The sequence below is a fragment of the Leucoraja erinacea genome, chromosome 12 (assembly GCF_028641065.1).
Source record: "Leucoraja erinacea ecotype New England chromosome 12, Leri_hhj_1, whole genome shotgun sequence".
Lineage (NCBI taxonomy): Eukaryota > Metazoa > Chordata > Chondrichthyes > Rajiformes > Rajidae > Leucoraja > Leucoraja erinaceus.
Genome location: NC_073388.1, coordinates 38,276,836 through 38,529,602, shown reverse-complemented (window position 1 = coordinate 38,529,602; position 252,767 = coordinate 38,276,836). Strand labels below are relative to the sequence as shown.

The 252,767-nt window shown below is 43.8% G+C and overlaps 3 protein-coding genes across 7 annotated transcripts; 2 read left to right on the top strand and 1 right to left on the bottom strand.

The window, feature by feature from the left end:
- Positions 1 to 17,591: 17,591 nt before the first annotated feature.
- atp11c (ATPase phospholipid transporting 11C) lies at positions 17,592 to 132,556 on the top strand. Of its 4 annotated transcripts, none has more exons than XM_055643983.1 (31): positions 17,593 to 17,876; positions 49,184 to 49,252; positions 57,275 to 57,394; positions 60,233 to 60,322; positions 61,429 to 61,509; positions 61,998 to 62,105; positions 70,234 to 70,362; positions 71,009 to 71,112; positions 83,735 to 83,785; positions 84,352 to 84,416; positions 84,641 to 84,722; positions 85,230 to 85,371; positions 87,435 to 87,632; positions 88,121 to 88,294; positions 88,846 to 89,003; positions 89,647 to 89,718; positions 89,961 to 90,034; positions 92,951 to 93,054; positions 94,596 to 94,777; positions 100,509 to 100,775; positions 101,664 to 101,838; positions 102,619 to 102,721; positions 103,424 to 103,569; positions 107,918 to 107,977; positions 108,305 to 108,432; positions 110,547 to 110,685; positions 112,399 to 112,464; positions 115,130 to 115,233; positions 116,441 to 116,597; positions 125,003 to 125,111; positions 131,472 to 132,556. In XM_055643983.1, exons 1-30 carry the CDS (start codon positions 17,850 to 17,852, stop codon positions 125,096 to 125,098), a joined length of 3,471 nt encoding a protein of 1,156 aa, XP_055499958.1. In that variant the 5' UTR covers positions 17,593 to 17,849; the 3' UTR covers positions 125,099 to 125,111; positions 131,472 to 132,556. The 4 variants fall into 4 exon arrangements, with proteins under 4 accessions (XP_055499957.1, XP_055499958.1, XP_055499956.1 ...); XM_055643981.1 differs by lacking the exon at positions 49,184 to 49,252 and adding an exon at positions 30,068 to 30,151; XM_055643982.1 differs by lacking the exons at positions 49,184 to 49,252; positions 125,003 to 125,111 and adding an exon at positions 30,068 to 30,151 and having other exon boundaries at positions 17,592 to 17,876.
- An 8,346-nt stretch (positions 132,557 to 140,902) lies between these two features.
- mcf2a (MCF.2 cell line derived transforming sequence a) lies at positions 140,903 to 227,909 on the top strand. Its single transcript, XM_055643980.1, is given in 31 exon segments — positions 140,903 to 144,295; positions 158,603 to 158,677; positions 160,263 to 160,377; positions 163,011 to 163,071; positions 163,073 to 163,102; positions 171,733 to 171,852; positions 172,160 to 172,276; positions 174,515 to 174,664; positions 175,960 to 176,075; positions 181,074 to 181,188; positions 185,657 to 185,776; positions 187,356 to 187,547; positions 190,654 to 190,845; positions 194,996 to 195,158; positions 196,982 to 197,070; positions 197,999 to 198,087; positions 202,848 to 202,914; positions 206,792 to 206,907; positions 206,997 to 207,066; positions 207,164 to 207,256; positions 208,664 to 208,756; positions 209,520 to 209,645; positions 210,616 to 210,837; positions 212,634 to 212,726; positions 214,434 to 214,512; positions 215,977 to 216,028; positions 216,850 to 216,959; positions 218,043 to 218,137; positions 220,867 to 220,979; positions 223,672 to 223,772; positions 224,163 to 227,909. Coding segments are annotated over 31 exon segments (3,306 nt in total). The 5' UTR covers positions 140,903 to 144,207; the 3' UTR covers positions 224,207 to 227,909.
- Positions 227,910 to 231,527: 3,618 nt separating this feature from the next.
- Positions 231,528 to 243,190, bottom strand: f9a (coagulation factor IXa). 2 transcript variants are annotated; one of them, XM_055643979.1, is made up of 9 exons: positions 243,061 to 243,190; positions 242,782 to 242,858; positions 240,736 to 240,896; positions 237,232 to 237,256; positions 236,012 to 236,125; positions 235,723 to 235,857; positions 234,686 to 234,945; positions 233,368 to 233,488; positions 231,528 to 232,334 (listed from the first exon to the last, which is right to left on the bottom strand). In XM_055643979.1, exons 2-9 carry the CDS (start codon positions 242,846 to 242,848, stop codon positions 231,787 to 231,789), a joined length of 1,431 nt encoding a protein of 476 aa, XP_055499954.1. In that variant the 5' UTR covers positions 242,849 to 242,858; positions 243,061 to 243,190; the 3' UTR covers positions 231,528 to 231,786. The 2 variants fall into 2 exon arrangements, with proteins under 2 accessions (XP_055499954.1, XP_055499953.1); XM_055643978.1 differs by lacking the exon at positions 243,061 to 243,190 and having other exon boundaries at positions 242,782 to 243,041.
- Positions 243,191 to 252,767: the final 9,577 nt, after the last annotated feature.

Below are 252,767 nucleotides of genomic sequence, written 5' to 3'. Positions count from 1 at the left end.
GATTATTCTCCTAAAATCAAGAAGGTAGCGAGGAGATTTAACAGCATAAAGATCATGACAGGTTCAGATTGGAACAATTTCTTTTCAATGAGAATGAATGTGACAGAGACATCACGTTATTCCATCCCGGCGACCCACATTAACAATCCATAGACCAGTGTTCAAATCCCACCATGGCACCTGTAGTCCCTAATTTCAGTCAATAATATTTGTTTTTTAACGACTGCTAGACAGTAATAATGATAACAAAAATGCCACATTATAAAAATCCATCGAGTTCACTTACAGAGAGAAGAGGACTGCTATGTAAACCCCAGGGGGAGAGATATAGGTGGAAAGGAACCCGGGGGGTGGAATAATGGGAGAAATACAGTAGGTGCCCTTCCACCTATATCCCTCCCTCAGACTTTACATTTCATTCCTTATTTGACACCCTTTGCTCTACATGATGGAAGTATATTATGAGAGGCATAGATCGGGTAGACAGTCAGAAACTTTTTCACAGGATGGAAATATCAAATACCCGAGGGCATGGCTTTAAAGTGAGAGGAGCAAAGTTTAAAGGAGATGTGCAGAGCAAGTATTTTTTCCATACAGAGGGTGGCGAGTGCCTGGAATACAGTGTTAGCGATGGTGGTGGAGGCAGATATGGTACTGTCATTTAAGAGATTTTTGGATAGGCACATGGATATACAAGGAATGGAGGAATATGGATTATTTTGGGACAATTAAGAGTTGGTCTTGGCATCATGTTCGGCACAGACATGATCCTGTTTTGTACTGCTCTATAAATTTCATCTCTGTTATTTGTCCACCCATCTGTCAGTCAGACTCCCCTCGCCTGTATCCACTTATCAGTTGTCAGGCTTTATCCTGCCCCCACGTCTCTTTTCCAGCTTTCTTCCTACTCAACCAGACTAAAGAAGGGTCCTGATCTGAAAGGTCGCCTGTCCACTCCCTCCACAGATGCTGCCTGATCTTTTGAGTTTTTCCAGCAATTTGTGTTTTGCTCAAGATTCCAGTATCTACAGTTCCTTGTGAATCCATATTTAATTTAGAAACATTTTGCGAGATGCTATCAGGGGACCCTGCGCTGGTTCCTTGCATCAACATCTGCCAGATCTGGATTATCTTTACAATCAACCAGTAATTTATGTTGTTTTAAAAAAAAAAAGCAATTTAAAACGTAAAACTAATTTTCATATTTGTAGCTGGATTCACAGCTCCAGGAATTCAAGGTGCCTAAGTGCTGAAGTAACACTTACACTGTTAAGGACACAAAGTGTTGGAGTAACTCAGCAGGTCAGGCAGCATCTCTGGAGAACATAGATAGGTTGCCTTTTGGGTCAGATGTTTCGGGTCAGGACCCTGCTTCAGACTGATTGTAAGTGGGGAAGAAGCAAGCTGGAAAAGGGGAGAGGCGGGATAAAGCATGGCAAATGATAGGTGAACAGGTGGGGGAGATTTGTGATCGGGAGATGGTTGGAACAAATGCCAGAAATAAGAGCAGTTCAGGTCCGTTTATTGTCACATGTACCAATTAAAGTACAGTGAAATTTGAGTTAGCATGCAGCCATACTAAGTGAAAAGCAACAAGACACACAAACACATAAAAGTTAACATAAACATCCATCACAGTGGATTCAACATTCCTCACTGTGATGGAAGGCAATAAAGTTCAATCTTCCTCTTGTTCTCCCATGGTCGGGGCAGTCAAACCATCTACAGTCGGGGCGATCAAAGCCCCCGTCGGGATGATCAAAACTCCCTCCGGGGCATGGAGCTCCCGTGTCGGCCTCTTCCTACCAGAGACCATGGGCTTCACGATGTTAAAGTCCCACAGTCTCCTGCGGCTTGGAGCACCCGTCGGTCTCCAGGGAAGGCCGCCATCTCCACGATGTTAGGCCGCAGTGCGGACATAGATATGATACGAAAAGAAATCGCACCTCCGTCGATGAAAGAGATTGGAAAAAAGTTAACCCCAACCCCCCACGCCCCACATAGTTGTGGTACAGGTTTGAAGAGTTGCAGATTGTGAAACTAGAGGGAGGAAAGAAGTAGGTGGGAGTTCAGATGTGACACGGGTGGGAACAGGTGGACAATAAAGGAAGGGAGGGGGTGGTTCTAATAGTTTGGAGAATATTCATAAGGTGCTGCAAAATATGAGGAAATGAGAAATACGGTAGCAGTGAACAAAATGAATAATGCAAATGGTGAATAAATTAGTATTTTAAAGGGGTTTGATGAAAAATTACTAATTTGAAACATGAACACTTTTTTCGCCATGTAAACCGCCTGATGTGCTAAGTGTTTTCAGCAAAGTGCAAAATCAACAATGCACAGAGCAGTACTGAACAAACCCAATAGAAAGTTTAAATATTTGGCCAAAATAGTGAAACACGGGTGAATCTGGAAAGCTCTGGAATCAGAGCTATATCTGGGGAGTACCTCGAGTCCAAATCCAGGCATTGAGACTCAAGGCAGGCATTCAGCACAGAAGTCAGCATAAACACAAGCCATAAGAACGCCTTTGTTTTATTCAGCCGAGTTAATAGAAATAACCTGAGAATATTTGGCTTGATGGCAGGATTGTGAAAGCCCCCTCCCCCCTTGTTATAAATGCGTATAAAATAGTCAGATAAATTTACTTCTGCCATAATTATTTTGGTTATGAGGCACATCAACTCCGATCTTAGCAGGAACATGGGCCCATTACAATTTTCCTATGGCCACAATAGATCAACACGGGATATGGTGATGCCACGCTTTTTTTTCTGCACTAGACCACTTGGTCAATAAAGACACATATCAGGCTGTTGTTCATAGTCTACAACTCGGCATTCAACACCATAATCCCCTCCAAACATTATATTACTCAGAGAAGTGGATCTCTGTGCATCTCTTTGAAACTGGATCCTCCATTCCTCATCAACAGAATACAATCGATATGAATTGGTAAAAATACTTCCTCCTAGATGTTAACTATCAAAGGCTGAATGGTTATCATAAGCTGGAAGAGACATGGGTGGGACAAAGCTCAGCAAGTGATGGGTGGATAAAGGTTTAGCTTATTTTGTTTTAGTTTAGAGATGCAGCACGGAAACATGCCCTACGGCCCATTGAGACTGAGTCTGCGCTGACTAGCGATTCCCACCCATTGACAATACCCTACACACATCAGGGACAATTTTACTTTTATGCAAAGCCAATGAATCTACAAACCTGTACGTCTTTGGAGTGTGGGAGGAAACCGAAAATCTCAGAGAAAATCCATACACAAGAGAACGTACAAACTAGGTACAGACAAGCACCTGTAGTCAGGATCGAACCTGAGTCTCTGGCACTGTAAGGCAGTAGGTCTACTGCTACGCCACCATGCCGCCCAGATGAGGGGGGGTTTGTTTGGCAGATAGTGATAAAGGCCAGAGATAAAAAGGAAGTTGGTAGAAAAATGAATTGAAGTGTTGCGAATTCTGAAGCTGGAGGAGCAAATTTAGGTGGAGGATGAGGGGAGAAATAGATGCAAGTCCATGTGGGGCACAGTTCTTTTCCTTCTTTACATTGATACTGCATATTTGATCAAGCATTTGGCTAGCCATCCCAATATTGGCTCAAGTGCCATTTTTTCTTTGATAATACTCCTGTGAGATATCAGGAGATATTTCCATTTAGTTGAAGGTTCTATAAAATTGAAGTTACATGGTGATGGAGTTAAATGTCAAGAAAATGCAAAGGCTTGCATGAAGCAGAAGAGAAACCAGTTCCTACCAGGCATGCCTCATTTATCATGTCTGTCCCACAAATACTTTACCACAAAATTATGGACCATCTGAGTTGATTCTATGTAACATATAATGTAATTTATGCTACATACATGATTTAGTATAATATTAAACTTGCTAGATTACAAAATTGACTAAAGCCATCAAACTCACTTTCTACCATCCTAATAACATGATATTATTTGACTATTCATGACGATCAAATCTATTAATAGCTCTATGACTAACTAAAGGCTCACTAAGCTTTTATTGAGTGTTTATGGAACCATATAATGAAAGTCAACTTTTTAACAGAACCTATACTGTTAAAAAAATGTCAAGCCTCAGATTATTCATACACTGTGTCGCAAAACGTTATTTTCCAAAATAAATCTATTTTATGCCACTTGGTGGCAGCCCAAACACACAAACTGATATGCTTACAATTTTGTGGATCAGCGAAACAGCATATTGACAATTTGGATTTAATCTTGCTTTTAATTATTTGAATAATAAGATATCTAGATAATTTCAGCAGATTTTCTTTTAAGAACATTATTTTTAATATTCATTGTCTTTTTCTTGTTCATTTTGGACATAAGTTTCGATAACTCGGTATTCCCCTTGTAGTAAAATGTGAAAGATATGGAGTTACAAGCTTTTGATATTATCTGTCGTTCTACATCAGACAATGTCATGGACGAGAATGTGCCAATAAGTATTTTGCTCACACCATTAAATCTTATCAAGCAGTACACCACCACAGTCTGCAAAAATAATACCCTTCAGGAAACAGAATCCTTCCTGAGGCAGAGAAGTTTTCTGGTTTTGAAATTAACCGGTAAAAATTGAGAAAATGTTACAAAAATGTGAGCAATTATACAAAAATATCTTTGTACAGCACTTTAGCCTATTTTTTTTCATATTCAAAATTTATCAGAGTTGAAATGGTCCTGATATGAGATGTAAAAAGTTCACGAAAATTGCCACAACCCAAAACATTAGCCACAATTTTTTGTGCCAGGAATAATTTGTATTCTTAATGTGTTCAGGGATTATTCTGCTCTCTGCAACTTGAGCAATAAAACTAGACAATATCTAAGAATTACAAATATTTCAAACTCCATTTCATAGGAAAATGAGATTTTGTTTTTGGCAAACTTTGCTTCTGAGATAAACAGCAACATAGGCAATTGAGCCTCTGGAGAATGATCTGCCATTTGTGGCTAAATAGTAATTCAGCTCCATCTACTGTACTTGCCTTCCAAACTCTTGGTAACCTTACTTTTAGGATGATCACATCTGCACACACCAGCAAATATTTAGCTAGCGATGGTGATTACTGATAAGCTGCGTTATTACTAATATATTTCCGAATTTTGTACATCCTAGCCTAATTGTATTTAGGTAACGGCTGTCACATTTTGATCCCTGTTGAAGTCTTGGGATGATTTGTCATTTTCAAGCTGCTGTACAAATACACAGGAACTTTTGAATTAGAATGGCGCGACCCCTTTGTCAAATTAAGCTTACCACCATTCAATAAAATGATGGCTGCTTTTATTATAGTCCTAATGCAGCATTCCTACCTAACCCAGTAACACCTGTCTCTATACCTCCCCCCTCGACTCTGTCCAGGGACCCCCACATTTTCAGGTTAGGCAGAGGTTCACTTGCACCTCCTCAAACCTCATCTACTGTATCCGTTGTTCAAGATGTGGACTCAAACATTGGTGAGATCAAACGCAGACTGCGATCATTTCGTGGAACACCCTCACTCAGCCCGCCTGAACCAACCTGATCTCCCTGTTGCTGGACACTTTAATTATCCTTCCCATTCCTACACAGACCTTTCTGTCCTAGGTCTCCTTCGTAGTCAAAGTGAGGCAAAATGCAAATTGGAGGATGGGCAATAAATTCTGAAGACAGAGCTAGATTGTAAATGTATTGAAATAATTGTCTGGCTTTGTATCAATGAGCTAAATTAGGGAGAATTAGATTTTTCCCAAATGAGTGAACTTTCCTGGCTCCAGTGTTGTATTATTTGAATTATTGTACATTTTTAATATTTAAGATAGCACTGATGCACAAGTTAAGGTCCTAATTTGGGAAAAGGTCAATTTTGAAGATATTGGACAGGAATTTGCAAATTGACTGGGAGATGCTGTTTACAGGTAAAATAATCTTTGGCTAGTGAAGGGCTTTTAAAGGTGAGATTGGAAGAGTTCAGGAACTGTTGGAGTGAAGGGCAAGGCTGACAGGATTGTGGAATCCTGGTTGATGATGGGTATTGAGTCAGAAAAGGAGGAGGCATATGTCAAGTATAGGCATCCATTGAGTACAGGCAACTGAAATTAAGCAAATCCCTTGAGGGTCATAGGGGATGTAGGAGTACACACAAGGGAAACCAGGAGAGCAAAGAGGACATGAAATAATTCTGGCAGTCAAAATAAAGGAAAATCCTAAAGGAAAGTTCTACAGCTATATCAAAAGAAAAAAAGTTACAAGCAAGAGAATAGCCCCCTTAAGGATCAACATTGTCATCTATGTAATCGGATGTAAATTAATACTTTCCATTGTATTTACTAAGGAAAAAGTCATAGAATGAAAGGATTTTAGAAAAACAAGTCAAATGTGTTGGACCATATCGAATTACAAAAGAGGAGGCGCTGGCAGTCTTAAAAAATATTAAGGTGGCTAAAGAAGGGTCTCGACCCGAAATGTCACACATGCCTTCTCTACAGGGATGCTGCCTGTCCCGCTGAGTAACTCCAGCTTTTTGTGTCTATCTTCGGTTTAAACCAGCATCTGCAGTTCCTTCGCACACAAAGTGGATAAGTGGAACCATTCAAGTGTATCCTCGGATAGTGTGAGAAATTAGGGAAGACATTTCTGGGAGGAAGTAGAAACAAGCAGATGCTGGTTTACAAAAAAAAGACACAAAGTGCTGGAGTAACCCAGCGTCATACGCACCACCTCTGGAGAAAATGGCTAGGTGACATTTCCGATCAGGACCCATCTTCAGTGCTTTGGTTTTAAACAAGACGGGAAAATATAGGAGACATGATCGGCAATTTATTCACACATAGGGTGCTGGATATACAGAATGAGCTATGAGAGGAAGCTACAGAGGTGGATACAATTCGACATTTAAAATACATTTTTTATTTAAAATGAACTATTCAAAATAAAAACAACATACAAAACAGAAACAGTCCAAAAATTCCTCATAACATTCTTTATACTATATGGTGTCATAGTCAGTAGTGTTTGCACCTATTTTTAAACCAAACACCCTTGCCACCCCTCCAGTGGTGATATCCCTTCTCTTGTTTGATTTTGAGGGATATGGGCTGAATGCAGGCAGGTGGGACTAGCTGAGCTATAAAACCTGATCGACATAGACGAGTTGGGCTGAAGGGCATCATTGTAAAGAGCATCAATGTTTGTGTACTGTTATCACTTCAAAACGCTAGCTGTTTAATGGACATGTGTAGAAAGGAAATACGAGTGCTGGTTTGCACCGAAGATAGACTCAAAATGCTGGAGCGGGACAGGCAGCATCTCTGGATAGAAGGAATGGGTGATGTTTGAGTTTGAGACCCTTCTTCAGACTGAGTGTCAGGGGAGAGGGAGTTACAGAGGGAGAGGGAAGTGTAAGAGATCAAGAGAGATACAGATCAAGGAAAATGTAGGATTGACCATTGTTAGCTAGGAGAAGATGACAACAAAGCAAACAGAGATACAATATAATTAGAGGGACAGTCAAGGGTTACTTGAAGTAAGAGAAGTCAATATTCATACCGCTGGAGTGCGAGCTGCCCAAGCAAAATATGAGGCGCTGTTCCTCCAATTTGTGCTGGGCCTCACTTTGACAATGGAGGAGGCCCAGGACAGAAAGCTCAGATTGGGAATGGGAGGGGGAGTTAAACTGTTCAGCAACCTGGAGACCAGGTAGGTTTAGGCGAGCTGAGCGGAGGTGTTCAGCGAAATGATCGCCGTGCCTGCACATAGTCTTGCTGATATATAGGAGTCCGCACCTGGAATAGAGGATACAGTAGAGGAGGTTGGAGGAGGTGCAAGTGAACTTCTGCCTTACCAGAAAAGACTGTTGGGGTCCTTGGATGGACAACAGACATCTTTTCCGCTTTCCATATCTTCCTGGTCATCTCGGCCATTCCCATCCAAACCACCCCCTCCCTAGGCATTTCCCTCTGCAATCACAGGAGATGCACCTGTCCCTATACCTCCTCCCTTGACACCATCTACATTTTGTGTTTGATGGACATCATTATTTCACATGTCCATGTATGATTGTATGAAACTTCAATACAAAAAATTAAAGTAGGCTTTCCTTATCTCCTGAAATCGTAATTATGTTTCTTGAGCTTTTGATTTAAAGATTGTATTTTTCATTTTTAGGCATCAAACTAAACAGATTTGCCCTTGATAATCGCAATCAAAGGGTCTATGATAACAGACTCTTAGTACAGAGAGATTTGAAAACAAAGTTCAAATCATGACATTCCTAACCAGCATAACACTTTAACGTGAAGTTAATAGGAAATTCTATCATTACAAGCAAGCAATGGGATGTAAGCAGAAGCATCCCAGGCAATGCTGACGACAGGAACTGTACCACAGTGAATGACTGAAGTAGCCAACTCTGCAACCACCGGCTGTCAACCGTCACTGACCGACCGGAAAGACGCGATATAGAAGATGGCCGGACACGAGGGGGAAGAAGCAAGCCATGACAAAAAAAATAGCTATACACATTGGTGGACTGGCCAGGGTGTCAGCTTGCCTGATGGCAAGTGGGCCCCTGATGAAGTGATAGCAAGTGATGGCAAGTGGACCCCTGTTAAATGATAGCATTGTAGTTGTGGGTGGTTCCCCTTTGTCTCCTGGCAACCAATATTTTTAGGCCCAGTCCGCCACTGGCTATACATGTCAGTATAATATTAGGTATGGAAGTTCTCATGACAATATTTTTGGGTAAAGTTGCTGCAATGCAGACTGCAGATAAAACATATTGTTGACTCGGGGTGCCTTTCCCATCCAAACCAATCAGTCAGTAATAGTAGAGCTGCACTTCTGATCGTACGTTAATGTTCTGGATCAGTGCTTTTCAAAGTAAGCGTCATAAGCTTTGGGTGGTTAGTGGGATGTTAGAACTCTGCATCGTTAAATAAATGCCAATTTGCACACTAGAGAACACTACTGCTATCGGTCCGGTGAGTTAACCATTTGGTTAAAGTGTACCACTTTTTAAAAATGCCTGGAAAACCACTGTTCTACAGTACAAGCGTATTTACCACCTTTACTATTGCAAAATGACCAAAGTATACTTTGTGAGGAGAGGATTAAGAAAGTACTGCAGATGCTGGAAAATTGATGGTAGACAAAAATGCTAGAGAACGTCAGCGGGTGAGGCAGCATCTATGGAGCAAAGGAATAGGTGACGTTTCGGGTCGAGGCCCTTTGCTAGACTAATGTGGGGGTGGGGGGAGATGGGAAGAAGAAAAGAAGAGGCGGAGACAGTGGGCTGTGGGAGAGCTGGGAAGGGGAGGGGAAGGGGAGTGGAAGGAGAGAGAAAACAAGGACTATCTGAAATTGGAGAAGTCAATGTCAATACCGCTGGGGTGTAAATTACCCCAGCGAAATATGAGGTGCTGCTCCTCAAATTTGCGGTGGGATTCACTCTGCCATGGAGGAGGCCCAGGACAGAAAGGTCGGATACGGAACGGGGGGAGATCAAGTGCTGAGCCACCGGGAGATCGGGTTGGTTAATGCAAACGGTGCGGAGGTGTTGGGCGAAGTGATCGCCAAACCTGCGCTTGGTCTCACCGATGTAGAGCAGTTGATACCTAGAGCAGCAGATGCTATAGATGAGGTTGGTGGAGGTGCAGGTGAACCTCTGCCTCACCTGGAAAGACTACGTGGGTCCTTGAATGGAGTCAAGGGGGGAGATAAAGCGACAAGTGTAGCATTTCATGCGGTTGCAAGGGAAAATACCAGGGGAGGGAGTGGTTTGGGTGGGAAGGGACAAATTGACCAGGGAGTTACGGAGGGAGCAGTATCTGTGGAAAGCCGAAAAGGTAGGAGATGGGAAGATGTGGCCAGTGGTGGGATCCCGTTGAAGGTGGCGAAAATGTCGGAGGATTATCTGTGGTATGTGACGGCTGGTTGGGTGGAAGGTGACAGTTCACATTAACCAACCTGATCTCCCGGTGGCACAGCACTTCAACTCCCCCTCCCATTCCGTATCCGATCTTTCAGTCCTGGGCCTCCTCCATGGCCAGAGTGAGTCCCACCGCAAATTGGAGGAGCAGCACCTCATATTTTGCTTGGGTAGTTCATACCCCAGCGGTATGAACATTGACTTCTCCAATGTCAGGTAATTCTTGTTTTCTCCCTCCTTCCCCTCCCCTTCGCAGCTCTCCCACAGTCCACTGTCTCAGCCTCTTCCTTTCTTCTCCCCCCCCCCCCCCCCCCACCCCCACATCAGGCTGAAGAAGGGTTTCGACTCGAAACGTCACCTATTCCTTCGCTCCATAGATGCTGCTTTCACCCACTGAGTTTCTTGAGCATTTTTGTCTACCTTTATGAGGAAAGGAGATGGACAATGAGAAATGAGTCAAGAGTCACGGATGTTTTATTGTCATATGTCCTGAAACGGAACAATGAAATTCTTACTTGCAACAGCACGACAGATTAAACATAGTACTCTGTAAATACCATAATAAACATTAGAAAAAAAGGGAAAGCTATCAAGATACTTTATATTTGACATCCTCAATTCATTGTAAAGTCCTACCCCTGGGTATTTTTGGAAGGTATTTTTGCTGTAAAAGGAGAAATGAAAATCACTTCACTTAAAAATTTAACGGAAGGTCAAAAATGGCTGAAAGATAGCTACCTATTATGGTATTTATAAAAGAAAACTGTGGTCTATGCCAAAAAGTCTGAAATTAAAATCAAAACTATTTAAAAATCAAAAAGGGTATCTTATTCAGAGGCCTAAAGTCCAACACCACCAGGTTCAGGAACAGCCACTTCCCTACAACCGTGGGGAAAAAGAACACAGAAGAAGGGTCTGAAGAAGGGTCCCAACCCAAAACACCATCCATCCTTTTTCCCCAGTAATGCTGGCTGACCTGCCGAGTTACTCCAGCACTTTGTGTCTATTTTCCCTACAGCCATCGGGTTCTTGAACGAACCTGCAAAATTCTAATCCCACTTCAGAAAGGGAACACGACAGAACACCCTTTGCACTACCACAAACTTGTTTTCTAATTGTGTTTTGCATTAATGCCTTATTCTTTTCACTGTCTTGTATAATTTACGTTTTTGCATGTTTGAGACTATGTGCCTGCGAAACTGCTGCAAGCAAGACTTTCATCGTACCTGTTCCTCACCGTATCCTGTGACTGTGACATTAAACATCAACTTTATTTTACTTAATCTCTCATTCATGGATAAAAGCACCTAAAAAGTGTAAAATGATGATGTGGTGGGGATCAAAAAGAATGCTGAAAAGAAGTGGGATATACAAATCCTATCTTAGCAAAGTTGAAAATGTTTTTTGCAGGGTGGCAGTTTTCAGTAATAACTGTATTGTAAAGACAGCTACTTGGATGAGAGGTTTAAACCTCTGACCATAGATTACAGTCTCCAGACCACACTGACACAGAATAAAACAGCTGCTTCTGGAAATATTCAGGATGCAACACCAGAATCAAGACCAGCTTTTTCCCTGTTATTATCGGACTCTTGATCTTTGATCTGGACTTTGCTCTGGTATTTTGTTGGTTCACATGCTTGATCAATGGTGTTTTATCATTAATGTATTATTATTATGTTTAGTGTTTTCTAAGTCATTCGTAACTGCCACTGTATGTCATGTTGTTACTTGTGGGTGGAGCGCCAAGGCAAATTCCTTGTATGTAAATACTTGGCCAATAAACTTACTTATTTACTTAAATGAATCTCTCATATGCTAAGCATCATACCCCAATCTTCCAATCCACATTATTGTGGCTCTTGCATTTTTTCATCTGCACTCTCTGTAGCTGTAACATTATATTTTGCACTGTTTATTTTTCCTTTTGCACAACCTAACATTATGATCAGCCTGGATAGCACGAACAAAGGTTTTTATGTCTCGCGATACACATGACAATAACAATAAACCAATATCAATACCAGCCTTGTTTTGATTGCATTCAGTACAATGATCCTTCATCAAAGCTAGTTAACAGGCTTGGTCTAAATGTTTAAATAATGTGGGGTGGGGTGGAGGGGATGAAGGAAAGTGGGAATTCTGTCGAAGAAAACAATGGAAATGTCTGTGACAGAATGTGCAGCAGCAGACTGACACACACCCAGCTGGCACTGCCTGGCCCGCTCAGCTGCCCCAGCATTGTGCTCAATGAGCTACGGTGCCAGCAGCGAAATGGTGCTGAATGAATGCTTAATCAAGATAGCTGTTCTGTCTGCCGACAAGGTACATACCAGAAAGAAACACAGTCGATATTTCAGGGTCTTTGACTTCTCATCAGAACTGTTGCCGGGCTATACTTCCCAGACTGGGCATGGGTGTACACTTCCCAAACTGGGCATGGAACTACACTTCCCAGAGTTGGCATAGGACTACACTGCCGAGAGTTGGCATAAGACTACACTTCCCATAGTGGGCATGGGTCTACACCTCCCAGAGTGGGCATGTCTACACCTCCCATAGTGGGCATGTCTACAATTCCCAGTGGGCATGAGTCTACAATTCCAAGAGTGGTCATAGGACTACACTTCCAGAGTTGGCATGGGACTACACTTCCCAGAGAGGCTGTGGTCTACACTTCCCAGAGTGGGCGTGCGTCCACACTTCCCAGAGTGGGTGTGGGTCTACACTTCCCAGAGTGGGTGTGGGTCTACATTTTCCAAACGGCACCGCGCACAGTCCAACAGATCTGAACAGGCAAAAAGGATGTGCGCTGCAGTGACGTGCGGTGAGGTCAATGGCTGGGGAGGCACTGGCTAGCGTCAGTGGCCCGGCCCTCCCTGAATTTGATCACCGCGTCTCCCCGAGGAGAGAGAGCGGTGGAACCGTGGATGGGAGGGAGGGATAGAGAAGAGAAGGGTGGGAGAGAGAGAGAGAGGGAGAGAGAAGGGGGGAGAGAGAGAGAGAGAAGGGGGAGAGAGAGAAAAGGGAGAGAGAGAGAAGGGAGAGAGAGAGAGAAGGGAGAGAGAGAGAGAGAAGGAAGGGAGAGAGAGAGAGAGAGAGAGAGAGAGAGAGAGAGAGGGAGGAGAGAGAGAGAGAGAGGAGAGAGAGAAGGGAGAGAGAGAGATAGAGGAGGGAGAAGGAGAGAGAGAGAGAGAGAGAGGAGAGAGAGAATGAGAGAGAGAGAGGGAATGGGGAGAGAGAGAAGGGGAGAAGAACGAAAGCACGTTGTAACCCACAGCCGTCCCATTCCGACCGCCGCCGAACCCCCCACCGCATCATTGCACCCTTCCTAATGATGGCCCAGTGATGTCTCAGCTCTGACAATTCGAGGGATCTAACCGGTAACAACACTAATGGCCGGTTCTCATGGTGCGACCTGACGCAAGATGTCACCAGAGTGAAGTGGTCGTGGTCCAGCACGAGTTCCGCACGATATAACGGGGGGTAGATAAAGAGTTCCCACGGTACTCGGCAATTCTGTCATTTGTGCGAGTGACTTGTCCGTCTCCCGATCTTTCTCGTTTATCGTGAATGAACATCGTGGACTGTAGTGTAGTTAATCACGTGGCACAAATGATGTCACTTTTTTTCACACACTATATAAATATCCTCCGTTCGTAGAATTGGCTCATTTGCAGACATGCCTATACAAAGTTGGTTCAAGTACAGGCTGGTTGTTATTTTCATTGTCGCGCTATATGCATTAGCGCAACATGTGCATCGAAAACGCTTGTGTGAAGGCAGAAGGGTGAGATTAATTAAAACGAGAATTAAGAGGAAGTCTCACTGGGTTAAGCCCATGTTTCAACGGAGACCTCAATTTGGACAAAGATTCTCAAACAATGACAATTAGGTGGAACGTCCTCGATGCACACATGGTCCATTGGCGATATTGAGACCACCTTTTTTACTCACCTTATGTCCCCTCTGTCAAGCTTCCGAGTTTACCGTTCGCAGGAGTTCCCACGGTACCCGCAAGAGTCATTACGGATATCGCACTGGCATCTGCGTTCATACAATGTTGCAACGCTCACCAAAAAGTGCTCAAGTCACTCTTGGAGAAATTCAAAAATGTTTGAATTTTCTCCCGACCGTACAAAGTTACATGACTACCTGCCGTTAGCACCACGGAGGTCCTCGGTGGTCCACGCATGCCGTACTGTTATCGCAGGAGGTTCCCACGATGTTAAACTCTTGTTAAGTCTTGCGTCAGGTCGCACCGTGAGAAAGCCCTTTAAGAGCAACCCCGGGCCGCCGCGCTCAGCGACCCGAATCTGAGCTTGAAAAATCAGGTGGTGGGCCTCATGTGTCCCGCGGGCCAGATTTTGGAGACTCCTGCCTTACATGAACTAATCAAAAATGTACAGAAGCACAAAAATTGATGACTTTATTATTGTGATAAGTATAGATCTATTTAAATAAAAATCTAATAACTTTCTAATGTACCAACAAAGTCTACCTTCCCAAGTGGCGTATCTGGCTCTGCTCCATGGTCTTTGGTCTGCACCGCCGCTGCTGAAGCTAGCTAACGTGGAGGGAGAGTAAGGCAGCATCAATTTCGTGAGCCTACGTAATTGACACTTGCTCTTCCTCCACTGGGCTCAAGACCGGTTAAACCCAACTGTGAGGACAGTTAAAGTCTGGTCAGAGGAAGCGGACTTCACACTTCAGCAGTGTTTTGGAAACACTGACTGGAAGGCGTTTGCAGCCCAGGCCACCCTTGACTCTCACACGGACATTGATTCCTATACATCCTCTGTTCTGGACTTTATAAACTCCACCATCAATAGTGTCACCTCCCTCAAACAGGTGACCATATACCCGAATCAGAAGCCATGGATGAACAGCGAGGTCAGACTACTGCTGAAAGCACGGGTCACCGCTTTCAGGTCAGGCGATGCTCGAGCCTACAGTTCATCCAGGGCCAACCTGAAGAGGGGCATCAGGAAGGCCAAGCACTGCCATAAGCTCAGGATTGAGGAGCACTTCAACAACAACTCCGACCCCCGACGCATGTGGCAAGGCATCCAGGCCATCACGGACTACAGACCCTCCAACATCACCCCCACATCCAGCGACGCCTCCTTCCTCGAGGAGCTTAATCACTTCTATGGCCGCTTCGACAGGGACAATCTAGAGACAGCCATCAAGGCTGTGCTACCTGCCGATCACCAACCCCTCACACTCACCCCCTACGACGTGTACGTGGCACTGAGTAGGACTAATGCACGTAAAGCTGCTGGCCCTGACGGCATCCCCGGGCGCGTGCTCAGGGCCTGTGCTGCGCAGCTGACAGACGTCTGGACTGACATCTTCAACCTGTCACTTGCCCAAGCAGTTGTCCCCACTTGCCTTAAAACCACCTCCATCGTGCCAGTGCCAAAACACTCCACTGCGGCAAGCCTCAACGACTTCCGCCCAGTTGCACTTACCCCCATCATCACCAAGTGCTTCGAGAGGCTGGTCCTGGCACACCTCAAAAGCTGCCTACCCCCCACACTGGATCCCTATCAGTTTGCCTACCGCAAGAACAGGAGTACGGAGGATGCCATCTCAACGACACTTCACTCCGCCCTCTCCCACCTCGACAACAGAGACACTTACGTAAGAATGCTGTTCATCGATTACAGCTCAGCATTCAACACCATTATACCATCAAAACTGATCACCAAACTCGGTAACCTGGGCATCGACCCCTCCCTCTGCAACTGGATACTGGACTTTCTAACCAACAGACCCCAGTCTGTGAGGTTAGACAAGCACACCTCTTCAACCCTCACCCTGAACACCGGCGTTCCACAGGGCTGTGTGCTGAGCCCCCTCCTCTACTCCCTCTTCACCTATGACTGCACACCTGTACATGGTACTAACACCATCATCAAGTATGCAGATGATACAACGGTGATTGGCCTCATCAGCAACAACGATGAGCTGGCCTACAGGGAGGAGGTCCAGCACTTAGCAGCATGGTGCGCTGACAACAACCTGGCCCTTAACTCCAAGAAGACCAAGGAGCTCATTGTAGACTTCAGGAAGTCCAGAGGCGGCACGCACACCCCCATCCACATTAACGGGACGGAGGTGGAACGTGTTTCTAGCTTCAGGTTCCTGGGAGTCAACATCTCCGATGACCTCTCTTGGACCCACAATACCTCTACTCTGATCAAGAAGGCTCATCAGCGTCTCTTCTTCCTGAGGAGACTGAAGAAGGTCCATCTGTCTCCTCAGATCCTGGTGAACTTCTACTGCTGCACCATCGAGAGCATCCTTACCAACTGCATCACAGTATGGTATGGCAACTGCTCTGTCTCCGACCGGAAGGCATTGCAGAGGGTGGTGAAAATTGCCCAACGCATCACCGGTTCCTCGCTCCCCTCCATTGAGTCTGTCCAAAGCAAGCGCTGTCTGCGGAGGGCGCTCAGCATCGCCAAGGACTGCTCTCACCCCAACCATGGACTGTTTACCCTCCTACCATCCGGGAGGCGCTACAGGTCTCTCCGTTGCCGAACCAGCAGGTCGAGGAACAGCTTCTTTCCGGCAGCTGTCACTCTACTCAACAACGTACCTCGGTGACTGCCAATCACCACCCCCCCCCCCCCCCGGACACTTATTATTATTATTTATTCAAATCGTTGCTATGTCGCTCTTCAAGGGAGATGCTAAATGCATTTCGTTGTCTCTGTACTGTACACTGACAATGACAATTAAAATTGAATCTGAATCTGAATCTGAATCTGAAGACACGCCCCCTTGTGAGGTAGACACGATCGCTGCCTCCCCTGGTGCTTTTTCATTGCAGTTTTATGTGAGACCAGCGAGCACACATTTAATATCTTTATATGTGAAATAAGTTACCTGGACTATGGAAGGTAAGGACGTGTAATGAAGGGGTTTACACATATTACATTGGTGACATACATAGAGATAGTAACAGGCACACGCTTATTGCCCGCGCTCCATGCAGTTTCTAAGGGGTTGCGCAATTAGAGGGGAGGCTCAGCTTGCCGCTGCCTCACCTGTTATCTCTCCCTGTATTTACAGCGGAGCTCCGCAAATTTTGCGATTTTTACTATAAAAAATGATTAGATTCATATAGAAATGACATTTATAACAGATCAGTGGAAAATCTTTATATTTATTTTATTTTATTATTATTTTTCTTTACTTTTCTTCACAACTATTTTTATTGGGAGTATATGACAGGTGAGGTTCTGCCTCTCCTGCCTTCCCTGACCGCACGTCCCTGGTGCGCTGGTGGCAAATATTGTATTGTATTGGTATAGTCTCTGTACTTGCCAATGGTATGGGACTACATTTCCCAGGAGGTTGCGCGCGAGGTCCGGAAGAGCATGCGCAATGAGGTGGACGTTGAAGTTGAAGCAACGATGTAGGACTGCATTTCCCTGGAGGCCCCGCGTTGGGGACCGGCCGAGTCTGCGCAGTGGCACGGGCTTTATTGGAACCAAAGATCCTAGAGGAGCTTCTTTGATTGGAACCAGGCGGTGTACGAACTACATTTCCCAGAGGTTTAGGACTACATTTCCCAGTGGCCTCCGCGCGGGGCCCGGTGGAGCATGCGCAATGTTGTGGGTATTGTCGGAATGAGGAAGGTTGTTGTGGTCGGCGGCGTCTCTCGTCTCCCCGCGCACGGAGAAGGCGCTGCCTGAGGGGAGGAGCTGCGGGGACATTGGGCGGGGTGACAGCTGAAGCTGACCAAAAAAAAACCCCTTGGAGGCGGGTGGAAGCCAAGGGCCGCGGAAATGCTGGCACGCCGACCGGTTGCCGAAGAAGCCGCCACGCCGACGGATCCCAGCGGCTGAGGAAGGGGGAAGCAGAGGGAGAGCAGGGGAGGAAGGCGCGACATGTTCCGCAACGCGATCAACCGATGGGTGAGTGGCCTTGCCTGCATCGTCTCCTCCTCCTCCACCCGCTTCTGCCGTGCGAGCCCCTCAGCCCCCGGGCAGCGACGCACCAACTGTCGGTCCCCGATCCCCTCCTTCCCGGCTCCGCGCGCCCTCCTGCACGGGGTGCAAACCTGCCGCGCGCGGCAACAATAAAGCGCTCCTGCAAGAGGGGTTACCTGCACACACACACACACACTCTATAATACATGCATATTTGCACTCTAACACACACTCTGATGCACTGTGTGTGTATATAGACACAAAATGTTGGAGTAACTGAGTGGGACAGGCAGCATCTCTGGAGAGAAGGAATGGTTGACGTTTCGCGTCGAGACCATTCTTCCGACTCGCTGAAGAGGGGTCTCGACCCGATACGTCGACCCGCTGTTACTCCAGCATTGTGTGTCTATATTCGGTGTAAACCAGCATCTGCAGTTCCTTCCCACACTGCACGTATATATGTGTGTATATAACACACACATTTAACACACAAAAGCCCCTTTTACAAACAAATTAATAAAATGCAGAACTGCCGGGACAGGATGAATTACCTTCTGCAAATATTGCCTGTCAGCAGGAACAGCCCACCATGTCTGCTGATCTTGATGCCAAATTCAACAATTCCCTAACCCTGACAAATCCCAAAAGGACACAAAGTGCTGGAGTAATTCAGCGGGTCAGGCAGCATCTGTGGAGAACATGGATAGGTGACGTTTTGAGTCGGGACCCTTCTTCAGACTGACCAATCTCATCTGCCTGCATGTAATCCAAATATCAACATTCCTGTATGTTTATATACCACAAACACCACTATTCTATCTCCTTCCACCACCTGGTGGGTGGGTGGTGCTTATATAATAAAACTGATGGGTTCCTGCTTCATTCTTCTGTGGGCTTCCAGCTGAATAGACTCTTATCAGTGTCTGTGTGCACCTCATCTGCTCTGAGTGATTATGAAAGGGGGAAGGGGCTGGTGACATTTTAAGAACAATGTTTTCTCCCATCTGGGAATCTCCTGCCGTAACAGAACTCTGAATAAAGTGTGTGCTTTGGGAGTCTGCAGTTGGCGAACACTTGAAGGGGCCCACCCTTGGGAGCTGGCTGTGTGCAGTCATGGTACTAGATCTCTGCCTGAGAGAGAATGTTGTTGGTGCCGTTTGCTGCTGCTGGATTTGAAGACGCTGTGTGTGGTTGCTCAGGTGCATGCTGCAGGGAGTTCCTGTCTTGAGTATAGAAAGGAACAGAAATTGTACTCTACGTGGTAGACTGTGAACTTGGTATCTGATGTAAGAGCTTAATCTGTGACAGTTCTTTTCCATAGAGAGCCAAAGACAGCGCTGGTGCACTGATATTTTTTTAATTTGTACCCTCAGTGAATCAGCATGATAATTGCCAGTGAGGCATGGTGTTGTTGGAAAGTTGGAAATACATTTATTTGTTGTTGTATGGCCATTTCTACGTGGTTCTTTCAGTTTATTTTCATTTCGCTTTTCTGTCTTGGTCCTGTGCATTTTGCATCTGAATCGTCCTTAATTTTCATTTATTAAAATATGCTACAGCATTTTAATACATCGTCTTTAATTAGACTGGAGACCTGAAGTAAACTGAGTTACTAGTGATGTTAAAGTCTAAAATGTTATCATGTCGGCTACTTTTATTTATACACATTTTGAAGTGAATTTTGTTGCAAATAGTGTTAAGAATCAACAGAGCATAGTTTGTCACAAAATAAAATAACTTTTCTGCCAATTTAGTTCAAAAGAATCATAATTTTAGTTTGAAACGTACACTTTTTGTGTATTTAATGTGGAAGATCAAGACGGAATTTGAGAGAGTTATTTGAAATCCAATGTTTAGTTGAAATTGAGGGGCACATTTTGCAATTGATGTTCTAAATTTTGTGCTAAGATGGTGTGTCACTGAATGTAACTGCATAACATCTTTGGAAATAATTATTAATTATTGGATTAATATTCCCACTGCGAATTACGTGGACTAGTTTTAGAATTTAGTTTTTTTCCCCCCTGTGGCCACTGTGATACTCTAGATGCATGATCACCCTCCACTATTTGACGAATTAACACTTTTATGCATGAGGGTGAATGTAGATGCCATTCAGATGTGATAGTATGATAACCAGGTACTCACTTTATCTGACTCATGTGGACGCTGTTTCTGATAAGATTGGAGGATGGCGAAATGGAAACATGACTATTTGATGTTTCATGGTGATTTGCATGCTTTCTTTGTGAAGCCTGTACTTGCTTTGTATTGTGTTTGAAAATAATTACAGCTTTTGGAATCAAAATCGCAGACATTAACAACTTTGTGTGCTCGGTATTACAAGTTTTAAATTATTAAACTTTGGAATTTTCGCAAAGTTTGGCTGGGATGAATTTCAGAGTATTAATATATTTATCGAGAATTTCAAACATCAAGACAAGTCAAGAGAGTTTATAGTTGGATCATCGAGACAGACAGCGTGAAAACAGGCCCTTCGACCCAACTTGCCCATGCCAACCAATATGCCCCATCTGTACTAGTCCCACCTGCCCACGTTATGCCCATAACCCTCTAAACCTATCCTATCCATGTACCTGTCCAGATGTCTCTTGAATATTATGATAGGTTCATGGCACACATTGAGATAGTTTTGTGCCATGATTAATATTCATGTTGATCTATTTCATAAAATGTAAAATCTGTACTGCAGATCCATATTAATTCTAACTTGTCTAATATTAACTAAGAGCAGTACTAATCTGCAAGTTGGGCTAAATAATCTACCAGTACAACTTTTACGATTACAGCTGGCAACATTTCTGATTTGTATAAATAAAAAGGGTTGGGGACAATTCTTGGAACTCTTAGGTAACCTGGGAACTATTGTGCTAGGAGGAATAGAATCATGAGTCAGTCAGGTCAGAATGTTTGACCAGAGAGTTTTATTGTGTTTTAGTTGGCTATTGGTAGTTGTATATGGCTGGAGCAACATCCATAAATTGAATTTTGAGTACAAAAACCTGCACTTTTGGAGAAAACGTTTATACCAAAGTTTTCACAGTTGAATTTGTGTCAAGGGCAACATTTTTATGCTTAAGTTCACAAGTTATAGGAGTAGAATTAGACCATTTGGCCCATCGAGTCTACTTCGCCATTCAATCATGGCTGATCTATGCCTCTTAATCCGATTTCTCCCATAACCCTTGACACCCGTTCTGATAAAACAATTGTCTATCTTTACCGTAAAAAATATCCACTGACAGCTCTCTATGGCAATGAGTTCCACAGATTAACTACCCTCTGAACAAATAAGTTCCTCCTAACCTCCTTTCTAAAAGTGTGCCCTTTAATTCTGAGGCTATGACCTTTGGTCCTAGAATCTCCCACCAGTGGAAACATCCTTTCCACATCCACTCTATCTATCTTTTATTATTCTGTAAGTTTCAATGAGGTCCCTCCTCAACCTTCTAAACTTCAGTGAGTAGAGGGTCCAATGCTTTCAAATGCTCATCATATGCTAACCCACTCATTCCTGGAATAATTATTGTAAACCTCCTCTGGACCCTCTCCAGCACATCCTTCCTCAGATATGGGGCCCAAATTTGCTCACAGTACTCCAAATGCGGTCTTTTGTGCTTTGTGGTTTTAGCGAAGTGACAAATTGCCTTATAGAGCCTCAGCATTACATCTCTATTTTTGTATTTCAGTCCTCTTGATATAATGCTAGCATTGAATTTGCCTTCCTTACTCCTTAGTTCATTGTGAATGCAGCAACAAGATCAAACATAAGATCTGCAGTTGGCTGAATTACTAATTGGTGTAGTGAGAGTAATATTGCTATTTCAAATGATATCGACTCCAATGAAGAACTTATCTTTAGATTTCTGTGCCAGTCACAACCATTTATCATCTCTAATCAGGGGAAGTACAATAAATGTAAACTTTATAGCAATTTACATAATATAGCATAGGGCAAAGAAATTTATCACTTTATCTGTGTTAAATGTGTCATAATATGTTACTCGGCAGAGCAAGTCACAACGTGCTGTGTTTAGCTTCGCTAAAACCACAAAGCACAAAAGATTCATATTGAAATAACAAACGATAAACGGAGCCTGTTAAAAGTGTTTGCTTCACTTAATTTCATAAACTATTGCTCCCTCCTGAAGGCTCTGGTGAGTCTATTTTTACCATCTCCCTTGCCCCAAAATGTCAAGACCATTTTTTTCCACCTCTAATTGTATAAAATCAATCGTTGCTTTCTCAGCCTGTTCTGCGTGTCTGTGGATCTCCTTGGAGCCTTTCCTAATATGTGCTCTTTTGATTTTTATTTCACTTCCATGGTCGAAACTCCACCTTTGTTTTTGGCACTAACTGATCTTTCTCGACACAATGTCCACAAGTGTGAGAGAAAAATTATTTCAGTTTTGTCTCTTTTGATGTATTGAAAACACATCCTGCTTTTATTTGCTAAATTTAAATGTTATAGTTGGTGAGAATACTTCACATTTACAGTAATGACTATGAGTACTGGTGAATAACAGCACTCTTAGTTGATTTTGTTGGTAGAAAGACATCAATCCAAATTTTGCAGCTTTATCATGTGCAGTTCCTCCCCAGGAGAGGATTCAGTTTTCCTGAGAACGGTTTGTAACCTGAATAGTTTCCAAGTTGGAAAGATGACAATTTAGCAATATTAAAATAAAAACTTAGTAAAACTAAAGCCATGCATGATGAAACCAGGGTTTAATCTACCATTTGAATATTGCAGTGAGCCAAGTTTCCATCTGGTAGAAAATGCCTGCAGGCCTTGGCCGCAGCCTGCAAATCCTTCCCACCATTGTCACATTTGCCTATATGTAAATGCTGTACATTAGTTAGGTGTTCATAACAAGGTGAGCATCTCTAACATTGACTGATTAGGCACAAGCATATCAGCTTTTAGCAGAGACTTGCTTAACTGACATGAGTAACTGCCTCGGAATACATCTTACAATTTTAGGTTATTTTCATCAATCGAAGATTAGACTGTAAAGTGGATTTGCTGTTTGACCTCTTTTAGAATCGGACTATTATGTATGCAAACCAAGCAAAATCAACTTAAATTATAACAGCCTTGTTTGCCAGCTATGGGGAATAGTTACGGTGTGAGGGTTTTTTCGTGAACACAGGAAGAGAACGTAATAAGGAAATGAGGTGCATTGTTAAAATTTAGATATTCCCTGTTTGTTCATATAATTTGTTCAATTGTTTAGTTTTGTATTGAAAGATAAGGAGATGGATATAGTTAAACCAAACATCAGTTTATCATTGCATTTTCATTATGTTTATTTAGATTTGTATTTTTAGGATGGCTCAGAAGTGCAACAGTAGAGTTGCTATCTTACAGCGCCAGAGACCCGGGTTCGATCCTGACTATATGTGCAGTCTGTGGAGTTTGTATGCTCTCTCTGTGACCGCAAGGGTTTTTTCTGGATGCTCAGGTTTCCTCCCATTCTCCATAAAAACGTACAGGTTTGTAGGTTAATTGACTTTGGTAAAATTGTATATTGCCCGTAGTGTGTAGGATAGTGCTAGTGTACGGGGCGATTGCTGGTACATGTGATGAATGATGATGGTGTGCTGAGTGCGATACCCTGGCTGCCACTAGAAACAATCTCCCACATGTGCTGTACAATCTCATGAAGGGATGCACAAAACAAGACTGCAATCTGCTCAGATGTGGAAGCCCACAAGCAACTAAGGATCCTGCTGGAAGAAGTCCACACCTTCTGGGCTAATTCACAGGCTTTGAACAACATGGCTGCTGGCTCTAGGGGGTGGGACAATCGTGGTGGAGGGTGAATGGCAATCAAAAGATGGGTGGTAACAGTCTGCCTCTGGAGGGAGCTATTAGCTGAAAGCAGAGGAAAGGACGAGAGTGGAAGAGTGGGAAGTATGATGAATGGAGATCTCAAATTGCAAAATGGTGATGAGTACAAGGGGGAATGGAGGGTTTTGGGGGAAGGGAACCAACGTTCAGGGAGGCTAATGCAGGGAGGTCTTTAGATCGGGATGAAGGAGTGCATTATGAGAAAGAATGTGGGAAAAATTGTTCCCAGTGCATGGTTAAAGTGCCATCGATATGCTAAGTGTGGGTGTGTCCACAATTGCGTGAGCTGGGTCTCTGCAATAGTCAAATTAAATCGAGTTACATTTATTGTTGTGCACCAGTATGACGAGATACTGGCACAATGACAATCACAGGAACGTCAGCTCAGACAACACATAAACGTATAAATTATCCAAATCATAAATTAAACACAATTCTACAAGATAGTGTAAAGATAGACGCTGCAAAAACAAGAAAGTACACAAACAAAATATGAATGCCTAACATACTTAGAAAACAACCCCATAGTAATGCAAGATATAATCTGTAGAGTTCCTTTGCTGTGTTAGAGTTAGGGTTGTGCAGCTCGGTTCACGAACCTGAAGGTTATAGGAAACTAGCTGTTCCTGATACTCCAGGTGTATAAACCTCCTGCTCGATGGCTGCAGCAAGAAGAGGGCATGGCCCCACGGTAGGGATCTTTGCGGACACCACTCCCTGCGCTGTGATACATTATTAGCAGGGCTTACTGTAAACGCTTCATAGCGGAGGGAGTAGTGTCTGCAATTGCCAATGACTGGAGATGATGGTTAATATCCTTGACAAAACGACACAGTGCTAGAGTAATTCAGTGGGTCAGAATCTTTGGAGAACAAAGATAGGTGAAATCGGGATCTTCCTCAGATTAATTCAGTTGGCTGAGTTACTCCAGCACTTTGTGTTGTTTTACTTTAAAACTAGGTGCGGTTACCATGCGGCAACCTCCCCTCTCACCTGCTGTCGCTTCCAAGGTGGAGTATGGTGGCGATTCTGGAAGAGAAGGAGGTGGCGGCGGTGGGTAGGTGAGGCTGACTGGACAGAGCAATGGGAGAAGCAGGCGGCGGTGGTCATGCAGAAGGCAGTGGAGGCTAAGTCAATGGATATTTTTAAGGCAGGAATAGATAGATTCTTGATTAGTACAGGTGTCAGGGATAATTGGGAGAAGGCAGGTGAATGGGGTTTGGAAGGAGAGATAGATCAGAGATGATTGAATGGCGGAATAGACTTGATAGGCTGAATGGCCAAAAATTCCGTTTGAACTTATGAAAACCACTGCCGATCTCAAGAAACCATAACAGGTGAGAGGAGCTCACTGGTGCAACTTGTGAGTCGGGAGTGGGGTCGGACGCCTAGGCTTTAAATGACTGGGGGAGCCGGGGATGGGATGGCAGGTCATTACTGTCAGAAGTCAGAATAAATTTATTAGTCAAGTATGTATACATACAAGGAATCTGATAGTGCTTTGCTCGCACATGGTAAAATCATGATATACATGGTAAAAACACGATATACATCAGACAATTAAAAATAAAACATAATTTAATCTTGAAGATAAAGTACCAGAGTAAAAAGAGGCTACAGACTTTTGGCTGTTGAGTAGAGCTACTGCTTGTAGAAAAAAGCTGTTTTAATGACTCACTGTGGAGGCTTTCATTGTCCGGAGTCGCCTCCCCGAGGGAAGTACTTCAAAGAGTTTGTGGCCAGGGTGAGAGGGTCAGAGATGATCTTACCCGCTTGCTTCCTGACCCTTGCAGTGTTCAGTTCATCTATGGGGGGGAAGGTTGCAGCCTGATGATCATACGATGCACTGCAGACGCCGGATGTCATTCTTGGTGGCTGAGCCAAACCATGATGGAGAAGGTGAGGAAGGCTCTATGATGGTAGTGTAAAACTGAACCATCATTGCCTGTGGCAGATTGTCCTCAGCTGCCGCAGGAAGTACATCCTCTGTTGGATCTTTTTGACTGTGGCTTCCCATTTAAGGTCCATTGAGATGATGGTTCCGAGGAACTTAAATGACTCCGCAGTTGTGACTGTAGTGTTGTAGATGAGTGGGGGGAGGGGAGGGGGAGCTCTCCTAAAGTCACCAATCACATTCAGTTTATATTTTAGAGGGTGAATTTATTGATTTTTTGGCACTCCACAGTGCTTTAGAGACACATGAGCTGCTTTAGAGACATATGAGCGGTGTCATTAGCTGGCCAGCAGTGATTGTCATTTTATTATCATGTGAGCTCTTGGCCCAGAGAAACAGATAATCCAGAAAGGCTCTGGAACTGAGGGTGTTGGAAAATCGGTGTTCAACTTGTATATCTATCTTTGCATTCAGCACATCATCAATTATAAACCACATTTTAAGGTTGGTATTTTAAAGGCCATGTTTCTATGACTAAATTAATTCACTTTGCTGTACAATGGACTATTTGCAATAAGCCCATCTTTAAGTTTGCATTGGCTGTGTTTGCTAAATAACTACTTGCTGCTTACTTATCCCTTAATGAAAAGGTCCTTGTTGGAGCGATTAACATCTTAGGATGTGGAATCCATTGGATCCCAAGTCTTCTAGGCTGCAAAATTTTGTATTTAATGCATGAGATGGCCGTAAGTCGTTTTCTCCACAAAATTTATCTACTATTGGCTGAGCTTGCATTACCTCCTTTCTCTGACAAGTCACTTTATCAACATCTTTCTTATGTCAGTATCATAAGCTGTATTTTAATGCACATTGTGCTATTGATTGTTTAATTTTGATTTTGTTTATTTATTTCCACCAGCTGTTTTATTTGTTAGGATGAAATATATAATAAACATATTTGGTTGGGATACTTTGCTTTGGTTGTGCAGAGAGAAAAAATGCTGAATGCAAAAAATGGAATTGCAATATTCTTGTTTTGCTGCCAGTTGTGATTTAGGATAGTTTTGCAAAAGCTCATGAATCACTCCAAAGTTAAAAAAATATATATTTGAGAAGGAAGTATTTTAATCAGGATGAGAACAAATCCTGCTCCTCTAAAATGGAATTGGATCCTATGGAGCAAACGATAATTATGGAGCAAATAATAATTAAACAATTCTTCTCCTTCAGAATGTATGTAGACTATAGCCAAAACATTGCCTTTGTCTATGGCAATGTTTTGGCTATAGTCTACATACATTCTGAAGGAGAAGAATGTGGAATTCTACTCCCTGAAGGAGAAGAATGTGGAAATTAAAGGCAGAGCGAAGAGAGCGAAATGAAGCAGACTGCGAGCATACGACGACTGCCATAACGTGAATATATGAGAAGCAGGATGATTACAGAACGTTCAAAGATGGAGTAAAAGGAGCAAGGAAGGTATGAGAAAAAAACAACGGCAAGCATAAAAGATGATCCAAAAATATTTCCTAAGCATGTGAAGAAGAGGGTTGTAAAATGAAAAATGGTGAGCAAACAGGCTGCAAAGATGCAACCTCCTGACATACGTCGGGCTGATGTTCATCTACTACTGCTTGTCATTCAACACCAACATTCCCTCCAAACCTGTTATCGAGCTTGGGGAACTGAGTCTCTGCACATCTGTTTGCAGCTGGAACCTTGACTTCCTCATCAATGGATCACAATCAGAATGAATTGAAAACAACACTTCCTCAATAACCATCTGCACAGGGGCACCTCAGGACTGTGCTCAAGTTGAAAGCGGCCAGTGTGTGCATCGCTCGGGACAGTCCCCAATCTCCCATGGCCACCCTCTGCAGGCTGCTGGTCGGGTGGAGCGGAGGCTTGGGACACTGTTCATGCCTTCACAATGATGTGATGAACGCGGGGGTCTGGACCAATCGCTAACAAGTCCCACCCACCCGGCAACGTCAAGTCTGTTATTGTACTTTTCTGTTGAGCGGCAGTCGGTCCTTTGGCCTGTAGGCGACACAGCCTTTCGGGTAGGTGACGTTTTGACAGAGCGGCCATTCGTGGAAGTTTGCGTCCCGCCCTTTCAGTTAGTTTGCATTTAGGCGTCCCATCCTTTCAGTTAGTAGGCGTTTCGTCTTTGGACACTTTTGGTTTATTGTCGTTTCGGCCTCGTTTCCATTCCGTTCTTTGGCTTCGACTTCTTTGCTTCAGCTTCTTGTCTGTCGGCGCCACGTCCGGATACCCGCTGCGTCGAGGGGAGGAATCATCTCGCTGATTGATTGCGCCACGAGGAGGATTGATTAAAGTGCGGTTTACTGTACGAAAATAGTTTATATCGGGGTGTGTTTTGAGTTGCTGACAGTCGGGGAATATTTTCATTTTTCATTTTTGGTTATAGTCTTGTTGACATGGGTTGAGATATTTGCTTGTGCCACTTTAAGTCTGCTGTATAGAAAGCTGCTGTGTGAAAACCTGCGAGTGGGAGTTAGGCCCTTTGTTTAAAATTTGAAAGCAGCAATTGTGATTTAACCGATAAGAGAGTTGGGAGTTTAAATAATTAAACAGGAGTGACTGGAAAATAGTCTAGAGCGGGTGTTAATTGTAAGATCGTTACCCATTGTGAGAGAAAGATTCCATTGATCTTGGAGTCTGGGAAATAGCGAGAGGAAGAGATGTTAGTCTTTGGGAATCTTTATTTCACAAGTTTAGTTTTGTCCATTGTTCCGAGATGGGGAATGTCTTTGAGAAGGATTGATCAAGCAGATTAGACAGCCCGATAAGGATAATTTGGAGAGCTTCCACATGAAGCCAAGAGACTGAGGGGATTATCGGGGAAATTAAATGCACTTTTAAAATATAAGATTTGGTCATTAGGGGGAGTAAAATCTCTGATGGGGATAAACTATGTAGAAAGAATCATTAGAGATTATGGGAATAGTGAGTTAATTCAGATGTGGAAAGAATTCTTCACTAGGAAAAAAATAAAGAAATAAATTGTTTTGCTGTCCAACTGAAGAATGGAGGCTTGTAGATCGGGGATAGGAGAAGACAATATACCCGATCCTTCTCAAGATATTCCAAAACGGGAACAAGGGAAATGTTGTCTTTTAAAAGTGAGATCGCTGACACGGCTCTTAAAGGGAAGGTGCCTAAGGGAATTAAATCGAGTATATCGGGTAAGGATGAGAAAGGGTTTGTACCCCTTGAAGAGAATGAAATGATAAATTGGGCAGAGTTTGTAGGAATAGATAGAAAGCCACTGGATCCACCAGAAAACTCTCATGTTCCCAAGTCGGAGAAACTGTGCACAGCCTACGAGCGAGGCAGACAAGCGTTAACTTCGGCTCCTCCGCCTAAATTTGAATCTAACACAGAAACATCAGGAAGGGATTTTCTATCTCCTGGGATTGCCCCCACTGGGTGGAAGATAATAATAAGGGAAACCCAGGAGCTAGGAGCTAAAATTCCAGCAGTGACAAAATAGAGGAATCCTTCTTGAGATACAAGGATAACACGGGTAGCCTTCCAGGGGGCGAGATATAGGGGGAATATGAGTGGAATGATCCAGAAATAAATAATATTATGGCAGCGGAACGGGTCACCACGGAGGAGAGTTTAGAAAGAAACCCCCGAAGGCAGTATGTATGTAGGGAAATGCCCGCTTTGGGTGTAAATGTTCCCCAGGCCCCAGACAATCAAATGTAAAGGCAGCCGGGTCCAGCAGTAGCACGGAGGTTAGAGGTCCAAATAAAAGAGATAAGAACAAGTGTGGACAAAGAAAAAAACCTGAAGGCATGGATAGACCTCATTTACAGAACCATCCTTTCCCAGTTTTGGTTGGCAAGGCTGTAGGACAATCCAGCCCGATCAATGCTTTAACTGTGGAGGACTTGGGCACTGGAGCAGGTCTTGTCCCATGTGGGCGTACCCCAGAGGAGGAAGGGGACAAAGAAAGAAGGAAGTGGGGTCAAGGAAACCGAGGTCCCGGTGACCCTGAAGGTAGAGGACAGGGATGCTGGCAGGGGAATCAGGGAGACCAAGGGGAAGAGACAGACCAACAGTCTAACCCATTTCAGTGGCTCTGACCTGCCAGTGAGTGACCATACCATCTAAAAATTAAAAGGCGTCCTCTGGCATAAGAAAAGTACTGTGGCATCACCTCTTCCTAACTGGGGAAGATACGTCAACTGACACTCAGAGAATTCTCACTGAAGGAGGGAGAATGGCAAGTAACATAGTAGCTAGGTGGGAACGATACCAACTGAAGAATGAAAGAGGCACTAGGGAGAGAAAAAATAAACTTACTGCACAGAAGGAATGGGAGTGGGAAAAGAAGATATTGCACTAATCTATTGCTGAGTTTTGTGCCTGCAGGACAGTGGGTCAGCAAGAGACTGCCTGGGGAGTGAGGTAAAAAGAACACACAGACCTCTAAGAACAGGAGGAAAACAACGGAAGGTAATGTAGCTCCCCAGGGAAAAGGTGACCAGCCAGGAAGAATTGACACTGTCCTGCCCCTTTAAGACACTTGGGAAGGCCAGCAATCCCCACTCCCTAGCAACAGATACCATCAGAAGAATGAAAGGACCTTTCCTAGTGCCTAACCAGATCACCTGGCTACTAAGGATAAAAGCAAGGATAAAAGGAAGGAGAATGAAAGACACTTCAAACATCTTCGAAGGAAATAACATCAATACCTTGTAATTACTTTTGGGACAGACCTCACTCTGAAGGATTGTTTTAGAAGAAGATATTTCTCTGGTTTGGGGCAGAACACCTGAATTGCATCCAAATTATGGGGTTTAGAAGTAAATTTATAAATTTTGGATTCGGTTTCAAAATTGGGTTAGGGTGAAGAATTGGAGAGACTTTGACATTTTTAGATTGGAATAGACTTGTAGAATCTGACGTAGGACCAATTGTAGTTTGATGATTAATTGACATTGTTATTATCTCATCCTCAGAAAGGCAGACAAAGATGGAAAAGATTGAAAGGGTACCAAGAAGGATGGAACTTGGAAAGATCTGATCATATGGAATTACTTGGGGAATATGAGAGTTGAATTAAAATTGGAAGTGAAAATTGGAATAAAATTGGAACTTAAAGTAAGAAGTGGAATTGGAATATGATTTGACATGGTCAAAAGAGGAACTGTGAGCAGCAGGATTTCCCATTAAGACATTATCCAGTGGTTGGGAGCTATAAGAACGAGAACCCCTAGACAGAGAACGAAGCCAACATAGAAAAGTTAAAATAACACAGTAAGAGATAACATACTAAGAGCTAATCGAAGAAAGAAACAACATAGAGAAGAATTAGCATAGTAATTAGTTATCATAGTAACGAGTGCATAAGTGTAGAATGAAGACAGACTTGATTAACTGAGGGGGGAAACTTGGATTGTATTGGAACTAGCAGAGCCGATGTGTATTTGCCCGATAGATTTGAATTGTTTAACCCTTGATGGTAAAGAGGTTTATATTATCAAGGTGGAAATAAATTGTCCCTGGATTTGGCATTTTTGATCGGACTTAGGATGAAATTAGTAATAATAAGAAATTGATTGTTTAAATTTCCACAGCTGGGAATTCCACAGGAATTGGAAGGGAATTGTATTATCAGCTACAATGCTGTTGAATGAAGAAGGAGAAATGGGCATTGAAATTCAGAGTAGTAAATTGAAGGCTGGGACTGAAATGGAACATTTATCATGGTTTGCTTCAAATTAAAGTCATGCCTTTAGGGGAATCTGGACTGAACCCAGCTGAAATGTATATAATTTCCTGTCACCAGATATACATAGTAACATCGTGTGAGGAAGAAGGAGATTCTATGTCGATCCTAGAATAATAAAGAGTAGGTTAGGGAACAAATAGGCAATAGATAATAGAATAGGGTTAGGTTCAAGTGAAATGGGAATAGCGAGTGTGTGGGAAAGCATGAGTTCATAATGGTAACTTGCTTTGTTCCAAGTTTCTTAGGATTTTTCTAGGGTTTAGGTTCGACCATGGAAGGTGATGGAAGACTCAGATTAAGGGAATTTGCACCCACGAAAACTCGGGAGGTGAAGATTCCTCAGTCAGGACTTGTGAAGTCATGCCCATGCAAACTCGGGACGCTTTACAAGATTCTGAGAAGAAACAACATCTTGTGTTACTGATGGATGGGAAATGTAAAGCACACATATGTATATCTGGTTACACAAAAATGCTGGAGAAACTCAGCGGGTGCAGCAGCATCTATGGAGCGAAGGAAATAGGCACCATTTCGGGCCAAAACCCTTCTTCAGACTGATCGGGGGCGGGGGTGGGCGGGGACAAGAAAGGAAAAAGGAGGAGGAGCCCGAAGGCTGGGGGATGGGAGGAGACAGCAGGGGGACTGAGGAAGGGGAGGAGACAGCAAGGACTAACAAAATTGGGAGAATTCGATGTTCATGCCCCCAGGATGCAGACTCCCCAAACGGAATATAAGGTGCTGTTCCTCCAATTTCCGGTGCCGCTCGCTGTGGCCATGGAGGAGACCCAGGACAGAGAGATCGGAGACGGAGTGGGAGGGGGAGTTGAAGTGCTGAGCCACCGGGAGGTCAGCTTGGTTATTGCGGACCGAGCGGAGGTGTTCGGTGAAACGATCGCCCAACCTCCGCTTGGTCTCACCGATATAGATCTGCTGACATCTAGAGCAGCGGACGCAATAGATGAGGTTGGAAGAGATGCAGGTAAACCTCTGTCGCACCTGGAACGATTGCTTGGGTCCTTGAACGGAGTGTATATCTGGTTAGCTGATTACTGAGCCACTTTGGTTAGCATTTATGTTTAAGAGGGAACTGCAGATGCTGGAGAATCGAAGGTTACACAGAAAAGCTGGAGAAACTCAGCGGGTGCAGCAGCATCTATGGAGCGAAGGAAATAGGCAACGTTTCGGGCCGAAACCCTTCTTCAGGCTGAAGAAGGGTTTCGGCCCGAAACGTTGCCTATTTCCTTCGCTCCATAGATGCTGATGCACCCGCTGAGTTTCTCCAGCTTTTCTGTATAACCTTGGTTATCATTTATGATGGGTTATCATTGTATTGTATTGTATTGTATATCTTTATTGTCATTTCCTGAGTATTCGCATACCCAGAGGAAACAAAAAAACGTTGCTCAACCAGTGTCCATTCAGTGTGCATGAAAAATAAATAGAAATTTAAAAAAAAAACATGTATCATGAACAAATTTAACACTCTACTAAACATTCAACAGGCGTTCCGACCGGCAGCGGCACAACAGTGGCTCTGCTGCAGTGTGGGGGTTTGTGCGCGATACTTGGCAGGGGGAAAAGTCCATTTAGCAGTCTTATAGCCTGTGGGAAGAAGCTGAGGAGCATCCTGCTGGTTTTGCAGCTAATGCTCCTGTACCTCTTCCCAGATGGCAGGATGGAGAAAATGTCATGCGATGGGTGGTAAGGGTCTTTGATGATGGAGATGGCTCTGCTGATACATCTCTTCCTGTATATGTCCAGCAGGAAGGGGAGTGGAGCACCAATAATCCTGCTGGCGGTCTTCACTATCCTGTCTAGTTGGTGCCGTTCGTACGCCTTGCAGCTCCCGAACCAGGAAGTGATGCCGTAGGTCAATGTGCTCTCGACAGTCCCCCTATAAAAAGTCCGTAGGTGTGTAGTGGGGAGGACTGCTTTACGTAGTTTTCGGAGAGGGTGAAGTCGCTGCTGGGCTCTTTTGACCAGAGCTGTGGTGTTGGCCGTGGACGTCAGGTCATCAGACAGATGTAGTCCTAGGAACTTCATGCTGCTGACCCTTTCCACATCAGCTCCGTCGATGTGCAGAGGTGTATGGTGTTGTTTCCCCGCCCTTTTATGATATTATTATGATAACAGGAAGGAATGTTAATCTTTGCTAAATTGGACCAGTCAGGACATCAAAATGGGGTTATGTTTCAGGGATTGCTGGGAGATTTGGTCAAATTGGGATTGCTCTCTGCAGAGCTGGGACAGGCTGGGAGAGGTGCCACAGAGTCTGGAACTTATATACAATTTGCAAGCAAAGAATGGGATGCCTTGCAAGCCCTGTCAATCTGGTACTAAATGCATAGAATGGATTGGGTGGCTACAAACCAGACATACACCTTGTAAATAGCTTGTAAATAATGTTGCAGAATCTGACTGCTGAATGTTTATTGGATGGGGTGTTAAGCCTTGTCTGAGAGTTCTGTTAATCAGGGTAAATGTTTCCAAGTTGACTTCATCTCAAATCCCATTGTGAATACAATGTATTGAACTGTTGTATCATTGTGTTTGGGAAATGTCTGTTATATATGGGGTTAATCGATATTTGTAATTGGGTGATTAAGAGACAACCCCTGTGTGGTTCGGCCCTCGGGTTCGCGGGGCATATAAAAGGCCCTGATCACGAGGCTCGGGGTCGATCTTCTAGCGGAACACTCAGGATGGACTGCGTACCCTTCTGGCGTGTCTCTGTCTGCGCGAGGCCTAGAGGGCTTGAACAGATAGACACAGGATCGAACCCGCGGTGGAATAGGTACAGTGTGAAGTGGGGATAGGTACAGTGTGTGATCTGTGATGCACTTTTTGGTTAAATAAAATATAATTGATTCAAGTGCTTGATTCAGTGTTTTTACTGAAACTAGTCTGGGGGGAAGCTTAGAAACGAGCAATTATCATCCTCGCCCTCTACCTTTGGGGTCCCAAGAGTCTTTGTACCTTCTTGGAATCCATCGGGTTCTGTGACCCCGTGGCCTCCTTTTCTGCCCCCTTCCTGATAATATTCTCTCATAGGACACGACCGACTCCAGTGTCCCAATCCCCCACAACTGTAACACTGATCGGGCCGGATTGCTCTATACCAGCCAAAGCAAGGAAAGGTCAGTTCTTTGAATGGGAGGTCTATCCAGGCCTTGAGGTTGTCTTCCTCCTTATGCTCGTCTGTTCTTATCTCTTTTATTCGAACCTCTAATTTCCGGGCTGCCATTGAACCAGGCTGCCTTGATGCCTGACTGTCTGTGGTCTAGGGGACATTTATACCTAATGCGGGTAGCTACAAACACATTGTCTACGGGGAGTCCTTACTAAATCCCCTTCCGTGGTGAATTGTTCCGACATAATAATATTATCCATATCCGGATCACTCCATCCATATTCTCTCCCTAGCTCACCCCCTGAAAGGCTATTTGTTTTATCCCGATACTTCAAGAAGGATTCTTTCGCTACTGGAATCCCTCATTAATTTCGGCACCCATGTCGATGGAGTCTTCTTTCTAGCTCCTTGATTTCCCCAACTGTCCTCCAGCTGTGGGGCAATCATAGGAGATAGAGAGATCGGGGAGAGATCCTCTATTTCAGATTTAAATGTAGGGGGAGGAGCCGCAGATAACGCTGACTCCTCCCGTGTGCCCCGCTTGCAAGCTGCGCACGGTTTTTCCGAAATGGGACCATGAGAGTTTTGTGAAGAATAATGTGGCTCTATCCCCACTTCGAAGAATTCCGCACACCCTGCCATATGATAAATATCTCTCCCTTCAAGATATGCAGACCCTGTTTCACTTTTACTGAATTTAGCCGATTTAGTTTTCGTCGGCATCTTCCCTTTAAGAGCCTCCCTTTCAAAAGATGATACTCTGAGCAGCTCCTGCTCCTGCTGTTGACTTACCAATTCTCCCTGTCGCCGCTCTGAAATGTCCTGAGAAGGATCAGTTCTCTCGTTTTCTCCTATTCCCAATTTACAAGCTGCCATTCTTAGGGTGGACAGCAAAACAATTTCTTTATTATTTCTTTTAGTGAAGAATATCCCCTACATCCCAATTAACTAGTTTCCCATATTTTTTAACGATCATCTCTATATAGTTTATCCCTATGTATCTATATCTTCTTTAGTCCACCCAACTGCCAAAGTTGGTCTTTCAAAATTGCATTTAATTTCCCCGATAATCCTCTCAGTCTATCCGCTTCATTTGGAAGCTCCCTGCAAATGATCCTTATCGGGCTTTCTAATCTGTTTGATCAATCCTTCTCAGAGACATTCCACATTCTCGGAACAATGGTCAACACACAAATTACAAAACACAGGTTCCAGACACTAACACCTCTTTCAATCACTCCTCATCTCAGACTCTAAGGTCAATGGAATCTCTCCCACACAATGGTCAACGGTCTTTCCGATTCACACTTACTCTAGCAATCGCTTCCTTTCAACTGTTACCCAGTCACTCCTATTCAATTATTCAAAACACTCGCTCCTATTCAGTCTCTCTCCCCACTCTTATCGGTTAAATCACAATCACTGCATTAAATTCCAAATTTTCAAACAAAGGATCTTAATCCAAGTCTAACTCCCACTCGCAGTCTCTGACGCAGCAATCTCTCTCTCAATTCACTTTTTCACATTCGAAACGACGAACCCAAACCACGCTAACAAAACTATAATTAAGAACAAAAATATTCCCCCGATTACCAATAACCCAATTAATCTTCCTCGTGGCGCAATCAATCAGTGGGATGACTCCTCCCTCGACACAGCGATCGAAGGAGTACAACCCCTGATCGAACTACCCCGATTCATATTCTTATAAAATAATCTTAAACAAATACGAATATCTAACCTAAACACACTCTTACTTCGAGTTTCTAAATCTGTAAACACTCGCACAAGCAGCAACACAAATGACGGTCCACAATCTAAATCTTAACTTTTAATTCTTAATATACTCTTAAGTTTATTTACATACATAGAATATTTACAAAATCTGGATCCTATGACAATAAGAAAAGCTCGATTTTTACAATTTACAAAACGATTTAAAGCACTAGCGCGCAGTTAACGAATACTCGATCTCGAGCCGCGTCATGCTGTTATCCCTCTCCTGATACCGAAGATTTTCCCCTTCCTAGTTTACTCTTTGCTGAGGGGTACTATTCCTTAAATGATTACTTTTCCTCCCGAATGTTACTATCCCTCTGCTAAGACTGGACTTCTATAGAGGGACCTCTATCCCTACTCTCTAAGTTCGACAGAATTAGGAGTACCCTTCGCTATTCGGATTACTTTTTGTCAAGTAAGCAGGTTCCCGTCTCTCAGGTACTCTTCGCTATCAGGTACTAATCAACAATCAACCAGAGGGTTACTATTCACTGTTGATCAGCCACTATTCGGAATCGATCACGGACATGCACCAACTCCGAAGTTCTATATACACAAATTCGAATTCCACAAGGTGTAGCTATGGGCACACGCATGGGCCCCAGCTATGCCTGCCTATTTGTAGGTTACGTCGAGCAATCCTTGTTCAATGCATACCAGGGCCCCATCCCCGACCTCTACCTCCGCTACATCGACGACTGCTTTGGTGCCACCTCCTGCACCCGCACACAACTGACTGACTTCATCCACTTCACCACTAACTTCCATCCGGCACTCAAATACACCTGGACCATTTCCGACACTTCCCTACCATTCCTTGACCTCACTATCTCCATTGCAGGTGATAGACTTCTAACCGACATACACTATAAACCCACTGACTCCCATGGCTATCTGGACTACACTTCTTCCCACCCTGCTTCCTGTAAGGACTCCATCCCCTACTCCCAATTCCTCCGTCTACGCCGAATCTGCTCCACGGATGAGGCGTTCCACACCAGGACATCTGAAATGTCCTCACTATTCAGGGAACGGGGGTTCCCCTCCTCCACCATAAATGAGGCTCGCACCAGGGTCTCCTCCATACCCCGCAACACTGCTCTCTCTCCCCATCCCCGCACTCGCAACAAGGGCCGAGTCCCCCTAGTCCTCACCTTTCACCCCACCAGCCGGCACATACAAAAAGTAATCCTCCGTCAGTTTCGCCACCTCCAACGTGACCCCACTACTCGCCACATCTTCCCATCTCCCCCCATATCTGCCTTCCGCAAAGACCGCTCCCTCCATAACTCCCTTGTCAATTCTTCCCTTCCCTCTCGGTCCACCCCCTCCCCGGGCACTTTCCCTTGCAACCGCAAGAGATGCAACACTTGTCCCTTTACCTCCCCCCTCGACTCCGTTCAAGGACCCAAGCAATCGTTCCAGGTGCGACAGAGGTTTACCTGCATCTCTTCCAACCTCATCTATTGCGTCCGCTGCTCTAGATGTCAGCAGATCTATATCGGTGAGACCAAGCGGAGGTTGGGCGATCGTTTCGCCGAACACCTCCGCTCGGTCCGCAATAACCAAGCTGACCTCCCGGTGGCTCAGCACTTCAACTCCCCCTCCCACTCCGCCTCCGACCTCTCTGTCCTGGGTCTCCTCCATGGCCACAGCGAGCAGCACCGGAAATTGGAGGAACAGCACCTCATATTCCGTTTGGGGAGTCTGCACCCTGGGGGCATGAACATCGAATTCTCCCAATTTTGTTAGTCCTTGCTGTCTCCTCCCCTTCCTCAGCCCCCCTGCTGTCTCCTCCCATCCCCCAGCCTTCTGGCTACCCCTCCTTTTCCCTTTCTTGTCCCCACCCACCCCCGCCCCCGATCAGTCTGAAGAAGGGTTTCGGCCCGAAACGTTGCCTATTTCCTTCGCTCCATAGATGCTGCTGCACCCGCTGAGTTTCTCCAGCTTTTTTGTGTAACCTTCGAATTCCACCTTACTGACAGAACTTCAATATGAAATTCATTATTTTGAAAATTTGGCTTTTCAAATATAATCTCAAATGCAAACTCCTTTTGGTCCTCGTGTCTTCCTGTTCTAGGCCTCGCTCAGACTGAGACACTACAGAAGTTCACGCAGTCCCAAGCGCTCTCCCAGAAGATCGACGCTGAACCTCGTGATAGCGGACTTTTATATGTCCTGGGACCTCGAGTGCCGAACCTCATGAGGGTGGTCTCTTAATGACCCAATTACGGATATCGATTAACCCCATACATAACAGACATTCCCCCAACCCAATAATACAATAGCTCAATACATTGTATTCAAACCGGACTTCCTAAGGAAGCCAACTTAGAAACATTTACGCTGATCTACAGAAAGCCCAGATAAGGCTCAATACCTCATCCAATCAACACTCGGCAAAGTCGAACTCTGCAACATTATTTACAATGTGTATGTCTGGTTTGCAGCCATCCAATCCATTCTATGCATTTTGCCGGGTTTGCCGATGTTTTTATTCTTTGCTGGCAAATTGTATCTAAGCTCCAGACACACTGGCACCTCTTCGCAGCTTATCCCAGCTCTGCAGAGAGTAATTCCAAATTGACCAAATCTCCCAGCAGCCCTGAAGCTTTTACCCCATTTTGAAGTCCTAGCCTCTCCAATTTAGCCAAGATTAACAGTCCTCGACATTCTTGTCACTACTAATAATCCATATCACCTGAGTTCACCCTACTGTGAATGTCGGTGTGATCATTGTCAAACATGGCGTCATCCCCATCTAGTAAATGTGAAATATCCAAAATATAAAACCTTATGAACATTTCGTCCTTTTCTGCCTTTCGAAGTCACAGATAATTATCAATGGCCCTCTTAATTATATATTTGTGTGCTAAATGCCTATGCCTGATTAATGCTAGTGTGTCTTCAGCAACAACTAACACAGTTTGTGGCCAAGTAGATGTGCAGTTCCTAATAGCGTGAAGTCCAATTTCTGAGCATTTTGTTCCGTATCAAAACTCGTGATTCTATTGATCTGAAATGCTCTTTTTGCACAGATGTTGCTTGGCCTAAATGTTGCTTGGCCTAAATGTTTTGAGCATTTTTGTCCTTGTTCTGAAATTAGTGCATCCATAGTATTTTCTATATATTTTGTTACTATTAATAAGCTTCAGGAAGATGTCCAGTGTTAGTTTAAGTCACATAATGTAAGAAAGGTAATTTCCTTTTAAAATAAGCATAACATTTTTGATAATTACAAAAGTCAGTAGGTTTAAATAGAAAAAAACATCTTTTGTCTTCAGTATCAACTTGGCCCACCTGAACCTTGTCTGTGCATTTGGAAACACACAGTTTCTGAAGGTGGTTGGATCATCTGAGAATTTTTCGATAAAAGAATACTTTCAGCTTGATAAACTGTGGCACAGGTTACAATGCATGTTCTCAATATTTATATTCCATTGGATTCATCCCTATCTTGACTATTGTGTTCAGTTCTGTGTAACGTTTTTTTGGAAGAATATCCCTTTGGGGAATATGATTTGTATTATGGTTGTGTAGTAGGAACAGACAAAATGGGATTTTCAAACTAGGAGTAGCAATGGTTAAGGAGCCAAGTTTTTAGATTTTATGTAACAAATAAGAAAGCATCAATGGCCAGATTTTTTTTTTTTATACAATGGTTATTGTGATGAGCAGTACAATACCTGGCAAATAATAAAAACGTTCTGTAGCAATTTAGAAAGGAGTTGAAGATTAATATATTTCAGAAATATTTTGGGGAAGGGAAGACTGATTGGATAATTTCAAAAGGTTGCCTCATGTTTTTGACGCTGAAATAATGAAGGCAGGGATGAAAGTTGCAATAAATTAAAGAATAGATAAAAGGCAAAATAATAGATACAAGGCAGAAGAGACGATTAAAGATAAGCATATTTACATTAAGGTATAAGGAGTGTAAATCTGTAACGGAGAGTAAAACTAGATAAGGCTAATGGTTTGGCTGCCGAGCCAACAGTCTGTTTGTCCCTTCCTTCTTTGTGTTTTAATAGTGGGGGGGGGGGAGCTGGGGGAAAATTGTTCTATTCTCTTACCTCGACCGAGATTTAAATTTTTTCTGCATCCTATCTCCATCCGCACTGTGGCCTAACATTGAGGAGTTGGCGGCCTTCGATGGAGACCGACTTTTGAGAGCTCCACCGCGTGGAGCCTACGGACTTTAACTTCGTGAACCCCGCGATCCCTTTTCCAGGGATCGACCCCGGAGCTCCAACCGTGAGTGCTTGTGGACTTAACATCACGGAGCTCATGGTCTCTGGTCAGAGACCGACTTCGGAAACTCCAAGCCGCAGGAGTTTCGATCGCCCCGGCGGGGGAGTTTCGATCGCCCCGACGCGGGAGTTTCTATCACCCCCAACGCGGTGGCTTTGACCGCTGGCTCCGGGAGCTTTGATCGCCCTGACGGATGGTTTGAATAAAGAGGAAGAAGATTGGACTTTTTTGCCTTCCATCACAGCAAGGAATGTGGGGAATCTGCTGTGGTTGATGTTTATGTTAACTTTTATGTAGTTGTGTATCGTGTTGCTTTTTTCTCTTTTCTTTTCGTATGGCTGTATGATAATTCGCATGTCACTGTACCTTAATTGGTACATGTGACAATAAAAGACCTTTGAAACCTTTGGTTACAAAATTAATTTCAAAACTTGGTGCTCTGTCTGATTGTGCCTAGAATTTGAACTAAAACATAAAACTGTGAATAGAATTATGATCTGATAGCTATTACAAAGATGTAATTGTAGCTTAGATTAGGATTTGAAGTGTGTAAACATTTTGAAAGGACAGGAAGTCTAGAATGTAGGAGGGTTTTGGGTGGAGGTAAAATAATAACAGCCAGAAGTATTTTGGGAGTGGTGTACGTGCCTGTTTATTATTTATTTTTTTGGCTACTTCATTGAACAACTCATTCTGGAACCAGCAAGGGAGCAGACCACACCAGACATGGAATTGTGCAACAAAATAGGAAGAATCAATTATATTGTGGTGAAGGCAGCAATCATAATATGAATTAATTTCACTTTCAGCTTGAGTGAGTGATATGGGTTGAAAACAAATCTTGAATTATTGGTGCAGTTATGCAGGTATGAAAGAAGAGTGAAGTGGCAAATCTACTTCTGGTTTAGCAGTGGAAGACATCTTGGCAGATTTTTTTTAAATGTCAAAAATATAGGAACAAAAATGTACCTGGAGAGATGCAATCTTATGTTAAAATGTTGTATGCACTGTCAGGTTTAAGTAGGTATTCCACAAAGATGTGTGGCATGTCAGAAGAATAGCACTAAACGTTATTCATGTTATTTCCTTTATCATTGATTTATACACTGTGGATGGCTCGATTAGAAACCTATATTGTCTTTCCGCTGACTGGTTAGCAAGCTTTTCACTGCACCCGAAAATGAACTCAAACTCTAATGACTAAAAAATTAAAGAAAGAAAAATTGGAGTATGAGATAAAGCCAATCAAAAACATAAACAGGGTTAAGAAAGATTTATTTTAAAGTGTCATCTTGTGATGTTTATGATTCTATAATGATATTACATTGGGAATGTCACACGAGTCAACATTAGATTGTTACCCTTGAAAAGGTGAAGAAGAGCTGCCTTCTTTAGTCACTGCTGTGCTTGATGTTAGTGAGAGAGTTCCAGGGTATGGTCCCAGTGACGGTGAAGGAATGGAATATATTGCCAAGTCAGTATGTTGCATGGCTTCGTGAAGGTGTTACCGCACTTTTGCTGCCCTTGGTGGTAGAAGTTGTAGGTCGGAATGTTGCTGTCTTACAGGCCTCGGTGAGATCCTGCAATGCATCCTGTAGATGGTAGAAACTGTTGTCACTCTACGTTGCTGGTGGACTGAGTCAATGGTGTCGAGCTTCGTGAGTGTTATTCAACCTGCAAGTGGTGCGCATTCCATCACACTCCCGACTTCTATCTTGTCCATGGTGGACTAGCTATGAGGAGTTGGGATGTTTTGGATGTTGGATGATTTGGAAGAATGTGAATGCTGTCAATATTCCTGTGACATTTCTGTCCTTGCCTATCTCATTAATAGAGTTGTTACATATCAAAGTACTGTCATGTTTGTGGGAGGATTGTGTGGATTTTAATGGTCTGCATGTAAGAATTTCTGTAGCTAGTTCAAAAAGAATGTTGATCCCACAAAGTGAGATTACAAAATTGAAAATGGAACATAAGGAGATGACAGAGAAATTGAATGGGTATTTAGCATCTTTCTTCACTGCAGAAGATGCAAACAACAGTCCAGAACTAGAAGGAAGGGAGTATGGCAGGAAACTTCCAACAAAACGGTACAGATCTAATTGTTAAATCCATGGGCAATGGACCTGAATGAATACACCGCAGTTGTTACTGGCTTCATAAAGAAATATGTGGAAGAGTATGGTTCTACAAAAACCATCCGAGTGTTTCCCAGCCAGATACCTTGGATGAACCAGGAGATCCGCATTCTTCTGAGAGCCAGATCTCGAGCAGTCAAGTCTGGCTACGCAGATTCATTCAGAAATTCCAGATACGGCTTTGATAAGGCCATCAAAAAGGCTTGAAGGTTCTAAACTGGAGAATGAGATGGACGTTTGGCAGCTATTGCAGGGTTTGCACACCATCACTTCCTACAAGGCGAAACTGGGGAGCAGTTCATGCGACAGCAAAGCATCACCCCCTGACGAGCTCAATGCGTTCTATGTCCGCTTTGAAAAGGAGAACGCTGATGTCCCGGGCCCTAATGGTGTTAAAAACTCAGTCACAGAGTTCGACGTCAGCAATCCTTCAGGAGGGTGAACTCTTGGAAAGCATTTGGACCGGATGGTATACCATCAGTAATACCAATAATATCAATAATACCTGTGCTCAAGAAGAGCAAGGTGACATGCCTTAATAAATACTGACCGGTAGCTCTGAAGTGCATGGTAATGAAGTGCTTTGAGTTGGTTATGGTGCATATATGGCGCATATTACAATTATGGATCTACAATTTACCTACTGTCGCAACAGGTCAACAGAGAATTTAATCACACTGGTTCTCCACTCTGCACTGGACCGCTTGTTCATAGACTATGGCTCGACATTCAACTCCATAATTCCCAAGAAATAGATTACCAAGCTCACAGAACTGGGTCCTGCGCATCCTGCTGCAACTGGATCCTCGATTTCCTAAACAACAACACAATCAGTACGAATTAGCAGCAACATTTGAGAGTCATAGAGTGATACAGTGTAGCCAAGCCTACACTTGGTTTCACTGATGTAGAGCAGCTGACACCTAGAACAGCGGATGCAATAGATGAGGTTGGAAGAGGTGCAGTGAACCTCTGCCGCTCCAAAGACTTGGCGATCGCTTCGGCCAACACCTCCGCTCGGTTTGATATAACCAACCTGATCTCCCAGTGGCTCAACACTTCAACACCCGCTCCCATTCCCAAGCCGACCTTTCTGTCCTGGGCCTTCTACATGGCCAGAGTGAGGCCCACCATAAATTGAAGGAGCAGCACCTCATATTTCGCTTAAGCAGTTTACACCCCAGCGGTATGAACATTGACCTCCAATTTCATGTAGTCCCTGCCTTCTCCTCCCCTTCCCAGCTCTCCCTCAGCCCACTGTCTCCGGCTCTTCCTTTCTTCTTCCCGCCCCCTCCCCCCCCCCCCCACCCCACCCTCACATCAGTCTGAAGAAGGGTCTAAACCTGAAACGTCGCCTATTTCCTTTGCTCCATAGATGCTGCCTCACCCGCTGAGTTTCTCCAGGAAAATGATATGTGTCTTTTTTACAATACTGGAGAGATTTTGAGGAACAAGATTATTATTCAGTTTTTTACACAGTTCTTAACAAAAAATCTGCCCATCATGTAAAACCTTATAAATAACAGAAAAAATTAGATGCTTCAAGTCGCATTCTTCAAGACCGAAAGTCAAAAACTTTTTTCATGACAGACAAATCAGACAAATCTTCATTGATTTACCACCAGTTTGGACACCAAAAATGTGACATTAAAAACTGCCACATTTAGTCATGAATATTGAATTCATAAATAAACTTCTAGGGAAATATCTTTATCAATACCAGGAGAAAAATACAGTAACATAAAGATAATACAGTACAATAATGATCCTGTAAAGGTCGTTGTGCTTGGTATCCATTGTCACAATGGCCGTTATCGGGGTCTGTACCTCTGTAAGTTAAATTATGGAGGCGCCAAACCTCTTAATGCTTTTCAAAAACCCAACGAGGTATCCTATGGTAGTAGCGATTTTTGGTCGAGTTAATTATTTTTTCTTATTTTCCAATTTAATATATCAAAAACATTGTGGTGTCAAAAACGCAATGACCGTTTACGATATATTTTCCAACTTTTTAAAATCCATTAAAAAAAAATGTTTGGACATAAATTGGTCATCAAAACTAAGAAACTGAGCTAGTATTCAATTTGGCAAAACACAGTCTCTTGTTTACCTTTCGTACGGACCAAGTCGTTAACTTCATTCTTTCAACTTCGGGAAGTTCCGCAACGACCGTTACGGAGACATTTTACTTACTAAAAAATCAGCCCACATCAAACGTTCTGACGAGTCATCGGCCATTGACATAGCTCAAATCCATAAGGTAATGTTCCATTTAGATCACATTGGTGAAAATGTTTGGTTTTCGCTAATAATGTAATGTTCGTTTTCTGGGACACCAAACCTTTTAGTGTCCACTGCAACGTGTGTATGATGTGAAACGCGCGTTGCAGTGTCCACTCAGATGGATGCAGTATTCTACTACATGATGGACGGAGATGAGGAAAATTTTTTTCACACAGATAGTTGTGAGTGTGTGGAATTCTCTGCCTCAGAAGGCGGTGGAGGCTGATTCTCTGGATGCTTTCAAGAGAGTTAGATAGAGCTCTTAGGGATAGCAAAGTTATGGGATATGGAGAGAAGGCAGGAACGGGGTACCTATTGTGGATGATTAGCCATGATCACATTGAATGACGGTATTGGCTCGCAGGGCCGAATGGCCTACTCCTGCACCTATTGTCTATTGTCTATATGATCAGGTGAATGAAATGGATACTATGTTTGCAATTTTATTGTTCCATGTGGTATTCATAAACAGAAAGGATTAAGAAATACGTGCACTAACTGCCAAACCAGGTCACTGGTGGACACCATGCGACAACCGTTACACAAAATGTATTTGTGTATTGAATCAGTCTGAAGAAGGTCTCGACCCGAAAAGGCGCCTATTACTTTGCTCCATAGCTCCATAGATGCTGCCTCACCCGCTGAGTTTCTCCAGCATTTTTGTCTACCTTTGATTTTTCCAGCATCAGCAGTCCTTTCTTAAACATTTCGTCTACTCCACTGCAAAATGTCCTCAAGTTATGTCTACTTTGAAGAAATTCTCTTTCTCTCTCCGAAGACAGTTTAACAACCTCCTCTCTCACTGTCCCACTCTGTGATTCCTCCTTCCCTCCAACTCTACGACCACATCTTAACCCAGACCCGTTACCACAGCCACGTTTGCTTTCTCGGGACTTGCCTGTGCCTCCATCTTGTACCTTGTGGGTTCCAGCTCCAATTCCCTACCTCCCAGTTCGGACCCAACCCGGACTATAGGTTCCGACAGTCTATCTGCCGCTTTACACGGCAGTTATCCTTCCGTGCCCTGCGATCTACTCTGGCTGTGATGCGCTGGCACCAGTAGGACCTCGCTTTGACTCTCCCACAACTTCGGGCCTCACTTACCCAGACCTACAACGGACCCCAACCATACTTTATCCAACGGCAGATCCACGCCTTCAACAAACGATTCCTTGCCTACCTGGACTCCACCAAGGATCGTAAACATCCGCCTCCAGACTGTTCTTGTCACTGACACTCCGCGACTCAACCGCCTGCAGGCCTTGGGCTCCACCGCTGGCCCACGGCGCCTCCCTCGCTGCCTCACCGGAACCACCGACCCTTGCCGCCTCACCGAGACAGCCGACCCTTGCTGCCTCACTGGGACTGCCGAATATCGCCACCTCACTGGCACCTCCGACCCTCGCCACCTCACTGTAACCACCGACCATCGCTGCCTCTCCAGCTTCCGACGATTCACCCGCAGATCCAGACTCCACTCCCCGCGGGCCTCCACCAGTGACTCCAAAGACCCTCACCACTCCACCGTCCACCAGCAGGCCGCAGCCATTACCTTACCTAAGTCCTAGACTCAGCACAGTGGCATGAAGTCTCCACGCTGCAGACTCTCACACCACGTGGTTTGACTGCGCTGAGTCCTAAGTGCTCCCTCCCTCCCCCACACAGGGAACCTCAATGGGGGTTCCACTGGGTATTCCCCTTCCCCCTTCCACCATGTGACCCCAGCTCCTCCCCACCCACACTATGGTCCTCATAGCCCTCTCCTCCCTGAACACTCACCACCCCCCTACCAGACATCGCCTCAGCCTCCGTCCACTCACCTGCCTTCCTCTGGCCCCAACCCCCATCCTTGCCGTGTGTTCACCATCCCCCTGACGTCCTCCTCTCTGATACCAAACGATCTGTTCTCAGCAAAGGCCTCACCTTTATTCCCCTCTGTCCCCATCTCAATGACTTCCATGTCCGCCACGATGTGGAGCTCTTCTTCCGTCGCCTCCGCATCCAAGCGTATTTCCATGGGAAGGAGTCCTCACCCCCTAGTGATGACCGCTTCTCCCGTCTCCAACGAACCCCCTCCTCTTGGACTCCCCTTCATGGCCACCTACCTGGTTTAGACCTTTTCATTTTAAACTGAAGGTGGGACATCAACCGCCTCAACTTTGCCACTCCCCTTTCTCACTCTGACCTCTCCCCCCACGTACAGCCCTCCACTCACTCTGCAACACCCCCGACTGGGTGATCAAACCTGCCAACGTCGGTAGCCTGGCACGCTGACCTCTACCGACCGGTCTGAGACAACTCTCAGACACCTCCTCCTACTTATCCTCGGACCATGATCCCACTAGGCCATTATCTCAAGCACCATCACTGGCTTCATTGCTTCCAGCTCCCTGCACTCCCAAGCCTCCAACCTCATCGTTCCCCAGCCCCGCACGGCCCAATAATTTTTTTTTTTAAAGAGATCAGTCTGAAGAAGGGTCTCGACTATTCCGCCGCTCCATAGATGCTGCCTCACCCGCTGAGTTTATCCAGCATTTTTGTCTACCTTTGTGTATTCTGATGCTATTTTTGGAAACACCATCAATATGCTATCTTTTCTTTCTTTTTTTGTTGATACTATGTTAGGCATGAACCCAATAACGTGCTTGTCACCGTTTTTGAATGAATTTGAAATTTGACCCCCATCACATTTTTGTGTGCAGTATTATAAAAAGACACATAGAAGCCTGTAAACTAACATCTTGGTTCAGGAGCCTCATCCCAACAACCATCAGGCTATTAAACACTACCATCTCCAAATAAGCTCCGAACTGCATAGACGTGGGGGGTGTTGAATTTTGTTTGAAATTAGCATGATTAATTTCTCATATCTTAAATGGTATCTGTTTTGCTGCTAAAGTTATTACAAATGCAGAAATGTATCAGTGTAAGGAGTAATCTTTTACATCTGATAATTAATAGGTAGCATGCATTGTGGAAAAACTTCAAATAATTTAATTTAAACTAGCTTATTTTGATTATGGCTGGTAGTTAGCATTTAAATACATATTTACAGAATGCTCCATACAAACCCCAAGCACTGTAAATTATTCAGGGCTGGGAATCATATTTCACTGATTTAAGTTTGTATGATTACATTTAATTCAATATAATTATGACAAAGGAAGCTTCACCTCCATGTATTCTTCAGGGTATTTAATTAATACGAAGGCTTGGAGGCAGACTCTAAGATTAGAAAGATCTCTTGGAATAAATTTTCAACAAACAAAATTTAAATTGAAAATTGATCAACATCCATCAAATCTTTTCTATAGATATACCGTACCACTACTATAGAGAAATACACTACAGTTGCTTCCCAGGTGATTGCAGGAGAGATGGCCATGTCACACTCAACTTTGTCATCTTAAATTGTGCAAGATGGAGATTGTGAAATCAATGGCTTTTTTGGAAACATTCCTCTACTCAGAAAAATATAATTGCCATTAGAGGGAGTGAGCCAAAGTTCATTAAACTGGTTCCAGGGATAGTAGGCTTGCCCTACATGGTGAGATTCAGTGGACTGGAACAGTATTCTATGAAGCTTATTTAAAGAATGAGAGAAGATCTCTTTGAAATGTACAATATTCTTAGGCAGCAATATAGGCTTGAATTGAATTTAGTTTATTGTCACATGTACCTATACAGGGAAAAGCATTTGTTGTGTGCTAACCAATGCTAGCAATTGCAAGAAACATGCTCCTTCTCACTAAGAAGTTCCAGACAGGTGGGGCACAATTAGAAAATTAACATTTGGCAATTTAGGACTGAGATTAGGACAGATTTTTGTTTCATATGAAGTGTATTGAATTCCGTACCTAAGTAAGGTGTCAAGGTTCAGCACAAAGTTATCTTAAAAGCAAGATTGTTGGATTTTTGGATATTGAGGGAATCAAGTGATGTGGGTTTTGTACTGGAAGCTGACGTCAAGATTAAATATTTTGAATGTTAGTGCAGGCATGATGGGGGAGATAGCAAACAACCTACTCTGCTATTTCCCATGCTCTTTCTCTAAAATGAGTCCTTGAACTTTGTTCACAAAGACTTGTTCAAATATAGATCAATGTTTGTGTTAAAATGCTTTTATAAGAGTGCTTATGTGAACTACCATTTCATAATTGGTTCCCCTAAAGAGAACTGAACACGCTGCGACAGGATATGAGAATATCGTCAGAGTTGAGATTCTATGTTGGAATAGAATGGTAAGTAAAGTGACCAGTGTATATGTTTTCCAACCCTGCTTTAACATAACCATTCCCAGTGATTAAACTAGGTTTTATTGTCAAATATTATCATATAATCACACCAATGCAATGTAGTGTGGATTGCACATTTTTTAGGGCTTTTTTGAATTTTCCAAATTTGATACTTTCTTATTAACCGTGTGAATGTCGTACAAATCCAGACTATGCCAGGATGGTGTGCCCACTGTCCACATAGAAGAAAATTATCTTCTTGTGTCTCTTCAGCCTAAGCTCCCAAACAAGCCATAACTTCAGCCATTGCAGATTAACTCAGACCTTGTATTTTCAAGTGTACAATTAGCATGCAATTTATAATGTGGCATGAGTGGAGAGTATTGAATTGTCATATGTGCCTGAAACAGCGCAATGCAATTCCTACTATTGCTTTATTCAACAACACAACTGATAAATATACATACACACTAATGCAATAAGTTATCAGTTATACTTGGTAACCAGGCCATAAAAGTGCATGTGGAAGAACAGATACTTTTGACTGATTGTAACGGGGGGGGGGGGGGGGGGGGGGGGGGTGAGAGAAGAAAGCTAGTAGAAGACAGGAGGACAAAGTGCGGCAGGTAATGGATAAACACATACCAGGGGGGCATATTGATTGGCAAAATCTTGTTTCTAATATTTTTGCTAAGAAACTCAGTTTCATACAGGATAATCTGTATTATGTGCATTATATTTGTGAAATTCTGGCTCATTGGACTTCACTCCCAAATCGTTGAGTGCTCCGAGCTGTTTGTTCTTTGTCATGTGGGGAGTGGAAAAGTGATGAAAGGGGACTTTTTAATCAACTGTAGATAAATTTGTCAGTTCTATTCATCTAATTTGTCTTTGTTTGTTATAATGGAGCATTTTTGTTCCTCAGATGTGCAAGTCCATCAATAACATTTTGCTTAAAATAAAGCAGAAAACAAACTATAAAATATCATTAGAATGCAGTGTAATCCCATAACTTGTAAACAAACTTTGTGCCAAGAATATCTTCCACACAGTTTTGTCAGTTCTATGAAATTTAATCAGAATTTTAGATGTGAATAGATTTGTGCATGCTTTGCTTTCTGCATTTGTTTGTTTTAATAAAGGGGATGAGTGATATTTAGCAAGTTACAATTTAACTTGATTAATGTTATTCTGATCTGAAGAAGTATTTTTGTTTCTCAAATTACTTTTATTTTAGGGCTAAATATTCTAATCAAAATGCCATCAACATTTCTCCTTTTTAATTATTTAAAATCTTGGAAAAGTATATCTGTATAAGTCATAAAGAGACTACATTCCCAAATGCTGTTATATTAGGATCTTTAGAAAAGATTGCCTTTTACCTTTTTATTTGATCAATCAAAATGTCTCATCATCAAGCTAAGGACTGTAAATTGGTTGTTGGTTTATTATTGTCACATATACAGAGATACATTTAAAAAATTGCCTGCTATCTTGTCAAAACATTCTATGTACAGTATATGAGTACAATCAAGCTTTACACAAGTGCAACAAGAGAAAAATACCAAAATGCAGAATATAGTGTTACAGTTATAGAGAGAGTGCAGATTAAAAAAACAGTGCATTCAGCGCGTTGAGGGAAATTGTGAGATCGGGTTTACACCCACAGTTTATGAGAGCCCAATCAATAGTCTCATAAGTGGTAGGGAGAATCTGTTCCTGGATCTGGTGGTATGTTCTTTCAAGCTTATGTATCTTATCTGACAGGAGAGGAGAGAATAGAGAATGATTGGTGTGCAAATGGTCCTTGACGACATTAGCTGCTTTCCCAAGGTGTGAAGTGTATGTGATGTGGGGGAGACTGATCTGTGCGATTAAACTGGGGTATTTCCACAAATCTCTTTAATTTCTTGCAGTCATGGGCAGAGCTGTTGCCTTACTAAGCTGTGGTGCATTCCGATAGGATGTTTTCTACAGAACATCCACCATCATGGTGCTTTTAAAGGCTGGTTATGGAACATATTTAATCCGGTCTACCAAGCATCCTTGACCCATTGTGTTATGCCTACCACCACAACAGTCCTCGGCTGATGCCATCTCTATAGCCCTACCCATCCCTGAAATAGCTGGATAAAAGACACCTATCCACCCATTTCACAGATGCTGCCTGATCTGTTGAGTTACTCCAGCATTTTGTGTCTCTCTTTGGTATAAACCAGCATCTGCAGTTCCTTTTTAGTACATTAAAATAAAACCATCCTGTTTGAAACCAATCTCTTTTCCGCAAGCTTTTGGGCATTCCCACTTAGTTGCTGGTCATTCTTTTATCTAGTATTTGTGATCATGACAGGAATTTGTTGCGTTTTGAAATCTAAAAACAGATTGTTGTGCGTACTGTGCTTATTTCTGCTTAAATCCCAAACCATGGGAGCAAAATTGTAAATTTAAAATGTACTTTTAAAATGGGAAAATAATTCTAAGTGCTTTGTTAATTTACATCGGAGCTAATAGGTGACCAGAAGCTTGGTTAAGGAAAAGTATTAAATACTGATGAAATTCCGCATATAATTGTACTCTTTCTAACTGATTGAAATACGTTTCAGTTTTTCATGTTCTGAATGTTTCACACTTTACTATAGCTCGACATGGCATTTGACATGGTAACAGCTAGCATGAGCTTGTTTATATACAAATTAGTCAAGTTACACAAACAATTTTGTTTTGATAAATGACATTTTAGTCTTCATTTTGAATATTTTTGAAATTTGCCTTGCAGAATTTGTAAATCACTACCCAAAACTTTGAGATATGGAAATAATTTGCTCCAACAGTATTTTTGAGGTGGGATTAGGAGTCAGGATCAAACATGATTGAATGACGGAGTGGACTTAATTCTACTCCTATAACGTAAACTTGTGAACATTAAAAAGAGAAAAGACTGCAACAAAAAAACAATCCATCAGTACAAATCACCAATTAGGAAGAAAAAAAAATCAAAGCATGAGAGTTGTGCCCGTCGTTTCAAGAACCTGATAGTGGCAGGGAAGTAGCTGTTCTTGGTGGTGTACGACTTCAGGCTTTTGTCCCTCCTGCCCAACGGTAATGAGAAGAGGGTAGGAGCATCACATTTTAAGAACTTGCATTTCCTGATCCATGCACATACGCCACAGCTTTGCGTTATGGAATACTGTAAACAGATAATTTTCTAAGAATGCAATCCCCAATGTAATTTTTTCCCCCTCTTTCAATTTGTTCTTTAATCCACTTTTCTGCTATCTTGAAAAGAGACATGTTGTTTGTTGCATTTAAGATCTGTACATATTATCTAATCTATCAATCTTTTATAAAAGAAAAGTACTTTGGTGAGGAAACTGGGCTGTAAAGGGTCATATATACTGAAACTATATTGAAGTAATACATCTACAATACAGTTGGATGGTACACACTGTATTTTTTTTTTGACATGTCACATTAGTCAGCTGGCACTTGAATATATATATACTACCTTAATTCACATCTGCAGTATCCATAGCATTTCCTGTGCACTGAGAAATAAACTTAATTGGTACCGACTTTATAAGGAAATGTGTGGGATGTGTTCCTACCAACACCATCCAAGTGCTCCCCAACCAAAAGCCTTGGATGAACCAGGATCTTGGATCTGGCAATGCAATTTCATAAAGTCCAGATACGACCTTGATAAGGCCATCCATCAAACAGGCTAACGGGACTTTTGTTCTCCACTGGAGGATGTTAGACGTTCAGTAGCTGTGGCAGGGCTTGCACACCACCTTTTCCTACAAGGCGAAAACAAGGGGCAGCTCAAGTGACAGTGAGGCATCACTCCCAATGATTTCAATGCATTCTACGCACGATTCAATTGGGAGAACACTGATGTGCCTTCCTGTGTCCCCAAAGCCCCCCGATAGTATTGTAATCTCAGTTACCGAGGTCAACGTCAGAAGACCTTTCAAGAGGGTGAGCGCTCTGATGGTATACCGAATCGCATTCTCAAAACCTGTGCGGCCCAGCTGGCTGGAGTTTTAGAGGACATTTTCGACCTCATTACTGAGGTCCAAGTTTTCCACCTGCTTTAAAAAGCTATCAATGATACCAAACACCCCAAGTAGATAAAGATGACATGCCTCAATGTGGGGATGAAGTTGGTTATGGTGCACATCAATGTCCACCTCAACACGAACCTGGCCCTACTTCAATATGGCTACCGCTATAACAGAACAATGGAAGATGATACCTTGCTGGCTCTGCACTGACCACCTGGACACTAAAACCTGTGTCATGCTGTTGTTCATAGACTACAGTTTGCATTCAACATCTGTTTTGGGACATATGACAATAAGACACACTTGATTATTTTGATACAAGGGACTACAGATATTGGTTTACAAAAAGAGTAGCTCAGTGGGTCACCCATCATCTCTGGAAAACATGTTTTGGTTTGGGACCATTCAGGCTGATTGTGGTGTGGAGGGGGTGGGGGAAGAAAGCTGGGAGGGAAGTGGGGGCTGGACAAAGCCTGGCAAGTCGATTGGCAGATGGTTGGACAAAGGGCAGAGATGGAAATATCAGAAGATGTGAGATAGGGTAGAAAAAGTGTGGATTGTGAAGCCAGAAAGACATATAGGTGGAAGGAGACAGGGTGAAAAGGAGAGGGAGGTAACATGGATTCCTCCTGCAGCATGAAAGACCAATGCAGAAGCATTTCCATTTGAGATATGGAGTGAGAAAGACTTCAATATATTTACTGCATATAATTGCCACATTGCTATCCTTTATAAATGGTATCGTAAAACCATAGCTGGAAGATTGAAATGTGATTGTTGCCTTTTTACATGTGGAACTTGGGAAAACTTAAGCTTTATATATTCTATGAAACAGTTTTTTTCTGTTTAAATAAGCTTGAGGTAATTGCACTGCACAAATGTAATTTCCCATTAAGAAGTCAAAACTTGGCAGTTTATATTATAATTGAGTTTTCATTTGAAAAATGCAGTATTTACATTTTCTGCCATGTTTGGTTCAGTTATACACTGTTTATGTCAATGAAAGTTTCTGAGAGCCGCTATGTCAGCAGCTTTGAACTTTTTTTGCTGTCACCTTTTATGGTTGTAGATTAATAACATGGAAGTTGCTCAAGTAAAAGAGTTGAGCATTCTTTTAATGAATTGAATAGGCTTCTTTATAGCCTTTTGGGATAAATTGATAATCCTTATTTTCCTTTGTTAAACTTTTTAATTCAATGGATGTAAACATTGACCAAATGAATCAGGCATAGGCCACTCGGCCCATCAAGCCTGCTTGCAATGTAACAAGATCATGATTGGCTGGATTGTAACGTGACCATTCCCCCCTCTACCTTCTGTAACCTTTGCCCTCTTGCTTATCAAGTATCTTGCTCCTTCTGCTTCAACTGTACTTTGTGATAAGAGTTTGAAAATTCATGATCCTCAAAAAAAAAATGTTTGTGTTTCTTAATAGGTGACCCCTTTTTACTTGTAAAAAGGGGTCACCTATTAAGAAACACAAACATTGAGCAATGACGCCTAGTTCAGGATTTCTACAACAAAGGAAATATTCACCAATTTTCACCCTGTCCGGATCCATTAGTATCGTGTATGTTTCAATCTAATCCCCTTTCAATTTCCGTTTTTAGGCGCAAATCTAGGCTGTCCATCCTTTCTCCCAAGATTATCTGGCCATTTCAGGGGATATGCTGGCAATATAAACCGACATCTGCAGTTATTTTGTCTCTATACCTTGGTGTCTGTTGTTTCGCAAATCCACTACTAATCTTAAATTCCACAATTGTCGTGTTTTTTATATTTTGCCCATCTTACAAGGAAACAATCACAGTAGTATGATTTAAATGCATATGATTTAACTTACAAAATATAATTTCTTCCAATTGCACATTTTATATTTTATGTAAATATTATATACGAATACTTGAAATGCTTTGGAAGTAAACGTGTGCAGTACATGACAGGGGGCTAAGGAATGTTGATTAACAGAGGGATAGTTCATAGTTCCATGAAAATGACACACGGATCCATAGTGCCATGAAAATAACACACGTGTAGTCGCGAAGAAGTTGTACGGATTGCTTGCCTTTATCTGTCGGGGAATGGAATATAAAAGCCAGGGCGAAAGACTAGTTGTGGGAGGAGGTTTGGAATCACAGTCATAGAGCTAGGAAATGCACCCTTCGGTCCATTGAGTCTGTGCCAACAGCTAAATACCCAATCCCACTTTATTCTTCCTACATATCCTTCAATTACCCTCAGATTCTATCATTCACCGACATCTATATTACTAAAAGTCTGTTCTTGACCGGTTTTGGCCATCTGCGCTGCGATTTCCGAGAGAACGCCGCTACCTATGGCCGTCATTTTTGGCCACCTTGCTCAGAGCCCCCCTCCGCCATATGTGTGCCGAGGATTTTTCCTGTCGATGACAAATGACAGAGATATTAATGTTTTTACAAAATTCCCCATTCTCTCTGCTGCCCCTGCTGGTGGCAGGGTGGAGGAACTATAAAACCAGGAAGTGGTGTGCCTCAATCAGTCTCTGCAAGTGGTGTGCCCCAATCAGTCTCTGCAAGTGGTGTGCCTCAATCAGAGCTCTGAATAACACTGAACAAATGTCTCCACAGCTGTGAGTACCCATAATGTGGTTTGAAAATGAAAATATGGTTAGTTTGAGGAAAAAAGCACTGCCTGCAAATGGTTGTTTGGGTTGAAGTAAAAAGGAACCCTCTCTCTCTCTTCCCACCCTCCTCTCTCTCCCCACCCCTCCCTCTCTCCCTTCCCCTCTCCCTCTCCCTCTCTCTCCCTCTCCCCTCTCCCTCTCCCTCTCTCCCTCTCCCTCTCTCTCCCTCTCCCCCCCCCTCCCTCCCTCCCCCTCTCTCCTCTCCCCCTCTCTCTCTCTCTCTCTCTCTCTCTCTCCCTCTCTCTCTCTCTCTCTCCCCCTCTCTCTCCTCTCTCTTTCTCCCCCCTCCCTCTCTCGCTCTTTCTCCCCTTTCGCTCTCCCCCTCCCTGCTCTCTCCCCCTCTCTCTCCCTCTCCCCCTCTCTCCCTCTCTCTCTCCCCCCCCTCCACTCCCCCCCCCTCTCCTCTCCTCTCCCCCCTCTCCCCCCCTCTCCCCCTCCTCCCCTCTCCTCCCCCCCCCTCTCCTTCCTCTTTTTCCTCTCTTCTCCCTCTCCTCTCCCCCCTCCCTCCTCCTCCCCCCTCTCTCCTCTCCCCCCTCTCCTCTCCCCCTCCCCCCTCCCCTCCTCCTCCCCTCTCCTCCCTCCCTCTCCTCCTCCCTCCTCTCCCCCCCCCCTCTCCTCCCCTCCCCTCTCCCCTCCACCCTCCCCCCCCCTCTCCTCCTCTCCACCCCTCTCCTCCTCTCCCCCTCCCTCTCCCCCACCTCCCCCCCCCCTCTCCTGTGTGTGACTCTGCATCTTTTTTCTCCCCCTCCCCCCCCCCCCCCCCCCCATGTGGGGGGAACAGACCCAACGGGTCTGCACTTGTACTACTTGTAACTTAGTGGCTAGCTAAACTACCAATCTGCATGTCTTTGGGATGCTGCCAGTGGAGGTTGTAGAATTGGATACATTCACCAATATGTGGAGCCATTTAGACAGGCACTGGAATAGGCAGGGTAGAGAAGGATATGGACCTAACATACAAATGGGATTATTGTAATGGGCCGATGAAGTGGTCATAGATGTGATGGGCCAAAGAACATGTTTTTATGCTGCATTAACCTGACTAAAAATGAGTTAACGTATTGATCTGTTGCAACCACTAAATGCATAAATTAATTATCCTTTCTGATATTTTGTGTTGTAATGAGGATAAGCTATATGTCAGAAATTTGTCAGTTATGGATGAAAATGTGATTGAAATTGATTTTAACCTTGATCTGACCCTCTTAAGAGTCTATTCAGTTGCACAGAACAAATTAAAGGCTGTACAAATCTATTTTCACTTTCTAATCAACCAACATTATACTTTATCCTTCCAAGTGTGCTGGTGAAGAAAAACGAGTTGACAGCCGCACAATTTATGTTGGACACCATCAAATTCCTGGAGTAGAACCATTTCTCCCTCAGAATTTCTGTGACAATAGAATAATTTCTTCAAAGGTAAGTCTGCATCTCAAGTCCTGCATCAAACTATTCTAATTATTGAGTTTTAAAGTACTGCATAAGTAATAATGAAGTGAATTTAATTATACGGTTTCTTAAATTAATGTGAATACTTGTTCAGAAGATGAGAGGAAAAAAACATGGCATGTTTAGATATTTTAAAATATTGCATAAATGTATTTATTTATCAGATACTGAGCAGAAATAAAAGCTGAAGAATAACGGAGTTGTCCTTATCGTTAGATTCAGGAAGAAGCAATAATGGCAATAACCATTTTGACCATCAAACCATTTCACTTGATGGAGGAAGGAACTGCAGATGCTGTTTTTAGTGTCTATCTTCGTTTCCCTTTTAAGGAAGGTTAATGTCGAAGGCAATGGGGCAAAACATTAGCATAAAGTTAATCTGCATCACTTCAGCAGTCTTCATGGATTCAGTTAAGATTCATGCATCTTAAAGATAGCTTGGCAGTAGCATGACAACAGCAATAAAACTAAATGCTCAGCAGAAGATAAGGTTGCATATCGTTGACATACCGATTTAAAGATGGCTTAATTTGCATTACCTAGGTTCCATGCATCAATCAATTGCCATCCTGAAAAATATACAGAGCTTGAGAGAAATCTGTGAAGCAAAATACTTGTTTTCAGCTCCATTCTTGGTCACTTTTCCCCACAGCCCACCTATCATGCTATTCGTGTAATTTTCACTTTTTTTAATTGCGACAAAACTATAAGCAAATATAAATAATTTTGTCATACTTTTGAATTTTTTTGACTCCATGTGTTCAGTTAAATATATACGCATAACCATTGCTATCAGTTTCTTTGACCAAGAAGTTACAATGTGGCTTTACTGATTTTTTAAATAGACAATATCTAAAATGTCTGACACAGTTAACTTTCTCCACTAACTGGCTGACAGCATTTTCTTTTGCAGTGACTCAGCACCACTCATTCAATTAAGGTTAATGCTCATATTGCCAGAACAGCGGGAGTTCTACAAATTATGTTGGAGTTGTCATGGCAATGACAACATGCAGTTATAATTCTCCATTTGACCATATGTGTTTTGCTCAAACAAAACTTGAATTCAGAATAGATTTAAATTGTCAACCAAAATGGAATATCAACTTTAAGTCAACTTAATCTCGACATTTGATATTTTAGGTGTTCTTAAGAAATATACAGTGAATGCGCACATGGATAACAGAGATTATTTTTTCTTTGTTGAAGGTTTTTTTATATCTCCTTAGCTGTTTTAAATTTAACATAAACCAAAACAATTGTAACATGTTTTTTGTGTTCAGGTATTCAAGTAGTTAATGCAGGTGATCGTTGCTTTGAGGTTTAGGTTTATTATTGCCACGTATACCAAGATACAGTGAAAAGCTTTGTTTACATGCTATGCAATCAGATCGGATAATGTTATAAACTAGAGTACAATAGACAGCAAAATGAAAGAGTGCAGAAAGAAACAAGGAAAATGTTGCCTGTTAGCAGTTGGTTGTAGTGTTATTGTTGCAACCAATTGAATAAAGTCCATGGAATGCAATCTAGTACTTAAATACTTAGAGGTTGCACTAAAATACTTAGAGGTTGCATGTGGCCAGCAAAAGTTGGGTGATCACGGAGGCGCAGCGGCAAAGTTGCTGCCTTACAGCGAATGCAGCGCCAGAGACCCGGGTTCGATTCCGATTGCGGGTGCTATCTATACGGAGTTTGTACATTCTCCCCCGAACTGCGTGGGTTTTCGCCAAAATCTTCGGTTTCCTCTCACACCAAAGACGTACAGGTTTGTAGGTTAATTGGCTTGGTAATAATTGTCCCTAGTGGGTGTAGGATAGTGTTAATGTGCGGAGATCGCTGATCGGCGCAGACCAAGTGGGCCGAAGGGCCTGTTTCCACGCTGTATCTCTAAACTAAACTAAAAAAAGTATTGGGTGTAATTTTGTTTTAGCTGTTTGTTAAAAATCAATGAATGAACAAACCCATTAAAAAATAGTGTTTCAGTCCTGCATTGATCTTGCATTTGTCCATGCTGTATTTGATCTTGCAACGATTTGAGGCAACATCCAACTTAAGCTATGCTAAGTCATTGAACAAATATTTAATGCTTTGCATTATTTGGGGAATTTTAACAAAGCTCAAAGCCAACACGTCAAGATTATGAAATAAAACAAAGCTGATACATGAACTTTTTCCATAGATGCTACCTCATCTGATTATTTCTAGCATTTGTTTTTATTTCAGCTTTCCAGCTTTAGCAGTATTCTGCACAGGCATTATATTTAAGAGGGAGTTAGATGTGGCCCTTGTGGCCAAGGGGATCAGAGGGTATGGAGAAAAGGCAGGTACGGGATACTGAGTTGGATGATCAGCCATGATCATATTAAATGGCGGTGCAGGCTCGAAGGGCCGAATGGCCTACTCCTGCACCTAATTTCTATGTTTCTATGTTTCTATGTTTGATTGCTATCGCATAGCTATTAACAAAATGTTTAAAACAACAAAAATTGCAATCATAGAATGTTAATATTAACTTGTTAATTTAAACCAAAAACTCCTTTAAATTGGCATCTCAAGGAAAATGTTATATGGAGTGTGGAGTTGATGTACTTAGACTTTTAAAGTGGATCAGTATGATAAATAATATTCACTGATAGTGCTGTTCTAAAATTGGAGCTTGAAGAAATCAGATAATGGTGTGGGGTCTGAGGGAGAGTTGGGCTTGGAGAATGGTTCCATTCTTACATAGTTTTGCATGATTATTTGAAACAACCAATCATTGAGTTGTGGATTAAGCTTCTCTTTTTGTATCATTTATCTTCACAGTATACATACTGGAATTTTATTCCAAAAAATTTGTTTGAACAGTTCAGAAGAATTGCAAATTTTTACTTTCTTATCATATTCCTTGTACAGGTAAGTCAAACCAATTGTACTTAAAAAACATTCAAATGAATGAAGCAGGCCTCTCAGCCCCGTGAAGCTGCTGTGCCATTTAATGAGGTTTATGGCTGATCTGATTATATCTTCAACACGTTCCTGTTCACCCATAGAAACACTTCACCCCATTAACAAAAATCTGTGCATCTACTTCTGATTGAAGTATATTCAAAGACACTAATTCTACTGCTCTTTGAGGAAAAGGTTTTTGAAAACTTGAAAACCTGAGGCACAGAATCGATAGGTCAAATGGCCTGTTTCCACGCTATCTCAATAAAACTAAAATTAAAGACATCCCATTTAGTCCCTTTATTGGTATCGTAAAACCTTTTCTGAACTGCTTCCCGTACCTTCTATACCAATCCCAAATGGGGAGCCCAGTATTCCGAATGTGGTCTCGTTATTGTTCTCTTATAATTATGATACCCTCCATATTTTTATATACAGCTTCTCTATTAAAAATAATTGATAACTTTCTTATAGGTTTCTAAGTATTTGTGTGCCTACACGCTCACTTTTGCAAATTATGCTTTGATGCCCAAATCCCTTTGCTTCTCAAAGCTTGCAGCCAATCTTCTTTAGGCGAGAGGAGTTACTATCTGTAATGTGATCTCTTATTTTCTCCAGTAATCTTTGCGGTATCTTTGAAATCAGGAATCTTTGAATGCTTTCTGGAAATCTTGACTGGTACATCCATTGGTTTTCAAAAAAATCAATCAAACATGATTTTCCTTTCTTGAACTTCATTAATTAGGATGACTGTCTGATTAATAATGATTTTAATGGTAGCTTCGAACATTTTCTCTATGATAGATACTAGTCTGTAGTTTCCTGTTTTGTCTCCCTTTTTGAGTGAAAGAGTTCCACATGTCATAAAGGAGTTTCAAAAAACTAAAAGCCTTTGCAGTAATATCCCTGAGATAAACAGTAGTATTGTGCATCAGTGTATGTATTTATCTGATTGAAACAATTATGCTGTACAAGTAGTTTACACAATGTAATTGGTGTGCTGCAGTTTTACTGACACCACAGTCATTCTTAATACTGCAAGAGCTAATCTACCTCTTTTTTTTAATCCTCAGGTTATTGTTGATACTCCAACTAGCCCGGTAACAAGTGGCCTCCCCCTCTTTTTTGTGATTATTGTCACTGCAATCAAACAAGTAAGAAGAAAAATACATCTACTTGTAACAAAATTACTGTTGCTATGCATATAGAATTAAATATAAAAATTCTGGTTTAATCTTACGAAGAACAATATTTTTTTATTCTTCACACAGTTTAGTCTGTTTTTACTATTTTACTGTTGTAATGTTTTTTGTACAAACCATGTTCTCGGGGTATCTAAACCTAAATTTTAGTCGTTACTTAAGTTATGATGTCGGATGGAAGCTGCATACCCAAATGTTGTTGCACTTATGTGCAATGACAATAAAATATTATTATTATTATTATTAGTCAACTTCTGATTTACTCTTAAGAAGTGGTAGCTTTGCAAGACAACATTGTTGTCTTTTACATGTGAATAATATGCTGATTAATTGTGAACTTCAACATTTGTGGTGTACAAGTGTACAGCATAACACATAATGCAAAAATGATACAACTTGCTAAACCTATACATTTTTCTGTGGCTTTGTACACATTACAGGGCTATGAGGACTGGCTCAGGCATAAAGCAGATAATTCTGTGAATAAAAGCCCTGTCTATATTGTTAATAGTGGTCGAATAGTGGAAAAACAAAGTGAAAAGATTCAGGTAAAATTGATCATTTTAGGTTTTTTACACCAATGTTTCTCTCAAAATTTCAGTAATTAAGTTATTATTGTGTCATATAAAAATTTCTGCATTTAACACAATTTTGTTTTCTGCAATGTTTATGAAAGGGTATGAAAGGCTCCTTTCTGTGTAGCTATCTCTAATAACACAATCTGTGGGCGACACGGTGGCACAACAGTAGAGTTGCTGCCTTACAGCGTTTACAGCAATGGAGACCCGGGTTCGATCCCAGACTACGGGTGCTGTCTGTACAGAGTTTGTACGTTCTCCCGGTGACCACGTGGGTTTTCTCCAAGATCTTCAGTTTCCTCCCACACTCCAAAGACGTACAGGCTTATAGGTTAATTAGCTGGGTATAAATGTAAATTGTCCCTAGTGTGTGTAGGATAGTGGTAATGTGCAGGGGTCACTGGTCGGCGCGGACTCGGGGCCTATTTTCGCGCTGTATCACTAAACTAAACAATCATTCCTAATGACACCAACTTGTGTACAAAGATATGTTTTATTCCAACTTTGATTTCTGAGCAAAGTACAGCAAGTACACTTGGGCAAACATTTGTTGCGTAATAAAAGTTAAGTGAATGTTGCACCAACCAATGTAGTTTGGATTTCATATAGAACCTAGAACAGTACAGCACAAGGAGAGGCCCTTCAACCCACATTATCCATGCCAAACATGATGCCGTTAAAATAATCGCACATGCCTGCACGTGGTCCCTACACCTCCATTCCTTGACTAATGGTTTGTGTTTAATCAACATTTGGGTTTCTCTGGGTGCTCCAATTGTTTTTACCACACACCAAAGATGAGTAGGTTTGTAGGTTAATTGGCCTCTGTAAATTGTCCCTAGTACAAGGGAGTGGATGAGTGGAAATAACATAAGAGATAGTGTGAATAGGTGATAGATGGTCTGCATAGATTTGGTGGGCCAAAGGCCTGTTTCAATGTTGTATCTTGCAATAAATCATGAGACCTACTGAGTACAGTACTAAGATTGGGATATTTAACAGATTTGTTAATCTTAATAAAATGAACATAATTACTGACTGACATTTTCCAAATCTTTTTCAAGGGGCATGGTGTTTGATCCATGGATTCCTGCTCCTCATAATATTTGGTCATATTCCCCTGTGCTTTGTAAACTTTCAGGTTTCTTCCTTGAACAAGCTGTACTTGCGAGTAGTTGCTGTGACAGCTTGGTTTTGATTTAGTTTGGATTTGGCAATGGTTCGTGATTCCCGTCATAACAACTTATATGTAATATGATTTGCATATTCCTTCCCATGTACCTGAGGTGTTTTTTGCTCTGAGTAGATTAGCTCATTTTGTTCTTCATCTCCATTGTAATTTATTTCCTTTTAATATATTATGTGTATCTTAACATTGCTCTTATCTCATTGGTATTTAAGATTTATTGTTCTTATTCATATATCAACCATTGACCGATTCTTCTTGCGTATGGCGTGCACAACCTAACAAAACACTACATATATTTGTTTGTGCACGCCGGGTTGAATCCATTAGTCGAAAACAGTGTGGACCACGTGAAGGTTGCAATCTCCCACCCCATTGACCAATTGAAACATTCAAATAGGACTTGTGTCTAAATAAAAACACTTTGCTTTCAACAAATATTAATCTGCAGCAGAAGTTTTCATTTAACTTGTCATTGTGTGATTATTGATATTTTCCAAAGAGACAATGTATTGACCTTGAGGCTGATTCCAACAAGTTCAGTTGAATGCTCAGTGTATAGTACAAACTGACGTCACAGTTGTTTCCATTTAGTTGTCAGCTGAAGGCCAAATTACTTCCATCCAAAATCTGCTTTATTGTAAACTTACATGGGAATTCAATGTTGAAATGAGTTGAAATTATCTTTGTTCGTGAAATCTAAACAAACATATGGCAAGCAAAGTCTGCAGGCATAGACCCATTCTGGAAAAAATCATCAAAACTGTCTAGTCTTCAAAGCTTATTAAAATAATGTTATGAATATAATTCAATTCAATTCAATTCAATTCAATTCAACTTTAATGTCATCGCACAAAATACAAGTATCAGTACAACGAAATGCAGTTTTGCGTCAGTCCGTAGTAGTTGTACATAAAGAGAAAAAACAAGAAAAAAAATAGAAAGAGAGAAGATACAGAATAATCAGGAAATACAGAATGATTAAACACAGGGGGACGGAGGGACCAGAGAAGTCTATCGTCGGGACTCCGAGTTCAGCAGTGTGATTGTGTTGTTATAGAAGCTTTTCCTCATCCTGCTGGTACGTGACCTGAGGCTCCTGTACCGCCTCCCTGATGGGAGGAGGGCAAACAGTCCATGGTTGGGGTGTGAGGGGTCTTTGATGATCTTCCCAGCCCGTCTCAGACACCGTTTTCGGTGGAGGGCATCCATGGCAGGGAGCGGGGCACCGATGATGTGCTGCGCGGTTTTCACCACCCGTTGTAGTGCTTTCCTGTCCGCAGCAGTGCAGCTGCTGTACCATACCGTGAAGCAGGTGGTCAGGATACTCTCTATGGTACAGCGGTAAAAGTTGGTCAGGATCTGGGGGGACAGGTGGGCTTTCTTGAGCCTCCTAAGGAAGTAAAGGCGCTGCTGTGCCTTTTTGATCAGCTTGGAGGTGTTGAGGGACCAGGACAAGTCCTCCGAGATATGCACTCCGAGGAATTTATAGCTGGAGACGCGCTCCACCTCAGTCCCGTTGATATGGATGGCGGTATGACTGCCTCCTCTGGTCTGCCTGAAGTAATCTGACGTTTGAAATCCGCATATTATTGATATTTTCATGATAAATATTTGACTTTCTATTCATTTTTAGAAATTCTATTTCGTTATATTTAGTTTGGATTTTTTTGTTGTTTAGTTCTTGTGGTTAATTTGTTTTTTTTTCTAAACAAAGCAATTTCAAGCAGCCAATTCATGATGTTGTGAATTTGGTAAATTCCGTAGAGCAGAGTGAAACTTGTTTTCCTATAACCGAATGAACTGCTGATATAATCTTCCCTACCTCATGTGATCCTTATAAACTTCCTTATAAGCATGTTGGCTTGAAGATAAATTTGACAGCGCTGTCGGTAGAGGTCTTTGTCATCCGTCCAGTCATCAGATATGACATGACCTAGGTATTTAATTTCCTCACACACAGCAAGAGGACTGTCTGACAAATAAAAGGTCGGAAAAGTTGATTCCCTGTCCTCAGCGCTTCTAACCACCATTATGCGGCTTTTCTTAGCGTTATACTTTATGTCATAATCAAGGCCATACTGAGAGCACACCTTCAGCATCTGCTGCAGCCCAGCACTATATGGACAGAGCAGGACCAGGTCGTCTGCATACATCAGATGATTAAGAATAGTGTTGCCCACAAGACTATTGTTAATATCCATGTGCCTATCTAAAAGTAGCTTAAGCGCCACTATCATATTTGCCTCCACTACCACCTCTGGCAGCGTGTTCCAGACACCCACCGCCCTGTGTTAACGTTATTTGCCCAACACATTTCTTTTAAGTTTTCCCACTTTCACATCAAAGCCAAGCCCTCTGATATTTGACATTTCATCTTTGGGGGAAAACGTCCACCACAGCCATCTCATAATTTTACATAGTTCCATCTGGTGTACCTTCAGTCACCCACATTCTAGAGAAACCAATCCAAGTTTGTCCAACCTCTCTTTATGGCTAGTACAATACTTCATCTTGCACTATTATAATATCTCTACCATTATCCTACCTGCTCACTCAGACCGATGGATGTTTACAATCTGAGTGCCGTCCTCAGCCCTGAGCTTAGATTCAAACACTACATTTAATCTATCATATCAAGACATTTATTACTTCAGTATTACTATCTACAGCATGTCCACTGCTTCAGTGTTGTCCGAGCCTTCAACTTATTTACTCGAGTCTCAAGAATTTCCTGTATTAATCTAACACTTTGCTGGTTATGTCTACATTGAAAAACATCCTTAATGCCAACTATTTTTTGCTGTTTCTCATGCAATTTATTCATCTCGCTATTTACTCTTAGAAGATAGAACAGTGCAGCACAAGAATTGGCCCTTCGACCCACAATGATAGTCAATAGTCAATAGTCTATTTAATTGTCATTTGGACCCCTGGAGGTCCAAATGAAATGCCGTTTCTGCTGCCATACATTACACACAAATAGACCCCAAACACAACATAATTACATTTTACATAAACATCCATCACATAGCTGTGATGGAAGGCCAAAAAAAAAAATCGTATCTCTCCACTGCACTCTCCCCCCCCCCCCCCCCCCCCCCCGATGTCAGAGTCAAAGTCAAAGCCCCCGGCTGGCGATGGCGATTGTCCCGCGGCCATCAAAGCCACGCCGGTGTGTGCTCGCAGAGTCCCGCGGCCATTCCAAGCCGCGCGGGGCAGTGGTGTTAGGCCCCGCTCCAGGAGCTCTTCAACCCCGCAACTCGGGCGGGGGAAGTCGCCGTTGCAGGAGCCCCGAAAAGCGGTCTCCCTCCAGGGATCCGCGGGCTCCCGGTGCCGCCGTCCGCAGACCCGCAGTAGCAGCCCCCGCATCAGCAGCAGCAGCGGCAGCGGCAGCAGCAGCAGCAGCAGCGGTAGCAGCTCCACCCGCTCCGGTCTCGGCCAGCCCCGCGACGGCGACGGTGAGTCGTCGGCACCAGAGTCCCCGGCTTCTTCCTGTTGGAGGCCGCTCCTCGTTGCGGCCCCAACGACAACTGAGACCCGACGAGAAAAGGTCGGGTCTCCAGTGCAGGGAGAGAATCAAAAGTTTTCCCCCCCCTCCCACCACACCCCCACCCCCCACACACACACACCAACATAAAATAACAAAAACTACATAAAAACACAGACAAAAAATAATAAAAACGCGGACAGGCTGCAGAGGCCGCTGCTGACCAGAGTCGCGCCGCCTCCGATCGGTGTACCGATCGTGCTGAACCTAATGCTAAGTTAAACTAATCTCCTCTGCCTGTACATAATCCATATTCCTCCATTCCCTGCATATTCATGTGCCTATCCAAAAGTCTCTGAAATGTCATTTGTTTTTCCTTGGAGATGGTCACAGTTGTTTGTTATTTTAGTTCATAGTTGTGTATTTACTTTTATTTTAGAAATTTAGTTCTTACAACATGGATTTATTTCCTTTGAAAATTTGTCAACATACGAACCGAATGTTTTCTATTTGCAATTTATTGTGTCAATTTAGTTTAAAGAGCTTAATAGACTAAATATGTCACACTGCTGACTAGAAATTCAGGAGCCTCGGATAAAAAAAACTTTTATTGTTTTTTTCCTTAAACCAGCCATAAACTTTGGAAATCAGACCTTTTGATCTGAAATATTATTTATGATTGTAATTTATAACTTTAAACATCATCCTATATTCTTCTAAATTGTTGCAAATATAAGCAGAATCATCCAAGTCTCTCTCCATATGAGTTGTGCCATTCCAGAAATTAGTCTAGTGAACCTTTATTGCACTCCTTCAATAACAAAAACATATTTCCTCAGATAAAGATACCAGAACAACTCCCAATATTCATTGTATTGTCTTATCAACGACTTGTGTAATTGCATTGAGATATTCCTGTTCCTGTAATCAGTTCCTCTCACTATGAAGACAAACATAAATTAGTTGCCTTAATTGCCGTCTGCATCTGCATGTTTACAATCTGATCCCACCACCAGATGCAGCTTTTCCTCCCCACCGTTTTATTGCTTTCTGCATGAACCATGGTTTGTTCATGACTGTCTCCAACAACATAGTTTGCTCATTCTCCCCCCAGCCTCTTTCTGCTGCAGCCTGAGGAGGTGCAAAGTTTAACTGTACATCACCTCTCTTGCCTGCATTCAGGAGCTTAAACAGCCTTCCAAGTGACACAGATTCACCTGCACAACCTCCAACATTATCTTTTGCATTTCAGTGCTCTCAATGTGGCATCTACGTAAATGAGACAAAAAACACAGATTGGGTGACTGCTTTGCTGAGCTCTAATAGAAACATTGAAAATAGTTGCAGGAGTAGGCCATTCGGCCCTTCAAGCCAGCACCGCCGTTCGATATGATCATGGCTGATCATCCAAAATCAGTACCCCATTCCTGTTTTCTCCTAATATCCCTTGATTCCTTTAGCCCTTAGAGCTATATCTTGAGTTTAAAGAAGGGTCTTGACCCGAAAACGTAATGTTTTAATCATTTTTCTAGCATCTCTATCTACTATCAATAAAAAATTATCTATTTTAGGACCAGTTGAGTCTAAACCCACATTGAAAAGCTTCGGGCATAGCTTGTAAAACTTATTTAGATTAAGCTTGTTCAAATTACCACTTATCTTCCTGAAAATTCCTTCTTGTTGTTCTGTAGTCTCCTGTGTCTCTGTATCATTGCTCCACTGCAAAATCTTCTGAAAGTAGATGGAGAAATCCTCCTTCAGGAGTTCTGTGAAACCTGTCTCTCGCTGCTTACCCTTTGATTCCTTTTGTTCTCCTGCTCTTTGACAGTGTTCTGACCAAGACTAACTACTAGAAGGACTACATGTCCTTCCTGGCACCCATGCTTCTCCATTTCACCTCCAGCCTTTGCTACCTCCACCCATTCTGCTAATTGGGTGGCTAGCAATCTCTGTGCAACACCATGTGCAGGTTTGGAGCTTGTCTTTCCCATGCTTTTACATGTCTCATGGAGACTGCTTGGTCTACCAGACTATGCTCCAAGCATTTCTATGTATATGCTAACCAGCTTAAGGCACCGTGGTTCAGCAATAGTTACCGCTTTGCAGCCCCAGAGACCCGGGTTTGATCCTAACTATGGGTGCTCTCTGTACAGAGTTTCCACGTCCTCCTCATGACTGCATGGGTTTTCTCCGGTATTCCGATTTCCTCCCACATTCGAAAGACATTCGGGTTTGTAGGTTAATTGGCTTCAGTAAAAATTATAAATTGTCCCTAGTGTGCTGGATAGTTTTGGTATACGAGGTGATAGCTGGACGGCACTGACTCGACGGTCCGAACAGCCTGTTTCTGTGCTATACCTCTCAACTAAATAGCTTTCACATGAAGCCTACCCCATTGTATTTTAAATTGCTCCTGAACAATACCAGTCACCAAACTTTCTTGGGTGCCTCCATTGAACCAGCCCTTTCTGACAACCAAGCCCATGATCACAAATATCCTGCATTTCAGGTGACTCGACCTATGGGCACAAGTCTCTTGTTGCAGTTGATGCTTGCCACCCTTGGAGGGTGGAGTGTCTGTATATTGCTATTTGTGTGGTATGCCTGCTACAATTGAATTGCTGTGCTTGCATAAACAGAATACAGATTAATATTAGATTCACGTGTTGCTGACTAGGGATTTAATTCAACAAAGTGAATGTGCTGGATAGAGCAGAGAGTGATGGTACTTTATTTTTGCAGTTGTTTCTTGATGACCTTTATTTGACCGTACATAGACACTGACTCTGCATATGGACATTAAACATTTTTGGCACTAGGCTTAGGCCCTTGGGAATGACTCCTGTCATTGATCTTGCTAACCTCCTTCCTCTCAATGCTATTTATCTAAGCCAGGAAACTAGCAAGGGTGTTCGATGTCTTTAACAATGCTTACTTTGATGTCAAGGTCAGCACTGTTTTTGGTGCTCAACAACTTGCTCTTTGATTTACAGCACTGGCTAAAATGAATGCTCTTAAGTTCAACCTTTTGGGATGAATAACCATGATCTTTAGTACAGTAAGTTACTTCCAGTTGAAAATATGTGTATTTAATGTGATAATATGTAAATAAACTTGATTAGCACGTTGAGCTAAATGGTCATCTATTAGAACAATTTTCAGCAAATGGATGGCTGAATTTCTGGGGCAAGAACATGAACTGATTTCAAATGGACATTGCACGAAATTAGAATTGTTATTGAGGTATTTGATCGTTTCAATCATTTGTTTCATGGATGTCTAACATGCAGTACATCGATATAGCGAAACATGGAAGTTCAGCATTTTATAATGGTGGATTAGGCAACATTTGATTTTATAGGAACAAATTACATTGATGTCTGTAGGTCTGAGGCACAAAAAATGTTTTCAATTCTCTTCAGGTTGGAGATATTGTTTGTGTGAAGGAAGATGAGACGTTCCCATGTGATCTTATCCTTCTGTCGTCAAGCAGAGAAGATGGTACATGCTATGTTACCACTGCTAGTTTGGATGGGGAGTCAAGTCAAAAGGTAAAGCACGTCACTCAATGAAAGTATTCCAGAGTCTAAATCTTCTGCATCTATATATTTTGTTTAAGGGCCATGAAGACACTTGTAGCTTTACAATAATTTAAATGCCATGGATCTAAAATATGCCCAGCAATTGCAAAGTATCAAAACATTGTACAGTAGGAAGAAAATAGCAAATAACATTCTGATGCAATATATTTAGCTCACCAATAAAACTCCAAAAGGAAATGAGCCATTTTATAAATAATATCTGGCATGTTAGTTTCTCAACCAGTAATAATTATTGATTAGATTTACTAGGCACATGCATCCTTATTTATCTGGAACAGACAAGTTCTGAAATGGATATCTCCTGTCTTTTAAATTTTCATGGCATTCATGGTTCATAATTTTTTCCTTAAAAGCACCAAATTGTTTGTCCAACAGTTGTGCACTCTCCTTGCTGGGATGCCAGTTTTTGACCATGAATTACTTATTATTTTATTCTGTGGTTTCCTTGGTTATCAGACAGTTTTTTTGCCAAATATCCCCAACTTCAAAATTTTATAACATCAATTGCCATTAAACTGTCTTTCAACTTGATTCATTTATATGTTTAATTGGTTCTTTGCATATTAATTAAACCTTTCACAAATTTCTTCACCAGACATATTTTACTGTGTCAGACACCAATGCATTCCGTACCGAAAAGGAAATAGATTCTTTGATTGCCAGTATTGAGTGTGAACAACCTCAGCCTGACCTTTATAAGTAAGTTGTTTCATGTTTGTTAGACATAATCAGCTGTGTTTTCTATGTTATGTACTTGCCTCAGGAAGATCTGGCCTTGGATGGGTGAAGAGCACAGCTTCATAAAGTTGCGATGCATATGTTATTCCTGTATTACCTTGAAGATGAAGATAAAAGGGTTGAGTGATCAAAATATATATAAAAATAAATGATTTGATGAGTACATTTTTAAAAAATGCCTTCATCTCTTGAGGGGGAAATCAAGAACAACGCTACGCAACAGCAAAATCCGAACTTCCACTCTTTGGGCAGTAGAAATCTGCTCCACTGCTCCAAACAACTTAAAGAAGAAATACCAATGGGAAACCACAGACTGAGTACTGTGAAATTGTTTGCTATTGCTATTGGATTTACAAAAATGAGGGCATAGTGTGGGCAAGCTATATGGACCATATACAGTGGCTTGCAAAAGTATTCATACCCCTTGAACTTTTCCACATTTTGTCACGTTACAACCACAAACGTAAATGTATTTTATTGGGATTTTATATGATAGACCAACACAAAGTGGCGCATAATTGTGAAATGGAAGGAAAATGATACATGGTTTTCAAATTTTTTTACAAATGGGGTAAAACACCTGTTCACCATTTTTATAAAAAAACTGAAAAGTGTGGCGTGCAAAAGTATTCAGCCCCCCTGAGAATACTTTGTAGACCACCTTTCACTGCAATTACAGCTGCAAGTCTTTTGGGGTATGTCTCTACCAGCTTTGCACATCTAGAGACTGAAATTTTTGCCCATTCTTCTTTGCAAAATAGCTCAAGCTCAGTCAGATTGGATGGAGAGCATCTGTGAACAGCAATTTTCAAGTCTTGCCAGAGATTCTCAATTGGATTTAGGTCTGGACTTTGACTGGGCCATTCTAACACATGAATATGCTTTGATCTAAACCATTCCATTGTAGCTCGGCTGTATGTTTAGGGTCGTTGTCCTGCAGGAAGGTGAACCTCCACCCCAGTCTCATGTCTTTTGCAGACTCTAACAGGTTTTCTTCCAAGATTGCCCTGTATTTGGCTCCATCCATCTTCCCATCAACTCTGACCAGCTTCCCTGTCCCTGCTGAAGAAAAGCATCCCCACAGCATGATGCTGCCACCACCATGTTTCACAGTGGGGATGGTGTGTTCAGGGTGATGTGCAGTGTTAGTTTTCCGCCACACATAGCGTTTTGCATTTAGGCCAAAAACTTCAATTTTAGTCTCATCTGACCAGAGCACCTTCCTCCACATGTTTGCTGTGTCCCCCACATGGCTTGTGGCAAACTGCAAACGGGACTTCTTATGGCTTTTTTTCAACAATGGCTTTCTTCTTGCCACTCTTCCATAAAGGCCCGATTTGTGGAGTGCACGACTAATAGTGGTCCTGTGGACAGATTCTCCCACCTGAGCTGTGGATCTCTGCAGCTCCTCCAGAGTTACCATGGGCCTCTTGGCTGCTTCTCTGATCAATGCTCTCCTTGCCCGGCCTGTCAGTTTAGGTGGACGGCCATGTCTTGGTAGGTTTGCAGTTGCGCCATACTCTTTCCATTTTCGGATGATGGATTGAACAGTGCTGCATGAGATGTTCAAAGCTTGGGATTTTTTTTTTTTATAACCTAACCCTGCTTTAAACTTCTCCACAACTTTATCCCTGACCTGTCTGGTGTGTTCCTTGGGCTTCATGATGCTGTTTGTGACTAATGTTCTCTAACAAACCTCTGAGGCCTTCACAGAACAGCTGTATTTAAACTGAGATTAGATTACACACAAGTGGACTCTATTTACTAATTAGGTTACTTCTGAAGGCAATTGGTTGCACTGGGTTTTATTTAGAGGTATCAGAGTAAAGGGGGCTGAATACTTTTGCACGCCACACTTTTCAGTTTTTTATTTGTAAAAATTTTGAAAACCATGTATCATTTTCCTTCCACTTCACAGTTATGCGCCACTTTGTGTTGGTCTATCACATAAAATCCCAATAAAATACATTTACGCTTGTGGTTGTAACGTGACAAAATGTGGAAAGGTTCAAGGGGTATGAATACATTGCAAGCCACTGTATGTAATGCAATTCATTAATCTAAGGAGGTGGTGCCAATAATATTTATTGATCCTTTTGTTTTTGAAAATAATAAATAACTTTTTGGCTGGATATAGTAATTGTATATTTTCTTACCGCATGAAGGGTGACCTTGGGAATGAACTGGTTCCTTTTACACCAACTTGCATTTATGTAGTAATTCTTGAATGAGGGAACATCCCAAACCACTTCACAGGATGATTGTGATGCACAAATGGATTCTAAACTATATAAAGGGGATTGTAAAATTAAAATAGTTGTGGGAATGAATTTGAGAACTTGATGCTTCAATGGCTGACAGCTCTGTCAGCCAGTGATGAGGTGAAGGCAGTGAAGGATTATACAAGAGGCAGAGTAAAAAGAAAATAAATCTTAATCTGAATATTGTAACACGGAAAACCTTAAAATACATGGAAGACTGCAAATTAATTTGCTGCTAAATTTTAAGAATTTGGTGGACCAGATTAATTGAAGCAAGTACCGGTGATGAACAAATGTAGTCTGGAATATGGCTAGCAAAATGTTGGATGAGTTCTACTTTATAGGGTGATAGAAGGCTGACTGAACGAGCATGATAGTAGTCAGTTATGTAGATGGGAGTGTTTCAGTCACAGTTGGCGTGAGGCAGAGTGAAAAATGGTTGTTACTAAAATGGACATAAAGAATCTGGAGAAGTCCTGTGGTCAGAACCTTGCAATATAAAATGGTAAGGCTCAAAATGGTTAGATTCATCATTGCAAATAACAGTAATTTCACTTTATGAAATATAATATCCTTTTCAAGAGAAATTTGGCTTCAAATAGGTTTTCTCATTTGTGTGAAGGTGAACAGGTCTTTTACCCCATGAAAAGATTGTGGGGAATCTGTTTAAAATGTGTCAGGAGTTGTTAGTGTTTGATTTTCTATAAACTAACTGTAAAATGTCAAGTGATTCATGTTTGCACATTGTTTAAGAAAGAACAACGGATGCTGGAAAAACAAAGTTCTTTAGGTTCTTTAGTAACTTGTCAGTTTCTTTGTTGAACTAAATTAAGGCGCATGTGGCAATCAAAAGCGCTTGAACAATTGGTTGGGAAGAAAGCCAAACTATGCTAGACAAAAATGCTGGAGAAACTCAGCGGGTGAGGCAGCATTTGTGGAGCGAAGAAATAGGTGACGTTTCGGGTCGAGACCCTTCTTCAGACTGATGTGGGGGGGGGGGGGGGGGGGGGGGGGGGAAGAAGAAAGGAAGAGGCGGAGATAGTGGGCTGTGGGAGATGTGGAAAGGGAAGGGGAAGCAGGGATAAAGCAAGGACTACGTGAAATTGGAGAAGTCAATGTTCATACCGCTGGGGTGTAAACTACCCAAGCAAAATATGAGGTACTGCTCCTCCAATTTGCGGTGGGGCTCATCTGGCCATGGAGGAGGCCCAGGACAGAAAGGTCGGATTCCGAACGTGAGGGGGAGTTGTGCTGAGCCACCGAGAGATCGGGTTGGTTAATGCGAACTGAGCGGAGGTGTTGGGTGAAGCGATCGCCAAGACTGGATGTAGAGCAGTTGGCACCTAGAACAGTGGATGCAATAGTTGAGGTTGGAGAACGTGCAGGTGGACCTCTGCTTCACCTGGAAAGACTGCTTGGGTCCTTGGATGGAGTTGAGGGGGGAGATAAAGCGACAAGTCTAGCATTTCCTGCGGTTGCAGGGGAAAGTACCAGGGGAGGGGGTGATTTGGGTAGGAAGGGACGAATTGACCAGGACTTATGGAGGGAGCGGTCTCTGCGGAAAGCCGAAAGGGGAGGAGATGGGAAGATGTGGCCAGTGGTGGAATCCTGTTGGAGGTGGCGAAAGTGTCGGAGGATAATCTGTTGTATGTGACGGCTGGTAGGGTGGAAAGTGAGGACAAGGGGGACTCTGTCCTTGTTACGAGTGGGGGCTTGGGGCGTGAGTGTGGAGCTATGGGATATAGAGGAGAGATATGGTGAGAGCCTCATCTATAATCGAAGAGGGGAACCCCGTTCCCTAAAGAATGAGGACATCTCCGATGCCCTGGTTTGGAACACCTCATCCTGGGTGCAGATGTGGCGTAGACGGAGGAATTGGAAGTAGGGGATAGAGTCCTTACTGGAAGCAGGGTGGGAAAAAGTGTAGTCCAGATAGCCATGAGAGTCAGTGGGTTTGCAGTAGATGCGGTCAGTGGTCTGTTACCTGCGATGGAGATAGTGAGGTCTAGAAAGGGTAGGAAGATGTCGGAAATGGTTCAGGTGAATTTGAGTGCTGGATGGAAGTTAGTGGTGAAATGGATGAAGTCAGTGAGGCCAGATGGAAGTTAGTGGTGTTTGCATATTTGGTGGTTATATTTGACAAATTATGTTTAGTTAGATCATAAATGATTATAGAATCATAAATCTTGACAATATAATTTATTTTTATCTCAGATTTTATGCATTGCTGATTCTATCCAGAAAGAAAATGGCATGAAATATGTTGTATGACTCCAAATATAAAGAAATGCGATTTTATTTATATGGTGCTTTTTTGATCTCTCAAGATAGCTTACCAGAGAAATTATTTTAAAAATAATAACCATCGGTGTAATGTAATCAAAATATGAAAATGCTCTTGAGAGAGCTGCTGTCAATAACAATAAAAGCTTTTTAATTTTAGCCAAAGGCAATTTTAATCTATGATAATGGCTGATGATATGTTAGTATTGTGACCTCTTAAATTATTTATACACTCTATATTAAAAAAATGTTCACAAATGGAACCTGTGCTCATTCTGTTTTCTGGGCAAAAGAGAAGCAGTCGAGATGCATCTAAACTAATTATTTCCATTCTGTACAGTTGTCTATTTCTTTCCTCTGAGAATCTATTCTGAAACTTGATTAAATCTGGTTTCTAGGTTTTGCATTTTGTTGGTTGTAGTGGTTACACCTGTTGCGAATGATGTGCTCTTGTACCATGCTAGGTTTAATTTACCAGAAACCTTTCACTCTGATATGTTTTTAATTTTTAATTTTGGTTCCATTGAGGATTCTGGAAATTAGAAGCTTGTTCCAATACTTTTCCTTTGCAGCTATATAGAAATGAGTTTCCATTAGCATTGAAGTCATTGATCAAATATTGTATTTCCATAATTAAGAACAAAATGTGGATTAGGTAGTCTGTGTTTATACTCCACTTTTGTGTTAGTGAGGAATGATCTGTTAGTGAAACATTTGTCAATAGGTATGTCTACATTTGTGTTCTAATTGTTTTGGTGTTTTATAAATTCAGTAGAAATTTGGATTAATTGTTAATATACTGGATGAAAGAGCAATGTTTTTGAGTTGCAGAACTAACACTGACAAAGATACTGATACAGACTAGATGTACTTGTGTCGAATGTCAAAATAAGCCAGCCGCTGAAGAAATAATAGGGCCGTGGGAAGTGTTGTAGACCAGAGGGACCTAGTCATGCATTACATGGGGTTCCTTGAAAATGGCGACGCAGATATACATCATGATGAAGAAGGCATTTGGCACGCTTGCTTGTATCAGTCAGGGTATTGAGTATGGGACATGTTGTGACATGTTTTCGCTGTACAAGATGTTGGTCAGGTCACATTTGGAGTATTGTGGAAAATTCTGGCTGCCCCCCCCCCCTATAGAAAGTATAGCAGCCAACTGATAAAGTTCAAAATAATTTACAAGGATATTACCAGATGTGGTGATTTTGAGTTATTAGGAGAGGTTGGATAGACTAAGACTTTGTTCCCTTGAGCATAGGAGGCTGAGGGGTGACCTTATAGAGGCATACCAAATCATGAGGGACATGGATAGGTTGCATAGCCAAGGGTAGTGTGTCCAAAACTAGAGACAATAGGTTTAAGATGAAAGAAAGATATAAAGGGACCTGAGGAACAACTAGTTGCCTCAGTGGATAGTGCATTTACAGAACAAGCTGTCAGAGGAGTGGGAGAGGAGGATGCAATGAAGACATGCAAGAGATACTTGAATGGTAGATGCATGGAAATGATTTGGAGGGATATGAACTAGGTACAGGCAAATGGCTCAGTTAGGTAAGTCGGGCCAAAGGGCCTGTTTCCATACTGTATAGCTCAATGACTGACTCCAAGAACATGGGAACAAATCCAGGATCACTCGTTTTCATTTCTCATTAGTTTATTTGTTTGTGAACGATTTCTTTACTTTTTATCTACTAGTAGATGTGATAATTTAATCACCCAATCTTTTTTCACCAACTGGGGCTTCGTGTCCATGTAATTAACTTAAAGACTTAAGCCCCTGTCCCACTTTCCCGAGTTACTCACAAATTCTCCCGAGTTTTCCCCTTGATTCAAACTCAGAGAATTACGGTAATAGCCAGCCATAGGTACTCGGGGCTATTTTTTTTACTCGTGGACATTTTTCAACATGCTGAAAAAACGTCCCGACTTACCTGATGCCCCGAGTACCCACGGCTGGCATTACGAGCCGCTACGAAATATCTACGGCCTCCTACGGACTCGCTACGGACATTCTCCGAGTTTGAAGCAAGGGGAAAACTCGGGAGAATTCGTGAGTAACTCGGGAAAGTGGGGCAGGGGCTTTATTCTGTCTATGGTTTGTCATACTTCAATCATAATATGATAACATTTTGCTTCTCTTCCCCAGAGGATCCACCTGACATTAGGATTTATTACTAAATCTCCCCTCACATCATGTAGGATTTTAAATAGCAGTCTTTATTTGTTGACATGTTATTCACAATATTCACACTTGGTTTGCTGGTGTGGTTCTGTTTTTAACGCAAATATTCATCCTTGCAATCAGGCTGTTTACAGGAGAGATCTAAAAGATGATTCATCTTTCAGGAGCCGACTGTAGTAGTCTTTGAGAGTTATGCCCAGCTTTAAAGAATTCTGTTAATACTGGGATGACTGCCAGATTAACTCATCTCCATATTCATCTACTCATTTTTTTTCCTGTTCCTCTGTACGTAATAACCCTTTTCTTTGTGTTGCCAACATTTGTGAATTTGTAGCATTGTAGATGCAAAATAAATCTCAGGCAGGGAATCGACCAGTGAATTATTTACAGGCTGGTGGAAGATAGGTATTTGTTCTGAGGGTTGGTACAGGAGCCACGGATTCTCTTTGTATTAGGATGGACACCAAAATATTATCGTCAATAAATTTTGAAATTAAGTATTGTAAACTGAGGAGAATAAATAAGGAAGGTAGACAAAAGTGCTGGAGCAACTCAGTGGGTGCGGCAGCATCTATGGGGCGAAGGAAATAGGCAACGTTTTGGGCCGAAACCCTTCTTCAGGCTGATGTGAGGGTGGGGGGAGGAAGAAAAAGGAAAAGGAGGAGCCAGAAGGTTGAGGGAGAGCTGAGAAGGGGAGGAGACAGTGAAGTCTACATGAAATTAAAGAATTCAATGTTCATGCCGCTGGGGTGCAAACTACCCAAGCGAAATATGAGGGGGTATAAACTGCCCACGCTATTACCTATTTCCTTCGCTCCATAGATGCTGCCGCACCCGCTGAGTTTCTCCACCACTTTTGACTACCTTCGATCCTCCAGTATTTGTAGTTCCTTCCTAAACAGAATAAATAAGGAATTTTGTTTTATGCTGATGGGTTGTGTGAATGCATCCCTACGCAATTTAATGCAGTGGTCCAAAGTGATGTTTTGAAGGACGGATAAAGTGGGGTGGTCTATAAGATGCATTTGTAAAGTCGATGCAGGAGCACAGAAACCTGGATATATATGTGCATACAACTGAGTGTTTGCAAAAAAAGTTGTGAAAATTGTAAAAGATCCTGGGATTGCAAGGAATATAAAACCAAGAAAGTTATATAGATTGATTCATTTTTCGAAAGACAGGGAACTGCAGATGCTGGAATCTTGGGTAAAAGTACTAACTGAGAGGAATTCAGCAGGTCAGGCAGCATCAATAGAAGGAAATGTACAGATTATGTTTTGAGTTCAGACCCTTCTTCACACTAATTAGTAGAGATGAGATAGCTGGTAGAGGGGGTGGGTAATAACAGGTGGATCCAGGTGGAGGGATTGAGTGGCTGATGAGTCTGGTCTAGGAAAGATGTAAAGGCCCAGAGAGGTTAGGTGGGGAGAGCTGCAGAAATTATTTACTAGAATGTCTCTAGAGATAAAGACTAGTAGAGAAAGCTGAAGAACCTGATCATTCTCAATGGATCAGGGGAAGTTGATAGGTGATTTGATAACAGTCCTCAAATTGATCCAAGTTTGGGACATAAGAAAGAAAATAGTTTCCCCATTGTAAGAGATTTCAAGGACCAATGGCCTAGAGTGAACTTGAGTCATACAACACAGAAACAAGCTCTTTGGCCCAACTTGTCCATGCTGCCCAATATACCCCATCTGAGCTAGTTCCACATGCCTGCGTTTGCCCAATATCTCTCTAAACCTAACCGCCACATGTACCGTCCGGTGTCTTTTGAATGTAGTTATTGTACCTGCCTTAACTACCTGGAGTGATTGACACAAAATAATGCGTGCCCCGAGGAAGAACATTGTCACTAAGTAGAACTGGACTTGATTATCACTTTCAAAAGAGAATTGAGTGAAAATCTTCAAGCGATAGTTTCAGGAAAAGAGCTGATAAATGGAAGCGACTGCATTCCACTCAGTTTGGTGCCGCAAAGTCGTCTCATTCAACAACCTAATAGGCCTTTTTCACGGGGCGACGACGCAAGATGTAGCCAGAGTGAAGTGGTCGTGGTCTAGCACGATATCACACGATATAACGGGGCGGTAGACAAAGAGTTCCCACGGTACTCGGCATTTCTGTTATTTGTGCGAGTGACTTGTCCGTCTCCTGAGCTTTCCCGTTAAATCTTGAATGACATTGTAAACTGTCAAGTGTAATTAAATCATCACGTGGCACAAATGATGTCACTTTTTTTTCCACACACTATAAATATCCTCCCTTGGTTGAATTGGTATATACACACACAAAGCAGAGTTTTACTGTGTATGTGGGAGACACAGATGGAGTGAGCACAGTTACTCGGTCTTTACTGTGTGTGGGAGAGGGGGAGAAATAGACGCACACTCACAGAGGCAGAGTCTCTCAGCCTGTGTGAGAGGGAGGGAGGGAGAGAGAGAGAGGCACACACAAGGTGGATGTGAAATCTCACCTGCCTGTTTCAGTGACAGACACCCGCCGCCAGTAAATGAAGACACCCCCATCTGTCTCCCCCTCGACTCCCCCACCTTTCCCTCCCAACTCCAGTCCCGTCCCGACCCCCTGAGAAACTGAAGGGAGCAACAATTAACTGCTGCCTTCCCGCTGAGTTAATTGTTCGGGATGATTGTAGGGGGGAACTGGAAGCAAGAAAAGACCGGGTCAAATCAGGGCCAACAACAGGTGACCTCAGCAGGGTATTTTGAAGAGGGGTCCCGACCCGTAATGTCACCTAACCCTTTCCTCCAGAGATGCTGCCTGACCCACTGAGTCACTCCAGCACTTTATGTCTATATTTGGTTCCCTGATATGCCAATTGTTGGCTAGGGATAGTGTGATCCCAAGAAGGAACCAGCGTTGCAAACCTTGGACTGGTTAACCAACAATTACTGCATAGGGGAGAGGGGGGGGGGGGGAGAGAGAGAGAGAGTGTAAGTTACCTAAAATTAAATAATTCAATGTTCATAGTGAACACGGACACAAAATGTTGGTGTAACTCAGCAGGTAAGTCAGATCTGGGAAGAAAAACATAAAAAGCTGGAGTAAGTCAGCGTGTCAGGCAGCATCTCTGGTGAAAAAGTATAGGTGGCGATTCGAATCGGAACCCTTCTTCAGACATCCTAATCGGAATTGAGTCTGAAGATGTGTCTCGTCCCGAAACATCACCTATTTTTCTCCAGATATGCTGCTTGACTCGCTGAGTTACTCCAGCTTTTTGTGTCTGTCTTCGTTTTAAACCAGCATGTGCAGTTCACTCCTTTACACGGGTCTCTGGAGAACATTGATTGGTAGCGTTCCGGACCCTGCTTCGGAAAGGCATCGATCGCTGGTCGGCGAGGACTCCGAGCTGTATCTCTCAAAGAAGTACATGTGAAAAATTTCTCGCGGACCATAAAAATGCGGGACCTTTCAGTAAAGTCCCTTTTTAAGATTATAGTTATTTTCTTGAATTACATTAACATAACTCATGAATAAGTTGATGTCCATATGCGGATTCAAATCTTTATTTTTTAAATTCAATCCCACAGAAGACAATTTTTACTCGCCTTCTGTCCCCTCTGTCCAGCTTCCCGGTTCACCATTCGCAGGAGTTCCCACGGTACACGCAAGAGTCAGTACGGATATCGCACTGGCCACTACGTGCATATAATGTTGCAATATTCAACCACAAGTGTACAAGTCACTCTTGGAGAAATTCAAGCTTGTTTGAATTTTCTCCCGAGTCACCAAGTTACACGAGTACCTGCCGTTAGCGCCACGGTGGTCCACGAATGCCGTACGGTTATCGCAAGAGGTTCCCACGATGTTCAACTTTGGTTAACTCTTGCGTCAAGTCGCCCCGTGAAAAAGGGGTTTTACTATCTGATTCTGGAGACGGCTTCCTGCATTTTTAATGCACCTGTGGCTCTCGATCTATGAGCTTTTTATTTTCTATTGGAATATCACTTGAATTAATGTTACTCATATTATTCTAAAGGCTTCTTGTGGAATGTAATTAAAACGTTTATGAAGTGCATTTGATGTAATGCAATTTGTTTAGTTTATTAATAGCAAATTTGTTCTTAAAACCCAGTGTGCACTGGTTTCTGCCAATTGTCAATTGAACATACAAGCCTTATTTAAGATTTGAATTGAAGTTACACAGACATACACCCTTAATCTAACAACTTGCATGTCTTTGGAATGTGGGAGAAAAGCAGAGCAGTTAGAGGAAACCCACATGGTCTCAAAGAAAATATGCAGACAGATAGCATCTGAGGTCACTGGCGCTCTGAGCTGTGATGTCTTCTAGGTGTGTTACAATGTTGCTCCGAACTGCATTCGAGTACTTATGATCACTTACTATTACGGCTTCTTCCTCAAACCTAGGATTTGCTCTATGGATTATGGCCTTGGGATTTGATTATTTACAGACACATCTGGAGAACCCATGCATCATTATTATTACAGCACTGTGTTATGTAGAACTAAAATGCTGCAGCTTCATGGTATTCTTTTTTTTTCTTAAGCTGCAGTTAATTAGTAAGGGTTGCATTTGGTGTGGAAAAAACAAAAACTCTTCTGACAAAGGATTTACGACTTGAAACATAAACTGTGTCTCATTTCCGCAGAGGTTGCCTGACCTGCTGAGTGTTTGCAGCATTTTCTGTTATTTCAGATATCCATCATTTGCACTTTTTTCCCTATCCCATTGTGATCTATTAAGCTGCATTTCATTGTGGGAAAGGTTGGGATGAGCTGTTACGTTCCTGCGATTGACCAAAGCTATCCATTTGCCAAGTGAAGAGTGGCCATTTGGAGTAATGAAACCCTCTGGTGGTGAGGGATGGGGATGAGGTAATGGACTTTTGTTCATGTGATGGAAAGGAAAGAGGAAGTTTGTAAAAACAAGATTTCGCTGACAAGGTAAGATAAAAATCAGCAAAAATCATGATCAGTTTCTTACAGCAAAACATTAATTCTCATAACATGCTTGATGCCCTAATATACTCTATAGTTTTGAGTTATTTTAAAGATTGTACATCTTTCCTTTATAACCAAATGCAGCAGTGAATTTGACCATGACAAGCTCCTACAGATGGAAAATGTGATGAATATTTTTGATGGTTTGGTTTTTACATTTGCACTAATACTGTCCATGCCCAAGAGGAACTTCATGCCCTAATCATGCATGTGGAGTTCAGTCAATGCCTCATCTAAAGAGTAGCAATTGCTCTCCGTTGATGTTGCTTTAACATTTTTTACTCGTTCATTGTTCTTGGAAAAAACTTCAAACTTGCAACCTTTCCACTTAAACAACAATGTTAACACTTGTGCCACCAGACAGGAGAAAACAGCTTTGTGGTAAATATCAAAACCAGGGTTGAATGTAAAAGTGTAAAATCAGATGCAAATAAAGACAGGGGGAGAAATCATTTTTAGCATGGTGCATTTCCAGGTCGAGTTTAAATATGAGCTGCATCAGATGGATTTGATTATATTCCAAGCAAATCATTGAATGGCCACATCCGTGGGCGGTTGTTTCTGATGCTGCATGTGTTTCAGTTTCCATGGGTTTTTTTGGTAATATTGAAAATTGGTTAAATGTCACCTGAAATGTTTATTCTTGTCTTGCCATAGTCCAAAACAAACTGGCATGCGTATTGCAAATTTTGGGAATTTGAGATGAGGTCACGTTAATTTAGTGACTGATCCAGTCATTGCAACAGAAGCACATTAATGCATTATTTTGGCAACTGCCTTTACTCTCAAGGAAAGATGTATTTTGCTTTTGTATTTTAAATCAAATTCTTGGGTTTAAAAACAGTAATGTGACATTTGATTGCAGGTTTGTTGGACGAATTCATGTTTTCAGTGATATACAAGAGCCAGTTGCAAGGTAAATGTTACATGTGAATGGTTGCTATTTACTTATGTCATTTATGACTTGATTTTAAAAACTTTCAGGTTTCTAACAGCAGTTTATCTGGATGGATGTATTCTCTTAAGTTTTAAAATAAAAGGTTGCAGAACATTATATTTGATATTGTAATCCAATTTGGTGGTCCCATTTTTCAAATGTTAGCTTTGAAAGTTTCATAGTTCAATCTAAATGAATATTTGTTTGATTAATACTCCTACAGTACAATGTAAATTTTATGCAGATAAACCGTCTGCTGACTAATATTCATCCAGTTATACCCGCCTTGAAAAATATAAATCCTTTGCACCATGGGATGCATCGGCTTTGCTTTATTTGTACTCTTTTACAGCAGTTAGTGATGAGGTCTTTAAAATATGTCTGCAGACACTGAGTAGCTTGGTTGGTCAAAGACATGTTTTCAGAAGTATGTGCAGATGCTCTTGCCCAAGTTCCTGACTGACTTGTTTCAAGGGATGTTCCAGCTGTTGTTCAGATTATTTTCTACCTTAAATCTGAAATTGAGCTTTGCCTATTTATGTTAGATCTTTGGGTCCCGAGAACCTGCTGCTGAGAGGAGCAACCTTGAAAAACACTGACCAGATATATGGTAAATTTGTATGCTTAAATATGAAAATAATTGTATTTACGTAAAGCATTGGAAAAAACTTTAGTTATAATTATATTTTTCTAGAAGATCTGCTTCATTGTGAAACTTTTATGTTCTCTGCGAGGCTGTATACTCCAGAACTAAAGCTATTTTTCAAATGTTTTCAATAATAAAGTGCTTGTGTGTACTGAAGAAAAAACATTCCTTTATCATGTGGATTGCAGGTGTTTCCATATATACTGGGATGGAAACCAAAATGGCATTGAACTACCAAGGAAAATCACAGAAACGATCAGTGGTGGAGAAGTAATGGTTTATCATTCCAACATATACATTATTTGTGGAATTTTGTAATTCTGCCACTTAACATGTTGGCATATATGTTCCGAAATTGACTCAAGTTTGGACTTTATTGTGCAATATTTTTAAGGGGAAATTTTTGAGATTAATAAAGATCCTGAAGGTTACTGACAGGTTAGTTTTTACACATATTGTAGATTGAGAATTTTAATAACAATCGAAGAGGCGGTATAGGAAAAATACGGAGATGCAGAGAGAAATGCCTCAAATAAAGACTGATTAATTTGTTAGAATGCAGCAGAGAATTTGATACGGTAGTAAACCAGGTGTATTAAGTTGTCAGAGTACAGAATGTTGAAAAGCGAAACAACAGGAGAGATTGGGTCATTGTGCAAGGGACAATGGAAACTAGAAGTATCTACATTAAACACAATAATGGTTCCTGTTGTATTCTCAACGATTCCTGGTACAATCATTGTAATTCCCCTTTTTATTTTTGCTATTCCCTTGCAGGTCTATTAATGTATTTTTAATTGTATATTTGGGCATATTGGTCAGTAAATCTTTGGTAGGCACTACATTGAAGTACATCTGGCAACTTGATCCTACAAATGATGAACCATGGTATAGCTTAAAAGAAAAAAATACAAACAAGGCAAGTACATTTAAAACAATTACTTTGTACTCAAATGGAAGATTTGTATTAAATAGGATGGTGATGATGTTTGTTTAATAACTTTTGCTCGTTGGTAGTTAAGGATGATTAACCATCTCACTGATTCTGTTCTTTTCTTTTCAACAGTCCAATTGTAATTTCATTTTCATGAACTAAACATTATATCAAATGTTCAAGACACTAATAATCCTAACCCACAAAATCATTTTTTAAAAGAAAGGTTATGGTTAGGAACTGCAATTGCTGGCTTACCAAAACAGATAGTTCAGGAGTAACTGAGCAGATTAGGCAGCTTCTCTGGAGAACATGGATAGGCAATGTTTTGGTTCGGGACAACAACTGCAATTAGACCACATACTTCAATCAGCCTGAAGAAGGATCCAGACCCAAAACGTCACCTATCCATGTCCTCCGGAGATGCTGTCTGCTGAGTTACTCTACCTGCTGAGTTGACCGGCTGAGTTACTCCATCACTTTGAGTTTTTTTTAAGTTATGAATAACTTGGATTTCCCAACTGAGTCCTTTCCCGCTTTTCCTGGAGCAGTTATTTTTATATTGTGTTTTGGGCTTGGGTTGTTAGGAATTAAGATTCTGATGGTAGACACAAAATGCTGAAGTAACTCAGCATGTCAGGCAGCATCTATGGAGAAAAGGATTAGGTGACGCTTCAGGTCGGAACCACAGAAACATAGAAACATAGAAAATAGGTGTAGGAGTAGGCCATTCGGCCCTTCGATATGATTTCGATATGATTGTGGCTGATCATCCAAAATCAGTACCCCGTTCCGGCTTTTTCCCCATATCCCTTGATTCCCGTAGCCCTAAGAGCTAAATCTAACTCTCTGTTGAAAACATCCAGTGAATTGGCATCCACTGCCTTCTGTGGCAGAGAATTCCACAGATTCACAACTCTCTGGGTGAAAACGTTTTTCCTCATCTCAGTACTAAATGGCCCACCCCTTATTCTTAAACTCCTGGTTCTGAACTCCACCAACATCAGGAACATTTTTCCTGCATATACCCTGTCCAATCCTCTTAAGAATTGTATATGTTTCTATAAGATCCCCTCTCATCCTAAATTCCAGCGAATACAAGCCCAGTCGACCCATTCTTTCATCATACGTCAGTCCCGCCATCCCGGAAATTAACCTGGTGAACCTACGCCTCACTACCTCAATAGCAATAATATCGTTCCTCAAATTAGGAGACCAAAATTGCACACAATACTCCAGGTGCGTTCTCACCAGGGCCCTGTACAACTGTAGTAGGACCTCCTTGCCCCTAAACTCAAATCCTCTCGCAATGAAGGCTTTCTTCACTGCCTGCTGTACCTGTCACTGCTTGCTGTACCTGGAACCTGTTTTCAGACCCTGAAGACCTTCTTTAGACCAAAACATTAGCTATTTCTTTTCTCCAGAAATGCCTGACCTACTGAGTTACTTCAGCATTTTGTGTCTATATTCGATATAAACGAGCATCTGCAGATCCTTCCAACACAAGGATCTGGCAGTACTGTTTACCATCAAATCAATTTTCAGCAATCTTTCCTATTTAATTTTCGCAAAGAAACTGTTGGAGGATACAGTGCACAATAAAAAAAAAAATCTGTATGAAAAAAAACCTCAATGTATGGAAACTGCTGCTGTTGAGTATTATTATATATAAAATATGTAACATTATATAATGTATGGTAAAATTAAACTTTGTCTTGAATGGAGTTGATCTAAAGAGTTATCAACATGGACAGGCTTTGACAAACACCAGATAAAGCATTTAGTTGCAATAATAAATAACTCTAAGACTGAATTGGTTACATTTAAGTTTGGAGTTGATTGCTGTGTAATGTTTGTCTTCAGTTTCTTTCAATTTTACGTGTAAACATTGGGAAGTAACAACCATGATTGACCAAGTCCTTGGTTGATCAAGCAATTTTTAGACATTAAGACAAAAGGATAGAACTAAAAAATATTTTATATTGGGAGATATAGGCAGTCAGCCAGCTGTTTCCAAACAGTTAGCTCATGATCTGTTCTATTCACAGTTTATCAAGATGTTCACCGACTTCCTCTCCTACATGGTACTCTTCAATTTCATTATTCCTGTCTCCATGTATGTCACTGTGGAGATGCAGAAATTCTTGGGTTCTTACTTCATTACATGGGATAAAGATATGTATGATGATCATTTGGGTGAAGGTGCACTAGTGAACACATCTGATCTCAACGAAGAGCTGGGACAGGTTCGTATCAGAGAAAATTTCTTGTTTATTTTGTGATTTTTTTTTGTAAAAGTATCTTTATTGTGGACTTGCCATTTAACGTCTTGTGAGCACGTTCTTACATTGACTTGCAAATGATTTTACCAGATTAAAATGCAATTTCATTTTCATGATGTTATTTTTAATCTAATGGTAAATGAGTGCTTGGTGGTCAACACAGAATTGGTGGACCGAGGGCATGTTTCTGTGCTATATGCAAAAAATAATCCCTTCGAGGCTAACTTGTGTAAAACATGTTTCCTGCTGTGTTTTAACTTTTTTTAAAAATTTCTGCTAGTTTTGTTATGTTGCATTAATTTTCAAATCTATCTCGAAAAACGATGATTTCCTTTTTATAGTGTTTGTACTTTTTACTGTAGACAGCTCAAAATGAGCAGTACTTCCTCAATTGACATAAATAGATTGTGAATGTACGTATTCTCTCCCCACTTCCACCTTACTGATTACAGATCGAGTATGTGTTCACTGATAAAACGGGAACCCTGACAGAGAACAACATGGAATTTATTGAATGTTGTATAGATGGATTCAAATATAAACACGTAGGAGTTGAATTGTCGGTTGTAGATGGCCTTTCTTCAACTGATGGTCCCCATCGTAGAATCTGTGGAATGGCTGGAAAGGTAAATAATCTTGCTGTCTTTTATAACTTTAAATATAGTTATTATTGATTTGCTAACAATTTCAAACCAATCCCTCAGTTATGTAGGTATTGTGTCTTTTAATTTAACTTGATAACATATTTATGATTCTTAGTCATTTCTGTTATACTACTTGGCACATTACATATGTCTGATAGCTGATCTGAATTTACTATCCCAACGATATAGCCATTCAGTTACGTTTAGGGCAACAACAAGCAGTTTTAGAGACTAACTATGTAGTCTGTGTCTTTCCAAATCCCTTTTAGCAGGAGTGGGAGTGAATCTGGGTGAAGGTGCATAAATTCCTCTGGGCCTTGCGTTGTTCAGTCAATGGGGACTGTCGGTTTCAAACCAGCATAACTTATCTAAGCAATAAAGTAAATGACCTTTCAGATCGATCTGGTCAGTTTGTTTAATCATCCTTTTTGACTGTCTAAAATGTTTTGAAACTCGTAGCATGCTATATCTTTTAATTTGAGCATGAATGTTGGTTCAAATCTCATCTTTGGTGCAATAAATGTGCCGTTTAGGAAAAAGAAGAGCTGTTCTTTCGTGCTTTGTGTCTATGCCACACTGTTCAGATAAAAGTCGAGGACAAAGTTGACGGCTTGGTAAAGCAGCAAGGGACCCAATGCACATACATCTCATCCTCTCCTGATGAAGTTGCTTTAGTACAAGGAGCTAAAACGTAAGAATCCAGACATTTAAACTGGGGTCAAAAAGAGTATTTTGTTTGTTGGACTGTATTGTTTGTAACGTAACATTTTTCTTTTTTGAAAGAAGCAAGCTGGAAACACTCAGCAGGTCAGGCAGTTTCATTAGCGATGTTATTACCTAATGATCATTTCAGCAAAATATATATTTATTATAACATTGAGGGTACATCATTACACTTTGTCCGTACGACAAACTACTTTGGTACTTGTGTAGGAAGGATCTGCAGATGCTGGTTTACACCGAAGATAGACACAAGATGCTGGAGTAATTCAGCAGGACAGGCAGCATCTCTGGGGAGAAGGAATGGGTGGCGTTTCAAGTCTGAAGAAGGGTCTCAATCCGAATAGGCAAGGTTGGGCCACTGAATTACTCTAGCATTTTGTGTCTGTCTACTTTAGTACTTGGCAAGAAGGAACCAAAGAATGCACAGAAAATAGGCAAGGCGTAAAAATCTGAAATGAAAATTGTCACAGGGTCGTATTTGAAGTTTGTTGTGATAATCCAGTGGTACAACTTCTTGAGTAACTCTGAGACCTAATCTTCCTCGTGTATTAATAAAGGACAACGTGTATATGTGCATATGACCAATTAAAGTCTTGACTCTTCCATAACAGGTTGGGCTTCACCTTCCAAGGAATGAAGAAAAATTTGATGAAAGTACAAAACAGAGACGAGGAAGTTGAAATGTATGTATTTTTCTCCCTTTTATTGTGATCCATAATCATTTCATCAGTTTGTATTACTAATTATGAGTTGATTTAATAATTGTTAATGCAATATCATCAGAGTTGACAAGCTTCTACCCCTCGAGCATCCTGTACAGTTGCTACCTGATCTGCTATGTTGCACCAGCACTTTGCTTTTTGCTGTGTGTCAACTATTCTTAGTTTGATTTTTAGGGTAAACATTTTTTTTGATCTTGTTGCAGGTATGAACTTCTGCAAATCCTTAGCTTTGACCCTGTTCGCCGACGCATGAGTGTAATAGTAAAAGATCATTCAGGTAGTGTGCTTTTAATGACAATAGTAAAAACTATCTGCAAGAATAGAAATAAATTATTGCTTAACAATTTGTACAATTAATGGGTAGATGTGTAGCTTTATTTTGGAAAATTTGATTGAAATATAATTGATTCATTAATAATGACAAAAATGCCAATTAACCATATAACCATATAACAATTACAGCATGGAAACAGGCCATCTCGACCCTTCTAGTCCGTGCCGAACACGTATTCTCCCCTAGTCCCATACACCTGCGTTCAGACCATAACCCTCCATTCCTTTCCCGTCCATATAACTCATATTGGTCTCACCAATGCCTTGTACAATTTTAACATTACATCCCAGCTTCTATACTCAATGTTCTGATTTATAAAGGCTAGCATACCAAAAGCTTTCTTTACCACCCTATCTACATGAGATTCCACTTTCAGGGAACTGTGCACAGTTATTCCCAGATCCCTCTGTTCACCTACATTCTTCAATTCCCTACCATTTACCATGTACGTCCTATTTTGATTTGTCCTGCCAAGGTGTAGCACCTCACACTTATCAGCATTAAACTCCATCTGCCATCTTTCAGCCCACTCTTCCAACTGGCATAAATCTCTCTGTAGACTTTGAAAATCTACTTCATTATCCACAACCCCACCTATCTTAGTATCATCTGCATACTTACTAATCCAATTTACCACACCATCATCCAGATCATTGATGTACATGACAAACAACAAGTCAAGTCAAGTCAAGTCAAGTTTATTTATACACATACGAGATGTGCAGTGAAATGAAAGTGGCAATGCTCGCGGAACAACAAAACAACCAAACAAATTATAAACACAATCATAACACACATATTATTTTACATAATAAATAATAGAAGGAAAAACGTTCTGTACAGTTAGTCCCTGGTGAGAAAGGCGTTTACAGTCCGAATTGCCTCTGGGAAGAAACTCCTTCTCAACCTCTCCGTTATCACTGCATGGCAACGGAGGCGTTTGCCTGACCGTAGCGGCTGGAACAGTCTGTTGCAGGGGTGGAAGAGGTCTCTCATGATTTTGTTTTGCTCTGGAGTTGCACCTCCTGTTGTATAGTTCCTCATTACAGGGGGGTGAGTGAAGTTCCCATAGTGCGTTCGGCCGAACGCACTTCTCTGCAGAGCCTTCTTGTCCTTGGCAGAGCAATTCCCGAACCAGATGGTAATATTTCCGGACAAGATGCTTTGCACAGCCGCTGAGTAGAAGCACTGGAGGATCCTCGGAGACACTCTGACTTTCCTCAATTGCCTGAGGTGGTAAAGGCGCTGCCTTGCCTTACTCACCAGTGCTGAGGCGTGTGATGACCATGTCATATCCTCAGAGATGTGGACTCCCAGATATTTAAAACAGTTCACCCTATCCACAGGATCCCCATTTATACTCAATGGAGTGTACGTCCTCGGATGATGTGCCCTCCTAAAGTCCATGATCAGCTCCTTCGTTTTTTTGATGTTCAAGAGGAGGCTGTTCTCCTGGCACCAGAGTGCTAGATCAGCCACCTCCTCCCGGTAGGCCCTCTCATCATTGTCTGAGATCAGGCCCACCACCACAGTGTCATCAGCAAACTTAATTATTGAATTGGAGCTGAACCTAGCCACACAGTCATGTGTGTACAGGGAGTACAATAGGGGGCTGAGGACGCAACCCTGGGGCGATCCTGTGCTCAGGGTGAGGGACTTCGATGTATTCCCTCCCATCTTGACTACCTGGGGCCTGGCGGTGAGAAAGTCCAGGACCCAGGCACACAAGGAGGTGTTGAGCCCCAATTCCAGTAGCTTCCCGGCCAGTCTGGTGGGGACTATCGTGTTGAAGGCTGAACTGTAGTCTATGAACAGCATCCTCACGTAGCCCCCCTTCTGGCTGTCCAGATGGGAGAGAGCGGTGTGCAAGACCTGGGAGACCGCATCGTCCGTGGACCTGTTTGGACGGTATGCAAACTGCAACGGGTCCATGTTCCGAGGGAGGAAGGCGCAGATGTGATTCTTCACCAGCCTCTCAAAACAGTGGACCCAACACAGATCCCTGTGGCACCCCACTAGTCACTGGCCTCCAACCTGACAAACAACCATCCACCATTACTCTCTGGCATCTCCCCTTCAGCCACTGTTGAATCCATCTTGCTACTCCACCATTAATACCCAACCATTGAACCTTCTTAACCAACCTTCCGTGAGGAACCTTGTCAAAGGCCTTACTGAAGTCCGTATATACAACATCCACTGCTTTACCCTCATCAATTTCCCGAGTAACCTCTTTAAAAAATTCAAGAAGATTAGTCAAACATGACCTTCCAGGCACAAATCCATGTTGACTGTTCCTAATCAGACCCTGTTTATCCAGATGCTTATATATATTATCTCTAAGTTCTGGAATTTGAAGTAACAAATCTGCTGGAGGAGTTCAATGAGTTGAGTAACACCTATAGAGAGTAATGGGCAGTGGACATTTTGGGTTGTGACTCTTCATCAGGACTGAGGGAAGAGGGGAATTAGCGAATATGTAGAGGAGGAATGGTGCAAGAACTGGCAGGCGATAAGATGGATCCAGGTGAGGAAGGGTTTGAAGAGCAGCTAGAGTCAGGTGGCACTTATTTGGTTCTTTTCTCACCTTCCTTTCCTGTCGGATTCTATTACTAGCACCCCTTTGTCGCCATTATCAGCTCCCTGCCTCCATGGTTCTTTTCAACCATCCCTCTTATCAAAGGGCTACAGGTGATGGAATCTGGTAGGAAATGAAGGTGAAGCATGGACCGAAATACTCTTATCACCTGACTCTATTAACCCCTCCAGAAGATTGTATGCTGCATTAATTCTTCAAGTTCTAGTTCCTATCAAAAGTTAATCCATTACTTCTGGTATCTTTATTTTATTGTGCCATAGGAAGAATTTTCCTTTTCTGTAAGGGAGCGGATTCTTCCGTTTTTCCAAGGGTGAATGCTGGAAAACAAGAGGAAATAAAACTACATGTGGAACACTGTGCAGTGGTAAGACCTGGTCTTCTAAAGTGTCTTTATAAATTATTTTCTTGACATTTAATTTGGGCTTTTAAATTGAAATGTCCTCATTTTTTATTTGGCAAGGTGAAAAAATTGAATATTAATGAACTTTCCAGGTAAAGCTACTTTGTTATACATTATACTTTATGGAATCATCTTTGTGTAATTCCTCCATCTCGCCAAAAAAGTGGTTGAACTTGAAGAATATCTCAATTGCTTGCAGACTTGTATTTGTCAAAGTTTGAGATTGGTGGTCCAGATTAGACAAAAACAACATTTTCCTGAAGCTGAGTAGATCTTCCATGAAGTGAAGATAAGTTGAAGATTTTTCAGGAAAAAAAAGTTATTTTATTTTTCCTTGTATGAGTTTAATTTCCCCCTTCCCGCACTTAGAAAATTCCATGTTTAAAATTAAAATTTTAAAAGAATAGGACAACTCTAGAATTGAAAGAGTTTGCGGAATTATAGGGAATTGCGCTTGCAGGAGCCTGTGCTGAATAGCCTCCTGTATGGTAACATTCTGAGACTGAATATATCTTTAGTCTAAGTTAAACTCTCAAATCTTAACTTCTAAAGTCTATAGCTCCCTGAAATTAGAAACACCAGCAGATAGTGGTAAAAAGGACATATGGTACGCATGCTTTCATTGGTTGTGACATTGAGTGTAAGAATCAGAAAGTTATGTTACAGCTTTATAAAACTTTTGTTAAGCTGCATTGAGAGTATTTTGTGCTGTTCTGATCGTCCCATTGCAGGAAGGATGTGGAGCCTTTAGAGAGCATGCAGAAGAGGTTTACTAGGTTGCTGTCTGAATTTGAGGGTATTAGCTATAAAGAGCGGTAGGATAATTTGGGTGGTTTTCTTGAGAGCATTAAAAGATGAGGAGAGGCCTTATAGAAGTTTATAAAATTAAGCAAGGCATAAGTAGGATGGAAAGTTAAAGGAAATCTGAGGTAGGTTTTTTACACTTGCCCCACAGATAGTGGTGGAATTTTAAGAGGCTTTTAGATAGCTCATATAGTGAGTGGAGGAATATGCATCATGTGTTTGAGGCAGGAACAATAACAACATTTAAAAGACATTTGGACAGGTACATGATGGGAAAGGTTTAGAGGGATATACGCCAGAGGCAGGCAAGTAGAACCAGCTTAGATTAACATCTTGGTCAGCATGGATGAGTTGGGCTAAGGATCTGTTTTCATGTACTGTCTACATATACTAGTTTGTAAAAGGTTCCATGCTATGAAGACAAAGTGCTCATCTTCTCAGGTGGAAAAGAACATAATTATATTTTTCATTTGGATCGCTTTACTGGCTGATCTTCCAGTAAATTAGCAATTAGCAGTTTTGAGTGTACACATTCTGTCAAGTTTGCAATCTGTTTATTTTGAACTGGCCAAAATGCAGTAAAATAAGACATTTAAAGGAAAAAAAACTCCACAAAATGATTTGTGATTTACATTAATGAATAACATTTAATGATTAAAAATATCTGTTGTATGATTTGTGTTGCAATTATATCTTTTCAGGATGGTTTAAGAACACTATGTGTCGCTTATAAGGAACTTACTCAGAATGAATATGACCAGATCAGTGCACAGCTTCATGCTGCCCAAATGGCTCTAAAGGACAGAGACGAAAAGCTAGCAGAAGCTTATGATGATATTGAAAATGGTTTGCATTTAATTGGAGCAACAGCAGTGGAGGATAAGTAAGTATTTTGAGTGAACAATGTATATTCTATGCTAGGAGCCTTTATCCTTGGATGCTTCTAGCTGGACTGCATATCTCTATTACTATTAGCTAAAAGGTGAAGGATGGTGGTTTGGTGATATATGGCTTTCTCATGTGGATAGCAATTGGAATGGTAATTTGAATTTCACTGTACCTCAATTGGTACATGTGACAATAAACTGACCTTGATCTTGAAATGACCCTTGTTAATTGCCTTTTCATTGGAAAGGACAGAAACTTAAGGCAATATAATCTGTGAACAAGAAAATAGTTAATGTTTCAAGCTATAAAAGGACACAAAGTGCAGGATTAATTCTGCGAGTCTGGCAGCATGGAGAACATGGATAGGTGATGTTTCTTTGGGACCCTTCTTCAGACTGATTGTGGTGGAAGAAGAAGAGTCTGAGGAAGCGCTCCGACCTGAATCGTCACCCATCCCAACTTCTCCAGAGATGCTGCCTGACCTGCTGAGTTACTTTGGCACTTTGTGTCTTTTTGTGTAAACCAGCCTCAGCAGTTCTTTGCTCCTTCTTCAATCAATCCATATTTAGAAAGAAAGGCAATGGGATTTTTCAATATTTGAATGTAAATTATGTGTAAACATCCCAACCATCACTCCCTGACGTAGTTAATATTATGTAAATTCTAGGAAAACTTGCTGATCAGAAAAAAATTTGATTGAAGGAAAGTTTTCAAACTATTGAAATGTAGCTCATACAAAAATTCCTATTTTTATACTTGCTGCACTGTTCCGTTGTTAGGTGGAAGGTACTGTGCAAAGTCAATCTAGCGAGCATCACATCATACATCAAATATTTATTTCATGAATCATTATATTTAAGCCTATTTCAGGATGTATTCATTCTGAGATATTCCTCCTTGAATTGCTAATTCCCTTCCTCTGTTGAATCAAAAATTGATGTAATGAGAGGGACAATCAAAAAATTCTAAACTCAGCCTGGGTATTAAGTATTGAGTGAAAGCGATGAACTTTAAAGTAATGGAAGATGATCAGCTGTAGTCAGCAGGGGCACAGAGATAAATACAGAGATCAGGGTGCAGGTTATCTGGATGACCTCTAGTAAAGTTTCCTTCTTCAAACCAAATGGTGTCTGTGTCTGTTATGACTGCAGGCAGTCCATCCTCATATCCTACGAAGCAGATCAGGTATCATCACTCAAGGGAAATGGACCATGGCATTAAGGTCAGACCCCCCATCGGACTGTTAGTGTAGAGGGAAGATAACTGATAAAAAGAAGTGATTGGACGGGGTGGGGTGAGAGCTAGTAAGTGGTGGATCCAGATAAGGATGGGTTGATTGGCAGATGAGTCGGGTGAGGGAGAGAAGGGTGGCCACAACATTTTCCGTTTATATTCCAAGTGTATCAATATGAAATAATGCTCCAGAGGGATTAATTTGAAATCCATATCATACCTTATATACTTAAAACACTGATCATGTTTCTTTATTTGTGTGTGTGTTTGTGCGTAATCACATCTTCTCGAAAAAACAACGCGCTAACAGTAACATTTTCACATATTCCGATGGAGATTTATTGCCTGGAGTCGGAAATCGCCTTATGTGAATATTTCAAGCTTTATTTCTCGAGTTATTTATGAAAATGTTCACAAATCTGATAAAACTTTGAAAATAAACCGGCTCTTTCGGTGATGACATCACAATGGATCTGCTTGCTGCCGTTTTGCTAGCGCTGCGAGTGACGTCACCCCCCCCCCCCCCCCCCCCCCCCCCCCCCCACGTTCTCCCTCCCCCCCCCCCCCCCCCCCCCCCCCCCCCCCCGTTATTCAAAGAGACGCTCGGGCATCTCATTCTCTCGGGGCTTTCTCTCGGCACCTCGGTCGCCGCCTCTCTATCCCCCACCCCCCCCAGGCTCTCTCTCCTAGATACATAGATACATAGACAATAGGTGCAGTAGTAGGCAATTCAGCACTTCGAGCCTGCACCGCCATTCAATATGATCATGGCTGATCATCCAACTCAGTATCCTGTACCTGCCTTCTCTCCATAGGGCCACATCTAACTCCCTCTTAAATATAGCCAATGAACTGGCCTCGACTACCTTCTGTGGCAGAGAATTCCACAGATTCACCACTCTCTGTGTGAAAAATGTTTTTCTCATCTCGGTCTTAAAGGATTTCCCCTCTATCCTTAAGCTGTAACCCCTTGTCCTGGACTTCCCCAACATCGGGAACAATCTTCCTGCGTCTAGCCTGTCCAACCCTTTAAGAATTTTGTAAGTTTCTATAAGATCCCCCCTCAAACTCCTAAATTCTAGAGAGTCCTCCCGGGCCCTCTCTCCCCTCCCGGGCCCTCTCTCCCCTCTGGGCCCTCTCTCCCCCCTGGGCTCTCTCTCCCCCCTGGGCCCTCTGTCCCCCCTGGGCCCTCTGTCCCCCCTGGGCCCCTCTCTCCCCCCTGGCCTCACTTCCACACCCCCCTGGGCTCTCCCCCACCCCCCCCCCCCCCCCTCCCCTCTCGCCCCTCTCTCTTTCCCCCCTCCCTCTTTCCAGTGAAGTTAAAGCACCTTATCTCAAAATTTTGTGGTTTATTTCTCGAGTTATTAATGAAAATGTTCAAAAATCTCCCTCTCTTGGAAAAAAACACTCTGTCTCTCGCCCCCTGTGCTTACTCTCTGACGTCACCCCTGGGGATTGTCTCCCTGCTCACCCATTGTTGTTATCTCCCCCCCGGGCTCTGAGTCCTGCTAACCCTAGCAAGCGCCCCCCCTGGGCTCTCTCTCCCCCCCAGGGCTCTCTAAGTTCCCCTAGCTAGCTCTCCCCCCCCCTGGCTTTCTCTCCCCCCTAAGTTTGAAATGAGAGGGTGAATAAGGCGAAATGGCCCTCTCTCCCCCTGCGCAGTCTCTCGGCCCTGGGCCCTCTCTCCCCCCCCCGGGCGTCTGGAGAATGGGCTCTCTCTCGTTGGGGGACCAAGCTCCCCCCGTCTCCCCCCCCCTGGGCTCTCTCTCCCCCCCGGAATATCTCTCCCCCCCGGGCCCTCTCTCCCCCGAGGGCCCTCTCCTCCCCCTTGCTCTCTCTCCCCCCGGGGCCCTCTCTCCCCCCCGGGCTCTCTCTCCTGTGTAGTTCATTTGTGTGTTTCTGTTTTTTCACCTGTCGCCCCTCATCTCTTTCTCCCCCTCCGACGCGCTAATGGTAACATTTTACATATTTTTTCCCGTGAGTCTGAAAATCGCCTTATCTCAAAATTTTGTGCTTTATTTCTCGAGTTATTAATGAAAATGTTCAAAAATCTCAAAAAACTTGGAAAAAAACAACTGTCTTTCGCTTATTCCCTGTGCTTACAGCTGTGACGTCACAATGGGATTGTAACCCTGCTCACAACATTGTTGTTATCTAAGTACACTGAGTCCTGCTAACCCTAGCAAGCGCCAATGCTTTTTTTTTTAAGTCACAGTACACTAAGTTCTGCTAGCTAGCAAGTTGCAATTGGATTTTGTTTTTAAGTTTGAAAATGAGGGAGGGTGAATAAGGCGAAATGAGCAGTCCCCTGCGCAGTTGTCGGCTATGGGTGAGTGGTGGAATATTGCGTTGGAGAATGGGGTTGCGTTGGGGGACCAAGCCTCCCGTGGGGGCGATGGGTGAGTGGTGGAATATTGCATTAGGGAATGGGTTGCGTCGAGGGACCAGTCCTCCCGTGTGACAGGGACCCTAGGGATCCCACTTGGTCTAGCAACTATTAAACATTTGATCTTGGATGTGTAGTTATTTGTGTGTGTGTTGTTTGTGTGTAATCATATCTTCTCGAGAAAACGACGCGCTAATGGTAACATTTTTACATATTTTTCCCGTGGAGTCTGAAATCGCATTACCTGAAAAATTAATTCTTTATTTCTCGAGTTATTAATGAAAATGTTCAAAAATCTGGAAAAACTTTTAATTAAAAACCGCTGTCTTTCGATGAAGATGTCACAATGGGTCTGCTCCGCGTACCATTCTTCATCGCGCTGTCTCGGCTGGGCTTGGCTGCTCTCCGTGCTCTCTCGCCCCCACCCTCCTCTCCCCCCCTCTCTCCCCCCCCCCCTCTCCACCTCTCTCTCCCTCTCTCTCCCCCTCTCTCTCCCTCCCTCTCTCTCTCTCCCCCCCTCTCCCTCTCTCCCCCTCTCTCCCTCCCCCTCTCTCCCCCCCTCTCTCCCCCTCCTCTCCCTCTCCCTCCCTCTCCCCCTCCCCCCCCCTTCTCTCTCCTTCTCTCCCCATCTCTCCCCTTCTCTCTCCCTCTCTCTCCCCCTCTCTCTCCCTATTTCCCCCCATCTCTCTCTCTCCCTCTCTGCCCCTCTGTCTCTGCCCCTCTCCCTCTGTCTCTGCCCCTCTCTCTCTGTCTCTGCCCTCTCTCTCTCTCTCCCCCCTCTCTCTCCTTCTCTAGATGCGCCTGCGAGTTGGAGGCTTTGCGTGAGTGGATAGGGCGGGGATGGGGTAAAAGGAGCGAATAAATAATATTAATATAATATCAAGGGGTGTGTGTGTGTGTGTGCCGCAGGTGTGTGTGTGTGTGTGACGCCGCAGGCCGCCCTCCCCCGCAATCGCGCGTTGAGAGGATGGGACCCAACGGGTCCCACTTGGTCTAGTAAAAATTAAAGTTGATCCTTCTGGTCAGGCATCATATTAAAGAAAAACCCAACTGTACAAATGATGTCATTAATCTGAAACGGGTGCAGAGAAGATTGACCAGGATGTTACTAGGACTCGAGAGTGAGTTATAAGGATTGATTGTGTTTTTTTGAAGAGGTGACAAAGCTGAGTGACAGTAGAGCACAGGATGTTTTCTATGTGGACAGCATAGATGCCAGTAGGCATCTGACAAGGTCCATTCTGGTTAACTGATCCTGAATAATATGATGCATGGGATTCACAGTGACGTGGTTGTTTGGATTCATATTCGACACAGACATTGTCGGCTGAGGGGTCAGTTCCTGTGCTATACTGTTTTATATTATATTCTATGAGAAGCAGGAGAGACCTGGGTTGTTTTCACTGGAGCATCAGAGGTTAAGGGGTGATCTTGGATGTTTATAAAATCATGCTGGACATAGATAATGTGGATGATCTGTCATTCCCCCAGGCTAGGGCAGTCTTGAGGCTAGATTTAAGGCTAGAAGAAAAAGATTTACAAGGAACTAGAGGGCAACTTTCACACAGCGGATAGTTGGTTTATGGAATGAACTGCTGGAGAAAGCATGTACATGTCTAAACTTATTTTAAACATTATAATTGTACATGCATAAACAAGGTTTAGAGGGATATGGCAAAACACAGGCAAACAGGGCTAGATAGACATATTGGTCGGCTTGGACAAGTGGGGCCAGAGAGTCTTATCTGTGCTGTATAACTGCATAAGATTGAATAGTTCAAGTGAATGAATGATTGTCTCCAAATTATGGGAAGACTCATTGTCCTAAATCTGTAACTTTCCACTTCTCCCCGACCTGAGTGATCTTGGTATTTTTGTCTTTTTTATACTTGCAGTAAATAACTAGTTACTTTCTGCTTTGGGTAGTTTGGAGACATATCCACTGGAAAACCAGAAATAGGCATTGTTAATAACGACAACTGCAGCGATTTTGGGCATATAGTAAATATTTGTCCATACAAGGAAAAAATGCAAATTAATTCTTGGTATATTTAATTTTTACAAATCAAATTTCTGATAGTTTTCCTTTATTTTCCCCTTTGGCAAGGCTCCAAGATCAAGCTGCAGAAACAATAGAAGCCCTGCACTCTGCAGGTATGAATGTTTGGGTACTCACAGGGGACAAGATGGAAACTGCAAAGGCCACGTGTTTTGCCTGCAGGCTTTTTCATACCAATATGAAGCTTTTAGAGCTGACAACCAAAAACATTGAGACGTACAGAGCAAGAGGCGCGGAGAAAATCCACGAGCTGCTGCTGGAACTCCACAAGGTGGTTGTCCAAGACAAGCGATGTTCCTCTGCAAGCCTTTTGAGGTATGACATTTCGAAACTTTCTTTTTATTTCTCACCCAAGTCAAAAAGTTGTGGATTAAATTCTTAGTCTAGAGATTTTAACACAAAGATAGAAGCTCGCACACCAATGCTGTATTGCTGAAGTATTGCACAGAGGTTCTGCTTTTGGGCGAGATGTTCAACTGAGGTCACATCAGATCCCGAGGTTGTTTCCATGGCCATGAGCCTTGTGGATGACTCTCATGCAGGCAGAAGTTTTGTCTATCTATCACACCCGTCCTTTTAAAAACCTTAATCTCCTCTTATAGCCTGGCAAATTGCGATCTTGTTTATGTTTTGTAACACTTGAGTTCAGCCCTGAATTTGATGATATTGGGACTGCTGGTGGTTTAGTGTTCTTATTATAAGGTGCATATTCCATTTTAGTCGGTCATTGGTGGCAGAGCATCAGCTGCCTAGTCTTTCAATTCTTGAATTACTTTCAGTCACTCCCTGCAATCTGTTTGACCAAGCATTGGTCACTTTCCCAAATATATCTATGAAGTTCCATGCCAGACTACTGTCAGTACCTATGACAATTAAACACTCTTGATTCCTGACAATAATCCTGTGAAGTATCTTTATTACTGTAAGAAAGCCAAATAAATTAATTAATGTGGTGAAATATTCTCATTTGCGAATTAAGCAATGAACATTTAAGCCCTGTGTAGTGATTGTTGCCGGTCAAGTCAAAGGCTTCAGTGAATGCCGGCTCAGTGCTTGAGGAGCAGTGGCATCTAGTGGCAGAACACATGAACTGCATCAAATGTTATTTTGATCACATCAGTGACATGTTGGGGTGTGGAGGGGAACTTCTCTATTAGAATTGTTCATCACATTTTAAAAGATTTCCACTAATTTCTATTCTAGAAGTTGGTCTGTTACACAGGAATATGGCTTGATCATTGATGGTGCTGCCCTGTCCTTAATACTGAAACCAACCCAAGACGGTGGTACAAGTAACTACAAAAACCTGTTGTTGCAAATATGCCAGAGGTGTACTGCTGTTTTGTGTTGCCGCATGGCACCGTTACAGAAAGCGCAGGTATACTGACTTATTGCTGTTGTTTGACTGTTGTCTATTCATGTATACATCCTTCCATCCTTCACTGTTATATGCATGCGTCTGAGTTGGATGATCAGCCATGATCATATTGAATGGCGGTGCAGGCTCGAAGGGCCGAATGGCCTACTCCTGCACCTAATTTCTATGTTTCTATGTTTCTATATTTCTGTGGTCATCCCATACAATACAATCTCTTCATCAGAATTAATGCCAGTGATGATGATACCAAATGTTTACATTGAACAGGTCTTCATCACTAACATGGGATAATTTGCTTGGCTAATTATGATCTCCCCTTTCCACTTACAAGATAAAGCTTTCTCAGCCATCACGGTATCCTGTCCATAATATTCACTTGTTCAAGAAGGAACTGCAGATGCTGGAAAATCAAAGGTAGACGAAAATGCTGGAGAAACTCAGCAGGTGCGGCAGTATCTATGGAGCGAAAGAAATATACAACATTTCGGGCCGAAACCCTTCTTCAGACTCATAATATTCACTTCTTTATCCCATGTCACAATTTTCATCATTTGCTGTCCATTAATTCAAAATATACTATAAAACAAAACTTGGTCTCCACCCACTTTGATGTTGAAAGATCAATTTCATCTCTTGCCTTCAGAAATACTAGTGCTATTAAGGTGACATGGTATCACAATCTATATCATTCTGTATATATGAATTATAACATTTTGATCCTGTTAGTGGGAATCTTTTAACAATACAAAGAAACAAAGCACTTTTGTCTTTTTATTGCAGATTGTAAAACTGGTGAAAAACACAAAAGAGCATCCCATTACTTTAGCCATTGGTGACGGTGCAAATGATGTCAGTATGGTTCTGGAGGCACATGTTGGGATTGGTAAGAAAATATTCTGGAGTCAGAACAGAACAATAAGAGTAATCACCAACCAGTTGGCAGCATTATTTGTGAATAGTTTGTGATTTCATTTGTAGCTTTCACTGGCATCATTCCATCAACATTTAAGCACTACACATAATCCAGGGAACTGATTATTGAATCAGTTCTATTGTGAATACTGTATATAACCCTTTTACATTCCGAGGTATTTGAATAATTTCAGACTCCTGAGGGTGGACCTTTCTTCCTAGAAGGGTGCTGTAAAGTAGCACTAGTTTGATTATCGAGCATGGAATTGTGAACCTCTGTATATTTTTTTTACTGCTGGAGGTTCGATAATCTTCATTGCATATTATCAAGGATGAGATTAATATTTTTTTGTTATGAAGGGAGCTGAGGAATGTGGGATCAGGTGAGAAAAGGAAGGGGAAGATTGACCACAATATTGAATGTTGGGGCAAGCTCAACGGGCAGAGCAACGTTTTATCTCATTGATGTTTTACAGTTACAGAGCAACAATAGAACCTGTACCCGCATTTGAGAAAAATCCCTATAAAGTAATTTAGTCCTTGGCATTTAGTATTTGTTTTTTATTTGGTGCATTGCCGCTATTTTTTTGATTGCAGCTTTTATTATATTGATTATTTCAGTAGAGATGCAAATATGTCTTGAAACACTTAAATTTATTTTCTTGTATTTCAGGCTTAAAGGGCAAGGAAGGACGTCAAGCAGCCAGAAATAGTGATTATGCAATACCAAAGTTTAAACACCTACGAAAACTTCTGCTCACTCATGGACATTTGTACTATATCCGGATATCACACCTTGTGCAATATTTCTTTTACAAGGTTTGCCATTTAGGACAGTACATACATATGAATGCATGTCTTCATTGAATTATATTTTGCCTGCTGCCCCTCCTCAAATTTCATTCCTGTTCTCTGTCTTCTGGAGTCACGACATTCTTCAGTCTATTCAACAGTTGCCACTGGCCCTCAGACAGGATGCCATACTGAGTATAACCATTCAGTGATGACAAATTTGTTCACCACTTAAGCCAGGTCTAATCCTTTTTAGCCCAACAATAACACAAGCACACATTAAAATCTCTTGTAATAGGGAATGGAACTGGCAAGTTCACTGAGTTAGAAATGGACTGCCACTATTCCCGCTGTGATATTTCTACATTGGTAGCCAGCAAATTTCACAATATAATCCAGGGACGGTAGCGATGTATCTCAAAGCAGTTCTTGATTATGCTTTCCCGTGGCAGCGTGAAGCATATATGAAGTCAATGTGGGGAGGCTGGCTAGCATATTGTCCTGGTAGCCAGAGAGATGATTAATTGAACTGCTCTGTCTTGAATATGTGTCTTGAACTTTGTTGCAACTGCACGTATCCTGCCTATTGATGGGTATTCTGTCGCACACCTGATTACCTGACCCGTACTCTGTTGTTTCAGCCCCCTTGTTGGTATGGGTGGTTAAATTGCTGACTAAATGAGATAACCTTTATATTAAAAGCAGAGGTCATGGCAGTGGTGGTACCACTGGTTGTTTAGAATGATTACTACCTGTGGCCGAAATATTTATCTGGACATCAGCTCTGGCTTAGATGTTCAATGATATGCCAGATTTACTGACTTGAAGCTCATGAATTCAGCTATAGATTTTGAACTAGACTTAGATAGAGACATAGATTAATACAGTGTGGAAACAGACCCTTCGGCCCAACTCGCCCACACCGGCCAACAATGTCCCAGCTACCCTAGTCCCACTTGCCTGCGCTTGGTCCATAACCCTCCAAACCTGTCCATCCATATACCTGTCCAACTGTTTCTTAAACAATGGGATAGTCCCAGCCTCAACTACCTGCTCTGGCAGCTTGATCCATACACCCACCACCCTCTGTGTGAAAAAGTTACCTCTCTGATTCCTATTAAATCTTTTCACCTTGAACCTGTGTCCTCTGGTCCTCGATTCCCCAACTCTGGGTAAAAGACTCTGTGCATCTACCCAATCTATTCCTCTCATGATTTTGTATGCCTATATAAGATCTCCCGTCATCCTCCTACGCACCATGGAATAGAGACCCAGCCTACTCAATCTCTCCCTATAGCTCACACCCTCTAGTCCTGGGAACATCCTCGTAAATCCTTTCTGAACCCTTTCAAGCATGACAATATCTTTCTTATAACAGAACTGAACACAATATTTTAAATGCGGTCTCACCAACATCTTATACAACGGCAACATGACCTCCTAACTTCTATACTCAATACTCTGACTGATGAAGGCCAAAGTGCCAAAAGCCTTTTTGACCACCTTATCTACCTGCGACTCGACCTTCATGTAACCATGCACTTGTACTCCTTGATCCCTCTGCTCTACAACACGACCCAGCGTCCTATCATTTACTGTGTAGGTTCTGCCCTTGTTCCGTGTCCTACCTCACGCTTCTCTGTAAGAAATTCCACCAACCATTCCTCCGCCCACCTGGCCAATCGATCCAGATCCTGCTGCAATCGTTCACAACCATCTTCACTATCTGCAAAACCACTAACTTTTGTATCATCAGCAAATTTGTTAATCTTGCCCTGTATGTTCTCATCCAAATCATTGATGTAGATGACAAACAGTAATGGGCCCAGCACCGAACCCTGTGGCACACCACTGGTCACAGGTCTCCAGTCTGAGAAGCAACCTTCCACCTTCACCCTCTGCTTCCTTCCATGGAGCCAATTTGCTATCCATTCAGCTATCTTTCCTAGGATCCCATGAGATCTAACCTTCCAGAGCAGCCTACATATGGAACCTTGTCGAACGCCTTACTAAAGTCCATGTACACAACATCTACAACTCTGCCCTCATCAACCTTTTTGCTCATGTCTTCAAAAAAAATCAATCAGATTTGTGAGACACGATCTCCCACATACAAAACCATGCTGACTGCAGTGAAAAATTTAATGTACATTTGTAGGTAGACAAAAATGCTGGAGAAACTCAATGGGTGAGGCAGCATCTATGGAGGGAAGGAATAGGTGATGACCTCGGGTCGAGACCCTTCCTCAAACCCAAGGCGTTGCCTATTCCTTCGCTCCATAGATGCTGCCTCACCCGCTGAGTTTCAACAGATTTTTGTCGACCTTCGATTTTTCCAGCATCTGCAGTTCTTTCTTAAACAATGTACATTTGTGTTCCATTTAATTGCTGCTTTTGTAGTTTGGTATTGAACTATCGCAACAAAGTATTTTTTTTTAATAGTTATAGACTTACAGCTTCATTAATAATGTGGTCCTCAGTTATGAGCTGAGCTTGTTCTGTTACCCTATTAACTTTCTCGTCTGCAAATTATATTAAGATCCTTGTAATAGCACATTTGCTCTGCATGTCATATGTGCCTGTCTCAGACAAATTATTGTAGTTGTGGGAATTGCAACATCTAATTTTTCTCAGTAAATTTTCCAGCAAAAGTTATGATTTTAAAATTGATATCCTGATCAAAACTAATCAGGTTTGAATTTGTAAACACAGTGGCATTCAGCAAACCTGTTGAGGCTTCAGGTTGGCATAATATTGACAATTACCCCTGTTCATAATATAATGTAAGATTTTTTACATCCATCTGAGGGGAAAGATCTGACTGCAGTTTGTTAATTTACATTGACAAGATGAAATATGTCTTTGCGTCTCGGAGTGGACAAACCAATAACCTTAGGAAGACGCAAAGTGCTGGAGTAACTCAGCGGGTCAGGCAGCATCTCTGGAGAACATGGATCAGTGATGTTTCAGGTCAGGACCTCTGTTGAAAAAAGGTCCTGATCAATATTCTCCAGAGGTGCTACCTGACCCACTGAGTCACTACAGCATTTAGTCTATTTTTGTGAATCAGCATCTGCAGTTCCTTGTGTCTTCAATAACCTTGGAACTTGAAAGTGAGAGCACAGGCTACTCTCTTCTCCTTGGGACACAAAGTTCTGTTCTGGCTTAGTTAGTGCTCTTCAGTACCATATCAACGTGTGGAATGTGGATTGCTGAATTGCTTGGCACTTTGAAGGCATTTAAATGCTTTGGTAAGAAATTTGCAGCCTCTGTAGAACAACATGCAAATGATTTTCAAAAGTCAATTAGAATATATTGTATAAAATATATTTTATGAATGGGGAAGATAAGCAGAGATGTGTGAGGTAGTATTTGCATTGCTGTGAAAAGTTATGATTTAAAAATTAAATGGTATCCTACTCTTTGTCCTGCAGATCTCAGATCCACTATAGTGCTCTTGGCCTGAGGATTGATGGGACAAGAGGGTGGGAAAAGGGTGGGAGAGGAATTTTACTTAAAATATGTGAGAAACATATAAAGATAAAATCAATGAAAAACTTTCACAGCTTTCTGGACAGAGCTCTTACTTGTATTCACTTTGCCAATGCAAACACATTACTTCATTGGTGCAGTATGCATTAATCTCTTTTAGGGGTGATTCAGTCAGCGCACTCATTTCCAGAAGCACATATTGAGTGATAAGTGAAGTACCAGTGCATGTATTATAATTGGAATTGCCACTAACAGTCTTTGTGCTGCTAAGCATGAACTGAAAATAAACCGAATTGTCAATACAAGAAAATTGGACTTTTTCCGAGTGCCGTCTCTGGTTAAAATATTTGAATACTGATTGCATCTATGTTAATTACGGGCCCCAATAATTGATTGATTGAACGATACAGCATGGAAACAGGACCATTGGCCCTGTGAGTCCGCGCCAACTATTGATTACCCATTCACACTAGTTCCATATTATCCCACTTTCACATCCACTCCTGCACAGGAGCAACAATTTACAGAGGTTAATTGACCTACAAGCCCCCATGTCTTTGAGATGTGGGAGGAAACGAGCATCCAGAGGCAACACATGATCAGAGGGAGAATGTGAAAACCGCACGGGCAACACGCAAGCACAGGATCGAACCTGGGATTCTGGCGCTCTGTGCTGCTCTAATGTAATAATTTGATATTTGTACCAATAACTACTCAACATGGTATATATCTTAATATTTGAGGGATGTGAAGAGGAATTTTTTCCCATGATCCCATGGTTCAAATTAATTAAATAATTTGCTTTATCACCTTTATGGTAAAAGAACATTAAAGGTCTCTTTGCTAATTGCAACATTTATATGGTGTTCATTTTATTTTGCAGAATCTTTGCTTCATTTTACCTCAGTTTTTATACCAATTCTTCTGTGGATTTTCTCAGCAGGTTAGTATTGTCTGATCCGTTTATGGTGCAGATTGGTGGTGACACTGCCTAGCTGGCTGGATGGTTTGTAAACTTGCTTTTGACCCTGTGGAAAGTGTTTGACTGCTGGGAGCCATAGTTCTCAAATCTAAATTGTAATGTCACATCTAGTAAATCAATCTAGTAATAAATTAAATGCTTTACATCCACCCCTATCCTTATTCTTATGAAATGCAAACCTAAAACAGAGTTGACAATTTAGTTGACGATTTTTAATTTATTGCTTTAATTGGAGAATTTTATACTGAACTATATTTGTTTTCTCTGTCCCTCCATCCCTTACTCAAGCCACTCTATGATGCAACTTATCTTACACTTTATAATATCAGCTTCACTTCTCTGCCAATCCTGTTGTACGGTCTGCTGGAACAGCATATAAACATTGAAATACTGAAAAAAGACCCCTCCCTGTACAGGTTAGTAGCAATTATTTTTATTTATTGTTTTAATGGTAGTTTCCTGAAGCAGATTGTAAAATTAGCCCGCAAGTATCATGATGTAACATACACAGGATAGCAAGGCTTGCGGCCAATAAACCTGTTCAGCTACTTGTGATAACCCTGTGGGGATTTTTAAGCATGTTCTCTGTTTAGAATATTTTTCTTAAAAGGGTGTTGCCTCGGTATTTCCCTAACAATGGCAACATTAAAAAGATCTAGCTCTAAGTTTTTAATTTATTTTTATTAATCTGTTTTGACTCCAGTTGACGGCATCCCCTGAATATTAAAAGTCTTATCAGGTGATTCACTGATTCATTGTTGGGAAAACTGGCACAACCAAGGGGGAAAGAGGATAACTTGGTTCAGTACTTATGAAGAGGCTCGTCTTCTCTACCAAGAAAATTTGAATAGATTTGATAGTGATCAGGAGATCCTGGAGTCAGTTGATATAAACACTAGGTATTTCTAAATTGGAAACTTCAAGCCTCAAAGGAAAATAAGTAATTCTATGGACAATTGAGTTCTAGAGATAAAAATAAACTAGAATAGAATTTGAATTTGAGTTTAGTTTGAGTTGTGTAGCATCAATCAATGAACAATCAATGCAAATGGGTAAAATTCAGTTGAACATGTTTATGCGCATGCCAATATGAATCTTAATTTGTTTCACCCCTGTTGACATCCATCAGAAAATCTGTGACCTAAAATAAAAAAGCAGATTAAAATAAGAAAACAGGTGACCCAACAGTTCAGTGACAGCCAGGATACGCACAGATTCTTCAGTATGGTGAAATACATCTTTATCCCACACATCCAAGTCCCCATCCAGTGAGTGACAAGCATAGGAGTATCAAGGATGGAGGCAGTCAACGCCACCTGGAAAAATACTTTGAAATCTTCCACAACTGCAACTTTGTCCTCGTGTAACACCTCAATAAATCCACGGGAAATGGCATCAGACGCTATTCGTGGCCTTTGTCAACTTTTCTGAAGCCTTTGACTCTTTTTACCAGAATTAATGAACCGTCCTATGGATCAGCTTCCCACAGAAATTTGTCTCCACCGCGTTTTGCTTCATGATACCGTGCAGCATCAGATCCAACCTGCAATCCACAACAGATCCAGTCTCAGTACAAACTAATATTGGGCAAACCCTGTTGTTGCCCTAACACTTGATTCAACCTTTCTCTTCAGTCATTTCTAAAGAGAAGGAAGAGCAAGCGAGTGTGTTTTCTTGCTGTTGTTGTCACACTGATTCTCCTCCTCACTCTCTGGTATAAATGTCTACCTTTTAATGCCATTCTAAGTATTATTCCTGCCCCTACTCTCACCAAGCCTATGTATATTTTGTCTTTGGGAGACTGGGTCGCATTTGAGTTGTTTTTAAGAATTGCCTTCAGTTCAAGAAATTAATTTGTTCTGGATAGTTAGATATTTCTAACTGAGATTTGTGTATGAACCATCCGCGTAGCTTGAGAATGAACCGCAAAACTGTTTTAAATGAAACATGAAAGGACTCTGGAGGAATTTTGAGATTGTTTTAGAAAATTGTTGGATGGAACAATGTACATGAAGAATAATTTTATTTGTCATGGATACTTGTGTTGTCAAAGAGTGTCACCACAAATTTGAAATATGTTTTTGACAATTACTGTTGTAAATTTAATTTGGAAATCAAGCTTGAGGCTGTTTGGTATTTCACATTTGTTATTGCTGTTCGTCCATATTCAGTGGCCTTTGTTTGCTTGATGTGTGGGCATTTGCTTTATTTTGCATCGCACTCCTAATATGTTGCCATAGATGATCTATCTGTTTATCCAATGGCATTTTTGTTAGCGATTTTCCTTTTGTCTTGAGAAACAGGCCTAAATTAAGTTCACAGCCTGTACTTTTAAATCGGTTTTGTATTGATGGTCAAAAGCCAGATACTTAACACCACTTCAGTTGCTAGTGTTCAACAGTGCAAATACAAGTACAAATAAATGTATGCAATATACGCCTTTACTTTCAATATGTTAAGTAAGGTTCTGAAGGAATCTGAAATCTAACTAGATGTTTCAAATGCATGACTTTTCTTTTATCTTTCGCAGGAACATTGCCAATAATGCATTGCTTCAGTGGAAACCTTTTCTTTATTGGACCATTCTCGGGCTTTTCAATGGACTGGTATTTTTCTTTGGAGCATATTTCCTTTACGATAATACATCATTGTTTTCAGGGAATGGGCAGGTCAGTATAGGAATATTTTCATTAGTGATAGTATAATTTTGTTTCTGTTTTTGATCATTTAAACAATGTGTACAATAAATATGAAGTGGTAATCTTGCTTTATGTAAATATTTTGAATTTTCAGTTATTAACAGTACTGAGGAATAAAAGGACTATGTTTTAATTGGCCTTTCAGAACCATTTCCAAGTACTGTCATAAAATTGATAGCATAGAGCCATTTGCTGCTGTAGGCAGATTGCAGCACAGCTCATCCCATAAACGAAAAACACAAATAATTAGTTAATCTCTCGAGTTCATTTGATGTTATTCAGAATATTGGAAGTAGTCCAACCATTCTAAACGTTCAGTGATCTTGTACTTTGAATCACAGAAATAGATGAAGACTTCATTTGGTATTTCTTCAAATGGTTGTGTTGATTCTTAGAAGTTTGGTAAATGTTCCGCAAATTAAATAATGACCTCGCATTTTATGACTGCCGATGATCCTTGGTAAAATTTAATTCTTCACGATTTAAAATAACTTGTTCAGGCTCTGTGTAGACTGCAGTGAAGGTGACAAGTGAGATGTTTGTAGCTCTGTATTTGTTTTGCTCTTGACCTCACAAATGGTGTAACAGTGAGAATGTTCAGATTCTCACTGAGCGGTAGTGTGCCCTGGGGTGAAACTGAAAATGAATTTAGTTATAAATTTGCATTTCACATTCTGTGCTGTTTGTGGGAAAAAAAGTTACGTTTGATGAATTTCCAATTTTATTTTCTTATCTGCAGTTGACATTTGGAAAATGTGCCTATTTTATTGCTGAAGGATAATGAATAGTTATTTAATCCCCATTGCAACTTGTATTGAAACTTTTTTTTGTCAACCCAACGTCCATTGGGCGTTGATGCCCCATCTAATAGTCCCATTTGCCTGCATTTGGCCCATACCCCTCTAAACCTTTCCTGCCCATGTCCAATTGTCTTTTAAATTGTGTTGTTCTACCTGCTGCAACTACCTCGTATGGAAGCTCATTCCTTGTACCCACCAACCTCGGAATGAAAAAGTTGCCTCTCTAATATATGAATCTAAGAAACTATTAAATGTTTCCATCTCACCTTAAATCTATGATTCCCCTATCCTGTGTAAAATGATCTGTGCTCTCTATCAATAACTCGTGATTTTATGCACGTCTACAAGATTGTCCCTTAGTCTCCTTTGCTCCAATGAATAAAGTCTTAGGTTGCACATCCACACCCTATAGCTCAGGCTATTGAGTCCCAGCATCTTTCTTGTATATCTTCACTGCACTCTTTTCAGTTTAATTATATCCTTACTACAGCAGAGTGACCAAAACGGAGCACAATACTCCAAATGTGGCCTCACCAGCATGTTCTACAATTGCAACATAATGTTCCGACTTCTATACCTAACATAAACAATTGCTATCTTTGGTATTACCCAGCATCTGCAGTTCTTTTTTTATTACATTCTATACTCAATACCCTGACTGATGAAGGCCAATCTATCAAAAGCCTTTTCTTTACCAACCTGTGTATCTGTGAAAGCACTAGCAACAATGAGTACTATATTATTTTCTAGACCATAGTCAGCAATAAAATGAGTTTTTTTTTAAATTATTATCATTAGTCTTTTTAATTTGGGTTTTAAAACAATTAAATGTTGGCTGCATTCTTATGTGGTCTTGTATTTGATTTTGTGTTATTTATTACAGGTTTATGGGAACTGGACTTTTGGAACAATTGTCTTTACGGTTTTGGTATTTACAGTTAATTTCAAGGTCTGTGCTTTTTATAATTATCTTGCATTTGTGAAAATCACTCTTCAAATTTCCTGGCACAGTGTCCCAGCATAATTTTATTCCTGATTTATCGAGTTAAGTGATGTCCTAAGATCATGAACAAGCTTCATAACCCTTGGAACCAGTGCACAATTATCAGATTGTGGCTGATCTGTGGCCATATACATTGGCCCATATTGATAATACTCTCAGATACATCTTCCATTTTGTGTTGCTTGTGGAAGAGTCAGTTAATATTACCCCTGAAACAACAAGCTCAAAATATTAGCCTGAGATTCAATGAGAAAAAATAACTTTGTTCATACAATGTTCTTCAATATTTCAAAAACTTCAATGAAATCACCCATCGTGTAAATTACAGCAAATAAAACAATACATTTTGTAAATGCTCCTTATAATTGAACCCTGATCTTTTATGATAATTAATCAGTTGTCAAACCAGGGTGAGATGCATCCTGTCAAAATACTCTGTATTGCGCATGCTTAGAAGTTTAAGAGAATCCTTTTGGTCATGCCAAATCTTCTCAAATGCCTAAGAAAGTAATACAATGATGCACTTTCCTGATCACTACATCAGTGTAAATGGACCAGGTTAAGTTGCTGGTGATATGGATGCCAAGGAACTTGAAGTTGAGCTGGCGTCGTACTTGCCAAACGCTCATGGGTGTACAAGGAATTGAGCATAAAGCCCTGAAGAGCAGCAGTGTTGAGGATAAAGGTGAAGGAAATGTTATAACTAATTCTAATCGACTGATGTCTGCTGGTCAGGAAGCCCAGCAGCCAATTGAAGATGAGGGTTTCAAGAACAAGATCCAGAGGTTGAGGGATGAGTTTGGCGTTGAAGGCTAAGCTGATATCCTGATATTGGTGTTCTTATTGTAAGGGTATTAAGAGCTAAATGGGATGCAAGAGAGATATTCTTCCAATCCATTTTCCAAGGTGTCTGGGCACAGATGTGGGCCATTATCTATCTTTCAAAGCACTTATGGTTGGCGCCCTGTCAGCAGCGTGTCCGTTTTTTTCAACTTTTTTTGTTTTTTAGTATGTTTTAAAGTGTGTTTTTTGTGTTTCTTTGTGTGTTATGTGTGGGGGGTGGTGTGGGGGGGATGAGGGGGAAACCAGTTTTGGCCGCCTCCTCCATGGAGAGGCGACTTTTTCCAGGTCACCTCCCCTGTGGCCTAACAACAAGGATCGGGTGGCCTTTCCCGGAGACGCGCCCGGGGCTTCAGCGGCGGGCGCAGCGTGGACTCTCAGCGTGGAGCGGGTGAGCCCTCGCTGGGGCTCGCCGGAGGGAAGCGCTCCGTTTCGCTGGCCCGGGGCAGCCGGCAGCCTGAAGAGTTCCAGCTGGCGTGGCGTCTACAGCCCGGGATCCCTTGTGGGGGAAGAAGCCATCACCGCCGGCCCGCGGCCAACTTCTACCGTGGACCCGGCGTGGACTTAACATCACCCCTGGAGGGGAGCTTCTACCGCCTGCCCTGCAGTCTGTGGCTGCGGCGCGGCGGGGACTTTAAATCTCGACCGCCGGCCTGCGGCCTACACCATCCTGAAGCCGTGGTCTCCGGTGGGGAAGAGCCGACTATGGACTGGCTCTGGACTCTGGTCCCGACCACAGGGGGAAATGGAGGGGGAATGGCCAAATTTTGCGAATTCCACCACAATGATGAATGCTGTGGTGGATGTTTGTGTTAAATTTGTATTATGTATTGTGTGTTCTTTCTCATTGTATCGCTGCTGACATATTCATCTCACTTGCACTTTATGTGCAATGTGACGAATAAACCCATATTGTATTATATTGTATTGGATAATGTTAAAGGACTGGGTGGTGGTCATTGAGAGAGATCACTCTATTTCTTGTGGACTGTAATGACAGTGGTTCCTTTGAAGCAAATAAAAACACCAGACTATCAAAGTGAGAGGGGGTGATATTCAGACCCTGCAGCAGTCTGGCATTTGCTCGATTGAATTGAGCTCTGGCTTGTTTGGGAATTATTCTCACCATTCCTGATCACCTTTGTGGAGTTTATACTTGGCCTTCTTGCACAGTATGAAGCCGTCATCTCAAAACCTTGGGTCTGGTCTTGAGCAGAGTGTGAATCTCCTGGATCATGCAAGCTTTTTGGTTAAGATGGACCCTAATTGTCTTGGTTGTTACACAGTCAGCAATGCACCAGTGATGACAAAAGGTATCCTCATTCAAGCTGAAAGAAATGGTCTTAAACCTGTTCCAGTCTACTCGATTACAAACTATAGATCGCCACCTCAGTTTCCCATATTCTAGCTTCATTAAACATCTGTTGGCAGTTATTTCTATATAGCTAATTTCTCTGTGTTTGCAATCTCAAACTTTCCTTTTCCTCAAACTAATTGGGAATGTATTTTAATTTGATACTGTACGTGGAGTGTGCATGTTTTTGTCAACTGGTACACTGATTTGGTTGGAAAAGTTCTTACTTTTTTCCCTTTAGAACATGCAGATGTTGTTTTGTGTTTTTTAATTTTTCCCAATATTATCTTTAGTTGAAACACAATTTTCCAGTAATTTTTATTTGCTGCAAAATGCTAAAGGAAAGTCATGCATGTACGCATCAGTGGTATTCGGTGGATAATGTATTTTTCATATTTTGTCTTACTGTATTTTCAGCTGGTATTGGACACACGATACTGGACATGGGCCAACCACTTTGTAATATGGGGCTCTTTAGCCTTTTTTGTCCTTTTCTCTTTCTTTTGGGGTGGCATTATATGGTAAGTAGATAAGGATATTTGCAATTCCATTAAAACTGTATCTTGCTAAACTTGTTGGTGTATTTACCAAATGCGCCATTTTTGGCCATGGAGTGATTTGAAGAAAACTTGCAAGTTTGAACTGTTAACTGCTATTTTTGTTCCATATTTTCAACAATAATAGAATTCCATTCTTTTTAACGAAACATACTGGAAATCTGAAATAAAAACGGAACAGGAAATGGTGTAAACACTCAGCAGGCCAGTTAGCATTTATGGATAGGGGGCAGAGTTGGGAGGCGGGTGAATGAGAGGATAGGAGAAAAGAATATTATCCGATTTTATTTTGTAAATGCAATTTGCTATCATGGGTTACAGTTGGCTCAATGGTAGTGAATTGGTGAATGTCATTTAAAATCATGCAATGAATCCCTGATCTAGCAGGATATTTATGAAGTATGACAGGGAAATATACAGAATGAAAGCAGTGTTGCAATTCCAAATTTAGATCTTACAATTACTCATTATCAAATATGAAATATTGCATAGGAAGTCCATGAAGTGCTCATGAGTTATGAAAGAATGTCAGATTGTTCAGAAAATTCAAAATGGTGTTCAAGAATTTGATCATGTGAGCTTCCTTAGAACATATTTACTTCATTTTATTTCCTTATAAGTTTTTAATTGCTATGCAACATGTGTGTTATCTTATGATATAATTTTTCATCTGTGTACTGCTAAGTTCACACGCACCAATTATATTTTAAAAGGGAGACACTAGCAACTGCAGCTGCTGGTATCTTGCATAGAGAGCAAAGTGTTTGCGTAAGGCAACATCTTTGGCCTGTCCATACCCTCCAGAAATACTGCCTAACCCACTGAGTTACTCCCACACTTTTTTATATTTTAAAAGGATTTTGTCTTTGACAATCTCTGTAGGGACATTATTTTGTGTAAGAGCATTTCTGTAGAAATTGACTTTGTACCAATCTGGAGAAATGGCTAGAATACTTTCATTAATGCAGTGCTCCATCTACAATCTTGTGGCTGAACAGGACAGTTCACAGATTGTTGTTTGAATGTGGATTTCAACAGTATTTCTTGCTAAACCATTTAAACTTTCATATTATCACTATATCAACTTTGGCACATGATTTGCGTTATACTTTGGTATAACATGTATGTCCTGAAAACACTAAACTTAATTGTTTTAATTTCTTTTTGACAGGCCGTTCCTGCAACAACAGAGAATGCACTTTGTGTTTGCACAAATGCTGACTTCTATTTCAGCTTGGCTGGCTATAATTTTATTAATAGTTGTTAGCTTGGTGCCTGATATTGTGGTAAAACTCTTGAGCAGACCAGTGGGCAGAAGACAGTTGCAGGTAAGTGTCAAGCCCTCAGAATGTGATGGACTGATCTACTTGTATTTAACTTTTTTTTAATTCACAGTGGCTATTAGAGAGCTCTTGTGCAAATGGTAGAAGTAGCTGTCATAATACCCAAAACCTGAAGATACTTATAGTTGCTTTTGCAACCAGAAGTGATAGTTTACTTTACACTCATTAGTTCTGCTAGAAATTTAAACTTTCTAACATGCATTTAATAAGCAGTAAGGACGGAACTTAACGATGGGAATTGGTCGTATTCCTTTGTGGCTGATGGCTCTTACCATTTTTGCTGGTGATATTAATTATTGAAAAAAATGCTTTTTTTTCGCAATGTAATATGGTTCTTCACAATAATTTATAATTTCTTAAAGTGCAATAAAATTGTCTTAATCATAGATTTCCTTTCTGTGAACCATTGTAAAGCATTAGTTGTTCTCTTAACCACAATGATTTCCTAAAAAACTCAAGTGTTTTATTTTAACTTTCACATAAGATTCTCTCAAAATCTGGAAAAGCTGTGTTTCATTGACCAAATGCGGTTTTCCTACCTACATATTTTTTCATTTGTTACATTTCCTACATTGAAATGTGTCCCTTCTGGAATAATGATGTAAGATAACCTGCTGAATAAGACAGCAGCAAAATAAATTACGTTTTTCCTACTCGTAAACTCCATTGAAACTAAGCCAAGCAAACTTGCAGTTTTGTATACATTTTGTGCATAGGTTTTGATGTTTTGGAGCATTAAAATCTAGCTTCTAACAGTTGGAAAGACTATTTTCTGTTCTTGGAATTTAAAAACCATGAACTGAACTCTTACGACTTGGGTATAAAATGATTTTCTCGTATTGCATTTAATGTTTACTAGAGCACCCAGGCTAGTTGAGCCTTATTCGCCATAGCTCAGCTTGTTCTGTACAGATTTAAAGAATGGGATTTGGTGGTAGAAAGTGGTAGCTTTTCTTAATGTGAAGATAAGCTAAACAGGTGGAAAATTAAAAAAAAAAAAAATTAGCAAATGGGGTATTTGTATCTGAAAATTTAAGATGGGAAATGTTTGGGTATAAGTCCAAACTAAACATAACTAGTCTTACAGAGTCAGTGTAAACAACATAGAAATTGGGCCCATGACCATGCTGACCCAGAAGCCTTTCATTGCTAATTCCATTTGCCCTCATTAGTCCTTGCACCCCTGTACCACTTTCCTATCAAAGTACCTGCCCAAATACCTCTTATTTGTATCTGCCTTTACCACTCCCTCTGGCAACTTGTTTCATATAGCTGCCAACTTCTACATGGAAAAACCTGTCCCTCGGTTCATCTTTAAATTTTAACTATTAATCTTGAAAGAAGAAACATTAATGTTTAAACACAATTACAATAAGTGTTCACTTGCTGAGAGGTGGATTTAAAGAGTCCAGACAAAGAAATGGTGCAGTAATTTTCATGAATATATTAGAATGACTCTTGTTTAAAAGCTCATGGGCCATTTTATTCTTGCCTTGCCAGAAGTGTTTTTGCACAGGGCCATGCAAAGTGATCTGAATGCAACTAAATGCTAAGTTACACTGAGATTTGCAGGGCAGCAGCTTGAAAGTACTTAGAAAGGTGAGCTGTATCAGTGGGCAGAATAGCAGTCGCCATTTGGATCCAGGGCATTACATCAGAACTGGAAAATGAGAAGACAAATGGATTTTAAGTTGCAGAAAGGGTGGAGAGAACAAGATTGTCTGTGATAGGATGCAGACCATGGTTATCATGGTACCAATTACTATAAAAGTTTACAGTTACAGATAGAAATTTAAAAAAATGAATCAAAGTACACCCAGGAGAGAGCACATTTCGTGTTCAGATTGGAGCATTACAGTCTAACTTCAAAGAGTTAGAAAGACTGTTCTCTGCACTGTGATTTGAAGATATAGAATGAATCCAATGATGAGTCCGATTGGCCTTAATATACCCAGGTGAAAGATGACTTGCCATTCCTTGATCTTGCATGGGGCTTCATTGGAGTAAGGGGTGCCACAGATAGAGATCAGATTTGGATTGGGATGTAGAATTTTAAGTGATATGAGGCTGAATACTTGATAATCCTTGTGGACTGAAAGGAAGTCTTCTGTAAAATGGCTATCCAATCTGTTTCATTTCTCTAATGTCGAGAAAACCATGTTATGAGCAGCGAATGCACTATCTAATTTGGAAGAAGACATGTGAATTGCTTCAGCTTGAAAGACTTGGTGGGTCCCTGGGTGGTGAGAAGGGAAGAGATAAAAGAGCAGTGTTGTATTTCTTACAGTTGCATGGTAAATTGCTTGTAAAGGAGAATAGTGGAGATGGAGAAATTGAGTCATCAAGATAATATTGAAACGGCAGGGATAAGGCCAATGCTGGTAGAATTCTGTTATAGGTAACAATTCTATTCTGTTTTGAGCTGCAATGAAGAATGAAATTATTAATTGACAGATAAATTGTTTTCATTTTTAATCTACAATTTTATTGGTATTTCATCAATATTTGATGGTTTACAAAGGATCTGTTTGCATGGGCACTGGATTGTCATCAAATCTGAGCTCATATTCCATTAATCCTATAAATGAACTCTTGGAGGAACAAACCAGAGATCGTAAATTTAAATGACAATATACATTGGCTCGTTAAATACAAAAGTTTGCACAGCACTTGAATAATGTTACAGATTCTTCAGTTAAGTGGCAGTAATAACTATTAAATCTAGATGAGGCAGACTTAATTATTGGAATGTATTCAAGTTTTTCTGAGGATACACTAATAAAATACCTGCCCCCAAGGATGCAGTATTTTCAGTCGCTAGCATGGCATAATTGGACTTAATTACAAAATTCTCCATCAAATAGTGCACTATATTTAAAGAACCAGAAAAATGTAAGGAAAATCACCAACCTTTCCAAAGTGAGAATATTTTCAAGCAATGTAATATTTTAAATGCTAAACTTAAGATGGCAATTAATGTTGCAGTTATTCACAATATTTTCAATTGCATCTGAATGGCGATGATCAGAAGAATCTGTGCTGTATTAAGTTTTGTGGTGCATGACTGGTCAAAGCAGTGTTGATTTGTGGAACTCTCTTGATTTCTTGCAATTCCTTCTCTCTTTGAAATCTTTTAACATGCCTGCCTGAAATATTTCTGGTAATCCCCATTTGGGTCTCTTCTTTTTTTCCCCTCCTTTCTCACTCTGAACCAGGCAAGACATCACTTGCCTTCTTCCAGACAGTCTACAGTCTTTATGCTCTCACAAACCTCCAGCAACCAGAGTTTCTCTTGGAATGATTGAGGTGATCTCTCTTCCTTTCCATGTATAACTTGTATTTCTTTTTTGCCTGTCATGGATTTTTCCACCTTTTACTTTGATGGATTTTGTGTGCATGTTTACTTATTTAAATGCACCTTTCTGAAATAACACTGGTCTTACATGTATATAAAATTGTGAAAAGCTATATATATATATATTTTATTGTGAAATCTTGTACATGACAATCGTGGGTGATGATGCTTTTAAACTAAGACTGCTTATATATTTTAATTTGAATTGGGAGCCAGCATATCTATTCTCTATTGCCTGGTGGCAGTCCAGTAGTTTTCAGTGTCACTGGATCTGTAAGCAGTAATCAAGCTATTGGAAGTAGATTTCTTACATTTATAGTGTAATATCTGCTGACCGAAAACATGAAAATAAAGATTTAACAGCACAATAAGTAACTATTGAAGTAATCTCAGTATAACGGGATTAGATTATCTCGTAAATTGTTACCACGGTTCTCATTCTGTTTTTTCTGAAAACGCCAGGTGAACACATGGTAGCACATTAAAACTAGTAATGATACCAGTTAATTACCTTTTCAGGGAAGTCATATACCTTTCATCATGCAAAAGTATACCTTGCATGTGGGAAGAATAGCTAATAACAATGTTGTACATAGCAAATGGCAAGTTATTAAAACTGGGTCGTCTATTTTATTTTGATGCCCCAAAAAGTGTGAGAGTGTAATTTAAGTAGTATCATGGTTGGTTCTGTTCATTTCCCATTTCATATGCATTTTAAAAAGCATGTTCAATGTTGGTTTTCATCTACATGCTTTGACGTTGTATGTGCCTGGCTATTTGCTTTGTCGTTCATGCCTCACACTAGCAGTGTATTTAATTTTTTGAGGAGTCTCCAGTTCAGGAGAGTACCTACGTTGCTTTGATTCCTAATTCTATTGATTTTCAGATTGCTCGATACCATCAACATGGCAGAAGCTGGCTACTAATCAAATTCAAGCCACTTCTTTTTCATTCAGATTTTCAGATAATATCAGTAGTTGGCACATATACTAGCTATAGCGAATCAGCCAAGCTGTGCTGTAACAAATGTGGAACCCTGAGCTTGGAGACCAAAGTGTTTGTTAGCTAATGCCTAGATATAAAATATGACACTTGTAGCTGATAAACAGCTGCTTCTGTCACTGCAAACAGTGATAGTATAGTATAGATGGTATAACCTGTGACTATGTCATCATCAGAAGGATGGTGACATTTCTTTATAATTCTTTGTTATATTGAGTAGTTTGCCAACCAGGTTGTGGAGCGCTCTTGTTCTCCATGCATGATTGTTAAGAATAAATAGTGCCTATAGCCTCGCAACTAAAACTACATCCATTGTGGATCGTGATTCTGAGTTGGCGGATTGTTAATCCAACTTGCTCTAGCTAACTCATCCACAAGAATAATAAGCAAAAGTAGGCCAGGTTCTCGCTCAGCTCCACTTTCCTCCATGTTCTCTGTAACATTCAGCTCGCCTGCAGTCCAACGATTGGCTTGTCTATGCACTGCTGCATCCTCTACAGTGTTGAGATGGAAAATTTGAGAGATTCATGAACTGAGAAAATAAATTCTGCTGTTTATATCTGCACTCACAAGTAGAAAAAAAACCCCTGTCAGATCAAAACAGTAACATATACCCACTAAGACAGCCTAAATTCTATTCTGTTGACTGCATGAAAGATTTCCCCCATTTTAATTAAATAAACATTTGTAAAGCCAACATTGATCCTGAGGCCACCAAATGATTAATGTCTTAGCACCATTGACATCCTAAAGATGATTCCTAATTAAGGTTACCAGGTGGAGCTTCTGCCCCCTTGAGGTAGACCCACAGCATCTGCTGTTGCAGGACTCTACCATCAAATGGAGCTCAGGGCCTGACGGACATTGACGCAGAGCCAACAACCTGGCTACTCAACACCCGGCTTGAGATCTAACTATTCCTTTGGTTTATGTTTCATTCGCAAGAAGAAGAGACCATCAAAGTGCTATCCAGAAGTGAACCTGCTTTCTTGTGATTTGGTTAGAGATTAGACACAGATTTTTGGTTAGCTTGGTTGGACACTTTGAAAACTCTTAGTGCGTGTCACCACTTTAAAAATTGATCATGTCTTTATTGAGTCAGTAAGCAAGAGCAGCACATGATTATATTTTTAAATACTTGTGCTTGCAAAAATTTAATGAAATGTAAATGTATTTTCTCCATTTAAATGCTTAATTGGGGCCATGTCAATTTATCTGCTACAGTTAGTTATTATGATGACTGTAGCCAAGCAGGGGAGAATTCCAGTGAAAATCCCACAAAGTATAAACTAAGTGCCTACATTTTAATTTGAAAAGATTGACTAAGAATTAGTCCATTATTTGATGTTTGCCCACAGGAGAGTTCAATAACATCATGGTAATTATATAATTGACCAAATAATAGATTGTGCTGTGGTTGTAATGTATTAACACAATGCTGTTAATGCAGATTTAGCACAAGGTTTTTGTGAACCAGCTAACCATTGGATCAAAGATTGCAGTTGTAAATTTCACTGGTAGGCAAATTAACACTATGATCACTTTGTTGAAAGGGATGTTTTAGCGATTATATTATTAAATGACTGAGAAGGTTTGAGAGGCAATTGGCCTGCTTCTCATAATTCACACAGCCATGCCTGCATTGGAAGGCCCTGTGCAAATCTATCACTATTTTCCCTTTAAACTAAAATGCATTGTTTTGAACAGTTTCCAAGCTAATCTAGCTAGTGAACTTCAGTGAATCTAGCTTATTTATGGCACAGACCTTGATACCAGAAAGGCTTCAGATGCTGCCCAAGTTAACGGTAGGGTTTTAATAATACAGTGCCCTCCAAAGACTCATCATTTATTTATTTGCCTCTGTACTGCACAATTTGAGATTTGTAATAGAAAAAAATCACGGGGTTAAAGTGCACATTGTCAGATTTTAATAAAGGCCATTTTTACACATTTTGGTTTCACCATGCAGAAATTACAGCAGTGTTTATACATAGTCCACCATTTCAGGGCACCATAATGTTTGGGACACAGCAATATCATGTAAATGAAAGTAGTTATATTTAGTATTTTGTTGCATATTCTTTGCATGCAATGACTGCTTGAAGCCTACGATTCATGGATGGGTGTCTTCTCTGGTGATGCTCTGCCAGGATGTATTGCAGCCATCTTTAGCTTATGCTTGTTTTGGGGCTAGTCCCCTTCAGTTTTCTCTTCAGCATATAAAAGGCATGCTCAATTGGGTTCAGATCGGGTGATTGACTTGGCCACTCAAGAATTTACCATTTTTTAGCTTTGAAAAATTCCTTTGTGGCTTTAGCAGTATGTTTGGGATCATTGTCTTGCTGTAGAATGAACTGCCAGCCAATGAGGTTTGAGGCATTTGTTTGAACTTGAGCAGATAGGGTGTGTCTATACACTTCAGAATTAATTATGCCAGTACCTTCAGCAGCCATACATGCCCAGGCCATAACATCCCCACCACTGTGTTTCACAGATGAGTTGGTATGCTTTGGATCTTGAGCAGTTCCTTCTCTCCTCCATACTTTGCTCTTGCCATCACTCTGATATAAGTTAATCTTCCTCTCACTGTCCACAAGACCGTTTTTCCAGAACTGTGGTTACTCTTTTAAGTACTTCTTGGCAAACTGTAACATGGCCATCCGATTTTTGAGGCTAACCAGTGGTTTGCATCTTGCAGTGTAGCCTCTGTATTTCTGTTCATGAAGTTTTCTGCAGACAGTGATCATTGACAAATCCACACCCGACTCCCCAGGAGTGTTTCTGATCTGTCAGACAGGTGTTTGGGGATTTTTCTTTATTATAGAGAGAATTCTTCTGTCATCAGCTGTGGAGCTCTTCCTTGGCCTGCCAGTCCCTTTGCATTTAGTAAGCTCACCAGTGCTCTCTTTCTTCTTAATGATGTTCCAAACAGTTGATTTTGGTAAGCCTAAGGTTTGGCTGATGCCTCTAACAGTTTTATTCTTGTTTCTCAGTCTCATAAATGGCTTCTTTGACTTTCATTGGCACAACTTTTGTCCTCATGTTGATAAACAGCAATACAAGTTTCCAAAGGTGATGGAAAGACTGGAGGAAAGACTAGGTGCTGAGAGCTCTCTTATACCTGCATTAAGGAGGCAATTAAACACACCTTAGCAATTACAAATGCCTGTGAAGCCATGTGTCCCAAACATAATGGTGCCCTGAAATGGGGGGACTATGTATACATACAGCTGTAATTTCTACATGGTGAAACCAAAATGTGTAAAAATGGCCTTTAATAAAATCTGACAATGTGCACTTTAACTACATGTGAATTTTTTCTAATACAAATCTCAAATTGTGGAGTACAGAGGCAAATAAATAAATGATGGGTCCCAAACATCATGGAGGGCACTGTATGTCTGAATGTTTTTGCTTCAAACAAAATGAAACAAGACTCAAGATAGGGATACTCGTCAGTGAAGTCTGATGTTTGTGGTCTTCGTTAGGCCTTTGTAGTTGTACAGTTTGATGGCTAACCATCCAATGTGGACAGTGTTCCCTTGTGTGAGATTTGGAAAGGGCGAGTGGCTAGAAAGAAGGCTTTTAACTGTTAACTTTTAAGTCCAAAGAAGGGTCTCAACCCGAAACATCACCCATTCCTTCTCTCCAGAGATACTGCCTGTCCTGCTGAGTTACTCCAGCATTTTGTGTTTAGGCTTTTAACTGTGCTCTGTTCAACAGGAGCTGAAGGGATGGATTGGTAAACCCGTAGTACCTTTTAAATATTTTAAATATTGTGTTATAATCAATTTGATTCATTTTCTCTTATGCTGCTAGAAACATCTTAATGCAAATTAATTTTTGAGGTGGAGTTTCTACTCCACTCAGTTTTTTCCATTTTAGCTCAGGTGTTTGTGGCAGCTATTCAGATTTTTATTGTAAACTTAAGACTGAAAACTCCCTTTCTGTAGTGATGTAATCTCCTAGATAACTATTACCAACACAATCTGTGCTATAGAAGTTTTCTAAGTTGTTCACCTCGTTGTTACAGAGATATTTGGTCTATAACAAAGCTGCTGATTCAGTAACGACCCCCAGATCCCCTGTTGAACCACTTCTTGCAAGATCTTTCTCAATTGAATCATGATTGGCATTGACAGGTACTGGTATTTTAATAGTTATCTCCTAGTTTGATCTTTAATTTGGATTAGTTTGATTTTCATTTAAGTAGGTTGATTAATCGTTTTAATAATATCAAGAATAAATTGTGCAATCTATCAACCTGCATCTCTAGGTACAGATGAATAAACAGCCACTGTGCTTCAGTTTTCAGAGTTGTGCAAAGTTTTTTATTTGCTGTTGGTGTGGGGCTTGTTACTCATGCATTACACATGAATATGGCTTCAGCTCAATTTGTTGCATGCAAAACTGCTTTGGTGAATGCCAGGTATGCTATAAAGAGATGCACGATAATCCAGCACGGAGTATTGTTGAGCGAGCATCATGTGCATGTCATTTGTTGCCCTCCATTTATGTGATATCCTATTATGTAATGTTTCTGTGATGTATTCTGAACTAGATGCATTAATATGATATTTAATATTTGAGAAAATATACAGTAATGAACCAAATGTAAAATGAGTGGGACCTAGGTAGTTTCTGGGTGCATTAACTTTGGTTATTGGGGAGGGGGGGGGGGGGGGGGGATGTTGAGGAACTAGTAAAGTCCTTGTGCAAAATTAACCTTTTTTTTCCTTCATCGCGCTATGCCTTGAATCAATGAAACTGGTTTGCTATCGAGCTCCATCATGTGAGTCCCCTGTAATCTGTATGATTAGAAAGCACACACTCATGTAGTTAGAATTGACTTTGTCCAATAATTTGCCATCAATTCTATTGATGTTAACACAGTAACTGTAGATTAGGGTACCTTTTACCCGGATAAAATAATAAATGCTTAAATGTCCATTGAGGAACCATGTGCTGAGTATGGTCCACAATCTGATTCAAAATGAAACAAAACACTGGAAATCCATATCGAGTCATGCAGCATCTGTGGAGAGAGAAACAGTTAATATCATGTCAGATCTGAGTACTTCCTGAGCTTCTGTTTTTATATCAGACTTCCAACATCTGCAGCACTGCCTTTGGTTTCTAATCTAAACTGTATAGTGTTAATGCAGGCAATGCAATTTTTTAATGTGGTCAGCCAACTTAAAATCAGCTAGGCTTCCACCCAACGATGCATCTTCCGGCTCAATATTCCAATAAGGTTCTGAGAAAGCACCACATCATTAGATGGTCAACCTTTTGGGAAAAAAAAATCAATTTCAAGTGAATGTTCAAAACAGACTTCATTATTTCTATTCACTTTGAAAACTTTAAACCAAATATTTTCGCAACCAATACCATCCAAGTATATTTTTTAATCTTTAAAAATAATGTGGATTTCTTTGTGCACAAATTGGTTGGCTCCTTCCCCAACATTTATTTGCTAATTCAACATTGAAGTAGTCAATATTTTTTAAATGTAATAAGGCTTTTTCTGCTTTATTTTTTTTTAAAGATAAAAATGCTAATTGGAGTTATCTGTAATTTCAGTAAACTGACTTTTGATCAAAATGGTTTCTTCCCACCTGGATCACTTAATTATATTTTCTATTAAATGATATTGCCTGAAGTAGCTTGGTCATAACTGTCCATCTTGTTATTGGTCCCTGGTGCCCTCTTTGTTTCATGGGAATGCCACTGTTCTATGTTTTATCCATGTCTTGTTAATTTCAACAGAGCTTTATTTCAAACGTCTGATGTTAGTCAGACAGGATCTACCCTTTTTGAATCTGCTGGCTGTCATTTCAAATTATTTGGGCAGGAATATCCTGACTTTAAGGAACCATGATGCAGCTAAGGAATAACTTTTGAAAGTGTTCTGGTTACGACTGCTTTATTTTCACCAAGGAGCGATACAGTGCTCTCCATAATGTTTGGGACAAAGACCCATCATTTATTTATTTGCCTCTGTACTCCATAATTTGAAATTTGTAATAGAAAAAAAATCACATGTAATTTAAGTGCACATTGTCAGATTTTGATAAAGGCCATTTTTATACATTTTGGTTTCACTATGTAGAAATTACAGCAGAGTTTATACATAGTCCCCCTGTGAATGGTGGGCCTCTGGGGAGTGTTGTAGAACAGAGGGATCTATGAGTGCAGGTGCATGGTTCCTTCATGGTCAAGTTGCAGATGGATAAAGTGGGCAAAATGGCTTTTGGCACATTGACCTTCATCAGCCAGATTATAGAGTATAGAAGTTGGGAAGTCATGTTGCAGTTGTATAAGACATTGGTGGGACCACATTTAGAATATTGTGTTCAGTTCTGGGCACCATGTTATAGGAAAGATATTGTCAAGCTTGAAAGGGTTTAGAGAAGATTTACAAGGATGTTGCCAGGACTAGAGGGTGTGAGCAAGAGGGAGAGGTTGAGTAGGCTGGGTCTCTATTCCTTCGAGTGCAGGAGGATGAGAGGTGATCTTATAGAGGTGTACAAAATCATAAGAGGAATAGATCGGGTAGATGCACAGTGTCTCTTGGGGAATTGTAGGGTAATTGAAGACATTGGTTCAAGGTGAAGGAGAAAAGATTTAATAGCAATCCGAGGGATAACCTTTTCACTCAAAGGGTGGTGGGTGTATGGAACATGCTGCCAGATGAGGTAGTTGAGGCTGGGACTATCCCAACATTTAAGAAACAGTTAGACAGGTACATGGTACCAGACTGATTCCTGGGATGTCAGGACTTTCATATGAAGAAAGACTGGATAGACTTGGCTTGTACTCGCTAGAATTTAGAAGATTGAGGGGGGATCTTATAGAAATTTACAAAATTCTTAAGGGGTTGGACAGGCTAGATGCAGGAAGTTTGTTCCCGATGTTGGGGAAGTCCAGAACAAGGGGTCACAGTTTAAGGATAAGTTAAGGGACCGAGATGAGAAAAACATTTTTCACACTGAGAATGATGAATCTCTGGAATTCTCTGCCACAGAAGGTAGTTGAGGCCAGTTCATTGGCTATATTTAAGAGGGAGTTGGATGTGGCCCTTGTGGCTAAAGGAATCGGGGGGTATGGAGAGAAGGCAGGTACAGGATACTGAGTTGGATGATCAGCCATGATCATATTGAATGGCGCTGCATCCTCGAAGGGCCGAATGGCCTACTCCCTGCACCTATTTTCTATGGTTCTATGGATAGGACATGTTTGGAGGGATATGGACCAAGGTGGGACTAGTGTAGCCGGGACATGTTGGCCGGCGTGGACAAGTTGGGCCGAAGGGCCTGTTTCCACACTGTATTACTCTGTGACTATCACCAAAGGATATGGGATAAGCCATTTTGGACTGGGATGAGGGGAAATTTCTTCGCCAGAGAATGTCAAATCTGTAGAATTGTTGACTACAGAAATCAGATTATTAGTTGCATAATACTTCTTGAATATATTTAAACAAATCAAAGATTATCTGAAGAAATTAAGTGCAGATCACTGATTTTTTAATGGTCTAACAAGTCCAGTCAAACATTTTCAAATGCACAGGTACAATGAAGCGCAGGTACATTGTAAATCTTGCTTTCAGTCGAATCACAGGCATATAGATTCAAACAAATACAAAACCATACATAAATTATACAGAAATTACATATCAAATTCTAAAAGGAAAAAATGCATAAAAAGTAAGGCACTAGCAGAAAAACATAATTTCAAAAAAAAAAGTTTCATGTGAGTGAATGAGGTGGGCCGAAGTGTTCCATCGCTGAGGTAGGATTTGGGTTGTACAGGTTGGAACAAAAACCTGACCAATGTAGGAAAGTAGCTGTTCCTGAACCAGGTAATGTGGTACTTCAGGCTTCCGTACCTCCAGCTGAGCAGTAGTAGCAGGATGGGGGTATGGCCCGGATAGTGGGGATCATTAATCCCACTGCATTCTTGGTTAGTCCTGTTGGGCCGAATGGCCTATTCCCATTTTCAGTTTCAATGTTAACCCTTTAGCACATTTATTGTTTTGGGCATGCATACATTTATATTGTCATTTTGATGAAAAAGATTATTCTAAGATATTAAAATTAATTAAGGGTGGCTGGAGAGAAACGGCTGCTGACTGGGGAATAGACAATAGGTACAGGAGTAGGCCATTCAGCCCTTTGAGTCAGCACTGCCATTCAATGAGCATGGCTGATCATCCCCAATCAGTACCCCGTTCCTGCCTTCTCCCCATATCCCCTGACTCTGCTATCTTTAAGAGCCCTTTCTAGCTCTGGTATTACTGCAAATAATCTGATGAATATTATTTTGTATTGGGATGAGTTTAGCAGAGTTTAGCACAGGATAAATTCCCTTGTGTGTCCTGCGGTTGGAGCCAGATAAACTAATTTTAAATATAAGATTGATCGGGTTTTGTTATCCATGTGTGGCCAAAGGAAGATATGTAATTTGTGTAAAATGTAAGTATAATCTGCAAATGGAGATCAGTTGGGAGACCACTCTGAAGAGTGGAACGGATTCAAGGCTTGAAATGGACAACTCCAATGCTAAGATTTGTATTCATCGTACAATCAGGAAAATGCCAGGGTAGATGCACCAGCAAATTACTTTTTTGCACATTAAACATCTTTTGTTCTACAGCAGCAAACATGCAAGGGGAAAAAAGGTAGAAATTGAGATGGGGGGAAGGTTTGGCAAAAGTCTTAACACATGCCTTCAGTCAATCTAACTTACTTTTGATATTGCCCTGATGTGAATTTTTCTCACTATTTTCTCTTGCTACTTTTTGATTTTCATTTGATTTGATATTCCAGACAAACCTGGAAATTGTGCAGTGTTAGTGTTTTTCCTGGACTTTCTTGTCTTAAAGAAATAAAGACCTGTTTGATACTTTTGTTTTTGAATTTAATTACTGCATGTTAAGCATACCATTTTTTTTTAAAATAATACAGTAACTTGTAATGTCCTTTGATTTTGGATGGACCAGCTACTTTTTTTATCTAAGGACTTTGTTTCATTTCAATTTTATTGTTTTTCGATTACAAGCAGAATTAGCTGGCAAAGAAAAACTAAACCTTCACAAAGTTGGAAATAATTTGAACGTTATCTCTATTGGACCTAGAATATATCAGTTCTGAATTCCATGAATACTAAATTTGTGTAACCTCGTGATTTGGGAACCGGATAGAACATCAATATTGCCAAGCGGATTTAAAAAGGCCATTTTAGAAGGATATCCCTGACATTAAAAAAAAATGTGCTCATCTTTAGTGGAAGGAAGGAATTTAAAAGAACAACAATTTCTCTTGACAATGTAGTGCCACTAATTATCAGGTTACCGTTACACCAACACACGTTAGAGAAGTTGCATTTATTTGTGCATTCAAATCTGTTGGAAGCAAATTTAATTTAGTAAATTAATATTCCTGATTCAGTTGTCGAAATAATCCTGAAGTTGGGTAATTCTGAGTCTAAGAAAGAGTAAAACTAAGAAATTTGCACGATGAAAGATATATAAATAGCAATATTTTAAAGAAACTGTAATTAACACAAATTGGAGCAAAAACTACAAGGCGTCTGTAGAAGGGTCCTAACACAAAACATCACCCCATTTTCTCCAGAGATGCTGCCTGACCCGCTGAGTTACTCCAGCACATCTAAGGCATTAATATACCTTATTTTTGTAAATTTAGTTTCAAATCCATTTTGCAGGGAGTTGCAGCATCTTAATTGCACAAGAAAATACAGCCCAAAATAAAGCTTTGAGCTGAGATGCAATCACATTTTGGAGGGAATTGCTAATCTATTTGAAACAAATGTGATTATCTGTTGAAATTATAAGACTTTAAGGTGATTTCAATGATTCTTGCAACTCAGGCCACAATTTGGCCTTCTGTACAGTTTGACACCAGTAATCTGACCTGGAGTACTGCTAAACCTAAACAGTTCTTCATTACTGTGTAGGAAAACCGAGGCAACTTTGGCTTCTAACTATTTAACGTTTAATCTTCCAGGGAGTTCACTAATAATTTACCTCTTTATTATCCTTCTTTAGCAAGTGGCATTTTTATGCAAAATTCAATCAAAGTTACACAGTAAATCTTTTGCATTAAATGCCAATAATCCAATAGCTATCAATATTTAAGGGTAAAAATAAGTTGTAATTTGAAGTTGGTAGTAAGCCCCTGTAATTATTATACATGCACTACATATGTCACTCAAATAATAGGAATCTTTCTAAATGTGATTACTTAATGCACTTTTAAAAATGTTCTTTTTAGCCAAAGCAAGTATCCAAGAAAGTAATTTGGCTTCACAGGAAACCAGTTTGCTTTAAACTTGGAGTAAATAATTAATAAATGAGTATCCTTTATGTCCACAGACCTTTTCATTATTTTCCTGATTACTTTTAGCTATCTATTATGTTTGGCTGATGCACTAGTTCAATAAACATTGAAAGTAACACTCTGTGTTTCTCTTTACAGTGTGTAAGATATGCAGTGCCTGAATTGCTGGCATTTCGATATACTACAGATAGTTCTTTAATTGAAGTAAAAAATCTGAAGAACTGATTAAGCTGTGAAGAAATATTTAAGCAGTTGGATTGATAAATCCATAATGAAACCACTTTCTACACAATTGTGCCTCTGATATTAAAAGTTGGTAACAAACTGATTGGAAGTAACCCCAAATGGACATCTGAAGAGTATCTGAATATGAATTTTACATTGGTGAAGATTTTCTGATGAAGATCAGAAATTGTAATATGATGTGTTCTAAGAATGCACTTTTAATTTAATCAGTGGACTGAGTTTATTTTTGTTTTATGGCTTTGTAATGCAGTTTGTAACACAATTTGGGACAAAGAAAATCTTGGGGGCAAAAAAGTTTGACATTGATTACATCTGAATTGTCATTCTTCCAAAACACATTTTATTCTCCATTTCAGTAATCAGGGATTGTCAAATTTATGAATTGTTATAACAGCTTCCTGTACTTAAGTGATATGTTGCCTGTAAATACTTACTATCGGGTGGATTAAACGGTTTGCTAAATCTTGGTTATAGTGATGCACCAAGAAATATCCTGGCAAGTTTTTTACATATTAATTTTTTCTAGTGTAATTCAAATGTTCCATGGTCTAAAGTCAGTGATCTGGGTAGATAGGCATGTTTTTTTCAATGCTAAACCAATGATCAATTGATGCTGATGAATGAAGACAAGTGTGTCCTGTCTGTGCCTCCAGTGGATTTGTTTAGTTTTATTTAAAACCAACTAATTTAAATTAGTAAAGTAGGAATTGAGGTGGGCTCTAAACTGTGGTAACTGTCTTAAGCATGACCTAAAGTCAGCATTGTTCACTTTTTACCAATATGGAATGTTTATAATTCAGAAGATATAGGAGTCCATAAGATGTAGTCTAGTTATTAAGAAACTGCGAAGCCTGGATCTTAATTGAACTACAGTCTGACAAATTATGTATACTGACATTTTATATATAAAATAACCTTCTGTATAAACCTCAAAAAACATGAATAAATATTCTTTAGAAAAAATTGGTTTATAACTTGTCCATTTATATTTGAATTCTGGTGATTTATTATTTTGCCACAAAGAATAAAAATAGCAGTGTTTCATGGTAACTAAGTGGTTTGTGAGTATGTGGTTGTGATTATTAATGATACTTGGCTTAGATTTGGGGTGGGCATTGTACTTTATTATGCATCTTAAGCTTTGTTTTTGCTTATAGTCAGTTGGAGAGAAACCAGAACTTAAGCGTATCATGTATAGTAATCCCCACTTCGTATCATCATTTGCAAGTTTAATGGGTGGCCCGGAGGCACAGTGGTAGAGTTGCTACCTTACAGTGCTTGCAGCGCCGGAGACCCGGGTTCGATCCCAACTACGAGCACTGTCTGTACGGAGTTTGTACGGTCACCCCGTGGCCTGCGTGGGTTTTCTCAGAGATCTTTGGTTTCCTCCCAAACTCCAAAGACGTACAGGTATGTAGGTAAATTGGCTTGGTAAATGTATAAATTGTCCCTAGTGTGTGTAGAATAGTGCAAATACGTGGGGATCGCTGGTCGACGAGGACCTGGTGGGCCAAAGGGCGTTTTTCTTTAAACACTTTGTCTTACTCATTAAAATACATGTCCAGGGGCCTCTTAGATTTTACCATTTCAGGCTGCACCACCACCTTTGACAGCTCATTTCGAATACTAACTACTTTGTGTGAAAAATGTACCCCACAGATCCCGATTATGATCTGTGCCTCTCATAATATTGTGTACCTCTTATCATGTTGCGTCATTGGCTCCAGGGAAAAGAGACCCAGCCTATCGAATCTCCTGATAACTGATGCCCTCCAATCCATGTGATTTTGTTTTCTTTGCACACGATACAGTATTTTCTACAACTGTAATTGCAATTGTACTCCATTCCTCAGCCGATGAAGGCAAACCATAGAACCTTGTTCACCCCAGGAGGAAAAATAAGGGAAAACACATCGTATGCTGTCTTTGCCACCTTGTCTATCTATGTTCCCATTTTCAGGATGGCACAGAGGCACAGCAGTAGAGTTGTTGCCTTATGGCGCCAGAGACCTGGGTTCGATTCTGATTACAGGTACTGACTGCAGAGCTTTTCGCTTGTATGTTTTTGCTGGGTGTGTGTTTTCTCCGGGTGCACTGATTTCCTCTCACATTCCAAAGACATGGAGGTTTGTAGATTGATTGACTTCTGTAAATTGCCCTTAGTGTGTTGGATACAAAACTGGGATAACATAGAACTCATGTAAGGATGATCATTGATCGGCCCACTCAGTGGGCCAAAGTGCCTGTTTCCACACTTCATCTCTAAACTGAATTGTGTATTTGTGTAATTATGCACCTAAAGCCCCCCCCTCCCCCCTCCCTTAGTCTAGTTCAGTAAAACACTGAGTTAAGCACTGGACCACTAAACCTTATTTTTTGAAACAATAACAAATCCCCTATACAATACCTAACCACTGCAGGTTTGATCCTTGTGCAAGCAGACACCTCTAAGAGGTCACGCAGTCCCAAGCGCCCTTCCAGCCGATCGACAATGATCCTCGTGGGGGTTACCTTTTATAGGTCATCGAACCCTGTGGGGCAGAACTACATGGGGGTGGCGCCCCTACAAGCCAATCACACATATCGATTACATTAAAGTGTTATTGACAGTTTCCCAACCCAATTACAAAGCATCCCATTACAATGTTTCTACAGAAGCTTCTGGAAAGAAGTCAATTAATCAAATAACGCAACATTCTCCCAGGTAATGTGCACAATTCAAACAAGGCTATATTCTTCAACCAATCATCAAACAGCAGCACAAATATCCTGCAACATTATTTACAATCCCTTTGCAGCCAGCCAATCCTGATAATGCATCTGCAACACCTTTGAGCTCCTCTGCATAGTCCTACATTTTAACAATAAAGAGGACATCTGGATTTTTCCCTAACCTGCATATCAATATAGGGCTCAGGCTAGCTGGCGCCATTCACAGCCTGTAACTTTCCACAGACAGGACAAGTAGGCCCTACAGATGCACAGATCCTCCATTTTATAGTATCTTTAATTTGGTCAATATTAATATTTGTACCCCGAGGTCTCTCTATTCAACAGCATTCACCAAGGCCCTGCCTAACATTGTATTTCATGACTTGATTTAACTTTACAAAATGCATCATATCACACTGATGGGCGTTAAATTCCATCTGTCATTCCCTTCTCTAGTTGATCTATATCCTGTTGAAACCGTAGACAACCACCCTCACAGCCCACATTTGGAAACTTAGTAATCATACCACCTACATTAATATGTCAGGAGGACCCAGCGGAACACCCCTGGACACAGGCAATCAATCTAAAAGCCAGCCCTTTACCACTAACCTCTGCCCCTTACCACAAAGCCAATTCTGTATCCAATTTTCTGGCTCACCTTGGATACTATGTGTCGTAACTTTCTGAACCAGTCTGGCATGTGGGCCTTGCTGAAACATCATGTTCAAAATTGATTGTTTTGCTTCTGATCATTTCAAATTTATAATTGGTTTTGGAATTTGCTTATTATTGTCATGTACTGGGATCCGGTGAAAATCTGTTTTGCATGCTATGCAAGCAATGTCAGTAAACTTGTACTGAAGAACTGAGGTGACACTGCATTAGATATCCGTCATTCCATGTGTTGATCATCTGATCTGTAGATTTTTATTTTGTTGCTCTTCCTCTCAGTCCCTTCCTTTTTCTCCTCGCCGCAGGAAAGTAGAATGGTCTGCCAGTGCTCATCTCGTTCTGACATTACTATTTCTGTCTTGGCTTTGAATCCGCATTGTCAAACAGTGATCTTCTTTCTAAATGTACAACAATTACCGAAATAGGCAGAGCCACACACAGATCAATCGTTTGCCTTCAAAGGCACTGTTGTGTGTCATAAAAATTGCAATGCAGGTTCTTGTGCCAGTAAACATTCTAAGCTGTTTTTGTATATTCTTCCTTTTCAAATGTAATTATTTTCTATTAAACGTTGATGCTGTCTGCGCCTTTTGCCTTATGGTGAATCCATGTTCTGGTGACCCTCTCTCAGCTTCAAACTCAATTTTTCAGTTTTATAACCTTGTGTTTATATTCAGTCAAAACAATAATTATGCTCTTGGATGCTTTTCATAAATTATGAATTGAATTCTCTCTAGCCATTTCTGTTCCAAGAAAAGACCTTTTGAGTTTGAGCTTGAATTTATCTGATCTTGCTTTCTCAAATAATTTTAGTGGAAGTTCTGAGAAATGAAGGGCACCAGGTACATCTGAAGATATTAATTTATCTGATATTGATTAAAAAAATTAAGATTTACTTCATTAGAAGTATTCAAAATCACCTTGTGATCTAAGAACGTGAAGAACTATGTCATTGATGGAAAGGTGGGGATGCAGACTTACTGGTGATTGACAAGAGAGCCGGAGATAACAGGAGGCTAATCTTGTAGACAGGAGGAGCTGCAATCTTAAGCAAAACATAAAGTGCTGGAGGCAAGCCAGGCAGCATCTATGGAGAGAAACTTCATCCATCTATTTCATCTATAGATGCTGCCTAACCCCAAGTTTCTCCAGCACTCTGTATTTTTCCCTGGATTCTGGCATCTGCAGTTCCTTATGTCTCCATTTTACTGCTCCATTGAAAAATCGCCCCTCTCCCCCCACCCCCCCACCACCAAAATCAGTCAAAAGAAGAATCCCAATCTAAAATATTTAAGAAGGAACTGCAGATGCTGGAAAATAGAAGGGAGACAAAAATGCTGGAGAAATTCAGCGGGTGAGACAGCATCTATGGAGCGAAGGAAATAGGCAATGATTCGGGTCAAAACCCTTCTTCAGACTGATGTGGGGGGGGGGGGGGGAGGAAGAAGAAAGGAAGACAAGGTGGAGCCAGTGGGCTGAGGGAGAGCTGAGAAGGGGAGGAGAAAGTAGGGACTACCTGAAACTGGAGAAGTCAATGGTCATACTGCTGGGGTGCAAACTGCCCAAGTGAAATATGAGGTGCTCCTCCAATTTACGGTGGTCCTCACTCTGGCCATGGAGGAGGCCCAGGACAGAAAGGTTGGATTCAGAATGTATGGGGTAGTTGAAGTGCTGAGCCACCGGGAGATCAGGTTGGTTATTACGAACCGAGCAGAGGTGTTCGGCGAAGCGATCGCCAAGTCCCAACCTAAAATGTCACCGATTCATTCACTCTATGGACGTTGCCTTACCCGTTGAGTTATTCCAACACTTTGTTGTGGAGGATAATCTTTGTGTAATGAACAATCTGTGTCTGGATTAAATTCTTGAACAGTTGGCAAAAATGTGCTCAGTAGTCATTTTCAAAATGGGCATCTTTGGGGCCAGAGTGGAGTGATCCTGGATCAGTTACGGGCTCAATGAACCAAATAATCTTCTTTCAGACTATATTGTGGACTCATTTCCAATGGCATTATACTGAATGTTTTGCTTTGGCCTTTCCATATCTCAGACCTACCATGATGTCTTTGTATTACAGCATTGTTGGACCCAAGAATATGTAGCAGAAAATACTCTTTGTAAAATTGTAAGATTGATTGTGGATGATCAGCCATGATCACATTGAATGGCGGTGCTGGCTCGAAGGGCCGAATAGCCTACTCCTGAGGCGGCACGCATACCCTCATCCACATTAACGGGACGGAGGTGGAACGCGTTTCTAGCTTCAGGTTCCTGGGAGTCAACATCTCTGATGACCTCTCTTGGACCCACAATACCTCTACTCTGATCAAGAAGGCTCATCTTCTTCCTGAGGAGACTGAAGAAGGTCAAATCTGTCTCCTCAGATCCTGGTGAACTTCTACCGCTGCACCATCGAGAGCATCCTTACCAACTCTATCACAGTATGGTATGGCAACTGCTCTGTCTCCGACCGGAAGGCATTGCAGAGGGTGGTGAAAATTGCCCAACGCATCACCGGTTCCTCGCTCCCTTCCATTGAGTCTGTCCAAAGCAAGCGCTGTCTGCGGAGGGCGCTCAGCATCGCCAAGGACTGCTCTCACCCCAACCATGGACTGTTTACCCTCCTACCATCCGGGAGACGCTACAGGTCTCTCCGTTGCCGAACCAGCAGGTCGAGGAACAGCTTCTTTCCGGCGGCTGTCACTACTCAACAACGTACCTCGGTGACTGCCAATCACCACCCCCCCGGACACTTATTATTTTTCTTTGTCTCTGTACTGTACACTGACAATGACAATTAAATTTAATCTGAATCTGAATCCTGCATCTATTGTCAATATTCCTGGATCAGTAATGGCCCTGTCTCACAGTGCGATTCCACCCACGAGTGATCCCGAGTGAAAGAAAAAATCAAACTCGTGGTTTTCTATGAGATTTCTATGTGGTTTTCACGAGTTTTAACGAATTCCCATGTGTATGTCTAAGTTTGCCGTTTACTTCTCATTTCTGCGATGTACCAAGTTCATCTCCCGAGTTACTCTTGAGCCAACAACGACTACCGACATGTGGAAAAATCATTCCATGGATAAAAATGATGTCATGCAGTTTTTTTTTTCCACTATAAGAAGCCTCCCATGACCATGGACAGAAATGCCCCGATGATCAGCTTCTCCGTGTCTCTTATTATTATATTGGAAATGTCAAGCATGTTGCATGCTGGATATCTCTTTGGGTGAGCTTCGTCAACATGTTTATGCAATTACTTTGTGGCCACACGGAACAGGGTCACGCAGCTCAAACTTGTTTTGATTCTGTCAATGAACCTTGTAGTGTAGTGTGATATAAGCAAAGATTCCCATCTGTTAGCTATCTAGTTGCTTGTTAGAGGTTACCTAAAATTGGAGAATTCGATGTGCATACCATTGGGTTGTAAACAAGTCCACGTCACCCATGCACAGCACTATCCTATTTTAGGTAACCTCTAACAACCAACTCCTCCAGTGGCCCCACTCGAACTTGCACCTATTTTCTCACCCTCCCCCTCCTACATTTCTTCCTCTCTATTCACAATTTGTAGCTGTTCGATCCTCCTGTCTCTCAACTGGCCTTAATCACTGGCCTTTGTTCCAATCGTCTGCCTATCAGAAACCTCCCTTGCCTGAGTCTACCTATTACCTGACATGCTTTGTCCTACATCTCCTCTCCCCAACTTTATTTCTCCCCACTTGTAGCAACTCCCCCCACCCCCCCCCCCACCATCCTGCAATCACTCAGAAGAAGGGCCTCAACCAGAAACATCACCTGTCCATGTTCTCCAGAGATGCTACCTGACCCGCTGAGTTACTCCAGCACCATATCTTAATGTAAGCTCTTTGACTAATAGATGTATTTCCTGCTCTGTTGATGCTGCCAAGTATGTGTATTCACTGCCGTTTTTACTTTTTTTTAACAATATTTGACATTGCAATATTGAGATAATGTCACAGAATTAAAACACTGGTTGTGGTTGATGCATTTTAAATTAAGGAAATTGTCAGCATCCAATCTACAATTCAATTGTTGGAAAACCGTCAAATATGTGGGTAGAACGATTGGCTAGGAGTTGCAGTTTGGAGTGTCGGTGAGCACTTTCATTTCTGCTGGTATTGCTCTCCTTTCCATTTTAGGAATCATGGAGCCAATTTTGAGATGGTTATTGGCATTTTCATAATTCAAGTCAAAATTGGCAAAATGCTGAAAGTAATGATGGAAGCTGTAATTTAATCCAAGCATCACCATGGCCAAGTGTGTGTGATGGTGCATTTGTTTCACTATACGGTCTTTTTTTTCCCCTGGAACATAGGAGTGACCTTTTATAGACGTATAAAATTATGACGAGCGTAGATAAGATGGATGGCCAGTCATTTTCACAGGGTAAGGGAGTCTGAAACTAGAGGATATAGGTTTAAGTATGTATAAGTATCCTTTATTGTCATTCAGACCTTTTGGTCTGAATGAAATTTTGTGCCTTGCAGTCATTACATAGAATAAAATAACAAAAACACACAATAAACACAGATTTAACATCCACCACAGTGAGTCCACCAGGCACCTCCTCGCTGTGATGGAAGGCAAAAGTCTTAAAGTCCTTGTCTCTTCCCTCCTTGTCCTCCCTCTGCGCTGAGGCGATCCAGGCTTCCGATGTTGTGACTCCGCCAGGTGATGGTAAATAAAGGGCCTGTCCCATGAGCATGCGCGACCTAACGTGGTCGCTTGAGCCGTAGGCCTCGCGGGGCCGATCCCACTTCGATCGCCGGAGCCGAATGGAGTTGTGCGGAGCTGGTCCGAAAACCTGACACTGTCCAAAAATTCCGCGCGGCAACGGCCTGCCGGCCCGCAGTCGCATTGAGGCCGTACACACCGCCTCGATGGGCGTGTGCAGCGCCCCGACGCCGTACGTAACATCTTGACGACGTACGGCACACGCGAACATCCCGCGGACTTCGCTCGAAATTCATGTAAACTCATAGGGGATCACTCATGTAAATTCATGTAAATTCATAGGGGATCACTCATGAAATTCATGTAAACTCATAGGGGATCACTCGACCTCCACGTGGCCCCCGATTCCGGTTTGGTCGCTCTCGCCGTATGCAGGCGCATGCTGGTGGGACAGGCCCCGTACGGGGATCACTCGACCTCCCCTCGGCCCCCGCTTCCGGTTTGGTCGCGCTTGTCGCATGCTCGTGGGACAGGCCTTTAATTCAGTCCCGCGGTTGAATCCGAGCTCCGCGAACGGGCCGGTTCAAACTCCGTGGCCCGGGACGGTCGAAGCTGCCGCCCTTCAGTCCAGCGGACGAAGCTGTTGTTGCGGGAGCTCCGGAAAAACAGGTCACCAACCTGTGACCTGCGTGCTCCCGATGATGTCGTCCACTGGGCCCGCGGCCGAGCCTCCGAAGTCGGGTCGCCACCGCTGGAACACCGCCGCAGCCCCGAAGTCGGGTCGCCGCCGCCACAACGCCACCACAGCTCTGAAGTCGGCCGGCCTCGCGTTGGTAAGTCCTGGCTGGCTCTGCCTCTGGAGCCTCGAGGTCGGTCCCCGTTGGAGACTGCCAGCTCCGCCATTAGGCCTCAGCGGAGACGGAGACGGGGGATACGACAAGAAAAGGTTGTATCCCTCCGAAGGAAGAGACCAAAACCATGTTTCTCCCTCCAGGTGATTTAAAGGTGACCCGAGGGTGGTGGTGTTGGCAGGACTCGAGAACCTGAGCTATAGGCGGAGGTTGAGCAGGCTAGTACTTTATTCCTTAGATTGCAGGAGGATGAGGAGTGATCTTATAGAGATGTACATAATCATGAGAGGAATGGATCACGTAAATGCACAGAGTCTTTTGCCCAGAATAGGGGAATCAAGAACAAGAGGACATAAATTTAAGGTGAGGGGGGGGGGAAGATTTAATAGGAACCTGAGGGGTAACCTTTTTAAACGAAGGATGGTGGGTATATGGAATGAGTTGCCAGAGGAGGTAGTTGAGGCAGGTACTATCATTACTTTTAAGAGGCATTTGGACAGGTGCATAGATAGGATAGGTTTAGAGAGTTATTGGTCGCATGCGGGCAGGTGGGAACAGTGTAGATGGGACATATTGGGCGATGTGGGGTAGTTGGGCCAAAGGGCATGTTTCCTTGCTGTATATGGAAGTGAGTTTATGGTAAGTATATGGAATGTGCTGGCAGAGGAACTGGTAGAGTTGCAATATTTAAAATAAATATGGTAAATGGAAAGAAAAGGTTGAGAGGGATGAACCATGAAAATGGGACTAATGCATGGACATCTAGTCAAAAGGATAAGTTGGGCTGGGCTCTGTACTGTATAACTTTTCCACAAGGATTTGATGAGTTCCTAGAGTACACCTTGACTAAAACTATGACATAATTCCAGGACCGAATGATGATGAATGACATGAACAACAATAGGGAATCGGCCTGTCAATCCAACTTTCGCCACTGAAACGTCTTTCTCTTAACCATCATTTTTTAAAATTCATTGCTGGGTCAATGCACGTGGATCAACACACGAGAAGCATGATGTTAGAATCATGAAGACAAACAGTGTGGGAACAGGTCATTTGGCCCACACCGACCAACATGCCCCATCTACACTAGTCTCACCTGCCTGCAATTGCCCCCATATTCCTCTAAACCTATTTTATCCATGTACGTGTCTAAATGTTTCTTAAACATTTGTTTTTAGATAAAACATCCCATTTTTCCAGCATCCCTTCCAGACCTTTTTAGTAAGACAGATTTCCGTCCCCAAGAGGCTTTGGTCAACCAGTGGTTTTAGAATAAGGTAACTGCATTCTATGTACTTTAAAACAGGGACACACTCGTGCTTTGTTTATACCTCTGGTCCTTTACTGACTGTAAAATCTCATTTTTGTGCAAAGTTCAGATGGGCAGGAAACCTGCTTTCATAATATTGGAGAGGGTCCCTCTTGCTTTGAAATAATGTAGGATATTTTGTGTCTCTTCAGAGACCAGATGAGACTTAAGATTTATAGTCATACAGCACAGAAACAGGCCCTTCAGCCCAACTTGCCCATGCCAATCAACGTGCCCCATCTACACCACTCCCACCTGTTTACATTTGGCCCATAGCCCGCTAAACCTTTTAGTATCCATGCACCTCTCTAGGATTTAATGTCACGTTGCACTACTCTTTCAGCACTCCCTCGATACTGCAGTGGTTTTCAATTATTCATCTGTGAGATGTGGATGTTGCTAGCAGTTATTGTACAGCTGCTTCTGCCTGTGCTGTGGGAGGTTAAAAGACCTTCAGGGGTGAGCCCTGACTGTTACATGCACCAATCTGGCTAAGGAAGGCAGACTTCTTTCTGTGAAGAACTTTACTGAACCAGGTGATATTTTAACCGCACTTCATACGGCCTTGGGAAAGCAGCCAACATAATCAAGGACCATTTGTGTCTTGGTTCACCCCTCTCTTGTCAGGTAGAAGATGTAAATGCTTGAAAGCACGCACCTCCAGATTCAGGAACAGCTTCTTCCCTGCTGTTATCAGAGTACTGAATGGATCTCCCATAAGTTGTCCCAATCTTCCAACCTACCTCATTGTGACCCCTGCACTTTTTTCATGTTCACTTACTCTTTAACTACAATGCTGTAGCATTATGCTGTAGTTTTTTCTTTGTGCTGTCAATTGTACTAGTATATGGTTAGATTGTACTTGTGTATATTATGATTTGACTATATTGCAACCAATGCACTTCATAGAAACATAGAAATTAGGTGCAGGGGTAGGTCATTTGGCCCTTCGAGCCAGCACCGCCATTCAATATGATCATGTCTGATCATCTAAAATCAGCACCCTGTGGCTGCTTTATCCCCATAATCCCTTGATTCCTTTAGCCATAAGAGTTAAATCTAACTCAAACGCTAACTCTTGAAAATACACAGGACAATAATAAACCAATAGGCTTCGGTTTGTATTATTGTCATATGTTCTGAAGTACAATAAAAAAGCTTTTGTGCACGCTATCCAATCAATTTGAATAATGCTATACATAAGTGCAATCAAGTCAAATTCAAGTACAATAGGTAGAGCATTAGCATTCAGAATACAGTTCTCATGGTGATGCATCAGTTCCAGAGACAAAGTTCAATGTCTGCAATGGGGCAGAGGTGAATCGGACTGTACACTCGCATGCCACAATTCATCTGTGGAGTACCCAGTCAGTGAGACTTGATTTCCAACATATTACGTCATACAGCATGGATCAACCAGGGGCCACAGTTTAAAAATAAGGGATAAGCCATTTAGAACAGAGATGAGGAAAAACTTTTTCACACAGAGAGTTGTGAGTCTGTGGAATTCTATGTTTCAGAGGGAGGTGGAGGCTGGTACTCTGGATGTTTTCAAGAGAGAGTTAGATAGCGGAGTCATGGGATATGGGGAGAAAGCAGGAACGGGGTACTGATTGTGGATGATCAACCATGATCACATTGAATGGCGGTACTGGCTCAAAGGGTGGAATGGCCTACTCTTGCACCTATCGTCTATTGGAAACAGGTCCTTCGGCTCAACTTGCCCATACTAACCAAGGTACCCCATCTACACTAGTCCCACCTGCCCGCCTTTGGCCCATATTCCTCGAAACCCTTCCTATCCATGTACCTGTCCAAGTGCCTTTTAAATGTTGTGATAGTACCTGCCTCAACTATGTCCTCCGGCGACTAATTACTTATACCTTCCACCCTCTTGGAAAAAGTTGCCCCTCGGCTTCCTATTAAATTCTTTAAACCTCTGTCCTCTGGTTCTTGATTGCCCTACAAGTTGTTGTGTTTTCACCAGTTTCGGTGGAAGGTGTGTGTAGTGTGATCAGCGCGGATAATAAATAGAAAGAGGAGGAGCAGCGAAACTGGAAGCCATTGCGCTCGGTCGCATCCACGGCAATGTTAGAGCGAGGGCAGGGAGCGGGCTGGATCAGACGCAGTTATGCGCTGCCTTGCTGTAGCGGAGTGCGCAGTGAGGGCAGCCCTCTGATCTTGCTGGACTCCCGCAGACCGCTCGGCCCCACTGACATGGGATGGGCGAGGACTTACTGATCTGCCTCAAGGTGAAGGCAAGGTTGCCGGAGCCAGTCCCAGCCGAGTTCCCCTTTCTCGGGAATGAAAGAGCCACTTCGCTGAGAATCGTCTGCAGGTCCAGTGGCGAGAGTTGTGTTGACGAGATATCCGAGATATGACAGCGCTGAAGATATCCGAGGTCGAGATGAAAAGCTACTATTTCCTCCTCGAAGCTTGTTCACTGTTGGAATCCACGCTCAAAAGTAGGTGTCGGAAGTTTCCCCGCTCTTGTCAAGTCCAGATTCGATTAAAATAAGTGGCATTTCATGTTTTATTTTTAAATATTAAATCGCGTCGCTTTAATGCGAGATCATCGTGGCATCCAGAACGTGTTTAAAAATAACTTGTTTCATGTTGAGATGTAGCAACCGTTTATGAATATGGATGTGGATTGCGCTGAATAATGTATGAGATTGCAAGTTATGATTTCATTCAGAAGGAAAAATGCAACAATCCGCTAAAATAGGGTGGATAAATGAAAAAAATTAATTATATTTCGGGAATTGGGAGCAATAATTTATTTCATGGCAGCCTTTAATGTCAAGGTAATGTTTCGTACAATATTCAGCAGTTGTGCTCAGCAAACGAGTTGAGAGTTTAGATAGGATATTGCTTTTTAAGAGACTTGTGGATGGGCCCATGGACATGGAATGGAAGGATATAGATTACATGCAGACAGATGAGAGATGGCCTTGGCATCATGTTTGGCAGAGGGATTTTTATCCAGACATGCTGTCTGACCTGCTGAGATACTCCAGCATTTTGTGCCTATCTTTGGCATAGACATTGGTTAGTTTATTATTGTCACGTGTACCAAGGTACAGTGAAAAGTTCTTGTGTGCCATCCAGTCAGGGTAAAGACTGTACATGAGTACAATCAAGCAGCCTACAGTGTACAGATGTGGGCGAGAGATCCTGTTCCTGTGCTGTTCTATTCTGGGTTCTACATGTTTCTAATAAAGACGGTGCAAATATCAAGAGCCAGGTGGTCATTGCCCAGGTCGAGTGTTGCTCAGTTGTGTCCTTGCCTCAATGAATCAGCAATGGTGGCATTAATACAGGACCAAACTTAGCAAGTGGAAGGAGCTGCCTCTAGTGACTAGAGTTGGGAGACGAGTTCTGCTTCACCGTGAGTGTTGAGGCCTGAATCTGGAACCAGGATCACAAGGGAGTGGAGTGCAGACTCCCTGTTGACTATATGTATAGTTTTGTATAGCGTGGCAACAGACCCACTGAGTCGTTAACTTGTCTCTGGAACTGTTGCGCTACAATGCTGAGAACTATATTCTGCACTCTGTATCTACTCCTCTCCTCGACCTACTGAACTTGAGTTTGACATGACTACATTTATTAATAGTATTATCTGATCTGTCTCTCTAGCGCACAAAATAAAGTTTTTCACTGTAGCTCAATACTGAACCAACTATCACCCGTTCACACACTAGTCCTATGTTATCCCACCATCTCATCTACTTCCGGAACACCGGGGGCCAATTAACCGACAAACCTACACGTCTTTGGGACATGGGAGTGAACTGGAGAACCCAGAGAAAACCCACATGGTTTCAGAGAATGTGCAAATTCCACACAGATAGTACCCAAGGTCAGGATTTAACCCGACCTCTTATACTGTGCAGCAGCACCTCTACCAGCTGCACCTCTGTGCCGGCTTATCCAGGGCTCTGCACCCCAGTTCACACTGTGCCAGCTAAATGGCCTGTCCTGCTTGGGCAACCTTATCCACGAGTTCTGGCGAGTTTGCCCTCGACTCATACTCGCAGCATGGTCGACACGAGGTTGTGGGAGGTCTTCGTAACTCTCCTTCATGTTCTAGAGTGGTCTCCGCGTACTCGAGGCCGCAGCTTGGTCGCGCCGTTTTTTTCAATATGTTAAAAAATGCCCGTGAGTAAAAAAGGTCGTCATGAAAAAAATCGATACTTTTTTTGCTCTTTTAGTCATAGTAGGTCGTCATGTTAGTCGTAGGTAATTGAGGGTTGTCGAAGGTAGTCGTAGATATTCTTCATCATAGTCGAAGGAGGTCGTCTTCACTCTCCACTATTCAGTGTCCACTTTTCCCGAAGTTAGTCGTAGCTAGTCAAAGCTGGTCTTCAACATGTCATTTTTTCAAACTTTTCTAAACTCTTCTAAACTCGCCAATTAGGTTGCCTGAGTGGCACAGCCCCTTAAGATTTTTTTCGAGCTCAAGGTGTGTTAGTTGGATTTGCATAGCGCCGATCACAACCCAGTATGGCTCAAAGCATGTTTGATCTCCAGGAGCGGGTGCCCTGCAGAAAATGCATCCACTAATGTCTACACAGCAAGCTCCCACCAAGCAAGTTCATAAGCTAGGGTACTGTTCGATTCACCTCTACCCTATTGTGGACATTGGACTGACTTACCTAAGGCTGCACAGAATGTAAAGGGGAGTGCCTGTAGGGTTGATTGCATTCAGAAAAATAACATTTTAAAAATCAGAGTAGTTTGTGACGAGACCAGTTACAGTAAGTTCAGAAAGAACAGGTTGGTTTGGCCAAAACTCTTAAACAAAGGGGATTTCCTCACCTCCTATCTGGGTCTGTTGTAAATTAATTCACAGAAACATATCACTGACATTCAACACAGTTGTTGTCACACCAGGAAAGTTAAGTCTGACAAAATATTGACTTCCGATGAGTAACAACTTTACAATGCTGAGAATTATATTCTGCATTCTATATCTTCCCACTCAATTCTACCTATGTACTTAACTTTGACTTGATTGTATCTAAGCATATTAACATCTGATCTGACTAGATAGCATGCAAAACAAAGCTTTTCAATGTACTTTGGTGCACGTGACAATAACAAACCTCAACCTAAAACGATGACCGGGTTCTGGTTGAAATATTGGGCAGGGCGGGCGAGAAACGTTGCAGGTCCATGCACGTCATCCTGAGACTGATTATTTTTATGGCTGATCTGCCAACTGTATACCACTTCCTCCACTCTGGTGCCAGGAATGCTCAAGTGACATTTCACGAGTTGGCAGCGCATTGTGCGACGTTGAGACATGAAGGGCAGTCATCCGTTTCGCTACCTGTTCATCAACATTTTCACTCTCACATCGGCAAGTCTTTAGTAGAATTCTGCTTACTTATTATAGCACAAAGAGGCCATTCAGCCCATCAGGTTCGTGCCTGCCCTCAGCAGAGCCATTCTGTCAGTCCCATCCCCTCATCTCCCTCCAGCTAATTCTCTCAACCACAGGTACAGTTACAGCCTGAGCGCCAGAAACCCAGGTTCGGACCTGACTCCATGCTGCCTGCGTGCAGTTTGCATGTTCTCCCATTGGTTTCTTCTGGGTGCTCCGGTTTCCTCCCTCATCCCAAAGGCATGCAGGTACGGAGTGGATGATCAAATGAGAATACACAGAACTAGTGTCAACAGGTGATCGATAGTCAGCATGGACACAGTGGACCGAAGGACCTGTTACAATGCTGTATCTCTAAAACAAACTAAACTATGTCCCATTCACTCCTTTATCATCTGTTTTTACAGAGGGGTGATTTATAGCAGCCATTTATCCACCAGCACATCTTATGGACATGTAAAGAAACCAGAGTAGCCGAGGGAAATCCAAAGACACTTGCAATGAGAACTTGCAAACTCCACACAGACAGCGCTGGAGGTCAGGATGGACCTTGGGTTGCTAGACCTATGTAGAAGCAGACCTAACCAAATGGGAAACTGCTGTGTTAACACCAGCACAAACCAGCTGGCTCTTTCTATGTTTAACGTTCTATCACAACAAAATTAATGTTGGCCGGAGTGGGCCACTTAGCATCTCAGCCAACATCATGATCAAAGTTTATGAGATGATGAGTGGCATAGATAGGGTAGACTGTCCAAACCTTTTTTCTAGGGTGGAAATGTTAACTACTAGAGGGCATAACGTTAAGATGATAGGGGCAAAGTTTAAAGGAGATGTGCGGGCAAGTTTTTTTTTACTCCGTTAGTGCCAGGGGTGGTAATAGAGCCAGATAAGATAGTGGCATTTAAGAAACTTAGATAAGCACATGGATATGCAAGGAATGGAGAGGTGTCACATTAAGGCAGAGGAGATTAGTTTAACTTGCATCATGTTCAACACAGACATTGTGGGCCGAAGGGCCTGTTCCTGTGCTGTACTGTTCTATGTTCAATCACCATTCAACCAGATCATGGCTGATCCTGTGTATTGGGCACTGTCCCAATACCTATATCCCTTGATCCAAAAGATAGGCACAAAGTGCTGGAGTAACTCAGTGGTTCAGGCAGCATCTCTGCAAAAAAAGGATGAGTGACATTTCGGCTCTGAACCCTTCTTCCTTGATCTCATAAAGGACCAACTAGCCATGAATACACTCTGACTGAGAATCCTGGTTAGAGAATCCCGAAGATTTACATTCTCTGCAGGAAAAAAAATCCTGATTTTGTAGAACAATGACCAGGCCCTTCAGCCCACAATGTCTGTACTGATCATGATGACTAACCCTTATCTAAATGCACTTAACCCCTATCCTTCCATTTCATGTTTGGATGACCGATCCCTTATGCTGATTCCATGCTGAGTAAGCATCGTTTTACCTGTTGGGGAGATCACATCTCATTATTTTATACCCTGGGGAGCTCAGGCCAGTTTTAATCATCCTCTCAGCACAGGGCAGTCCTCTTGTGCCAAGATCCCAGAGAAACTGGCCCATTGGACTGACTCCAAGCAAGGCAACCCCTTGAGAACAGAAATAAAACCTTGTCCAACCTTGTTTAGTTTAGAGATACAGCGTGGAAACAGGCACTTGGGACCACCGAGTCCGAACACTCGGGACTATTTACAATTTTACCAAGCCAACTAGCCTACAAACCTGTGCATCTTTGGAGTGTGGGGGGGAGGGGAACGGAGCTTCCAGAGTAAACTCACGTGGTCACGGGGAGAGCGTGCAAATTCTGTACAAACAGCCCCTGTAGTCAGGATGGAAACTGTGTCTCTGGCACTGTAATGCCCCTGTCCCACTTAGGAAACCTGAACGGAAACCTCTGGAGACTTTGCGCCCCACCCAATGTTTCCGTGCGGTTCCCGGAGGTTGCAGGTGGTTGCCGGAGGTTACAGGTAGTGGAAGCAGATAGGGAGACTGACAAAAACCTCCGGGGACCGCACGGAAACATTGGGTGGGGCGCAAAGTCTCCAGAGGTTTCCGTTCAGGTTTCCTAAGTGGGACAGGGGCATTAGGCAGCAACTCTACTGCTGCAGCTCAATAGCCCAATAAAGCACCATTAAACCATTGAGAGGGCAAGAGGAGGTAGCGTGTCAGGTGTTGTCTGGGCCCTTTGTGTGTTTCTGATGCACACATTCTGAGTTCTCAATGTCATTCCATATACCTTTAGATACAGCGTGGAAACAGGCCCTTCGGCCCACCAAGTCCATGCTGACCAGTGAACACCCGTACAATAGTTCTATCCTACAAGTTCTGCACAACTATCGTAAAACATTTTGTTTGTAAGGTTGATTGAAACTTTCCCTTCTATTTATTCTGTTTACTAGCGTTTACCAACTTTCCACTGCTATTCTATTCTTAGTAAATGACTGTGTTGTCTCACCCATTCTACTCCATGTGTCTTCTCCTACTAACTTGCTAGTCTTAAGTGAGTCAACGTATTTGAAGTATTGCGCGCAACTTGTTGCCCCCATTACAGGATGGATGTGGGAGCTTTGGGGAAGGTGCAGAGGAGGTTTGCCAGAATGCTGCCTTATTCAGAGAGTATTAGCTAAAAGCAAAGGCTGGACCAACTCAGATTGCTTTCTCTCAAATGCCTCAGGATGAGGGCAGACCTGATAGAAGTTTATAAAGTTATTATAAGAGGTATCGATAAGGTAGACAGTCAGGATCTTTTTCCCAGGAAGGAAATGTAAAAAAGATTAGAGGGCAGACCTTTAAGGCAAGGTTTATCACATGGTTAGTGTTGGGTGCCTGGAATGTGCTGCCAGGTATGTGGCGGAGGCTGATACAATAGTGGCATTTAAGAGGTTTATAAATAGGCACATGGATAGACAGATGGTTGGACAAGGGCCACAAATTTAGGTGGAGCATAGGGAAGAGAGTGTAGAAAAGGGGAGCGGAGCTGCTGCTTCACAGCCCAAAAGATTCAGGTTCATACCTGATGCCAGTGCTATCTGTGTGGAGTTTGCATGATCTTCCCTGTGAGCGTGATTCCCGCTGGGTACTTCGGTTTCCTCCTGCATCCCAAAGACACAGGGGTGGATTATTGGCCTCTATACTTGTTGTGTAGGTGAGCGTTAGAATCTGGGGGGAGTTGATGGCAATGTGGGGAGAATAGATTAAGATAGGCACAAAGTGCTGGAGTAATTCAGCGGGTCAGGCAACATCACTGGAGAACATGGCTAGGACCCTTCTGATTGTCAGAAGAAGGGGATCCTGACCCAAAAAGTCATCTAACCATGTTCTATAGGGATACTGCCTGGACCACTGAGTTACTCCAGCACATTGTGTCCTTTTGAAAAAAAAAATCCAGCATCTGCACCTCCATGTTTCTATGTTCTGGATTAAGATAGTTAGTGTAAATGGGTGATCAATGGACCTGTTTCCATGTCATGTGACTCCAACATTCCCTCACTGGGAGTTTAGGATTCCACATCAGTTATCTTTATGGGATTCCCAATCTGCCCTGACACCTTCAAGAATTGTGTGCTCATTATCAATTCCTGCATCTCTTGTAAAATTGTATCATTTATTTACACATGCTTATTCCATCTGCCATTGCTTCACACTTTAGCGCTGAATTATGTGTGTTTTGCCACTGTTTCTCCTTGCCTTGGCACTCCCAGGGCTGGTGTAGTGTTCTTCACAACATTTCAGAGTTCTGCATCATCTGCTAGCTTTGAAATCTTGTCCTGTATTATACTATTAAGGTGCAACAATTCTGAAGATGACCGATGGGGAGGCATTAATTTCTACATCTCTCCAGTCAGAAAGGCAACTGCTCATCACTGCTGGCTCTCTCTCAGCTAGCTCCTATCCTCACAACGATGCCCATTTCAATACAATGTCATTAAAATTGCAAAGAATTATAGATGCAACCCTGACCATCACGCAAAACAACCTCCCTTCCATTGTCTCTATCTACACTTCATGCTGCTACGGCAAGGCCACCCGTATAATCAAGGACTAGTATCACCCTCTCTTCTCCCCTCTCACATCAGGTACAGTTATTCCCAGTTGTTATCAGGCAACTGAACCATCCTATCAACAAATAGAGAGCATCACTGACCCCCCACCCCCACCCATCTACCTCATTGAAGATCCTTGGACTATCTTTAATCGGACTTTACTGGACTTTATATTGCACTAAACATTATTCCCTTTTATCGTGTATCTGTACACTGGACGGCTTGATTGTAGTCATGTATAATCTTTTTGCTAACTGGGTAGCAAGCAACAAAAAAACATTTTCACTAAAATAAACTAAGCTAGCTTGTTCTGGCATGGGAATTGGCTTTTTTATCCAGGGTCTTGAGTAGGGGCATTAACTATGGGTATTTACAGAATGAATCTTGCATGTGAAATTTTCTTTCAGTAAGAAGTTTATTCCCATCTCATATCAGACTACTGAACAGTCAATAGACAATAAGTGCAGGAGTAGGCCCTTCGGCCCTTCGAGCCAGCACCGCCATTCAATGTGATCATGGCTGATCATCCCCAATCAGTACCCCGTTCCTGCCTTCATCCCATATCCCCTGAGTCCGCTATTTTTAAGAGCCCTATCTAGGTCTCCCTTGAAAGCATCCAGAGAACCTGCCTCCACCGCCTCTGAGGCGGAGAATTCCACAAACTCACAACCCTCTGTGAGAAAAAGTGTTTCCTCGTCTCCGTTCTAAATGGCTTACCCCTTATTGTTAAACTCTACACTTTACTTTTAGTTTGACTGTCCTCCTGATTAAATGTTATCTTTGCATGCTTCGTTGCCAGATTCTCCTAACTAACAATGATCTATTGTACATTGATCTGCATCCTCTTTGATCTCTCCTTTTCACACCTGACCCTTCCATATCTTTGCATCTTCCTCCCCTGACTCTCTGTCTGGAGAAGGGTCTCGATCCGAAACGCCACCCATTCCTTCTCTCCAGAGATGCTGCCTGTCCCGCTGAGTTACTCCCAGTCCTCCTATAAGCTCGGGTACAGTCCCGATCTTCCAACCTATCTCACTGTAGAAATTGGACTTTTTCCTCTGGAACCATAACACTGCAATGCTGCAACACTATATTCTGCACTCTGGCATTTTTACCTTTGCACTCCCTGTTCTATTTGTGTGTGGCCTGATTGTACTCGTGTATAGTATGAGTTGACTGGGTAGCAAGCAAACAAAGCTTTTCACTGTAACTCGATACATATGACAATAATAAACCCAAACCAATACCCCTTGGCATTTGCTTCTACAGTGTGAAATGTTGCTTGATCACGCAGCCTGACAAACATTGTAAAGAAAGACGTAAACCAGCATTAGCAGTTCCTGTATCTCAAACACTGGAAGGAATTGTACAGATTTACATCCCCATGTTTCATGTCCATGGGTCTTAGGCTCAGAATGGGGCTAATCAGCCCATCAAGTCTACTCCACCATTTAATCATGGCTATCTTTCCTTCTCAACTCCATTCTCCTATCTCCTCCCAAAACTCCTGACACCCTTACTAATCAAGAAGCTGTCAATCTGCACCTTAAAAATATCCATTGACTTGGCTTCCACAGCCGTCTGTGGCAATATATTCCACAGATTCACCACCTTTGACTAAATAAATTCCTCCTCATCTCCTTTCTAAAGGTACATCCTTTATTCTGAGGCTCTGGCCTCTGGTCCTAGATTCTCCCACTGGTGGAAACATCCTCTCCACATCCACTCTATTCAGGCCTTTCACTATTTACAATGAGGTCTCCCCTCATCCTTCTAAACTCCAGCGAGTACAGGCCCATTACCGTCAAACGCTCAACCACGTTAACCCAATTATGCCTGAAATCATTCTCATAAACCACCTCTGGACCCTCTCCAATGCCAGTACATCCTTCCTCAGATATGGGGTCCAAAACGGTTTAATGAAGCCTCAGCATTTCATCCCCGTTTTTATATTCTAGTCTTCTTGAAATAAACAATAGCAGTGCATTTGTCTTCCTTACTACCTTTTTGTCTACCTTCGATTTTCCAGCATCTGCAGTTCCTTCTTAAACGGTTTGTACTAGATGTCGGTCAGTGGTCTGTTACCTGCGATGGAAATGGTGAGGTCTAGAAACTGTAGGGAGGTCGGAATTGGTCCAGGTGAATTTAAGTGCCGAATGGAAGTTAGTGGTGCAATAGATGAAGTCAGTGAGTTCTGCATGGGTGCGAGAGGTAACACCAATGCAGTCATCAATATAGCGGAGGTAGAGTTTGGGGATGGGGCCACGGCTCGCCTCGAATAAGGATTGTTTGACATATCCTACAAAGAGGCAGGCATAGCTCTACATGTAAGACTACTGCGGCAGGCAGGGACAGACAAGGTGGAACACCATCTGGTCAATGTAGGGTAATGGCACAATCATCAGGACATTGGGTGTGTAACTATTTGTACAGTGTTTACAGATAAAAGTTTTGAGATAAGGAAATGGAAATCTATAACATAACTGTTGAATGACAAACAAGGATTGATATCTGGTGAGTTGGCATTCAGCACCTGTGATGTAACCAGTGTAGTTTCTGGGAGGGGACCGGACACCACTCACGGTGAACAGACTGTGAACATTGTTTTGTGTGGGAATGGTGCGGGTTGGGTCCAGCAATCAACTTCATGCATTGGGCAAGGCATCACATCCCTGACTCTCCGTCCACTCAGTAAAACCAATCGACAAATATCGCAGAACACAAATGGTCCCTTTTAATATATCTTGGCCACGCTTGTTGTTGAGTGTTGTTGAGTGTAGTGGCCACACATCTCGAGTCAATTGTTCTATAATGTGTTTTTCATAACTTCATAAGTCATAGGAGCAGAACTAAACCATTCGGTCTATCGAGTCTACTCCTCCATTTAATCATGGCTAATCTACCGTTCTCAACCCCATTCTCCTCATAACTGTTGACCTCCTTACTAAGTTCATAAGTTATAGGAGCAGTTTGTATAGAATCAGAGAAGTTGCTATGCAATAAGAATGGTTTAAACTGCTATTAAAAACTCATTTGTACCTAATGCATCTAAGCACAAGATTTATGGGGAGTATTACAACATGAATAATTGGTTAATAGTTTAACTTTTCCTCAAATCATTGACTCGCTTGGATTACATTGGAGAGGCTGCAGGGCAATGTAGACAGCAGGGTATTGTGAGTCACCATCACAAGCTGTGTTACATCTCTGCTCAACTGATCCCACACAGAAATCCTGAGGCATTCCTGGACAGTTTTAACATGGATTCAGTTACAAAATCCAGTTCTAACTGCCAGCATAGAGGGAGAGCGAGAGCAAGAGACAGAGAGAGCTACATTGAATTGCACTGTGTCACAGCACTAGAGACCTAGGTTTGATCCTGACTACGGGTGCTGTCTGTAAGGACTTTTTATGTTCTCCCTATGACTGCGTGGGTTATCTCTGGGCGTTCCAGTTTCCTCTGATATGCCAAGGACGTACAGGTTTGCAGGTTAATTGGCTTCAGTAAAGATTGTAAATTGTCCCTTGTGGGTTGGATAATTATAGTGTACGAGGTGGTCGCTGGTTGATGCTAACTTTGTGGGCTGTACGGCCGCTTTCCACACTGTTTCTCTAAAGTCTAAAGAATTGAGACTGTTGTGAAAAAAGAAACTGCAGATGCTGATTTACACCAAAGATAGACACAAAAAGCTGGAGTAACTCAGCGGGACAGGCAGCATCTCTGGAGAAAAGGAATAGGTGAAATTTCGGGTCAAGACCCTTCTTCGGACTGAGAGTCAGGGGAGAAGGAAACTAGAGGTATGAAAAGGTACAGAACATATCAGAGCTGGCACTGATGACCCAGAGAGGGTGGAGCCCACAATGGTCCATTGTTGGCTGTGGATGAGGGAATAATGAAGGGAGATATGGATGCAAACAGTGGAACTGGCAAGAGGACTATGGTTGTGGAGGGGCACAGAGAAAGGGAATTCAAGGGATACTTGAAATGAGAGTAATCAATATTGATACCGTTATGTTGTAAGCTACCTAAGCAAAATATGAGGTGCTGTTCCTCCAATTTGCATGTGGCCTCACTCTGACAGTGGGGGAGGCCCGGGACTCGCTGAGTGATTCCAGCATTTTGTGTCTATCTTGGAATATTGTGTTCAGTATTGGTCACCCCTGCTTCCTGTAGGAATGCCATTAAGCTGTAAAGAGTGCATAGAAGATTTACAAGGATGTTCATACAGCATGGAAACAGGTCCTTCAGCCACACTGATCAACATGTCCCATCTACACTAGATTCACCTGCCCGTGTTTGGCCCATGTCATAGTCAGACTCATGATTTCCACAGTGTGGAAACAGGCCCTTTGGGCCAACTTGCCCACACCAGCCAACAAGTCCCACCTGTCTGTGTTTGGTCCATATCCCTCCAAACCTGTCCTATCCATGTACCTGCCTATTTGTTTCTTAACAACCTCCTCTGGCAGCTTGTTCCATGCACCAACCAACTTTTGAGTGAAAACTTTACCTCTCATATTCCTATTAAATCTTTACCCTTCACCTTAAACCTATGTCCTCTGGTCTTCAAATCACCAAGTCTGAGTAAGGAACTCTGTGCCTCCACCCGATCTATTCCTCTCATGATTTTATGCACCTCGATAAGATCACCCCTAATCCTCCTGCGTTCCAAGGAGTCCCAGCCTACTCAATTTCCACCAATATTTCAAACCTCAAATCCTGACAACATCCTCGTAAATCTTCTCTTTCCCTTTTCCAGCTTGACAACATCATTCCTATAAAATGGTGCCCAGAATTGAACACAATAATGTAAATGCAGCCTCACCAATGTTTTATACAACTGCAACATGCCCTACCAACTTCTATACTCGATACTCTGACTGATGAAGGCCAATGTGCCAAAAGCTTTTTTGCCCACCCTATCTACCTGCGACTCCACCTTCAAGGAACCATGCACCTGCACTCCCAGATCCCTCTGCTCTACCATTCCCCATAGCCCTATAATTCACCGTGTTGGTGCTGCCCATGTTAGGCCAATCGATCAAGATTTAGGTGACATTTTTCACAACCATCTTCACTATCTGCAAAACCACCAACTTTTGTATCATCTTCAAACTTGCTAATGTCATGTATGTTCTCATCCTAATCATTAATGTAGATGACAAACAGTAATGGGCCCAGCACAGAACCCTGAGACACAACACTAGTCACAGGCTTCCAGTCCGAGTAGCAACCTTCCACCATCACCCTCTGCAACCTTCCATTAAGCCAATTTCCTATCCATTCATCGATTTCTCCTTGGATCCCATGCGATCTAACCTTCCAAAGTAACCTACCATGCAGAAACTTGTTGAATGGTTTGCTGAACCCGTCCTATCCATGTATGTACCTGTCTAAATGTTTCTTAAATGTTGTGATAGTACCTGCCTCAACTACCTACTTTAGCAGCTTGTTCAATACATCCACCACCCTTTGTGTAAAAAAAAGAGTTACCCCTCTTATTAAATCTTTCCTTCCCATCACCTAATACCTATGACCTCTGGTTCTTGATTCCCCTACTCTGGGTAAGAGACTGTGCATTTACCCAATTTGTTCCTCTCACGATTTTGTACACCTCGATAAGATCACCGCTCATCCTCCTGCGCTCCAAATCCTAGCCTGCTCAACCTCTCACTATAGCTCTGGCTCTCAAGTACTGACTCAATACTTGTAAATTGAAAGGAGCTGAGGGCCTGAACTCCAGGGAGTTGATCAGGCTAGGACTTTATACCTTGGAGCACAGGAGGCTGAAGGGTGATCTTATAGAGGTGTGTAAAATCATGAGGGGAACAGATAGGGTGAATGCACAGAGTCTATAACCCAGAGCAGAGGAATCAAAAATGAGAGGGCATAGATTCAAGGTGACAGGGGAAAGATTTAATAGGGATCTGAGGGACATTTTTTTCACACAGAGGGTGTTGTTTGTATGCAACAAGCTGCCAAAGGTAGTAGTTGAGACAGGTACCATTAAAAGACTCTTGGACAGGCACGTGGATAGCAAAGGTTTAGAGTGAGGTGCACCAAATGCAGACAAATAGAACTACCTTAGATAGGGCGTCATGATGGGCATGAATGAGTTGGGCCGAAGGGCCTGTTTCTGTGCTGTGTGAGTCTTAAGAGTGATGCTCAGTTCTTACTGAATGACCTGTAGGTCAGCAGGTTTGATCAGTCAGTTACATGCACATTGAATATTAATTCTTGGAAATTTAGTTTGCGTAATGGGTTGGGTGTTTATTGGGAGTTGCAAAGTCAGGTCGGGAAAGTAATGCCCCTGACTTTGTCTCCAGAGGTTTCTGTTCAGGTTTCCTAAGTGAGACAGGGGCATTAAACTACAAGTTTTGAAAATGTGTAGTAGGCTCAACATGTATCCATGTTCCCCAGAGATGCTACCTGACTCGCTGATTACTCCAGCACTTTGTGTGGGCACCTACTCTGGGCAACAGACTGTGCATCTACCCGATCTATTCCTCTCATGATTTTATACACCTCAATAAGATCACCTCTCATTTTCCTGAGCTCCAAGGAATAGAGTCCATAAATGGGATTGTTTGCCCTGTTGTGAATGTGTCTTCATCTTCCAAGGATGAACTGTTGAACTGTTTTTTTACAAAACCATTGACAAGACGAGCTGTTTATTTGCGTTTAGTACAGGTGGGGCGTGTGGTGAGTCCGGTGTTGGGTCTGGTGTCTGTGATGCAGGAGGATGTTTGTAAATGCGCTCCCTGGGTAAAACCTGTTCTTTCTCAATTTAATATTTACCAGAGGCGTGACCTAACTTCAACACATAGTCGTTGAATGAAACGTAGAAAATGTGCAGACTATTCAGCCCCTCTATACTGTCCTGCCCTCCACTGAGCCAATGACCAACCTCTGCAAACTCCACACAGTCAGCGGCAGTGGCTCTACTGGCTATGCCCCTGTGCCACCCATGGTGGTTGATGGTGTAGATAAAGGACCTGACTCTTCCCCCCCCCCCCCCCCCCCCCCCCCCCCCCCCACCCCCCCCCCCCCCCCCCCCCCCACCCCCCCCCCCCCCCATCTCCCTCCCCACCCCCTCTCTCCTCCTCTCCCCCCCCCCCCCCCCCCCCCTCCCTGTGATACTGCGGACCACCCACACGGCCTCTGCCCAACGTCTCCCTGCAACTGTGTCTCAAAGCTTGTTTGCTGCCAATCATGGGAGCGCTCTGAGACTGATGCATCTTGTTGTTGCTGAGCTGATGAAAGGAATGGTCCCCGTTTTCACTATGATATGTGTACACTTGTTTGCAGAAGATCTGGCTCCAGAGACCATCAGTGCAAACAGCATCAGTGAGCATCTGAAGAAACAGTTTGTGTTCCTCACAGGTAAGCATCAGTGACTCCACTTGAGCGCTGTCCAAAAATTAATGTGATATCAGACTCTTATCTGCTTGATTATTGTTTCAAAATGTGATACTCGGTAGCATTGGAGATCAGCAGCTCATTATTAATAGGCTAACTAGTTAATAAGGCAGAAGGCCCGATGGGATTATCAAAGCAATCAGCAATTAATCTGCTTTATCAGTTTACTGTCTCATTGTTTTTCAAAGCAAAGCAAAATAAAAATAAAATAGAATAGAGGGATATGGATCACGTGCAGGCAGAGGAGATTAGTTTAATTTGGCATCATGTTCGGCACTGACATGTCATGTCATGTGCTTAGGATGTGTATTTTAGAGATTTTAGAGATATGGTTAAACAGCCACTTGGACCATCCTGACCAGCGTTCACCCCGTGCACTAACACTATCCCATACACGAGGGACAATTTACAGAAGCCCATTAACCTACCAAACTGCACGTCTTTAGGATGTGGGAGGAAACCCACGCGGTCACTGGGAAATCGTACGAACTCCAGACAGACAGCACCCGCAGTCAGGATCGAACCCGGGTCTCTGGCGCTGTAAGGCAGTAACTCTACTGTTGTGCCGCAGGTTGAAGCAATGTGAATATAAACTCTCAGATACGATTTGTAAAAGCTTCGGGAACAGTGAGACCGGCAGTGGCACAGACACAATTGTTGTAGTACATTGAAAACAGTACAGCACAGGAACAGGCCCTTCAGCCCACAATGTCTGTGCTGGCATGATGCCAAATTAATCTAATAGAAACATAATCCCCTCTGCTTGCACATGTTCCATATCCATCCATTCCCTGCATTTTCCTGTGCCCACCTAATAATTTATTAAATGCCACTTAAATCTTATCTTAAATCGTATCTGCCTCCACCACCACCCCGGGCAACACATTCTACATGCCCACCACCCTCTGTGTAAAAAATAAACCGCCCACACATTTCCTTTAAAATATTCTACCTCTCACTTTAAAGCTTTTGATCTTTGACATTTCCATCCTGGGGGAAAGGTTCTGACTGTCTGCTCTATATATGCCTCATCATTTTATATATTTCTATCTGGTCTCCTCTCAGCCTCCGACGCTCCAGATAATCCAAATGAGTCCAACCTCTCCATATAACTAATAACATCTAATCCGGGCAACATGATGTCTGTGGTGGTTATAAATGTTGACAGGCGGATTTCATAAACAATATTTGATTGGGATCATTGCTGCCTCACAGTGCCAGAGACACGGGTTTGATCACAATCTCGGGTGCTGTCTGCGCGGAGTTTGCATGCATTCCCTGTGACCGCATGAGTTTCCTCCAGGTGCTCCAATTTCCTCCCACATCCCGAAGGTGTGTGGGTCTGTGTGACAGTTTGCCTCTGTAACTTTCCCCTGGTGTGTAGGGAGTGGGTGAGAAAGTGGGATAACATAGAACTGGTGAACAACAGTTGGCATGGACTTGGTGGGCCGAAGGGCCTGTTTCCATGCTGTGCCTCTAAACTAGACTAATAGTCTGCTGTGCCGTGAACTGTAGATGCTGTACTGACATTTGCTGTTGTGTTCCTCAGGCGGACAAAGTAAAGAAGGTGCGGTGATTCTAACCTTTCCAGAGTACGCCAGCTTTGGTGCTGTTCCGCCTGAGGCTCTGACACAGGCACTTGCGTACCTGGCTGCCGTTTCAAGGTACGCACTGGAGCTTACCAAGTGTTCCATCCATCTCTCTTCATCTGTATCCTATACTGGCACACTGTTCCACAGTGACTCAAGGAACTGCAGATGCTGATTGTGCAAATAAAATACAAAGTGCTGGAATAACTCAGCAGTTCAGGCAGCCTGAATAGGTGATGCATCTGGACGGGTCTGAGTCAGGGTCCCAACTCCAAGCGCCACCTATCCATTTCCTCCAGCGATGCTGTCTAAACTGCTGGGTTACTTCAGCACTTTGTGCTTTTGCTTTCACAGTCCCACAGAAGTACATACAGTTAAGAGAGACATAGATATGGTGGACAGTCAGATCCATTTTGCCAGGGTGAAATGTTAAAGACTCGAGCGCAAAGCGTAAGGTAAGAGGGGCAAAGTTTAAAAGAGATGTTAGATGCAAGTTTTTTTTGGGCAGAGAGTGATGGGGACTGGAACACTCTGCCAGGGGTCATGGTGGAGGCAGATATGATTGAGAGGCTTTTCGATAGGTACATGGATATGCAGGGAATGGAGGGATATGGATTACGTGTAGGCAGATAGGAGTTGGTCTTGGCATCAAATTCAGCACAGACACTGTTCATAGATCTGGAGTCTAGATTGGTAGACATCACGCATTCTGCACCAAAGATGTTTGTGGAAATCAATTTTTACATGGAGTGGACACAGTTGACTGTCCAGTGCTTCTCCCATACTCTCCTGAGGGCAGAATCCAGTCCCCAGGCACTACAGTTGACAATAACCCACTACTGTCGCATGGCCGACCATAGAGAACATCCCCTCAGAACATGCTTCGACTCGGACTCTGGAAGGTGCCAACCTTGGTCACTTCCAGCCCAGCACAGCTGCAGCACTCAGAGAAGGGTCTCAGCAATGCAAACATAATTGCACTGGGCTAGCACAAGGCCATTCGGCCCATTGGCTGTTCTTCGATCCTATGAGACACATGTAATCATGTATAGGCTTTCCGCTAAATGAATAGCACGCAACAAAAAGCTTTTCTCTGTGCCTTGGTACACATGACAATAAACTAAACTCATACTAACCATTGGGCAGCTAGGGATGGTAACAAATACCGGTCTTGCATCCAGAGAATTAACATTTCAATGAAATACAAAAGGAAGATTGTAATGAGTGGGGTCCCTCATTGAAACTTACCGGATAGTGTAAGGCCTGGATTGAGTGGATGTGGCAAATATGTTTCCACTAGTGAGAGAGTCTAGGACCAGAGGCCGTGACCTCAAAATAAAAGGATGTACTTTTAGAAAAGAGATGAGGAGGAATGTCTTTAGTCAGAGTGTGGTGAATCTGGAATGCATTGCAACAGATGGCTGTAGAGGCCAAGTCAATGGATATGTTTACGGTGGCGATTGACAGATTCTTGATTAGTATCGTCTCAGGAGTTATGGGGAGAAGGCAGGAGAATGGGGTTGAGAGGAAAAGATAGATCAGCCATGATTGAATGGCGGAGTAGACTTGATGGGCCGAATAGCCTAATTCTGCTCCTAGAACTTATGAGACCATGAAGCTGTGTTGTACTTTCACAAGTGGTAACGAGCAAAACTAATTAAGAGCAGGAAAAACTATTATGACATTGAGTCACAGAGCTGTATTGCACAAAATCAGGCCCTTCGGCCCACCTTGTCCATTCTGACCAAGTTGGCATATTAGGCTAGTCTAATTTTCCTGATTTGGCCCATAGCCCTCTAAACCCTTCCTGTCCATATATATGTCCGGATGTTATTTACTCTGTGTCCGCGATCCAAATTAGTCCAGTTAAATTTTCGTCCCCACACCAGCCTGTCAGGTCTTGTAGGTTTCAAAGACACTGAACTCGAGGGAACACCGGCCAAGTCTGCCCACTCTCCCTCCTATGACCATCATTGAGCCAGTTTCCTTGGACCACCAGGTTTAAGAGCAGCTTCTCTTCACCACCCACCAGGCTCATGAACAATGCACAGCAGCAACCCCAGCAACTATGATCTTCTATGGACTGTCTGTGGTGGTACCAAGGACTTGGGTATTTTGCGCTAGGATTGCGGTTATTCATTTAGTGAATTTAAAAAAATAATGATATATTATCTGTGTGTTGTTGCATTTACAGGCATGTTAAGCTGCTGTGTGGGAATTTCATTGTTCTGTTGACGGTATATATGACAATTAAAAAGGCATCTAGATAGGGTAGAAAGTCTGAACATTTTTCCCAGGGTGGAAAGGTCAAATACTGGAGGGCACAGTTTTAAGGTGCGAGGGGCAAAGTTAAAGTGAGATACGCAGGGCATGTTTTTATACAAAGATTGGTGGGTGCCTGGAACATAATGCCAGTGGTGATGGTGGAGGCAGATACAATAGTGGTGTTTAAGAGACTACTGGCTAGGTACATGTACATGTAGGGAATAGAGGAATATAGATCACATGCAGGCAGATAAGAATTGGTCTTAACATTATGTTTAGCACTGATATTGTGGGCTGAGGGCCTGTCCTATGCTGTACTATTCTATATTCTAAACATTCTTGATTATCTCATGACTTGATATTTGGGCCCTTTGGGGAAGAGAAACTTTTTCGCTAATTGCTGTTAAACTGATTTGACTGAGTTTCTCACTTGTTTCATGCAGCCTACAAAATCCCGAGATGAAGTTTATAGTGATATTGGACAGGCGTCTGGATTCGTGGAGCTTCTGTCAGATTGGCCCTCAGCCACATTGCTGTGAGTATTTAACCCATCTCCAACACATCCATCTGTGCATCAGCGGTCGACAAAATCCTTTCTTGCAATCGAGTTCAAACACACTGACGTTTGCTATGATAGCTGATAATGTATCCACAGCCATGTACTGCTGACATGTTGAACAGGTCAGACTGTCTTTTAAACAATCTCTGGTGGTTTTAATGCACAAACCACATAAGGCAAAAAGTTTAGGGCCAGAATCAGAGGTGTACAGCACAGAGACAGTCCCTTCGGCCCCACGGCCATGCCAACAAAGATGTCCATCTAAACTAGCCCCATTTCCCTCTAAAGTCTGAAAAAAGGGTTCCAACCCAAAACATTCTCCAGAGATGCTGTCTGATCCCCTGAGTTACTCCAGCACTTTGTATCTTTTTTTTGTATAAACCTGCATCTGCAATTCCTTGTATCACATTCTAAACCTTGCCTATCCATGTACACTTCGAAATGTGTTTTAAAAATTGTAACTGTTCCTGCTTCTACTGCTTCTCTGGCACCTTGTTCCATAAACCAACCAAATTGTGTGAAAGTTGACCCTCGGGTCCCTTTTAAACCTTTCACCTCTCACCTTCAATCTATATCATTTAGACAACCCTAACCTGGGAGAAAGACCATGACCATTCATGTCATCTGCATCCCTCATCATTTGCAATATTTTGTATGGTCACCCCTTGACCTCCTCTGCTCCAGTTGCATCATGACCTGGTCAATAACTCAAACGTTCAAGAATGCAGGAGGCCACAGAGAATGATGCCCAATCCGTCACTGATCTCCCCACCATCGAAAGGATCTTGGGGAGGGAGATAATATCATCAAGGACCAACACCACCCTGGCTACCCTCTCATCTCTCTACTACCATCGAGAAAAAGGTACAGGAGTCTGAAAACGACCACCAGATTCAAGAACAGCTTCTTCTCAGCAAACACTGCACGATACAAACCACTACCTCAGCTTTACTGCCTCGGCTTTGCAATATAATGGTTCGGTTTGTGTTTTAAACAATCTCCCTGCTAGTTTTAATGCATAAACTGCATGAAGCAAATGGTTTGAGAGTTTGTTCCAATGATTCAAATTGCACAGCAGATGTGGTGCAGAAAGTGGGTGAGGAAATGGTGTGAACACTTTGACAGATGCGGCTACTTTCTTCTTGTAAATTAAACATTTAATACAATCCAAGGAGGACTGAGACATTTAATGTTAATGTACAAAGGTGTAAGAAGGAACCGCAGGTTTAAATCGAAGATAGACGCAAAAAGCTGGAGTAACTCAGCGGGACGTGCAGCATCTCTGAAGAGAAGGAATGGATGACGTTTTGGGTCGAGGCTGGTTAGGGATAAGGGAAACGAGAGATATAGATGGTGATGTGGAGAGATAAAGAACAATGAATGAAAGATATGCAAAAAAAGTAATGTGATAAAGGAAACAGGCTATTGTTAGCTGTTTGTAGGGTGAAACTGAGAGGCGAGTGTGATGTGGGTGGGGGAGAGATTGAGAGAGAGAGGGAATGCCGGTGCTACCTGAAGTGAAAGAAATCAGGATTCACACGACTGGGCTGTAAGCTGCCCAAGCAAAATATGAGATGCTGTTCCTTCAATTTGCGTTTAGCCTCACTCTAACAATGGAGGAGACCTAGGACAGAAAGGTCTGTGTAGGAATGGGAAGGAGAATTAAAGTGTCCAGCAACTAGGAGATCAGATAGGTTCATGTGGGCTGAGCGAAGGTGTTCCATGAAACGATCGCCCAGTCTGCGTTTGGTCTCGCCAATGTATAAGAGTCCACACCTTGAACAACAGATACAGTAGATGAGGTTGGAGGAGGTGCAAGTGAACCTCTGCCTCACCTGAGAGGACTGTTGGGCTCCGTGGACAGAGTCGAGAGAGGGGGTATAGTGACTGGTGTTGCATCTTCCGCGGTTGCAAGGGAAGGTACCTAGGGAGGGGGCGGTTTGGGTGGGAAGGGGTGAGTTAACCAGGGAGTTGCGGAGTGAACAGTCTCTGCGGAAGACGGAAAGGGATGGAGATGTGAAAACATGGCTCGTGGTGGGATCCTGTTGGAGGTGGCGGAAATATTGGAAGATTATATGTTGTATGTGATGGCTGATGTGGTGGAAGGTAAGGACTGGGGGGGACTCTCTGTCTTATCTCTCACTCCTGCAAGGAACAAGGGTGTCTAGTTCAGAGTTTCAGACACAGTTCTTCCAATTGAAACTCAGAACAAAAACTAGTTACTGAAAATCTGAAATAAAAACTGAAAACTGGAAACACCTAATAGGACTAACCTCACCCCAGTCACTCCCTCTTCTCCCCTCTCCCATCAGCCAAGAGGTACAGAAGTGCGAAGGATAGCTGGGAATATGCCTGATAGGCTGGAATAAGGGTTAAGGTGATAACTATGGTTCTGGAGACATCTAGTTTACAGATGAATGCGTGCAGTGTGGGAGAGAGAGAGAGAGAGTTGTTGAAAGGGTAAGTAAAGCTGTGAAATTCTCAAGCTGTTCTGCACTCTCTATCTCCCCAATTCCACTATCGGTTGTACGTGAGTTTGGCTTGATTGTACATGTACAGTATTATTTGAATTGATCGGATAGCATGCAAAACAAAGCATCTCACTGTACCTCGGCACACGTGACAATAACAAACCTGAATGGAAATCTGAGCTGTGCTGAAATCTGAAACCAAAACAAGTTACCGAGTCACTGTAATGATATACGAGCAGGCTTCGAGTATTAGGATCAATGCTGGGAAACAATATCAAATAATAGGATAAAAACATTCATTAATACTACAATAAAACGACAACTAAAGAGCAGAAACTAAACAGTGTGTCTCACACGACCTTCAATTGCAAGTTTGACAGAACTCCTTCTTGCGACAGCAGTGTATTAAAGTCTGTGAATCGGGGCTCCACTGAATCACACCTGAGGTGAGCTTGTTGGCACCATGCACTCATATCACCAATAAAATCACACTTCTACTCTCACCGATAAACAACCGTTAATGATGTTTCTTGTTGTTGGCGGCAACCAGGGTTATTCATTTAATTTAGTTTAGCGATACAGTGTGGAAACAGGCCATTCTGCAACCGAGTCCGTGCTGACTGGCGATCACTGGTACTCCAGTACTATGCTACACACTGGGGACAATTTACAGAAGCCAATTAACCTACAAGCCTGCGCGTCTATGGAGTGTGGAAGGAAACCGGGGCACCCAGTGAAAACGCGTGTGGGCACAGGAGGATCCTATAAACTCTGTACAGATGGCACCTATATTCAGGATCTAACCCGTGTCTCTGGCACTGTGCCATCATTACATTAGGCACAGAGGTTGTCTCAAACATCTGTGAGAAAGAAAAGTTTATCTTATCTCGCTGCTGGCGTCCTTGGTGGGGATCAGAGAATTCATGATTTACTGTTTTCTCCAAGTGAGCTTGAATATTTGCCCAAGCACCTAATTTGCTTTTCTAAGTAAGTCCACTTATTTGACATGCAGTGATGTTGGCAGATAATTCCATCTTCATTGAATAGCTTGTTTTAACCCTTACTATACTATACTGTTGCTCAGCACAAAGCAAGCCGTTCAGCGCACTAAATCCACGCTCGCCCCCAAGCCCCCATCAGGTTCATCCACAGGTGTTAATATATGTTGCCATGATGATAGTTGGCAACAGGACATGGGCAGGTTGAGCTGGTGGGCAGAAAGTTGGCAAATTAAGTTTAATGTGGGAAAGTGTGAATTCATGCATTGTGCTAGGAGAAATCTCAAGGCAGATCATGATCTAAATGGAGAAAGATTGTAGGGGAGCGAGGTTCAGAGGCATCTGGGAGTTCTTGTGGACAAATTGTAAAAGCTAGCAGATGTTTACAACAAGTGCTTCAGGAGGCAATTGGCACCTTGACCTTCACTGCAAGAGGGTTGAAATTCAGAAATAGGGGAGTATAGTTACAAGTGTACAGAGTGTTGATGGCGCACTGTACATAGGTTACAATCAAGTTGTTGGAGGAACTCAGCAGGTCAGGCAGCATCTGTGGAGGGAAATGGACAGGCGCAGAATCAGGCAACTGAACCATCCTTTCACCAACTAGTGAGCAGTCCTCACGTACAGTCCACCTCATTGGAGACCCTCAGACTATCTTCAATCAGGCTTTACTGGACTCTATCTTACACTAAACGTTACACCCTTTATCCTGTATCTGTACACTGTGGGCGGCTTAATTGTAATTTTGTAATTATAGTCTTTCCGCTGATTGGAGAGCATGCAACAAAAACACATTTTTCACTGTACCTCAGCTGATGTGGCAATAAACTAAACTAAACTGGATGTTCCGGGTTGGGACCCGAAATCCAAGAAAGGGTGTGCTGGATGTGAGGTTTCTGAGGCTCATTCGTGGAGTTGAGAGTTGAGCATATAAAGATATTGGATCTATAATTTTTGGAGTGTGGAAGATTGAGGGGGGAGCTTATTGCAACGTAATGCTTCAGGGCACAGTATTTCAAATAATAATACCTCCCTCAGCTTCCTCCTCTGGCAGCTCGTTCCATATACCATATATTGGTGACAAGCAATTTTAATCCACATCCATTTCAAAATGTCCTTGGATTTCCTTCCCCGCGTCTGACTGATGGGTTAGCAGCTGCAGGAGGGGCCGGGTGTCCTGCTTTGCGCCGGGTGATGCTGCCGAGGCTGCGTGGATGGACGAGGGGAGGTGTCGGTGCCGACCCCCAGTACTGTTGGCAGAGGCAGAGGCGGCTGTGCGCGGCTGGCCGGTGTAGGGAGGGGAAGGGGGGGAGCGTTCCCCCAGCCCAGGGGGAGGCTGAGCGGGCACACAGGTGCGGCGGGACAGCGGGCACCGCCGAGCAGATGCCCGCACCATGGCGGAGGCAGATGTTCACAGGGGTAGTGCCAGGTCTAAGAAGAATGCGGTAAGTCTGGCGGCGGGGGGAGAGAGGGAGGGAGGGAGAGAAAGTGGGAGAGAAGGAGGGATGGAAGGAGAGAGGGAGGGAGAGATGCGGTTCCCGCAGTTCTGCGGAGATCGGGCGGCTGCGGCTGGAGTTAGCAGCTCTCGGCTACTGCACCGCCTCCGTGCGAGCCAGATGTTTGCTGCCACAGTCAACATGCAGATGTTGCAAGGGTTAGGTTTTATTGAGCGGCGAAGCGTTTGACTTAAGGCCGGTGCGTTACACAGGGGCACGGTGCGTGTGGTTTGCAGACCCAGCTGGGTTTAGTGTATTACGGAGATGGGTTCGATCTTATTCCAGAAAAGCTGCAAGGATCTCCAATAACAAACATCGCCTCCTGTGCGTATCAAATGCCTTAGAATTATTTCAAGCGGGATTGTCTTAGCAAACACTTAACCCACGATCAATATCGCTGAAGAGAGGTTTTAAATGGCTATTAATTGTGGGGGCAGATGTTTTAAGAGTGGCCTGGGGTGGCCCGAGGTGTATTGGACTGTTTCAATCTTTGCTGTGCCTGTGGTTTGTGTGGGGTGGAGTGTTGGAGTGGAGGTGTCACAGTGAATGACTCATCAATCAGATTGTTTGCACAGTGTTTTGACATCCAAACGGGTCTGGAACACAAGGTCATCTATACCATGGCTCTAAAACAAGGTGATCGGACCCCATCTGTAGCTCCCTGCATTGCACCTCAGGAAGGACAGATAGAGGATACATGGAGATTCAAAAGCTTGCTACCAGCAATTAGAAATCAGCTCAGTTTAGTTTAGAGAAACAGCATGGAAACTGGCTCTTCAGTCCACCGAGTCAGTGCTGACCAGCAGTCACCTGTACACTAGTTCCATCCGACACACTTTACACGGACAATTTGCAAAGCCAATTAACGTACAAATCTGAATGTCTTTGGAATGTGGGAGGAAACTGGAGCACCTGGAGAAAACCCACATGGTCACTGAGAAAGTACTAGCTTCATACAGACAGCACCCATAGTCAAGATGGAACCCGAGTCTGGCGCAGTAAGGCAGTAACTCTACCGCTGCACAACTGTGCCTCCCTAACTTGTACTCTATTGAGCTTGCTAGAACGTCCACGCCCACAGTGTCCATGCCGAGGTTAATCTAATCTCTGCCAGCATGTCATTTCTTCCCCTCTATTCCCAGCATATCCATGTGCCTATCTAAAAGCCTCTTAAATGCCACTATTGTATCTCCCTCACTCCCTCCCCTGGCAGCACGTTCCTGGCACCCACCACCCTCTGTGTAAACAATCATGCCCTGCTCATTTTCTTTGAACTTTGCCCCTCTCAGTTTAAAGCTATGTCCTCCAGTCTTTAACATTTGCATGCTAGGAAAAAGGTTTTGTGTCTACCCTATCTGTGCCTCTCATCATTTTATACACTTCTATTAGAAACATAGAAAACATAGAAATTAGGTGCAGGAGTAGGCCATTCGGCCCTTCGAGCCTGCACCGCCATTCAATATGATCATGGCTGATCATCCAACTCAGTATCCCGTACCTGCCTTCTCTCCATACCCTCTGATACCCTTAGCCACAAGGGCCACATCTTACTCCCTCTTAAATATAGCCAATGAACTGGTCTCCCCCTCAGTCCCCAACGTTCCAGAGAAATCAATCCAACCTCTCGTCAAATCTAATACCCTCTAATCCAGGCTGCATTCTTCAAACTCCCTCTCCAAAGCCTCCCTCTCTCTGTGTAAATAAAAACTTGGCCCACACATCTTCCCATCTACTTTGCGAGGAGGAAAGTCTCCATAAACTGGGTTGCCTTTCTTACATTTGGAAAAGAGAGAGATAATCTGATCACGGGGGGTTATTAATCTTTTTTCATAGGATTCCACGGGAGAGAACAGACCTTTACCTCAGGCTGGAAATGTCAAAGACTAGAGGGGATAAGTTTCAGGTGCAAGTAGCATAGTTTAGCGGGGATGTGCAGGACAAGTAGTTTTTTTAACACAAGCAGTGGTAGGTGCCTGCAACATGCTGCCAGGAGTGGTGGTGGAGGCAGATATGATAGTGTGGTGTTTATGGGGCGTTTCAGTAGGGAGATGGATATGCAGGGAATGGAGGGATATGGATCATGTGTAGCCAGGCAGAATTAATTAGTTTAACTTGGCACCAAGAGTAGCTAGCCTTTTGTGTAGGGAGGAACTGTTGATACTGGTTTATACCGAAGATAGACACAAAGTGTTGGAGTAACTCAGCGGGTCAGGCAGCATCTCTGGAGAAAAAGGATGGGTGACATTTCGGGTCGGGACCCTTCTTCATGTTTCAGACTTAGCTAGACTTTTATGTGGTAATATAGAAACATAGAAAATAGATGCAGGAGTAGGCCATATGGCCCTATGAGCCAGCACCGCCATTCAATATGATCATGGTTGATCATCCAAAATCAGTATCCTGTTCCTGCTTTCTCCCAATATCCCTTGATTTTGTTAGCCCGAAGAGCTAAATTTTTACTCTCTCTTGAATACATCCAGTGAATTGGCTTCCACTGCCTTCTGCTGCAGAGAATTCCACAAATTCACAACTATCTGGGTGAAAGAATTTTTCATCATCTCAGTCCTAAATGGCCTATCCCTTATTCTTAAACTGTGACCCCTGGTTCTAGATTCCCCCAACATTGGGAACACGTTTCCTGCATCTAGCCTGACCATTCCCGAAGAATTTTATATGTTTTTAGGCTGCTATCAGTATATTACTGTCACATGTAAGGAGATGTAGCAAAAAGCTTTTGTTTGCCTGCCATCTAATTAAATTGTGTGTTCTTGCCCTGCTGATGTGGTTTTGACATGTTCTCCCTATGTTGCCGTGTTCCCTCCCCCCCCTCCCCACCCCGTGCTGACGTGTTGACTCCCATGTTGATGTATTGTCTCTCCAGTGCTGACGTGTTCTCTCCCCGCATTGATGTGCCCTCTTCCCCCCCGTGTCGCCGTGTTCTCCCTGTGTCACCGTGTTCGCCCCGTGTCACCGTATTCTCCCCGTGTCACCGTATTCTCCCCGTGTCACCGTGTTCTACCCGTGTTGCCACGTTCTCCCCGTGTCGTTGCGCTGCCGTGTTCTCCCCGTGTCGCCACATTCTCCCCGTGTTGCCACGTTCTCCCCGTGGCGCCACATTCTCCCCGTGTTGCCACGTTCTCCCCGTGGCGCCACATTCTCCCCGTGTTGCCACGTTCTCCCCGTGTTGCCACGTTCTCCCCGTGGCGCCACGTTCTCCCCGTGTTGCCACGTTCTCCCCGTGGCGCCACATTCTCCCCGTGTTGCCACGTTCTCCCCGTGTTGCCACGTTCTCCCCGTGGCGCCACATTCTCCCCGTGTTGCCACGTTCTCCCCGTGTTGCCACGTTCTCCCCGTGTCGCCACATTCTCCCCGTGTTGCCACGTTCTCCCCGTGGCGCCACATTCTCCCCGTGTTGCCACGTTCTCCCCGTGGCGCCACATTCTCCCCGTGTTGCCACGTTCTCCCCGTGTTGCCACGTTCTCCCCGTGTTGCCACATTCTCCCCGTGTTGCCACATTCTCCCTATGTCACCGTGTTCTCCCCGTTCCCCCCGTGTCACCGTGTTCTCCCCGTGTCGCCACGTTCTCCCCGTGTCGTCGTGCTGCCGTGTTCTCCCCGTGCTGACATGTTCTCTCTCCACAGGCCTCGTGTCCGGGGAACCTGCAGCTGGTGTTGTTGCTGCGGCCGACTGGCTTCCTGCAGCGAGCGCTCGCCGACATCAGCCTCCGCCTCAGCCCGGACCCCATCATACTCAAGCTGCCGGTGAGGAGACCTCTCCCCACCTCCAGCCCCCCGCCCCCCTTCAATACACACAGCATTGTAGTAAAGCACCTTTGCACCCTCTGCAACCTCTCCCCTTACCTGAAAGTATCTAATCCAGGGGTGGTATCTTTGTAACGTGGGTAGCGGTGGGGAAGGGTGCGGAGGGGTGGGGTGGGATGGGGCGGGGTGGTGTGGGGAGGAGTGGGGTGGGTGGGGTGGGGAGGGGTGGTGAGGGGTGCGGTAGGGAGGGGTGGAGTGGGGTGGGAAGGGACGGTGAGGTGCATTGCTGGTCTCGTTATTCCCACAGGTCGTTATGCTGAACTCGGCCACTGACCTGCTGAAGTACATCGATGAGACACACCTGACCCATGAGTTTGGTGGCACCCTCGACTACTGCCACGATGAGTGGATCCTGTTTCGCACGGTACAATTTATCTGTTTGTGCGCGGGGGAGAGTGTGCCTCTGTGTGGGTACAGGCTGTCTGTGTACTCTGTATGTGGTACAGGCTGTCTGTGTGTGAGGAACTCTGTGTGTGCGTATGTATGTGCTGTGTGTGGCATTCTGTCTGTGTGTGGAGCACTGTGTGAAGCACTGTCTATGTGTGGGAAGGGTGCCTGTGCATGGGGTACAGGGTCATATCAATGCCATAATATCACCATAGCAAGAGTCTAGCGTTTAATTGTCACATGCACCAGGCCAGGAACAAACAGTCAAGAGTTTGTTGAATTTGCCCCCTGCAGCAGGGACTCTGGAACTCCGTTCCCATAGCCGACTTCCAAAGCCGGCTTTGCAGGCTGGGCAGACAGTTCCAGCACCGTTGGACTCCTCTCGGAGGCCGTGACCTCTGTTGGTCCGGCAAAACAGATAATCCAGAAAGGCTCTGGAACCAAGGAGTGCCGGAAAATCAGTGGTGGATCTGTATTTAACATTTGTCAATTTATTTTATAATTCAATGTCATATATTTATCCGTGTGTTGGTGCGTTGGTGGGCCTGTTAAGATACAGCAAGTAAGAATGTCATTGTCCCGTTGCTGGTACATATGACAATTAAACACTCTTGACTCTCTCGGCTCTTGAGATTGGTGATTATGTATTTATAAATCTACTGAAGCATTGCGACGTGCCTTATGCTGTTATTAGACCCTGGCTAAAAATGCTAAATGTAAACATATGCAGTCTTTGTGTCCCACATTTTTACATAGTGGTTAACACTAACCTCCTATAATTGATCATGGAATCTTTGTGCATAGAACAGGGCAGCACAAGAACAGGCCCTTCAGTCCACAATGTCTGTGCTGAGCTTTTTGCCAAGTTAAACTGATCTCTTGTGCCTGCACGTGATCTATATCCCTCCATTCACTGCATATCCATGTGCATATCCAAAAGCCTCTGAAATGCCGCTATCGTATCTGCCACCACCACCACCAACCCTGGCAGCGGGTTTCAGACACCTACCTACCTATGTGAAAAAACTTGACTCCCACATGCTGATTCTACAAGGCAGCAATTTTCCAGCATTTTAATTTTCTCATAACTGACCCATCACTATATTCCAGAGGAATTATCCATTAAATATGTGGTTTTCCAAAGATTTCAATTATTTATTTTTTTAAAGCACAAAGTACTGGTGTAATACAGTGGGTCAGGCAGCAGCATCTTTGGAGAATATGGATAGATGACGTTTCATGTTGGATACGCTTCTTCAGACCGAGGAAAGTTTCCAACCCAAAATGTTGCCTATAGAGTCTGAAGAAGGGTCCCGACCTGAAACAGCATCTCTCCTTGTTCTGCAGAGATGTTGCCTGACCTGCTGAGTTACTCCAGTACATTGTGGCTCTTTTTTTCAACCAGCATCTTCACTTTAGTTTAGAGATACAGCACGGAAACAGGCCCTTCGGCCCATTGCGTCCGAACCGACCAGCAACCGACCGTGTATTAACACTATCCTACACACACTACGGACAATTTTTTACATTTACCAAACCAATTTACCTCCATACCTGTATGTCTTTGGAGTGTGGGAGGAAACCGAAGATCTCAGAGAAAACCCACGCAGGTCACGGGGAGAACATACAAACTCCATACAAACAGCACCCATAGTCGGGATCGAACCCGGGTCTCCGGCGCTGTAAGTGCTGTAAGGCAACAACTCTACCTCTGCGCCACCATGCCACAGTTCCTTATGTCTGCGTCTTTGACATTCTTCAGTGTTTCCCCAATCCCCAGGACACATCTGCAGCCAAACCTGCTGACTGTACCAACTGAACCCACTACACTCCATGTTCCCCTTCAGTTACTTATTCTTTTGTCAGGATGGTCACAAGCTGTTATAGTTTTTGCATTCATGGTATGTTCTCCCAGTTGGGCATGTGTTTTGGGGTAAAGTGTTTTAGGACACAAATAATTTCTGGATCTGAAGAAGTAAGGAACTGTAGATGCTGGTTTACCAAGAAAGACTCAAAGTGTTGGAGCAACCCAGTCTGAAGAAGTGTCCTGACCCAAAAGATTAACTTTTCATGTTCTCCAGAGATGCTGCCTGACCCGCTGAGTTACTCCAGCATTTTGTGTCTATTTTTGGTATAAACCAGTATCTGCAGTTCCTTCCCACATATTGGTCCTGTTTCCATGCTGAACGTGTAAAGTGTATGTTGTGGTGCGCAGGCGATCGAGAGCTTTGCCGTGATGGTCAAGGACATCGCTCAGATGCTGCAGACTTTTGGCACCGACCTGGCCGAGGCAGAACTGCCCAACAACCTGCAGTCAGTGGAGGACCTCCTCATCGCCAGGACTGAGAAGTATAGGCAGCTGAAGGTAAGCCCCAGTCACAATACCTGCGGACTTGTGTGGGCTGCCGATGGGTGGAGGAGACAGTGGCAAAGGAAATGAGGGAGAAAAAGCAACGGAAAGCCACATGGTTCAATGCATTCACGGTCATGGAGCTGTGCAGTACATAGCCAGGCCCTTGGGCTCACCTTGTCCATGTCAACCATAAGTTCATGTTCACAACTCATAGACCATTCGGCCCATCAGGTCTACTCCACCATTTGATCACGGACGATCTATCTTTCACGCACAACCCCATTCTCCTGCCTTCTTCCCATAAACATCTGATATCGTTACTAATCAAGAACCTGCCAATCTCATCTACCTGCATTTAGCCCATATCCCTCTAAGACCTTCCTACCGATATATCTGCCCAAAGGTCTTTTAAAAGTCATAATTGTATCTGCATCTGTGGCTTCCTCTGACAGCTCATTCCAGTAATTGGTCACCATTGTGTTTTTGTAGTGAAACATAATAATTTCCCAGTGTTGTGGAAAAGCAGGAGCTACCCAGGACAATGTCCTCTCGAGTGGACATCCCAACACACTATATATTAGCCAACAGGTAGACATAAAATGCTGGAGTTACTCAGCGGGTCAGGCAGCATCTCTGGAGAAAAGAAATCTGCGAAGTTTCGGGGCAAAACCCTTCTTCAGACTGAAAGATAAAGGTGGGTGGAGGGGCTGATTGGTGGTGGGAAAAGACTGGAACAAAACAGGGCCAGCAAAAGATGACCTCAGGAAGGGTGGAGTCCACAATGGTCCATTGTTGGCTGGTGAAGATGTGCTAACGACAGGGATACAAGGATGTGAAGTGGGACCAGTTGGACGACTAGGGTGGGGAGGGGTGAAGAGGGGCGGGGAAGGAATGCTGAGTTACTTGAAATTAGAAAAATCAACGTTTAGTTTAACCAACGTAATTTTCTGCATGAACACGATGCATAGAGCTAATAGTAGAGCTGGAGATAAAAATCCTGCCAAGAGGCAGGCATAGCTGAGGCCTGCAAGACTGAAGAAGGGTCTCGACCTGAAATATTATTTTCCTTTTCTCCAGAGTAGCTGCCTGACCTGCTGAGTTACTCCAGAATTGTGTATCTATCTTCAGGTAGCGGATAGGTCTGGCCAGCTATCTCCCACATTCCCCCAGAGATCAAGGGACTTCCTTGGGAAAGGTGGTAAAAGATGCCGTAACAAATGCACGGGCCTTCTTTAAGGTTGCGTGGGGTTGATGGCTTGCGGTGAGGGCTGAAGTCGTTGTCCAGCTGTTCTTTATTCCATGTGTAGAATGATGTACAGAGAGTGATCAAAGAGGGGGAGCTGCTCCTGACCAACCTCATGGAGCCTGTCAACGTCGCTGAGTCTTGTGCGGAGAAGGATGGAGATCGGGCGACAGTGAAGAGGTGAGTCCGTGAGGTCGCACAAATACCTTTGCTCTACATTCACTTTCTCTTTAATAAAAGAAATACTCCCGACACCTGCCGTGTGAAAACGTTGCCCCTTGGGTTCCCTTTCAATCTTTCCCCTCTCACCTTAAACCCATTCCCTCTGGTACTTCATTTCCCAACTCTGGGTAAAAGACTGTGCATTCTCCGTATCCTCCTCATGATCTTATACATCTCTATAAGGTCACCCCTCAGGCTCCTGCACAACAAGGCATAAAGTCCTACCCTGCCCAACCTCTCCCTATATCTCTGGCTGTAGATTCATAGTCACACCGTGTGGAAACAGGGCCTTTGGTCTAACACCGGCTAACGTGTCCCTTCTACACTAGTCTCACCTGCCTGTACTTGGCCCATCTCCCTCAGAAGCTGTCCTATACCTGTCTAAATGTTTCTTAAACGTTGCGATAGTACCTGCTTTCAGTGGCGGACTGGGTCTAAAATATTGGTTGCCAGGAGACAAAGGGGGCCCACCCACAACTACAATGCTATCATTTAACAGGGGCCCACTTGGCATCACTTGCTATCACTTCATCAGGGGCCCACTTGCCATCACTTGCTATCACTTCATCAGGGGCCCACTTGCCATCGGGCAAGCTGACATCCTGGCCAGTCCGCCACTGCCTGCTTTCCTCACTTCATTCCAGACAACATCCTCAGGTAGCTTATATGCACTCTTCCCTGCTTAATGGCATCTCTCCTATAGCAGGCTGGCCAAAAAGACTAACCACATTACTCCTACATTATATATTTGCAATGTGAATGGGGTTGAGGTTGGGGGAGGATGTGGGGCTCCACAAAGGGACCACCATATCTGCAACTGAGTTCCCCACAGTAGAGTAGACAAAATTACGCTGCTTCAAGTGTGTGGTGCTCTGGATATTGAGAAGGGGGGAGGTAAAACAGCAGATGATGTACCTCCTGTGGTTGCATGAGAAGGTGGTGTGGAAGGGGAGTTTGTGTTGTTGGTGTTGGACGAACTAAGAACTGCCTCAGAGGGATTGGAGTACCAAAAGGAACCATGGAAAGGAAGCTGTGCTCAGTGGTGGAACCAATGGTGCTGGAGAAGATGGAGATAATGCATTGAATGTTGAGGATGAGGATTGGAAGGTGAGTACAAGGAGAGACCTAGCCTTGGCCCGCGTGAGATTGAGAGAGTAGAAGTGTTGGAAATGAGAGAGGGTTTCATTGAGAGTTGTGGGGGAGACCCTATGCTTGAGGATTCTGGTCTCTGGTGCACAGGACCAGGTCTAGTTTTTGAGGTGGTGCCAGGTTAGGTTCTGCCCAGTATCAGGGTAACTGTTCCTTGGTTACAGCTATTCAAGTTCAAGTTCAAGTTCACATTTATTGCCACATGCACCAATTAAGGTGCAGTGGAATTTGATTTACCATGCAGCCACACAAACAAAAATAGCACAATACGCAATAGAATATAACAACATCCACCACAGTGGAATCAACATTCTTCACTGTGGTGGAAGGCAATAACATTCAGTCAATCCTCCTCCTTTGCTCATCCGTGGTTGGAGCCATGAACCCTCCGCAGTCGCCACTACGGATGCCCCGATGTACAGGCCCTCTCGTCGGGATGCTTGAAACTCCGACGTCAGGACGGACAGACACTCGCTTGGAGGTCCCGAATCGGCCACTTTCTTACCGGAGACCGCGGCTTCAGGAGGTCATAGGTCGCAGGCCGGCGGCCGGAGCTCTTCTCCGGTGATCCCCGGCAAGGGATCCCAGACACCGGATGGTAAGTCCATGCCATGTCTCCGCAGACCACAGAACCATGATGTCAAAGTCACCAGGCCAGTGATCGGAGCACTCCTTCCTGGCGACCCCTGGAGAGGGTTCGCAATGGAAAAGTCCACGCTGCGCCCGCTGCTGAAGCTCTGGGCCCGACTCTGGGAAAGGCCGCTCCAATCCAAGCTGTTAGGCCATGAGAGGGGAGGCGGAGAAGCAACATGGAAAAACATGAGGGAGTGACCGAAAAATGTTTTCCCTCTTTTCCTCCCCACCACCCCCCATACAAGGCACACCATGAGACATTAAAACAAACACTTGGACACACTAAAAAAATCAAAAAAAGTCAAAATAATGTGACAAGTAAAATGGATGAAGGGGTGCCAGTGGATGTAGTGTATCTAGACTTGCAGAAAGCCTTTGATAAGGTTCCACCCGGGAGACTGGTGACTAAAATTAGAGCACATGGTATTGGGGGTAGGGTGTTGACATGGATAGAAAATTGGTTGGCAGACAGGAAGCAAAGAGTAGGAGTGAACGGGTCCTTTTCAGAATGGCAGGCAGTGGCGAGTGGAGTGCCGCAAGGCTCGGTGTTAGGGCTGCAACTGTTTACCATATATATTAATGATTTAGAAGAGGGAATTAGGAGCAACACTAGCAAGTTAGCGGATGACACAAAGCTGGGTGGCAGTGTGAACTGTGAAGAGGATGTTAGAAGGTTGCAGGGTGAACTGGAAAAGTTGAGTGAGTGGGCAGATGCGTGGCAGATGCAGTATAATATAGATAAATGTGAGGTTATCTACTTTGGCGGCAAAAATAAGGGGGCAGATTATTATCTCAATGGGGTTAGGTTAGGCAAGGGGGAGGTGCAGCGAGACCTGGGAGTCCATGTACACCAGTCACTGAAAGTTGGTGTGCAGGTACAGCAGGCAGTGAAGAAAGCAAATGGAATGTTGGCCTTCATAACAAGAGGATTTCAGTATAGGAGTAAAGAGGTTCTTCTGCAGTTGATGAGAAACATAGAAACATAGAAATTAGGTGCAGGAGTAGGCCATTCGGCCCTTCGAGCCTGCACCGCCATTCAATATGATCATGGCTGATCATCCAACTCAGTATCCCGTACCTGCCTTCTCTCCATACCCCCTGATCCCCTTAGCCACAAGGGCCACATCTAACTCCCTCTTAAATATAGCCAATGAACTGGCCTCAACTACCCTCTGTGGCAGAGAGTTCCAGAGATTCACCACTCCCTGTGTGAAAAAAGTTCTTCTCATCTCGGTTTTAAAGGATTTCCCCCTTATCCTTAAGCTGTGACCCTTTGTCCTGGACTTCCCTAACATCGGGAACAATCTTCCTGCATCTAGCCTGTCCAACCCCTTAAGAATTTTGTAAGTTTCTATAAGATCCCCTCTCAATCTCCTAAATTCTAGAGAGTATAAACCAAGTCTATCCAGTTGAGGGCTCTGGTGAGACTACATCTGGAGTATTGTGTCCAGTTTTGGTCTCCGAATTTGAGGATGGACATCCTTGTGATTGAGGCAGTGCAGCGTGGGTTCAAAAGATTGATCCCTGGGATGGCAGGACTCATATGAGGAAAGATTGAAAAGACTAGGCTTGTATTCACTGGAGTTTAGAAGGATGAGGGGAGATCTTATAGAAACATATACATTTTAAAAAGGACTGGACAAGCTAGATGCAGGAAAAATGTTCCCAATGTAGGGCGAGTCCAGAACCAGGGGCCACAGTCTTAGAATAAAGGGGAGGTCATTTAAGACTGAGGTGAGAGAGTTGTGAATTTGTGGAATTCCCTGCCCCAGATGGAGGCCAAGTCACTGGATGGATTTACGAGAGAGTTGGATAGAGCTCTCGGAGCTAGTGAAATCAAGAGGTATGGGGAGAAGGCAGGCACGGGTTATTGATTGGGGACGATCAGCCATGATCACAATGAATGGCGGTGCTGGCTCGAAGGGCCAAATGGCCTCCTCCTGCACCTATTTTCTATGTTTCTAACGCTGCTGGCAGGGCAGCCGACTCGCAGCGCCCCCAACCAATCAAAAAATTGATTATTGGTTGTGGTGGCCCAGGAGATGATAATTTTAGTTCAGAGATACAGTATGGAAACAGGCCCTATTGAGTCCATGCTGACCATCGATTACCTGCTCACACTAGTTTTATGGTCCTTCACTTCCACATCCACTCCCTACATACTAGGGCCAATTGACCTACAAACCTACACGTCTTTGGGACGTGGGAGGAAACCGGAGCATCCGGTGGAAACCAATGTGGTCACAGGGAGAATGTGGAAACTCCATAAGACAGCGCCAGAGATCAGGATTGAACCCGGGTCTCTGGCGCTGCGAGGCAGTGACTCTACCCGCTGGTTGTTGTAGAATGTGAGGACCGGAGTGTATAATCGCCTCATGTCCAGGCAAGTGGCTCACTCCACCTCACCTCCACCTCACCGTACACTTCTGCTGTTCAAACCAACGATCCTGCCTCAAGCCGACTCTCTGAAGCCACAAACCTATCATATGGGATTGTTGTACAAGGCAGATTGTTTGGACAATTTGTGCTTGTTTAGGGAGATGGGAATGAGGGTGGGGAGAATATATTAAAGATGTTAGGGACCTAAAACTGACAAAGACTTCTTGAAAAGTTCTACATTAACGTGACTGATTGGCGCGGTTGTGGGAGTTTGGAGGAAGGAACTGCAGATGTTTTTTTTAAACCAAAGCTAGACAAAAAGCTGGAGTAACTCAGTGGGAAGGCAGCATCTCTGGAGAGAAGGAATGGGTGCCATTTCGGGAGGAGACCCTTCTTCGGTGGTAGTTCCTACCGCGGACAATCCATATTCTTCTCGGTCCAGTCGGGCAGAAGATACAAAGGGCTGAAAGCATGTGCCACCAGATTCAGGAGTAGCTTCCACCCCACTGTTATCAGACTCTTGAACGGTCCTCCCTTAAGATTGGGCATGGTCCCGATCTTCCAACCTACCTCATTGCGCATCTTGTACCTCTTTTTAATTTGCACTTTCTCTGTAGTTGTAACACTGTACTCTGCACTCTTATATTTTTCTCTTCCCACTGCCTGTGGTACTTATGCATGTCTTGATTGTTCTCATGTACAGTATGATTTGACTGGTTAGCACGCAGACTAAGCTAACTGTTGTACCTCAATAACTTACCAATACTGATGACTATCGCCCGCTGTCTCCAACAGGCTGCTGATCCAGCTGCATGACATGGAGACAGCATTTGACGGATTTTGGGAAAAGCATCTGCTAAAGCTCGAACAATGCCTGCAGCTCTGGCGATTCGAACAAGCTTTTCATGAGGTAAGCACCCGATCTCAACCTTTGAATGAATTAGAACATGCATGTGATCCGTATCCCTTCATTCCCTGCATATCCACATACCTATCCAAAGTCTTTTAAATACCACTTTAACCGCCACCCCTGGCAGCGCGTTCCAGGCATCACCGCCTTCTGTGTGAAAAAAAAACTTGCCTGCATGGTGTGAAGCAGAGGGATCGCCACATTGCCACAGGAGCCGTCCTTCAGAGAAGGCTTTGAGTCTGTGTTCCCTGGGTGTGGAGGGGGGAGATTGGAGGGGAGGGGGATAGTGGAGGGCAGGTGGGGATAATGGAGGGGAGGTGGGGATAATGGAGGGGGAGGGGGAGAGTGGAGGGGAGGGGGGGATAATGGATAGGGGGGGGATAGTGGAGGGGAGGGGCGGATAGTGGAGGGGAGGTGGGGATAGTGGAGGGGAGGGGGATAGTGGAGGGGAGTGGAGGGGAGGTGGGGATAATGGAGGGGAGGTGGTAGGGATGGTACCCGGACGTGGCGTCGAAGGACGAGAAGTCGAAGCAAAGAAGTGGAAGCCAAATAACCGAACGGAAACAAAGCCGAAACGCCAACTAGCCGAAAGGGTGGGATGCCTAAATGGAAATTAACTGAAAGGGTGGGATGTCTAAATGGAAACTAACTGAAAGGCTGCGTCGCCTAAAAGCAAACTCACCGAAAGGCCACTCTGCCGAAATGCCAACTAACGGAAAGGCTGTGTCACCTGGGGTGGGGGTCATTTTCCCACACAAGCCATAGGAGACTGGGCACTCTGAACCCGAGCACTAGTTGTAAGTGGCTGAAGGAGCGCATCCCTCGGGGCAGCCCCCACTCTCCCATGGCCACGGCCGCCCTCCGCCACGTCTCCCCAGTGCAGCCGCACTGTGATGGGCTGTGCGTCGGCAACGCTGGGTGGAGCAGCGGTGTGGGACAGGCTGGTCCCTCCGCCCACCCAGAGTCACTGACCGCGATGCACCGCCATCGGACCCCAACCCCCACACCAGGGTGATCCGACCTCCGGACCCCGACCCACATACGGGGTGATTTACCCCCTGACACCCACACCGGTTGATTCACCCGCACCCTGGCCACGGGGACAGACGGCTCGGGATATTTGCAGCCCCAGTAAATCGCTTTTAAAACATGGGGGGGGGGGGGGCACAAATTCCCTGGCGGGCCGATGACAAGTTTGTATGACAACAAACAATTTTATCTCCTCCCACCCCCCCCCCCCCCCCCCCCTGACAACAAGAAGCACGTTTTATTTATTACTGTCTGGCTGCCTGCGTAACGCACACAAGCTCCCACGCACAAAACACCAGATAATCTGTAAACTGTTTTAACCGAAGATGGACACAAAAAGCTGGAGTGATTGAACAGAAAGGCAGTATCTCTGGAGAGAAGGAATGGGTGATGTTTCGGGTCGAGACCATTCTTCAGACCTGAAGACTGAGTCTGAAGGGTCTCGACCCGAAAGGCCACCCATTCCTTCTCTCCAGAGATGCTGCCTGTCCCACTGAGTCACTCCACCATTTTGTGTCTATCTTTGGTGTGACAGCTGTTACATTTCATCGGCTTCACGTATTGCGCGCATGGAAGAGACACTTTAAATGCCGCTTGCATCTATTCATCCTAATGTGCTCTGAATGAAATCTCACATCCTTGCGAGGGCGGAATGGAATGGACGTAACCACCGGCTAAAGCAAAGGCATAGTTAGGACAGGGAAATAATCCCACCACTTAATTAACCAGGTTACCGAATGTAAAAACTATTTATACATGTAACATTTTTGTTTTTAAATCAATGTAACTCTTTTTAGATTTTTAATGCCCCGTCCTGTGGGAAGGGCTTGCGGCAGCTGGTTTCATAGTGCCTTCATTGTTGGGCGGTGCTGATCTTTCACATGGACCGCTTACAACTTGGTGCTCGGGTTTAGAGTGCCCAGTCACCTATGGCTTGTGTGGGAAAATGACCCCCACCCTCCCGTCTCCATCGGCCAGTGATGTGATGGACGCGGGGGTCTGGACCAATCGCTGTCAAGTCCTGCTCCCCCGGCGACGTCATGTCCCCCCCCCACCCCCGGCGACGTCATGTCTTTTAATTGACTTTTTGGCTGAGCAGCCATTCAGTTAGTTGGCTTGCAGGATACGCAGCCTTTCAGTTACTTGGTGTTTTGGCAAAGTGGCTTTTCGGTTAGTTGGCTTTTAGGCGTCCCACCATTTTGGTTAGTTGGCGTGTCGGCTTTGTTTCCGTTCGGTTATTTGGCTTCCACTTCTTGTCTTCGGCTTCTCGTCCTTCGACGCCACGTCTGCACACGTGTACGGATAGTGATGGGGAGAGCGGAGGGGAAGTGGGAATAGTGGAGGGGAGTCAGTTTGAAAGAGAGAGGGACGGGGAGGGAGGAGTGAGTTGCAAGAGACAGGGTAAGGCAGATCAAGGGATGAGGACCATGAGTTGTGGACTTTTTTCCTCAGAGATCATTGAGTGGATGGACAAAAATGACCACATCCTATCAATTCATGTCCATAAATTAAAGATATCAAATAAACATAAGAATAGATTGTATGATTTATAATGTAGGTATGTTACAAAACCTACCTGAATCGTCATTGAGAATCTGTCCCAGCCCCATGTGCGCGATTTTGGCGCTGTTTAGAGGGGGCGGGTTTAAAACGCGATTTTTACTAGGCTGTTGCAATCGAAAATGTTCAGCCTAGTAAATCATTAACGGAAAATCGCTGAAAGACCCCGTCGCAAAAGGTATTATTAGTTTTTATGGCCTTGTATAATAGTTATAGTAGTTTAAAAATCACTCTCTCAACCCGCAACCTCTCGCAGCCCCAGGGTTTTATAAAGCAAACAATTAAAGGTATGTACCTTATTTTTACATTAAAAGGGGCTTCTTAAGAACCCTGTATATAGAGTTTTCTATAGCGAATAGTTCATTTTGGGCTCTTTATATCCCGCAGTATTTTTCTGGGCATTTGGGGGCACAAATCCAGCGCAATGTGAATGTTCTAAACCAGCGCCTTCACAGGAACCAACTAGAAAGCCGATTTTAATTGACTTTAATTTACAGCAATTGAACACTAAATTCCTTCCATTTGGCCTATAAATTGATGTAAATGAGATTTTAAAATCATGTTTTATTGTGAATTATTTGTGAATATTATTTGGACACTTAGGCTATTAAAAAATGTTAATCATTTATTAAGAAATGGATAGATGTTTAGATCTAGTAATTGAAGTTTGAAATTAGCTACAATTGGGTAAATAACTAATTATATGCTTTAATTTCAGGTCCTCCAAGTAAGATTATTTTATATTTGTTTCAGAATGGTTCAATCTATGATAACTGAAAATTTCATTCAGTTCTCTTAATTTTTAAGAAGGTTATGGGCTTTAGACTGTCCTCGATCACAGCTTTTTTGTTATGTCCTTAGAAAATCAATAGGGAACAAGATGCTAATTTCCGAGTATGAAAATGGCCATAACTCTTTTATTACTTGAGATATGAAAGTGAATTAGGTGTCAAATTAAACTTATTGTTATGCTTTATCTGATGGGATAAATTGCAGACTTGATTTTTTTAAATCTCAAAATGTTGTAACATTGCTATATAATGGGGATGAGTTATGCCTGTACAGCTGGGGAACGCTAACCTGCAGCACTCAACCACAGATGGTCTTGCCACCTCTTGCCCCAAGGTGGACTCTTGCTACAGTCCATCTGTTGTGTCGAGTGGCTGCCCGACTTGTCATTGTATAACTGACTCGCTGTAAAGAGCTCACTAAGATATTGCCTTTATACCTCTTGTACCATTCCCCTGCCCATCTTCCATGGTTTGCTAGATTAGGCTCCTTTATTTTATCTTTGGTGTTTATCCTTGTGTTGGAAGGTCACACTTCAGAGGCGGTGGGTAGACTAAGTGCTTCGTGCCCAGTGGCAAGCAGTATCACCTGTTCTATGCTGATTGGGATTATTTTTAAACCTTACATTGCTTTTCTAACGGTGCTTTCATCTGCCGCTTTTGGGGGGGGGGGGGGGCATGAAGTCAAATGGAAATAGAGAATTCTTGAATTCTCTTTAGAATACATAGAACAGTGCAACACAGGAGCAGGCCCTTTGGCCCACAATGTTCATGCTGAACATGTTGCCAACTCATCTCTGCCTGCACTTGATCCATGTCACTCCATTCTCAGAACATCCATCTGCCTATCTAAAGGCCTCTTAAACGCCACTATCATATCCGCCTCCACCACCACCCCTGGCATCGTGTTCCAGGTGCACACCACTCCCTGTGTTAAAAACCATGGCCCTCGCAACTGACAACTATATCCTCTAGTGTTTGACATTTCCACCCTGGGGTAAAAGGTTCTGACTGTCTACCCTATCTATGCCTCTCATGTCTTCCCCAGTCACATATTTCACAAGTGTGTTCAATTTAACTTGGTTCTGCAGATAAAGATGGCACTGGATTACCTGTCTGCTGACGAGGGAGACATCCCCGAAACTGGGGCCAGTGTTGCTCACTCGGAACAAGCCCTTCGTGCACTGACTAACCTGGACGAGCGATCTCAGGTGAGGTGCACAGTTCTGTTGAATAGAGTCAAACCAACATTCTGGAGCAAGTCAAGATCAATGAGCATTTGAAAGCACATTATGGAGTATAGCGTAACTCACTGGGTGAGGCAGCATCTCTGGAGAAAAAGAATAGGTGACGTTTTGGGTCTGAACCCTTCTTCAGACTGAAGGGTTTGAGGAACGATTCTGACCTGAAACATCACCTATTCCTTTCTTCCAGAGATGCTGCCCGACCCACTGAGTTACTCCAGCATTTTGTGCAAACTAGGATTGTTTTCTCTGAAGCATCAGAGGCTGAGGGGAGATCTGATGGAAATTTATAAACTTATGAGAGACTTAGATAATCAAAGTCTCACTCCCAAAATGAAACTGTCAAATACTTGAGGTGATGGGGAAAGTTTAAATGACATTTACGATGCAAATTTGTTACAGAGTGTGGAAGACATTCCTTGGGGAAATGATGTAAGCTGACACAACTGCAGGATTTAGGAGCCATTTGAACATGTACACATACAGACAGGAAATGGAGGGATGTAGAACATATGCAGGGAGATGGGATTTGTTTCATTTGGAGATTTCATATAGTTTTGGTCGCCCTATTAAAGGGAGATGTGGAGGCTTTGGAGATAGTGCAGAGGATGTTTACCAAGATGCTGCCTGGATATAAGGGTATTAGCTACAGGGAGAGGTTGGGCAAACTTGGATTGATTCCTCTCAAAGGCTGGTCGCTGAGGGGAGAGCTGATAGAAGTTTAACAATTATGAGAGGCATAGAGGGGGTAGACAGTCAGAACCTTATTTCCAGAGTGGAAATATCAAATACTCGAGGGCATAGCTTTAAGGTGAGAGGGGCAATGTAGGGGCAAGACGAGTAGTTGTGAACAATGACATGTTAGCTGGCTGCATAGCAACTTAACCCCTGCGGCTCTCATCCTAGATAGCTGTATTCAAAGGGCATCAATAGACAAGGAAGCCAGTTTTTCAGCAGTGTACTCTGTGTCTGTTCTATGAAAGTGTTTGTCCAGTGCCTTTTGTCTCTCATCATACTCAGTCTTCAGTCCTTTAGTTACAGTTCCATAGTTTCTTTGTTTTGTTGGTTATGACGTGTTCAGTTGTTAGTTAAGGTCTGCAGATATTTTAAATGCTTTGCTGTAATGCCGTATAACCGTTGTGCTTGAATAACAGTTTTAAAATGCTACTACTGGGCTTGGCAAATCATTGAGAATTCAGTGATCCCACAGTGGTGTTTAAGAGGCTTCTGAATAGGCTTATGGAAGTGCAGGGAATGGAGGGATATGTCGGCAGGTAGGAACTTAACTGGGCATCATGTTCGGCACAGATATTGCCTGCCCTTTTAGAATGCACAGTAGAACAGGTTAGAACAGAGAGGCCCTTGAACCCACACTGGGCCAAAGTGCCTGTTCCTGTGCTGTACTGTTCTGTCCTCTAGGAGGGCAGGCAGATGGGACTATTTCATTAGCCTTCAAAGTGTTAATAACAGAAAGGGCAAAATTAGTGAATCATCGAGGCAAGTTATTTTGAACCGACACTCAAACTGAACAGTGTGACTTTTCCAGGAATTGATTGGGAGTGCCCAGGCCCTGATCTTGCAGGGCGATACATTGATCGCTGATCACCACTACGCGGAGGATTTAATCTGTGAGAAGTGCAGTGAACTCCGCCACTTCTGCAAGGACCTGCTCGACGACATGGGGAACAAATACTTCAGGCTGAACAAATCACTGGAATTGCACATCCGGTTGCAGCAGGTAAGCTGACGCTGAAGAAAGACACAAAAAGCTGGAGTAACCCAGCGGGTCAGGCAGCATCTCTGGAGAAAAGCGGTAAGTGACATTTCGGATCGAGACCCTTCTTCAGACTGAGTGGAGAGGGAACCAAGAGATATGAAAACAAATGAATGAAAGGCATGCAAAGGGGCAAATCAAAGCCAGCAACGATGATCAAGGAAAGGTGGAGCCCACAATGGTCAATTGCTGGCAGTGGGGTACGTGATAACGAGTAATACAGGCAGTGAGACACAACAGGACGGCAGTGAAACTAGTATGAGACACAAGGGTAGTGGAAGGGTGGAGGGAGAGGGAATGGAAGGGTTATTTGAAATTAGAGAAATCAAAATTCACACCGCTGGGTTGAAAGCTGCGCAAGCGGAATATGCGGTGCTGTTGCTCCAATTTGAGCTGAGCAGTGCTCGGGTTAAAGAAACTACAAAGTGCTGGAGTAACTCAGCGGGTCAGGCAGCATCTCTGGTCTCCATGGACCGCTGACGTTTTGGGCGGGACCTCTCTCCAGATTCGGGTTACATCACCTTGAGATTTACAAGCGCCAAGATCGGCATTTCTTGACGCCTCCATTTGTGACACAAGCTGCTACAAAACTTAGTTCAGTTTAGAGTCACATGTACAGACATCAGTAAAAAGCTTTTGTTGCATGTTAACCAGTCAGCGGAAAGACCATACATGATTACACTTCAAGTCATATAACCGTACAGCACAGAAACAGGCCCTTCGGTCCATCAGGTCCATGCTGACCAAGATGGCTGGGCTCATTCCAGATACTGACTACCCTCTGAATGGAAAAGTTGCCCCAGAGCCCCTCTGAAGTCTCTACCCTCTCACCTTAAGCCTTTGTCCTCTAGTTTGCTAAATCCTCTACCCTGGGAAAAAAAGACTGTCCATGCTGTGCTTGGAGTTATAGCTAAATGCAGAAAATACTAACCATCTTTTAGTTTAGCTTCGAGATACAGCATGGAAACAGGCCCTTTGGCCCACCAACCCCATTCTGACAACACTAAAGGTGATTTACAGAAGCCAATTAACCTACAAACACAAACGTCATTGGAGTGTGGGAAGAAACCAGAGCACCCAGAGAAAACCCACGTGGTCACAGAGAGAAAGTACAAACTCGGGAACAGACAGCACCCGTAGTGAGGATCAAACTCGGGTCTCCGTCTCTATAAGGCAGCAACTGTACTGCTGCGCCACTGTGCTGCACGCTCTCTATCTGTGGAGAGAAAAAGAACAGGGATGATTCAGGTTGGAGATTCTTCATTAGCACCACCATCTCCTCAGTCATCGGTCTGCTGAACCTCACCCTCTCACACACCTCCCTGTGTGTACCCTCTGCACCTCTTGCTTTCTCTGCAACTTAAAACTAAAGGACAGCACAGTGGTGCAGCTGGTAGAGCCGCTGTCTCAGAACGCCAGAGACCCGTCTTTCATCCTGATCTTGGGTGTTGTCTGTGTGGAGTTTGCATGTTCTCCCTGTGACTGCGTGGGTTTCCTCCGGGGGCTCCGGTTTCTTCTGCCGTCCCACAGACATGCGGGTTTGTAGGTTTGTAAGTCTCTGTAAAATTGCCCTTAGTGTGTAGGGAGTGGGTAAAAAAGTGGAATAACATTGAGCTAGTGTGAATGGATGATTGCTAGTCGGCATGGAGTATGTGGGCCGAAGGGCCTGATTCCATGCTGTATATCTGAACTAAGTTAAATGTCGACACCAGGCACAGCAGATGCTGATTCGCAAAAGAAGACTCAAAGTGCTGGAGGAACTCAGCGGGACAGGCGGCATCTCTGGAGAACATGGATAGGTGGCATTCCGAGTTGGGACTGATTGTAGAGGAGGAGTGGGGGGGAAGGAGAAAGCAGGAAGAAAGATGGGGCAGGATAAAGCCTGGCAAGTGATAGGTGGATGTATGGGAGGGTGTTAATGGGCAGATTGGGCGGGCAAAAGCCAGAAGTGAAAAGACAAAAATTGTGAGAAAAGGTGAGAACAAGCACAAAATGTGAAGCCAGAGGAATGAATGTAGGTGGAAGGGAAAGGGAGGAATGTATGCGAGTTCAGGTGGGGCTCAGAGATGAGGGGGTGAAAGAGGCCTGGGGGAAGTGGGGATGTACTTGTTGGTAGCTACCTAAAAGTAGAGAATACTATTGGGTCCATTCAGCATGGTGGTATACCAGTAGAGTTTGTGCCTAAAGGGCCTGTCCCACCAGCATGCGAGTGCATGCGTCTAGCACGACCAAACGTGGTCGCTTGAGGCGTATGGCCGCGCGGGGCCGGTCCCAATTTGAACCGCTGAACCGTCTGGAGTTGTGCGGGGCTGGTCCCGACATCATACTCACCAATCAGCTAGGCAGGAGGCGGGCCGACTGAATTTGGACTTTGCAACGGCGTCCGGCAGTGACGTCATCACGCAATGCCACGAGCTAGGCGTACGCTGTCAAGACGCTGCGTACGACGTCAAGACGCATATACGCCCGTCGAGGCGCTGCGTAGGCCTCAATGCGGCTGCGGGCCGACAGGCCGTTGGCGCGCGGGATTTTCGGACAGTGCAAAATTTTTGGAGCCCCGCGCAATGTCAGGACCAGCCCCTCACAACTCCATAGCCTCCGCCGATCGAAGTGGGACCGGCCCCGCAAGGCCGTACTCCTCAAGCGACCATGTTTGGTCGCGCTAGACCCATGCAATCGCATGCTGGTGGGACAGGCCCTTTACAGCGCAAGAGTTCCTGATCCTGACTACAGGTACTGTCTGTACGGAGTTTGTACGTTCTCCCTGTGACCACATGGATTATCCCTGGGTACTCTTGGTTTCATCCCACACTCCAAAGACGTAATTAGGGTAATTGGCTTTGGTAAAATTGTGAATTAACCGTAGTATGTACGGTAGTGCTCGTGTACGGGGTGATCGCTGGTTGGCACGGTGGGCCGAATGGCCGGCTTCCACACTGTATCTCTAATCTAAAAGAAGAATCATTCAATGTGGGACTTCTCAGAGCAACTGGTGCGTTGTGAGAGTGGAGGGGGAGGACTGACGGAGCGCTGGCGTGTGAAGGTGCGCTGACGTGTGCTGTTTCCACAGGTACTGCAGTGGTGTGACGAGGGAGCCTACCTCCTGGCCTCCCAGCCCATGGACAAGTGCCAGTCGCAGCAGGGCGCCAAGCAAGCTCTGCAGGAGATCGACAAGTTTCTGGAAAACTCCAGAGGTTACCTGCAGAGTGACGCTGAAGAATTGTTCAATGAGTTTGGAGACATCCTTACAACTCCCAATAAGGTATTTAACACTGACCATCTGTGTTGCGGAGATCCAGCATTACGGATCAGTAGCTACTGGGGTGATTCATGGTGGGATGTTCCTGGTCATTGACACCTACCACTTGCTCAGTGGTACCCCTTCAACCTTGGCCCCTCGTTATCCCACTACCACTCTCTCTCTCTCTCTCTCTCTCTCTGTCCCTCTCTCTGTCCCTCTCTCTGTCCCTCTCTCTCTGTCCCTCTCTCTGTCCCTCTCTCTCTCCCTCTCTCTCTCCCTCTCTCTCTCCCTCTCTCTCTCCTCTCTCTCTCTCTCTCTCTCTTTCTCTCTCTCTCTCTCATTGTCTCACACTCTCTCATTCATTCACACACTCACTCTGTCCCTCACAGTTTCATTCACTCTCTCTCTCATACACTCTGTGTGTCTCTCATTCACTTGTTTCCACACTCACTCACTGCCACTATCTCACACACCCACACTCTTCTGTACAGCGTTTTGCTTGTGGGTCACTCCTCCACTCCTGCACTCCTTTCTCCTGTACATGAATCTCCTTCACCAACTATTGTTGAATTTTACCCCGAGAGGCAGCTTCCAGTTCTGCGAGATGGGATTGGCCGGTGATTGTCAATGACGCCCACGCTCCGAGTGAAAATACTTCTTGCAGTCAAATCGTCCCCAGCTGATAAGATTCTTCAGTTCCAAGTTTAACGTCCCTTGGCTCTGCCGAGCGATACCTGCTGTCTGTGTGTCTGATCGCGTGTCTGGCTGTGTGTCTGTCTGTCTGCGTGGTTGCCTGTGTGTCTGTGTGTGTGGGTGTCTGTGTGTCTGGCTGTGGGTGTCTGTGTGTCTGTCTGTGGGTGTGTGTGTGTCTGTCTGTCTGTCTGTGTGGGTGTCTGTGTGTCTGTCTGTGTCGGTGCCTGTGTGGGTGTCTGTGTGCTTGTCTGTCTGTGGGTGTCTGTGTGTCTGTCTGTCTGTGTGGGTGTCTGTGTGTCTGTCTGTGTCGGTGCCTGTGTGGGTGTCCGTGTGTCTGGCAGTATGTGGGTCCGTGATTGCATGCGTGTCTATGTGTGCCTGTCTGTGTGCCTGTCTGTCTGTGTTTCTGTGTGGCCTATGTTGTGTATGTGTGCGCATCTGTATGTGCGTGCATCTGTGCGTGTGCGTGTCTGCGTACCCGTGTCTGTATGCGTGAGAGTCTGTATGTGTATGTGCATGAAAGCCATTGCCGCCGCTGGTTATGATTGTCAGAAGCACATCAGTCCGTTGTGCTTTGACTTCCCTGTCCCTGTGATGGCTTTGTTGAATATGGGCCGGCCCTGGTAGTATTTGGAGGTCACATGCCAATGGTCACCATTTTCCCTTTCCAAGCTTTTCATGTTTTTGAGAACTTGGTGGATTTGCACGTTAATTGTTCATGTCACATGCCGAGAGTGAGGAATTTATACCTTTACTTTAGACTTTAGAGATAGAATGTGGAAACAAGCCCTTCGGCCCACTGAGTCCATGCTAACCTGCGATCACCCCATATACTAACACTATTCTACACTTTAGGGACAATTTACAATTTTGCCGGAGTCAATTAACCTACAAACCCGCACGTTTTGGGGATTTGGGAGGAATCCGGAGCAATCAGGGAAAACCCACGTGGTTGCAGGGAGAATGTGCAAGTTCCACACAGACAGCACCTGTAGTCAAAATCAAACCCGGATCTCTGGCGCTGTAAGGCACCAGCTCCATCGCCGTGCCACTGTGTCGCTGCACGGTTTTATTCTGAATCTTTTTCCTTGTTCTTCTTATTACTCTACTTCGAGGTTTTAAATATCAAAGATTCAGATTTGACATTTTTTCTACCTTTTGCTTTTATCCATATCACTCTCTGTTTATCCGTTCTTTCTTTGTCTCTCTTTACTTCTCTTTCTGTTCACAGTTCATGTTTGTTCCTCCTTGTCACGCGACTCACTTTGGTTCAGTGACACACTGATGGCCATGCTATTCACCGCAGTCCCAGGATCTCCAGGGGTCTGAGCTGCAAACACAAAGTCTACAGCGGCTTATAAATCGAGTATTGTTAACATGGCAAAAATCGAATGGCAAATTTGATAACCCATTGACAAAACATTAGTTTATTTTTATCATACTGGAGGATCTGATCCTTTAGAACACAATACAATACAACACAGGTCATTCATCCCACAATGTCCATGCCAAACATGATGTCAAATAAAACAAAACCTCACATTGTGATAAACTATCTTTACTAACGTTGGCTTCATCTGCTGCTTGTGGGGGAAGTGAAGTCAAATGGAAATAGAGAATTCTTAAATTCTCTTTGGAATATATAGAACAGAACAGCACAGGAGCAGGCCCTTTGTCCCACACTATCTGTGCCGAACATGACACCAGGTTAAACGAACCTTCTCTGCCTGCACGTGATCCATGTGCCTCAATTCCCTGCATATCCACGTGCCTATCGAAACAGCATCTTCCATGCCTCCACTACCACCGCTCACAGCACATTCCAGGCACTGGTCACTCGCTGCATAAACAATAGACAATAGGTGCAGGAGGAGGCCATTCGGCCCTTCGAGCCAGCACCGCCATTCACTGTAATCATGGCTGATCATCCACATTCAGAACCCGTTCCTGCCTTCTCACCATATCCCCTGACTCCGCTATCTTTAAGAACTCTATCTAACTCTTTCTTGAAAGCATCCAGAGAATTGGCCTCCACTGCCTACTGAGGCAGAGAATTCCACAGATCCACAACTTTCTGGGTGAAAAAGTTTTTCTTCATCTCCGTTCTGAATGGCCTACCTTATTCTTAAACTGGGGCCCCTGGTTCTGGACTCCCCTAACATCGGGAATATGTTTCCTGCCCCTAGCGTGTCCAATCCCTTAATAATATTATATGTTTCAATAAGATCCCTTCTCATCCTTCTAAATTCCAGAGTATACAAGCCCAGCCGCTCCAAACAAAAGACTTGCCGCGCACATCTCCTTTAAATTTTGCCCCTCTAAAGCTATGCCTTCTAGTCCTTGACATTTCCATCCTGGGAAAAGGGTTCTGACTGTCTGCTCTATCTTTGCCTCTTGTAATAATAAACCTCACCAGGTCTCCCCTCAGCCTCCGACGCTCCAGAGAATACAATGCAAGTCTGTCGAACTTCAGCTTGTTGGCAATTCCGCCTCATCCAGGCAACATTCTGTAAACCTCTCCCCTCATTCTCCGCCCCTGAAACCTGGGTTCAATCTTGACCATGGGTGCTGCCTGTATGGAGTTTGTCCGTTCTCCCTGTGACCGCGTGGGTTTTCTCCGGGTGCTCCAAGTTTCCTCCCACATTCCAAAGACGCGCAGGTTTGTAGGTTAATTGGCTTCTGTAAATTGTCTAGGATAGGATAGTGCATAGGATAGCACTGGATTATTAGTGATAGCTGGTCGGCACAGACTCGGTGGGCCGAAGGGCCTGTTTCCACGCTGTATCTCTAAACTAAACTAAACTAAACTAAACTAAAAAAGCTCCAGGGAAAATTTTGGATTGTATTTTTAGAGATTCTCAAAGAAATTCATTAGCAATAGTAGCTTATTTATTGTACCGAGGTACAGTGAAAAGCATTTTGCTACATGCTATCCCGTCTGCGGAAAGACGATACATAATTACGATCAAGCTGCCCACAGTGTATAGATAATGGATAAAGGTGCAATATAAAGTCCAATTAAAGATAGCCCGAGGGTCTAGCTCAGTGGTTCCCAACGTGGGGCGTATGCCCCACAGGGGGGCAATTTGATTTTTAAGGGGGGCAATTGAGGAGGTCTGGGTCCAAATTTTCGATTTTTATTTTTTAGGATTTTCCATCAGGTAAACATATGTAGTTTATGTTTCAGATGTTATTTTGAGTAAATAATTTTTTTTGGGGTAAAAAAGGTATTTATTGTGTAGTTATTACAACCAAGGTATTGGCATTTTAAGCTTCTTCAGCTGAAATGGAGTTCACTTTTTAAATGATAAGAATTATATATCACCACATGGGGGGGGGCATCAGGATTTTAGAAGTGATTAGGTGGGGCATGGCCAAAAAAAGGTTGGGAACCACTGGTCTAGCTTAAAGCCACAGATCTCAGTGTAGTTTTCATTTGTTGCTTCATGCTGTCTGTTGTTGATAATCCCCTTCACAGGCGCAGATACAGATGGTTCACGAGAAGCTCGACAATGTGTACATGATGATTGAGCAGCGGCAGTCGTCTCTCAAGAAGCTGGCGGTCCAACACGTTCGACCGGTGCAGCCCGTGGCTCCCCGGCCAGACGTCGTGAAGAGCCCCTTGTTCACACCCAAGCAAGGTACCGCCATTGTCATACGTTCAGGCCATAGGAGCAGAATTAGGCCGTTCGGCCCATCAAGTCTACTCCGCCAATCGGATCTTTCCCTCTCAACACCATTCTCCTGCCTTCATGCCATAACCCTTGACACCCTTACAGATCAGGAATCTGCCAAACTTAAAAATATCCATTGACTTGGCCTCCCCAGCTGTCTGTGGCAATGAATTCCACAGATTCACCACCATCTGACTAAAGAGATTCCTTCTCTTCTCCTTTCCAAAGGCACATCCTTTTATTATGAGGCTACAGTAGCAGATGCGGAGTTGTCCGTTAAAGAACAAGGCAGACACAAAGTTTGTCTGAAATACTGGTTCTTTATTCTACACTAACTCTCCTCATTCACCAACCCTGTGAGCGCGCGATTAACCCTTAAATACTCCCTGGGGCACCCGTGACCAAATTGGATCTCTCGCTTTCCCTCCCATCGACAGATTGAGGTCATGCATGAAGTCAGCCAAGCAAGGAATTCTCCCCATTCATTAACACCTGGTGTAGGTGAATGATTGAGAATTTTGGTGGGAGATAAGGAAGAGAATGAGTTTGCGGGGAGAGGGCATAGCCTCAGAATAAAAGGATGCACCTTTAGAAAGGAGGTGTAGAAAGTCAAGGTGTCAAGGGTTATGGGGGGAAAGGCAGGAGAATGGGGTTGAGAGGGAAAGATAGATCAGCCATGATTGAATTGCAGAGTAGATGTGATGAACCTAATGGCCTAATTCTGCTCCTATGACATGATCTTATGGGAGCCAACATGTAATTGATGGGCTGATTGACCTCTATCCATGTCATAACAAAATACTACAATGGAGTTAAAGTTGTACGAATTACAATCGTGGATGTGTTGTTTGATTTAGTTTAGTTCAGAGGTACAGCATGGAAACAGGACCTCCAGCCCACTGAGTCCACATTGACTCATCTATCACCTGTTCACACTAGTTCTATGTTATCCAATGTTCTCATCCACTCCTTACACCAGGGGCAATTTACAGAGGCCAATTAAGCTACAACCCCACACATCTTTGGGATGTGCCAGGAAACCGGAGGACCCCGAGGAAACCCACACGGTCACAGGGAGAACGCGCAAACTCCACATAGACAGCAGCCAAAGTCAGGATTGAATCTGGGTCTCTGGTGCTGTAAGGCAGCAGCTCTACCAGCTACACAACGGTGCCGCCTTGATCACAGCCTCTGTTTTACTCTGACTGCAGAAACACAATATGAGTGAATGTTACTGTGGACTGAACCACACACACAACCTACAGACTCATCGACAGTGGTGTCGCTGACAATGGCTGCGTAATATGAACTCACCTTAAATAGCTCGAGTCTTAAAGTGCCACCTATTATTTACCTACCCCAACATCCATAATTAATAAGGAGAGGCATTCTTTCTGTTTTCGTCTACCTGGAATGGGTTTGATTTCTGGATCATTGTTTCAGTGTGATTTACGTAATGCTAAAGTTAATTCTCCCAAATGACATGGGACATGGGAAAGGGCAGGTTCTGGAGAGTAGGCTCGAGCTTCTGGAAGAGGCACCCAGTTTCATGGAGAGTTGGTAGAAGGGTGAAAGAGATGGGGAGGGCAATGAGGAAGGTTGGGTTTGGAAGGAGGAGGATGGGAAAGGAATTGGGAAGGTGGACTCTATGTAATGGACTTTGTGGAGATTTCTACGGTGGGAAGATCGTTGGTGTTAGTGGTCAGGTTGAGAGAGTAGGAGGGGAGGGATGGGGTGATGAGTGGGGAGATGTGACAGGACATTTTCAACTCCCTGCGTTTATTTCCCAGGTGTGGAGTCGAGTCCTGTTTCGAGGTTCCCGTTTGACATTCCATTATACGGAAAAAGGAACTCCAGAAAACCACAAAGCATAAGGAAGGTAATTGGTGAAGGGGTTGTGACTGTTTTAACAGCGTGCGGTTCCCTGACACTACACTTTATGTACAGTGCTGCAATCTCAATGGAATCTTATGGACAACCTAGAGAGCCAAGTCAAGTTTATTGTCACGTCCACAAGCACGGTATGGTACAGGGGCAATGTAAATCTTGTGTGCAGCAGCATCACAGGAACATCGTTGGATAACCTGCAAAAACATCAATTAGACATAAATGACACATTAATTCTACAAGCCATGAAAAGAAAAAGGTTGCTCCAAAAAGCACAGCAGTGCAGAAAAAGACAGTTAGGAAACACCCATGGCAGTGCAGGGGGTGGTCTGTAGTGTTCTGTTGCCGAGGTAGGAATTGGGAGAGAGAGACAAAAGTTAGGAACTTATGAAATAAAATTCCTGTACCTCGGAAAATCATAAAACTCTTCACACACAAAGAAGTACTTAAGAAGTGGTCATCTTGAATATAGCTGAGCATGTGAGTTTTAATTGAAGTCAAGGTTCATTAGCAGTGTCAGACCTTTGTGGAGAGAGAGTTTACCTGAAGACAAATCCCATTGAGTGTAGGAAGGAGTCGGATAGACACAAAATGCTCAGCGGGGCAGGCAGCATCTCTGGGGAAAAGGAGTAGGCGACGTTTTGGATCGGAACCCTTCTGTGCACTGAAAGTAGAAGCGGGGTGGGGAATAAACTGGAGGCGAGAACAGGCCAGAACAAATCAGGGCTGGTAACAGATGACCTCTGGAAGGGTGGAGCCCACAATGGCCCATTGTTGGCTGGGGAATATGTGATAACAAGTGGATTATCACAAGAGATAACAAGAGGTGTAATAACGAGTTGACCCTGTTGATGTGTGATGCACTGAGAGGGAATGACTTTGAATGAAATTGGATCTCTCGCTTTCCCTCCCATCGACAGATTGAGGTCATGCATGAAGTCAGCCAAGCAAGGAATTCTCCCCATTCATTAACACACGACAGTGAAGGCAGCTTGGCGATCCTGAAAGGGTAAGAGCCTGTAGACGTTGCAACACATCATATTATTATTGCTGGTACACAAAAAAGCTGAAGAAATTCTGCAGGTGCAGCAGCATCTATGGAGCGAAGGAAATAGGTAACGATTCGGGCTGAAACCCTTCTTCAGACTGATGGGGGGGGGGGGGGTGGGGGGGAGAAGAAAGGAAAAAAGAGGAGGAGCCCGAAGGCTGGGGAGGAGACATTCCTTGTTAGTCCTTGCTGTCTCCTCCCCTTCCTCAGCCCTCCTGCTGTCTCCTCCCATCCCCCAGCCTTCGGGCTCCTCCTCCTTTTTCCTTTCTTCTCCCTGCCCCCCATCAGTCTGAAGAAGGGTTTTGGCCCGAAATGTTGCCTATTTCCTTCGCTCCATAGATGCTGCTGCACCCGCTGAGTTTCTCCAGCTTTTTTGTGTACCTTCTATTTTCCAGCATCTGCAGTTCCTTCTTAAACATATTATTATTGCTGTTGGTTTATTATTGTCATGTGTACCAAAATACAGTGAAAAGATTTATTTGCGTGCTATCCAAAATTACATCACATCATACTGTCCTGTGCACGGCTGCCCTGCCAGCAGTTGTCTGTCTTTTCACCGTTTTATTTTTATTTTTAGTTAGTTAAAGTGTTTTGTTTGGAGGTCTAGACTTTTTTGTGTGGGGGGTGGGGGGGGGGGGAAGGCAGCTTTTCTCCGGGCTGCAGCTTCGACCCGTCCTCGCGGCCTACCAGCGGGCCTGGAGCGGCGTTTCCTATCGGGGACCGCCCAGAACCTCGGCTTCAGCAGCGGCACAGCGCTGGAGCGCTATTGTGGAGCGGGCGATGCCTTGCCTGGGTTGCCGCGCTGGAGCTTCGGTGAGCTGAGACCGCCGGGAACAACATCGCGGAGCTGCGGGTCTGAGGAGCGGCCAGCTGCGGGCGGCGGCGCCGAACTTTACACCGGGAGCCTGGGATCTCGCAACGAGATCGGCAGTTGTGGAGCTCCATCCGGTGCAGCCTTATCGGCTTCGGAAGCCGCGGCCTCCAGTACGGAGGCGGCCGTTCCAGGGTTCCCAAGCCGCTGTGAGGACTCTCCCGACGCCGGAGCACCATCACCCAACGAGAACGGCCAGGAACATCGGGCCTCCGTAGAGGCAACTGTGGAGGCCTCAATAGGCCCGACTATGGGTGAACTGGGGTTGGGGACTGGACTTTGTGTCTTCCCTCATGGTGGGAGCCATTGTGGGGGGATGTTCTTTGTGTTTAAGACTCTCATTGGTGTTATGTCTGTATTCTTTTTTTGTGTGCTGCAAAATGGCAAAAAGCATTTCACTTCACTACACCTCGGTGTACGTGAATGTGACTAATAAAATACCTTTGACCATTGATATAGAAGAATACAATCAAACCTCACACATGTACAATAAAAAGACACAAAGTGCTGGAGTAAACTCAATGGGTCAGGTAGCACCTTTGGAGAACATGGATAGGTGACGTTTTGTGTCTGGGCCTTTCTTCAGACCCCAGTGTCTCCACATGTACAACAGGTAGAGTGAAGAGAAAAAGTACCAGAGTGCAGGGTGTATTACAGCATTGTCGCATAACAGTGATAGAGATAGAGTCATACATGTAAGAAACAGGCCCTTCGGCCCAACATTCCCACACCGACCAACATGCCCCATCTACACTAGCCCACCAGACTTTGTTTGGCCCATATCCCCCTAAACATATCCTCTCCGTATACCTGTCTAAATATTTCTTAATCCTTCCGATAGTACCAGCCTCAACTACCTCCTCCGCAACTTGTTCCATGCACCCACCACCCTTTCTGTAAAAAATGTTACCCGTCAGGTTCTAGTAAATCTTTCCAGCCTCACAAACCTCTCATGTTCTCGATTCCGCTACTCTGGGCAAATTATCCCTCATCCTCCTGTACTTCATTATTGGAGGTTTGATGCACCCTCTGCAGTTTACTTATTTCAAGGGCATGTGTCTGACTTCATGTTGGCGAGGAAACGTTCTTGAAGCCTCGTTCAATGTCCATCTCCTGGCTGTCATTGTAAAGAGAAGGGAGGACTGTCTGATTATTGTTCCCAAATTCCCTCAGTCACAGTCAGGAAGATTTAAAGGGATATTATCTAAACTCGGGCAAATGGAACTAGCTAGGATGGAACATCTTGGTTGCAACTAGCGTGTTGGACCAAAGGGTCTATTTCCCTGCCGTACGCCTCTGACATAGAACACAGAACAGTTACAGCACAGCAACAGGCACTTCAGCCCACAATGTCCATGCCGAACATGATGCCAAGTTTAATTTATTTCTTCTGCCTGTACATAACCCATGTCCCTCCATTCCCTGCATATCCATGTGCCTATCTAAAATCCTCTTAAACGCTGCTAAACTGCACCATCCTACCAACAACTACAGAGCAGTCCTGAGCATCTCTCATTAGAGACTCTCAGAGTCTCTTTTATTTGACTTTACTGGACTTTATCTTTCACTAAATGTTATTGACATTACTCACTTTATAATGTATCTTTGTACTGTGGATGGCTCGATTGTAATCATGTATTATCTTTCCACTGACTGGTTAGCACGCAACAAAAGCTTTTCACGTTACCTCAGTACACATGACAATGCTCCACCACCACACGTGGCAGTGTGTCCCAGGCACCCATCACTGTGTAAAAAAACTTGCCCTGCACATCTCCTTTGCCCCACTCGCCTTCAAGATACGCCCTCTATTCTTTGATATTTCCATCCTATATATGCCTCTCATCATTTTATATCAGGTCTCCTCTCAGCCACCGATGCTCCCGATCACACAATCCAAGTGTGTGTGACCTCTCCTTGAAACTAATACCGTGCTATCCAAGCAAAATTCTGGTAAACCTCTTCTGCAACCTTTCCAAAGCCTCCACATCCTTGCTGTAATGGGGCGACCAGAACTTCACACAATACTCCTAATACGGCCTCATCAAAGCCTTGGCCAGCTGCAGTTACACATATTAGAGTGTCTGGAACATATGGGCCTACTAAGTGACGATGTCCACTCCTTCCCCAAACATCACTGAGCATTGTCATAAATTTGCAACCGCCCCTACTGAAAACACCTTTATTTCATGTAATTTAGTTTAAAGATACTACGTGAAAATAGGCTCCTCTGCTCACTGAGTCCATGCCAATCAGAGATCACCAATACACTAGCACTATCCTACACACTAGGAACAATTTACCAAAGCCAATTAACCTACAGACATGCACGTCTTTGGAACGTTGTAGGAACCGGAGCACCAACGAGAATGCAAAACTTCGTACAGGTCTCTGGCACTGTCAGGCAGCAACTCTACCACTGTGCCACAATAATGAATTCAAATTCATTAGCTGCCAAGAATGCCTTTAGTGGGTTGAGGGTTGTGAGTGCAAATGTCAAATGGAGACGTGGCAGGAACTGAGAGATGGTGGAGGTGATGTCCTACTGATCAGCCACTCAAGTGAGACTCTCCATGTCCATGGGTCAACGTAAACCACCCCTGGCTCTGATTTGAAGAGCCAGAGAGTTATCACAAATGTCTTGGTCATTTCTTCTCCTTCCATCTGCATAGCTAAAACTGATTGGTTGCTCTCCTTGGGTCTTGCACTGTGAAAACTGAGCATTATATTTTGAAGGCTGCAGTATTGTGATTAGACAACTGTATTATAGGGATACGTGGAGACGTGAGAAATTGGAGATGCTGGATCTTGAGGGAATCACATAGTGCAGGAGAAACTCAGCAGGTCTGGACCAGAAACATCATCTGTGCATTCCCTCCACAGATGTTGCCTGATGCGCTGAGCTCTTCCAGCACTTTCTGTTTTGCTTATAGAATTGGGGCTGCACAGCGGTGGAGTTGCTGCCTCACAGCTCTGAAGTCCCAGGTTCAACCCTGACCTCGGCTGTTGTCACTGGGCAGTTAGCACGTTCTCCATGTGGACCGTGTGAGTTTTCTCCGGGTGTTCTGGTTTACCCCTACATTTCCAAAGCCGTGCAGATATGCAGGTTAATTGGCTTCTGTAAAATTGCCCCTAGTGTGTGCAATGTGAAATTGGGATAACATAGAACCAGTGTACGTGTGATAGTAGGCTGGTGTGGACTCGGTGGGTCGATGGGACTGTTTCCATGCTGTATCTCTAAACTAATTAAAATATACGTGTCTTCCTTCTAAGTTGGGTGAGTTTGCCTTTGTCTTCTCATGTGTCCAATAATGTGAGACGGTTACAAGGAACTGCAGATGTTGGAATCCTGAGAAAAAGATAAAGTGCTGGAGGAACTCAACGGGTCAGAACCCAAAGCATTATCAGTCCATTCCTTCCCCAGATGCTGTATAACCTGTTGAATTTGTCCGGCATTTTGTTTTGGAGATCTCAAAGTGCTGGAGGCACTCAACAGGTCAGGTAGTATATGTGGAGACAATGGACAGGTCACATTTTTGGGTTGGGATCTTTATCAGACTGATGGAGTAGGACAAGGGATAGGTAGAAACACAAGGATGCAGATGCAGGAATCTTTGAGCACACACAAAGTGTTGGAGAAACTCAGCAGGTCAGGCAGCAACTGTGGAGGGAATGGACAGGTGATGTTTTGGGTCTGGTCTCTTCTTAAGACTTGGGGGTAATGTAAACCATCCTGCTCATGTATAACACTTCCTTGATCACCGTAAAGTGGCAAAGATTTTTTGCAACAGTAGTGATCCTGCACTGCACAAATGGTGATTGATGGACTTGTGGATTATTTACTTTACAGACACGTCATCAATGAGCTGATAGACACCGAGCGGCTCTATGTCGAGGAGCTGAGCAGTGTTCTACAGGTAACGTCTGAACAACCTTGTGTTGATTTGTCATTGACCATCCCTGACAGATGCTTTGTGTGGTAATGGTCATCGAGAAACATTCCACATTCATCGTGAGAAAGTGTCATTGGTGAGACCACACTTGCAGATCTGGTCGTCCAGTTCTAGGAAGGATGTCCTTCAGTTGGAAAGGGAGAAGAGATTCACAAGGATCTTACCTGGGCTTGCAGGCTTCAGTTATAAGCAGTTGGGCAGTCTTTGGCATGTAGGAGGCTGAGGGATGACTTTGTTGAGGTGCACAAGATCACTTGGCTTATGGCCCAGGGTAGATAATTTTAAAATATTGGGGAAAGGGTGAGGGGGAGAGATTTAAGAAGGACCTCGGGGAGGGGGGATTGTTTCATTCAGAGGGCAGTCCGTATCTGGATCGAGCTGTCAGAGGGAGCTATAGAAGTGGATACAATTGCAACTTTTGAAAGACATTTGGGCAGATAGATGAATAGGTAGAGGGATGTGGGCTAATGGGACCCTGCGTGTCGACAGGGACAGGGTGTGCTGAATGGCCTGTTTGCGTGCTGTATTGGCCTATGACTTTAACTTGCATAAACCCAGAGCTGAAGGGAAAGGAGGGATAGTAATCTTACATGGGCTTGTAAAGCCGCAGTCAGCTGTGTCAGGTAATGGGTGTTGATTGTCCCGGCTGCATAGTCAACCACACTCCAGAGCCTGAAATTTTAGTTCACTGCTTCCCAATCGCCAGCCACTGCACAAAATTGGTCCATGAAGAATTGAAATTGGACTATGAAGTGGTCCGAAAATCTTAAATGTAATAACAAGTAAATGGACAAGGGAGCGCCAGTGGATGTCGTGTACCTGGACTTTCAGAAAGCATTTGATAAGGTCCCACAAGAGATTAGTGGGCAAAATTAGGGCACATAGTATTGGCGGTAGAGTGCTGACATGGATAGAAAATTGGTTGGCAGACAGGAAATAAAGAGTAGGGATTAACGGGTCCCTTTCAGAATGGCAGGCAGTGACTAGTGGGGTACTGCAAGGCTCGGTGCTGGGACCGCAGCTATTTACAATATACATCAATGATTTAGATGAAGGGATTCAAAGTATCATTAGCAAATTTGTAGGACATAAAGCAGGGTGACAGTGCGAACTGTGAGGAGAATGCTATGAGAATGCAGGGTGACTTGGACAAGTTGGGTGAGCGGGCAGATGCATGTCAGATCCAGTTTAATGTGAATAAATGTGAGGTTATCCACTTTGGTAGCAAAATCAAGAAGGCAGATTATTATCTGAATGGTGTCAAGTTGGGAAAAGGGGAAGTACAACGGGATCTGGGGGTCCTTCATCAGTCAATGAAAGTAAGCATGCAGGTACAGCAGGCAGTGAAAAAAGCAAATGAGATGTTGGCCTTCATAACACCAGGAGTTAAGTATAGGAGCAAAGAGGTCCTTCTGCAGTTGTACAGGGCCCTGGTGAGACATACCTGGAGTATTGAGTGCAGTTTTGGTCCCCTAATTTGAGGAAGGACATTCTTGCTGTTGAGGGAGTGCAGCGTAGGTTTACAAGTTAATTCCCAGGATGGCGGGACTGTCATATGCTGAGAGAATGGAGCGGCTGGGCTTGTACGCTCTGGAGTTTAGAAGGATGAGAGGGAATCTTATTGAAACATACAAGATTATTAAGGGTTTGGACATGCTAGAGACTGGAAACATGTTCCCGATGTTGGGGGAGCCCAGAACTGGGGGCCACAGTTTAAGAATAAGGGGTAAACCATTTAGAACGGGGACGAGGAAACAATTTTTCACACAGAGAGTTATGAGTCTGTGGAATTCTCCGCCTAAGAGGGCGGTGGAGGCCGGTTCTCTGGATACTTTCAAGAGAGACCTAGATAGGGCTCTTAAAGATAGCGGAGTCAGGGGATATGGGGAGAAGGCAGGAATGGGGTACTGATTGGGGATGATCAGCCATTATCACTGAATGACGGTGCTGGCTCTAAGGGCCGAATGGCCTACTCCTGCACCTATTGTCTATTGTAACTGCAAATGCGAATTAGTTTTGATCAGTTTAGTGTAGTTTATTGTCATGTGTACTGAAGTACAATGAAAGGTTTTGTGCTGCCTGCTAACCAGTCAGCAGAAAGACTATACATGATTACAATCAAGCTGTCCATAGTGCACAGATACATGATACAGGGAATAATGTTTAATGAAAGGTTTAATAATAACGTTTAATGAAAGTTTTATTAAATATAGTCCGAGAATCTCCAATGAGGCTGATAGTAGCTTAGGACCATTCTCTAGTTGGTGATAGGATGGTTCAGTTGCCTGATAACAGCTGGGAACATCTGAATCTGGAGGTGTGTGTTTTCACACTTCTGTTCCTCTTGCCTGTTGGAACAGGGGAGAAGAGGATTTAGACCAAAAATGGACACAAAGTGCTGGAGTAACTCAGTGTCAAAAGTGTTTTATTGTCATATGTCCCGGATGGGACAATGAAATTCTTACTTGTTGCAGCACAACAGAATATGTGAAAATGTAAACATTGTATATAATGGGGAAAAAAAGAAAAAGTTCAATAAACAACAAATATAGTGCAAATAACAAATAATTATATAGTCTTTTGCAGTTCAGAGCTCAGCGCTTTATTCATTGTGTTTAATAGCCTGATGGCTGTGGGGAAGAAGCTGTTCCTGAACCTGGACGTTACAGTCTTCAGGCTCCTGTACCTTCTTCCTGATGGCAGTGGTGAGATGTGTGGCCAGCATGGTGTGGGTCCTTGATGATTTTGGCTGCCTTTTTGAGGCAGTGACTACGATAGATCCCTTCGACGGTAGAAAGGTCAAAGCCGGTGATGGACTGGGCAGTGGTCACAACGTTTTGTAGTCTTTTTCACTCCTGGACGTTCAAGTTGCCAAACCAGACCACGATGCACCCAGTCAGAATGCTCTCTACCCAGCACCTGTAGAAGTTTAGGAGAATCCTCTTTGACATGCCGAATCTCCGTAATCGTCTCAGGAAGTAGAGTCGCTGATGTGCCTTCTTTGCAATTACATCGGTCTGCTGGGTCCAGGAAAGATCTTCTGATATATGCATGCCCAGGAATTTGCAGTTATTGACCCTCTCCACCATCGTCCCGTTGATATAAACAGGATTGTGTGGTCCTCATCCTTCCCCTACTAAAGTCCACAATCAGATCCTTGGTCTTCCTGGTCAGCCAGCATATCTCAATAAAATGGATAGTGACTTTTCGGGGTGAGACACTTCTTCAGACTCAAGTTTTCAGACTTGAGTCTAAAGATGCAACCGAACCCAAAACGTCACCTATCCTTGTTCTCCAGAGATGCTGTTTGACCCACTGAGTTACCCCAGCACTTTGTGTTTATATTTGGTCCGAAAATCTTTTAGTTCATGCTTTAATTTTGTTTTCAATGATTTAATTAGATTTTTATTTAATGCTTTTTTATAAATTGCAAATCCAAAATCAAACATTATAAAAATTCAGATCTTTTTGACAGAATTATTAATTAATTTACTGTGCTATCTAACAATATGGGCCACATAGTCTAAATGTCTGATCTTTTTTGGTCGTGGGTGAATAAAGTTTGAAGCTATTAATGTAGAAGAGAGCAAAGGGAAAACTAATTCTTGTCTTGCAAAAGGATTTATAGTTGGAGGAACTCGTTTAAGATTAGGAGCTCCTTGCAAAGTGCAGCTTGCTAACCTGTTCTCACCTTGAGAAACATGTCGGTGACCTTTGCCTGTTGATGTTAGACTTGAACTTGGCGTAGGGTCCAAAGTGAAACTGGTTAGAAACTCTCAGCACTAACATCCTCGGGACCTCAGTGTCTGTGCTTACAGTGAATTTAATCTGTGAATTTCAGGGTTACCAAGCAGAGATGGACAACCCAGCCATGGTATCTCTGATGACTTCCATGTTGGAGAACAAGAAGAAGGTTTTGTTTGGCAACATGTCGGAGATCTATGATTTTCACAGCAGGTACACCTTCGTCCGTCGCTCCTCACGTTCTGCACCAGACCGTTGGTTTGGGTGAAATTGCTTTTATTAACAGTTAATATCTTCATCAGAATTTTCCTCAATGATCTTCAAAACTGCATTGCAATGCCTGCGAGAGTAGGATTCTGCTTCCTTGAAAGGGTACGTACAACCTTCACGCGGTCCACTCCTTGCATCTGCCTTTGGCTTCCAATCCACTGTACAGTTTCACGTGAATATTCTTCACTCTGCTCTTCAGAGGGAAAACTTCCAAATGTACGTGAAGTATTGCCAGAATAAACCACGCTCTGAGTACCTTTGGAGGCGATGTTCGGACTGCCCCTTCTTCCAGGTAGTTGATCGTCACAGACTGTTACCTGAACCGACCCAATAAACTGTGTGGTACAATTGTGAAGTGGCTGCAGGGAGATTTGAAGGGCATGTGCTTCTATTTTAAAGCATGTAGAACGTTGAGGAGATAGTTGATAGTTTTCAGACAAGTTACTATCATGAAGTCATAGAAATTGATAGCAGATGAAGAGGCCATTCGGTCCATCGTGTCCATAACAGCCAATAGGGAAGTCTCCAATTCGAAATTCATGGTACATGGTCTTCCAGGGTGCAGCGATTAAGTCGTTGCCTTGGCCTCATGGTTTGGACCACGTGTTCCAGACGCTCCACTCTCTCCAGATGAAAAGGAGGTGGCACGGTGGCACAGCAGTAAAGCCTTACAGCACCAGAGACCCGGGTTCGATCCTGACTACGGGTGCTGTCTGTACGGAGTTTGTGCATTCTCCCTGTGACCGAGTGGGTATTCTCCGGGTGCTCCCGTTTCCTCCCACATTGCAAAGATGTACAGGTTTATTGGTTATTTGGCTTTGGTAAAATTGTAAATTGCCCATAGTGTGTAGGATACTGCTAGTATTCGGGGTGATTGCTTGTCGGTGTGGGTTTAATGGGCCATAGGGCCAATTTCCGTGCTGTATCTCTAAAGTCTAAAGTCCCATATTCCCCTTGATATCTTTATATCTACATTTCGTAGTACTGACCTGCCTGATAAGGGAAATAGAACCTTCCTGCTGACTTTCATAATCGTGTTCATTTAGCCACTTTCCCATATCCTCTGATTTAAATAAGACAATCCCAGCCTAGACGTTACTGAAATGTCTGGTCCCTTGTGACCTCTCTGGGCTCTTGGAACGTCCATGACCCTGCGGCACAGTGACGCAGCAGGTAGAGCCGTGGCCTCACCACGCCAGACACACGCGCTCAAACCTCACCTCAGGTGCTGCCACTGTGGAGTTTGTACGTTCAACCCGGTGACCAAGTGGGTTTCCTCCGGGTGCTCTGGTTTCCGCTTACATCCCAAAGACGTGTGGTTATGTAAAATAAATGGCCTCTGTAAATTGCCCCTTGAGTGTAGACGCAAGTTATTGCGGATGCTGGAACCGTGCATTGTGCTGGAGTAAAACTGGATTTTTAAAGGTCCTGACCCGAAACGTCACCTATCCATGTCCTCCTGAGATGCTGCCTGACCTACTGAGTTACTCCGGTACTTTTTGTCCCTTGAGTGCAGGAGAGAGGGAGAATCTGGTAGAATGAATGAGAACATGGGGATAAGAAACTGGATGAGATTAGTGTAGATGGGTGTAGTGTAGATTAGCACAGACCGGATGGGCTGAAGGGCCTGTTCCCTTGCTGTATCTCGCTCAACTTTGCTCAATACTCCAGCTCTTCCTCTGCTGTGGATCTTCCCCAGGAATGCCAGCGGAAGCTGGGTCACAAGCTCGGACTGGACTCGTACCTACTGAAGCCCATCCAGCGACTCACAAAGTACCAGCTGCTGCTGAAGGTAGGCTGTGGCGGTGTAACCTCAGGGCCAGGGTGTATTCCTGGCACACACACAGAGCATTGCCTGACATTGCAAAGGAGCGTGGTGGGGAAACAAGATGGATGACTGGAGCAGCAGTGTCGTTCCACCGTTCCATTAGACCTTGGGTTGTTTGCACAGCTGGTAATGTGCTCTCACTGTACTCCTTGTCCCACTAACTGCGGCACAGTGGCACAGCAAGTAGAGCTGCTGCCTCTCAGCACCAGAGACCCGACTTCGATCCTGACCTTGGATGCTGTCTGTGTGGGGTTTGCACATTCTCCATGTGACCGCGTGGGTTTCCTCCGGGTGCTCTGGTTTCCTCTCACTTTTTTTTTTCATTTATAATATTGTTCACAGAGTACTATGTTTACAAATGTAGTTGTCCTGCTGCAAGTAATGCCCCTGCCCCACTAAGGAAACCTGAACGGAAACCTCTTGAGACTTTGCGCCCCACCCAAGGTTTCCGTGCGGTTCCCGGAGATTCCCGGAGGTTTTTGTCAGTCTCCCTACCTGCTTCCACTACCTGCAACCTCCGGCAACCACCTGCAACTTCCGGGAACCGCACGAAAGCCTTGGGTGGGGCGCAAAGTCTCCAGAGGTTTCCATTCAGGTTTCTCAAGTGGGACAGGGGCATTAGGATTTCATTGTTCTGTTTGGGACGTATGACAATAAAAGGTGGGTGGGGGTGCTGTGGACCTACACTCGCTAGACAACTGATGCACCACTTTGTGTGTCCTGGCAGGAGTTACTGAAGTTCAGTGGAGACAGTGACGGAAGCCAGGAGTTGCAGGAGGCTCTGGCAGCCATGCTGAACTTGCTAAAGTCAGTCAACGATTCCATGCACCAGATTGCCATAACAGGATATAACGTAAGCATCTGTCCGGGCAACTGAGACTTGCCCTTTGTATTTGGCAATGAAAAGAAATCCAATGTTATTAGACTTTTGTACCCATAATATAGGCATTTGTATAAAGCATGATAGTGGAGATGTTATAATTGAATTAAACCTTGCCGCCAGAGTACGTTAACCCATATTGTGCAGATTGTTCTCTCTGGGTGATGCTCCATCTAGGTGTGTTTTAGTTTAGTTTAGTTTATTGTCAGGTGTACTGAGGTACAGTGAAAAGCTTTTGTTGTGTGCTAACCAGTCAGCGGAAAGACAATACATGATTATAATTGGGTCATCCACAGTGTGCAGGTACATGATAAAGGGACTAATGTTTAGTCCGTTAAGACCGATTAAAGATAGTCCAAGGGTCTCCAATGACGTAGATAGTAGCTCAGGGTTGCTCTTTAGTTGTTGGTAATGGTTCCGTTTTTGATAACAGCTGGGAAGAAACTTCCCTTGAAGCTGTAGGTATGCGTCTTTCACACTCCTGTACCTCTTGCCTGATGGGAGAGGGAGAAGAGGGAGTGGCCAGGGTGAGACGCATTCTTGATTATGCTGGTGTCCTTGCCGAGGCAATGCGAAGTGTAGATTGAGTCAATGGAACGGAGGTTAGTTTGTGTGATTGTCTGGAGTGCATCCACAATTGTGTGCTTTGTATGTGCTTTCAAGCTTTTGTAGCTTTGTTCTGATGGGAGAAGGGGAGAGGAGGGAATGACTGTGGTATGAGTGTACTTTGATAATGTTGGCTGCTTTCCAGAAGCAGCGTGGTTAGATGGAGATTATGGGGGGGAGGATAGTTTTGCTGATGTATTGGACTGTGTTCACAACTCGCTGCAATTTTTTATGTTTTTGGGGAGAACGGTTGCCATCCCACCATGCAAATATACTGTACTTGGCAGCAAAAAGGTCAAAGCAAAATGAATTGAGTGTGTCCTCTTCTGACTGTCAGGGAAATCTGGAGGAGTTTGGGCCAGTGTTGATGCAGGGCTCGTTCAATGTCTGGATAAATCACAAGAAAGGTCCCATCAAAGTGAAAGACCTTGCCCGCTTCAAACCCATGCAACGCCACCTCTTCCTTCATGAGACGGCCCTTGTGTTCTGCAAGAAGCGAGAGGAACACGGAGAGGGGTACGACAAAGCACCCTCCTACAGCTTCAAACATTTCTTGAAAGTAAGCTAGGCCAACCCAATATTATACATGTTTATTGTTCTCCAGTGCCGCAGTGTAAAATCAGTCGATTATGGGCGGCACAGCAGTAGAGTTGCTGCATCATAGCACCAGAGACCCTGGTTCAATCCAAACTACGGGTGCTGTCTGTATGGAGTTTGCATGTTCTCCCAGTGACCACATAGGTTTTCTCTGGGTACTCCCACACTCCAAAGATGTACAGGTTTGTAGGTTAATTGGCTTCAATAAAATTGTCCCTGGTGTGTAGGATAGTGGTAATGCCCCTGTCCCACTTAGGAAACCTGAACGGAAACCTCTGGAGACTTTGCACCCCACCCAAGGTTTCCGTGCGGTTCCCGGAGGTTTTTGTCAGTCTCCCTACTTGCTTCCACTACCTGCAACCTCCGGCAACCACCTGCAACCTCCGGGAACTGTATGGAAACCTTGGGTGGGGCGCAAAGTCTCCAGAGGTTTCCGTTCAAGTTTCCTAAATGGGACAGGGGCATTAGTGTATGAGGTGCTCGCAGGTCAGCGTGGAGTCGGTCGGCCAAAGGGCCTGTTTCCACGATGTATCTCTGGAGTCTTTTGGATGCTGAGACAGCCTGCCTCAAATGTGACTTGATTCTGAAAATCCCAGTACAGTGCTGTGGGAGGTGTCCTCCCTGGTTTATAAGGTTATGCCTCGGGTGGATATAAAAAATCCATGGCACTTTCACAGAGGACAAAGCCATGGAAGAACATGTGCCTAATGATGGTGTCGGGGTTTGGAACAGTCAGTGTGGACAGTGGAATGAAGGGGGTGTTTCCATGGTGTACCACTCTACAACATATGTCAACATGTTTGAAATTTGTCCTTCTTGAAAGTCTAAACTATCTACAGGTCTTTCTACTATAGCGTGTGTTTCCATAATGTAAATAGGATACATGACACGTGATGAATTATGCGGCACTATTTGCATTAATTGGTTATAATAGGATTTTGATCAGGAGCTGGAGAACCAGTGGGGAAAATGTCCTCATGTTTCTATGTAACCTTCCCACAGCAATTGGGCACCATTGTCTCTTAAGGGCCTGTCCCACGAGCATGCGTCTGCATGCAGCAAGCGCGACCAAACCGGAAGCGGGGGCCGCGCGGAGGTCGAGTGATCCCGTACGAGTTGACATGAATTTCGAGCAAAGTCCACGGGAAGTTTGCACGTGATGTATGGCGTCAAAACGATGCGTACGGCGTCGAGACGCTGCGCACGCCCGTCGAAGCAGTGCATACGGCCTCAATGCGGCTGCGGGCCGGCAGAATTTTTGGACAGTGTCAGTTTTTCGGAGCCCCGCGCGATGTCGGGACCAGCTCCGCACAACTCCATACGGCTCCGGCGATCGAAGTGGGACTGGCCCCGCGAGGCCGTACGGCTCAAGCGACTACGTTAGGTCGCGCTTGCTGCATGCAGTCGCATGCTCGTGGGACAGGCCCTTTAAGAACTGTGATGGACCGGGTTGAGTCCACCCCTCCCTGCAGCTTGTTGTGTACCTGGGCATTTCTATCGGCGTGCCAGGCCACGATGCAACCTGTCAGGATGCGTTTTACATTGCACTGTGGAAGCTTGTTAGAGTATTTAGTGACATAACAAATCTCTTTAAACTTTACCCAACTAATGCAGCTGAATATTTCTGATTCAGTGCCAGCCATTGGGATTTATCATTTGCCTCTTACCATGGTGGTTCCCAGAACAAAAACTATCATTACAATACGGAGACTCTTTCCTGGACAATAACTACATTTTCTGTTCTATTTCACTTGGCAGATGAATGCAGTTGGCATCACTGAGAACGTGAAAGGGGATGTCAGGAAGTTTGAAGTCTGGTACAGCGGACGGGAGGAAGTGTATCTCATTCAGGTACGACATCTTCCAGAGTGTATTGGAAAGTTTTGTCCACCTGATAGAAGTATAGAAACATATATAACATTATGAAGGGTAGACAGTCAGAACATTTTTCATAGGATAGGAATATCAAAGACTAGAGGGCAAAATTTAAAGCAAATGTTTGGGGCAAGTTTTTTTTACACAGAGTGGTGGGTGCCTGGAACGCGCTGCTGGGGGGGGGGGGGGGGGGGGGGGGGGGGGGGGGGGGGGCGTAGCCATGGAGGCAGATACATCGTTGGCGTTTGATACTTTTTGGATAGGCACATGGGTATGCGGAGAATGGAGGGATATGTATCTCGTGCAGGTAGATGTGATGGTCTTGGCTTCATGTCCGGCACAGACATTGTGGGCCAAAGGGCCTAGTTTTGTGCAGTACAGTTCTATGTTCTGTGTTAACATCTACAGCAAGGGCCTATTAAACTCACTCCTTTAAACGTTGATCAGGACATTGCTGGCAAGGCCGGCATTTACCACCCATCCAAAAGTGCCCTCTAGTAGTTGGTCTCCCACTGACTGTGTGTTTGAATGTTCTGGTGAAGCTGCTGCCCTGGAGTTGTTAGTGAGTGGGTGGGTGGGTGAGGAGGGAGTTGGTGAGGCTGAAGGATCAGTAACTTGTTTCCAAGTCTGTTGCAAAGAGATGATGCCAGGATTACCTGTGTAGGGCGTGGTTGTCCAATGGGGAAACATTCAATACCTTTGGACATAGTCATGTGAGTTCGGAAGCTTGAGACTTTACTGAAGCAGTTCTAATACATTCGGAGAGGGTGCGTTGCCTTCATTTGTATAATGCGTTGTGCCCAGTGAGGAAGTTGATTACTACCTCAGAAGCCTACCTTGAGCCTCTGGGTGGCACAGTGGCGCAGCGGTAGAGTTCCTGCCTTCCAGCGCCAGAGTCCCAGGATCGATCCTGACTACAGGTGCTGTCTGTACAGAGTTTGTACGTTCTCCCTGTCACTGGGTGGGTTTTCTTAGGGTGCTCCGGTTTCCTCCCACATCCCAAGGATATGCAGGTTTGTAGGTTAATTAGCTTCTGTAAATTGTCCTTAATGTGTAGGATAGTGCTAGTGTACGGGTGATCGCTGGTGGCCCAAAGGGCATGTTTCCACGCTGTATCTCTAAACTAAAAACTATAACAGATCGTACGACTACAGGGAGCTGGGACAGGACAAGGCCATTCATGGATAGGAGACTCAAACAGGTGGGCAGAAAAGGAAGTCTGATGGAAAATTGAAATGACAGCCAACAGTGGCGCAGTGGGTAGAGCCACCGCCTCACAGCACCAGAGACCTAGGTTTGATCCTGATCTCAGGTGTTGTCTGTGTGGAGTTTGCACGTTCACCCTGTGACTACGTGGGTTTTCTCCGGGTGCTCCGGTATCCTCGCACATTCTAAAGACGTGCAGGTTTGTAGGTTAATTGGCTTTTGTAAATTGTCCCAAGTGTGTAGAATAGAACTAGTGTACGGGGCGATTGCTGGTCGGTTCAAACACTGTGGGCCAAAGTTGGGAACCTTCTTCAGACGTTGGTCCGGAACACCCAGGTCAATGGGTACAGGGGGGCCTCAGTCTCTGTGAACTGTGATCATTGGCATGCTGTGAGTTTGTATTTGGACAAGTCTGTGAGGAGTTGAAGTCTTTGTCCCATGTTGAATGTACCTCTGTTGTTCTCTGTCCATTCTCAGGCTCCTACGGTGGACATTAAGATGGCCTGGTTGACTGAAATGAGGAGAGTGTTGACCAACCAGCAGCAACTCCTCCGAGGTACCTTCTTTTTGTTCACTATTTAGTTGAAGAGAGAGCTGCCAGTCTCTGAGCAACCCACCCAGTCTCCAAGGCCCATGTTCTAGACCTTCCAAAGAACAATCATTCCAATTCTGTCCTGGTCACCAGGGTTTGGTTCAAGGATGCTCAGTTACAATCTGATTTAGAACAGTTATGGGCTGCGGTAGAGTTGCCATCTCATTGTGCCAGAGACCCGAGATCGAACCTGTCTATCGGTGCTGTCTGTGCGGAGTTTGCACGTTCTTCCTGTGGCTGCGTTGGTTTTCTCCGGGTGCTCTGGTTTTCTCCCAGACTCCAAAGACATATAGGTTTGTAGGATAATCAGCTTCAGTAATATTGTAAATTGTCCCTAGTGTGTAGGATAGTGCTACTGTACAGGGTGATGGCTGGTCGGCGCAGACTCGGTGGGCCATGCCCTGGAGTCTAAAGTTTAATGCTCACAGTTTCTTCCAACATAATTTAGGGTTACAGGCTCAAAACCTAATGGCCGTAATATAGAATGAGAGCTAATTCCTGATTTTGTAAATGTCTGGCCGTTTAAGGAGACTCCTACATTTCAACAGTAGCAGGGCCAGCAGAGAAGCACAAATGAGTGTGGCAAGTTGTGATTGGGAAAGATGGGAGTGAAACTTCCAAATGGGAATTGGATTTTTTTTAAAAAGGACGTTTCACTAACCTGTAGGGAGAGAGCATGGGAATAATGAGAGGGGTCTTATAAAATAGGCGGCTTTGGCAGGATTTGCCAACTGGCCTCCTGTGTACCATCATTCTCCAGAGGTTTAGTTGTGTGGCAATTTAGGATGTCTACTACCATAAATTGGGAATTGGAACGAAAGCCCTAATCTTGAAGATAGGGGTTGGAAGTTCTCCTGTGCTGGTCGACCTCTGGGTGGTCTTGGGATCCCATCCAGCCACTGCATGGGGACTTCTGTTGTGTTCATAGCTCAGGAGGTCAGGTAAACCAAGGGGCTTTAACTTAAATGACTGGTGAATATGGAGCCATTGTGTGTCAGCGTCTCCATAAAGGCTCCATTTATTTCATTGAAAACATGACTGTTTAGTTTGGTTTATTGCCGTGTGTGCTGAATATGGATATGAATAATATGGATAGGGTGATAGATGTTGAGAAACATCCAATGAAATACAGCCAACACACAGTGAAAAGCTTTTTGTTGCTTGCTACCCAGTCAACGGATATTTAGACTATACAGGATTACAATCGAACTGCCCACATTGTACAGATACATGATAAAGTGTGTGATGTTTAGTGAATATAAGAAATGAAGCTGTTGAAATAAAGATTTAAAAGAGTGGAGCGATTGTAATAAGTGATTGCAGATGACCTCCACGCAGAGAGTCAGTCTCGTGGCTTTGGTGCCATCTTGCACAAGTGAGGATTTCATTAACTAGTGCTAATTATCTCGCTCTGCCTCCTTCACACAGAGGACAGCCAATCACCTCACCACCACTTGGACCAGATGCTTCTATCGCCCGGGTAAGTGACAACAAAGCCCATCAAAGTTGGACAGTGCGTGTGGTGGTCTGGGCTAACGCACATAAGTTCATACGTCCTTGGATAAGGCCATTTCATCTATTAAGTCGACTCCACCATGCAATCATGGCTGATCTATCTTTCCCTCTCAATCCCATTCTCCTGCCTTCGCCACATAACCTCTGACACCTGTATTAATCAAGAATCTGTCAATCTCCTGCTTAATAATATCCATAAACTTGGCCTCCACAGCCTTCTGTTGTTGCGGTTTGTTGGCTGGTTGATGCAGTGTGGGATATACCATGGGAGCCACAGCTCGGGAAGTTGACCTTTGATCCACAGGATTCAGCAATAAAAGGACACAGAGTGCTGGATTAACTCCGTGGGTCAGGCAGCATCTGTGGAGAACATGGATAGGCAATGTTTTTATTTGGGACCCTTCTTCGGTAGGGGGTGAGGGGCGGTGGGGTGGGGGGGGGAGAGAAAGCTGGAAAAGGGGAGAGGCAGGACAAAGGGTGGAAGTAATAGGTTGATGTAGACGAAGGGAGGGGAGGGGGTTGACAAGCAGATGCTTGGGACAGCAAGGAGAGAAGAAGCAAAAAGAAGGGGGGGGGAGTTTATATGTATTTATATATATAGTTATAGAGATATATATGTATATATATACATATATTTGTGTGTATGTATGTCCTGAACTTAAAATAAATTATTTACTTGTCTGTTGTGTTGCTGCAATTAAGAATGTCCTTGGTGCATTTTAGGACACATGACAATAAGATGCTATTGACTCAAAGACACTCTCTGATCTGTCTTTTTGTCGACAGGAAACAGAAGAGAGCCTCTTTGAGTTCGGAGGAGAACGACTCTGACCTGACCAGAGAGGTGGTTTTAGATACATTCCCTCTGTCTCCACAGCATCTCTCATCACGGACAGGTACTGCCCCCTGCTGGCCTTGCCCAGAGACGACCACCTCTTGCCCTACGACCCTCACACCCTCGTGTGGTTGAATGTGCATCACATCCTTTCATCTTTAGTTTGGGTTTAGTTTAGTTTATTTTCACCCGTACCAAGATACAGAGACAAGCTTTTTGTTCCGAGCTAACCAGTCAGCGGAAAGACTATGCGTGATGACAATCAAGCCGTCCACGGTGTACACATACAGGATAAAGGGAATAACGTTTTGTGCAAGATAAAGTCCGATTAAAGATAATCCGAGGGTCTCCAATGCGGTTCATCTCTGACTGCATTCGTGGAGGAGACGGTCTGGGGAAGAAGTGCTGTCGGTCAGAGAGCTTCCTTCCTGTGGCAGCACTTTGCGGTGGTGGGAATATCACCAGTGTGGAGAGATGCAGCGTGGGCTTGTTCAGAGGAAGTCTGACAGTGCTCTGGTACTTCCTGCCATGCAAAATTCAGCCTTGTCATCACCCAGTTCCAAGAAAGCAGTCTGTGTGGAAACACTACTCCCAGTGTAACTTTGTTTAAAGATTATGCAGCATTAGTCAAATGAACAGGTGCAATGTGTAGTCTGCTGCTGGACGGACACCAGCAGCAACTAATCTCCAGTTCCTGGAACGGCCTTTTTAGCCAAACTGTCGGGCGCAACCCCTCCTCCTCAATTGTCATGTGGAGCCCAGAGTGGTCCTGGCCTCTGATCTGCCTCATTGGAGACCCTCGGACTATCTTTAATCAGACTTTACTAGACACTATCTTGCACTAAACGTTATTCCCTTTATCCTGCATCTGTCCACTGTGGACGGTTCGGTTGTAATCATGCATTGTCTTCCCGCTGACAGGTTAGCATGCAACAAAAGCTCTTCACTGTTCCTCGAAACACGCAGCAATAAACTAAACTCAAACTCTGCTTTCAGATTCCTGTTAACTCCTGTTAAGTTCACTGGTAGGTCCTCTGACTTTCCCATGGTATAGAAACGGCACCCCATGGTCCCCTCCCATGAGCAGTCCCCCATTGTGACGGCTATGAAGGAAGCCCCTGAGTTACCTGTCTTCCCCCCACAGAGTGGGCTGGCAACTCGCGGTTTTTCGAAGGGTCGGAGGGAATGGAGGGCTGGTCGAGTAACAACGACACGGAGGACGAGGAGGTCAACCAGCTGGTGAGTGGATCCTTCAGTAACCATCGGATCGTCAGTGGTCTACAAACCTTGTACATCCAAGCATGGCTGACCCTGGATCGGTCTGAATAGATTGTTATACCGGGACTTAAATGTGGCAACACAGGTCGATAGGGTGGTCAAAAAGGCTTTCGGCACATAGATCTTGATCAGTCACTGTAATTGAGTATAGAAGCTGGGAGGTCATGTTAAAGTTTGGACTTTAGACTTCAGGGATACATCGCAGAAACATGCCCGAATGCGCGCCGACCTGTGATCACTTCATAGATGAATACTATCCTGCACGCTAGGGACAATTTACAATCTTTACCGAAGCCAATTAATCTTCAAACCTGTATGTATTTGTAGTGTGAGTGAAAACCAGAGCACCTGGGGAAAACCCATGCGTCACAGGGAGAACGTACAAACTCCATACAGACAGCACCCGTAGTCAGGATCGAACCCGAGTCTCAAGGCACAGTGAGGCAGCAGCTCTGCCGCTGCACCACTGTGCTGCCCTCATTGTATAAAACATTGGTGAGGCTGCATTTAGAGTATTGTGTTCAGTTTTGGTCACTGTGTTATAGGAAAGATGTTGTCAAGCTAGAATGGATGCAGAGAAGATTTACAAGAATGTTGCCAGCACTCAGGCCTGAGCTACAGACAGAGGTTGAGCAGGCTAGGAGGATTGCTTGGAGCACAGGAGGATGAGAGTTGGTCTTATAGAGGTGTACACAATCATGAGAGGAATAGATCGGTTTGAGGCATAGAATCTTTTGCAAGAGTTGGGAATTAATGTGATGGGGGAGAGATTTAATAGGAACTTGAGGGGTAACTTTTTTATACAGGATGGTGGGTATAGGGAACAAGCTGTCAGAGGAGGTAGTTGAGGCAAGTACTATCATTACTTTTAAGAGCCATTTGGACCGGTACATGGATAGGATAGGTTTAGAGGCATATAAAGAACCAGAACAAGAGGGTTATAGGCCATATGCAGTCAATGGGACTAGCCCAGAATGCCAACCTGGTCAGAATGGGCAAGGTGGGCCAAAAGACCTGTTTTCCTGCTGTATAGCTCCATGACTCTATCTGCTTGACAGGTCATATCCTGGAGAATGGTGGGCTGTGGATATTGGTGAAAGGGTAAGGCTGGGCTGCTGAGGCCCAGTCTCTCCCAGTGTCTGCAGCCTCGGTCTGACTGACTGGCCTGTGTAGAGATGTGTATGAACATCTACAGTGGAGCGACCTAGTGGCGCAGTAGTCCAGTTGCTGCCTTACAACGCCAGAGACTCGAGTTCGATCCTGACTCCGTGTGCTGTCGGTACTGAGTTGGTATAGGTTTTCCCGCATGGGTTTTCTCCGGGTGCTCCTGTTCTCTCCCGCATTCCAAAGACATACAAGTTTGTAGGTTAATTGGCTTCAGTACGATTGTAAATTGTCCCTAGTATGAAAGATAGTGTTGGTGCCATGCACTGGTCGCCATGAAGCCGATGGGCCGAAGGGCCTATTTGCACGCTGTATCTCTAAAGTCTAAAGTATAGTGACACTCTAGCGCGCTCTGCTGGAAGAATAGGGTAGTGTATGTTTAACGAGGAATTTGGAGTGAAAAACAAATTGTTGGAGGAACACAGCGGGTCAGACAGCATCTGAGGAGGCAAAAGAACTGCTGACATTTCTGATGGTGACCCTGCATCAGGACAAAATGAAACTGAAGCCCTCTCTTCACCTCCCTCTCAGTGGGATGTTAAAATACCTAGAAGACATGAGGAACTGCAGATGCAAAAACGGACACAAAGTGCTGGAGTAACTCAGTGGGTCAGGCAGCATCTCCGGAGAATGTGGATAGGTGACATTTCGGGTCGGGACAGGTCCATCACCAATTTTCTGTCAACTGGTGGTCCGGCACCTCCTTTAATCAATCAATCAATCAATTTTATTTGTATAGCACATTTAAGAACAACTCACGTTGACCAAAGTGCTGTACATCAGTTCAGGTACTAATGTGCTACATATAAAGGTACACAGACCTAACAATACATACATGAAATGTTTACAACGCCCCCTCAGAGGGACTCAAAAAAGCTATGGAGCAGAAATAGGTTTTGAGCCTCGACTTAAAGTAGTCAATGGAGGGGGCAGTTCTGATGAGGAGAGGGATGCTATTCCACAGTGTAGGTGCTGCAACCACAAAAGCGCAGTCATCCCTGAGTTTAAACGTAGACCACGGGATAGTCTGTAGCCCCAAGTCGGCCACCTGAGGGAGTTAGAATAGTGGGTTAGAAGATTGTTGATATGGGGGGGGGGGCAAGCCCATTAAGGACTTTGTATACGAATAATCTGGACAAAGTTATGAGAGCGCACTTGAAATCGCCCCCGGAAGTTGCCCCGAAAATGTGGTGCCTCGAACGGGTGAGGTGATGGATCTCAACCTCATTGGGACTTCTGCGAGCGATCGGCAAATTGAATTTTCCCCCTGCAGCCGGGGCTCTGGAAATCCGAACCGTCTCCCGAGCTGGCAGCTCCGTTCCCATTGCCGACTTCCGAGGCCGACTTTGGTTCCTGTACTGTTGGACCCCCCTCGGACCTCTGTGTTGGTTCGACAAAACCTGAATCAACATCAATAACGCTGGTAATCTGGGCTGTGAAGGCAAGGACCATCTTCAAGGATATGCCTCCCATTTGTTTGATGTTACATTCTGATTGTACTGTGTACTCACTGTTTCTGTTTTCAGTCCCCCGGGAGGTACAAAGCTCACGCTGATGGTCAGAGCCAAGACTCGGAGGAGCTGCTGATTAAGAGTGGGGATGTGGTGCAACTAATGCATGAAAATGGCGAAGGGCAGTGGTAAGTTTGACCAGAATTTGAAGATTTCCTCCATGTCCTCACTGTCCTCCACATCTTACTGTATCTGAGATGCTTATCTAAGATGTTTCAAAGTGCTTATGTATAGTGATACTTGTACTGAACTGTATACAAAAATGAATTTCACTGCACCTCGCTTAGTACAGGTGACAATAATGTGACATTGAACCATTTATTGGTGAAAACAGATGCAAAGTACCCATTTAATATCATCGTAGTCATACAGCCTGTTTAGTTTAATTTATTGTCATGTGTACTGAGGTACAATGAAAAGCTTTTGATGGAAACAGGCCCTTCAGACCACTTGTCCATGCGACCAAGGTACCCATCTAAGCTCTTCTATCTTCTATATTACTAAAACTCTCATCTTGACCACTTCCTGTCTGTGTTGCAATTAAATTTGCGCAAAAACAATTCCCCATAGCGCTACGATTTTTCACCACCTTACTCACCATTCTCCTCTGCTGCGTCAAATAAGTTTTGTTTCGATCGGTGAAATAGTACAAAAGTTATGAAGGTTTAGAAGGTTCCAGGCCTCCCATGTGACTGGGACCCAATGGGTCCCACTTAGTCTAGTATCCCTTTAAACCTTTCCTATCCATGTACCTCTTTTAAATATTGTTATTTTCCCTGCCTCAAAATATAGTACCTCCATTCTCTGACTGTACAAATTCCCTCCTTTACCTTTGAGCGGCTCTCTAGTTACCCTCTTGTTCTTAATGGAGGTATAAAAAGCCTTGGGATTTTCTTTACCTAGACACACCATTTCGACACTCCATTTGGTCCTAATCGCCCCATTGAGTTCCTTCCTCCTTGCTTTAGCCTCCTCAAAGACCCTGTCTGATTTTATCTTCCGAAGCCTTACATAAGCTTCCTTTTCCTTTTTGACCAAATTTACAATCTCTTTGGTCATCCAAGGTTCCCTCACCTTACCTTCCTTATCCCTCCTCCTCACTGGAACATGCTGGTCCTGAACATCAATCAATTGTCCTATAAACAACTCCCAGCTGTTAGATGTGGACCTACCCAATAACTGCTGTTCCCAAGTTCCTGCCTCATGATGTTACAATTTGTTTAACTCCAATCTAGCACCTTCCCATGAGGTTCAGACATTCATATTCAAAACAACCTTAAAACATGGAAAATGGACAAAATATGCTGGAGATGGGTCAGGCAGCATCTCTAGAGAACATAGACAGGTGACTTTTAAGGTCAGGACCTTTCTTCAGATTGTGGCTATCCTTCACATACTTCGTTACAACCTATGGAGTTGTGATCACTATCCTCGAAATGTTCCAGAGGGATGGCACAGTGGCGCAGAGGTAGAGATGCAGCCTTACAGTGCAAGAGACCCGGGTTTGATCCTTACTATGGATGCTGTCTCCATGTGACCGCGTAGGTTTTCTCTGGGTTCCTCCCACACACCAAGGACGTGCAGGTTTGTAGATTAATTGGCTTCAGTAAGTTTTAAATTTTCTCTAGTGTGTAGGATAATGTTAGTGTACGGGGTGATCGCTGGTCGGCATGGACTCGGTGGGTTGAAGTACCTGTTTCCGCACTGTATCTAAAGTTTAAAGTCTAGAAACTGGGAGTGAGGAGAGACAGGACAGGAAATCTGTGCCAATCTGATTCCACACACACACCTCATCTGCTCCTTGTGGAGAGAGGTCTCTATTCTCACCACACTCGGTGGTAAGGTATTTCTCTGGAATTCTCAAGAAAAACACAAAGTGCTGGAGGCAGCATCAGGGTAGGAAGTGGACAGACGACATTTCAGCTCAGGACTGTTCTTCAGGCTGATTGTAGTAAGGGGGAGAAAGCTGGAAAATAGAGGTGTGGGATGTTGGTCAGATCCTAGTAAGTGATAGGTGGTTGCAGGTGAGTGGGGCAGAAGTGACAACGCCTAGAGGTGACTAGGAGACAAAGGGTGTCAGTTAAAGAGAGAAAAGTAGTGAAATGTAGAGCTGGAATTCTCAACTGCTATGTACTCTTGGTCTCCTGTTTTGCTAAAATTCCTAGCCCTAATAAAGAATCAACATTCCTATCCATATATTTGTCTAAATGTCTTCCGATTGCACCTCATCAAAGGGGTGCAGGTGAGTTTCTGAGCCATCCCTGTGTGTGCAGAGATGCAGACATTGGGGTAGCTCTGATGATGAGGCAGATCGAGAGTCAAGAGTGTTTTATTCTCATATGTCCTGAAACAGAATAATGAAATTGTTACTTTCAGCAGCAGCAACACAACAGGTTTGAAAAACATAGTACTCAATAAACAGATTAAAAGAGGTCCAATAAATTAAAAATGCCAATGAAAACAAAGCCCAAAGTCCCTAGGGCAACCCAGGGAGTTTGTAGCTCGGAGTTTAGTTGGTTCAATAGCTTGATGGTTGTTGGACTGACCCAAACTGTCTCCTATCCATTTCTCCAGAGATGTTGTCTGTCCCGCCGAGTTACTCCAGCATTTTGTGTCAAAGCTGTTCTTGAACCTGGAGGTGACGGTTTTCAGACTCCCGATTATGAGTGAAATAAGAGTGTGACCAGGGAGGTGTGGGTTCCTGATGATGCTGGCTGCCTTTTTGAGGCAGCGACTCCTGTAGATCCCTGCATTGGTGGGGAGGTCAGTATCCGTGATGGACCTTTGGAATGTCTGACACTTACTCTGTCCCGTTCCAAGGTTTGTGAAGAACCTGAACCGAGGGCAGCAGGCTTGGATTTCTGTTAACAGCTTGCAGATCATCGTCGGGGACTGTCGATCTCAAACCGCCGGCTCATCGGGTAAGGGAGCAGCTCATGTTCTGGGCAGTGGACATATTGTATTGCATGGCAAGGCTGCACTGCTTAGTCAGGGTCTGGGGCAATGGGAATCGGTGGCGGAGACACGGGTCTCAGATTTAGCCTTTAGGCTTTAGAGATATAGCGCAGAAACAGGCCCCTCGGCCCACCAAATCTGCGCCGACCTGTGTAGGATAGAACTAGTGTACGGGTGATCGTTGGTCAGAGTTTCCTCACTTACTTTTAAACTAAATCTAAGGTGATGTTTTGGCTCAGGACTCTTTTTTTTGTAAACCAGCATCTGCAGTTGCTTATATCTCCTGTACTGTTCTGTGTTGTATCTTCTGCTGAGCAGTTGCAATGTGAAAAATGCAGTCCTGTTTTGTCTTTCAGGCTTGGATTTCAATAAGATACGAAAAATCAGCTCTTCACTTTGACGGGGATGACCGTGGTCCTCTGGGTATATTACACAGCTCGTCCATCCCAGTCGCTCCACATTCCCACTCCATGTTTGGTTGGCGGAGCTTTACTGGCTGAATGTTTGTCACTCTGCCACCCGCCCCTCACCCACAGAGACCTCTGCCACCCACCTCACAACATGAACGAGGGCATGACACAGAGCAGTTATGTAAACAAACTCAGAGACGAGTGTCGATGAGGTGAACACAAAGACAACACCAAGAAGTGACCATCGAAGCAGAGACACACACACGTACGGCCAGTTGCATGGTTGCCGACAATCTTGAGTTCGAGTTTCGAGTTGTGTTTAGTTTAGTGTCACGTGTACCGAGGTACAGTGAAAAGCTTTTGCTGCGTGCTAACCAGTCAGCGGAAAGACTATACATGATCTCTTGTGCGAATTCCTTGCTTCTCAGGTTGAAGGTCTTTGACAGTCGGAGACAATCCTCCTCAGATGATTGCTGAGTATTCTTTGCGTGGAATTGGATCGTGCTGAGGATATAATGTTTACATTGTCCACATTTTTAATGTTAATTTATCGTAGAGAAAAATGTTTCATACACTGTTTTCATTGATGCGTTGAGATTGTTGACAATCATTGGTGGTATTTATAAGCAAGTATATCTGTCACATGGCTTCTTATGGAAGTGTTTAGTACGTCGGTATGTTTTCATACTTTATTTTGTGGCCACGGGGAATTTGAGGGTTCGCTGTGCCCTCAGTGCCACGTGCCCAGTAGCTGGCATTGTCCAAGTCATTGTCTCATTGACAGGTTAACTGGTGTGGTGGCTCTTTCCATAACATACGCATTTTGTTTCCTTTGGCTGTGCATCGTTTCACTCCTCCTGAGACCATCCTTTGATGGGATTCAGAGGATCACTAAAGCTCGCACAAGTGTGGAATGTGTGGGACAAACATATTAACCTCAGAAACACAGGGGGAGTGTCACTATCATGTGTTCAGTGAAAAACCACAGTGCAAAATCTTACTTATTTTCTTATTTCCCTCACTCATTTTCTCTCACTTTCTCTCACCCTCACACACTCTCTATGCTCTCATTCTCTTGCTCACTCTCACTATACTCTCGCCCTCTGTCGCCCTCTGTCGCCCATTCTCTCTCTCTCTCTCATTCACTCTCATCATACTCTCTCCATCCCTCTCTTTCCAGTCATCTCTCTAACTCCACCTTTTTGAAATCTCTCTGATATGGCACGATGGGTTTTAGCAGGGAAGTGCTGGTAAACCACATTGACCCAAAGTCATCAGATCACCAGCTCACCACTCCTGCATTTGGAGCTCAACCTCCCCTGTGTCTGTCTGCCTCTTCCTTCATAGCCCTGTTGCCAGCCCTGTTTGATGCTTACGGCAACAGTTGCTGGCAATGGTCTTGAACATACACCGTCCATCACAATGAAGTCATTGCCCACACATGAGGAGCATGTTTGCAGACTCTCAGCTCTACTGAGACCCGGCAGTGCAGTAGGAGGGGAACAGGATGGTGTGAGAGCATCTGGTCCATCCCACATCTGGTGATCTTTCCAACCTCATTTAGATGGTGCAAGTACAAATAAAAGCAACATCACGGTAGAACCAAGCTGGGAGCATGCATGTTGCTGTTGAGCTCCCATTGTAACTGCTGTTGATTCAGCATTAGTAACAAATGGGAACTTCCATCCCCCACTCATTGCACAGTGCACTATAGTACTCCTTGCATTGTATTCCCTCAGTCCTCTGTGCAATGTCATTACAGGTGAGGAATGGGGAACCATGGCCTGTTGAAGTGATTACTCCAGCACTTTGTGTTTTGGTCAAGAGTCCAGAATCTGTAGTTGTGTGTGTCCACAATAGTTAACTGTAGCCTATTGAAGTGATTAGCGAGTCCTTGCCATTTATTTATTTATAGTTAACATTTCATTAATTGTATAGCATCCTACTCTGAGATGCCTTCTAGTTCAAGTCAAGCCAAGGCTGTTTTATTGCCACAAAGTGCTGGAGTAACTCAATGGGCCAGGCAGCAACTCTGAAGAAAAAGGGTAGGTAACATTTTGGGTCAGAAACCTTTGTTACAAGGGGTCCTGACCTGAAATGTCACTCACCCTTTTTCTCCAGAGATGCTGCCTGAACCACTGAGTCACCCCAGAAATAAGTGTCTATCTTTGGTATAAACCAGCATCTGCAGTTCCTTTCTACACAGTATTTTATTGTCACATGTCCTGAAACCAAACAATGATGGTGATTCGTTCTGTTTTACCAACTCCATGCCTTGTTTTTTTTTTATATTCAAGAGGCATCTATTGCTTTATCCCTCATGAAGTTTAGGCTTATTATTGCCAAGTGTGCTGAGGTACAGTACAAAGCTTTGTTTTGCATGCTGTGCAAGCAGATCAGATATACCTTCCATAGATACAATCAGTTCAAACTCAAGTGTGATACATTGAGGAAAGGGGAAGATACAGACTGCAGAAGTGAGTATTTTTCAAGCACACTTATGGGTCACTCGGTATAAGGAATGGGTCCACCTCTTGCCAAAACTGGCCAATATTCTTTCCATACCAGCAGTTGGTAAACTAATGAGGTCCCACTCAGTAGCGTTGTAGCTTCACGAGACCAGCATTTCACCCCCAGGATGAAAATATCAAAGACTAGAGGACATTGCTTAAAGGTGAGAAGGGAAAAGGTTAAAGGAGATTTTTTTTACCTAGTGGGTGATGGGTGCCTGGAACGCACCTGCCGGGATGACGGTAGTGGAGGCAGTTACGACGGCGTTGTTTATAAGATGTTTGGATAGGCACATGGATATGCAGGGAATGGAGGGATATGGATCTCGTGCAGGCAGATAAGTGTTGGTCTTGGCATCATGTTCGGTACAAACATTGGGGGCTGAAGGGCCTGTTCCTATGCCGGACTGTTCCATGTTGAAAGCATGTTCCTGCTATTACCAGTGGACCATGTGAGACCCACACATGTTCCATGGGGTTACAGCTGTTCCATGTGCTAGCCATGTCCTCATGTCAGGTTGGTCTGGGCTACAAACATTCCCAATGCACGAAGGAGCTGACCATTGTTGAGAATGATGTGCAAGTCACAAAATTACATTTTCTTTTTAATTCATGATCTATATCACTTGCTCCATGTGCAGCTGACTCTAGCACCGTCACTCAACAGGCAATGCCTGGACATAGTAGTCATTAAAACTCAGAGATTTCTCAAATAAAACTTTGGTTTGATTTTTATTCTCTCCCACATGTTGTTCTAGTCAACTTACTGACAGGCAGATTCCATTTCCAGCCTGGGTAATTGCTCAGTATCTATGATTAAGAAACATTTAATGATATGGGCCAAATGTGGGTAGGTGGGACCAGTGTTGATGGGAGATTTTGGTTGGCATGGGCAAGTTGGGCAGAAGGGCCTGTTTCCTGCCTGTGTGACTCTATCCATTCTTAGTCGCTGCTTTATTGGCATAACAGGCAGGAAATGACCAGCAGGCCCATCGAGACTGGCCCAGGCACCATATTGACCAGTCTCTTCCCAACCCTGGCTGGATCAATGGGCTTCCATGCCCAAAGGCCCCAACAATGGCCTAGTGAGGTAGAAGTGAGTCATTGAGCTATTCAGCACACAAACACACCCTTCGGCCCAACTCGTTCATATTCTCCAAACTTTTCCTATTCATGTACCTGTCCCAGTGTCTTGTAAACAATGTGATTGAATCCACCTCTATCACTTCCTCTGGCAATTCATTTCAAGCACAGTGTGAAAGAGGTGCCCCTCAGGTACCCTTGATATCTTGCCCGTCTCAGCTTCAACTGATGCCTTCTCATTTTATACTCCCCTACCCTGGAAAAAAGACTAGCTGTTCACCTTATATGTAGTACTCTAAATGTAGCCTTATCTATGTCATGTACAGCTGTAACATAATGCCCCAATCCTGTACTCAATCCCCTGACTGGTGGAGGCCATTTTGCTAAATGCCTTCTACACCACCCTGTCTACCTGTGTCAGCACTTTCAACAAATGATGTATCTGCACCCCTTGGACTGTCCTACCAAAGAACATTGGGTGGCCAGTCAGTTCAACTATGGGAGGCCATTTAGCCCATCATAGCATCTCTGCCCTCCAACAAGATTGCAGTGATCTTCTACCTCGGTGTCACCTATTCCCCAGGATAGAGGATTCTAAAATTAGACTGGATTGGCTTAAGGTTAGGGGAGAATTAAGAGGGACCTCAGGGACACCAGTTTTTTCCATTCAGAGGGTATTCCATATATGGAATGAGCTGCTAGAGTAAGCTATAGAAGTGGAATCAATTACACAGGTTTTAAATGAAAGAGATATTGGACAGATATATGGACAGGGATGTGTCATGGGCCAAATGCAGGCAAATGGGAATAACCAACTTGGTCAGCATGAACTGCGGGCCGAAGGGCCCGTTTCCATGCCATACAACTGGATCATCTTGAGAGCAACTTTAGATTTAGCTCAAGCACTTTGCATTTACTGAAGTGGTAACCATTTGTGCTAAGCTGTTTAAAGTGAACAGGTAAACATTCACGATAAGGTTGCACTGATCACCAAAGGCTGCAACTGGTGCTCCTGCGCTACTCAACAAAGGGTTGCAAAGAAATCAGCAGAGATAAACCCCCCGTAAAATACACTTGATCTAACAATCACCACAATTCAAACACAACAGCCTAAAATTGCAAACAACTAAAAAGAAAGGCCTGCAGCCTACATCCACTTGGTCACAGGAGTGTAGAGGAAGTATAAACAGGGAGGTGGAGTCAGTCCCGGACAGCTTTAAAGGGACATTGGCTCTAATGCTGCACCATGGCTTTAAGGGCTTTGATTCGTAATGGGTTGGACAGGCTAGATGCAGGAAGATTGTTCCCGATGTTGGGGAAGTCCAGAACAAGGGGTCACAGTTCAAGGGTAAAGGGGAAACCTTTTAGGACTGAGATGAGAAAAACATTTTTTACACAGAGAGCGGTGAATCTCTGGAATTCTCTGCCACAGAATGTAGTTGAGGCCACACAAAAAAGCTGGAGAAAGTTCAGTGGTTATATTTAAGAGGGAGTTAAATGTGGCCCTTGTGGCTAAAGGGTCATGCGGTATGGAGAGAAGGCAGGTACAGGATACTGAGTTGGATGATCAGCCATGATCATATTGAATGGCTTGAAGGACCGAATGACCTACTCCTGCACCTATTTTCTATGTTTCCATGGCTTTCCATTGCAATTCGCAGCTGCACACACACCCTCAACTTGATAGCCTACGGCAGACTGACGTGTGTAAGTTCCCGCGCTACCACAGAACCCGCTAAAGAGCCCGCCGCACAGAACTTGTTAAGAGCTTGCTGCGGGCCAGATAAAATCTTGTGCCAGGCGCGCGGGCCATAGTTTGGTGACCCCTGCTCTAAACCTATCCTATCCATGTACTGTACCTGTCAAAATGTTTCTTAAATGTTGTTATAGCACCTGCCACAACTACCTCAATCTGCAGCTCGTTCCATACACCCACCATCCATTGTGTAAAAATGTTGCCCCTCAGGCTACGATAAAAACATTTCCCCTTCATTTTAAACCCCTGTCCCCGATTTCCCTACTCTGAGTAGGAGACTCCATGTGTCCACCTGATCTATTCCTCTCATGATTGTGTATACCTCTATAATTTAACGCCTCATCCTCCTGCATGCCAAAGAATAAAGTCCTAGCCTGTCTAACCTCTCCTTATAGCTCAGGTACTCGAGTCCTGGCAACATCCTCATAATCTTCCCTCACACACACACACACACACACTCTCTCTCTCTCTCTCTGACCAACGCCCGCTGTGAGTCCACATCGCCCCGCCAGCTCCAACCCCTACCCCTCTGGTCCCCCTTGCTGGCATATGCCCCCCTCCCCTGCGATACCCCCCTCTCCCCCATGGCTCTTCCCATCTTTTCTCTGAGCTACCTACCCCCCCACTGTGCACACACCCCCCCCCCCCACAACACACCCTGCCCCTGCCCACACAACCCCCGACCAACCCACAACCCACCCCGCCCACACACCCCCCTCCTCCCTCACACATCCCCTCCCCCACATATCCCTCCTCCCCCTCTCCCACACCTCTCCCACCCACATACACACTTCCCCTCCCACCCCACCCCCCCCCCCCCCCCCTCCATCCAAACACCTCAATTCCCTCCCCTCCTCCCACACATGAAGAGGAGGGGGAGGGAGTGCTCGGGGATGAGGGGAAATGAACTGCGCAGTTAGGGGCTATGGGTGAATGGTGGAATATTGCGTTGGGGAATGGGTTGCCAATGGGTCCCACTTAGTCCAGTGTCCTATAAAACTGCAACATGTCATCCCAACTTCTATACTCTGATGAAAGCCAATGTGCTGAAAGCCTTTTTGACGACACTATCTATCAGTGAATGTCCATGCAATTATATTGGTGAGACCTAGGGTGAACGTTTGACTGAACGATATGATTGGCAAGCTGGGAGCGAGCGTCCTTTGGATAATGGGAAAAATATGGAATACGAACACTTTTGAAATAGTTGCTATAAATATCTATTACATCCTATTCATCCAATCTATTTTGTGCAGACTCAGTAAGTCAACAAGCCATGTTCATTGTACACAGACCTGAGGGAGACTGGATGGGTTCTTCACAAGTTGGCAGCAAACTAGATTAATTTCAGAACTCGAGGAGAACCAAAAAAGGGGTGACGTTTGCAAATAAATGTAAGGAGCTTTTTAAAGGCAATCCACTCATTTGATGCACAGGAAATACTCAGCATCTGTAGAGGGAGAAATGGTCACGGTTCCATGGTTCAACACCTACTCCTCGGCACTTTAGAAACCAACCTCGCCAATAGCTTGAGGTATTGGATGGGGGGACTTAAGCTAGTCGTCAGAGGTACACACCCTGTACAGTGGTGCAGTGGGTAGAGCCACTGCAACAAAATGTCAGAGACCCAGGTTTGATTTTGGCCTCAGGTGCTGTCTGTGTGTGTGGAGTTTGCACGCTCATATCCTTCTAAACCTTTCCTATCCATATACCAGTCCAAATGACATTTCAATGTTGTTATTATACCTGCCTCAATGACCTCCTCTGGCAGCGCGTTCCATATGCTCACAACCTCTGACATTACCTATCTGGTTCTTATTAAATCTTTCCCCACTTACCTTAAACCTATCTCCTCTGGTTCTTGACTAGATAGCATGCAAACAAAAGCCCACAGTGAAGATGCAGTCATGGACAACAGGATTGCTACTCACCGTTACTGACAAAATACTGCTGGCACAGGGGTCATATGGACAGATATTTATTTTATCATCAAAATCTTGCCCAAGACAAGAATATGGCACAGTTTTACAAAATGCACATAAATCTAACACCAAACACTGATTAATGGAAACATCCCTGAAGATGATTCTTATTATTTATCACATGGCCAGAGGCAAGAAATTTGTGTGTGTTGGATTTTGGATATCGGGAATATTTCATTTCCAAAAGCATTAGGCTGCTGCATGCCAGGCAATGAGATATGCTGCTCCTTCCCTGTAAATCATTTTCCCATTTGTCTTATGATCCAGAGGTGATAACGAGAGACCTTGGTGTAAAAGCCATACCTGCCTTTTTTTGCACAGCCATCTCCCCAGCTGACAATGCCGGTGAGGAACCAGGTGTTCTTGTACTTGGTGACGTGGGGCCCACCACTGTCTCCCTGACACGAATCTTTGGTGGCGTCCGGGTAGCCGGCACAGAACATGTTCTTGGTCACGCGATGCTTGCTGGAGTCTTTGCAGATGCTGCGCTCAATGTAGGGGATGTTAATCCGCTGCAGAACTTGAGGGACGCTCCCCTTGGTGCCCAGACTGCCCCAGCCACTCACCATCCCGTAGGTTTGCGTCATCAGCACCTGGTCCGCAAAGTGCTTCTCTGGGAGGCAGATGGGGACGATGAAGGGGGTAAATATGATGGGGGTGGTCAGGAGGATCAGAGCCATGTCATGGTCATACTGGCTTCTATTGGGGTTGTAGCTGTGGTACTGGATCACCTCTTTCACCTGGTGGTACCTCTCCGTGTGTTCCTGCTTGCCAATGTTGTGCTCGCCTGTTGCAACGTTACAGGAGTTAGAGAGTGCAAAGGCAGCCAGCCGCTTTGGCAACAGCTCCATCCGAGAATGCAAGAAACTGCAGAGAATTGTCAACGCAGCCCAGACAAACACAAACCAACCTCCATTCCATTGACTCCTTCTACACCTCAGCCTGCCTTGGCAATGCCACCAGCATAATCAACGACAAGACTCACTCCCTCTTCTCCCCTCTCCCATCAGGTAAGAGGCACATATGTGTGAAATCGTACAGCTCCAGATTCAGGGACAGTTTCTTCCCAGCTGTTATCAGGCAACTGATCCATCCTACCACCAAGTAGAGAGTGGTCCTGAGTTACTATTTACCTCATAGTAGACCCACAGACTATCTTTAATCAGACTCTACAGCACTTTATCTTGCACTAAACATTAGTCCCTTTATCATGTGTCTGTACACTGTGGATAGCTCGATTGTAATCCTGTATTGTCTTTCTGCTGTGGTCAGCATGCAAACCTGTATCTCGGTATCTCGGTACACACGTCTCATTCCACACTATCAAGCTTCCATCCGGCAGAAGGTACAGAAGCTTGAAAGCGTGCACCTCCAGACTCACAAACAGCTTCTTCCCCACTGTTATCAGGCTTCATGAATGGTCCTTCCTTAAGCTGGGATACTGTCTGATTCTCCAACCTACCTCTTCGCAGACCTTTAGGTTTTAGCCTTCAGAGATACAGTGTAGGAACAGGCCCTTCGGCCCACCAAGTCCGCGCCGACCAGCGATCACCCTGTACACCAGCACTATCCTACACAGTAGCTGCAGTTTACAATTTTACCAAAGCCAATAAACCTGCAAACCTGTAGTCATGATCACTGGGTCACTGGCACTGTAAGGGAGCAACTCTATCTCTGCGCCACTGTGCACCCCTCTCTACTGGGTTTCCCCCTGGAGCTGTAATGCTATGATGGCAAGGAACTATATTCTGCATTCTCATAATGCTCAAGCCTCATAAACAGACAAAAGCGGAAGTAACCCGTGGTCAAGGAATACTCACCAACAACAACTGTAAAGTCAATAGGCTTGACGAAGCAATGGGCTGCCGAGATGATCCATTTCTCATTCAGGATAGTTCCACCACAGAATGATATTTTGTTCTCATTGTCCAGCAGCATAGCCTGACACAGGAAGCAGATACACCACACTCTGTACAGTTTAATGTGTAGAACAGGGTGGGTACAGTAGTATGTTGGCTGGGTTACTGGAAAAATAATCAGAGCTTTCGGCTAAAGGTAGGGAGTCTTGTACAACTCTGTTCAGCCCATTGTGGAGGCTTTGGACAAGGTGCAGAGGAGGTTTACCAGAATGCTGCCTGGATTAGAGGGTATTTGATACAAGGAGAGGTTGGAGAAGGAGAGGGCAGCACAGTGGCGCAGCGCCGGGTTCGATCCTGGCAGAGAAGGTTCACCAGACTGATTCCTGGGATGCCAGGACTTTCATATGAAGAAAGACTGGATAGACTCGGCTTGTACTCGCTAGAATTTAGAAGATTGAGGGGGGATCTTATAGAAACTTACAAAATTCGTAAGGGGTTGGACAGGCTAGATGCAGGAAGATTATTCCCGATGTTGGGGAAGTCCAGAACAAGGGGTCACAGTTTAAGGATAAGAGGGAAGTCTTTTAGGACCGAGATGAGAAAAACATTTTTCACACAGAGAGTGGTGAATCTGTGGAATTCTCCGCCACAGAAGGTAGTTGAGGCCAGTTCATTGGCTATATTTAAGAGTGAGTTCGATGTGGCCCTTGTGGCTAAAGGGATCAGGGGGTATGGAGAGAAGGCAGGTACAGGATACTGAGTTGGATGATCAGCCATGATCATATTGAATGGCGGTGCAGGCTCGAAGGGACGAATGGCCTACTCCTGCACCTATTTTCTATGTTTCTATGTTTCTACTGGTGCTGTCTGTACGGAGTTTGTAATTCATTGTTCCATTGTCAGTACATATGACAATTAACACTCTTCACTCCTGACTCTTGGGTTTATAAACACTTCACAGAGGTTCCAGATATCCTGGAGTCATGAAATGCCCTCAGACTGTCAGGTAGACAGTCAGAACCTTGCCCCCCAGGATGGAAATATCAAAGACGAGAGGACATAAGTTCAAGCTGAGGGGGGGGGGGGGGGGGGGGGGGGGGGGGGGGCAAGGTTAAAGCAAATATATGGGATACGATTTTTTTACACAGAGGGAATGGAGGGAAATGGATTATGTGCATGCAGACACGAGTTGATCATGTTCAGCAGACATTGTTAGCCGAAGGGCCTGATCTTATGCTCTGCTGTTCTATGTTCTATGTTTATAAGGTGTGGACCATACCTGCCAAGGGCACTGTCCTTTCCTGCATTCCTCACCGCCCACTATTTTGGTGTGGTCAGCCGCTGATGGTCGGATGTTAGTGTAGTTGTAGGCTCCCGTGACGTTACTGAGCCTGTGGACAGTTGTCCCATTGGACACTCGAAGTTTGTCCATGACCTTACTCGATGATGAATTGAGTGCATCAGTGTTGTTGGCTCCAAAAGTGATATCCAGTGACCGCACTGCATTGATCTCTGCGATTCGCCCGCATGGGTGGTTCCCTGTGGGAGGAGGGAGAGATTTGAGCAGGCTAGGACTTTATTCCTTGGAGCGCAGATGATGAGGGGTGATCTTATAGAGGTTTAGTTTAGAGATACAGCGTAGAAACAGGCCCTTCAGCCCAATGAGTCCATGTCGACAGCGATACACTAGCATTATCCTCCATACTAGGGACAATTTACGGAAGCCAAACCTACACGTGATTGTAGTGTGGGGGAAACTGGAGCCTCCGGTGAAAACCCACGTGGTCACAGGGTGAACGTAAATCTGATTGGGAAATCACAAAGATTCCTCTTCCCACAGAAGACACAAGTGACTGCAGAAGCTGGAATCTACAGCTAAAAAAGAGACTGCTGGAGGAACTCAGTGGGTCACGCAGCATCTGTAGAGGAAAAGGGATTGTTTGATGTTGTGGGTCAGGACTTGCATCAGGAGTGACTTGTTTCATTCATCCCCCCCCCCCCCTCCCTCATGGATGCTGCTCAACCCATTGAGTTACTCCAGGAATTTGTGTTTTACTCTTAATTTCAACGAGTGGGGAGAGTGTGGAACTTGCAACAATTTGAGCAGATACGCGAGGAGTCTGAGGGGACGTGGGATGTACAGGAGGAAAAGAGGTAAAGAAGGTTAGGACAAGATGGGAAGGGGCCTTGAGGGTTTGAGGCTGGAACACGAGCATTCAGTTGACTTTCAATGCTTGTTTGTGAGCTCTGAACCTGGGACAACTCATTGCAAATGCAGTGGTGGAACAGGGCTGTGGCCTCGGTCTATGGCCTTACCTACAGGGACGCAGGAATGTTGGTCAGCATCAAGCTTGTAGGTCGGGGCACACGTGCACCTCACTCCATTCGTTACATCACTCTTGCAGAAGTGGTGACATCCTCCGTTTTCAAAATGACAGAGTTTTAAAGGTTCTGCACAAACAAACCGATATTTAACAATATAAATATATAAACAATATAAACAATATCATGTTCACCCTCTGAACAATCAGCTTACAATTCCAGAATCAAACTGTAAGTTAAGTGTGAATGCACTGCCCATTGATGGGGGGGAGGTTCTCCTTACCTATCTCACAGTTTATTCCTCCATACCCTGGTTGACACCAGCAGGCATAAGAGCCAATCCCATCTTTGCAGTTACCTTGGTTTTGACAAGGATTAGAGTCACATTGGTCTCCATCTGAAAAAGAATCAGCTTCACTTTAATGTGGAAACCGCACAAGATCTCCATTTACTGGAGTCTCAGAGCTTGCAAAGCCTCAGTCACATCAAAGGGGGGGGGGGGGGGGTTGCAACGAAAGGCAAGAGGCGATCTTCATAAAAGACAAACATCCATTCTAAGGTATGTTGGAAGGTCCTGAGACTGCAAACGTTGATTAGGAATGGCTTGCATTGTGTGTCAAAAGGAACTGCAGATGCACTGCAGATGTTGGTTTATATCGGATACCAAAGATAGACACAAAGTGCTGGAGTAGTTACATGCTGCGGGTCAGGCAGCATCTCAGGAGAAAAACAGGTGACATTTCGGGTCAAAACCCTTCTTCCTATATTCCCTCCTGCATATTGCAGGTTAAGTTCAAAGTGGCATAGGTAGGGTGAATGTGAGAGATTGAGCTCTAGGGAGAGCGTTGGCAGACTAGGACCTGAGGCTGCAGGAGGCAGAGGGTTGATCTGGAAGAGGAGTATATGATCATGAGAGGAATAGATAAGGTGAATGTACAGGAGTCATTTACCCAGGGTAGGGGAATCAAGTTTGGAGGATATAGGTTTAAGGTGAGAGGGAAAAGTTTTAATAGTTTCTTCAATAGTACTTCATTTAATACAACCCTGAGGGGCATTTTTTTTTATTAAGAGGATGGTGTGTGTATGTAACGAGATGCCAGAGGAAGTAGTCGAGGCAGGTAAAGTAACATTTAAAAGAGATTTGTCAGGTACATGGATAAGAATGTTTGGAGAGATGTGGACAAATAGGGCCAGCATATGACAGAGCTGACAGGATCCACACTTGAGTAATTTGGTCCAGTTTTGGTCAATGAGAAATGGAGGAATCAGCCCCCACGTCCCTCCCCCACTGTTGCCTCCTTGCCCCCCCCCCCCCTCCCCCCCCTTCAGGATCTGGGAGTGAGGGATTGAATAATTTAGCCCCTTGTGAAATGAGATCTAATGATGGAAGAAATGTGGAATCGCATTTCTACTTCAAACTAAATGATGATAATGGAACAGGCAGACATTGATACAAACCAGTAAAAGATTAAGTTAAAAGTTATTAAATTAATAAACTCTTACCTACATATTCATTCCAAAATTCATGCTATAAAAAAGAGGAAACATATATAAAGTTATGCATATATGTGGAATCATTGAAATGTATTACTTAAGGGCGCAACTGAGAGTCTGCGCTTTCATAAACCCCAGTAGAATTCTTGCCCAAAGGGAGTCTCGTGGCAAAATTGGCTTGAAAGTTGGATAAAGAGGGTGGTGATAGGTTGTTCCAGACTAGCGGCTTTTAACGTGTGGTGTGCCACAGGAATTGGTGCTGGGACACAATTCTTTGTTATTTATATTAACAATTTGGATGTGAATGTTGGTGGTCTGATTGGTAAGTTTACAGATTACACTAAAATTGGTCGTAGAGTGGACAGTCAAGAAGGTTATCAATGATTACAATAGGATCTTGATCAATCGAGCCAATGGCCAATGGCAATGGAATGACAGATGGTGTTTAATTCAGTTAAATACAAAGTGTTGCATTTTGGTAGGGTAAATCAGACAGGACTTACACAGTAAATAGGCCCTGGGCAGAGTTGTAGAACAGAGAGACCTAGAGGTACAGGTTCATAGTGCCATGAAGATGGCAATGCAGGTAGACAGGGTGGTGAAGAAGGTGTTTGGCATTCTTGGCATCATTGGACAGGGAATTGAGTGCAGGAGTTGGCATATCATGTTGCAGTGGTACAAGATATTGATTCGGCCATATCTCGAGTCCTGTGTATTGTTCTGGTCACCTGCTACAGGAAGGATGTCATTAAACTGGAAATAGTGCAAACATTTTTTGAGGAGAGTGTTATCAGATCTGGAGGGTTTGAGGTTGGATTGGCTGGGTCTTTCTACCCAGGAGTGATCTTGTAGGAGTGTGCAAAATCATGAAGGGCATTGATAAGTGAATAGCCCCAGTCTTTTGAACAGGGTTGGGGAGTCTAAGTCTAGCAGGCACAGGGTTTAGGTGAGAAGGGAAAGATGTAAAAGGGATTTGATGGGCAACATTTTCACACGGAAGATGGTACCTAAATGGAATGAGCTGCAGAGGAAGTGGTAGAGGCAAGTACAATTGTAACATTTCAAATACACTTGGACAGGTACATGGATTGATAAGGTTTGGAGGGATATGGGCCAGATGCAGGCAAATGGCACCAGCTTAGTTAGGGAACTTGGTTGGCAAGAACGAGTTGGGCCGAAGGGCCAGTTTGCATGCTATATGATTCCATGACACCATGGTTCTAATTGGAACATCCTTGCTGGCCAAAAACAAACTTTAATCCTCACAGTTAGAAGCTTGAAAGCTGAAGTTAACAGCATTTGGTTCTCGAAATGTTAATTATCAGAAATTATTTAGCATTTTCTACCTTCTGGAAATGGCCATCACAGCAATCATAAAGGCATAATTCCCAATGGGCATTTAGTTTAGTTTAGCTCAGCTTAGAGCTTGAGCGTGGAACCAGGTCCTTTGGCCCACCGAGTCCGCACTGACCTCTCTTCACACTGTGTTTTTGATTTTCTGTTTTTGGATTGAATTCTGTTTTTAATTTGTGTCTCTATGATGTCTTTATTACTTATTTTATTCCGATTATATGTTTTTATTCCGATTACTATGTAAGGTGTCCTTGAGATGTCTGAAAGGCACCCATTAAATAAAATGTATTATTATTATTATTATTACCAACACTAACCTACACACTACAGTCTTTACCGAAGCCCATTAACCTACAAACCTGTACATCTTTGGACTGCGTGAGGAAACCTACGCGGTCACAAGGAGAACGTACAACCTCATAGTCAGGATCAAACAGAGTCTCTGACGCTGTAAGGCAGCAACTCTACCGCTGTGCCATCGTGCTGCCCTAACGGTCCTAACAGTCAAACCAGCTTCACAAGAAAGAAGCTGCTGTCAGCAGGAAGTTTATGAAAAGTGATGGAAGGAAGATTGGAAGAGCCAAACCTTGCCAGAGTGAGGGACAAGGCAGCAACGCAAAAGAGCTTAAAAGATAGTTCTGGAGCAGAGGAGAATAATGACTGGGCAAGGGTTGGATATCAGAGGTTGAGGAGTTGTTAGGGTGCAGGTGGAAGGCACATTTATTTTAGTATGGAAACTGGCCCTTCGGCCCACCGAGTCCATACTGACCATCAATCACCCATTCACTCTCTTTCTATGTTGTCCCATTTTCTCATCCACTCCCTACACACCAGGGGGCAAATTTACTGGGGCCAATTAACCTACAAACCCACACGTCTGGGACGTGGGCAGAAACCAGAACACCCAGCAGTGGCTGCCTCGCCAATAATCTGTCTGTCCTTTCTTCTTTTTGTTATTTTTAGTATGTGCTAAAAAGTATGTTTTAGTGGTCGTTAGTTTGTTTTATGTTGGGGGAAAACTTTTTTTCAATCACTAACCTCAACGGAGCTGCGACTTTTTTCATATCGTATCTCCGTCCCCACTGCGACCTAATATCGTGGAGTTGCCGGCCTTTCCTGGAGACCGACGGGTGCTCCAAGCCGCGGGAGTCTGAGGGACTTAATCGCGGAGCTTGTGATCCCTTTGCCGGGGATCAAAGCTCCAACCGCGGGGCCTGTGGACTTTAACATTGTGAAGCCCACGGTCTCTGGTAGGAAGAGGCCGACACGGGAGCTCCATGCTGCGGAGAGAGTTTCAACCGCCCCGACGTGGGAGTTTCGATCACCCTGACTGGGGCTTTAATCGATGCGGAGGCTTTAATCGCCTCGACTGCGGATGGTTTGACTGCCCCGACCGCGGGAGAACCAAGAGGAAGAAGATTGACCTTCATTGCCTTCCATCATAGTGAGGAATGTGGAATCCACTGTGGTGGATGTTTATGTTAAATTTTATGTGGTTGTGTGTCTTGTTGCTTCTCACTTAGTATGGCTGTATGGTAACTCAAATTTTACTGTATCTTAATTGGTGCATGTGACAATAAACGGACCTTGAAACCCACGCGGTTACAGGGAGAATGTGCAAACTGCACCCCGAGACTGAACCCGAAGTCAGGATCGAACCCGGGTCTCTGGCGCTGTGAGGCAGCAGCTCTGCAGCTGCTCTACGGTGCCGCCCTCACGTATCTAAGGGTTCACGCTAGGTCACCAGGCTGTTGGGAGGATGACTAGGGATTTCAAGTGGAAAATCAAACTCACCACAAACTTCTCAGTAACCTGAGCCTCGTTACTTGCATAAACCCGACGACTGACTGAGGTCACTCTACATGTAGGAAAGAACTGTAGATGCTGGTTTATACCGATGAGAGACACAAAGTACTGAAGTAGCTCAGCGGGTCAGGCAGCATCTCTGGAAAAAAGGAACAGGTGACATTTCGGGTCGGAAGAAGGGTTCTGACCCAAAACTTCACCTATTCCTTTTCTCCAGGGATGCTGCCTGACTCACTGTGTTACTCCAGCATTTTGTGTCTATCTGAGGTCTCTCTACCATCCAGATATTCTGCACACTGGGCTTACTTCACAAATTAATCACCAAAGGTGATGTGGTCTGTAAAGGAATCTTACCGTGTCTTCCTTGTTTTCAAATACTTCCCGTGCTTCCTCAAAGGAACATTTTTCCTCGTGGCATTCCCTCTCTATGTTTCCTGGCTTGATCTCCTCGAACAATGAGTTGGCTCGTTTCTGTCTCTGCAAAATGTTGTTTGCATCTTTGTTTTGGAGGAAAACTGGATTTAGAGGAAATAAAACAAAAATAAATGCAATTTGTTGGTGGGACCACACTTGGAGTACTGTGTGCAGTTCTGGTCAGTCGGCAACAGGAAGGATGCAGAAGGCATTCACCAGGATGTCAATCTAAAGAAGGGTTCCCATCCAAAACATCATCTGCCCATTCCCTCTAGAGATGCTGCCTGACCCGCTAAGTTTCTCCAGCACTTTGGTTTTTGCTCAAGATTCTAGCATCTGCAGTTCCTTGTTTCACTAAGATGTTACCTGGGCTTGAGGTGTGAGTTAATTGGATAGGTTGGATAGGCTAGGTTTTCTTGATGGCACACTTATCGAAGCGTACAAGATCATGAGTGGCATGGATGAAGTAAATGTTCAAAGTCTTTTTCACAGGGAAATGGATTGTAAAACTCGAGGGCATAGGCCTACTATGAGAGGGGAGAAGTTTAAGAGAGATTTGGGAACAGCTTTTTTACTCAGAGGGTAGTCCGCATCTAGAATGATTTGACACAAGAAGCTATAGAATTGGATACAATGCTGACTTCTAAAACACATACAGTATCTATATATAGGAAGTGGTTAAGTTTAGGTTTATACTAGACTAAGTGGGACCCGTTGGGTCTCAGTCACACAGGAAGCTTGGTCCCCCAACACAACCCATCCCCCAACGCAACATGCCACCAATCACCCGTTCCCCCAACACAACCCGTTCCCCCAACGCCATATTCCACCACTCATCCATAGCCCTTAATTGTGCAGGCGCGGCTAATTTCCCCTCCGCCGGTTCTCCTCCGCCAGGATCAGAGCCTCTGCTTTCCGTTTAGTGACATCGGCGACATCTCCGAGTCCGCGTCACGCCATTTCCGGTCCCTCTGAAAATTGTGTCCGGTTGGAGACCTCCGCCGGCCATTAACAGCATCCCTCCTCAGCTCCAGTAAAGATGCAATGGTGCAGGAAGGGGCAGATGGTCCGGAGAGTAACAGGAGAAGAGACCAATCCATGCGGCGCTGACTGGCACGCGCGTTTTTTAAGATTTTTAAACCTCGCTAAATTTTACAATATACCACTGATCGGAACAAAACTTATTGCACTCGCAGCACAGGAAAACGGTGAATGAGCTGGCAAGAAATCATAGCGCTATCGCGTACCGTTTTTGCGCAAATAGAAAAACCACGCAAGAGCACAAGATCAGTTTTAGTTATATATAGATAAAAGATAGATAGATAGATAGATAGATTGTCACATGTAACGAGGTACAGTGAAAAGCTTTGTTAAGGGTTAGAGGGCTAAGGGCCAAATGGGACACGCTCAGTATGCCAACTTGTATGGCATGGACGAGGTGGGCCGAAGGGCTGGCTTCCGTGCTCTACAGCACCACAAAATCAGTTTTACTATAAATGACATTTGGACAGGTGCATGAATAGGAAAGGTTTAGGTTTAGCTTTGTATCGCCATCTGTGAGAGCAGATTGTGACTTTGTTGAATGACTCTCCTGGGAGATTAGACCTCCCATTCTCTCGGTACCACACTCACGTAGTGACCTTGAAGTTTAGTGTGAACTCCTGGAGTGAGGATTGAATCCTCAACCTTCTGGCTGAGGGTCAAGTGTGCTCGGGTGTAAATTCTGGCTGAGGTTTAGAGAGGACACATGGAGCAATCAGGCAAAGGTTGGTAAAAACAGATATAAGACAGAGAAAGAGAAATGGAGACTCAAGGAACTTCAGAAGCTAGAAACCTGAGCAAAGCACAAAGTGCTGGAGGAACTCTGTGGAAGCATCTGTGGAGGGAATGGGCAGGCGGTGTTTTTAGTCCTTCAGCAAAACAGCTTTGAGCAAGTTATGAAGCCGGCAATGTTTTACGTTTTCTTGAGATGTGAAAGCGGCTTACCTTCACGGTCACTGCACCCAATCTGTCCGAGAACAGCAGCAACTATTAACAAGCTGATTTCTCCCATCGTTCTCTGTCTAAAATTTATAACATAAAGCATGAGCATGGAGAAAGCTGGAGTTCAATGATTAGCTAACCCGGCCCAGTTTTATTTACCGTACAGAACTGGCTGCAAATCAACTCGCTGACAAATCCTAAACTGCAACTAAAGTCAGGAAATAACCTGAAAAATCAGGACTCCAGTCATTAAAATGTAAACCCCTCTTGTTACACACTTACCCCTTAGGAGATTTGAATTAAAGACAAATAAAAATAACAACCAATTTTTAACCTTTAACTGTGCTTTGATAAATCAATGCTTGCTGGCCAGTTTATAGCATTGATTTCATTAACCACAATGCAAACAGAGAGTTTAAAGACACAAAATGCTGGAGTAACCCAGCGGGGCAGGAAACAACTCTGGAGCAAATTGGATTGGTGACATTTTGGGCCTGTAGGAAGGTCCTGACCATAAATGTCACCTATCTATGTTCTCCAGTGATGCTGCCTGACCAGCTGAATTACCCCAGCATTTTGTGACTTTTTTTGTAAACCAGCATCTTTAGTTCCTTTTATCAACAGAGAGTTCATCCTGCTTTAAACGTTTTAGTTGCTAACTAGCTATTGTTGAATGTGATGCCGTGTTTACAACTTAATAGAGGTTTGAAATCCCGAAGGTGTTTGATAGACTGACTGAAGACATTTGGTGACCAAAGGAGATGGAGTGAGATTCCTGGGCAGATGAAGCAGGGGGGGGGGAGATGAGGAGGATGCGGGGACGTTCCTCGTGCGGTGTGCTGCTGTGATCTGAAAGGATGAATAAAACAAAGTGCTGGAGGACCTTAGTGTGTCAGGCAGCATATGTGGAGGGAAATGGACAGTCTGGTCGATCAGGGACTGAAACAGGGACAGGAGGTCACTCGGCCTCTCGAACCTGCCCCACCATTCACTATGATCACTGTTGATCTGCTCCAGACCTCATCTCCACTTCTGTGGCCGTTCCCCTCACCCTGAATTCCTGGATCTTTCCAATACCTTCAATCATCTCCAATTTTGCAGATGACACAAAGCTGGGTGGCAGTGTGAGCTGCGAGGAGGATGCTATGAGACTGCAGGGTGACTTGGATAGGTTGGGTGAGTGGGCAAATGCATGGCAGATGCAGTATAATGTGAATAAATGCAAGCTTATCCATTTTGATGGCAAGAACGAGGCAGATTATTATCTGAATGGTGTTAGATTAAGAAATGGGGTGGTGCAATGTGACCTAGGTGTCATCGCTTGGGCAAACAGCCCCTCCCTTTCCATGTTCGCAAGTGCTGTTATCACATTTTCCCACGGCTTATTTTGCCATTCTAGATTACTAAATAAGAAATGCATTGGGCTTTCTTAAGGGACCTGGATCTTCGGCAACCATGGCTCTAGCTTCAGCTGGGGTCCAGCGTCTCAATACCAGCCAATAGACAATAAACAAAAGGTGCAGGAGTAGGCCATTCGGCCCTTCGAGCCAGCACCGCCATTCATTGTGATCATGGCTGATCATCCCCAATCAGTATCCCGTTCCTGCCTTCTCCCCATATCCCCTTACTGCTATCTTTAAGACCTTATCTAGCTTAGACTCTTCCTGAACATTCATCATCTGGAATTTTATTTCCTCATTCTTCTTCTTGATATCTTTTTAAGGGGGGGAGGGGGGAGGGGGGGGGGGAGGGGGGAGGGGGGGGAGAGAAGGGGCAGAGAGTAGAGGGGAGAGAGGAGGTGGGGAGAGAGGTGCAGAGAGGAGGGGGGAGAGAGGAGCGGAAGTGGGGAGAGATGGGGGGGGGGGGGGGAAAGTGTGGGGGATAGAGTGGGTTTTGAGGAGGAGGGGAGAAGGTTAGAGGGGGTGAGGGGGAGGAGGGAGGAGGGGGTGAGGGGGGGAGGAGGGGAGGGTGGGGGGGGCAGAGGGGGGGGGGGGGGGGAGAGGGGGGAGGGGGAGAGAGAAGGGGGAGAGAGAGAAGGGGGGAGAGAGAGAGGGGGGAGAGAGAGAGGAGGGGGGAGAGAGAGAGGGGAGAGAGAGAGAAGAGAGGAGAGAGAGAGAGAGGGGGAGAGAGGGAGGGAGAGGGGGAGAGAGAGATGGAGAGAGAGAGAGAGGGGAAGGAGAGAGAGTGAGAGAGAGGGACAGAGAGAGAGGGAGAGAGAGAAGGGGAGAGAGAGAGGGGAGGGGAGAGAGGGGAGAGGGAGAGAGAAGGGGAGAGAAGGGGAGAGAGAGGGGGAGAGAGGGAGAGAGAAGAGAGAGAGGGAAGGGAGGGAGGCGGAGAGAGAGAGAAAGGGGGCGAGAGGGAGAGAGAGAGAGGGAGGAATGAAGAGAGGGATTTAGAAGGGATGCAGAGAGTGAGAGAGAGGGGGAGAGAGAGACATGGAGAGAGAGAAGGAGAGAGGGGAGGGGAGAGAGAGGGGGAGAGAGAGAGGGGGAGGGGAAGAAGGAAAGGAAGAGGGAAAGGGGGGGGGGGAAGAGAGAGGGGGAGAGGGGAGAGAGAGGGGAGGGAGAAGAGGAGAGGGAGGGAGAGGGGAGAGAGGGGAGAGGAGGGGGGAGTGGGAGAAGTGGGGAGAGAGGGGAGGGAGTGGAGGGGGGCAGGAGGGGGAGAGTGGGGGGGAGGAGGGGAAGGGTGGAGAGGGGAGAGTAAATAAGGTGGGGGGGGGGTGGAGGGGGGGTATAGGGGGAGGGGAAGGGGGACAGAGGGGAGGAGGTGTAGGGGAGAGAGAGGAGAGGAGGGAGGAGAGGAGAGAGGGTGGTACAGGTGGGGGGGGAGGGGGAGGGAGGGAAGGGGGGGGGGTGGGAGGGGAGGGGGGGAGGTGGAGAGAGAGATCAGAGGGAGAGAGAGAAGAAGATGGGGAGATAGAGGGGAGAGAGAAAACAGAGGAGGGGGAGAGAGTGGAGGGGGGAGAGAATAGGAGGGGGTGAAGAAGAGGAGGTGAGAGAGGGAGAGAGGGAGAGAGAGAGGATGGGAGGTGGGGGGGGAGAGAGGTGGAGGGGGAGAGGAGAGGAGAGGAGCAGGGGAGAGGTGGAGGGGGAGAGGGGGGGGGGGAGAGGAGGGGATGCAGGGGGGGGGGGGGATGATAGGAGGGGTAGAGGTGGAGGGGGGGTGGGGGGGGGGAGTGGAGGGGGAATGGAGAGGGAGGGGGATAGATAGGGAGGAGGTAGGACAACTTGCTCTATTTGACCTTATTTGATTGTGCCAGACCACGTGAAGGTTGCAATCTCCCACCCCTGTCCCATTGTGATATCATATGTAAATGAGATCCATTGTGATTGGACATCTGTGAGATGGCGCTGTGACTCATGCAGCAGCTTGATTTAATTTTGTTTTAAATGTTTTTTACTAAAAAAGCGGGGAAATTAATAATCCAATTTTCTAATTTTCAAAACAAAATGTGGAGGAGGAAAAACTCTACAGGAACATGTAAAAATTTCTCCTACGGCAAAGGGTGGAGGAGTAAATCCACAAACGCCTTAAACAAATTCTTGTGATATAGAACCTGTTACAGTACACCAACTATAACTAATAACACCGCCACTGCAAATATTATTTGTGGCTCCCATCTCGCCAAACCATTTCTTTTTTAGAGATATATAGGACAGAGATAACTTATAACTTCCTTCATCTGGCCAATCTCCGTTTGGTCGATCAGCTAAATTACCACAAAATTTACCACATCTGCTGGCGATCCCGGTGAAACAATGAGACAATACCTTTTCCTGGTGTATTATGGTGTTTTTTATCAACTTTGCAGTGTTCTCTATTATCTGCATATTTCCCTCCTGGACCACCTGTTTCTTTTCCTCAGGTCTCTATCAGTAGGATCAGATTTCTCCGATCGACTACTGCTACCTCCCATATTCTTTTCACAAGTTGTAAAATAAAAGTTAGGTTTCTGCGGACAATTTCTTATCATAACTATTCACAGTTTTAGTCCATCCGCAAACCTCAAAGTCACCTTTCAATTTCTATAGCGCTTTACGGCACTTGCTTCTCAGTCACAATGAGACAGCAGCTCTACCAGCTGCACCACTGTGCCATTTCGATTCAGTTCCTAAATGTCTGTGATTCCCTGGCATTAGGACTCATCTGACAACATTTCTTCTGTTACTCCGTACAAGTTAATAATTACCTTTCCTGAATGACAGTTTTGCAATATTTACTGCCTCTCTCCAGTCACAGATGTATGTTTAAATCCTGTTCGTTTTGGCAATATTGACTGATATCCCATTGCTCAAATAAATAGCAATTTGTTTTCTTCGGGAGGTGAGAGCTCTCCGCTTCTCACTGGTCGAATTGCTTCCAATATGTTGGTATTCAATGTGACCAAAGCGTAATCTGAAACCAATCTCAATCTCCACCACTTCTTCAAGTCTGGGTACTTTGTGTTCGAGGTTGGATCCCGAAACGTCACCTATTGCTTTTCCACAGAGATGCTGCCTGACCCGCTAGTTACTCCAGCATTTTGTGTCTATCAGGTCCAGTATGTTCTCTTCTTGATTTGGACTATCCACATGTTGTTTCAAGAAACCCTCTTGGATACACCCAACAAATTCTGCCCTGTCGAAGCCATTAGCACAGAACAAGTCACAGTCGATATTGGGGAAGCTAGTCATCCACCAAGACAACCTTGTTGCTTTGGCATCCTTTGGTAATCTGTCTGCAAATGCTTTTGAGGAGAAGGCAGGAGAATCGGGTTAAGAGACAGGGATAAATCAGCCATGATTGAATGGTGGAGTAGACCTGATGGGCCAAATGGCCTAATTCTGCTCCTATCACATGACATGGTTTGGGTGATGAAGATGCTTGGGTAGATTGATTCAATGATCGAACAGGTTTGAGGGGCTGAATGGTGTCTTCTTCCTCAATACACGGTTTCTCCTTTCAGCTTTGCTTTGTATGCTTCTGTTGCGTTTCCCTCAGGTATATCAGATTCTATTACACCCAATCACATACCAAAGGTTTGGCTCAACTCCTCCATGTGACCAAGTTGCCCCATTGAAGCTAATCTAATTTCCATGTGTTTCATCATTTATATTCCTGGACTCCAAGGACCCTACCATTCACGGTGAAAGACCTACCTAGGTATGAGTTTGCAAAATACAACACTTACAATTATCTGAATTAAACTGCATTAGCCATACCTCTGCCCACTTGCCCAGCTGATTAATATCCTGCTGCAATTCTTCATAACCTTCTTCGCTATCTACGATACCACCTACTTTAGTGTCATCTGCAAACTTGTTAAACTTGCGTTGTATATTCGCATCCAAATTGTTGATATAGATGACAAAAGGGTATAAAGTTATTATAGTGCTTGCCACGGTGAAGCAGGGTGGATGTTTCATTGGATGGAGGAGGGGCCAGAACCAGCAGTCACAGGCTCAGGGTAAGAGATCAGCCATTCAGGAATCAAAGGATCAATGTAAATGGATGGTTGATAGCCAGCATTGACCAAATGGGCTGCAGAGCCTGTTTCAATGGTACTTTATTATCATGTGTCATGTCAATTAAATATTTTTTTTTGCATACAGTTCAGTAACAGGCACAACCATACTAAGTGTGAAAGTGTAAGATAATAGACCACACAAAATCAGTACACAAGGGTCGTCACATTTTAGGTGCCATCTTAACTTTGGAGATACAGGCTCTTCTGCCCAGCGAGTACGTGCAGACTAGCGTTCACCCCGTAAACTAACATTATCCTATACACTGGGGACAATTTGAGATTTTTTTACTGAAGCCAATTAATCTACAAACCAATACAACTTTGGAATATGGAAGGAAACCAAAGCACCCGGAAAAAACACACGCATTCCACAGGGAGAACGCACAAAGGCATAAAATGCTGGAGTAACTCTGTCTGAAGAAGGGTCTCGACCAGAAGCGTCACCTTTTCTCCAGAGATGATGCTAGAGATGTTACTCTTGCATTTTTTGTCCATCTTCAGTGTAAACTAGCATCTGCAGTTCTTGCCTACACAAGAACGTACAAACAGCACCCTTAGTCAGGATCGACCCTGAATTACTGGCACTTAAAGGTAACAACTCTACCACTGCACCATTGTGCCACCCGTATGCTTGGATCTTGGATCTTTCAAGTCTAAAATTTAGACAAAAAAAACTAGACCAGGTGCGGACCCGTTGGGCCTGTCCCTCAAAGCAATATTCCACCACTGAGCCATAGCCCGCAACTGCGCAGGCACGGCTGACGGGTTCCCATTGTGACGCCAGAGATTCCCGTTGTGAAGCGAGTCAAGGTAACCCTCCAACTGTGCAGGCATGGCCGGCAAGTGGGAGTGCGACTGCAATGTTTTTAATGTTCAAAATGGCAATAACCTGTAAAATATAAGATGTGAAAGCATCTCACTCTCCCTCTTCAGTCCCTTATTCACCTCCTCTATTATCCTCCCTCTGCCCACCCTCCACCAACCATCCTCTGCTTCCTCCCCTCACCCCCTCCCTCCCCTCCACCCTCTTCCCCCTCGCCAATCCCTCTTCCTACCCCTATCCTCCTCCATCCCCCCCGCACTCCCTCCCCTCCTCTTCCCCCTCTCCCACTCCACTGTCTCCCTCCCTCTCCTTTCCCCTACCCTCAGTCACTCCCCCTCCTCCCCTCCCTATAACCTCCTGCCCCCCCTACCCCCCTCTCACCCACTCTCACACATCTCACCTCCCCCTTTCCCCTCCTTCTTCCTCCATACCCCCATCCTCTCCCTCTATCCCCATCCTCTCCCTCTATCCACTCCTCAAATAAAGCGATAAAAATTATATAAAGCCCCCCAACTGCGCAGGCACGGCTGAGGACCCGCCAGGTACCCTTTGCAACACCAGTAAAGACAAGCACGGGAACTCTCCCCCAACTGTGCACGTGTGGGTGGGAGTGCTGTTTTGTTACTTTTTTTTGAAACATTAATAACTTTTAAAATATACCATCGATCTGAACAAAACTGGTTTCATTTACAGCACAATTGTGAGGAAGGTGGGGCAAAAATCGTAGCGCTATCATGTACCGTTTTGTGTGCAAATAGAGGTACAAACAAACAAACACGATGAGAGACAGACAGACAGACAGACAGACTTAACTTCACCACAAAGGCCTGTTGTCCTGATGGCAGCACTGGGCCAGAGTTTCAGGACTGTCTCTCTCTCTCTCTCTCTGATGATCCTAGTGTCAGCCTACATCCAGTGCAGTGTCCTGAATGGGATCTTAGACTTACACCGCCAGAGGAAAGGAAGTGTTGCATGAAGTAACTTCCAAAGTCTGAGTCCTTCCTGTTGTGGAAGGTGTCACAATCAATATTAATAAGCATTAGGGTAAGGGGTCAGAGTATCGAGAACCAGAGGACATATGTTATTGTATAAAGTGAGGGGGGAGATCATTTTAATAGGAACCTGAGGGTTATTTTTTTTTTACACAAAGGGTGGTGGATGTATGAAATGAGCTGCCGGAGGAGGTAGTTGAGACAGGTACTATCACGGTGTTTAAGAAACATTTAGACAGGTACATGGATAGGACAGGTTAGATATGGGCCACACGCAGGCAGGTGAGACTAGTGTAGATGGGACAGACATGTGGTCAGTGTAATATTTTGTAATATTGCAAGACTACCCCAAGCCACTTCACTTCACCGGAGCATTGCCAACTAAGTCCAAATGACACCAGACCAAGGAGACACAAAGGGTTAGTGACAAATGGCTGGCATCCAAATGTAGGTTTTAAGGACCATCTTAAAGAGGCTTGAAGTAAAATTCCAGGTGATAAAACCTTGGCAGTTGAAGACTTCCCTGGTTTAGCTTAATTTATTTATTGTCACGTGTAGCGATAGTGAATGGATTGTTCTGCATGCTATCCAATCATATCATACTCTGCATGAGTACAATAGATCCTCTTCTGGAACAGTACACAAAGTTCATAGTTCATAAGTTATCAGAGCAGAATTAGGCCATTCATAGAAAAATAGAAAATAGGTGCAGGAGTAGGCCATTCGGCCATTTGAGCCCGCACCGCCATTCAATATGATCATGGCTGATCATCCAACTCAGTATCCTGTACCTGCCTTCTCTCCATACCCCCTGATCCCTTTAGCCACAAGGGCCACATTAGGCCTATCAAATCTACTACGCCATTCAATTATGGCTGATCTATCTTTCCCTCGCAACCCTTATTCTGCCATCTTCCCATAAACCCCGATACCTTTACTAAGCTCTTCACTGTATCTTGATGTACATGACAATTGAGTAATCAAGAATCTAACAATATCTGCCATAAAAATATAACTGACGACCTCCGCAGCTATCTGTGGCAATGTATTCCACAAATTCACCATCCTCTGACTAAAGAAATTCCTCCTCTTGCAACATCCAAGACCAAGCCCAAGCAGATATGCATGTACGTATTTTCTCATATTAAGGCCCAACGTCCTGGCGACAGTGAAAGAGAGTGCTCCTGTCTTCTCTCACATCCCAAATAGATGCAGGATGATAGGTTCATTGGTTTCTGTGAAATGCCCTTGGTGTGTAGGCGAGAGGTAAAATTTAGAGGCAGAGCGGCTGATGGGAATATGGGGAGAGTAAAGTGAGATTAATGCAGGATTAATATAAATGGGTGCAGGATATAGGTAGCATGAACTAATTGACAAGACATGACGTTTCAGGTCAGGGTCCTTTCTCAGTATTTGCAGTCCAGTCTGAAGAAGAAAACCATATTGAGATTGTTATTGGGAACCTTTTCCCAAGGTATGTGGGAAGAGGTAAGGCTGCCTTCTTACACTGGGGCAATCGAGGTATAGGTTTGAGCACTGAACTTGACTTAGAACATTGTTGAGCCGTTTAAGGCCTTTCAATAAGCTCTTATCAAGGTGGCTCATTACAAAGAGAATGTGGACTCATTACAAGAGGTTGCAGAAGATGTTTACATTTGCTGGATTGGGTGGTAATAGCCACAAGGTGAGATTGGACAGACAGCTTTCTCCAGAGCACTAGGGGTTGAGAGGTAACCTGACAGAAGTGTATAAAGTGAGATGCAGAGATAGGTTAGAATCATAACCTTTTTTCCCCAGGATGGAAATGTCAAAGACTGGAGGGTCTAGCTTTAAGGGGCAAATTATAAGAGATTTGCAGTCCTTTTTTGTTTCAATAGAGTGATGGGGGCTTGGAACGTGATGCCAGGGGTGGTGTTAGAGTCAGATACGGTAGTGGCATTTAAGATGCTTTTAGACAGGCACTTGGATATGCAGGGAATGGAGGGATGTGGATCACGTGCAGGCAGAGATTAGTTTAATTTTGCATCATGCTCGGCATGGATATTGTGGGCAGAAGGGACTGTTCCTGGGTTGAATGAGAAGTCAAAAGATTATAAGAACAGCAGGAGGTTGCTTGCAAATTGGTGAAAGTACAGAGACCAGAGTAGAGGTGAACATAGGCTCCTCATATAACTGTTTCAGAAAGAAGTGCAGATGCTGGAAAAATCAGTTAGACAAAAAATGCTGGAGAAACTCAGCGGGTGACGCAGCATCTATGGAGAGAAGGAATAGGCGACATTTCAGGTCGAGACCCTTCTTCAGACCCGAAACATCGCCTATTCCTTCTCTCCATAGATGCTGCCTCACCCGCTGAGTTGCTCCAGCATTTTTTGTCTACCTCCTCATATAACTGGTAAGATCACAGTGCTGTTCCCTGAGTTTGATATTAAGCAGTACTGTCTTCTTTGAGTGTTGAATCTGGATATATAGGACATAATTTTAATGTTTGGTCATGACATGAAAATAAGATGTGTACCAGAATGGTACCAGGAATGAAGGTCTGACATTGAAAAGACTAGGATGCTCAACACAGCTGGAGACATACCTTTGCAAAGAGCCAAGGTGGTAAGGGGATTTAGCACAAAGAGGGGTCAAACCATAGGTACAGGGTAGGATAGATACTTTATTA

Coding starts and splice junctions, on each gene's coding strand:
- atp11c (XM_055643981.1), top strand. CDS start 17,850: ATGTTCCGCAACGCGATCAACCGATGG. Junction 30,152..57,274: donor CAGGAGGAAAACAACGGAAG/GTAATGTAGCTC, acceptor TATCCTTCCAAG/TGTGCTGGTGAAGAAAAACG. Junction 108,433..110,546: donor AAAGACCCCTCCCTGTACAG/GTTAGTAGCAAT, acceptor TATCTTTCGCAG/GAACATTGCCAATAATGCAT.
- f9a (XM_055643978.1), bottom strand. CDS start 242,887: ATGCTCATGCTTTATGTTATAAATTTTAGACAGAGAACGATGGGAGAA. Junction 240,897..242,781: donor TGGGTGCAGTGACCGTGAAG/GTAAGCCGCTTT, acceptor CTCTAAATCCAG/TTTTCCTCCAAAACAAAGAT. Junction 234,946..235,722: donor ACATTCCTGCGTCCCTGTAG/GTAAGGCCATAG, acceptor CTCCTCCCACAG/GGAACCACCCATGCGGGCGA.